At 41.2% G+C, this 205,497-nt stretch overlaps 2 protein-coding genes across 9 annotated transcripts; one reads left to right on the top strand and one right to left on the bottom strand.

Annotated features, from left to right (window-relative positions):
- Window positions 1-30,527: 30,527 nt before the first annotated feature.
- Window positions 30,528-81,965, top strand: RTN4 (reticulon 4). Of its 8 annotated transcripts, XM_042883360.1 has the most exons (11): window positions 30,528-30,767; window positions 32,043-32,132; window positions 39,960-40,019; window positions 55,991-56,047; window positions 56,881-59,322; window positions 72,202-72,409; window positions 74,320-74,458; window positions 78,553-78,622; window positions 79,250-79,296; window positions 80,552-80,610; window positions 81,003-81,965. In XM_042883360.1, exons 4-11 carry the CDS (start codon window positions 56,032-56,034, stop codon window positions 81,043-81,045), a joined length of 3,024 nt encoding a protein of 1,007 aa, XP_042739294.1. In that variant the 5' UTR covers window positions 30,528-30,767; window positions 32,043-32,132; window positions 39,960-40,019; window positions 55,991-56,031; the 3' UTR covers window positions 81,046-81,965. The 8 variants fall into 8 exon arrangements, with proteins under 8 accessions (XP_042739294.1, XP_042739286.1, XP_042739325.1 ...); XM_042883352.1 differs by lacking the exon at window positions 32,043-32,132; XM_042883400.1 differs by lacking the exons at window positions 30,528-30,767; window positions 32,043-32,132; window positions 39,960-40,019 and adding exons at window positions 43,786-44,265; window positions 50,613-50,648.
- A 234-nt stretch (window positions 81,966-82,199) lies between these two features.
- Window positions 82,200-193,448, bottom strand: EML6 (EMAP like 6). The gene is made up of 41 exons (XM_042883412.1): window positions 193,250-193,448; window positions 162,519-162,678; window positions 157,221-157,319; window positions 154,872-154,940; window positions 152,499-152,684; window positions 150,691-150,826; window positions 146,414-146,615; window positions 139,865-140,002; window positions 137,448-137,704; window positions 134,640-134,852; window positions 133,624-133,791; window positions 132,954-133,060; window positions 128,903-129,021; window positions 128,101-128,287; window positions 127,287-127,392; window positions 123,992-124,085; window positions 119,946-120,046; window positions 118,598-118,800; window positions 117,526-117,637; window positions 116,694-116,821; window positions 114,180-114,321; window positions 112,952-113,104; window positions 112,567-112,698; window positions 110,714-110,802; window positions 109,910-110,086; window positions 109,600-109,801; window positions 109,280-109,406; window positions 98,849-98,927; window positions 97,487-97,616; window positions 96,247-96,345; window positions 94,347-94,520; window positions 93,228-93,436; window positions 91,461-91,618; window positions 91,108-91,222; window positions 90,394-90,582; window positions 89,151-89,323; window positions 88,541-88,703; window positions 88,057-88,160; window positions 86,799-86,952; window positions 86,409-86,509; window positions 82,200-84,979 (listed from the first exon to the last, which is right to left on the bottom strand). Exons 1-41 carry the CDS (start codon window positions 193,444-193,446, stop codon window positions 84,955-84,957), a joined length of 5,877 nt encoding a protein of 1,958 aa, XP_042739346.1. The 5' UTR covers window positions 193,447-193,448; the 3' UTR covers window positions 82,200-84,954.
- Between the last annotated feature and the right edge of the window lie 12,049 nt (window positions 193,449-205,497).

Below are 205,497 nucleotides of genomic sequence, written 5' to 3'. Positions count from 1 at the left end.
TGCACTGTGTTAATGTGGGGTTTTTGCAAGGGGTGGTCGTTGGGTTCAACTGGGAGATGCTATCCAGCCAAAAGGTCGTAAGCTAAATAGGTCACAACCCTCATTTGGTCACAGACTACTCACAGAAATTGGCTGCTGACTAATTATAATGTTGTGGTGCCTGTAGTACCAGCCCAAGCAGGGCACGGTGTACATCTCCACAGCTTGTGGAACGCTGAGACTCTGCTTTTAGGCTCCAGATGTCCTGCTTATCACAGAAAAACAACCTTTCCCAGATGGAATGTCGGCTTGCTGAAGATTCTGAATTAATTGCTGGGCATCAAAGCTCTCAAGAATTTCCAATGTTGGAGCTTGATAATTGGATCCATTCTTAATAGATTTTAGTAAGTGTCAAGCAAGCCACTTTCGTGCTTAGGAATTTGGGATGAACAAGAATTGTTTGTTGGGTTCAGTAGTTTACATTTAAAATTCCAAACTGAATATAAGAAAGCTGTAAGGCACTTTCTTTGTGCTTTCTTCTCTGTTAAGGACACACTCTACGAGACAGAAAGGGAGACAGCTAACACAGCTATGCTTTTCTTACTGTTGGAGTGGTGTTGGAATAAGGTGTAGGTTGGGGAAAATAGTGGAACATAAACAGTTATGTGCAGCTTTTTTGTTTATTAATTAAAAATGTTAGGCTGATGAAATTATCACTAGCTATTAGGCTTCCCGATGTTCTAGACAAGGGCTTTTAAATCACTTTGGGGCTCCAAGTCTGCAGGAGCGTAAATCCCTGTTCTACCCTCTCTGTTTAGTGGAGGACAGGGATGGTCTGAATGTTCAGTGTAAAGCTGTTCTAATGAAGTGCCAAAACTGTTCTGTTTCTGCTGACTGCGTGTAAGAGAGAAGAGCAAAAACCTGTCTGTTAGTTTAACACAGTGTTCAGTGTTATTGGCAGTGTCAGAGGCTGAAGCAGCTGAATACTTTGTCCTGCATCTGGGAAGGAGCCACAGGAGGGCATGGCTGCACTTGACAAGATGAACACTTTTTTTTTTACGTGCTTCCATTCAAGTTTGAAGGCACTCACTGATAACTGAAAAGCTAATATTTGGGATCTGAATTGAAAAACTTCCAAAACTGAGTGGTCTTAGCAAAAGATGTTGTGTCCCAAAGGCGTTAATTAGGCATTCATAATCTCATTTCCTGTATTTTTACTTGAAAAAATCAATTGTCTGGCTTACAGACTCGCCCGTATCCCTGTGAGTTTTATCATTATCTCTCCATGGTTAAATGCTGTGATGAATCCTGTGCCTTCAGTTCTGAGCAGCCTTAATTCCAAGTGATTAACATGGCATCTGACATGACTTAACCTCACAGAAGATTCAGTAAAAGTTATGTCAGAGGCTTTCGGTGGGTATCAGCAAAATAAGGCTAAGACTTAGGTAGTCTTAAATAGTAAAGTTACTTCTCTGAGTGTTCAACCAGTGACTTCAGCTGTCTTAAAGGAAGAAATCTATCTTGGTTGAAGTATTTTGACACTCATAGACACAAGTACTGCAGCTGGACACCTTCCAAAAGTGTGTTTTGTCTGAAAAGCAATCACATCTTGTAGAACACTGGGTTACTCAGCAAAGCTATGTGCTTCTGCTCTGAGAATAACACAAAGTACATCATCCATCTGATTTATTGCCCAACTCATCTTTTCTTCAAACTAGCTCCTTTAAAAGAAAGCACAAATAAAGATACATTAATAGATGTCCTTTTCCTGATGCTAAATCCACTGTTAAATTCAATATGAGCATAGATCAAATGGGTGACATCAACAGCAACTGCTGAGAAATGCTTTTTGTTTTGTTGCTGTCAGCCTTTCTTGCAGCATTGCAGGTTTGTTTCAGTCTCCCTTCTCTTTTACTGTAGTTAAAATCCATACAGACAATCTTTGCACACCTTACTGTGAAAAATGGAATTGCTGAAAGGTGAGTTTCCGTCACTTTATTGTTGATGCCAGTGCCAGATCCACAGTTTAGAACACAGCTACACTAAAAACATCTTCAAACTGTAAGCCCTATCCCTGCACTGAATCTCTGCTATTTAATTTATGGAGATAGGACAAAATGATATTTAAATTTCTAGAACTGTGTCTGTCTCTACTTTTTGGTTTGGAGAAATCATGAAGTTCTCAGATTCTAAACCATCTTGTGTCAGCATCTAAATGCCACTTCTTTGTCTTAGTTCTAGCCTGTGTGTAACCTACTAATGCAAAAAATACTCCCCAAACTTTCCAACCTCCTCTATTGGCATGCCAAAATTGGTATTGTTCTTGAAGTAATAAGACAAGCCGTGCCCTATGGCCACCCTGAGAATCATAGAATATCATCTTTATGATTAATTTAATATAATTCCTAGTTTTTATGAATAATTTAGTATCACGTTGCAGGCTGTGGCGGCTCCTCCCAATGGCTCTGGATTGGCGTTGCAGTGACACAGAGCAGCCAGCAGATGGCGCGCTCTGCACAGTCAAGCGAGGAATCCTCGTATGAATCGAGGCAAACACCAGGCGTGCAGAAACAGCGCTGAGAATTCTTTTACCATCGAGTATCGACCGCTGGTCCCTTTTAGTACACGTATATGAGAACGTCTACGTGCCAGCATTTTGCTTACCTGGAAATGTGTTCTCAGTGTGGAAGGAAATTGCCACATGACGCTCAGGAATGGTAGATGGTAATGGCACACATTTCTCCATGCTTTCCCAGCTTCCGTATGTTATACCTGTGCTCTAGTATGGTGCTGCAGGCAGGTACTGCTCAGGGTTTAGCATTGGCTTGGCTAAGGAAAACTGGTGCAAGTGCCTCCTTATTCTGAAGGTTCTGAATAATAGTGCATTGTCAGTATAGGCACGCCCTAATGCTTTGGTCTTTGTGTTGTTTTTTGATGGTAGGTCAGGAGGGTCACTGTTGCTACAGTTGTAGTACAGATGAGGTTATCGTGATCTTCTAACAAAGCCTTTTAACATATGAAGCTATACTTTGGCTACGTGTATCCAACTGCTCCCTGGATGCCTGTGGGAACTGAGTGATTTGAGGACCATATTGCACAGTGAGAGCCAGCCCTGGAAGTCTTAGTCTGGACTGTCTGCCAGCAGATTCACTGGGTGCGTGTTGGCAGAGCCTGCTCCTAGTACAAACAGGAAGAATACTGAATGTCATCTGCTGCTGCCACTGTGCTATGTGTTCCCAAATAACGGATGTCTCTGTATCTAAGCTAGATTTAACTACTGCTGGGTTTTTCCTTTATTTGATGTTTTAGCCTTTTTTAAAAGTTGCTGGGCATTAGGTGTTGTGTGGATGCATTTGCAGAGTTCAGATTCACAGGAGAATTTCCTTTAAAAGAAAAGACTACAGAGTCTGTAAGTGTCAGAGGTGTGGATGAGGAACAGCAGGGTACCCAATTCCCATTTTCAGCATATAGAATAATATTTCCTATAAATACAAACCTTAAGTTAGATATCTAAACACATAATTCCTGGTTTAAATTAGCATTAAGCTTTCAGAAGTAATGCATGCCCCTTTGTAATGTGTTTCCAAATCCTTGTGACCTATTACTGCTCTGAAGAGCTTGTAATTCAGGAAAGTTTCATTAGAGATATGCTGTTTGTAATGAACCTTAGAACTTCTTTCTGTCTTTGATAGATTTGAACCCTAATGCTAACCCTAGCGGCTGGTACTGCAGTGCTGTAGGAAAAACATCAGCTCTGTGTCCCCAGGAAGCAGGACCTTGCTAGGATGCCTTTGCAGTCATATCAACTGACCACATCTTTTCCAAGGTAGGATTTCATTTCATTTAAGCTAATATTGTACATTCTGTAGCTCTCCTGCTGTGCTGTGAATGGATTTCATTTGATGTTGAATGCCAAAAGGCATTTAATAAAATTCTGTTTGAAGGCAAGGGGGAAGTAGGAGGTGATAGTGATAAAATAAAGTGAGGAATAAAGCTTTTGAATATCTTTGGATTTAAAGTGATTTAGATCTATGTGTTTTATTCAGCAAAATTCTCAGTTACTTCATTCTGGGGGGGGAAAAGCCACCTCTGCTGCTGATTGCCAAGCTCTAACAAACTGACTTGATCACATCCCTAGTTGGTTGGTGTGCTGCATTGCCCCCCTCCAAATGCAAACCTCACATGGGTCAGCCATAGGTATATGTATCAGTTTAATGAAGAAATTAGGCTCTTACAGGAGAGGTGCCACATTTGTGGGGTTTTTTTTTTGCTTGTTTGTTTGTTTGTTTTTGGCCCCTTGTGTAAAAGAGGATTTCAAATTACAGATGTGAGAACAAGAGGAAATGTTACAAGTTCAGTTACAGAGCCAAGCACCCAGGATTCTTACTGGAAGGAGAAAATGATAAGCCACACTTTCTGCCTTGTTGAATTCTTCTCTCTTGCAAAAAGCTCATTGGAAAAAATACAAAGCTCTTCCAAGATCCACTTGCCAAGTGAGTGCCCTTACTGCAAATAAATTGGTTTTGCTCCAAACTCCTTTGAGAAATGTCACGAGGGCTTAATAATACAATTTCTATTGCATTCTTGTCTTTGTGAGATGGTCTGTTCTGATCTCTCTCCAGCAAGTTTTATGGAGAAAAGGAGATGGCTAAGAATGAAGGTAAGTTTTTTTGTGTGCTTTTCTTCTTGCTTTCTTGTATTCCCTCAGCCCAATTATCCTCATACCTCAAATGATAGAAGGCAGGGAACAATCCTACCCTGGCAGAAGATGAATGATATTAGCACTGTGACTTAATACGGTGAATCAGGTCTATTTCCATCCTGCTGCAGTCCCATTGGAACCTATGAGTCACACTAAGAATGCTTGGCCTTATGTCTCCTCCTTCACTAAATTTTATGACTGTGAGTCTCCCTTCTGTGTTTCAGAGCTGTACAAGCAGTTTCCTGATTTGCACCATGACTGAAGCCTTTAGTAAGTAAGAGCCATTGGAAAAGCAGCTGTGGACTTACCTAGCCAACAAACTGAGAACTCCCAGGCACTACTACTTATATCCTTGTATCATACAGATGCCAAAGGTAGGTTTGATAACCTGGAATAAATAGATTTTGAATGAAGATCACAATGAAAGTGATATCAAATTTAAAAGGTCACATCATTTTTCAGTAATTCACCATTAGCCCCTGATGCAAGTGGAATTTCTAACTGTGTTTATACTGTTTCTCTTATTACTGTTATTTCTGGAGTGCCACAGTGGCTGCAGTCATTTAGGCCTGATGATTTTTGTTCACTAAGTGTGGTTCTAATGATTGTTAAGAAGCATCAATGCAGAAGTGCAGTGCTCTGTGCTCAAGGTGATACTTGGCACAAGTGCAGGAAATGCTGCACAGCTTTCCTTCCTGCAATCAGTGGAGCTGCAAGCAGTTGCTTAGTGTTGTTTGGATCATAAACCATCCTGGGAGCAGGGAGGCAACTCCTGGTGTTTCATGTACTGTAGGAGCATGAGGCCTTATCAAAGTAGAGGCCTTATTTAAAAAAGTAAAATAAACTTTTTCAATAAGACAGTACTAGAAAAGAAATCTCTGCTGGGTGTCTTGCAAAGATTAGTCCTTGTATTTGTGGTAGTGCTGTGACCACATTCTCATTTTACCAGATACTGCTCAAATACCAGGAGACGGGCAGCAGAGATGAAAAGAAAACAAAGTATGTGTATTCAAGGATGTGGAAAGGTCACTGATAGATGTTTTTGATCTGGTTACTCTTCTGAATTTTAAAATAAACAAAGAAAAAAGCAAAGGGAGAGTGATGTGTTGATATCAGTTGAAACATTTAGAGGGGAGTATTCTGATTCAAGAGATTATCAGCTCATAGAAACACAGTTCATAGACTGCATCTTAAAGTCCCCCAGCCCCAGCTGCTGTGGGCTGGCTGCCCCCCACCAGTTCAGGCTGCCCAGGGCCCATCCAACCTGGCCTTGGGCACCTCCAGGGATGGAACACCCACAGCTCTCTGGGCAGCACTGCTAAGGCTTCACTGCCCTCTGAGTAAAGAATTCCCCCCTAACGTCTACCCTATCTCTCCCTTCTTTTAGTTTAAAGCCATTCTCCCTTGTCCTGTTGCTATCAGACTACGTCAAAAGTCGCTCCCCTCCTCTGCGCCCCCTGAAGCTCCCTTAGGTACAAGAAGGCCACAATGAGCTTTCCCTGGAGCCTTCTCTTCTCCAGGCAGAACAAGCCCAGCTCCTTCGACCCTTCTTCATAGGAGTGGTCGGTGCTCCAGCTCCCTGAGCATCTTCGTGGCCCTCCTCTGGATGTAGGGCAGTTGACTGCAACCCTCTGGCTGTGACAATCCAATCGTTTATCCACCAAACAGAGGGTATTCAAATCCGTATCTTTCCAATTTAGAGACAAGGATGTGGTGTGTGTCCATAGCAAAAGCCTTGCAGAAGTCCCAGTAGACCACCTCAGTTCCTCTTTGAGTTCATTTGGTCTGTTAGGACTGGAATTAAAGAGCAAGAAAGATGGCTGTTGGGTGAATATAGTCTAGGTTTGTGGGTAAGCTAAGCAGCTACTTGTTTGGCAATCTTATGTTTTGGGCTATTTTATTTATGCTTGAACAAAAATGTAAGGTGGCTGCTAGATGCCCCTGTGCCTTGCAAGGAGCTGGAGGCACCTAACCCAGCTCACCTGTTAATTTGCCGTGCCTGCTGCCGTAGCTATCACCAGGGTTAGAATGCAGTGCTATTGCAGACAGCTCACAGCTGGTGAGAGCTCTCTTCTCAGCTGCAGTTGCTCAGGCAACAAGCTCAATCAGGCACAGAAAGAACTGTGGGAGTGGAAGAGGAAGGTTTCCCAGGGATGTAGAAAGGGTGGAGGACAGAGGAGGGGGAAGGTAGATATTGGAGAAAGTATTTGCCATTATTATTGCATAGACAATGAAGAAAAAGAGGGTATCAGAGGTTGCTTCAAAGCACTTCAACTGAGCTTATTTCTACATCTCCCATTTGGCATATTTTCTTCCTCTCTCCTGGGTTTTGCAAGAGATAAGATGTTAGAATTTTCCCCTGTATTTTTTTCTTAACAAGTCATTTAGTTACCTTTACTGGTAAACTTAGTATGAATCATCTGATCTAGTCAAATGCAAGCTGAGGTTTCTGTTGGGCCAACAGCAAGGCTGTCCAGGCATACCCTTGCATCCTTCAGGGGAAAAATAAGACATGGAGGAGCTGTTGTTGGCACCTAGAGCACCTTACAGCTCTTGTTACATGAAGGCTTTTGGGAACTGGCTTGCTAGGCAAGGAAAGGTGATGCTGTGATCGTCCTTTAGGAGCAGAGAAAATAACTAAACAGCAGAACTAAAGAACACCCTTTCACTCAGTGTTTCTACAAATGCATTTGCAGTATCAGTATCATTATCAAAAGTGTTAAAGGGGAAGAGTCATTACTTAAATTTATTTAAACTTAATACCAACAAAGAATAAATATTTCTTACTTTTAAATATTCCTCTTCACCACCATTTTTAATAATTATTCTTATTTCATCGCTAACCAAACATGAACACAAGGTAGGCTTCACTGCATTCTGCCTTTGCAATTCTGATTTCCAATGAACTGCTGCCAATTTGCCAAGCTGATCACATCTAATAAAGGCTGCAGGCTTATCCACCTGAAGGCTAACTACATGCATATCTTACTGCTTCTCTGTTAGCTGGTTTGCAAACACACACGCATCACAAAGCTGTACTTTGTCTAACACTGTCCATATGCAAAAGAAGTGTTTTACTTTTTTCAACTTGCATTGTGGTCAGAGATCCTATTGATCCCTAGATGGCTCTTTTTGTTTTTCAATGTATTGCTTGGGTCAACCTTCTTGTTTTCATAGTAGTTTTGAGAAAGTTTTGGTGTGAGAGTGTTATGGGAAGAACAGGAGGTGAGAGCTGGTAAAAGGGAAGCAGTTACTTGAGGTTTTGTGTGTTATGGTAGAGCATCCAGGGTTTCATATTTGAGAAGCTGCTGCCAGTTCTTACTGCCAGTGAGAGATTACTCCATAAGAATGCAATTTTCACTCAGTAGAGTACATAAATTGTTGCTGTTGTTTTGTTACCTCTTTAGACAGTGAAAGAATGGGTGGCTCGTGGAAAGGAACAGCAAAGGAGAATACTGCACATAAGGAGAAAAAAACTGACAGAAGGAAAAGCTGAAAGAACAGGCTTCGATGGCAGCGAGAAAGGAGGAGATATAAGGATGAAGTTTAATAGTATTTTTGAACATGCTTGCAACAGAACAGCGACAAAGGTGAGATACGTAGGAATGATAGAAGATAAAGAAATTTAAGGAAGCACAGAAAAAAATTGAGCTGGGAAAAATAATAATAAAAGAAATAGGTGTTTCTGGATAAGCAGTGGGAAAACAGCCACTATATTTGAAGGAGTGTCAGAAGGCAAACATCTTTACTCTTCAGGTAGAAAAGACTGCCTCCCAGTGGCCCATCGAGTGATGGATGTAATAGCTTTTCTGTGTTTCATTTTGAGTTGCTGTTGGTGCTTTCAAAGAGTGATGTGGCAAATATCTAGAAGAAGGGAGTCCTGGTTGTTGCTGTTGTGGGTTTTTTTTTAAGTATATTTCCTTTTTCTGTGTGTTTTCAGTAAAATGAGGTATGGAAACCCAAAGAATGAGTGGAATTATTTATGCTCATATCAGTATTGAAGCATCAGGAGAAAAATAAATGACACTGATTGTGTAGAGGTATTTCTTAACAGAGTGAATATGGGGAAAGTGTTGCCCGTGGGATATTAAATTTTTGTCTTCTGGGATATTTGTACCTGAGATGGGCAGAAGAGCAGAAAGGGGACTGGTGATATCTGAGAGTCTTGGCTGTGTGAGCGTGGGTGATGCAGAACCACAGTGCTGCACCATGCACAGCAGAACCGTTGCGTTGCTATGAAGGCACTGCTTTCCCTGCATTTGCAGTAGGTCTGTATCTTAAATTAGGCTCAGAAAGAAGTGATGTTGTGTGAATTTGAATCCAAGCATTCCAGGCTGGAATCTGCAATGCAATGAGGATCTGACAGCTGCTTGTGAAATGTCTGAATAGAGAGGTTATATTCAGAATTATCCTTCAGCACCAAGTATGGGCATAAGTATTCTTGTGCAGAAGGATTTATACATCTCTTATGAGTTGCACATCCTAAATCCTCTTTACCCGAAATGCATGCAGTGCTGGTTTTAGTTATTCTTGGAGTTGACCCTTTGGTAAAAACATATTTAGGAGGATATAATCCCACAATAGTTGTACACGTGCTGCTGCTACACCCAGCTATTAAAAATACTTCTAATTTCCATTCAGTGAGTATACTTGATTTGTCTTCATAGCTGTGGTTGTGTGGGAACGTGTTTGTATTTTTCATTAGCTACTGTTTCCAAATGGAGTTTTGTGTCATCGGCAGAGAATTTCAGAGCCGAATTTCTTCCTCATTCCAGGGCCTGCATGTGGCAGAAGTTCTGTTTGAAGAAGGCCAGCTAAGTGGTCTTCCTGTTCAAAAATGGTTCTGGAAATCCCCCTGATTCATCCATTTGTAAATTTAGATTCCGTTTGTCACACATGAAAAATGCCTTAGCTCTCTAGAGCCCAATGGGATTATCTGACTCCTAGAGGTATTTATTCCGCTGGGTTTTGGCTGACAGAGACCTGTGCAACCAGCAGCCTGTTCTTTCTAGAAATGTGCTTCCCTTATCAGCACGGGGGGGTAAGTCTAGCCCAGGGGCTGGCATACAGTGGAACCCCACATCCGCATTCTGAGCCGCAGGGCAGCAGGGACTCATGGCTGGGAGTCCAGATCTTACACCACGTATGCTTTTAGCTCATACTGAGAAGGTGGACCGCAGTCTGGCCAGAACGACTTCAAGCTTAGAGTCATTTTCACCATCAAGAACAAGTCGTTGTGATCTGGGCGTTTAACATCTCTGACGTTACCACAAAATATGACAATAGTTAGTAACGGACCGGCAGATGGCGCCCACGAATGTTGAGAGCAGAGCCAGCAGGGCCCCTTCATTTGCTTTCCTGCACGCGTCCTCCACGCATCTTTGAAGAATCTCTGCACAGCGTGTCTTCCTAAATTAATTTGTAGAACAGCAAGAGGTGCATCCGATTGATAACACTGATTGCTATGTGTAAGAACTGAAATTGTCTGGAAGTTGGCTGTGGGGAGAAGTGGCTTTGCAGTACTGCAGGATTCCAGAGGGAACGGCCACGACTGGAGGAAAAAATCCCTTCCTTGTTCCAGATGAGGCTTCGCTTCAGTGCAGTGACTTCTCTGAAACCAACGTGAATAGCAAACAAAGCCCTTATAAAGCTTTGCGGAAGACCAGTTAATTACAAATAATGTCTTGGGTGGGTCTAGCTGGAACGGTATGTCAGGAATGAGTTTTCTTGCTTAGTCATGCTTCACAACATATGTTCAAACATACTCTTTTACCCTCATAAATATTGGAGAGAATAAAATATCCTGTCTTATCCCTGCTTCTCTTGCTCTCAGCACTCAGATGAAACGTACAGAGAGATTAAAAATGGATTAAATAAGCGCTCCTGAGGGAACAGAGAACTCTGGGAATAGTGCTCTGGCCTACTAATTGTGAAGGATGTGGGAAAAAAACAGCCCAGCCCTTTTTCACATTTGGATAAGCACAGTATGTGCAATGGCTTTTGCCTGACTTAGAGCTTTCTTTTTGTTCCTTCCCCCCACTTTTCTTTCCATCTGGTTTGGTTATCTCCCCAGTTCTATGCAGACATCCTTCCCTGACGTATCCCAGATGCCTTAAAATGTCAGTAGGACTGGAAATAAAGCCGTGACTGATAAAACAACGTTCAAACCTTTGTGTAGTTCCAACCTATCACAATAAACTGTTTGAGTTTCAGGCAATTTATTCTCTAGGGCAGCCTTCTCTGCCTGTTTGCAGAGAGGTTGTTTGAGAACATTATTGTTGGATTAAATGGCAGTGCTATATAGAGTGAGTCCTTAGCATGTATATATCTTTTACACCCATTTTCATTTGTTATTGTGTTTCCTCAGTGATGGGGATGGAAGATAGTCAGAGCACCTAATGCATGCAAGTTGCTTAGTGTCTTAATAACAGCAATAGATTACAAATATTCCTGGGAACTAAATTTCTCTTTGTGAAGTGGGGCTGTTGTGACACAGCCTGACTAGAGAGTGACAGTGACAATGTACACTGTCCTACACTTGGTTTCTATGGAGAAAGATAACACTGGTGACTAAGGGCAAAATGTCAGCGTCTCGATTTTTAGCAGCTGAATCTATTCTGTCTGTCTCCTGCCAAAGAGCCTATTAAACCTTTTAGCATTATGCTGTCTGTGACACGAGGAGTTGGTCCCATTTATACTAATAGCTTTACTGTGACAGAATAGCTTGAATACCCTTCATTAGTCCTACAGACAAATTCCTGTGTAGTATATGGAACATAAATTGCTTAAAATGTGTCCTCGGTGTATTATAGTATGTAGTGTGTTAACTATTTATGTGCATTTAATATATAGCAGAAATCCAGCGTTACCCTTCTGTCCACAATTACTATGTAAAATGCTATGCTGCTGATTAAAAAAAAAAGCACCTACCAAGCAAAAGAAGTCAGAGGTAGGTGTGTAATCTGTGAACATTTACCAGGAATTAAAGCAAAACTTCAGCAGTGGAACATTTCAGGTGCTATGCAAAGTGTTGCAGCTCGCTGTGCACAACTTGGAGAAACGTTTGCAGGACAATTTTGTTGAGCAGCAGATGCTTTCAGAGTGTCTAGAAGAAGCATCGTGGTGCATGGTATTGTGTAATAAAACAGAAAAAAAAGGAAAAATTGGTTCCCTGAAAGAGTGGTGAGTGCTGGAACAGCTGCTCAGGAGGTGGTGGTGTCACTGTGCTTGGAGGTGTTAAAGAAATGCTCAGGTGTTGTACTGAGGGACGTGGTTTAGTGGGGAAACACTGGTGGTGGGTGGACAGTTGGACTGGATGATCTTTTCCAACCTTGGTTCTTCCATGGTATTATTCCACACCCAGTGATAACCCTGACCTTTGGTAAAACAGACCTATGTTCTAGGTTACCCAAACAACGAAATAAACAAACTCAGAAACAAGGTGTGCATGAGTGAGCGGAGAGGGAAATTTGCCCCAATTTGCCTACATAATTCTAGTCTACCTTCCCTCGTAGATAGTTATTACATAGATTGCAATCATGTAATCACATACTGTGGGAAACAGCTCAGCACAACTGTGTCGTGATTTCTGCAGTGCCTTGTCCATGCTTGTAGTTCCATGCTGTGCAAGCCTTTACAATTCCACACATTTATTTTGTGCATTTCAGGTCTCTTAAACTTTCCCTGAAAGCAATTGCATAATTTAACAGCTTATTTCCTGCAAACATCCATTGGCCACTGTGTTTACTTTCTAGTTTGCTATTGGTTGGGGCAGTAATTGCTGCATATCTGAAGTATTATGAAAGAGTTGAAGCTACGTTTCTTTTTCTAGTCTAGTTTTTCATACATAATAATTGGTAATTTTGTGTATTATTTGCAGAGAATCACAGAATCACAGAATGGCCAGGGTTGGAAAGGACCTCAAAGATCATAAATCTCCAACCCCCTGCCACATGCAGGGCCACAGACCTCCACATTTAGCCTAGGCCAGGCTGCCCAGGGCCCCATCCAACCTGGCCTTGAACACCTCCAGGGATGGACGGGGCATCACAGCCTCTCTGGGCAGCTGTTCCAGCACCTCCCCACTCTCATAGTAAAGAACTTCCCCCTGATATCCAACCTCAATCTGCCCTCCCTCAACTTCAAACCATTTCCCCTTGTCCTGCTGTCATCTCCCCTTTCAAAGAGTTGACTCCCCTCCTGTTTGTAGGCTCCCTTTAGGTACTGAAGGCTGCAATGAGGTCACCCCACAGCCCTCTTTTCTCCAGGCTGAACAAGCCCAGCTCCCTCAGCCTGTCTTTGTAGGGGAGGTGCTCCAGCCCCCTTTGTGGCTCTCCTCTGGAGTCTTGTGGCTTTCTTCTCAGAGACACCACTGTGCTTTATCTGCCCACGTCTTTAATATCACTGCTTAAATGAAGTTTTCCTCTGTCAGCCTTTCAAGTCCCCTTGGGCAGGCTGAGAAGTCTGGGCTGATAGAAGATTTTGCTCCCACAGCTGCAGTCTGGGGATGCATACCATCAATTTCTGGTCTCCGTGTGCTGTTATACATGTGGTGTCTTCCCATTCTCACAGGGAAGCAGTTTATGTGTGTGAGCCCTTTCTATCACCAAGATGCATGGATGCCTTTGTACCCAGCTAGTTAGCTTGCTGTTACTTCCAGGCTTTGATTCGGTGTCAAATGAACTTATCTTCAGAACTCTAGGAAAAACAATACGTCAGAAGAGAGAAACTCAGCATTACTTAAACTAGCATGCTTTTCAGGAAAACGAGATATGCAAGTTCCTTTGGATTTCTTCCTGTCAGCCTGCAGTTACAGCATGTGATTGCTGGCCTGTTCTTCACTCAGCCTTTTGCTTCCTGATGGGCACTGCAATGCAACCTTGAAATATGTGTGTTATTGTCATACCATCTGTGTATCACACATGCGTTGGTTTTGGTTTTCATTTTCATGAGAGTTTATTGTGTATTTTCTTGTCACAGAAGGCTTCTCCATTCAACTTTCCTTAGAAGAAGTTTCCCAGTTACTCCAAGTGCTTACAGGATTGCAGAAAGCATTCTTGCTGCAGCTCTCACCCCTCCTGTTAGGTGGCTGAAGTTACCCTAACAAATCACTTGAGGGGCACACGAGAGAGCAGGCTTCATCTCATAGTCCAAAATAAACGCTGACACAGTTTTCCAGTTAAAAAAAAAAAAAAAAATTGCCAGAATATTTTAGAAACTAACAATTACATGCTGGTATTTCTAGACTAACAGGAATAGAAATTAGAATTAATGAGTTCTCTGCAGGTACATCTGTCACATATTTAACAGCAGTAGGCACATCTAGTGCTCACAGCACTGTGCTAGCATGATGCAACCTTTGCAATAGCTGCCTGCACTACAGACTGGTCTTGCTTTGCAGCTAGAGAAAATGAAACCTACTTTACAGGCCTGACACCCTGAGGAGCTAAGTGTGTTTCCCTTCTGAAGTCGGTGGTTATAAACATTACTTGGGCAGGCTGTAAAAAGCCGTACCCTGGAGGAGCTGACAATATTGCTTTTGACTGAAAACATCCTTTTTTAATATCTACTTACTGCCACAGCTTTGTGTTGCTCAGGTGGGTGCTCAGTTTGCAATTGCTGAAGCCCTGAATTCAGAGCAGTGGCAATTTCTGACATACCTCTTGAGCTGCTTGTGTCTCCTGGCATAAACACAGAGATAAATGATGAGTAAATATATTTGCTTAGAGAATTAAGTTTTAAGCTGGGACTATGATGTCACATTTTCAAAGGATGCCAATTACGTGGCCTGATTTGTCTGTGTCGCCATTCTCCCCTGTGTAAAATTAGAATAATAATTGCACTTATCCTAGAAGAAACTGGAAGAATAAATCCTACCCTATCTCTGAGACAGTGCTGTAACACAAGTACCTCCTAATCCTTCTTATGGTAGAGTAAGAGCAGCTGGCTGTGCTTGACATTGTATATATGCTGACAAAGGCACTGTCTGTGTTTGGCATTCAAAATAAACAGGTAGATATTGGGCTCTTCCCTTCCAGTCTTCCTGTGTTGCCACAAGCTAATTGCATCTGTGATTCACTTAACCTGAACTTCTAAAAGAGCTTACCTGTAAATAGAAAAATATTTGAGTTTTCGTTGCTTTTTACTCATTTGTCTTGCTTTCATTTTCAGCCATAGATAACGTAACCATTAGTAACCTTAATGTAAGAGCTGGGTATGAGAAGAGTTCTGACAGTTTTGATAACTGCTGCTGCAGCTCTACCTGTGTGTGAGGTTGGTGCAGAGAGGTGTGGAATTTTCCCATCGAGAACAGGAGAACAGGAGAAACTCAGTTGGTTTGAGCATGGTGTTGCTCACACTTCTTGAAGTACCCCATTTCAGGGTAGTGTGGCTGTGAACAAGGGCACAGCAGATACCTTAATGTGATAAAATTATATATATATATAAATACATATATATAGTCTTATAGAAAGACTGACTCACATTCTTGTTCCTGAATATTATGTAATAAATCATTCCTCATTCAGGGAAAGTGGGGACTGGAATGCATGGAAATAATTTGGTTTCCAGAAATATCTCATGCTGCATTGAGTTACTGGGTTTTCCTGTTACAGTAACCAGCACAGATAGCAAGCTCCTAGGCATCTGAGATTATACTCTCTCTTCCACTTCCTTTTCAATGCATCATTATATAACTGTCATGTTATACCTTTGCTTTAAGGCTTCTTCTAGCAGGCTAACATCCAGCCGGAGGGACATCTTGTTTGCAGGTAGCTCGTCTAGGCCACTGTTTAGGAGTATCTCAAGTGTGTATTAGTGATTATCAATCAGTACTCCTTATTGGCTCCTTAAAAAGAGCTTTTAACAAATAATTAAGTTTCTTTTTGTTTTTAAGGATGTAGAAATAAGAGCTGTTGACTGTAGAATCATAGAAAGGCTTAGGTTGGAAGGGGCCTCCGAGACCTCAGAGATCCATAGACTGGCTGCCCCTCACCAGCTCAGGCTGCCTAGGGCCCATCCATCTTCTGCTGCTGTTCTTTCGCTTAATTTTTGAGCCGTGGTATCTGAAAAGACTGTTTAAAAGCGAAAGTGAATCAAGGTGCAGCATAACCTATACAGTATGGTCCTGATGCATGTAAGCTTATCACTTTGGCAAGCCACTGTTTCCCTCAGGACATGTCTGCACTGGAGATTGCTGTGTAGCTTAGAGGCAGCCAACCTGTTCCTAAACTAGACTGTCAAGGAACAGCAAATGAGCCCACGGCAGAGTCTGTGCAGAACTAGAGCACTGCTGGGTCTCAGCCATGCAATCTGGCTCATTTAAAACTGCTTTTGTTCTCTGTACATTGTACATTGCTTCAGCGAGGATCTGGCTTTCCTCTTTAATCTAGTGAAACACTTTGTGCAGTAGGAAAAGTTTTATCAGCACGTAACAAATGTTAGGAGGGATCAGTCGTTTTTGTAGAAAGTCTTTACATGTCTCAGGGCTGTACTGGGATCTGCAGCCAGACACGAAAGCTGCTGAAGTCAGGGGGTGTCTTGCATCCATTCTTCTGAAAGAGATGCTGAACTTGCACTGCAATAGCAATAACTCTCCTGTGGAGCAAATAAACTACTAACCTAAGCTCCTGGGAACGATGAACGAGGAAAAAAATGGATTTTAATTCTTGATCTGATCTGGTTTAATTAGGCATGCAGTTTTAAACCCGGTTCTGTTTGTGTGTGGCTTTAGCATTTACTTGCAATTCAAAGAGCAAACGTGGCCATGTTCTCCTCTCATGTATTTCTCTGTAAATGCTCTCTGAGGTTGAAACATCTGTTAGTAAAATTCATTGCTTTTCTTTGTGACCTTTTCTATTTTCCTCCCAAGAACATGTTTGTAAATAAACTTCTATAAAACACAAAGTAAATTAATTCCATTACTTCTGAGGCTGGTTGCTGTGTACCTGCCATACCCTGCAAGCTGGTGAGCAGATCCTTGACACAACTTGTGCAAAGCCCTATTTCCTTTGCTCAGGACTTGTGTTTTGAAACATTAAAGCAAACACTCAGGGTAACACTCAGGACCATCAATCTCCCTCATTTTTCCCCAAGCTTTCACCTTTTCAGGCCATCTGAAGCCTCATTCTGGCATGCAAAGTTCCTCAGGAGCAGCTCCTGTGAGGGTGGTCCAGAGCTCCGTGATCTCTCCCATCTCCTCTCTTCACAAAACAGTCATTGCATAGAATTCCAATTCAAAAGGGCTTATATTGTAAAGTGAACTGAACATCTCAGCATTCAGCACCCTGCTCCGTTCCTCAACCTTTCAGGCTGTGCATTTTAAGTTGTTCTAAATGGATATTTTCACATAGAAGTGAGTGTAAAAACAAAGCCTGAAGTAAATCCAGGTTGCCAAACGTTAACCTGAGGTAGAATCACAACTTACCATTTAAAGCTGTTTACATTTTTAGAAGCATCACAAATGGGTTTCTCCAGTTTTCTTTCTTGCTAATGTGTATATCCCCAGCATTTGTTTGAAAGGAATTAATTACTTCCAAAGTGAAAAGATATTTTGAAAGAGCAACTTGTGAATTCTTGGTCATCTTTTTGTAGCTGCTCTGGCTTTTGTGTCTGGTGCAGACATCTCAGATGACCTCCAGATACAATCAAGCTTCCATTTATTTTTTCCATTTGCTGATCCTTAATTCTGGATCCAAGGAGAAATGCATACATGTCCATGTTGGCAGCTGTCTGTAAGATGCTTAAGTTAATAGTGTATTATTTGATATTGTTCCATAATCAGTGTCAAATATGCAAAAGTTGGACTAGATGACCTTTAAAGGTCCCTTCCAACTCACATGATTCTGTATGTTCAAATTCAGCTTTGTTTTTCCTATGAATTCGTGCATCTCCTGTTGTAATTCAGTCATTTGTACTGCATATTTTATAATAGGGTAATATACATACGTTAAAGATCCTTACTGATTGGCACTGCTTTGCTTCTGACTCAGACCAGAATTAAGCAGAAGTCAAATCAAGGACTGGGCTGGCAAGTGTTGAGGTTCAGGCACCACAGTGCTGAAATCTGCATTTATTCTAATCTATTCAGCTACAATTTCTGCATTGCAGCCAGGATCTAAGTTGACCTTAAATCCAAAGGATCATTGACTGTTGGTCTGTTTCCAGAGGCTTAATCCCTTTTTATCACAGGTTTCTTTCGTGCCTTCTTATACCTTTACAGACTTAAATGATATTTCTGCTGCTGTTCCTGAAGAAGTTTCCTTCACACCATTGGTATTGTTGCAATTTTTTTTGGAAGTATTAATTTCACATGATCCTGATTCTGCAGAGCTCTTTTCCAGCCAACATCCTAGCAGACTGTGAATTGCATCAGTGCTGCTCTGGCAGTGCAGGGGCTGTGTCTCAGTGAAATACAAGGCACTCCTCCAACGAGGCCAGGCTGAGCATGCAGCCTCCATGTCACTGCATGTCTCCTCTGCCTGAAATTTGGAAACAAAGCACAGAATTCTTGCTAGAATCATCGTGCCACAGATCAACAGTTTACAGTGGGATGTGTTAATGAATGATACCCATGATATGACTGGAACAAAACAGGGAAAATCAGAAATGAGCTGTGCTGCCCAAAGCACCCAAAGGTGATCTTTGTAGGTAACCTGTTATTTTGGTAGCCAAGCTGTTTGTTAGTTAGAACCAGGCATTTGTTGCTGTGCGGATATCTTGTCCCATTTGGTTTATTTCTTTCAGAATGTCATTCCGTCAATCCTTGTGTCCTATGTGAACCTTCTCCAAGTTGATTAGGAAGAAATCAACTCAAAGAGCAGTGAGGCCCTGGCAGTGCTGCCCAGATTGCTGGAGGTGCCCAAGGCCAGGCTGGATGGGCCCTGGGCAGCCTGAGCTGGTGGGGGTTGGAAGCGGATGCTCCTTTCCAGCACAAGCCATTGTGATTGTGTGCTGAGGAACAGGTCACTGGGGAAGATGGGAGAGCTCCTTCCCTCGGTTTCTCTGTCCAGACTTCTAGTGTCTGGGTTCAGCAACTGCAGATGAGAGGCTTTGTGAGGCCCTGGGTGTCACTTCTGCACTGTGATCTCCTGAAAGGGAGTAGCTTCAAATCCTAGAAACTGCAACAAGTGGAACACTGTCTTTCAGGGATAGCAAGGTGCATGCCTTACTGTCGCATGCTCTTTGGGATTAAAGCAAAACAAACAAAACCAAACAAACCCAACAAACACCTTAGGTTTTTTAACATAAGAATGACAATGTATTTTACTGTCCACCTGAGTTCTTGAAAACAGCTGAATCATTTCTTGCCGAGATGCTTTCCAAATGTTCGGTCACTGGCATGGAAAATTTTGACTGAAAGGTTTATAAGCAGCTGAAGTCAAGTTTTTTTAATGGGAAGTGACAGGCAGCTGTGGTGATATCGAATTCTGTCAGTATGATGCACACACACATATATATATATGTAAACAGAACCTTGATGTTCAATCATCCAAGTGAACAGAACACAAAAGACTTTTATTCTGTTAAAGGAACATGAAATATTTTTAAACAATGTGACTCTTTTTCACTAATAGCTATTGTAATTATGTATGAGTAAACAAGACTAGTGCTCTTGATGTGCATGCTTTATTGGAATCTGAGCTTTCCTGTAAATCTGAGCAAGATAACAGAGCTGGGATTATACCTGGAGTGTAGACGTACCTGCTTAGCACCATTGCTGGAAGCATTTATGTTCATAGCAAACACCAGTGTTGCCATAGGTTGAGATTCAATACGACACAGTCAGTGCCCTTCTTATGGAAGCTGTGTAAACTGAATGACACTGACACTACCTATGGATTCAGGGCTATCCTACTTGCACTAACAAATGGCCTTAAAACAGTGCACATGGTGCACATTCACCAATTAGGCCTTCTTTTCAATCCTCTTGGTGTTTAATAAAAAGAAGGGAGGTTTTCTTCCTTTGATGGGGGTGTTGCGAAGAAAAGCTGCTAATGAAGGAATGATGAATGGCCCAATTGTGTTGCTGTTTGTATAGTTTCACCTTCATTTGCATCAGTACCAGGCACAGATCCCAAGACTCATTTTTCACTTTTCAGTGCTCTTCTTCTTTGGACCCTGCCAGTGCTAGAACCAACCAAACAAGCACATTACTCTTTGCCTCCAGGAATAGGGAACGGAGCATTTCCCTCCTTACACCACTGGGGCCTGCGTGTGATGGAAGGTGTTCCTCTCCCCTGGCACATCTCCTCTCTTCAGTCGCAGGTTGATTTGGAGATCTGATACCTGCTGGAGGACATTTGAAGTGTACAGGGAGCCATCACTACGCTTTGTAAGGCATGCTTAATGTATCATATCCAAGTGGGTATCCACTTCCTGCTCCAAGGAATGGATCTCTTATTTTCTACATTTTGCCAGCAGTTTCCACAGGGTTTGGTACCATAAAAATAACTTCTTCCCCTTCCCCCTAAAAAGAGAGAAAGCACGAAAGTAGAGTCAAATTACTTACACAGCAAACCCATAAATGATTCAGAAGTCTGTGAGTCTATTCTGCAGAGCAAGCAGTGGAGCAATCCTTTTCTCCCTGGAGCAGCAGTTATATGCAATCTGCAGCTGACGAGTGACCCCTTGGTTATGGAGTTTTCTCTGATTCTTCTTATTCTTCCTGTCATTTTGAAAACATATCAACTGCCAAAAAAATAACGTTTTTCTTTAGAAAAGAAAAATAATAAATGTGATCCTTTGTTTTCTAGATCTGTTCTGGGAACATTGATTGAATGCCAGAAAGAGGATAAAGCAATCTCCCATTAGGCTTGTTTGCATCTTTTTCCAGGATGACAGTTTAAGTCTGCTGGCTACAGATGGCCTTTGACAACTGACAACACTTGCTGTTATGCCAGTGCATGACTTCATCAGTGTGACACTGCATGTGACAGAGCTCTCTTCCTCTTTTGCCTGCAGAGATGGCTCTCATTTCAGTAGCACCCAAATGAGAGGTTTCCTGTGCATAACTGAACCTGAAGCCTCACACTGCAATGCTGCTTGTGCTAGAAGACACGGGGAGCTCAACAAACAGTATGGTTGGAATCTGGCTCTCTTTGATATTTCTTTTCTTTTTGTTTGTTTGTCTGTTTGTTTGTTTGTTTGTTTTTAACCAGACACTCTGAAATTAAGTTGGCTAAATTTACTAAAGCACCTTTACAGATTCAGTACTTCCTTGGACAGTTTCCAGTTCTGTCTCTGTCCGTCTGTCCTTTTTAGGGACCCTGTAGTATCTGACCCTTGTGCCTGAGATTTCTTCTCAAATAAAGAGACACCGGGCTTTGCAGAGCTGATTTGCTCTGGTGCAGAGCCTCCAGGCCTCTGGTGAAATTTGCAGAAGCAGTTGTGGCCTCCTATGAGTCTTGGCAACCTCTGGGAATGCTACCATGTGGATACATGCTGTTATGCATCATCTAGTATCTGGAGTAGGTTGAACTCATTCCCGTTTTTCTTCTTGCTTCAGAAGCAGGAACAAAGAAAGATTTATCTTTTAGACTTCTCTTTCCATCGCCTTTGGAAAGCGCTTACAGTTTACTCTATGTTCAGCAGCTGTTTTCTTCTCCTAATCTTAACTTTTGTTCTAAGTATGGCCCAAAGGCTTATTGCAAGACAACTAATTTCATATTGGCTTCAAAAAAGAATAATGAAAAAAAAACAAAAGGAGACAAAGCAAGAACAGAACAATGTTGTTCTGTTTTCACTTTGGAGCCATGCTTCTGTGAAAATGCCACTGTCATAGGTCTGGGACCTTGCTAAAGAATGGGAAGATGAGTACGTGTTCATCAGTTTTGATAGTGTCACTGCCAATAAGAAAGTGTGTGGACAGCCCAGGTGAAGACAAAAAATTAACATAAAAAGATTTATATTACTGGCCAGAATCCTGCATCTTCGAATCACGAGGAAGTTCCCTACAGATTTCAGAAGATGGTTTATGAAAATAAAATTGAACCATCCCATGTAAGTAATTTGCCTCAATTAGAGAGAAGTTTTAGAAACAGATTACTCACAGAAGTTGATTCTGGCTCCATGCTGTAAGCAGATAGAGTTAGCCCACAGAACAGCTCTGCGATTCTCTTTACAAGTTAACTTTCTTTAGTTTACTATCAAATTTTTTTACTCTCCACAGTTTTCTTACAAAGGGTGGGACAGAGACTTCAGGTTTAATACTTGGGCACTTACCCCATCTGGTCATGTGGTAGTTTAAGAGATGACAAAATAGAGCAATTGCACTTACAAGGGGAATTTCCATCCCAGTCTCTGTGTCAACGTGGTGAACACGTCAGATGAACACTCACAGGGTGCCACTCAGTGTGTTAGAAATGCTGTCATAGTTCCTGTCTGAAATCCATCACCTCCTCTGACAGGCAGCGTTAGATCTCCTCAAGCTGGCAGGCTTGTGGCTGGCTAAATGTCATCTCTGTTCCTGTTGTGATGCTCAAACCACCCTTTTTGCACACTCAGTTACGAACATGTTAATGTCATTTCCATGGGATCTTCCAGTGCAACCCCTCCTCTATACTACTTTGGATTAAAAAAAACTGTTTGCTTCTTATGCCCTTCTTATGCCCTTGTAACTGTGGATGAATCTGTCTGCTGGTTTCTTTTAGGCCTTGTTTAGCCTGATCTTTGTCTAATGAGTGTAAAGTTGAGCCCTTAGAAATGGCAGAGAACAATAGCAGCTGCTTGGCTGTGAGCAGTCACACTGGCTGGTGATTTGTGAAAGAACACAGTCTGTTTATTGGTTGGGACATAGAAATTCAGGACTGAATTGACAGCATGCAGGAGATTAGCTCTCTGGGAACGGCGCAGTTGAGACTTGACTCCCCTCCTTTTGCACTGCCTTGGTGAAAGTATGTCCAGCAACAAGTTTCAATCCTTTGCCAAGATGAACCATCGGGGGCAAACCTGAGCAGCGAAGAGCTGGTGGTGCTGTTTTCCACTTGGTTTCAACTTCTGCAAACAAAGCTAATGAAGTGGATATAGTTTAGCTAGCTTACTGGACCCTGCCAAAAGCAATGGGTCTTAAGGTGCCTGTTGCTTCTTCCAGGATTAAGAGGGACTACATAAATGACAGAGGGCACGCAGGAGTTGACAACTATTGGGCCATTTGTTTGCAGTGCACCTCGATGTCCATCACCCTGGTGCTTGATACAAAAGATAATCAATTTCAGTGATGGTGTAAAAGCTCTCAGTGACACAGGGCTTCATTTAAGGGCTAATTAGTATGGTGACATCAGTTCTGAAGGATGCTATTTGCATACCAGCATGGCCAAAGAGACCAATGGTTTTACTCCAAGACATAATCAAAAAAAGTTACAAGAACAAAGAAGTTTAAATGCTTTCCAGTGTCCCCAGAGACACAAAACTGATAGCCAAAGCTACTTTTTAATCTGCTCTTGGGACAGATGAAATCAGTATGTTTATTGTGAAACATTCACCATACTCTGGAGGGATGAGAATTAAGGTGTAATTCTGCTTATCAGTAGATCTAAAACTACCTGAGATTGGAGAATTTCCCAGCAATATAGAACAGAATAACAGAATCATTAAGGTCAGAAAGGACCACTAAGATCATCTAGTCCCACCATTTAGGGCACAAGATTGCCATACTGTGCCTGCTGTTAAGCACACCCCAAAATAAAGACAGCGTGGACCTCATTGCATTAGCACGCATTACGATGTTGCATTGCAATGAAAACATTTCATCTCTATACTTATGTTGATGCCCTTTCTCTCCCTCTTACGTTTGGCCATTTTTGTGTGTGCAGCAGGAGCACACCTGGGCCAAGCTCTGTAAACTGTTGGGCAACCTGTAGGCAAAAAGCATTGGAGGGGAAATGCATGAAAGGAGAACTACCCAGTTGTGAAAGGAAGCCAAGCCTGACTTTTTGCTTTGTTCTTATTGACACATGCCACTTGTGCTTCACATTCTTATGTTGCTGAGAAACCCTGCCATCTGCAAACAAAAACAGCTCATGCGCTATAGAGCAGAGTGTGCCCAGACTGTAGAGAGGCCCATAGCTGCACTCAGCATGGAGGAACTTGCTGCATTGTTTCCATGCACACAAAGAGGTACTTTTTGGCATCTGATTCAGTGCTTATGAAGCAACTTTCCTGCAGCTAATATGTTGTATCAGGAAGATTAATCTAAGGCTTCCTCGAAGACTGTGTTCTTAACCAGTATATAAAAAGCTGACGTTAAGTTATGAGTTGTGATCCAAAATACTGGTTCAATATTTTATTCAATAATCACAGCGTGCAGGCTTTCTGTTACATGGCTTTTTAGCCAGGAGCACCTCACTCACAGTTACTGAATAGCTCTCCATACCCTTGAAAAGACAAGTAGTTTTAGTATGAGATTTAGTAAACTTCTCTAGTGAGTGAATGTTTTACTGAGAATAGAATGTGATCCAGTATCCTTCACAGTTTGTTTTCTGTCCATTTGTTTGTGCCCTGTCACTTCTTAATCAACACTCAGGATGGAAAAACAGGAGGCTCAAGTGTGGGTTCCTGTCAGAGCTGTTTGCTCAGCAAGGCCAGCTCTGCCCTTGGGTTTGTAGAGGTGCAGCCCTAGCCAGGAAATGCAACGACTGCAGGAATATATCTGAAATAAAAATTTGGTCCCAGTGGTGAAATAACAGTGTTTTCTCAGCCAAAAACTGCTTAGTCAAACAATTGGAGAGTAATGGACTGGCTATATTTGTATTGCTGCAGTGACACGTTTGGAGACATCAACCAAGAGGGCACAGCTGGCTCAAGGTACCTGATGGAAGCTGTTTGCAGCAATGAAGCCCCATCAACACCAAGCTGGGGGTGGGCAGCTGGCAGTGCACAGACTGCTGCGAGGGGTCTCCTCCCATTCACATTCCCCATTATGTCTGTGGGGGTCTTCTGTCTTGAACAGGGGGCTCGTAGCTGGCTCTAATGGGCTCTGACTATTGACTAAACAGGAGGAGAGACGAAGAATTATCACTTTTGTGATCTCTCTTTCTTTCTTTCAACTGTCCTTGACAGACTGTAAATGGACTTTCCGTAGCCGTCACATTTCACTGGGAAAATCAGCATGGTATCTCTTTAGATGATCAGTCATCGTTTCTAGGATTTGTGCTCAGCTCTCACACTGTAACCACGTGAGACCAAGAGGTAACAAGGAGACCTTTCAGTTACCGAATCAGAATTCCTGTTGGGACGTCTATGGGACAAAATTGCCCCAGGGCTGTTCATCCTGAAGGCTATCACAGGACATGGGTACCTTCACTGCTTGTCACCAACCAGGCTCTGGACACTGAGTTCCTGCCACCACCGTGGCTGCCAGGTTCCCCTTTAAACAGCTGCATCTGTGCATACTCACACATCAGCTGTGTGAACTTCAAGGAGACAGAGCAGTCTGCAGAACCTCATGTTTACTGCATTGCTTTAGGCCAGCTGCCTCGTTTTTGGAACAGTCCAGATTTCCAGATATTCATAATCTGGAATATGTAAAAATTGCAGCTTTTTGTTGTTGTTGTTGTTAGGGATATTAAAAAAAAAAAAAAAAAAGAATGTATAAACTTAGTTCATGCTTCAGGCTTGGTAAGTAATTCCAACTTCAAGGAGAAACCTGTGGAGTAAGTTCCCTGATGTCTGGTGTTTGCAGAGAGCTTGGCACAGCAATGTTGCAGTGTTTGCAGGAAGCAGGCTGGGTCACTGCTTTGCTTCTGCTGTGCTGAGGAAGAATGGTTAAGATTCCTGAGCTGATAACACTGCTTGCTGTCTGCATAGGAAAACAACAACAATGCTATATATTGTGGTGACAAAACCTGTCAATATTAACAGCATATCTTTACTTTGGTGCAGCAATAAGACCTGATTTAAGGCAGGGAAACCCTTGTGAGGCTTTAAAGAGGAGCCATTATAGAAAGCCCATCTGCAGTTTGGCAGTGTTGCAAAGGCATTACATAGCTGGGTACAAAGAGAAGTCATTTCGGCAGTCCACTGAGCATGACTTAGTGTTTTCAGAGCTGAAAAAAAGCTTATTGTGTTTGCTTCTTCCTTGGCCTATATTCCCTCTTATGTGGGATTCTGGTGCCTATATATCCTTGTTTTAAAGGATTCCGATGGTAGTGCTAATGGTTTGAAGGCTTCATTAGTCTGAGAACACAAATGTTGGCAGACTACATAGAATGAGCTGTGCCTATACATACAGGGCAGTTTGATTCTTCATTATCATCTCTCTTGGCACTGAATAAGTCCGAAAATAAACAGCACATTGATTTGGTTTAACTTGGGAACATATGGAGGTTACTTTTGTGTTTGTGAAAGAAAACAAGTAGTAGATACAAAATGAATCCTGCTATTGACTACTCTAAAAGTAAGCCAGAAGGAACAGAACAGTGTGTTGTGGTCTAGAGTCATGCCTTGTGCATGTCTGTAACACGGCCAAGCCAGGCTCTGAAGATGCAATGTCTGCTGAACTCAGCAGAAAGATGCCCTAAGGAGGTGATGGTGTCTGGAGTTTAAGGCTGTCTTGCTGTTACCCCAAAGCTCTGTGTCCTCTTTTCTCTCCAGCAATATAATGCTCACTATTTCACCTTTAAATATTTGAGAGAGGATTTTTAAAATTGAAAACTATGTGAAGATTAAGTGTTTAAAGGAAGCAACCATAGACAGATGGAAATGTGTCTAGGGGAAAAGATGAGGAGTATCTAAGGGAAAGAGGGGGCTGTAGTTGCTCTGAGAAAGGCTTCCTTTTGAGGATTTGAGCATGTGGAGGTATATTAAAAAAAAGGAAATGAATGCAGAAGTATTTTTTGAAGTCATGGCTGGGGATTGACTGTTGATCCTTCCACAAAGGAACTTCTTTGGACGGCTTTTATTGTAAGAAGTTATGGAGTTATGGAGCTTTGGAGTCAGCATTCGTGCATCAAGGAAAGTTTGAGGTAGCAAACAAGGCTCCATCCTCAAAAAATGTAATGACTCAGAAGGGACAGGCAGCAGAAATTATTCCCTGTGAGGATCAGCGTTACTCAGCATTGTGTGACTGCTAAATCAGTTCCCTGACGCTGCTTTCAGAGACCTGCTGGCAAAGGCTCGAGCCAGAGATGGCTCTGCACAGCCTGTCAATGAGAGGAATGGTTTGGGAGGCAATATATGCTAGAGCTCACTGAAAGATGACAGCACATTCCAGTTGGGGTGTATTTCTAAAGCTGATGTGTGAGGTCCAGCCCATAACAGCAGAGAAAGGCAGTGATTACAAGCTCAATGTTTTGAACTTTGTTCTGTTTGCATATGATTAATAGTTCAGCCTTGTCACAGTGAACCAGCAGATTACATGCACAAGCACATAAACTAGAAGAATCCTGACAGTTATGTTCAGTTGGCCTAAATTAGCAAAAGTCAATTAATATAATTGAGGTCTGCTGCTTTATTCTCACCTGTAGTATAATTGTAATGTACCTTCAAGTAACAGAAAATTAGAAACATTTCCTCCATTTATTTCATAATGTAATTGCTAGTATGTTTGTTAAATAACTGAAATAGACTCAATTATTCTATTTGAACTCCATCTGTAAGCAATGACAGGTTTTCTGAATCAGATTCATAAAGTGGCTGTGATAGCTTTTGTTAAGCCATGAAATGAGATGTTCAGACAACATGAATCACTCTGCAACTTGGTAACATGAAATAATGAAGTGGTGAAATGCTCTTAGCACCCTACAAATTGATTATAATGGCAGTACATGGCCTACATTGGAAATTGCTTAATGGAATGCTTTGGGTAGGTTTAATTTGCTTGGGAAGTTGCTCAGATGTTATTGGATTGTACAGAGAGGAAAGTTTTGGTCAAAAACTTTGAAAGAAGTTCATGAGAATCCTTATTAATCCTTGATCCTTACTGTCCTTGATGCCGTTAGTAAGGTGGTCCAGTTTGAGCTTGAAAAACACAGCCCCTGCACTGATGCAGTTCTGCAAGATTAAACCATTGGCTTGGATGAGTGACAGAAACTAAGCATTCATCACCTCTACCCTGTCATATATCAACAGGGCTTATAAAAGGTAAACCAACCAAACAAAACAGCCCTGGTTTACTATTTAACTGAAGAACTGCCTCACTGCTGTTTGCCTTCCTGCGGAATTACTGTGTACACCCAATGCAAATGCAATGCTCCTTGTGCATCCTTGCACCAGTTTCCACCACAGGGAGAGTTCCAAAGAAAGGGAACTACCCAGTGAGTGCCTTCAGAGTGGGGAGCTGGCCTGGACTCAGTGCCTGAGGAGACAGGTTTGCCTATGGCAAGGTATCTTCAGTAGCTAGCAGCATGTTTTCCTCTTTTTCAGTGAAGATTAAGAATTTGTTCTTCTGTCAGGGAGATGAGGTACAAATTGCTTTCTGTGTTTAGCCTAAGTCTTAATAGTTGTTTTGGGCGGGTTCAGGTAAACAGCTCCCATACACAGACTAAACAAAGGAGAGAACAAACAGTGCCATAGCAGCAACATGAAAGCTCCCAAAAGAGAAGTCAGTCTTTTTCAGAGAGGCTTTAATTTTATTTTGTAATGAGATCAGAACAAAAACTATCTGTGTCTGCTGTTGTTGGGCAGAAAGAAAAAAAAAGAACAACTGATAAAGTGCAGAAACAAACACGAATAATTTTAGTCATGTCAGTGAAAGTATTTATTTCTAGCAGAAAATAGTTGGCTCTACGTGATGTCTCAGGTGGCGTTCTGGCTGTTTGTTCAGTACATTCACTGTCTATGGCAGTGCTTTCACCAAGCATTTCTGCAGGCAGGTATTCCACGTTTCTTCTTTCTGTGTAATGATAAATCATAAAATCATAGAATGGTTTTAGTTGGAAAGGACGTTATCTAGTTCCAGCCCCCCCTACTATAGGCAGGGACCAGGTTGCTCACAGCCCCATCCAGCCTGGCCTTGAATGCTTCCAGGGAGGGAGCATCCACAGCGTCGCTGGGCAGCCTGTTCAGTGTCTCACCACTCTCACAGTAACGAATTTCTTTCTAACATCTAGTCTAAATTTACCCTCTGACAGTTTAAAGCCATTTCACCTTGTCCTGTTGCTACCTGCCCTTAAAGTCCCTCCCCATCTTTCCTGTAGGCCCCCTCAGGTACAAGCAGGCTGCTATAAGGTGTTCCTGGAGCCTTGTCTTCTACAGGCTGAAGAGCCCGAGCTCTCTCAGTCTGTCCTCATAGGAGAGGTGCTCCAGCCCTCTGATCATCGTCATTGACCTCCTCTGGACCTGCTCCAACAAATCCACATCCTTCTTGTGCTGGGGTCTCCAGAACTGGACGCAGTGCTCCAGGTGGGGTCTCAGGAGAGCAGAGCAGAGGAGCAGAATCATCTCCCTCGACTTGCTGGTCACACTTCTCTTGATGCAACCCAGGACGCAGTTGGCCTTCTCGGCTGCAAACTCATGCTGCCGGCTCATGTTGGCTCTTTCATCAATCGACACTCCCAAATCCTTCTCCTCAGGCCTGCTCTCAAGCCATTCTCTGTCCAACTTATATTTGTGTGCTTGGTATTGCTCTGAGCCAGATGCAGGACCTTGCACTTGGCCTTGTTGACCTTCATGAGGTTGGCATGGGCCCACCTCTCCAGCCTGTCCAGGTCACTCTGGATGGCTGCCCTTCCAGCATGTCAACTGCACCACTCAGCTTGGTGTCATCTGCAAGTTTGCTGAGGGTGCATTAATACTGAGTATTGCACAGTTCAGGTGGTTAGAAGTAGGAGAGCAAGAACTGCTCTACTGTTTGTTATACTTGGTCAGATTTTAATGTAATAACTCCCAGGTTTAGTGGGAAATGAAGGATTTTACCATGTATCATGCATGACTGCTGTGAATCCAGTCCCTATTGAGTATTTTTTCCTGTCCATCTTATTCTACTTGTCTTTAATGTAAGAAAAGTAGGAGAACATGTGGAACTGTATGAAGTTGTGATGTCTTTCAGTTGTACTTAATTCTTCTTGGGTTTCTGGTCTCATACTAGGGCTAGTCTTACTGTCCCTCAGGGATGCCCAAAAATAATGGGAGCTAGAGTGGAAGCATGTTCTCAGGGTTAATTCAGGTCATCTCTCTGGAGCCAATTCCTTATGCATATAAATATTGTTGTTAAGTAACACAGGCATATATATTTCATTAAGTAAAAGTTGCTCACGTGTATGGGTAAAGCTGGTTGGCATTGAAGCAGTTGAAGGAAATTTATTCGGAATGAAACATTCCATAAAAATTTAAGAGGAACCACTGATCTTTCTGTAGAGGCATGAGAACATCAGACATATTCTGCCATTGTCCAAAACCCTTGGGCCAAATCCTCCATGTTAATTAAATGCATCTGGATGAAGTTATACATTCAGATTATTGCTTTACACTACTGAGTAAGTTTTACCAATGCAGTAATTGAAATGTGCTTTGTTGCCTAGGATTTCTGCTACAAAATCTGTCCTACTGAAACCTGACCTAACACAGAGAAGAACTACCAACCCAGGTATGAACATCGATTTTTCCCTCGGATCACGAAGTGCACAGTCTTTTAATTCATATTTTCCAGCAGTGCTATATATTGTGAATGGCTTCAGAAGCATCTGTCTGTGCCAGGACAGAGTTCATTTTCCATCCTGTGCTTTATTAAATGTGAGAAGCACACCAGCACTAGAAATGCCTGGGTGATAAGAGGATGCACTTTTTATCTGCCTGGAGCCTGACTGACATCTCCGAACGCTGTTACATCTAAACAGCTTGAATATGTGACCTCATTCCTTAAATACCATCACTTGAACAGCTCTTGTTGCTAAAATAAAAGCACTGTTGATTCTCTGTTGTGAGAACTCCTACAGACCCTCTGACAAGCACCAACTAGACGGTACCTTTTTTCACTGTGATGCAGATGATTGCTTGGCTGTAGGAACTGCAGCGTACCTGTAGCGGCAATTACAGCAAAGGCATTGCTTGCGGTTTTGATGGCATTCGCTTGTGTTACCATCCAACTGTCACACAAATCTCTGCCACATGGAGCAGGATTGGGAAACACCACAAGGAACATGAGCCTGGAAAGGTAAAGTGGCAGAATAACTTTGTTTTCTTATACTGACGAGCAGTTTGTTAATTCATAGCGTAGACCTTCACTGAGGGAAGACTGCAGTTGAGCCAGACTTTCCAGTAAGATGAGACCAGGATCAGCTTTCTCATTTTCTGCTGTCTTTTAATGCTCTGAAATAAGCTTTCTGCAATGTAGGCCCTTATCAGTGCTTTGTAAAGTATAAGCAGGATTTTAAAAACACAAGCTGTGCCCTCTAATTCAAGCACAACTCTGTGCCTCTCAGGAAACAATGCTTGTGTGGAGGAGCCCAACTTTTGCTGGGAAGCTGAAGGATGGGCTGGATAAAAAGCTTAATTTTTTCTAATTTTTATCTATAAAAAACATTTCTGTGGAGCAGTGTGCAAACTCCCTGCAAGCTAAACCAAAGAGAAAAGAACTCTCATTTTAGTGAATATATTTGCTGTTTGAACAATCTTTTTGTTAGCCTGAGCAAGTTATTTCAAATAGTATTCCAAAACAGTATTGTGGCTACCGACTTGCATACAGCTGTGTTGCTGATGCATTTAGGACTATAGGTGTAAACTTTGTCCCTTGTTATTCTTTGTTACTATACTGAGGTAAGTGTCCCAAATCCAAAGGGACCAGAGGGTGGAAGGACATTCAGGTAACTGACACGTCTTTATTGTAATCTAGACCTCTTACAAAAGCTGACTGTAACTTGCTTTAAATTGCTCAATGCAATCTAGCTGCTAGTTAGCTGAGCACATTTGGATACAGTTGGTGAGACAACAGGGACTCAGACAAGCCTGGCTGGTACTTGGGAAGGTGAGGGAATTGCTGCATTGGAGAAGGCGCTCAGGCTGATTCCACAAGGCTTTAAAGGTCAAGAGGAAGCACCTTGAGGCCAATATTGAATGTGGTTGGCAACCAGGGCAACTAAGCCACTGAGGGAGTTATGTGCTTACTCTGCCTGCTGCCAACAAAACTCCTGCCAGCGTCTTTTTGTGGTAGATGAAGTCTATTAATTCTGCATGCATACACATCAGCAGAAAGGATCTAGCATTACTCTGATCTAAATGGAACAAAACGTGGATGTGAAGGACAGTCACATCCGAATGAGGCAAGGAAGTGTATTGGCAGTATTCCCAAAAAGAGTGGGGAAACACTTCACTCCCGTGAAGCCGCATCATGGGCCAGACTGCAGCTAGATTCCTAGGGCTGAGAAGGAGCAGTATGAGACCTTTTACAATAGATGCAGAGTTCAAATTGTGTCTAATTTTCTCTGATCAGATTACATACATACATCTGCAGACTTCTCAACGCTGCAGACAGACGACTTGGATGCACTGACAGCACACAAAAGTGGCAGACGGAATAGAGGTGATGATTTTTAATTACATCTTTTTGATTTTAGCAAATGAAAGAAAATTGAGCTTCCTGATGATTTTATCAGATCAGTAAGTGAAAAGTGTACAGATTGAAGGAAAGATGACAATTTGTAGTATTAGAAGAGAAATTAAAGGTAAAACTGTGAGAAAACCCATAAAGAACGATTTAATGAAGTGGTCAAAGCCATTGTAGAACACAAACTGTTTTTAATTGGAAACATCGGACAGTTTCATCTTTCTATCCAATGTTCAGAGGAAATGAAATACCCCGTCGTATAAAAAGCAGCTGGGACACAGGGAGAATGGCACTTCTATCAGTGCTCTGTAAGAGGTCAATGACAATTTTAATTGATGCTATTTCGGTTCTAGTGGTATGGCTGATAACTAGAATAGAAATATCCGAACTGCCTGTTCTTACAAATATGTGGACTTTATTCAGGAGGATCTTCAGCTGAGAAACAAGTACAAAAATCAGATGAAATCTGCTGATACAAGAGAATGAATGCAATTAGAGTTTGTTCCATGGGTACAACCCATTTCATCAGTTTCTGAAAAATACAGAGACTGTCAACACTTACTTAGGCAAGTTAATAGCAAAGCCAGACAGCAGACACCTCACATCACTCTAAAACTAGCAGGCAGTTCTTAAAATAACTAAATAAATTGTAAGTCACAATTGCTTTTAAGTTTGTTTTCATGCATTTTAGACTTTACAGAGCCCTTTTATGGCTTGTTCTTTGTCAGCCTTGAGATCACAGCATGGTCCTACTAAATCCATTTCTTGATTTCTTTGGTGTCAGTGTTGCATACCAAAACAAATAGCAACTGGATTACTAAAGTAGTGGGAATATGTTTTCAAGTCTGAACAATAGCAGTATTCCCAGATTGCTTTTGCTTTTTCAAATATAAAGAGTAAGAATGCTGTAGAGCATTAGAGACAATAATAGAAAACGGTGCAGCTAATTTGGAGGTAGAGTGTTTCTACAGTTTATTTACGAAGAGAACTATTATCAGTCATTTCAAAAAGAAAAAATCTAGCTGATGGTCTTTGCTGTGGGCTGCAAGGTTGTTGTAGGGCATTGGGAAGTGTGTTTGAGCTTGTGGTGCATGGGAGTGTGAAGAGTGGTTGGGCTTTTGACTTCTCAGGCTAACCATTGGGAATCAGATGGTCCAATGCACATCCATGTTCTGGTGATGTATGGTGAATTTGGTATCAGGCTTATGCTGGGACTGCTATTGTAATGCACAGAGATATCCTCTGATGCTATGCTTTTCGTGGAGCCCAGGTATCCCCCAGTTAATTTTGAACTACTTAAGCCCAAGAGCTGCAGGCTGTATTCTCAGCTGCCACAAACTCCCAGCAGTGCAGTGATGTGAGAGAAGCAGCCCGGCTCCATGTGAGCCGCAGAGCTCATCCAATGACTCTGCATGGAAGGCTGATTCTAATGACAGTTCTCTTAAATACATAACACTTTTTAGCCAGGAGCTGATTCTTATCCAGGTTGGTAAAAATTAAGGATCGTTTCACTTTTTCTCAAAGTAAATACACATGTCCATGACTTCACATATTTCCAGGGTTATCTTTCAAAAACAGAGCAGTCTGCAGATGTCCCTAACTTGTAATTCTGCCACTAAGTGCTGTGATGGTCTCAGGATGAGGCTGTGCTCCTCCACTGCACAGCTGTGCTGAAGAGCTGCTCCCTTTGGAGAAGTGTGAGGGAGCAGATTTCTGCAGGGCTGCTTCAGCTGGCGATCCCAGTCTCAGACTGATGCAGCAGGGCTCCAGCTCTATCCTCATTATACATCAAACCCTCGTTAGCACTGAGGATTACATTAGCATCGGTAACTTTGTGTTGGGACGAAACCAGTTTCTCCTTCAGGAGTCCTTTCTCCTGCTGCTGCTCACATTCCCACACTCTTGTCAGGTTAGCTCACTCGTGTTTCTTCATCACGTCAGCCTCTGGGTCTGGAGTGGCTGCACTGAAGTCATACTTCCTTAATCTGAAGATCTTATTGCTTGACTTAAATAGCTGCATCTCCTGAACCTCTTGTTTCCTAGTTTAAATACCTTTTGATTATTTTTTTTTCCCAGCTCTGTTGTGCTTTCTATGTTTTAGGTGGAATCTTTCTAAAATGCTTCCATTACATTAACTTTGTGATGAAGGTTTTGTTTACTATTACAATACATTCAAATGTATTTTCGGATTATATTTGTTGGGGCATTTTTTAGCTCATTCTCAGTCTACAAGGAACTTAACCTGTGAGAGCAAAAAAAGCAGACATTCAGACTGGCTATTCACTAAACATGGCTGTTTCAGAATATTGTTTAACAGTGTAATGCCTTCTGATTTTAACAGCATTATATAATTAGAATGAGCAGAAAGGAAGGTCAGGCTTTAAAGACAATCCTCATGCCACTGTAACTACTGCCACTGCATTCACCTTGATCAGACTTGATATTTTAGTCCTCCTGCCTTTAGAAACCCATAAACAACTGCATCATACTGTAGTGAGGCACCAGCTGGTCTTTAGGAATTAGTTTTGAATGAGATAAAGGAGTGGGGGACAACTTGGACTTAAATGTATATCTACAACAACAGAACTGAGTCAAACCAGAAATAAATTCAGTGTGGTAAGGTAACCTGCAGTTAGATTTTTCACTGTTTTTCTGCCTCTGCTGTTGTAATAGAAAAGGGGGTTTCTTTTTTTTTTTCTTTAACAATTTCTGCATATTGTGGCTGTGATTCCTTCCAGCCTTTGTCTCCTCATCTCTCACGTTGCTCTTTCAGAGACCTCAGGACACAGGTTCTGTTTCGTTCTGCCTTCTTTTTTTCCTCCAGCTGATGCTGACTGGCACTGCTCAGCCTGTCCTCCCCTCCAGGCAGCAAGGCACAGGGAACTCACAGTTTCTGTACACAAACTCCTACCTTCCCTACCCACCATTTCACACTCTTCCCCACCAAGCTGTCACTGACGAGCCCCCAAATGCTGAGCTGTGGCATTACACGGCTCCTTGTGAGGAAATGACCTCACTGGGGCACAGGGACAGGAACAGCCAGCCGTTCTTCGTGCTCACTGGATGAGATGGCCATTATTTTTGGAAGAGTGCTACAGGGCTTATGGTGGCGTCTGAGTTTCTGTGTAGCAGCACTGAGAGCACAAATACCCAAACTTATCTCTTGCAGGATCTTGTGGGTTTCTCATTCAAGGATTGCCAAACCCCAAACCCGCCCACAGTGTCAAATCCCATGTGATGTTGCCCCGGGTGATATGGCAACGCACACTGCGTAAACGTATTCCACATGTCTGTTTGTTGCCAGTACTCAGGGTTTAAAAACCAATTAGCCATGTGCAGACATGCAGCCCGACGTGGAGCTGCATACGTGGAAATGAAATGGTTCTGCGAGTTCTGAGCACAGCGATTCTCCTGAACTTCAAACTGTGTGGGTTCCCAGCACCTCTTCAGCCGTGCTTTCGGCTGACATGTTTGGCCTATCTGCGGAGTTGTGAGAAATCTGATTTTAAAAGAAAAACATAAACCCAGCCTGGCAGGAGGTATCTATAATGTCTGTGTATCATACAGGGACTGATTGGGATTGTGGGTTTCTGTGTTGTGCTCTGTAAACACGAGTTCATGTAGCCTTTGTCTTAGGTGCTTGCAGCAGAAGGGAGTGCACAGAATTGTGTGCAACTAGCTATACTGTAATACAGAATGCCTGTATAGGCTACACGTTATGATCTACCCACATACTCAAATGTGCCATTATGGGGATACTGTTCCTTGCTTGCTGAGGTTCAATTGCTTACCCTTTTTTTTTTTTTATCTCAATGCATGTATATATGTTTTTTGCTTGCTTGTAGATGTGGTTTGCAAATCCAAGCAAATCCCAAACATCTGCCAGAAAAATCAACTCTCCAATAAAAGCAGGTGGCGCAATGACTGCTGCTTTTCCACTGTCCTCTTTGGTTTGTTGTTGCCTCATTTTTCCAAAACACCCCCACATAACATGTCTTTCATCCACCTGTTGCATTGTGTCTTGTGAACTGTGTGTAGGAGGAGGTAATGACTTCTTAACATGCCAGGACATTGCATAACCCAGTGAGCCTTGCTTCTTGACAGGGATGCCTAGGCGTTTTGTAACAGCAAACATGAGCCTTCTTAAACAAAATCAAACAGCCCATCAGGTTCAAGACAGCGTACTTAGCTTAGCTGGTTCACACTTGCATATGCATTTATAAATATATAATATATATCTCACACACAATTACAAGTGCATAAATCATTACAGAAAGGAATACTCACAATCTGAACTGAAAATTCCAAGCAGAGAGGTAGACAAAATCCTTAACATAGTTTGTTGAAAAATTACGTCTTTGAAGGACGTCGTTCAGTTGCCATAAAGTGATCTAGAATGTAACAAATATATTATATTATGTACTTATATGGGGGCACCTGATGTTATTAAAAAGCAGTTCAAATAGCACTTACTATTTCTGAAAACTCTGGGAGATGATCTATCCTGTACTACTTTTAGGAATAACACTGTCATTTTTATTTGGTTGCAGTTGGAAGTATGCTGTAAGAAGAAGTAAGAACTATCCAGTCCTGGGCTGTTTTGGTCTGAGGAAACTAGATAGTTTTAGGCAGTGCCAGTGTGAGTGCTGATCTTCCTATTCTGTGCAGCAGCAGCTGGAGGTCCTGTCCATTTCAGCATCCCTTTTTGTCTCCTCCCAGCTGTCTTACTTTTTATCACACAGTAGGATGCATAAATTACTTTTACAGATTCAGCATCCTGGGGTGGCCATAGAAATGGATTTTCATATAAAAATGCTTTAGATCATGGCAGAGAGGCTGAATCTGCAGAGGTCGTAACCGTCTTTGCAGAGAAGCCAGGACATTTTGACGGAAGTATTACATGTCAGAAATACGAAGTGCAGATACATCTATGTGTCTTACGTCCTTTCTTTTTGCTATGGAAGAAAAATATGTTGCTTCAGATACAGAGTTCAGTACAACTACTGAAGATCTGTCTGAGCTTCAGGCTATAAGAAGGGCTAAACTGAGCCGGGTGAGAAGCAGTGTGACACCAGCAATAATCTTTGGGGGAAAGTGGCTAAAAGCGGGCTGAGTTTGAGGATTTCTCTTAGGAGTAAAAGGTGAGGTTGGCACTTTCACTGGGTGCTGAAAAAGACCTCACGAGGGACATCTTGCCATCCTATCAGTTACACGAGCGTGCCAAAATAGGAGGAAATCGCCTATTTATCATCTGATATTACACAGAATTTAGCAGAACAGATGAATTCTTAGGTTTAACGAATAGGAACAAGCAGGCTGTCTTTTCAGGGAAAGGATTGATTAGAAATGGCAATTGGTGGGCCTGTTTTCATTTAATGTTCTAACCAGGATGCTCAGAAAACATTTTTATGCTGTAGAAATACAACATGTATGTCTTATGAACTTATTCTTTCCCGAGATTGTAGTCTAGGCAAAAGAAATTGCTAACAGAGTAATGTCAAAAAGCTGCTTGCCGTCACTCAGTGAGGTTGGTTTTACAGCATACTGCTCAGCTGAAGCATGACACGATGTTATTTGTTCAGCAGTCTTTGGAAACTGATTTGCCAGGTGACATTCTGGGAAAAAATTAACAAAATTAAGTATGTCATTACTCTTGTGGAAAATCAAAGTTGTAAGCAAAGAGAAATGGGGAAAGAAATACATTTCTGAGGGTAGGCGAACCTTCCATCTTAGTTCATCTATATTAGCTTCAGAAAGACTGTGCTCCATCAGAGAGACCTGTTCTGTGTTTCTGTGGCACGATGCAAAACTGACAGGAACTCCATCCAACTGATTTAGCTGGATAAATCTTTAAGACTGCTAGTTCTAAATTCTGATTTCATTTACTACACTTCAAGTGGGTAAGATTTGGATGAGAAGCAAATCTTTGACTCTCAAGTCAAACTTACTTTTCCCAATACATCCAGGTATTTCTGCTCCACATATGGTCAGGTTATAATCATTTTCAGTCTCATATATTAAAAATGTTTAGCAGCTTGACTCCATCTGACTGAATAAAAGCAGTTAATTTGCTAACAGCCTGTACTGAAGGATTATTCCTTGAATAGATGTTATATGGTATTCAAGTAGTGAGCTTTTATTGAAATACATTACATGTTTTGTAAGTCACAATGAGGGGACTAAACAAGCAGCTCAGAATAAGTGATGCCTGCATGGCATCCTGCCCTAGAAAACTTGATGAGCCTTGATTTTCTTTCTGCAGTAAAATACGTAACCGTTCTCATGTGCTGTTGTTCCAGATCTTTTCCTTTGCATTTACCCCTTCTCATATATCACATATACCCTTCATTACCCTCATATATCATATATTACCCCTTCACATATATCAGAACTAAATCAGTCTGCAAGATTTACCTTCCATTTTTCTCTGCCCTTGCCAAAGCAGTGGCTGCAGCTAGGTAGTCTTAGCCACAGTTCCTCTGGTGTGGCTCACTTAGAATAAATCCCTGCCTACAACAGTCACAAACTAGTTCTAAAACCAGTAAAACTAGCAAATTCAGGTTTTTATCGCTTCAGGTCCAACAGTGCACACTGCTGTTTGCAGTTACTCTACATGCCTCTTATCTTCCTTTTTGGTTTTGCCATCTGGTAGAAGAGAAACATGCTCATAAGAGCTTCATTCTAGCTGATGGCTGTCAAACAGAACAGGCAACAACCACCTTCTCCCTACCTTGCTTTCCACAGAAGAGCTTGTCTGCTTTCTGTAAGTTACGCAGCTGCTCTTTGTCACAAAACTATCAGGACTTCAATATCCTTGAGTCTTCTACCACTGCCAAAGTTAACTGAAATCATCTGAAGTGTTGAGAAGCTTGAGGAGGTGGCGGTGGGCTTTTTGTTTCGTGTGAGAAAAGGTGAGGGAGATGGAGAGCTGCAGGATGCAACCAGCTCAGTGTGCTTCTGAGAAAGCAGGGTAGCCGTCTTGAAATTTTTTTAGCTGTCCTATCTTTATCTGACCCAGATAAAAGGAAGAGCTCCCTAAACACTGCTGGGACAAAATGCAGCAGTCGCAGGGTCGTTGTTGTCTTCCAAAGGTGCTATGCTGTCTTTGAAAGTCAAAGTGCACGGAGACCCCAAAGCACCACTGCAACTTGTGTGAAGATTCCAGTCTGATACAAGCAGTTACAGTGCACGAGTCACTGAGCAAAGTGTGACAAGATGGCATGCTGGGACCTTTCAAATCTGAGGCATTTGATGTCACTACTGTTGCTTCCAGTGCAAGCTTTCCCTGCGTACTTAAGGTTTAAAGTTAAGGTAGCAATGCCAGTAATCTGCTCTAAAACTACACTTGTAGCTGTGAAAGCATTCTGCCTGTGCTCTAATTCATTATGTAGTGAGCACGTTCTCCTTTTCTCATTCCCTGGGAATTGGACATCACAATATGTCAACCCAAAAGACCTGAAATGTACTGGACCTTCTTTTTCCCATTGCATCCCCAGGCATAGAGGGGACAAACGCTGCTGGTTCATTACTTTAATTACAATACGTGGGATGTTTTACAGAGAACAAAGTCATATTAAAACCCTGAGAAAAAAACAACAAACAAAACACCCCTGGTATTGCAGCTGAAACATTTGAATGTAGACATGTGCATGAGTACAAATCTAATGAGTGATGCTGAGATCTAAACTTGATGTTGATTCTATGCATTCAAGCTTAAAAGTAGGAGGGGGGATCATGCATTTTAAAAAGCAATTACAATACTACCTTGATCTGCATTAACAGTGAATGAATGTTTGTGTCCAGGTCCAACGAAGCTGGTGGTCCTCGTGTTCCTCAGGAGTGTAAACTATTGTGGCTAAAATGGTAAGTGAATTATTCTACTTCTTATACAAGTGAAGGACTGAAGAGTAGCAATACACTAAATAACACTACAGTATAAATAACACTAAAGTGAGGAATTATTTGTATCATTTGATCATTCTGATTCTCTAAGGAATTCTCTAAGCATTCTAAGATCAGTCTCAGAAAACTTCACATTTTTGTACGTTGAAACTTTCTGCAGAGACCTGGTGAATGTTGAAAGTGGTACTGAAATCATTCAGCATACATCATTCCACCACATTTCCCTGGATTTGTTTTTCTAATACTCTATTAATAAGATGTGAATATATATTTTCATTGATTCCATTTTCTTTCTAACGTATCGCTTCATTATAACAATGAAAAGTTTTTAGTCCTTATTTTCATTTAAGGACTGTTTTGATTCGTTGCAGCACTTTCCCTTGAAGTGTCCTCCCATTGAACAGAGGGGGTAGGACTTCAAAGGAGATATTTATTGTAAATCCACACTACCTGCTTGTTGGGAACCTGTTAGTCAGACAGGTTAAGTAGCCTTACCCGAGGTCAGTATTTAGATGGGAGCTTACCCAGGCACTTGGAAGTGCAACGGTTTTGAGGTTTTTGTACACAAGTCCTGTCTGTCTTCTATATAAACTATGCCTTCTTTGGGTATGGAAAGATCCCACTGCTTAGGCTCCACAGCATCAGTGAGACATAAAACTGGCATTTTAAATGCGTGTCATCTTTGGTTTGTTTCCAAGGGGAAGAGTGGTCAGACCAAAATCCAATTAAAACTGAATTCCTGGGCAGTTTTAGCAAGGTGAATTCTTCAGATTGCAGCCTCATTTGCTAGAGCACGTTGCATGTTATCACTGATTTGGTTCAGCTCATATTCGTGTGTGTTTTAATGATGAGCAAGTATATACCCGTTCTCTGTTACAAAGTTATTTGTGATGTTATGCATGTGCTTTAGGTGTTTGAAGGGAAGCTTAACCAAGTTGCAGCCTAGGAAGAAATTAGCTGGATGTGGGAATTCAAAGCTGCAGCTGATGGTAATTTGCCCTCACGACAGCTGATGTAATTTGGAGCTGTCCTTAAACCAGCCCCATCCCTACAGATGCTGTGGCACAGCACCCTGCTGGCTGGCTGAAGGAAGTTTTAAACACTGTTTTGTGACAGATCTGAATCAGGGTGCTGCATATCAGCATGGTTATTGGGATGCTTACTGTAAAAACACGTTGGTTTCATTTTTCAAGATGACATTGGAGGGGAAAAAATAGAAAAATTGGCTCAGCTGAAGTCGGTCCACACAAACTCTTATGGGACGTTAGAAACAGGTCCAGAACAGGAAGTGCCTGGAACACAAAAGAATATAAAAGGTTTAAAAAGTGACTGGCAAGAAAATGTTAATTGTTGCAGAGGACAAAGCTGAGAGGCAGGTCCTGGAGAAGATTCTATGAAGCAAACCTGTCCCAGTTACCGTTAAAAGATGATAATCTCTCTGTAACGCTGTTTTAACACTTCTTTTCCTCGATGTCCTGCATTTGTATTATCAAATTAAGGAGTGATTTTCTTGCCTCACCACAGGGCCTGAACAGAAGTACAGCGGGCATTCAAACCAAGAGAAACTTGCTAGGTAACCATGCCCAATGCCCACCATGCTGTAGCAATGGCATAATCTGAAAGCAAAGGCAGAGTTTTTTCCTTCCAGAGACCAACCATGATGTTTGAAATCTGGGAGTTGTGTTTTAGCCTAATGAGGGACGGAAATCCAACTATCCCTGCAATTCTAACTCCATGTTTTTTAATTGCTAGCTCAGACTAAATGCTGTTCCTGTTTGAACCCACTACCATTTGTTCCATCGCAATGATGTTCCCAGTCTATGATATGCTGTGATATCTTCTGTGTAAGATTAAGCAGGTCACAGTGGACAGAGAAAATGCAGCTAGTACATACAACCATTATCAGTGCTATTGCAGAAATTCAGAAGCAGACTAACTGCTTCTCTTTAATGTACTGAATGGTTTTCTTCCTAAGTTTGCGATACAAAATCATCTCATGAAAACTAAGTCTGTAAATGAACTTACTGAATATCTGCAAAGTACGCCTACTAGCTGACAATCTTCATACAAGAATAACAAAATATTTTTCTAAGAGCTAAACCAAAGCGTGTTTTGCAGTGTATGTCCAAAACTGGAGAGCTGTGTTTTCCTCTCCCTTGTTAATTGACTTGCTCGGGGTATCTGGAACTCCCTTCCTGTTTCCCTCCAAGACCTTTAGTCACTTCCTTTCTCTAAATAAAAATCCCTTTCGTTTCTCTTTAACTGATGATGGATTCACTTTGAAGCATTCTGATAACATCACCTGAATTCTACATAGATTTTCCTTTTCGTAGATGACCAAAAATGACTCTGGCTGAAGACGTTCAAGTTGGTTTCACTGCTGTGTCTGTACTCAGAACCTACAAAGTATTAAAAATAGCTATAGGTAAGGGAATCATGTAATAAATCCCAAACCACATTAACTGCTGGCACAGTGAGGAGGAATTGCTGCTAATGGAGCTGCAGCACTGCTTCTGGGCTGTGATCCTCCACGCTGGGACACAGCACTTCTAGCAGAGCAAAACTCTGGTTGGGGGATAACAGAATTATGGGTGAACCACAGCCCTCCAAAGAACATAAGGGTTGGCTAAGATCATCTAGTCTAACCACCAACCCAGCACCACCACGCCACTAAGCCAAACATGACTGCCAAAAGGGCTGGCTTGGAAACGTATGTGAATTGTTTGTCAACAAGGAAATCTCAAGAGGGAGAAGAAATAATGAAGAGAACAGAGTCTAAAGACTTTACAGGTCTTCAGCTAAGTTCGCATTCACTGCTGGAGGATTTTGTATCCCCGTAGGATAACAGTTGTCTTTGTGAAAATACTTTCTGTGGTCCTTGTAGGCGTGCCTGCCAGAGGAAGGGAATGCCCGTGTCCTCGTGCTGCTTGCGCGAGCCTCCTCCAGCACTACCCGAGGCCGGGCCAGGTGCAGGCTGCCCGGAGGAGGCGGGGGAAGGCGGCAGTGCGGGGGGCGAGGCGTCGCCTCACGGCCCAGGCCCGCATCACAGCCTGCAGCAGGCCGGGCTCGGGCACAAAAGCCGGCCGAGCCGCCCGGTTCGGGCAGCAACGGGACCGCCGGGCCCGTCTGCGTGGCTGCTGCAGCGTCACGGGGGATGAACAAGTTGGTGCGCTCCCAAAATGTCTCCTCCCTGGATGGACGCCGTGATTCCAGCAGGCTTTATTGCTCCCTAGCCACGCTAGGCACTTCGCGCGCCGTTCCGACTGCCATCTCGTGCCCCGCCCCCACCTCCTCGAAGGCAGGGGCTGACCGCCGCCGCCCGCGCTCCCTAGGGAGATGCTTCCGCCCGCGGACCGCCGCAGCGCCGTAAGGAGCGGCCCCTCCGCACTGCGGAGCTCCGCATCACGCCCGGCGGGTGAGAAAGCACGTCACAGCCTCCAGAGCCCGGCGTCCGCTGCCCGCCGCGAGCTCCGTGCCGCGCCCCGCGCCTCGCCACGGCCCATCGGGGCAGCGCGGATTCCGGACCGCGCCCCGCGCAGAACTTCACCCGACTTCGCCATCCCGCCCCGCCTTCACGCTGCATATTCATGAGGCGGCCGCACCTGATTGGCGGAACCGCGCCCCCGCTGCGTCCCATTGGCCCGCGCGGCCGCCGTTCACCGGGCCCCGCCTCCTTCCCCCGGCCGTGACTCACCAGGGCGTGGAACCGGTCCCGCAGCGCAGCCCGCGCCCTCCCCCCGCAGCCGGCAGAGGCGCAGCCCCGGCGCTGCGCTCATTGTTCCGCCCGCTCCAGGCACCATGGACGAGCTGGACCAGTCGCCCCTGGTCTCCTCCTCCTCTGGGCCCCCGCGGCCGCAGCAGCCCCAGTTTAACTACCAGTTCGTGCTGGACGACGAGAAGGAGGAGGACGAGGAGGAGGAGGAAGAAGAAGAAGAAGACGAGGACTTCGACGAGCAGCTGGAGGTGATGGAGAGGAAGCCCGTGGCGGCCCCGCAAGAGCGGCCCTCGCCGCCTCAGGACCTCGGCAGCCCCGCCGAGCCACCCCGCCCCGCCGCGCCCGAGCCCGCGCCCGAGCCGCCGCAGCCCGCGCGTTGCCCGCCGCAGCCCGCCGTCTCCTCCTCCTCGTCCGCCGCCAGCACGCCATCCCCCGGCCCCGAGCGGCCCCAGTCGGAGCCTCGCAGAAGAGGGTCCTCCTCCGGCTCGGCGGGTGAGTGCCTCTCTGCGCCTTTGTCTGCCGCCGCACCGCGCCCTCCCTCCGCAGCTTTTGCGGGAAAACGCCTTTTCCCCTTCCCCTTTTTAATTCTTTTTATTATTGTTATTTTTAATTTTTTTATACTCGCGAACGAGTCGCTTTCCGCTCCCCTCTTTCTTATACTGCTGGCGGAGGAAGGGGCGGCGGCCGCCTCGCACATGGCCGCCCGGGGGCGAACCCGCCGCCGCCTGGCAACGGCCGCGCTGCGGGGCGGGAGCGGGGCCGGGGAGCGGGGCGGGCGGCGGCGGCGCGGCGGGCGCTGACGTTACTCACGGGGAGGGTGGGAGGGGCCGCGCTGCTGGGGGGGCGGGCGGGTGGCGGCCTCCGGAACAATGAACGTTGGCAAACCGAGGGCCTCGCGTCGCGATGCTGCCTCGTGTCGTAGCTGCCGTTGTGCCTCGCGTGCGCGATGGCATCTGCAGGAGTCGCATAGCCGCCGGTGAACGCGGCGTTCGAGAGCGACTGCCCCAAATCCGCGTTAAACCGGAGCGATAACGTACGAGAGGTTTAACGCGCGTTCTGTTGGCACCCGTGACAGGGCTTTGTGGTTCTTGCCTTCCGTGAGGCCCCTCTGACTGAGCCGCGTGTGCGGCGGTGCGCTGGGGAGATGCGCATGGCTGCTGTGGGGCCGCAGGTAAGAACAAAAGCACGGGTTGGGGCAGAGCAGGAGTGCGAGCTGTGCAAACTCCAGTGCTGCACCCAGCGCTGGGCCCTCACTGCAGGAAAGACACCGAGGGCTGCAGCGTGTCCAGAGAAGGGCAGTGGAGCTGTGAGGGGTCTGGAGCACAAGTGTGATGGGGAGCGGCTGAGGAACCGGGGCTGTTCGGTCTGGAGAAGAGGAGGCTCAGGGCAGACCTCGTGGTTCTGCAACCACCTGAAAGGAGGCTGTGTGAGGCGGGGTCGGCCTCTGCTGGCAGGGAACGGCCATAGGACGAGAGGGGATGGCCTCACGTTGTGCCAGGGGAGGTTCGGGTTGGCTGCTAGGAACAATTCCTTCTCCAGAAGTGATTCTGCACTGACACAGCTGCCCAGGGAGCGGTGGGGTCACCTGGAGGGTCCCAGAATCATGGGATGTGGCACTGAGGGACGTGGGCAGCAGGCACAGTGGGCTGTGCTGTGCTTGGACTGGATGATCTTGGTGCTCATTTCCAACCTTAATGAGTCAATCAAACCATAGAATAGCCAGTTGGAAGGGACCCGTGAAGTTCATCAAGTCCAACTTCATGTTGTTCCTTGGAAAACAGGGATAAAAGTATCATTTCTGGGGCTGCTTTAGCATTCTTACTCCTTGACCCCAGAAGGATGGGGAGCGTGTTCATACCTGAAGTGTTTCTCCTTTGTTAAAGCAGAGGAGAGATAACCCCGTGAGAGCTGGGTGCTATAGCTGAGAAGTGGTGCCAGACTTACTTTACGAGACCTACTTGTGGGGGAGCAGGATCTATCACTGATGATGAGCTCAGTTTCTGAAGACTGGCATCCTTAGCAGGCCTGCTTTCCAGAGGCAAAGTGTGACAGGTACAGTACTCATCTAATGATGAGTTGGAACACAGGTTATGTTTTAAGCACTGGAATCCAGATGTGAGCACATCATTTTGATAAAAGCACTGTCTGGACATGTTATGTGAGTGCTTTGGTCCTCTCAAGTGTGGGATTGCTTTGTTTCAGCAATAGCCACCCAACATAAAACCAAAAACCACCTGCTGTCTGAATGGATATCAACTCTTGATGATTTAACTTCAAATGAGTTCACTCCCAGTCTTGCTGTGAAACTGGCAAGATCAAATGATGCCTGCAGCTGGTGGCAGGGTGTCTGTGGAATGATAGCCACAGCCCGTGATGGCCGCTGCTCTTCTGGAAGGTTATGGCTTCATTCCCTGTCAGCTCTGCTTAAGGTTTAAGTGAAAGACTGTGGTTCATAATTGATAATTTAGAAAGACTTGATTCTCTTCGTATTTAACATCTAAGGCTTTGATTCAGTAATGGTTTGAGATGAATAGCTTTGAAGTCTTATTTGGAAGGAGTAGTGCCTATGGTAAGTGTGTGAAGAATAGTAGGGTTTCCTCTATCACCAGCAACTGTGGGCTCTGGTGCTGCTTTTTGTCAGTAAAACAATGGAGAAAAATGCAGACAACTTCTTGGCCCAGTAAAAGGTATTATTTATATCTGGAGGAGCTTTAAAAAGCAAAGCTTTGTAATTAGTATCACTTACATGCTTAGAAGTATTCCGTACCATTCTTGCAAGAGGTTGTGACATAATTATATGTAATGCAAGTCGCTGGCAAGGCTCTCCCTTCCTAAGAGCGAATATAAATATTTGTAGAGGAAGAAAACAAGAAAAAGGGCTCCAGTAAAACTTAAGCTGCCTTGGATACCTTTTTTTTTCTTTTTTTTCCTCCTGTTCACTGGTATGCGAGTAGCAAAAAGTACTGTTCTTGAAAAATTTAAGAAGTAATCTTGATTTCTTAAATTTACATACAGTGGGGGGGGAGAGGAGAGAAGGGGGAAGAAAAAAGGCAAACGTTGGGTGGTCATCCCTGGTAACACTGATGTGTTGTGGTTTTGTTTTTTAGTTTCTTTTTTTCCCCCCTCTCCTAGCTGTTCCAGTTAAGAGTAACCGGTAAATTATGACAAGGAGATGCCACCTTTCATCTTCACAGCCCTAGATGGTATCAGCACAGGCTGCTGCTTGTAACTGCAGGCTGTATATCGCCTTGCTGGAAGGCAGAGCTGCAATACGTTTAACCCTACACTTAATGGGAAACCCTTGTGCTGTCCAAGCAGGCTGGTCACGTGGAATGGCAGGCCAGTAGCCTGGGTGAGCAATAGATGACGGCTCCTTGTGGCTCAGCAGCCTGCAATCCAGCCATGGTTCAGTGCGCGTGCAAATGTTCTGAAGTGCCAGTTTATTAGTCTTGTTTTTAATTGATTTTGTAGGGCTTGCTTTTAGTTCATAGGCGTTCAGGAGAGTTTTCATACAAGCTCTGCCCGTATGCAGGGCTGTGTCAGGTGGAGGTCAGCAGGGATGCTGTCTGTAGCCTCCAGCTAGCAGCAGTGCACACACTGTTCTGTGTTAGTGCTCACCCTCACCAACCTGAGCCTAGCTGCAGCAGAAGGCAGTTAAATGTAGTGGGCTGCACCTGCTTCTACTCGCTATGCACATTTTATCCTGCAGCAGAAATATTCTGGAGTCTGTGGCTTGCATTTTGTACCTGTTGTAAAGCAGCACATATGCTTTTTGTGTTGTTTTTTTTTCTGTGTCGATGACTTTTTCTGGTATGCTGTTGTGAATGCATAGGATCATGCAGAGGAGCTGTTTGGGTTTTATGGAGAGAATGCAGCATGACATGGAAAAAGCGCAGCTGTCCTTGAATACTGCCACAGGTGACTTTCACTGCATCCTTCAGTTATTAAAATCCATTCCTGCTGATCTTCAGTGTTTCGTTGGAGGATGGGGCCCTGTCCCTTCCACCCTCCCAAACAGCAGTAGAACTATAAGGGAGGTGGCCATAACCTGTGTAAATTAAAGGTAGAATGTGGCTTTCTCCTGTTAACTCATTATGTTGTAGAGGCATATAGAGGAGAGTAGCCAACAATTCGCCTGGTGCAGTAAAGCTCATGTTTTCATTTTCGTATTTCACCTTCCCCATCTAAATGAGTTCAGTGGGGGATCTCACTGTGCTAGGCACTGCGCCATGCACAGTGGGACCTGCTCCTGTGGTTCAGCTGCTGCAAGAGATTCTAAAGCCAAAAACAGCCATCTCCCCTGTTAACCAGAAGTGTATGCAGGGATGGGCTTGTCAAGTCTGGTAGTATGTTTACTTGGTGTGTGTATCCTTTGGTTTGCTTTCTAGAATAAAACCACACAGCTTCCAGCTGCCATATAGTGATGTAGATCTTGGGAAAGTTCTTGTCTACAAAGGGGCAGCTCTCATCTACACTTCTGTGTCACTGCTGGTGAGCACTGAACCTCTTCGTTATCACCTGGATAGCCACTAATGCCAGCCCTTCTTCAAAGGAGTAAGGGCAACATCCAAGCCTCCTGGTCAGTACTGTTCTCTTACTGGCAGGTAGAAAATTGCTAGGGAAGCATCAAGGCCTGCAACGATTGTTCTGCTGGGTTAGGAGTCAGTGGTAGCTGGAGCATAAAGGTCAGGAGATTCCAACTTTGCAGCTCCCAGGGACAGAAATATGCCGTGGCTGTTGGCAATTGGTGTGGTGAGAAGACAGCCAAGTTCATGAAGTAGAGCTGTTCCTGGAGCAACACGATGCATTTTGTTATTTCAGTAATTTGCTGTATGTTTTTCTAATATAACTTTCTGGTTGATCTTCTGTAAGGAGGCTGCTTTGCCTTTTCCTTCTTCCAGTGCTGAGGATGGGAAAGATGTTGATTTTGGAGAGCACTCAAGCTTGGAGCCTGGCTACTTAGCAGCATCCATACAGTCTTTGTTCTTGTAGTTTTTCCATACTGCTGGAATTCTGTGGAGGTATTGCTGCTTGCCACTGGATTTGGGCAAGAGCTATAGGTTTGTGTCTCTCAATGGCTGTTTGAAGAGCTTGATGATTTCATCAGCTTAATCTGACTTCTGTCTGCTGAGAAGGCATTAGAGTAGCTGAGGGCTGTTGGCCTATGGCTTGAGGCATGTCTTAATATGCTTATCTTTTTTTTTCTGTTTAAAGAGTATTTTGAATGAAAGTGGTGAAAGTGGCCTTTTTTTTTTTCTTTGAGCTTGCATATTGCTGTGGTAGCTATGTAAGTGATACAAAATGAGGAAAGTTTCAATCTGAAAATGCTTTTCAGGTTCTAGATGCTTTGTAAGCAAGGAACTGTTTCTTGGCATGTTGCTGGCTAGAAAATATAAAGCAAATGTGTAACTTGCAGGTAAATTGTCCCCAGGAGTTCAGAAATGTTCATGCATAAAGTAAGAATGAGCTACATTAGGAATGAAAGAAAAGCCATAGTTAAGTAAAAAAAAACAACACACCTGCTTAGAGTAAGAACTGCAGCTTAGAATGGTGAAATATTTTCATATTTATTTTTCATATCTGGTTTTATGGGCTAAGATAGAAATGGCTCTTCACACTTAAAATGCTACGTAAGGTTTTCTACTTTTGAGACTGCTTTTAGGGCAGTGTGGTACAGGTAGTGTGAGACTGCTGGAGCTGCAGCTTTGTGACACGTCTGGAGCTACTACAGTAGTGATAAAGTAATGAGCTGATTAATATTCATAAAGTCTGAGAAAAGCAAATTATCTCAGTGGAATGTTTTTATCCTTGAAGTGGAAGTAATCAATCTGCTGCTAACTGGATGTGTCAAAATGAGAAGATTTCGGTTAGAGGTGTTTCTGAATGACTGCTCTTCTCCATGGCGTTGCCTCAATTGCTTTGCAGTGTATAAACAAGGCATGTCAGTACCATTCTGACCTTCTGTATTTTTGCTGGAAGGCTTGCTTTGTGTCTTAGGAATGTACTGTAAAATAAACTTTCACTTGCAGCTTTTTAATGAATGGGAGCGATCATGTCATCAACTTCATCAGCTGGGAAGAATATGTTAATTAAGAAGTTTTTAAATGAGACACCAGGCTGAGATAAATATAAACTTTCCTATTTCCAGTTAAAAATGCTCTTGGCCTATTGGGTGCTGCTGTTCTGGTGTCAAAGTCCTACTGCTTGTCCATCGTGAGTGTTTTACGACTGTTTTGGTTGAACTCTGCTCCAGCCCCTCTCCCACAGAAGGCAGAAGTCTGGAGTGCCTGTCCTCCTTTGTGGGTGATAAGGAAATGAATGGCAAGTAAAACAGATAGTAGAGCTTGTGTGAAGCCTTTGGCAGGTGGGGTGTAGATGGAGCAGGGAAGGGAAAGGAACTGAGATCCAGGGGAAGGATAACAAAGTATGTGGTATTGTTGGAAGAAAGGCCATTTCTTGGTCTTCGGCCTAGCCTTCAAGCACCCATGCCTTCAGCTCCAGAAATGCTGTTCAAAGGGTGTTCTGAACCCAAGTGTTGTGTAACAGATCTCACTGTTAGATGAGAAAATCATCATCCTGTGTATGCAGGTTGTCAAAGTGACTTAAAAGTGAGCAGTTAAAACCTGCAGTGAGCACAGATTATTGCACGCCAGGCAGTGCAGTGCTGCTTAATGTTAGAGCATAGCATACGTGTGAAGGTCTGATGCTGCTTTATCCATTTCATTAAAAGCTATTCTTCTGTGATGTTAATGGCTCTGGAGAATCCTCAGAATATCGTGTTCTTTTTCCCTCCTGTGAGATGAAGGTATCTTATGCACCAATTTGTTTTTATTTTACAGACTGTAAGTTGTTACGCCAGTGGCTTATCACACAAGGTAATGTGTTCAGAACGAGTGCTGGAAGAAATTGGTAACATCTCTTCCCTGTTAATTTAGCTAATAATATATTCTGCAATGATGAAATAGCTAATCTAAATATTGTTTAATTTAAATCTTAATCATGGAGCAAGCAGGGAAAAATTCCATCTGTTCAAATCAGTGAAAGGGACTCTTACGATTGGTATAATCTCTGAAATCAAATTGGGTAATGTCTGCATAATGATAGGGTTTGCATGGCTCTTTAGACCTCCTGCTTTTGAATGAGCTTGGGTGTAATTATATTTTTCTGTTCTGTGGTACTGCCAGAACCCAAATTTGTTTGGTATTTCAATGTATGATTAAAGAGTCTGGATCTTAAGAAAGAGTTATTTTGGTTAAATTATGTTGAGCTGTGATTTTTTTTCTGTTGTTGCTGTTGTTAGAAGTATAGCCAGAGCAAGTATCTATGAGTCTGTGTGAAGCTGGGCATGTAATGGGTTAGATTGCTGCTTCTTCATTGTGTTACAATAAATTAAATCCTTAAATGTTGGGTCTCTGAATATCCAACTGGATCTTGTCCATAGCATTATTAATTGAAACGTTTGATGCAGGACTGAGATGAGGTTGGTAGCTGTATCACAATATTCAGTGGCCTTTGAAAAAGAGCACAGAACAAAACCAAAAACCCAAGTACCACTCTCCAAATGGCCCCTCGTTTTAACAGGCTGAGATCTACAATACAGCCAGAGTTAACACCTGTGTGCCTGCTCCTGCTGTGCTTGGGAGCTGAGCGCTGTGGGGGAACTGCGTGAGCTTTCTTCCTTTGTAGCTGAACAGAAGATGAGATGGCATACCTTACCCTGCCACTGTAGGCTGGACAGTGCTGCATTCCGGAGCAATTCACCTCAAATGCCACTCCTCCGGAAGAAGAAAGGATGTCATTATTGGGCCGTGAAAACATGATATTTGAGGGGAGAAAAAAATGCTTCAATCACTTTGGTTATAGATTTCTGCTTAAACAATAAGATGACACTTGCTTCTGGCTAGAGACTTGTTTCCATAAGATAGAATAGCTGAAGATAGGCAGAGATTCAAAGTCCTTGCTTTGAACTCATTTTCTTCACCTATTTCAAATAACGTAAGATTAGGAATCTCCCTCGTGTTGTGATGCCACTTGTGCAGGTGGTGCATGATGCCTGCTGGCACTAACTGAAGAGCTGAGGACTTCTGTTGCCTTTGGTAAGGATGATGTTCTTAGGTCCTTCCATCGTTTTATCCCATCAAGATGAGTAAAACAGAGCTCCTGTTTTCATTTGAACCTTCATCAGTCTCTGTCCTGTGTATGGCTTGTATCCCTCCTGGACTTTTAAGTACATTGCAGTCTGAATTTACTGAACTCGAGGCTTCTCTTTATAGACTAAACAGAGCCCAATGAGAAGGTCTAGCTGCTTGCTGCCTCTCTGCATCTGGAGCTAATGATGTGAAAATATGCTGTTAGTCGTTGAATCTTCATCTTGAGTTGCTTAAATATTTGGTGGAAAATGCTGTGTTTATAGCAATTGCATGATAACAAGGAGAACAGCTGAAGTGGAGATGGTATAGGCAGCTGCTTTTCTCAGCAGATTCTTCTGCAGTTGTGTGCCCTTGCTATCTAGCATTGGCTAATTCCCTGGTACAGTCCCTGCCAAAGCTAAGCTGTTCATCAGGAGGAAGTTGACTGTGTTTACATGTAAGGAAAAAAAAAATACATATATATATATATTGTTGTGCAATACTGAGCTCAAAATGAGGAGTTGATCAGAACAACAGACCTGCCTTACTGTAAACCTGCTGTGCGTGGCTGGATGGTCACACATGAGAGCAGGTGGAAGGGTGCATCACTAAGCCAAAATCCAGTCATGATGAGGGCTGAGCATGTTTTTCTTAAGTTCTTATGCTGTGGGACTAGAATTAAATCCAGGGCAAGTAAATGTTGAAGAAAGTTGTTTTTTTCAGAGATGGCTGTCATTGGGACTGTCTGCTTAGTATTCTTCCATCTAAAACATTCTTTCTTTTGCAGCTAACTTTCTCTTGTTCCAGAAATCTTTCACTCCGTTGAATTCTCTGGTCTTTATTCATAAGTTTGCTATTAACTAGTCATGCAGTGATTTGAAGTTAAACTGATAACACCAGCTTCCTATGACTACAGCAGCGATGGGGAAACTGGCAAAAATCAGAATGGGGTTTAAAACGATGCTTAGTTATGCTGCTGTCTGTTTTTAAACAAACCAGAAGTGGGTTTCTTGCTGGTGGGACGTAGGTTTTAGCACAGAACAAAACACGGAGTTCTCAGGTAGGAGGGTCTGTGCTGATGAAAGGAATGTCAATTGAGTGCTTTGCTAAATGGCATGAGTGAAAGCAACTCTTATTTTTATCCTTTCAGCTGTAATGTTGCAGTTAAATCACTAACCATGTGGATTTTTGGCAGATATCATTTGCAGTAGAGGCTTACTTCTGGAAAGGTAGTGTTAACTTCAAGGTCTCATTCTGTTGTATTTCAGCAAGCAAAATATTTCTTCTGCTGGAAACAATGATCAAACAGTTAACTTGCTGATATTTTTGTTGTGAGTCATCCAGTGTCTTCCACTGATGCGTCAAGAGGATCACCCTCAGTGATTTATCCTCCAATGCATATCCTATTTGCTTTTCTTTTATAAATGAGGAATGATGTCCTGCTAAAAGTGGTATTCTATAACAAAACTTACCACACTGAAGCTTGCATGAAACTGTAATACATACGAGTCTTTGTCAGGGTACATATGCACGTAGTGAAATATAGCATTTTTCTCTTTCATTTGACCTACAGAATGCCATTCTTACCTTGCAGCAGCTCCGCGTGCTCTTGATTTGTTCTGTGGCTGCCACCCGTGAGGGTGGGTGGTGCGACGGACAAACCAGCACTTGGAAGGCTTTCCCAGTCTGATTCAACCTCCCTCCTATTTAAAAACATCCCTTACAGGTTTGTGAAATTAACATGTAGAAGTTGTTCTTAATGAAGTGCATCCTGCATAGTGTATTTGATGGGGTCGCTGCCAGCTCTTCGCTCAGCTGATGCTGGGCGGCAGCACAGAGCTCCAGCCCATGGCTGGGAGCTGTGGAGGTGCTGCTCTGTTTCCCCCACTTGCCTGGGGGAAGCACCCAGTGCCAGCAGCAGGGAGAGGTCCTGGTTGCCCTCCTTCCAGCAGGAAGAGCTCTGCTCTGATGTAGGTGGAGGGAAAGTGGGCGGCTCTCCTTGGCTGGTTAGGAAATGCTGCTTTTATGTAATTCTTTGTCACACTCCAGTGATGTGTGAAAAATAAAGTATGGGTGTGGGCATATCTTTCCATTAAGAGAATCTGGGAGCTCAGTGACTGCCATAGCTGCTGTGTGTTTCTGTACTGAGCAAATGGAAGCCAAACCTGAGAACGAGCTCCCGGGTTGTGTTGGCTTAACAAAGCACTAAGAAACCAGTGCTCACACAACTAAAGTCAGTGTTCCCCAACAGAAACAGAAAACTCTGGGGTTATGCAGTATTGAAAATAGTGCGCAACGCTGATCCTTGATACTTAATGGCACTTGGCAGTGGATGAGTGAGCGTTGCAGTTCTGCGGGCTGCAGTGTCACCTATTGATCTGTTGTCCTCTGGTGTGGTTTTTGTCCTTCAAAGCTTTTGTTGCCACTGAACTGCAGCACTGTCTTAACAAGTTCTAAATCTGGAATTGAGGTTTCAATCTATGTGAAAAACAGTTTCCAGAAAGCAGGCGATCCTCTTCAGCCTGGCAGAGGTTGAGGAAGTCATTCTAAATACTGAGTTACTCTAATATCTTGCCAGATTTTGGGACATATAAGCATCACGTGAAGATAAGTGTTCTACAAAACAGAAATAACCAACTGTATGTTGTGATGGGAAATGTAGGTTGTAAGACTTAAAGCCGCTGGTGGGAGTAAGCTGAGTAAGGCGAGAGAGTCGTGAGGATGCTGTTGCAGTTGCAGAAAGTCTTGGTTCAGCGCTGGAACAAAAATGGCTCTGACGTCTTCATTAGGTTGCTCTGTGTGCACTGCTGGGCCTATCATGTTTCTCACTTCTTGCTTTTCATCATTTGAAAGCAATTGATTCTATTACAGTGTAAGCTCGTAACCTTTTTTAATATTTGATTTTATCCAGGCGAATAAAACTCAAGATTGTTGATGTTGTCTAGACTGGTAATTCAAAATCTAATTGAAATACTCAAAAATGATTTTCCATTCCTCTAATACAATCGATACAAACCGTAAATCCTCTTTAACAAGCTTAATTTGAAAACTTTACACACTGTTTGGAACAAAAGATATTACTATTTTTCCATCAGCATCGTGCCAGCAGGCCATGACAGACCTGGGAAAAGTACTGTCTGCTCACGTGTGGAGTAGGACTGGTCTCAGTTTCTTTGGTTCCTCATGATGGTTGGCATTGTTGCTGCTCAGCTAGGCTTTTGTGCAGCTTAATAAAGTGTTTTAGCTGTGTGCCTTCATTCTGTGTAATCTGAAACTCCGGGATCATCTGGCTTCTCAGCATTGTGTGTTTGTGAACTCGAGTGACTATTTTAGCTTAGCAGAAGGAAGTCCCTCCTTGCAGTAGTTCTTAGTTCTTTGGGTGGTAATTGGAGAAGTGGGATTTTCTCTGTTGAAATACTGCGATTAATACAAATTCAGAAAAGCAAAACACATTTCTTGAATCATGCTGAAGAAGGATTTAATAATGCCTTCGTTTGGAAGTTTGTGTTACAGCATAATGCAAATAGTAGAGGCAGGTGGTAACTGAGGGTACAGTCATGTACTGCTTCCAGCTTGGTTAGTATCAGCGTGCCTGGTCAGCTCTCCTTGTAGAGGATTTCAGAGCTTACTTCAGTCATCTTCTTGTAGAATTCTGTGTTGAGTCTCATTATCTTTGCTGTTGTCACACAAATCAGGAGCTTGGAAACGCTTTGACAAAGTGACCACATAAAGGACAGTGTGTTGACATCAATGGCAGGTGATTTTTTTTCTTATGCAAGAGATACAGAAGCTTCTCAGTTGTGTGCAAGCGTGCAGAATGAAATGTTCTTGTGGTGCAGCTTATGTTGAACTGGGCCTTGGATGGCAGGGCGGAGATCCCTCAGTAAAGGTCCTGTTGTAATAAAGAACTCTGAGCACTGACACTCCCTGGTCGCACGGCTTATATCTATGCTAAAATTCTTTGTGGGTGTAGATGCTGGCTCTGGCCCTGTCTAGTTACTGGGAACTGAGTACTTGCTTGCCTTCCCCGCCCTCCCCTTCGACGATTCAGCCTTTATTTCTGCTGAGGTTATTTGTTTGTTTTTCAGATGAGACCCTTTTTGCTCTTCCTGCTACATCTGCGCCTCTGATGCACTCCTCTGCAGGCAAGTTCTTTCTGCTCACCTTTGTCTGAATACATCCTGCATTTCTGATCTCATTAACTCTTTCTGATTACTCTTCATTTACTAAAAGTCAGCGTGGGTCCAAGAATAGCTTCTCTCATTTTTAGTTTTGAATTTTCAATTGATCCATTCAAGATTTTAATGGCCATTCATTCCTTTATGCATTAAACTGTTTTATAAGCACACTACAGCCATCTGTGAATTCTTGGACCCTGGATGTAAGAGAGAAGTTGGTACTGTTAACAGGTTAATACTTTAAAGCACAGCTCTTTTACACATTTAGCAGAAAGATTTAATGCGCAGTGACTTTCTGCAGTACTTGATGTAAGGGAAATCTGTACATACATGTTAGTGGTTTCTGTTACTCTGTCCACCAAATTCATGTTATTTAAAAAAAAAAAAGGGGACAAAAAAAAGAATTCTTACAGGCATGCATGCTTGTGCATACATTAATGTGCAAGCATACACACATACCCTCTTTCTGTTTCATCTTTTTTTTTTTCTACCCCCACCTTGGGAATGTTGCCTGCTGTACTTGGATGCTCTGTACTTGTCTGGTATCTTCAGCTTTACTGTGATCTTTGCAATGCAAAAAGTTGCTGCTTCTCTAACTTCCCGTAGTTCTCTGCTAGAAGAGAGAAAATAGAGTAGCATTTTTTACCTGACACTTTGTTTTGTTGGCTAGTAGTATTTAGGATAGAACTCAGAAGTGCCTCTTCATAACTAACACCATGTGAAAACCTGTCATGAAAATTTGCGTTGACTTTAAGAACGCCTGCGTTTTCTAACTTTCCTTTCTGTCCCCACGGTCACAGAAAAAGTTGTGGACTTGCAGGAGCAGCCAGGTAGCACTAAGTCACTTGGTCAAGAGGATTTTACTGCAGTCCCGCTTGATCCTGCTGCTTCTCTTCTCTCCTTCTCTCCTCTCTCAGCTGATCCCTTTAAAGAGCACACAGCCTTTGATTCATTCTCAGATGGATTACCTGCAAGAGGCATTTACAAAGAAAGTGCAAGTGAGGTTTGTAAAGAAACAATGGAAAATGTAAGAAATCCATTCCTTACGGAGGAAAATAAGAGAGACATTTCCGAGATGAAATACTCAAAAATGGAACCCTCACTTACTAAAGCAGAAGCAGCCATTTTATTTCAAGCTGAGGAAGAAATGCAGCTAGAGGGCCCTAAAGAATTATGTGATCTGGAGAAAATGCCTGCACAGCCTCTGAGCATGTCTCCAGAAACTCGTAAAGATTTGTTTGAGAAAAATGAGGAAGACATCTTTTCTAGCAAAGACAAAGGCAGAGATGGTGATCGTGATGACAAAAAGGCATTGAAAGAAGATGCTATTCGAAGGGAGGAGTATGTGGACTTCAAAGCATATGAGCCTGTATGGGAAGTAAAAGGTGCTGGTCATGGACTGAGCAGCTTGAGAGAGGATGTTGGAAGTAAAATAGATGGCAAACTGGAAGCCGGTTTAGATGAGAAATATGGTGTAGATAAGCTGACAGTGCTGAAGGATTATGAAAGAGACAGTGAAGGCAGTGCTGAAGATCTGTCTTTCCCGAGCACCCCAGAAGCTGTAAAAGAGCCTTCACAGAATTACATCACCTGCACTAAATCTGAATCCTCTGTAACTCCTGATGGTAGCAAAGTCAAATCTATTTGCCCGATGGAGGAAGACACTTCAGAAAATAGAACTGATGACGAGAAAAAAATTGCAGAAATGAAAGCTCAGAACACAGAACAAGGTGATTTTAGCTCTCAAGCAGTTGGCAAGCAGGAGGGCCTGGAAGCTGATGATGCTAAAACAGATAGCGTATCAACACCGCTATCTGACACTGCAGCAAGTATGCCTGAAGGTCTCACTCCTGATCTAGTACAAGAAGCATATGAAAGTGAAATGCACGATGCGGCATGTACAAAACTTGCTTATGAGACAAAGATTGATTTAGTTCAAACCTCCGAGTCGATGCAAGAGACTCTGAAACCTGTGACGCAGCTCTGCCCCTCATTTGAAGGTTCAGAAGCTGCTCCATCACCAGTATTGCCTGATATTGTCATGGAAGCCCCACTGAGCAGTGGGACAGCTGGTGCAGAAGCATCTACCATGCAGCTTGAAACTTCTCAGTTAGGAACATTTGTTACCACTGCTAGTTACGAGAATGTAAAAGAAGAGGCTGAGAAACCTCCATTGTACCAAGAGGCAGTGAATATGCCTTTGACACAGGCCCAAGGAGCAAAAGAGGAGCTGACACTTAGAAAACCTGATCATGAGAGTAGCACCAGTCCTGAAGATCTAGAGACTCCATATATATCTATTGCATGTGACTTAATTAAGGAAACGAAGGTCTCTGAATCTGCTCCGTCCTTAACAGATTATTCCACAACTCCAGTAACAGAACATGTTTCTCAGGATGTGCCTGAACACAAGGAACTTGTTGAAAAACTGTCTCCGCAGTTTGGAAAATCTGACTTGTTTAATCTCCAGGTGATACCTGACTTCCCTGGGAAAGAAACCGAAGATCAGACTCTCATCTTAAGTAGTAAATCAGTTGAGAATATTAAAACTGATGAGGAACAGGAACGACTGGTAGATTCCTTGGCTGCTACTGGTAAGCCCTATTTGGAGTCTTTCCAAGCTGAACTAGACTCTTCCAAAATTGTTACCACTCAGCCATCTGAGCCCACACCTACAAAAATAGCCAAGGCAGAGAAGATTCCACTTCACATGGAAGAGCTGAACGCTCTGGCTTATTCAACTGATGCATCTATTGCTACAGAACTAAAACCAGGAGATGGCAAAGCTCTCTCACCTACTGATTCTTCTCCTGTCTCAGTAGAAGATGACTTTGTGATGCTTGATCCTAAAAGTGGTCCTGAGTTTGTGGCAGAAGTCACCGACAGAGAAACAGTGCGCAAAAATGAAAGCGAAGAGATCAGTAATGAGATCAGAGAGGAGAAGAGGCGGTTGCCTTGCCCAGAGCTGCCCTGTGATCTGTCTGTAAAGAATGTAGAAGTGAAAACTGAAGAAGATGCTCTTGCCTTGAAAAAGTCCTTGCAGGCTATGGACAGAGAAGTGCCTGAAGTATCCATGGTGTCCTTACCAGCCACAGATACCTCACCTTTACCTACTGAAAAAGAAATAGTCAGTGTAGGAAAGCCAGAAGCTTTTGAGAAGGAAGCTGAGAGAGGAGCTGCTTCTGCTAAAGAAAAGGAAAAACCTACTGCAGTCTTTTCAGCAAAGCTGAATATATCTTCAGGTAATCTGTGTACACTGTCTTGCAGATCACTAATCTCCGTAACCTTTAGCTACACTTAAGCATGCCATGACTTACTCTTTTTTTAAGTTACTTTCTGTAAACTTCCCTATTTAAGCAGAGGATAACAAAATAATGTTAGAGCCTGCACTTCTATCTTTTTCACATTCTGACTGCTTCAGTACTTTTTTTATCGTGTTTATCAGGATTGGACTCACTGTCTTCAGTTGTCTTCAGTTCTCCTGCTGGTGATCTGTCGGTGCACAAATAAGTTGCTACTCACTGTAAGCTCTTCTGTGACTGTCTACAAGCTGACCGTTAGAGGCCTTCCAGACTTGCTTGTACACAATAGTAAGCCAGGGGTGGTGTCTCAATCTACTCCATATGCACAAGAGGCGTTCTTACTTTTTCATGCAGCACTCACAGCAGTTAAACAGCAGGCTTTGAAGCTTTTCTTCTGTGGTACATGCAGCTTATGCCTGGAAAAGAACATGCACAGCTCCGTTCACCTGATTTATGGCTTGTAGTAGATCCCTGCCAGAAATAAATAGTGCACAAAAGAGCTAAGTGCTCAGTTTAGTAGGGAAGTGACCATTAAGAACTTGAGTATCCTGCAACCATTAAGATCAGTTTACACACAGCACAGATAATTTCCAAATGGAACTTGCATTTCAGTGTTGCTTTATTTTTTCTTCAGATAGTAATGTGCTATTTTAAGAAGAAGAGAGTTAAAGAAATTCATTCTAAACTGTACGCATAATGGAGCTCCAGCTTCCTGTAGACTGGAGAAGTACTTTGCTTTTTGGTGTTGTGGTACTCTGCTGCTGAACAGAGTTGTACTTCTGTGATGTGCCTGAAGATTCTAACAAGACATAAATCAATTATTAAAATCAGTTGTCCGCTTTTACTGCCAAACTACTTCCAATTAGCAGGCAGAGTAATGAAACAAAGAACTAACAGGCAGTTGCCTTTCACTCTGAGAAAGGACAGATAATTCATCACAGGGCCAAGCAGTGGATTTGTGCTGTGTGTGTTCTTCTGAGCCTTGTTTTTTTTTGTGCTGTCCTCAAATACTCAGTGGTGCTGCTTGTTGTAAGCCAACTGAAATGCAAACATACCTCTGTGTACCTGAAAATGTACCTTCTGACAGCTCCAGGAGGCTGCAGGGAGACAAAAGAAATGGCAAAAGACAAAAAGACAAAAGACAAAAGAAATGTAGTTATTAAATATACTCCATGACTCCAATAAAGCAAACAGAGCTTTGAGCAACCTCACTGGCAGATCTGGGTTTAATGCTCTATGGTGGATACGCAGGTAGCCTGGTGTGTTTATGAGGGTGACAGACCACAGGGACCTCGTACTTCACGGTGGCACAGATGTGGAAAACAAACAAAAATAAGTTCTGAATTGGTTTGGGTTTAACTATGGAGAAACCTGTCCTCATGTAAGTAGTTCCAACTTAGAGCAGTTTCAACAGACCGCTTCTTTTTACCTTGCAACACCAGCAGCTGCTGCTGTTGAACACTTGCATGTCATTTTCAGAGATCTTGCCAGCTGTGCCTTTTTTTCCCATCCCTTTCTCAGTATATGCTGTACTTGGCTTCCTGTCCCTTTCTCGGTATGTGCTGTGCTTGGCTTCCTAGCAGATAGCCCTGCTACTTTGCTCTCGTGCCAGCTGGACTTTAAGACCCATTTCTGACCTCATAAAACTACTGTGTACGAAGGTTGACTTCAGCATGGGCTTTGTTGTGATGCTGCACCATGGCACAGCAGGCATGGCTTCAGCCTCAGGGTGTGGGCAGGCAGCAGTGACTGTTGGAGTTGCTTTAAGGCCTACTTATAAAAGAGGATTTGGATGCCATCTAGTGCTCGTAAATGAGCACTGACTCAAGTGCAACATGGCTTCCAAAGAATGATATCCAAGGTTTTGGGAAATCTTGATTTAACATTCCCGGAAGATAAATGGGTTACATATCTTGCTCCTTTTGTTGTACATACTTGCTTCACTCACAGTACGCTCTTTACTTGTGGATAGAGATCATTAGTTCTCACAAATAGGGCAGAAAGCCATCTTGCCATAAGCTTATTTTTAGCAGATGGAGGTTTTCATGGTGCCAGCTTACAAAGTCAAAGTACGTTGCGGGGTCCCCCAAACTGATGATTCTCATCATGATGTCAAGTTGTATGCTATGCTGTAACCACACAGACAGTTGAAATTATTCCAGATATTCATGCTGAACAGTGCAGGAAGCTTAAAAATAGTTTTGAGTTTTGCAGGAAGCCTGTTTGATGGTGCTTCTGAAGATCAGTCTGTTGACATTTGTTTCTGAATGCGCTGGGGTTGAATTTCAGCCTCACAGGCTGACGCATCTCTCATTTTCATGTAAGCTGCAGAGCGCTCAGTACTTGAATTACAGAAACACAGAGATGTGCATGATAGCTTATTTCCCAAATTTTCCTGAGGGGGCCGATGCAAAGGTGAATTCATAGCGGGTAGTGTCCTTTGAGAGGGTGGCTGAGCCCTATTCATGTTGGAGCTTTTTCTTAGTGCCAGCGGTCTTAGAAGCAGAAGTAAAGCACTTCCTGTCATTCTGTAACAGCAAACCAGGATGTGGTGGTTATATGAAGTACAAAACGCATCCCCTTGGTTCATTCCTGGTTCTTTCCATATTGAAAAAACGGTTGGTTAAGTAGAGCTGCACAGCCAGCGAGAAGTGCTTTGGTTTTGTTGTGTTTCACTGAGGGGAAAAAGAGCCTGGAATGATGCTGGGCAATTTCCTTAAGGAGCGTTGTATTTATAAAATACCATTTAATTCAACGTGGAATCTTGATTTAATTACATTTGATTTTATTCTCAAATTGCATGTCTGCTCAGGTCTTCTTTTATGCTAGTATGTAATAAATGGAGACTTATATTGCAGTGTTGGGAGTATCTGAAGGAGTAGGAGACATTAAAGGAGTCACTTGGAGCAAAATGTACCTGAGGGAAAGATCTGTTGTGTTCCATTGGAGCTCTGCTGTTGCGAGGCTTTGGGCGAACTTCAGACCGCAAACAGCAAATGAGGCCTGTTGGGCGTGTAAGAATTGTGGAGAGAATGGAGTGCTTGTGGTTATCAGCTGTGGCAGAAGCACCGATAGGCAGCCGACGTTGGGTTAGACCAGAGCTGGTTCTCATCTAGAACTCCTCCTCAAGGCAGAAGAGCTCCAGCCAGCTGCTAGTGGACAGTCAGCAGGTAAAGCCTGCTCCTTGCAGGCGTGCGGCCCCTCAGAAGAGCGGTGCCTTCAGCAGAGGATAGTTAGGAACTTGGCTGCATCGCTTTTGGTTGTCTGGGTCACTTGATGGTATCACTGTGCACTTAGCCCTTTGGAAGCTTTATCTTAATGCTGGTACAGAAACATCTGTGTTTCCGTAATGACACGATAAAGCTCACACAGAAGTTTGTTGGCGCACCACCAGCACTTGGTTTTCACATAGAATAGCATGATGTGGGTGAGTCTTGCTGAAAGAAGAGGGATACAGGTTTCATTTGGGATCATTTGTGTGGGGTGGTAGGAAGGGAGACCAAGCATGCAAAGGGTGAAGAACAGAATCCTGAGGATGGAGAAATTCCTGCTGGTGGAGTTGTTGCTGTTGGGAGATGGGCTGGTAACCCGTCTAAACTGCCTTCAGTTGTGTATCTATAGCAGTATGGGAAGTTAATGGGAAGGACTTGATGAAGGCATAGTTTGTTATTAATTTGGTGGCAATGCAATCATCCAGAGGGTGAGAAGTACAGGGTTTGTTGGCTTCCAGTTGTTCAGAATTGCAGGTCAGGGGCAGATGGAGATCTTCAGACATGTTTGGTACTTCCATGCAGTGCAGCTCAGTGAGTTTCCTTGCACTCCAACATTTGAGCATACCCTTCGCCTTTCCACCCCACGGTACACGTTTTGATTTGTGTTTCAAAACCAAATGGAATCTGTGTGTTTGTATAAATTAACGTGTCGGGGTTTTAAGAAGTTTTAGGGCACTGGTGGAAGCACTTTTTTTTTTTTTTTTTTTTTTTTTTTTGCCAGTCCCAGGTAGGAAACAGAGACTCTCATTAAGGAGACTAATATTAAAGAGCAGTCACAGATTTTTCAGCAAGAGTGGAAAATCGATTGGCATGGTTCTCACAGCTCTTGCAGGCTTTGAGTTTCTAGTTTGGTCTCAAGCCTGCCCAGTATTTTCTGTAAGTTGCTTCTTAAAGGTTATCTGTATAAACTTCTGGCTTGTCCTTGTTTTGTTGAAGTGAAGAAGAAACTGTCAGATTTTCAGCTGGCACCGCAGGGTGGTGATGAAAAATACAGAGGGAGGTGCTGGCTGCAGGAAAGGGGTAGTGTGCAAGATAACCGTTCTCAATCTCTGCTTCTTTAAAACGAGTAAATACGGCCCAGCAGCACGTAAGGATGCTGTGTACCATCAGAAAAGTGTCTTAGCCCTTATTTGAGAAGCAGTCTGCTGCAGGCTGCCGGGTGAGCCGCTGCTCTGAGCCCCCTCCCAGCAAATGGCTGCGGCGGCAGTGCAGCCGTGTGTCGGCGCAGCAGTGCCTCCAGCCGGCACTGCGTCAGCTCCACGCCCCGCGCCGTCAGCTGACCGCCTCCTGCAGCACCAGTGCAGCAGCGGCTGCAGACGCGGCCAGGGAAGCCCATGTTTGCCCTCCCAGGCTGTAGGTTTCTCCTCTTGCAGCTGTCCTGTTGGTATGCATAATTGATAACTGCAGCTGGAGGGTAGACTGCGTGTGGAGAGATGGACAGTCAGCCGAGCGGTTGGAAGGATAAGGGTATTTGCTATTTTCAACTTTTTTCTCTCTTTTTTTTTTTTTTTTTTTTCCTTAAGCTAAAGATGCTGTGGGTTGCTTTTAATGAATGGTATTTTTAGCATGCGTTTGATTGTGGGGCGAATGTGGAGGTGTAAGATACATTAGCATTGCATGCAGACCGGTAAAGGCTGCAGATTAGAAGAGATGAATGCAAGCGGTGCAGAAAGAATAAATAATTTATGTTGGTGAAGCAGCTTGTGTGGCACTGCAGAGCTCTGCCAGCCCCACTGAGCCTGCTAAGAACAGCTCCTGTGGGTATGCGGTGCACAAATAGCACCATATCCAAATGTACTTCATGTTCCTTTAAAATTTGTGTGTTATTGATAATTTAAAAATATTAACCATTAACTCAAGAGAATGTCATGTCTGTGGTTCATGCGGTTCGGTCGTTTTATGAGGAGACATTGCATGCAGGCTGCAGCAGGCTGCCTGTTTCTCCCTTCGTTGTGGTGTGTTTGGGGTCTTCCCTTAATTGTGCTTGCTCAGAGTTGCCCATATTTCTGTGGGATTCTAGGTAAACCTGTGCCTGGTGTCCAGAATGCAGAGGTGTTGTGCTGGGTGGTAAATAAGAAGCTAGCCTTAAATTAGTGTGCTGCTGACCTTTGTTCCTGCGGCCGCCAATGGGAGATCCCTGTTGTCAATCTCTGGGGATCATTATTAGTGCTCACTGTGTAAGAGTTTAAGCCTTACCAGATACGTAATCTCCAAAATTTATCAGCAGGACAACCTTTGGAAAAAAATGTCATAATCTCTGGATACTGAATTTGTTAAAGGTCCCTGCAGTGCTTGGTACTGCTGAACTTTGCCTTTTTTTTTTGTTTTTGTTTTTTTGCAGCCATCATTTCAGAGTTGTTTTCCTTCAGTGGAACAGAGTTGCCAGCTGTGTGGGATCCACACAATGCTCTGTCAGAATCCACTTAGCAAAAAAAAAATGCCATGGGGGTAAAAGTTGGCCCTGCAGAGTACTCTGAAGTTGTAAGCTTTTGTTAAAGGCAAGTGGATAGCAGAAAAAAATAACCTGCAGCGCTTAGTCACCTGTACTTAATGTGTCATTACTTTATGTGGTCAGTATCTGTATGTCAGACCTGAAATTCTCAGGGTTAAAAAAATGAAAGGGTGTGTGTAGAAGTGAACAGGTTGGTTAGTTACCTTTGGTGCTTGGAGCCCCTGCTTCAGGCTGGCTTTTGCAACCCAATGAGCAGCATTGGCTGCAGTCTGTCCCTCACTGCCCCTGAGAGCAGACATTTCCCAACCCTGAATTTGAGGCCTCGAGAATAATGGAGTCATTCTTGGATTGAGATTAATGAGTTTCCACTCAGGAGCTTGCCTTTCTCACCCAGGAGAGTACTGAGGGCTGTCAGAGCTGCAGGCACTGAGCAGTGTGGGGTCATGCAGGCAGGGCACCTGCGGCTGCATGCTTCAATGCAAGTGGGCCTGGTTAGCAAGGAGTGGAGGTGGTATCAGATGGACCAGGCAAACCTGAGCCTGTCCTACATGTAGATCTTGTGCTGTGTACTGTGCCAGGTGGTTCAATTTCCTCTTTCCCAGGCCTTTATTCTTACAGAAGGCATCCCATCAGGTGGAGGAAGCTGTTCTCATGCCTGTTTCTCCCAAGGAAGTCCCTGCTGCCTTGAGATTTAATTAGGGTATAATTTATGATTTATAAGAAAATGGAAGGTGAAGCAAGAAGTTTTTTGGGGAAGCAGAACAGTCTGGTTCCCCTCCTTTTGTGACTGCGCTCTGCCAGTCATGCCCATCCTTGAAGTGCTCTCTGTTAGAGTTTGTTCACGAGGAGATGTGGCAGTCTTCTTTCATGTTTTCTTAGCGTAAGGCTTCAGCAGCATGAAAAAAAATGGCTAAAGTTCAAGGATCGATGACACGATTCATTTTGCCCCTTAATAAGCACAGAAGCAAATATTGCAACATGCTTGTTTCTGAGCTTAAACATAAACTAAAGAAAAATGGAACAATCAAATCTAAAATCGCAGGGGGACCAAAAGTTGGACTTTTCCCTTGAGGTGCTATTTCCTGCTGGAAATAATCTTACATTTTGCTTTGGCACATGTGGCACATTCTTCTGGAACAGCCATAGGAGTTGAGAAAGCGGTGCAGTGAAAGTGGTAAAGCCCTGTACCTGCGGTTATTGATCTCTGAGATAAGCGGGGTGAAACCAGATTACCCAGGGGATGGCATGACTTTTATTTTTAGCACTTTTAAGGCCAGGCCCACGTGGTGTGATCAGCAGTGAGGCATCTAAGATGGGTGATTTGTGTTTTAATTATTTCAATGAAATGTCGAGTTGATGGCTGAGTAACGGTGAGATGAGTGCCATAGCTATACTACCAGGCTACCCCAGGATTTATTTTCATTTTTTTTATTAATGTGCTGAAAATATCTCCAAGTTCTGGCTTAGGTGTGAGAAGTGGTAGAATAGGCCTTGATATCTGAAAATTTCCTAATGAGCAAACGGGACTTTGGAACGGTTTCCTGAGTTCATGCACTGTGAGTAAGTGCACACACATGTACATGATGAACTAGAAATAAAAGATACTGCATTGGCCCATTAAGAATTGCTACCTAGTGCTTGCATTTTTGGAATAACTTGGAAGCATTGGACTTCATTTTAGTTCTAGCTTGTGCTTTGTGGAGTCGGTGTTGGTTTTTCATTGCTAGGATTGTGGGCAGGTGTGCCAGGTGTGAAACCTGTGGGCTCCAGATTGGCTCTGAGACCTTGGCGGGGTCCAGCTAGGCAAGTGTGTCCGTCCTCCTGCGTGCACTGCTCCTTTGTGCTGCCTTGCCCCTGGACAGGGAGGGCTCTGTTGGTCCTTGCTGGCTCCCCATGCCTGCTACTCCGTGCAGTCCAGCTACAGACTTGCTGTTTTTCCAGCCTGAGGTTGTTTTGTTTCAGTGAATTTCAGCAAGGCAGTCAAGAACCCAGCTGGCTCCTGGCACATCTGAGTGGGGTAAAACCACTCTGCAACTGCTCCTGCATACAGTGTCAGCCACAATTTAAAACAAACATGCGAAACACACTGTGGGACCATGTCATTCTGATGTAAGTAGTCATTAAAATGTGAAAGCCCAAGCCTGCTAATGGTGCCTGTGCTTGGATGGCTTTGCCTATGTGCTGGACCACCACGTTTCTCAGATTTCTCTATAGTATGACTAGATTTGTGCTTAGATGCAGTGGGGCAGATCAGTCTGTAGGCAGTGTTTGGCAGGACCGTAAGGTCAGGGCATTCTGTGCTTTGGCTGCCTGGGTAGCACATTGCTTGCTTTGACTGAATGCTGCTGGGAGGACTTACAGGAGGCATTATTGCTTTCTACAGTGACCTGAAGGGAGGTGTTGTAGTGAGGAGGGTCAGCCTCTTTTGCATAGGATGAGAGGGGATGGCCTCAAGTTGCACCAGGGGAGGTTCAGGCTGGCTGTTAGGAGCGATTCCTTGTCCCAAAGAAGAAGGTGAGGCAGTGGCACAGCTGCCCAGGGAGCGGTGTCACCTGGAGGTGCCCCAGAGCCGTGGGATGTGGCACTGAGGGACGTGGGCAGTGGGTATGGTGGGGTGGGCTGATGGCTGGACTGGATGATCTTGGAGCTCAATTCCAACCTTAATGATTCTAAACCAGCTTCCACCTGACATTCTCGTAGCTCCATCCCCAGCAACTGCGTCCTACCCGGCCACCAGCCATGGTGACACAAAGTGAAGGCTGCTTTCCTTTGGGCATACATCTTTCCATGTAGGCCCTCCAAATGAATTGCCCACCTGCAGAGCTGCCTACAGAGGCAGGTGCTGTGGGGCGCAGACAGGCTCTGTGCCGGCTCCTTGCTGTGCGGCTTTGCTTTGGGGTCGGATTAAGTTGGATGAGGGCTGAGCGAGCTTGGGAAGGGGAGCTGCAGCTTCGGGTCTGGGCTGTCAGATGCTCTCTACAGAAGATCTGTGGAAACCGTGAAGATCACTGTCATGAGTAATTAAGAAGTTTAATTAGCTTGACCGGAAAGTGCCCCTCGAAAAAGAAATCGGCAATTTACCTATTTGTGGTCTTAATGGCCGTGATGGCAGTTTTCTTCTACACCATAGAGACCTTTAAAAGCTCCATCTCTGTAATTCTGTTAAATTTCTGTGTCAGTACCACGCTGTTCTTAATCTGATCCAGAAAAGGCTTCTAGTTGTGCTCCTGAGCTGCTGTTACTGTTGTTTGAGGAACAGAAGGAATTTCTGTTTACGTTTCAGAGCGCAGAAAGGCTCTGTGTCATGGCCGCTGCGCGCACAGCCTCTGTAAATCACACCCGCCTTGCTTTCTCTTCGCTCCCCTGTTACACAAAGGGTCTTTCTTTGGGCTGAGCCCCTTTGTGTGTCCATTTGCACGTGCCCGGCACCGAGCAGCGCTGATGGCAGCCGGGCTCTCCCACAGCTGCGTCCCGCGGCCGTCGCGCCGGGGCGGCCATTGGCTGCGGGCTGAGGCAGGCATTGCGTCGCTGCGCTGCCCCAGCGCTGCCCCAGCAGGAAGTGAAAGGCGCTGGGAGTAGCTGCACAAGGCTGGTGCATGCAGGCACGCTCAAGATGGATGCCAAAATGGGTTAGTCCCTTCTCTTTCGCTTTTACTGAGTGTCTGTGAATTAAACTATCGTAGATCTCGAGGCTTTTAATTTCTCTGTCTGAAAAGGAGAGGATTACTTGGTTTGGTTGTTTGGGTTTTTTTAAAAGAAAAAGAGGATTATCGGGTTAAATACATTGAACCGCTGTTTTTTGTCATCAGAAACTGCATTAAATTGCTCGGTTTTAAGTTAAATGTCAGCGAAAGAAAGAAGAGTCTTTAGAAAAATGCGGTGATAAACCTCGTGCCGCGTAACGGCGCTTTGCTTTAAAGGCAAAATGTAATTGGATGAGTTCTGCATGTAAGGCACGGATGCTGGTGGTACTATTTTTAGATATGCCAAGTGACAGTTCGTGCTTACCAAATGTAGACAGCTGCTCTTGCTGTGAAATAGGCCCAGAATACTTGCTCTAAAAGCAGGAGATTATAGTTCATGTTGTATGTAGGAAAGCTTACAGCAGATCCTCGAGGAAAGGTGCTGAGCAGCAGTGCTGTTCTGGGGCACTTGTTTGGCTGCTGTGGGCTTTGCTGTGAATGCCGTGTGCTCGAGTTCATCCCCGAGGGCTGCTGGTAGCAGTGCTTTAACCTTCCCTTTCACTTCAGAAGCAAATGCAAATAGCTGGTTCTGATCAATTGGAAAAGAGAAATCAGCGTTTGCTCCCTGATTAAAAGTTACAAGTCGCTGTTTCAGATGCCTTATAACGTGGGATTTTCCCTTTGAAGAATTTACTATGAAACAAGATAGCCGTGTCATGAAGCCGAGGTCGGTGGGGTGCTTCTCCAAATGGAGCAGAGACAGCGAGGGAAAATTCTTGTGCAGCTGAAGCATGGTGTGGGAGGGCCCGGCTCGGGGGCTCTCACTGCGGAGAGCAGGAGCCTTGGGGTGGGCTGCTGAGGGTGCTTGGCATCTGTGCTGTGCTTCGGTTTCAGCATGTGTTCGTCCTGTTTTGGAGCCTGCCCTGCAGGTGGCTTGCTGCCTTCTCATTTTTAGAGCCAGGTTCAGGTATGAGGTGCTATTGCCTGCGGTACGTGGTTTCCTGTGGAGCAGCAAGAACCCCCTGTCAGTGTGGATGTTTAACGTTTCATTGCAGAGGAGGGGCTGTCTCACTGCGGAGCTGATGCTGGCTGCAGGAGGAGCAGTAGGGCCGTGCTGAGTGTCACAAGAGAGTCATCCATGTGGTAATGTATGGATGCTCCAGTTGCAGGGTGTAAAAATAAAAGTGGTTTCAGTGTCTGAAGCAAAAAGTGAGGCTTTTCAAAGATTTTTGTGTGATTGAGGAACAAGGGGCCCACTGCCCTTTTTGGAAATCTCCCCCAGGTGCAGCTCAGTGCGAGCAGAGCCCTCTGTTTGCAGTGCATGTAGGTGAAGCTCACCCCTTCTGCTGCCACCTTCTGCATGCCAGCTTGCTAATAAGGCGTGCAGAGACACCGGGAGACCCTTCTGTAATTGGAGACAAAACCAAAGAAACCAGATATGATGTTGGTTAATGTGGGGTTTATAGCTCATACAAGAGGAATTCAGCCATGCCTTAATTTCTGTTTGTTTGATGTGTGCAAGTAGTAAAGAAAAGGCGTGCTTATCTTTGGCCCAGCACGTTGCTTGTTTGCCAGGGAAGCGAGCAGTGCAGCTCTGTAACATGAGGAGGAATAACAGCTCAGCAGGGCGCAGTGAGAGGCTGCAGTTCCACGAGGACTTGGAACTCGCGCTGTTCTGAGGCAGGAGCGTCACCTCCTCGGTCGGCTGCTCTATCTCTCACCCCACATGTTGGTGGAGCCGCACAGAGAACGCCGTCCGGCACCTGATCTGGCTGGGTGCTCGGGCTGTGTGTTGGTCGTGCTCAGTGTGGGCTGCATGCAGATTGCTGGGCTGGCTCTGTACGGCTGTGCTGAGGAATGTAATGGCACCGAGCGGTGGAGGGCTCAGATGGTTTCTTTCAACAGCAGTTGTGACTTGTTACACATTTAAGGTGTTCGTGTAACTGTAACGTGACTCTGTAGAGCTCGAAGGAATTCCTACGCTTATGGGAATTAAATATTTGGATAAAATGCTTTGCGTTATGGAAATAATGGGTTCTTTTATGTTTCTGACCCGAGTTCTCAATTTTCCGGTGCCTGCTGCTAGGTTTCCCTTACAGAAATAATTAGGACAGGATGTCAGCTTCTGAAACATGTGAAATTGCTCCAGTGGCATTTTCATGTTGTACCTTCAGAAGGATCATGCAGACTTTGCCCTACGGAGGCCACGAAGTTACTTAATGCTGGTGCATTACCATCCTTCCATCCAGGACAAAATAGCAGCTGTACTATTATTGAATTACTTCTTTTACAGGCATTTAGAGTAAGGTTTCCCTGCTGAGTTGTAATATGCAATGTTACAGCTAACATTCTGTACTGTCTGGGTCAGGGTTACTGCAGCCATGTCTGATCGAAGGAATAATTTGTCCACGATTTGAGTTCTGCACTTATTAACTCTCACGTTACCTCTCTTACCAAGCAGTTTTGATGCAGAGGAGAAATTTATTCTTGTGAAAACCTCATCAGCTGTGGAAATGATAACCACGAAGGCCAAATGTTTTTGTGCACCTCACCATGTGATATAGAACTAGACTAGGCTGGGCCGTGTGCTTGGCACAGTTGTGTGCTCAGCAGTGGAGAATGATGTTTGTCAGATTTCACTAATAGTTTGGGAAAAAAGCAACCAAAAAACCTTCCCAGCAAGCACCAAAACAGCCCACCATCCCAAACCAAAAAGAACTGTAGTGGACACACTAAACCATTTTCTAAAACTTACACAAGGGTGTAGTTTACAGGCATGCTGAAAATGTCATTGTGTTGTGTTCTTAGCTGAGTGTCATGGGAAAAAAAGTAAACCTGGTTTACAAATGAAATATTTTATATTATAACCCGGCAGATTTAGCCTGAATTGAATTTTGTGTTGTCGCCCATAGTCGACTTCATATGCTCCCACAGGAATGACTTTAGTCAAAAGGGAAGAAAACAAACCGTTATGGCTTTGCCTCTTTTGAACTTGCACAAGTAGAGATCTGTTGATGTCTTTGTCCTTCATCCCAACGGGAAATCTGCAAGTGGTCTTCAAGAGATCCCCCAAGATGATAGGAAATAAAGCACAAAATGCTGTGGTTCTGGTGCACAGCACGGTACCGTAGCTGAAGAGATTAATTCTGACATCGCTGAAGGGCAGGATTGTTCTTAAAATTCAGCAATTACATTTGAGCTAATCCTAACATCAATAATCCCAATAATCTGAAGCCCGATGCAAAGTCAGGGCTACAGTAACCTATTTCTAGTTGTCATTTCAGCTCTTGTTTGACAGTGAGATCACGAGTTCTGTTCTTGGTGACTCTCAGCAGTCAAATGAATCGTGTTCTGTTTTCATGTGCGTGCAAAAAGTATCTTGTTCTAATTTCTCACCTTTTTACATTTTTAGTTGTTGACCTCCTTTACTGGCGAGACATTAAGAAGACAGGAGTGGTGTTTGGTGCCAGCTTGTTCCTGCTGCTCTCATTAACAGTGTTCAGCATCGTGAGCGTGACAGCTTACATTGCCTTGGCCCTGCTTTCTGTGACCATCAGCTTTAGGATATACAAGGGAGTTATCCAGGCAATCCAAAAGTCCGACGAAGGCCACCCATTTAGGTGAGGTTTTTCTTTCAATTAAGGAAAAACGTGGTGTTTTTGGGAGCGGTGCTTCTGGTGCTGGCAGAGGTGGTGAATGACACGTGCATGAATATGTTGTGTAAGAAAATAAATGGTAATGCTAGAGTGTATCCATTTGCATTATAAAAAAAAAAGCCAATGAAACCAAAATGACAGACCATGCCCCAATCTAATGGCTAAGCATTTTAGTGTGATACAGCCTTCAGAATGTGAACCAGTGAGAGATGATGTACAAAATTTAAAGATTATTTCAGCACTTCCAATGCAATTTATTTAGAGAAAGTCAGAATAGATGCAGCAGGGGGGATTTTGACCTTACTGGGACATCAGGAGACTCCTAGCACTTAGATTTTAGCACATAGCAGCAGAGCTGTGTTCTCATATGCAAATCTGCCTTGTGATCAGAGAATCCAGGTTCATTGCAGCCTACCCAGGTGAGAAATTCAGAAGATTGGACTCTGAAGAACGCTAAGGATAGAGCAGTTAAATGATAGGATTTATGTTTTTCTTTAGGCTCTTGCTTTTAAGTAATGAAAGCAGCCCTTGTGGTGTACCATGTGTGCACTTCCCTGCAGGGTAGGAATGCAGTATCCTTGGCATTTATGCTCTTTTATGTGAAGACTGCAGTGCTGTCTGTTACTGCAGAGCTGCATCTTAGAAGAAATAAAACCACTGATGTGTAAGAGTAATTACTGAGAGTGCTTGTTTCTGGTTTCCATGCCAACCCCATCCCACACTGCTCTTGCTTCTCTCCTTTTTTAATGAGCAAAGTGGTTCAATCTCAGCTTCCCTTGCACCTTTCAGAAAATCCTGCTTGCCTCCTCTTTGCAGCCCCCTTAACAACTTTGTGGGCTTTCCAGTTACTCTATTTCTCTTCCTCTCATCTGCAGTAAGCATAGTCAAAAGCTTTCCCAAATTTATTCCTCCCTGACCACATGTAGTTGTTAATTTTGACAGTAGGAGCCCATGCACACAGGAGACTCCACTATGTGTTGGTAGGGGTTTAAAATAATTATTTAATTAAAGAAAACAACACCTCACCTTACAGCAGAATCCCTCCCCCGAAAATTAATTAGTTAGCAGCAGTAGATGTAAAGTGATGTCCTGTTACAGATGGTGCTGCATTGCTCCTCTCTCTAAGGTGGAAATCAAATATATTGTTCTTCATGTGCCACAGTCCCAACTAATGCAGGCAAAAGTTGGAGTGCAGTGGGAATGGACCTTTAATGGGGTGTAAATACACACACTTGTGTTAAAAGAATTGCTGTCAGTAATTGCTAGAAAGTGGTTTTCTTTTTTCTGTATCTTTTTTTTTAATGAACTGATGAAAAATTTGCCAGTTTTCCCATGCCTTGGTGTATTTGTCACAGTGTTTCAAGAGCATCTTCCAGCAGAGTGGATACGTTGCTTTCATAGGACTTTCTCTGAGAAATGTAGGAATCTCAAGTCCCGTAGGATATGAGGTTGCCTTAAGGATTCCCTTTTTCCTAATGCAGCAGCAAAACCAGAGAACGATCCCCCTGTCCCCTGCCAGCCTCTCCATCTGTGTCTCCTGTTTTAAATACCCGCTGGCCTTCTGACTGTGACAGATGCCAGTATATGGGTCAGAGATGCTGGACGTGTCTGGCTACTCGCTGGCCCCATGTGCAGGTCAGTGTGCCTTCTGCACAGTCTGGGCCAGGCTGTGTGCATGTCTGAGTTAAGTACAGGAGCACAATACAGCTTGATTTTTTGCTCTTCCCTTCCTAAGATAGCTTAGGTTGGTTCTGTTCTGTCCTCCTTGCATTCCTCATGTTGTGAGGTTTGTCTCTTGGTGACACCGTGCTGTATGTTGGTACTGCTTAGTGCAACTCTCGCAGTAAAGTTTCACAAGCTGTTCTTTCTTTCAGGGCTTACTTGGAGTCTGATGTAGCTGTGTCTGAAGAGCTGATTCAGAAATACAGCAATGTTGTGCTTGGTCACATCAACGGCACAGTCAAGGAGCTGAGACGCCTCTTCCTCGTTGATGACTTGGTTGATTCTCTGAAGGTGAGTTTACTCCAGCTGTAGGTACACCAGCACTGTGCAGATAGATTCCTTGCTGACCCGGAGTAGCAAAGCCCACTTGTCCTGATGCAATTGTTAGTTCACATTTCTGTTTGGCTCCACTTGGAAGTACTAAGTAAGTAATTCAGCTGCCTATAAAGCACCAAATGCGGCCACAGGGTTGCATTGTGGCAGTACAATAAAACTGAGTGGAAAACTGAAACTGGCTTTGGTTGCATGCAGTTCAGCTGTACTTAAGAGCGGAAATCTTTTAAGAAAACAAGGTGCTTCTCTCCTGTGTGTGCAGTTAGCATTCACCATTACCTCTCTTTAAAAACAAAACCTCAGTTTAGGGCTGGACTGACAGAGTGTGGTTATGTTGTTTTGTTTGTTTGTTTCTGTATTGCGGTTAATCTACAACCCCTTGCCTTGAATAGCAGGAGCTTTGTATCCATTCTTTTGCTGGAAGAATGGGGACTGAATGATGCCTTTGTTTTTCTAGGAAGGTGGATGCTTGATTCAGTCACTAGATTTTTGTGTACATCGTTTTTTTGTTTAGTAATACAAATTACTGACCGCTTCTGTAAGCAGCTGCCTAAAGCATGCCAGACAGCGTAACAGGTATCTCACATTGGATGGACAGTATTGGAAGTCGGCGGAGCAAAACTGACAGTGAAAAAACAGAGAAAAATGGCTGCAAATCCAGTTTTGTTCTGTGAGAATTATATTCTCTCCTTTCAAGCCTAGTGCCTGGCTTTGTCTTTCAAACTGTTGTTTCCTTTATTGAATGCGGCTTGCTGTCCATTTGTTTTTCGGCTTGCTAAATCTTCTGAAGCAAAGTTGCATTTATCCTCCAGTAAATCTCTTCCTTGCAAAGTGCTTAGTGAGCCTTCTGAGCTGTTGTGGGGCTGAGGGAAGGGATTTCCAGTGAAACTTGGAATAAGAGAGGAAGGCTGTGAAAGTCTTTGTTATACTTGTGGAATAGAAACCAGAGACAAACCTCAGAATCTTACCAGTGTTTTTGGATCCTGTTTCTCATTATGCCTCAACACAGTCAAGAGCTGGTATTGCAAATGCTGTAGTTAGTGCTGTGCAGATCTCCCATAGGAAGAGCCTTTTCCCTCTGGAAAAAAGATTGTAAGGCCCCAGGTCATCTGGGATCTGCTGCTTGTGAGAAGACCGAGGTTCTCAGGAGGGAGAGGGGAGGTGAAGCCTTAGCCCAGAGCTTTGTGTCATCATCTTCCTGCTCCTGCAGGGCTGTGCAGTGAAAGTACTCGTATGATGGGGCTGTGCCTTCACGTACAGTGGATACTGCTGCCTTTTGTGGCAGCAGGGCTCAGGTGGGCCTGGCTGTGCCTTGCTGGTGTTTCCACTTGGCTGCATGGGGTGGCTGATGTCTGCCCGCTGCCCTTCGGTCTGTACGAGGCTCTCGCCTTTCGTTCAGTGGCCGAGTCCTTGGGGATCATCTCTGCAGTGCTGTGGCCTTCACCAAGAGGAAGGTTCTGACGTGACTGGAATTGCATGTTGATAACTTGGTGTCTGAGGGAGGAAAGGAACACGCTCTTTGTCTATTGTGCTTCCTAATGGCATTGAGTCTGTGTTCAGAAAAAGATTATTTTGTTTAAGGCCTATTTGGATGTGATGAAACAACAGGGTACATGGCAGAATACATTGTAGTCACAAGGTTGTCCCTATGTTTTAAAGAATTAAGGCCCCTGCAGTGTGTTCCTTCCTCTGAGTGAGGAGAATTTCCACGCCATTTGTTTGGAGATCGCAGTCCCTCGCAGTAAGGACTGGGAAATGGTGAATGGCCAACAGCTGCTTTGGTCAGCACTGCGTGAAGGGCTACCAGAATAGAATGGACTCCAGTTGGGATGTCTTCAGGGCCCTCTAATCACCTTTAAAATAGTGTGGTATGTGGGGAATAGGTGTTTATTCAGCTGAAGTAATTCATGTCCCCTCTCTTCTGGCATTTAAGGCACTTCATGTGGGTTAATTAGTCTAATTTATGGCAGTTGGGAGCAGCCCTCTGTGAAAGCAGTAAATGCCAGCGCTGCTCTCAGCTGCTGGTTTGAAGAGTTTGTGCTCGAGGAGAACACAGAGATCCTGATTATGTAAATAGTGGCTCTGGTTTTATATTAAAAAAAAAAAAAAAACAACCCAACACAATTCTTGGCTTGTGTAGTTTAAACATCTTCACTATAGGAAACAGCAGGATTGTGTATAATTGAAGAGCTCTGTTGTAGAAAACGTCTGCAGGTCAGCTTATTGTGCATAATAGTTCTGGCTGTAAAATCTGTCTCGTTAAGAAGTTTTTCTGTTTTTATTAAACAATTGTTCAGTGGTGGAAGTCTTAAAATGGATTAAGTGTTTATGCTGCTCAAAGAGATGCTCCTCAGGAGGGTCTCCAGAAGAGCCCTTGCCAAAGGCCCAGGAGAAGCTGCACTTTGGCCCCAGTGCACCATGGTCTGCCATGCACTGAGTTGCACAAGCAGCAGCTGCTCCTCGGGGACGTTGGGACACACAGCTCCCAGTTTGTCATTGCTCAACTGTGCTTTGAGAAATAGAGCTCCGTGCTGTGTTGGAACACTTCACAGTAAAGAAGCTGAAGGATAGGCATTTCTGGATCTGCCGTTAAATTGCCTTGCGCTTTGAGTACTGGAGCTACTACTCATTGGAATGAGGTGGCAGAAACTCCATTCAGTCCATCACTGCTTCTTTTTGCTGGCTTGCATGTCATTGTCACGTGCAGGCAGAGAGCTTGGGCCCCATGCCTTCCTTCTGTCCTGTCCTGAGCTTGCGGGAAGAGCAGCATTATCTTGATAGGTCAGTCCTGCTACCTGCTGCTTACATGAGCCCGGTTTTCTGGCATGGTCATAGTCCTCAGCACTGTTATTAATGCTCCCCTGCCTGTCCCTGCAGCAACTCAGGAGCTCGGGTGGCTGTTGGAGCTCTTTGCTTCTTCTGCTTGAAGCCTGAGGATTTACGGTGCTGAGTGCACGCTGTGAGTCATGGAAATGATCCCAGGCCCGGGGCTCTTTGCTGCAGTGTCAGTTCCTGGCTTTGCTCCTGCTGTGCAGAGGGGGACGTGCTGCACAGACAGACCCATGCTGGAAGCAGACTGTTGGCTTTGTTAAAGCACTGTGTGCAGAGGCTGCTGGCCACTTCCCACCACTGCACTGCAGAGCAGGACAGAGGTCTGAATGAATCAAGAGGGAGTTTGGAGAAATCTGCTTTGTTTTTCTTGATAATCTCACCAAAGCACAAGTCATTGCTTAGAGATACACACTGCTAACTGCCCTTGCTCTGACACCCAAGTCCTGGCTTCTGCTCCGTTCCTTATGGGCTGTGCAACTCTAGAAGAAAGCGGCTGATCGGGGAGGTGCTGACACAGAAATAGAGCTGGCAGCCTTGGCCCTTCCCACCCCGTATAGGTCAGAGGTGTGCTTGGGACACTGCACCTGGCAGAGGACAGACGGCCCTGTTCAGAGCTGCTGGGGCTGCTCAGGACAGGGTCTGTGTGGGAGCAACGGTGGGCAAAGGATGGCGATGTGACAGCCCCCTGCCCAGGGCACTTGGTGGCTCCCAGAGACTGAAGCACAGCTGGGGCAGTTCCATATCCCCATATGCAGCACAGCCCTGCAGTTGATGCATTTGGATGCGGGCTGCTGGGCTGCCAGGCACACTGCAAGGTGGCTGCTGGCTCCATCCCCGGGTGCTGGATTGCTCCAGCCCCTCACTTGCCTGTCCTGCTCTGTGTGTTAGAAGGGAGGCAAGTGGGAACTGGTTGCCCATTGTTGCTAAATGCTGGGTTGGAAGCAGTACATCAGTGCAGAGGGCGTTGGGCAGCCACCAGGTAGCGACCACTCCTGGTCACTGCGCTCAGCCCGATGACCCAGACACAAGGGGCCACATATCCTGTTACTGAACCCTTCAGCCATCTCGTCACACATCTATAATTACATGGGACGTGCACGATGATGTCTGATGCTTTCTAGCTTTATGAGTGTGTTTTGGGAGTTTTTCTCACTTAGTGTTATGGCTGGTATGTTTTTGTACCACGCATCATGGGCTAACGTGCTTTTTTTCCTTTACAGTTTGCAGTGTTGATGTGGGTGTTCACTTATGTTGGTGCCTTGTTCAATGGTCTGACGTTACTGATACTGGGTGAGTGTTTCAAGTTGTGTTAAATAGCTGGCATGACAGAATAACCCTGAAAAAGCACTGAGGTCTGCCTGGTATTCCGAGGCTGTTCCTGGGTTCTTGAGAGTGTATCGAAATGATGCAGTTGTGTGTCCTTCTAGGGCACTGATAACACTGCAGAGGGATAATTGTGAATTGTGCTGCTGAAATTGCTGATTTTTCAGACTTTGTATCGTTCAGAAGCATGGTCCCTTGTGCTTATCTGTCCGGGTTAGCTTTTCTTTAGTGTGGTTGCTATACTGTAACTTACTGGTGGAGGCACAGGAGCAGATCTGGTCCCCTCCCACTCAAGATAGTTTGATTCTGGTAGTCCAGAGCAGCTGTCAGAAGCAAACTGGGGTCTGAAGAATGTGTATAACCCAGTGCAGAAGTGAGCTGTGATCAGATGCACCATGCCATTAATGAGACTTGAAGAGCAGCTCAACTCCTTAGTAGATAGTTGAAATTACTGATCAATGATTTTTGTATGTAGCTTAGCTATTGCTTTTTCCTGTAGCTTTTTGAAAGAATGGTCAAGGTGAACACCAGCGTCCATTAAACAGAGCACTGTTCTTTTGTCAGTATTTATACTGGTGATCTTTTCTTTTCCAGCTTTGATTTCGCTCTTCAGTGTTCCTGTTATTTATGAGAGACATCAGGTGAGTTTTTAATAGGATTCATTAAGCACTCTGTGAGATTAGCTCTGTTGAAACAAAACCAGGAAGGAATAAAACCAAATTTTATCCTTCTAAACTCTGAAGCCTTTGAAGCACAGGCCTTTAACCAGGAGCAAGTGCCAGAGAACAGAGTTTGCTGTGAAGTCCAAACTGTGTGTGCTTCCCCCCCTCCTGTTTGGTGGAACTTAAGAGGGCTGCCCCCCCAAACAGTTATGAAACGGTCATGGTTAACCTGGAGGATTTCTTGTCCTCTTGTTCAGATTTGGTCAGGATGACAGCAGCATTAGGCAGGGGGTGTTGCTCTTGATGTGAGTTCTGAAGAAACCACTTTGGAGCTAATAATATTCAGGATTTGTGTCCCAAATCCCCATGGAATTTGTAGTTCTGACAAAAACCGGTGATGGGAGATGCTTCTGATACTTCTCCTGTTGACAGACTAATGTTACACGAAGGAGGTAAGAAGAACCCAAAGCAAAATGCATATGGTGAAATAATAGCAGAGCTGGAGCAGGGAGTATCTACAGGAGGAGGGGGGAAGCCAATGCTGGCTTAGCAGTTCCTTCTCCTCTTTCAAAAACAACCCCGCTCAGAGAGGCCAGCCTGCAATTTGGGCAAGGAGGAAGAGAAGCGCTGAGAAGATGGCAGAGCCTCTTGGGCTCCTCTCTGAGCTCCCAGATGAACCTAGAAACGAGCAAACGAGCTCTGCAGCAAAAGGAAACCCTGTAGCACTGAGGAAACCTGATGGACAAGTGGTGTGGCTTAACCCCAGCTCCTCAATCCTCTTGAGCTGAAGGCTGCTCCCTGAGGGCGTAAGCTCTTTAGCAGGCCCAGCCCACCAAAGCAGCTTTCCTTCTCTGGGTGCCCCGAGGGGTGACTGCTCCTCACCTCCTCCTGGGTGGTGCACTCTGTCAGAGCTGCCTCAAGAAGAGGCGTGAGTGAAAAAGGCCTGTGTTTAAAAATGCAATCTCCTGCTGATGCTCAGCTTAGCAGTGGGCTCCAGTGAGCATCTTCTACCTGGAGAAATTGCTGCCTTTTGGTCAGCAGTCACAGGATGGAGGGTTTTGCACTGGAAGGTGACTGAGAGGGAGCTGGGCTTGGGCTGCATCAGCCCAGGGAATAACCAGTGCTGAGCTCCTTCCTTCTGTCAGCAGTTGATCCTGTGAGGCACATCCTGGTGCCCTGCTGTAATGCTGCCATCCAGCAGTTGATCTGTAACATCTCCCATCTTACCTTTTAGGCCCAGATCGACCATTATTTGGGACTAGTGAACAAGAATGTCAAGGATGCAATGGCAAAGTGAGTATTTGTTGTTTGTTTCACTTTCTGTATAAATAATGTGCACAGCAGGCCCACACTACATGCCCCATACTGCAAGTTGTGGGAGGAGAAAGTCTTTTGGTTAAATACAGAGTGGTTGTGAAGTCTGTTCCCCTCTTGCTGTTGCCGTTAAGTTCATCCAATTTGATTTCTAATGGAAATGTATAGATTGAAGCTACCAGTAGAACCACAGACCCTCAGCATTTGCAGCTGTGGGGCGCATGAGGAGGAATTTAGCAGTTGTACCAGTTTCTGAGGGTAGTGGTTGGTTTGCTGCGCTAATGACCTCCACATCCCTAAGAATACCTTTCTGCCTCCTCTATTTTGCTTTCTCCAATGCCATTCGTTTTCCTCTCCCATTCCTTTTGCAGGATCCAAGCAAAGATCCCTGGGCTGAAGCGCAAAACCGAGTAAAAAGCCCGAAGCAACTTATGGATAGGAAGTTCAGCTTTTAAGGGGGAAAATACTCATTTGGATTTACATGGGGAGGGTCAGGGTATAGCGAAACCCTTGACATTGCAGTGCAATTTCACAGATCTTTATTTTTTAGCAACGCAGTGTTTGAGGAAAAATAACTGTTTTGACTGCCATGTGTTTCATCATCTTAAGTATTGTAAGCTGCTATGTATGGATTTAAAACTAATCATCTTTCTTTATCCTGTGTGCAGCACTGGCTAATACAAAAGATTTGAGAAAGCTGTACATTTTGCTTATCAGAGGTAGGCGCTGCTGCGTTCCAGAAGAGGTAGTGCAGGTGGAGCAGAGGAGAACACTTCCCAGTTTGTGCACTGTGTATGGTCTGTGTAGATTGATGCAGATTTTCTAAAATGAGATGTTTTAGAAGAATATACCATTTTAGCAAGTTTTGAAGAATCTTGCCTTTTTGGTATGAGTATAGCTGTATTGTGATTTTATTGTTTTATCAATTGCCAATATATATATATATATATATATGTGTTTCACAAAGCTTAGATCTTTCAGCTGCTCCACAGTGCTTCGTACGTCAGAGAACTGACTGATTCTGGACTAGCTCCATAGCACACAAGCTTGAGAAACTAAAACGTCTCTGTAAACACTAGCATCTGTTTAAAAGAAGCAAAAAAAGAGTAACGAACAAAGGAACCTCCACGTAAACTGAAATTACAGCATACACTTGGTTGCGCAAACGTACAGTAGTTAATTTTGAGCAAATAATTCTACAGTCTCTCAAACTCTGAACGTGTGTGGACTGAATATCTCATGCTGCAAATGTTGTTTGGGAACTTCAAACCTTGTTATGCAAGAAATGGTCAATGAAAATATAAACACTTGCAGTTTAAGCTGTATTGAACTAAGTCTGTGGAATGCATTGTGAAATGTAAAACGAAAAAACAAGAAAAAATCAACAAAAAAGCAAAAAAAAAAAACCAAAAAAAAAAAAAACACCCAAACAAAAAAAACCCCAAGTATCAATAAAGCTTATAGACTTAAAATAATACCGGCATTTTGCTTTCTTGAGGTAAGTTTAATATATTTGTGTTTATTTTAAGTTCCTCGTGCTTAAACATGCATTGTACATGGTGGTAGAAATAGTTTGTCAGATTTCGAGCAGTGTGAGTAGGTGGAGTTTTCATGGTACCTTTTCTTTCTGTCTGTGCAGCATGAAGCAGTTTGCTCAGCCCCAGCTGTGGTGGCTCACAGAGCAGCAGGAGGCCCTGCATTGCCACCCCCACTCGGTCCTCAGCTGTCACTGAACCTTAGGGAGGTGAGATGGGAGTCTGCTAAAAGAGTTTCAGGGTCCTTGGCTGCTTGTTCTGTAGAAGAGAGAACGCAGCCCGCTGCTTGTCTGAGGGGAACCGTAAAGAAGACAGTCCAGTATTTTTTCAGATGTTTGGTTTGTTTTCGGCGTCTGAGTCAGAGAGCTGGACATTGAAAACTGGTATCCAAATTTATTAGAGACACAGATGTTCCATGAATGGCATTTTGACCATTGAAAAATAAATTCATGCACTAATGTATTAATTTACAGTATAATACATCCTCACTTCTGAACATTTACAGATAAAGCCAAACGATATAAACATAGAAATTTGCAAGTGCTTTCCTGACAGATGCTATTGCTGTAAGGTAGTGGTAGCATTGCTGTCGATAGCTCCTGCTGCTGCACAGCTGCTTTTGGTCAGGATACAATCAGTGCGAAAGGCAAACATGACAACATAGACCAAGAAGGTGCTCACTGACATCACCACCCAACGGGATTACACCATGTGATCCAAAAGGATTCCTTAAAAAACAAAACAAAAACTGCATAGGGACTCTTACTGTGTATCTGACAAACTGATCTTCTGTATAGTAATATAAGGCATTAATAAATTCAGTTTTAAAAAAAGCTGATTCTTTGAGGTTGCTGAAGCACTTTTGTGTGTGAAATATACATGGATCTGCTCCTTGAATGGGACAGCGGTTTGTTTCAGTGGTCAGCACTACAATATTCTGTGTCCAACTGCTGCTATCAGAGCTTGGTGTGGGAGTGTGAAGTGGCACAGCAGGACAGTTCCACAGCTCAGCATTTCATTGAGCTGAACTGGGACTAAAGCACTATTTAACATCACTTAAAGTCAGAACGTTCTCTTTTGGCCTTGAATTCTTTAGATTAAAAAACAATCCTGAAAGAGCAAAGTCATTCCCATGTCACAAAATTGCCTGGGTTGAAAAGGACCACCATACTCATCTAGTTTCAACCCCCAGCTATGTGCAGGGCTGCCAACCAGCAGACCAAGCTGCCCAGAGCCACATCCAGCCTGGCTTTGAATGCCTCCAGGGCTGGGGCATCCACATCCTTCTTGAATAACCTCCTTGAATGTCCATTATCTCCATTATCATTTCACAGTGCTGTTCCTTTTCAAAGTTTCACTTGAAAAAGTTGTTGAACTTAATTACTTTCTTTTCTTTCTCCAATTTCATTGTCCCTTGGTTTCTGGTCTTGCAGAAATGTTCACTAACAGTTGTTGAACAGTTCTGCTTGTCCTTTGTGAGCATCTGCTCCTGGTCTCCACTTCCACGTGGAAGCACCTCTCATTTCCTTGCAGCAGCTGCTGCCCTCCTGCCTGTGGTCACAGCTCAGGCTGCTGCAGAGGGTGCATGAGAAGCAGTGACAGGAAGAGGAGTTCAAACTGAGCGCAGACGATGCTTTTTTCTCAAGGGCAGGAACGCTTCCTGGGCACCTGAATGATGTGTTTTCTGAGACCAGGCAGCATGGAGCTGGCTGCCTGCTGAAGGGCCCAGGCCAGCAGTGTTCCCAGGGTCAGGAGATCCCTGTGGCAGAGTGGGGAGCACTGATTCCTGGTGGCTTTCAGAATACTTTCACAGATTTGATGGTCACTGCCTGGGCCAGCGTTTAATTAAACATGAAGTACATTTTCCTGAGAGAGACTACAGGAACACTCAGGGAATAACTTCCTCATTACTTGTGTTTAAAACCTTCCTTTTTGCCCCCTCCTGGCTCTGCTTTAGGTTAAGCTTCAAGTTCTAGCTGCAGCCAACCTCCCAGCATGAACTAATTGTGAACAGCACGGCAGGAAATGTTTGGCCTTACAGCTTGTGTAGGTTCCTGCTCACAGAAACATTCTGGAATTTGTTTTTTAAAGGTATGAAAAACCAAAGCAGTACACAGGGATAACGTAAGTACACCTCTGGAAAGGGTGTGAGTGGTTAGCCCTCCTCTGTGTGGAAGTTTAGCACCATATGTTGAAAGCAGACTGGAGGGAGGCAAGATCGGAGGCCATACTATGAGAAATATTGTTCAAAGGCACTTAATGGATAGAAAAATTTGCCAAAGAAACATATTAAAAAAAAAAAAGGATTTTAAGAGCTATACTTCACTTCTTTGATTACAGACAGCTGCAGTGTGAGCCCAGTGTCCTCATTAGCAGCCTGTGCTTCTATTGAGCACACTGAGATTGAATTTGAAGCAGGTGTGGTGAAAACATTTGTGAATGTTCGAGCCATGAATTTTGAAATTACACAAATTAAAGGGCCCAGCATTTTTCTGCACATCCTCCCTTCTCCCACATGGTTTGAATAATACAGCATTAGGCAGTTACCTGTTCACTTTGGCCCACCCTGCTTACAAAACTTCCCTTCCAAACCTCAGCTCCCTGCTCTGGGATGGTGGTATTTGAGACACAAGAGCACGTTCATGCTCACTACAGTCACAAGAAATCTGGAAAGATGAAATCCTCCAGCAGCATCAGGCAGCAGTCACAGCAGCTGAAGGGGGAGAGGCATCCGTGGCTGTCCGGTCCTGAGCCAGCGCTTGGGGTGGCAGCAACACAGCAGGAGCTGTCAGAGACATCGCCACACAAACACACTGCAAAGAAATTAATTGGTAGCTCATCAATTGATTGATACCACTGACTGATATTTTTTGAAGTCACCTCCAGCATCTCTTCTGTAAAAGAGAGTGGTGGACTAAGTGCACACTGAAGCACGCGCCTCCAGGTGAGGCAGAGGTGAGCCCAGCAGAACAGAAACACACTGCAGTGCCTTCCCCAGCAGCACCAGGGCTTTGTCTTCATGCACATGCATTCATGGACACATGGATGGACAAAGATGCAGACAGATGGACAGACAGGTGCACACAGACACACTCGGACCGACAGACACATCCATGTGTGCACACACCTGCAGACACAGACACGTGGACAGGCACGCTAACACAGAGCCACGTGTGTACACACAGATGCAGACGGGCACATCGAGACCCATGATGTGTGCAGACATGGATGGACAGAGACACAGACAGACATGCTAAGCCACACACTGCCAGGCATCTATGCACCACAGACCTGCATTCTCACACAGCAGCATGCACACAGCTACCAGAGCCACACACATCCTTCACACATGGCACGTGCACACTCCCACAGCCACACACAAAGCCAGAGCCCAATGCAGAGCCACGTGTGCACACAAAGCCCTCAGGAGCCCTACGCAGCCACAGCCATGCACTGCTGCACGCACCCACACACACAGCTACAACCACAGCTACACTGCAGTGAGCACAGCCACACATCCCTACACATACAGCTGCACACCCAGAGCCACACACTGCTGTTGCACAGTTGCACAAGCAACACTATGACAGACACCTACCCCTCCTCCCTGCACACACACACACTTCCTGAATTTTCTTCCCCTCTTAAAATTCAGACCCCTTTTGGTCAGGCTCCTCTGTTTGAATGGTTTTCTAAATCTGCTGTGCTGTTTCTTCTGCTGGAATTCCTGTCCTACCCTTTGCTGGGTGGGAACCCTGCGGTTATTTTGGTGTGACTGACATCCCCACCAGCTGTCTGTGATCTCAGTGCTCTTCAGACCCTCACGGGGCTCCGTGCCAGCAGCAGGGGCCCCTTCAGCCACCTCCAGTCCCTCAGCAGCTCCCAGCTCCGTATTGGCATCAGGCAAGCTCTGCTTGAGCCAGCTGTTCCAGGAAGACAGCGAGCCAGGGAGTGCGGTGCAGGCACTGGGTGCTGAAGGCAAAGCACCAGACTGCAAGGTACTGCAAGGAGCTTTATCCAACAGCTGGCTCCGGGCCAAGCAGAGGAATAAATCAGCCACAATCAAGCATTAAATAGAGCACTGCAAGACTAAGAAAAGCAAACCTCACATTTCAGCAGGCAGCAATGAATGCAGCCTGAGCCCAGAAGGGCAGTGCATGCACTGCTGCAGATTTGGCATGCAAAGGTGCACAGTGAATTTTCTCATTCTTCATTACGAAAATAAATCAAAATAAATAATACCTGCAGTCATCTCCTCCTGTGCTGATCACGTACTTGTCGTCATGAGAAAAGCGTATGTTGGTAACGTGTGCAGAATGCCCAAAATACCGCTTGTGTTTGGCCTGGTGGAAAAAGGAAAAAAGTTCAGGGTTTCATTACGCCATCGTAGTGCTGAAGAGCAACAATGCTGACTTGTGAGCATTCCCTTCGAGCCCCCACTATCCAAATTCAGCACCTGCTTCCGAGCACTGCACCTTCCCCAGTGCCAGAAGGCAGCAATGCCCCCCAGCAGCCAGGAGCAGCCTGCAGCTGACCCACTGCATCGCGCTCTCCTTAAAGCCACGTGCTAAGGAATGTGAACATGGGGAAAGTAAGCTGCTTAGAGTGAAGGAAAACAAAACCTCCACTTACAAATTTTTCTGTGCATGGGAAATCAAACAGCTTCACCAGACCGAAGTCATCCCCTGTGACTATATTCAGGCCAGCATGGGTCACACATGCACAATTAACATCTGCCTTATCTGCATTTCGTGGCCAAATTCCAATGACTTCATCTCCAAGAATGCTGTTCCAAAAGGAAATTAAAAAAAGAATGTTAGACCATAAGACTTTCTTGTTGCTGCAGAGCATCCTGATAGAAAACTGTTCCTTACAAGCAAGCCTTCTCCCACTAAACCCCACAATGGAGCCCATCACAGCAATGCACCTGTGTTGTGTGACTCCAAAACCAGCTCTAACCACACATCCTGAGGTTTATCTCCTGTGAAACTACTCCCCTCATTCTGCAGCAGCAGTTTGTGTAGCTCTGGCCTTGCCTGTCCTTGTGAGCCCGTACGTAACTGCTCACAGAGCTTTTTACAATGATGTTCTCTTACCCTGAGGTTGTGGAATGAATGAATGCTCCTTTGGAGCTGAGTCTTTCTCAGAGGAGCTGTCTTCCCCTTAGCTGAGGTTCTGTGCAGTTATTGCTGTTTTACCCACATACTGATGCCTCTGCCCCATTCCCACAATCTGTCCAAAGAGTCCTTAGAAATGAGAAATTCAAGGCAGATTTTTCAGCTTGCTCCACGGCAGAGCAGTAAGAGTGGGAGGATTCTCACTTACCTTATCCTAAAGCCTGCCTGTATCATCCCACTGTTTGCTGCCAGATGGGCTCCTGGCCTGTTCCACTTTCTACAGTAAGAGCACAGCCATGGATTTGTAAAGGTGTGGGGAGGGCCCTATATAAATGCACGTCAGCAGATATGTTCTAACGGTACCCACAACCCCCTTCTATACAATCAGCTCATGTTTCCACACCTCCTATGCTGCTTGTGTTCACTGTGGGTTAAGGTAGCAACCTATCCTAGCGTGCCAGTAAAAGTAAAGCTGTAACAGCATAGAAATCTGGAACAAATGGCAACAATCAGCACGGATATCTGACAGCATTAATGACACTACACAGAGCATGACACCAACCAGAGTGTTGAAAAACATGTGTTAGAGGCCTCTGTGGAAGTGGAGTGTGTACCCCTCTCTTACAGGCTTGCCAAACCCTGGGATATTCTATGTGTATGGTGTACACGATTCGACCTTGTGCACTGTATTGTATTCTCCACTGTACTTGCCCCCAGTCAGGCAGAACTTTTTAGTTTCTAGTGTTTGCTTTTGTTCTGCTTTGTTTTTTTACCTTGTCCACGTGGCCCATGTGATCTTTTCTATCGTGGCAGTATCTGTTATTTGCTTTCCTAGTGGCACCTCATGGACTTGACGCTTATAGGCACCGGTTGATACCTGAATGCAGGAAAGGAAAAGCTATAAACTTCACTGTAAATGCAGTGATTTCTTCTGTAAAGAACTGCAGTGGTAACAGTAGTAATAGTAATATCAGGAAATAAACATCTAGGATGCATTTTTCTTTTTAGCTTGCTATAATTCTTGATATGTAATATAAAGGAATAACAGTGACAGGACGACAAGTGAATCAAGTGTTTCAATGCGTATGGATGGATTTCCTTTCAGCTGTATACTCTCTAGTTTACCTCAACCCAATTTTACTAGATCAGGAAAGTTTAAGAAGGAAGTGACTCACACATAAATTCAGCTTGCCATCTTGCCATTATGCCTGATAACCAGTCACAGGAAACAAACAAGGCTGCCCACACACGACATACCTGAATGTACCTGCTGTCAGCAGAAAAATCCATCTGGATGACAAAACTTGCAATATCTTTGCAGTAGCCTATTCGGTTTAGGGTTGTACCTTGAGTGAGATCGTAGAAATCTACAGTATGCTCTTGGGAACCCACAGCCAAAAACCTGTTATCTGGGCTGATCCTAGACAACAAGATACAGAATGAGGATATAATTTACTGTTTCTGTGCAAGATTTGCTTTTGCTTCCTGTGATAACACAAGAGGGCAAATCAATTTTACTGGAAAACAAGACAAACCTTGTATCAATAGGGAAATTCAGTCCAAATCAAATTTGGTGCTTCATAGGCAGATGACATCATATATTGTTAACTGAGGTTAACATTGCACTTGTGTAGAGTGCACAGTATGATATGAAGAACAACATTAATCCTCTGTGAGAAAGGAACAGGATTTGCAATTTTACAATGCATTATTATATTCATTCCCAGAATCGTAACTCCACAGTGTACAAATTACTGGTAGATAGAGATGAATTAATCACAATAAATAAATGAATGAACTTGGCCCTATGGGACTATTTCCAGAGGAAGGGCTGTGTCCTTGCAGAGCTCAGACCTGTTGGACATACCTAATATCCTGAATTGCAGACTTCCTGTCTCGCTTCTTGCCCCACACCTTAAGGCTGTTAACCAGTAAGATCACAAACTCTCCGTTCTTCATGCCGATGGCGACCATCTCTCCATCAGGACTGTAGGCAGCACATCTTGCTGGGTGACCCAGGTTGACTTTGTTCAGGAGTTTCTGCGTGAACAAAAGCGACAGCAACAAACCTCCCTGTGGAAAGCCTCCGAGCAAATGGAAGGCTTCCAAACACTGAGTACGAAAGCCGCTCATTAAAAACAAGTTCTGTAGAGTTTCCTCTAAATAGAAATCTGAAATTTCACATGAAAATCACACCCACCAGACATATGTTGCAAAACAGGCTTCAAATGGAGGTGCAATTAAAATGGGTGTTCCACATTTGCAGCTATCTTGCTGCGGGAGAACTTCAACTTTGAATCGCAAAGCACGTTACTTACCAAAGAAGGAAATGGATTTTTTTAATCCCATTGCCTTCAGAGGGCTATTCTACAATTTCTGAGCAATATTTTCTATTATTTTACCATTTGCTATACGGAAACATAGCAAAACACATTTGCCATTTCAATTATCTGGGTGCACTAATAACACTAATAATTTCTGACATTAAAAATGAGCCTACTATCTCAGGTAACTAGCTTTTGAAACAATTTATGTAGCTTGGCATAACCAGAAATCCTTGTTATTTTTAATATTCTTGTTGGTTAATGCAGTTTGACGTCGGAAAAAAAAGTACTGCTGATCTACATATATGCCATCTCATCTGTTGTAAAGAAAGGCTGTAAAAGTGTTGGAGTCATGCTCGCCAGTGAGGCAAGCTTATTGGGAGGATCTGCATATTAGCCATGGATCTGTGTCAGCACAGAAGTTAAATGCTTTCTTACTGCACCAGTCTGCACTTCTAGGTCAAATCTCTGCTTTTTACAGTGTTATATCAGAAATAACACAAAACAAAAGGCACTCCATTAACACAAACTTATGCAGCTGCATCTCATTGCAAGTAGCTTGCTTTTGGGAAGAGCAGCATGGTACTTCACCAATGCCTTGCTTCTTCACATGGCCACACAGCAGGAAATGCTACGCACCAGAACAACAAACACAACTGTTGTTTTACTTGGCTGCTCAAAGGTGCACACAGGGCTGGAGCAGTGCATGTTGTGCAGTTGGAAAAATGCATGGCTGTATCAAATTATCACTTTTCATTGCATTATTTTCAGTTGAGCAATACTCACTTTGTCACATAGGTCCCAGATTCTTGCCGTCCCATCATTGCTGGCAGAGATAAATAAGTCTTTTGAGGGGTGCGTCGCTAAGCCCCAGATCTCCCCTTCCATGTGACAGTCAATTAATAAGTTTGAAGCAGCATTTTTTTCTCCTACTTCCAGGATTTCTCCATCTTTTGTTCCCACTAAAATTTTCCCCTGTTTGTATTAAAAAATAACTAAATAAATAAATCAGATAACATAACACACAGTAAGATACCCAAGTGTTATAGAAATATCTGTGATAACCCATCCCAATTTATAGTGGTCGTCCATGCAGAATCTTAAGAACAGGAGATAAACCACTGATAGATTCACGCCTGGAGATCTGATATTGTATGCTGGTGTTACTGTTGAGTGGTGGCAGTGGACCTCCCTCTTGACATTTGTATTCAGATCCAAGTGTTTACATACAGGCTGGGACAGCATGATTCTCACACCGCTGAGGTGACTTAATGTCACTTCTGGACATTATAAACGTCAAACAAGGTGTTAGACTCAGTTAGACCAGTGTGGCGCACACCTACGTTAGCTGGACTGCCACGGTCTGAACCACAGGAGCCTTTCCAGCAAAGCCCTGGTTCAGAACAGTCCCCTCCTTTGTGTCTCCTGTCCAATCTTCACCAACAACAGCACGCAGCAACGCATGCCACGCAGTGAAGCCTGCCACGTTGGCTCTCTCACCTTCCCTCTGCAGACGGAGCGCACGCACTCGATGAGCTGTCCTGTCTCGAGCTGAAAGGCTCTGCACCGTTTCATCTCCTGGTCCCACAGCTTTACGGCCCCTCCTTCCTTAGTGCTGGAAAGCAGAACGTTGTGTTACACAGATGTCTCCTTCATGGGCTACCAGAGATCCCACACATCAATCTGCATCCCTTCTTACTAAGGACACCTCACTACACTACAGGGTAATGTAAAGTAAGTAACAAAAAGGTGGCAGATAACACAACCATTCAGTATGTCTTGTATTGATGAATTAAAAATGATGTGAGAAAGAAGAAGGCTGTGTGCTTTAGGAAGAGCATAATATGTCTTACGGTCTCTCCTTGCCTCCTGTAACAATAAGTCCATCTCGAAGGGTGGTGTACATTGTAAACACTGGTCCTGTGTGAGCTTTTGCCACAAGTCTGACCAGAAAATGGTCCTTCCAGACATAGACGTCTCCATTTATGGCACCAGTAAATGTAAGGTTATTCTGCAACAGATAGGAACAATCTCTGATGTGATTAATATCTCAGCATCTTTGTGCAGCTTGAATTAAAATTATTTAGGTACTGCATTTCCTGAGAAAGTCAACCATGCAATGACCACAGGAATTAAAATCACACACACTGAGAATAATGTGTTTAATCATTGTGTTATGATGGTGTCTCTTTGAGGTACCATAATTAACATAGACCAGAGTGTAGGGCACATTCACTTCATGCATTTCACCTTGGAATTTCCAATGCACGTGCTGCTTTTGCCATGCATGTACTGTCATATCTCCTGCTGCATACAAGGACAGCAGGTTATCACTACTGAATTTCAGGTGACATTTCTTTCTTGAGTATGTGCCCATGGAAATCCCACTGTCTTCAAGATACTGAAAATAAAGGCATTAAGACTAAGTGCAGAACTTGTACCTAATTGAAGCACCATGGCAATTGCACAACTGAACGGGAAACAGTAGTGAGCATTCTGCATGGAAAATGTACTTCTGGAGTGTGCTCTGCTAAATGGAAAGGCTTGCTGCAGGTGAAAAGGCACAACTGCAATCCCACTGGATTCTGTAGCAACAGTATGTGCCTTTTAAACATCTTGAATGATCCCTAAGTGACTGTAAAGGGGAAAAGTGGCTTAGCTGTATTGAAAAATACAGAAAAATTCCGTGTAAATGAAAAGCATCTCATCTCCTCTTTGGCAGGAAGAAGGAAAAGTGTTCCCAGTTGCCATGTCCTGATAGCATAAAGAACTAAATACAGCATCACCTTCAAGTTCACTGATAGATACAAGGGAAAAAATGTTAGAGAACCCTTTGCTAAGGGCTCACAGAGAAGTTGCACGTTCTGCAATAAACAGGAGAAGAATCTAGTGATGAAACTGGTGGAAAGAATTCGCCAAATGAATTTGCTACTGTTAGAGACAAAAATGTAGTGTAGCTGCATGCCAGCATGACCTGCTGCCTTTGGCATTGGATGGACCTGGATGAGAAAAGCCCGTGGATGCACAAAGGAGCAGAGGGAACGTACTCAGCCCCTCCTCTGTTCCGGATAAGTTACTCATGCTCCTGTGACATGCATTCTTATTGCCAGTGGGATTCAGTGACACACACTTAAGGAAGAAAACAACATCCTGAACAAATGATGTGTGCTAATGGAGTTCATCTGCTGGTTTTGAATGTTCTCCTCACAGCACGTTAGTTTTACCATTTTAAAAAACAAAAGTTGATCTGTGCCTTGAACAGATTGTTTTCCTCCACTATGAAGTCTAAAGCACAGTGCTATGGCTCCTTAGTAAACATACAGGAAAATCCTACGTACTGTCAACATGAGCTGAATCACACGTCATACCCAACACTGTCAGTGGAAAAAGAGGTTACACAATTACAGTATCAATTACGCTGTAATTAACAAAAAAATATTCACTGACAGAGAAACCCAGCCCAATTTAGAAAAATTAAATGAGGATCTAAAGATGCACAAGTCTCACGTTAGAGGTTTAACTATTCCACAAGATCTCCACGTTCTTGCACCATTCACAGTGCGCTGGATCTCTCAGTAAAAACGTGTTATAAAATTCTGTAGCAAGTAACTTGAACTCACTGCTCCGAAGGCAACAGAAAGCATGGTTTGCATTTTGGCATCTTCCATGGAACCAATGACTCCTTTCTTACACAGCAAAGCACTGCCAGCCAATGTCCAGAACTTCATGTGTTTTACCCCCACAGACACAAACTGAGTGTCCGAGTCTGGGCGGAACTCTACAACAAATATCCTCTCCAGGTGTCCTCCCCTGCTAGCAACTTTAGCCCCTGTTTTAATTAGGAAAGCATAAAAATACAGTTAGATCAACCTGCCAAATTAAGCTCTGGGTTGATTTTATAAAACAAAATCACTTGGTATTAGATTGGAAAACTCTGTCCCAGATGCCGAAAGCTAAGGATATCCCAACATTATTTAAAGCAGCAACCATTTTAATTCATGCAGCCTGCTAGGTCCCTGGGTGTTCCACTACAGCTGACAGTTTGAGGATATTAATAGCACGATTTGTCTCCCAGGTACTGAAGTACCATCAAAACACTGAGTGTCATCAACAAGTTGCATTACGCAAAAGATGAGCAGTGCCTCCTCTTAGTGAACTTTTAAAGCACAGCAGGACTGCTGCATTTCCTGAACCAACTGCTCTGCGCAGGGATGTCAGATACTCTCTACGCATCTTTTGGACGTAATTGCAATCAGGGTGATGCAATGCCTGCTTCTGCAGTGGAGGAGGCAGGAGACAGGCACTGAGCACAGGTGTGTGCAGAGAAAACTGAAAATCTGGGGACGTTTTGAAGTAAAGCAGGAAAATATCTAGAGAACTGAGACACTCTCAATTCCTGATTGTGATAACCATTGTCTGGAAATGACTTCTTAAAGGCCTAAGCACTGCATACAATTTCAAATCCGAGCATTTTCAGCATAGCAAGAAAACACTTCCCTCAATTTCAGGGAATTATATGTTGAATGTAATCTCCTTATTTCTGTTCACAAGAGAAATTTAAGCTTATTTTCTTATCGATATTTTCTTGCGCTTTGTTTTCTTCCTGCAATTGATTTTGAGACTGCAGGGAGCCATTTCACTCAGAGTAAGAACATAAACCTATGCCAGTGACTTGAAAGGAAAAGCAAATAACTGCATACAGATCTGCCAGACTGAAGGAATGCGTGTTTTCCAGTTACCTTCCTGCCACCTCCACACTGTGATGGTGTGTTCTGGATCGACTCCCACCGAAACCAGAAGTTTGCCCGTTGCACTGAAGTTAACGTAGTTGACTCCTTTGGTGTGGAAGCAACGTAGCATTGAAATTGTTTGCTTACTCATAGCATCCCATACGTGAATTGTGGGAGTCGTACCTACACGGAAAAAGATGTATTAAAAGAAAATTAATTCAGCATCTTGAAAGCTTCAGTGCAAAATATGCATTTTTCAAGAACATTGAACCTAAACAGACACTTAAGTTTGGTTGTTTTTTTTTTTATAAGATTAAAAGTACTCAAAAAAATCATGTCTTGAAAAAAAAAACAAACCAAAAACAAACCAGGGAAATTATTGCATTTCATGGAAGAAGACAAATGCCAAAAGAACAACGCAACATTTATGAAGAACCTCATGCAAAAGAAATTATCTGTAGATGTTCCACTTGTATCCGCGGTTGACACAGATACAATGAGGTAACAGGAAACTTTTACATAACTCTGCTGACTAGAATTCACAAACGAATCAGCCTTACCTGAAAATTCTGTCATATCACCTGCATTGTGAGAGCAATGGCAAATGAGGAAGCACCAAGGGAAAACAATAAGTGAAGTAAGTCATGTTTCTAATGCTGAAGTGCCAGCATCAGCACCAGAAGTAAAAAAAAAAAAAAAGATAAAAAAATTAAAAGTTTGAAAATGGATATGGATTAAATCAACAAAACAAATAAGCAGGAATATTGTTGAACTTAATTTTGAGTATATTGTCTTTTATACACAAATATTGCAACAATATTTAGTACTTCTCAGTTTTTAAAATGGTATTTAAAAGAAATGGTAAAGACATGCAGTTTTTAAAGATTACTAAATTTAAAACTAATATGAATCTACAACGATCCAGAATCCCAACCAAAATCAGAAACACTGATTTCATGGGCTCCTACTGATGGAATTAAAAGACAGGCTCAATGTCACCTGCTTTGGGTCACAGAAATCAGTATTCTGGACCAGGGCTCTGACTGTATGAATACATTCTCTTTTTCATTCAACATTCCAATTGAAAAGACAACGCTCCGTACAGGCAGCAGAGATGGTTTGCCAAGGCCTTCACCTACTGCCACTTTCCAGCTTTGTTATAAAGTCATATATTACAGAAGTCACTGCTTTCAGACTGAAATGAATGAGAATGACTCTGTTATTCATGACATTGATTATTCCAGCATTACCCTGGTATAAGTGAAAAGCAACACATCCCTCCCTGAGCCTGGGACAAACAGTCCTGATGTTCCCTACAGCTTTTACTTCTCCAAAATGCACTGGTGACTGATCTCTAGAGGTCCCTTCCAGCCCCTACAATTCTGAACTCTGTAATTTCATGGGACTCTTCATGTAAATAACATATCAATACATATGGTCTCAGGATCAGCCATACATGCATCGTAACTTCTGCTGAGGTTCCACTCTAACCCTTTCCTTTTTTGTATTAGTTTTGAATTTCTGCAAGGGAAATGGTCATTATTCTATTTTCACAGCTAAGTGCTTTATGGCTAAACAGTGCTTTGGATACTGGAAAGAAAGAGGAAATCCTGTGAAGCTTATAATTACATATGAATGGGAAGATTTAGTGCTGTTCAAAAACGCTTGTTTTCTGAAATATCCTTGCAGTACAATTAACTCTAAAATCCAATGACACGATCAGAGATGAAACTGCTGTAGATAGACTGAAATGACAGAAATAATTAAGCTCCAGGATTTTCTCAAGATCAAAAAAAAAAAAAAAAGTGACAGTGGTAAATCCCAGTAAAAATTCTATGTAGATAAGCCCAAAATAAATCAGTGCCCCTGACAATTTCTGAGTAAGACATTGGTACATGGAGTCACCTACCGATCTGGCTGGTAGCCACAATGTTTTTGTACTTTGGGTGCTGATTCACAGTTAAGCAGAGAATGTCATCAGTATGCTCCAGGTAGAAGCTCTGGCTTCCTAATAAAATTCAAACGTGGTTTTATTCACAACAGTCTCAAAGAAAGAACCACAACTGAAGCAAAGAATATTTAATCAGCTTGTTGGTATGCTCATGCTGGGCTCTAGGGGACGCGTGGGGGAGAGCAGTAAATATGCCAAGAGCTGCTTTGCTTTCACTTCCAGGCACCATTTCCAAACAAGCTGTGAGTAACCACTAATGCATATACACGAAGCAGGATTGGTCAACTAGCTACCAGGACTTAGCCCAGGAATCATCCGCTAATCATCTGTAACCACCACAAGAAAAAAGCAGGACTGCCAAATGCACAGACCAGCTCTCCCACTTAATCAAAGGAGTCAACAGGAAACAAAGCAGAAAGCTAAACCCTGGGAAGTTTCTGCTCTGCACCATCTTCCCAAGGGGAAGGCCAGGAAGAGCAGCTGGGGCAGCGTTCCCAGCTCCACGGGCCAGAGGCTGTGCAGGGCAAGGAGTCCCCTGAAGTCAGCAGATGTGACACCATCTATCTCTGCCTCTCCTTGGCAGCAGAGCTGAGTGAAGTGCTGTCACTATTTGGTGCCACAGAGGACCAAGAGGGAATAATAAACTGCCATTAATTCCTGGCTTGTTTCTTAAGCTATGTGGAGAGCTACAACTCGGGGCAGAATAAGTTGTCACTACCCAAAAAAGCACGGAATATTTCTACTCCTTGTGAAGAGCAATTTACTCACATCGTATTGCATAGAAATGGATCCTTCCCTGGAGCACGATTTTGCTAAAATAACCCAAAATGGAACAATTACTGCTCCTAAAACCGTGAGGAGTGCTCGACATTTCATATCCCATGCAACCTGAGAAACCATTCCTATGCCTTCAGTGTGGAGTTTAGAAAGGCACAGCTGCAGAAATAGAACAGCTTAGTATTACGCTTCCTAACAGAATCTCATACCTACTAAAATGAGTCGGGTGGCTTAACAGGATGACCTTAATAAGAGGACTTGACAGTCTGCTAAAATAGCCATCTAAATTTCTTTGCATTATTTCAGAAGATACAAAATACGAAGGAGTTGCAGGAATGTTACAAAAGCGTGACTTTCCTACAGAAATGTTTCACTTCCACAGTAATTTTTAATCTCAAAGTACTGTTGCAAGTTGAATTACCAGTAGAAAGATTCTGCACTATGCCTGCTGCAGCTGTGTGGAAAATAATATCAGCACCATCATTTAGGTAATGAAGGTTGTTGCGACAATCAAATCCTCTGTATCCAAAAACATGGTCTAAAGCCAGCTCCTAGTCAAGCAAAACAGAAAAAAAGAATAAGAGTGAAATAAAGAACAAAGAAAGAGGTTAAAGAGTTTGAATCATGCATGTGAAGACCTCAGGTAATTATTACACAAGACACAAACATCTTGTCCAAGCAAAAGGATAATTAAACAATAATTAATCAGTTGTCCCTCTTTCTTTACTTTTCTGCATTTACTGAGGCATGACGTTCTCATGGACTACATACAAAGCTGCCATCGGTCAAGTAAGGCAACACATTTGCATTATTATTTCTTTAATAATTCAACCAGATCTGAAAATAGTATTTAATTACCATTCGAAATACATGCAACTTTAAAAAAGGTCCAATTTATGAATCTGCCCATTACATTTTAACATCTACACTGAGCAGCTATTTGCAAATACATTTACTTCTACTTTAGGAGTCTTCAAAAGTCATTCTCATAAACAGTTACATTTTAATACAACAAATTCTGACACCAAGGTCCTTATAAGAGGCAATGCCAGGCTACAAGCAACTTCATTATTAAAACATTAATTGGAGGCATCTTGGACATTTCATCTTACAAAGAGCAACTGTCAAAGAGATTTCCTCTAGGAAAACAGTGATGGGTAATGGACTGCTGTTAAAGCTGCTGTTCTAGCCCAGAAGACAGAGTTAATGCATCTGTCTCTAACATAATTCCACCTTGCTTTGAACAATTTGACTAATAGTGACAGACCAAGCAATTGTTGCAAATGGTCCACATCATCCACAGAATATTCATTTCTCAGCACATTTCCAAATAGGTGGGGAGGAGAGAGGGCCTACAGCGTGAGGAAAGGGTGTGTTCCAAAATAAGTTAGCAAATCTCAGCATCCAAAATCATGCGTGTAATGGTGCATGTGCAAAATGCAATTTCTGAATATATTTTCACTGGGGTTACCTAGTGGGTTCTGCTGCAGTTAAACATACATCTCAGCTGTAAGTGTTCTTCAAATCCAGAGACAGATTTTGGATTTGGAGAGATCCGATATTGCAGGTCAGCCATATCTGAATCTGAAGTCCCTTCTGCCACAGGTTGCTGGCTATCATGTCTTCTGGTGTTTGCTAGGAGTGCTGAGAGCACATTGTAGAAATTTCTTCCCCTTCTCTTTTACTTCTACACAACTTCAGCTACCCTCATAACAGGGATGAGTTTAACCCAGCACACATTACTTCTAAAGCAAATGAAAAGAAAAATACAACTAAGTCTGACCTCAACCAGTTTCCTTTTTTTGTTGATGTTGTTCTTCTGCAGTTTTTCAGGCTGAGGAGCAGCTCTGCTAACTGGTGGCCTGAAAGAAACGCGTTTAAAAGAGAAGCCAATCAATATGTTTGAAAGCAAAACCACAGCATATGTTTTAAGTACAGAAAGTGGCCAGTTGCAACTATGTGTTTTTGATACCAAGCTTTTAGCATTTTATAACACACATAGTAATCATATGCATTTTGATAGGGAGAGCAGAAACAACACTCATGTTGATTTCGGGGAGGAGTCACCTGAAAATGACTGTTTAAATTCTAATGATTTAAATCCTTTGGAAAATCCCTGAGTACTGGCTGACAGTACATTGTTGCTTTCAGGAATGATCTAAAAGACTTTCTACAGCTGGCAGCTGACCTTTCCCCAGCCTTGCTTCTGAGAAATCCCATCACAAAACCTTGACTTGGCAGTATTAAAATCATTTCAAAATCACATTAAAGATAAAAGTATTACATTTTAGTCTGTGTAAGTCATTTACTGTATGAATCTGAGGAAGGCTAAGGGCAGCAAAGCATTTTATATAACTACAGTTGCTGAAAGTAACTAAAAAGACAAATGGGAAACATGGACTGAAAAAAAAATCACTTGTGTAAATGGTCTTTTTAAAGACAGAGAACATTTACTTCTATGAGATGCTCTAACTGCAAGTCCAGAGGCTACAGTGAACATACATATGACTAAAGGGAGGCAGCAAAGGGGATATTCAACTTGATCCTTCTAAGAAAAAAGAACAGGCACAAACCTAAGAGGAGCAGAGCGTGTTGGACCCATAGAAGTTCATACCTAACACAGTCCTGTTGCACTGGGTTCACTCAGGATGCCTATTAGGTTCATTTGGGCACAATGACTATCCCTTTCAGGTAACGAATTAAGGAGAGCTAAATTCTAACCCAATTGGCAACAGCACAGACCCAAAACATCGCAGTGGATTACCAGCAAAATCACCCCAAGAAATTTGGCCTTCATCACGTTCGATCAGCTTTTAGCTAGAATATGGGCCTGGTGAGAAGGTCAGGGTAGAAGAGGCGATAGCAAAAGAATCAAAACTGATGTTATGGTTAAATGCTTGCTCCAAACCATCACTCAATGGCTGCTGTTATTCACACAAAAACAGTTCACGCCATTAAACACTAACAGCAGATTCTGGGGGCAGGGTTAAACCTGGCCTGAATTTATTTAAGCTCGAATCTGGAAAACATTTTCACAGCTTAAGATTTCAAAAATGAATGAACTTGATATAAAATTTATATGCTGCAAAAATTAGATTGGTTTGTTCTTTTACTGTGACTCTCAGTAACTCCTGTTTTGCAAAAATGACTGCAGAGGAATGAAATCCCTTTTGCTTAATGAGAGCTGATTTATCTGGAATTGCATTTTTATGAAAGCTCTTAAAGACAGCAGTTGATGAAACACATAGCCAGAACGCATTGCTACATGGCTTATTTTGCAGGAATAAGTAGCATGAAAAGCTGGGCTCTAGAAAAGACAGAGCAGACTGAAAATAAACAAACCAACTCGCTTCTCAAGCAAACAAACAAACTCATTAATACTGGAAAAGTACATTAGATCTTGTGATGTTGAAAGAGTAAAAGAGTTACCTTGATCCCCTTGTAAGCAGCAAACAAAGCCAAGTAAGAAACTTAATACAGTTTAGGCATATTTCTGACCACTTTACTCATGCACAAGCATTTTTAGAGTTGATCAGTCATTCCCTCGTGGCACAAAACATGCTATTCAAGCATGCCAGCAAAAACTAAAACAGAAATTAAAGAGTGCACCAGTCTACAAATTCACAAATACCATACCCTGGCATTACTGGCTATATTCTTAACTCAAGATCCTACAGAACAGGGGGGAAAAAGGAAGCTACATCACTGCTTCTTGCTCACTTTATACTGAAGCAGAATGTGATTCCATAAGTTTCTCTGTTTTCAGGTACCTGACAGGGATGGAAACTGCTAGAAACTCAGCAGCCTCATAAGCACTGTTAAGTTTCACACAATGGATGCTTGTTTTCTCTCCTAGCTCAACTTGCAATTTAGCCTAATAATTGTTCATTGGGAGGCCAACTTATGTACAGGACAGCTTGTACTTGCTGTTCACAGGGAAACAAGTACCTTTATTCTCTCTGAGTGGTCGATCAAGTTGTTACGTAACCATCGGTGGTAACTGGATTCAATAGCAGTGCAATCACCATAGAAAAGGGATGGAGGAAGCTACTGCAAAACTCAATTGTCTTACCAAATAAAAACATTATGTGATGCTAGAAAAGCAGACACCACTTCAGCCCAGATTTACTAAGGCCTTTGAATCAGGCCTTATGAAAAGAATCAATCGTTTTCTTGCATGCTTCCTGCTCTTTTTTCTGTTTTAGCATAATTTTCAGAGGGATCACTTCTACATTTCTTTACCTGGGCATATCTTCTAGAGTTTATGACAACAGCAAGCCAAAATTTTTCATGAAAGCAGAGAACACTACCACTATGACATGACAGATAATCACTAGATAGTAAACATGAGATTTAATTTGGAAACATACACATACACACATGTACTTGAATATATAACTGTTCACAGTACACACAAACACAAACGTTGTGTGCATTCATATATACATATATATGTATGTATATATACACACGCATTCGTTGCCTTATAATCACCTCAATAAAAGAAATGTAAAGCAGCACCAATTTGATTTTCATTTGTAGCAAATCTATGACTACACCTAATCTACTTTCATACACAGGATGGCAGCGTCAAGACAAGAAATTCGTGCTGTAGGAAGTTACAAATATTTACCCTTTATGGCCTATGCAATCTGCACTGTACATTCACAGCAATCTGTGCTTTTTCTGTGCTGTGTTGTTAGTACTTACTTGACAATTCCCTGCCTCCAAAGGAAAGCAAGTTAAAACATAATACAAGTATTAACGGTTTCTTTTCAGTGATGTAAAGTAAATGCGCTTATATTACGTTATGGGATGAACGAGTTCCAGGGAAGATAAGACACAGTCAGACATTAGAGAGCTTTGAGTTCTCAAAGTACTGCAAATACAGCAAACAAAGTTTCTGTTACTGCTGATTATCTTGATTATGCACTTACACAGGTATCCACGGGTACGCAGCAGCGAGCTAACTCCAGACTGAAACTGACCAAATCTCACCCTCTCCCCTTATGGGCCTTAATGCCAGAATGTAAGAAGGTGCAAGTGACAACTCACTGCCTCTCACTTTCCCAGTAAGGCTACATGGAATGGCCAAGACCAGGAGCCTAAATCCTGGGTGGGGTGAATGGGCAGCATGAGGACAGAGAGCAGCAGATGGGCACAGCAGAAGCTGGGTGAAATGGGGGAGGGGAGAGGGGAGAGAAGTGGGGCACCTTGAGGAAGCGGTGACCTTAGAGAACAGGGTCCCCCTGCAGTAAAGGAGTCAAATGCCTTTAGATAGAAATTACAGGAGAGAGAAAGAAGACCCAGGAAAGTGTTATGATATATTCCATGGGATGGGGATGAACAGCTCATGTTTTTAGAGCACATGGCATAATTGCTTTCTGAAGAGACACACTGTCTGCATCCCTCACAAGTTGGCAAGAATGCAAATACACTGTTCTGAGGCCAATGGGAACAGAATTGGATCTTCAGAAACAATGCTGCATGAAAGCAACAAATACTGAGGGCTGGAGAGCTGATAGATGGACAAAAACGTCCTGCCCTTGAGAACAGGTGAAGGCTGGGCCCAACAGGAGCGAGCAGCAGAGTGCAAGAGAGTCCAAATGGGAGGCTAACGTGCATGGGGATGGCTGCTAACTGGAGGGAATATACTTGGATGCCAAGCAAAAGTAAAAACAAGCATGGACTGCTCCCAGGAAGAGGAAGCAAAGGTCGAAATGAGGAAGGACAATTTAGTACTGTGAGGTTTGCTTGGACAAGAGATTTAAAGCCCAAGGTTAAAAAAAACAACCAAACTGCTCATTTCAGAAGGAAAAACACAGAAGTGGCTTTTAATAGTACATTTTCACTAGCTGACAAGAAAAGGACTCCCAAGAGCCCCAAAACTGCTGTGAAACTCCTGGCTGTAAGAAGCGATTCTGTGAATTCTAAACCTCTGGATTTTCCCATCCCAACACACACAGGAGTTCTGTATACCACTTTTCCTGCTGTTACTTCTCCCTTAGATATTGCAGACAACATGACAATATCCTACTTCTTCACATAGCAAATCAAAGCAAAACTGAAACAAAAGCAGAGGGAGATATAAACTGCAATCTGAGTTGCCTTTTAAACCTTATTTATGCTTTTACATGTATGCTGATGCACTCTTTAAGAAAAGAAAACAAAACGGCACTGCAGAACAAATGGTGGTGATAGCCAATTTGATACTCTTGTAAGGGAACGTATCACTGCATTCACATATCATTCGAGGTCAGCCTCCAAATGTGAAATGAGCAGAAAAGCAGGTTAATAAGTGTGATCAGTTCCGAATGAAATCTGAAGGCTTTCATTTTTGAACAAGCTCGTTGTTCTAAGTGTCTCATAAGGCTGGTAATCTAAACGGCCGTTGCAGAACAGCCTGCTTGCAGCGCATGTAGATCTGTCACACACAGCGCACTGCTCAGACAGCACTGTCCACGCGGCCTCTCAGCCAAACCCTGTTTGCCAAAACAAAGAACACGCTGCACCCTGCGTGAGGCAAAATCTAATTTGCCGTCTTAGATTAAAAAAATAAAGTGTAAAATACCTGAAATCATGAGACTTCTGGAAAACTCTCTCCATATACATCAAGGCATTACTGTTAACTTAATCTTAGGATATTCTATAAAGTTTCTCCTTTCTTAGGCTTCCTTATGAGTGTGTTTGAAAGGAAGAGGCTTTTCCACTTTTTTCATTATTCCTTACATAAATTCTGACATTTTATAGCTCTGCTTTTTGTGTAAGTACAAACATTTGACCAGTAGTATACTAAGAACTTTGGGGCTGGAGGTAGAAACATCAGAGGTAGGCCCATTAGCGTCTTTTCCCCATGTAACAAAATCTAAGCTGTATTAGAAACAGTACTTCTTAGATCCTTCCTGGAATACAGCCCACACAGCAAAAAGCTCTCAAACACCTGAATTTTTCACATCCATCTCAGAGCAGAGCACTTCTCAAGTTCAGACAGAGAAGGGTCATCGCATGATGTGCATTGCAGCACCACCACCACCACCCCACAGTTGCACACCCACTAAGAGTCACACAGATGCAAAGGACCTTTGGGCCAGCTTTGTGCTGACCTGTGGGAGAAGTGAAATTGACTCTGAGTTCAATAGGTTGGCAGGGACAGCAAAATTATCAGTCACAATGTGTTCAAGCCCTGGGGACAACTGTGATGAAAACAGCATGATGCCAAATACATTTAGGATGCATTAACTTGACATAATCCTGTGAGAAAGTAAAAGTGAATTTTCTATAGGACTCCACTCATTCACAAGCACCAGACTTCTGCTCAAATAAGCCAGCTGTTGTTCTCCCCACCTCACATACGTGTTTTTCCAGACACGTTTTGAATTATTCCCACCTACACATCAATACAACGCAGATTAACACTCCAAGCTTTTACACTGCACCCATACAAGTGTGCATGTAAAAGTGCACGAGCAGATTCTGTAACCATATGCCCAATAATTGCATTTTGGGTACAAAAGCTAGTATTTGTCATTTGTGGGGGCTCCTTTGGAAGCTTATAAGTCAGCTCATGCTTTTGCAAAGAAATAAATAGTCAATAGAGTTTGAAGAAGGAAAACATGAATTCTTCAGATCAGAACATATGATTACAAACGATGCACAATAACACATGGGAACAGGCTTGAGACAAGGTGACTCACAGGAAGTGAGACACCGTATGGTAAGAAAACCGAAAAGTAGACAAACATGCTAATGCTGCTTTTTGTTTTCTACACATTCAACTTGCTTAACAGGATTTCCCATCACCAGGTATGTTACGAGAGATTTCAGTTTATGTAAAGTCATGCAAATCAAACTAAATGAAAGCTGCAAACACAGGATAGATGTTAGCGGTTAGCAGAATGCAAAATGCAAATAAATCTTTGCCTTTGGTATTAGTAACAGAAATACAGTCTTTATGCAAGCCTGTTTTACTTCTTTTTCATGAGTTCTTAGCCAGCTAAAAGGGTCCCAGTTCAAAAGTTAGCCCTTGTACGAAATAAAGCACAATTCCTACATAACACACAGTATAGCTTACAATTGTCCTGGATTGCCTGGGACAGTCCCAGCAGTGCCCAAGGGGTCCCGCGGTGTGGGAGCACTGCTCTTGGAGCTCCCACACCGTGAGACTGCTCCTGCAGCACCTCTCATTGGCACCCCACTTCTGTATCACACAGGTGGAGCAAGGAAGAGAATGCCAATCAGAGGAGCAAGAAAGGAAGAGAAAAATAAGGGTGGGGGGGGGAAGGAGGACAGACACGGAAAGGGAGAAGAAGAAAAACAAGAAGGTTGGGGAGAGAGAAACAACAATCAATTAATTATCTTAACCAAATGCACCAACTAATACAACCACAACACATTTAGGTATTGTCACTCAGACTCATCTCTCCTGTTTCTTTTCCATCCTAAAGCTGTAACTCCTGGCAGCGATGACAAAGCTGGGCACAAAAATACTAGACCACAATTGATTTCAAATTCTGCAGGCAAGATGTACTGTGTACTTTTCTGCCTCCCTCTGAGACATTTGCAGAATGATCATTACTTTCTTACGTAAATAAATAAGACAGGAGAAGTACATTTGATAAAGGGCTTTCATTTTCTTTTCTAAGGGCAACTCCTTAACATTATCCCCACGATTGTCACCTCTGAGTATTTTGGCCTTTACAATCATGAGATTTCTCCGCTGACTTTGCTTAGAGGCCCAACGCTCAGGAGAAGGTCAGCATAATAGAGATTTCATTTTGCTGGATTATGCTGAGCATAGAACACCTGCTAAGCAGTAAGAGGGTCCATAGCAGCTGCTCAAAGTCACAGTCCTCCTCATTCAAGCAGTATGTCAAACCTGTCCTCCTACCCTTCCTCCTGTGATGTGAGAGAGCTGCTGGCTCCTCTCTTGTGACATAAAGACCAAGCCTTTGTATTAATTTGCAGGAAGTCATCTGTAAGTTGTTGGTTCTTTTCCAGATGGGTGGTGGTTGTTGCAAACCCTTCCCTTCAAAACCCAGCACTGCCCACATCAGCTCTCATCCATATACTTGTATCTTGGCAGGAGACATTAACACAGCTCTAGACCAAACTCAACCTGAATCGTACCACAAGTTGTTATTTTTAGAGGCACAATGCACTTTGAGTTTTTCAGACATACCATTCTTAACAGGGTCCTGCAAGCTTATTAGCTTATTCTAGCAAACACAAAAGTTGAATTCCCTGTTAAATAAAATTTAGCTACAATAAAAAGGAAAACAAAACAAACCATTTTCCTGAATCAGAATTGTCTACTAGGCATCACATCACATTTGAAGCATATTTGTGTTTTATAAACAGGGAAGTAACTTGTTCAGAAACAATTTACCTTCAAAATATTACTATTCAAAGAAAGAAATGAAGCAAGCTTAAAGGCCTTGTTCCCAAGAAGCTCAAATCAACAGTTCCAGTTATCCCTCTCTAATAGAAGCTGGAAACATTCCTGTTTTTATCTTTCCTTTTTCTTTTTCTAATTTAAACTTAATTTAATTTGCTTCTACCCTATACCAGTGAAAACTCAAATGTTCTGCTCTGCTTTCTCAGACATAATGAAAATACAGACAATTTTTCCCCTCTAAAGACCACCAGGGTTTCCCACATAGCTGCCTGAAAGAGAATGGTATACGTCCTCTTGGTCCCCTTCTTCACATCTGAAGGAACTGGGAAAGGCTACTTTCAGCAGTGCCTTTGCAGAAAAAGTAAAGCTTTGCAAACTGGTGTCAATATTACTTGATGCCATCTCACTCAACCCAGCGCACAGATACTTGAGGACTCCGTATCCTGAAGGCCTGTTGATTTAGAACCTTTCCTGGACACTGACAGCTGAGTATTTGTAGGCTTTTTATTTTGTTTGGCTCAGCTTTCACTTACGACCCTCACAGGGGGAAGGAGAAGCTTTCAGGAAGCTTTTGGAACACAGTCGGACACATATTTCATTAGCTGCTGCATTCTTTGTATCCTCAGAAAAGATGAAATCTGGCACAGTTAGGAAATTTAAGTCATCATTCAAATGTCTTTGAGAAAAGTCAGCTTCACCCTGAAGCACTCAGAGTTGAGTGTCAAGATTCTGGATAAATCGTGCACAAATTCATACAGCTGTGGTCAATAGTTGAAGTCTTTGGCAAACGCAGTAGCCAACACATTAATCTCATCTTTCTGCATCCAAAACCCACCACTTTCCACAAAGCCTTATCCCAGCACAATATGTCCAGAAACTGCAGTTTTGCTACATTTCACCATAAATTTTCTGCTTTTAATTATTTAGCTACAAATTCTAGTAATTTATACGAACGGGATGAAGAGAAGGAAGCAAATGCTTCTTTTCCTAATGAGCCATATATGAAAGGTAAGGGGATTTCTGACAAACTTATCAGAAAAGCAAATTCCAAATACTAAAAATGCCATTATATTAAAGTAACCGAAACCAAAAGAGTTTATATATAAAGATGAGAATAGTTGTAATTCTTTAGGAGAAAGGATGGTAAAGACAGTTCTGTGTTTTTTCCCCAGCTACTTTAAAATGTACTACACAAACCTGTTGATTATATAGAGACAGTATGAAGGAAAAAGATACAGAGAACATTAAAAATTACCTTTTTGCTCTCTTATGGGATGGATAATTCCTTCCAATACTACAGTGTTTTACTTTTACGTACAAGCATTATGAAAACCGTTATGGAAGTGTAAGGCAACCTCACCACAGAGGAGGTGTCTACCCATTTTGGACCACCAGCTATAATCAGGACGGGCAGCGAGGAAGCAGTTGGCCATAGTAGAGGAGCTTCCTGCTCCAGTGAGACTTCACAGTTTTGGATAGCATGAGGAATATTGCCATTGCACTGTGGATTATGAGTGTGTGGCAAACAGGAAGCCTGTTTCATTTTCCTCATTGCACGCTGCTCTGTGGATACATTCATTTCAAAGGGTGCCTTCTTCCACAGCAACAAAGCATGTTCAGCTAGATCAGCTTGTGCAGTGTAGGACTGTGGGCAGACTCAAAAGTTACAAAGCCTTTAGGACATGTGACAGAGTGAGGCAGTCTCCAGGAAACAGAGCACTCGCTTGCATCTGACAGCAAACACATGGCCAGGTACCAGAGAAAGAAAAGTTCCTGAGGGCTGTGGTGATTTTCAGTCCTAGACTGAAAGTAGTGCTGAAAAGCTGCAGAATAAAAAACCTGATGCTTATACTGTTGGTAATTCACCAGCACAAACCAATTGTAAGCCTGGCTTAATCGGTCAATTACACTCATTCTGCATTTGCTCTTGCATCAAGGCTGAATAAAGCAGCTGGAAGGTAGAAAACTTTTTGGTGTAAAACATTTGTCCATCCTACTATTGATACTTGTTATTTCACGTGTAATAATAATAATTTAGCAGTATGTCCCAAAAATGGAAATTTTAAGTTCTCTTTCCAATTCATTCTCAGCACATCTGTGTTTGGTACCCACCAGTATTCACAGACCTTAATCCTTCAGACAACTTCATCCCAAAAGGGGAGTAAGATACAACTGTTACCAGTAAATGCCACAGCTATTTGATCAATGGGAGAGCATTCTGTACAGATGTCTTGAGCCTGAATCCAGTTCCAAGTTACTGGCTATAGATCCTCCTCTCCTGTCCCAGCAGTCCTGCCCCAACCAGACTTTTTACTTACCCACCCCCCTAGACAACTGGACCCCACTCTCTACACTTATTATTACCTCTTTTCTTTACTGTCTTCTCTTCCCATCCAATGATGTTTTCCAGCTTACTGCTGTTTTGTTTTCCCCAAATAACATGTGCTGTAGTAACAGCCTGACAAAATTTTAAGTAACTGACAATCTTCTCATGAAAATGTCACCAAGAGCCTCAACTATACAGGATTTACAGGCTCCTCCTTTCCCAAATGCCTTGCTGCAGACATATGCCTGTGTGCTCTGATCAGAACCGAAAATAACTGCAAATGTGAACAGGAGAGAAGACTACACTCGCAGGTGTTTTAGTCACATACATACTTTTAGCCATCACACCAACATATTGTAACTGACCAGGAGCATTTTCAATACTATCTTACGAATTTCAAAATTCCTGTCTTATTTCTAAAGACCAGTTTGAGCAAAAAGAGATTCAAAAGAATGCAATCTACATTTGGAAATGAACGCCCCTGTGTGACATACCTCTCTTCTACTGAAACTTCCTTCAGCTGTTGATGTGGTTTTGTCCCCTCCATTTCTCGGATGCTTACCGCATAGATCTTAGTGGTATAATCAATTGCTTTTTCTCTTGCAACATCACTATCATAACCTTAAAATGTAAAGCAGAGTAAAACAAATTACCCTTGACTCACGGTGGAGGAACAGAAAACACCAACAGAAGAAAACAATCCTACCAAGCTCTCCCTATGCTGAACTTTATCACGCTCACTTCAACCTAAACATGTGTGAGGCCTGTGGAACAAGGACTAAGTTAAGAATGTGTGTTATATCATCTTTTTTACCTCCATCTTCTTCTGCGTCTGTGTCCGATTCTTCACTATCAACCAGCTTACTCTCCTGAATGCCCAAAAATTCTCTGGTCCAGATCATCAGAGCTGTATCAGCACCACCTACAGTCAGCAGCACGGAATCATTGTGTAACCACCGGACATTGGTCACCTGTGCGCTGTGACCCACATACTTTTTGAATTTTGCATGTTGGCCCTGTTGTACAAAGAACACACATATCAGCAGTTTGATATGTCACCAACACTGTCTTCCCTAATTTTTTCTCCACTAGTGTCTAAAAAGGCAAATAAACACACTTATTACCTTCACTGGATATGAAAAAAGCTTCACAAAACCAAAGTCATCTCCCGTAGCTAGTAATGTTCCATCTTTTGTAAGAGTAGCAGCATTTACAACAGTGACATCACTGTGCATGGGCCAAATTCCTTCACAAGTAGGACCAAGAACACACGTCCAGGTATCCCACTCAATCTTCTCTAACTGCAAGGAAAATTTCACTCAAAGAAGTCATCTTAATAGGTACCTGATACATGCTGTTCTAATGTTTATATTTCTCCAGTGTCTGATATTAACTTAATTTTTTATAGGTTTTTAGAGATTTTTCACTGTTCCAGCTAGTTAATACAAATTACACTTCTGCATCAAAAGCCTTAAAAGTAACTTTAAACATTCCCACTTCCCAAAGGTAAGCATGATTTAGATACAAATCTCCTTCAATTTTTAATGAGACATTAAATACTGTCAGCTCTGTAGAACACTTATGTATCACAAATTATGCCATTAAAAACCATGTCATATTGTTTAAAGCTGATTTTAAAACCGTATGCACATTGATTACAAAGACAACAGGTGGCTGTTCTGGATAGGAGCTTATGGGAAACCATCACTATTAAACAACAACAAAAAAATGTAGAGATACAAACAAAAAACTTTAAATCCTAATATTTACAAATGCTGGAAGGAATAAATGATTCTAATTCTAAACACTGTAAATATAGTATTTTTAAAGGAAAAAAAACCCTTATTAAGACAAAACATATGCTAACTTTGAGCTGTCTAGAAAAATAACTGTCACAATGAAAGAAATACAGTAAGTACAACTCATACCTCAGCAATTCTTATGACATGCCTTTTCCCCCTTGGTGCTTCAAAAAACAGTTGTTCCTTAGCACCAGAATTGACTTGCAGTAACTTTCCTGGATATAAAATAAGAATTTGTTACAGATCTTATTCATTATTATGAATATAATTAACTTCTTACTGAATGAAGAAGTATGTTAACAAATTATCATCCACAGAGTTATTTATAGCAAAAGTAAAGAAGATGCTTATGATCACTCCTGAAGAATCCTACACTCTTGATTCACTACACAGTAATATTTTAAACATGATTCAGCATCCTTGAAGAATTGGTTTTCCAGCAAACCATTTTCGTTTGATTCATATTGAGGCTCTTTGAATCAAAAAGTAAAATATAAGACCACAGGAGTAACACGGCCTTCCTATCTGACCTGTATCACACATTAATCCTTTACAGCTAGAAGTTCAGTTAGAGTTTCATTGTACCACCAGTACCTGCGATGCCCATATGCCTATTTTATTGTTCTTGACTATTTGCAATGTGCTATTATGTTGTAGAGAAGAAAATGAACCATACACCCCATAGAAAATATTTTCTGGAGATTCTTTTGCATTTGTGATTACTGCAGAAGCAGAGATGGAGCAAAGAAATGAACATAAATCCTGGGAAAAACACAAGCAATACAAAAGAAAGGGATACAGTCATCCACTAAGAACAATCAGGAAATGGGGAATAAAATAACTAGCAAGAAATAAAAGGTAGCTAAGCCTGTATGTAAGAAATCTTAACAGATGAAGCTTCTCTAAATCACAGAATCACCAAAGTTGGAAGAGGCCTCCAAGATCAACCAGTCCAACCGTCCACCAATGTTTCCCCGCTAAACCACGTCCCTTATTACCACTCCTACACGTTCCTTGAACACCTCCAGGGATGCTGACTCCATCACCTCCCTAGGCAGCCCGTTCCAGTGGCTGACCACTCTTTCAGAGAAGAAACTGTTCCTAACATCCAACCTGAATCTCCCCTGGTGCAACTTGGGGCTTCTCGTCCTATCACTAATGTCTAGTTTTGGTAAAATACAATTAAGAACACTACAGAATTTCCATTTTCTTATCTTTTACATCTACCCACACAACACATCAATTAGTTAACTAATACAGATACACAGGGACTTATCAGACAAACTGCTATTATTATGGGTACAACCATGAGTACTTAGATTATTGGCATTGTAAACAAGCACCCAGAGCCAGCTGAGTAACTGTGTGGCTTAATAGCTCAAGAATGGCACCCAGACCCAAATGGATTCTGAGGAGAGTTTAGCTGCTGTCACTGTCAGCTAGCTTGTACCACACTTTGGGACTAGTGTAACAGTGGAAGCAGGGCTCAGACACACAGGTGGTTCCATGCAGAATCATATTAGATCCAGGAAGGCTTATTGCATAAGCTCATTATCAATCTCGCTAGGCTTAATTAGTTGTGACAGTAAGGCTCTCTAACTTCACAGCAGTGATTGCCAAGTAATGCTCAGCAAGGAGGAAAGGAAATTAAATATAAAAGGTGAAGAAGAAAATGTGCCACACAGTCCCAAATAAAAGAAAAAAAAAAAGAGCAAAGAAAAGCAATATTATGTTCCTAAGTAACATTTTAGTCATACGCTATTGTTGGTGGAGTGCAACATACTCTGGTACAAGTAAAGATTAATTCTACCAACAAATGTAATTGTACTGAACCCGTATGGTGCTTGATGTTGAGAAAACATTTGCATTAGTAGTTACAGTTTAGTATTACAGTATTTTCAGTTACTGCTACGAGAACAATTATCTGATATTCCCTCTTGCAGGAATTTTAAATCTGTATTTCTGGTCAAACATTTTACCTCTTGAGTCCCAGTCAATGTGTGTGATATAGCTAGATGCACCTTTACAAATGCCCACTCTTTTGCTGGTAAGTACATTGTAAATATCTACAAAATTATCATGGGAAGCCACAGCAAGGTACTTTCCTGTTTCTGTAAAGAAGAGACATTGAGGTTATGAAAGACATACATTGTTATGCATTTTTATTACTCTAGTGCACCCAAAAGCTTCAATTAAGGGACCCCAGAGTATGAGGCTGTACACAACTATAAAGAATTGTAAAGTATCTAAAGATATGGAGGACACATAAAGCCAATCTACCTTTTGAGCATTCAAACTTATGGCTAGAGTAGAAAAACAAACTCAAGATAAACACCGCTCTTTCACTTTGCTATCTAGTTATACCTCGTGAAAATTTTATATCTGAGATCATTTCCTTTCTGTGGTGAAAAGATACCATATCTTCCACAGTGTCAGCATTTACCACCAGAAAACTCCCATCATTCAATCCTACAGCCAAGGCTTTTCCATCAGGAGAAAAGGCACAGCAACGTCCACCTATAAAGGAAGATCAAAAGGTGTAACCTAAGGTTTATGAATTTGGGATTGAGAAATCCCCTCCCCAAAAGAGAGAAAAACTGCTACTGAAAGGTTTCTGCATCAATAGATTTCTTAATTATTAAAACAAGTATATTCTGTGATAACTGCTAGTAGTATTTTCCTAAATAGGAATGCATTCTTTGTATAGGCTGGTCTTGAGTTGACGAGATGATGTGATCAGTCCAAATGTCACCTGCCAACAGCATTTTAAGCACCTTCGTTTCACATAAAGAAAATATACAGAAAGGAAATTGAGATTAAAAAGTTTAAAGACTCATTTCAGACATGTCTTTCAGGGATGTTACACTTTGTTCCATGACTCAATAATGTGCTCAGGCAGAACACATCTGAAACAGAGATGCACTACATTTTCTCCACTTCCCTTTTCCCCCCCACATTATTTCTGACCACATTCTCATACAGCTATCCTCATCCTCCCCTGAGTTCACTTCCCCAAAACATTCAACTCTGTTTTCCCTCAGTCAGAGTTCCTGCGCTCTGGATCTGTCACCAAATATGAAGCATATTGAATTTACACCATAAGATTTTCTGAAGGTTATGAACGTGTACAAAATAAGAAGGCAGCAGTATTTCAGTGTACGTCAGCTACTTTTATACATAAGAGAGGGCAGGACAACCGTTTATTTTCAGAGAAGCTAGCATAATGTGAAAAGTTCACGTTGTCACTGAATGCTGATGGTGCTTAACATGCTGAAAATTTTACATTTGTCTTTAAAAGTAAGTATTTTAATGTCAGCAACAAATATGCTGATCTTAAGCATTCATAGGAAGAAAAATGATTTTGAGTTCCCCTTGGAATCAGAGTAAAACACATTAAATTATTTTTATTATTATTCATTCCAATGATTTATAATCCTTCATTCTATCCTTATCATGGACTTGCCAAAGATGATTTACTTCCTATGCATCCAATTTCCTGATGACTGTCCTCCTCCTCCTCCCTTAACGCTGATGCTGTGCGCCATAGAAGCAGCGCCGTCGTTATCACAGCGTATCACCAAATGAAGATTACCTTTTTTGAGTTTCCTCACTGCCAGCATGCGGTGCTGGGATGACAGTTCCCAGATTCGAAGTGTTTTATCATCACTCACCGTTGCACAGACGGGCAGGAGAGGATGAGCTGCCAAGCCCCATACTTCTCCTTCCATATGTCCCTAGAGGATGCCATTAACACACGAGAAAGTCACGCATTTGCCTTTATGTAATGTGTTCTAGAACTTGCCCTACCTCCTTTTACAAGTCTCAGACAACACATCTTTACCATCTTCTCTCAAAAATTTTCTATATTGACAAAACCATGAGTGCCTGGTCTGGTTCCTCTAGTAACCATCTGAAATACACTCTTCCCTACTTGCCTCCACAATTGCTAGCTGTAATTATTATTAAGGCAATTAAGGCAATGCTCCCTCTTTCAGTCTTGAACTGAACAGGAAATAGTTAAGCCCAAGGTAGGCCTTTCTCTTGAAATCCTAAAATGGGCTAGTCTGTCTGCAAGGTTTATTAACTTTTTAGATTCTGGAGAACTTGTACATTGGCCAATGTACACCTACTTAGCTTTTCTAGTCTTCCTTCAGAACTCAGTTTTTAAATTTTAATTACTCTCCCTGTATTTTCTTCAACTTGCACATAACTTGCAGGCATCATTTCAACGTTAAATCATTTTTTACTGTTCTCAGTGTGGATTTCAATTTGGCAACTGCCTTGTTTGTTGAAACAGAAAAATACTGATAAAAGAGGAAAGGAAGGAACTGTCTTGGTGTCCTGAGTATGTATTTTTGCTCAAGTTAATACATACAAACATACAATTTAAACCAGATGACACTTATAAAACTTTTCTTTATCATAAAATTTTCTTTATCATAAAACTCACAAGGTATGTGAACTATATTATTGAGCAACAGAACTGCTGGAGATGGAAGGGACATTTGAACATTATCTACTCCAACTCCCTTGCAATGAACAGGGATGTTTACAGACTGATCTGGTGCTCAGAGTCCCATGCAAGGTTCTCTGGGCAACCTGTGCCAATGCCTCACTGCCCTTATTGCTGAAAACTTTCTCCTTTAATCTAATCTAAACCTCCCTTCCTTTAGTTTGAAACAATTTCCCCTTGTCCTGTCACAACAGATCCTGCTAAAAAGCCTATCCCATTCTTTCTTATAGCCCCTATGATAAGATTGCAATTCCAAATTACTGTGCTAGTTAAAAATCACTAATAAAAATTCTCACATTTATGTTACTTATGCTGTCATGAAAACAATACAAATCTGGAAGATTTTCTTTCCAACTACTTCTGATCACAAAGTAAATATCAAATATTTTTGTGAAAAATGATTTGGTCAGTTACAAAAAATATAAGGTAAAATTTGACAAATTATACTTCAGTAAAAGATGCACACAAATTTCTACATATAGACATCATGCTTAATAAAGACAATAAAACAAAGCAACATGAAATAAGTAGGTCACGCTTAATGCAACACCTCTGATTTATTCCCAGGAAAATACAAATTGCTACAAGGAGCACAGGAGTTCTATTTGACAGAGCAAATTCTCAGCACAACACACTATCCTTCAGCATAGCCCCCACCACTGGCTATGCATTTTTCCCAGCAATCAGCAAGAACCTGCATGCCACGCTCATAACAATCTGCACCAGAGCAGGTGACCCATTGTTGCTCTCACCACTGCTGAAACACACCACCCACATTGACTGTCTGATCTCCATCAGTGTTCACCAAGCATCAACAAGTGTCAATAGGCACAATTTTTTCCACATGTAGGAATTCAGCTCCAACCCTTTGCTTCATACACACTTCCGTGTCACATGCCACTGTGTCAGATTGCCCCTCTGCTGCCATCTGTCACATGGCAACAAGATGTAATGGGATATCATTGGGAACTTGCAACCTCTACAGCCAAACCTCCAACATTTGCTTCTGATGTCATGGGCCGACACAATAAAACAGGAGGCATTACTTTTGGAGCAGCCTTACACATAAATTGACATATTCATGTCAAGAATACATATATTTTTTAAATCAAACTTCACAAAATCCTCTGCCTTGCCAGAAGAAATCTTTTTGTCCTTTGAAACACATTCAATGAGAACTGCATGTCACTGCAGGAAAATACTATGGCTCTAAAACATCTTTCACCAATACAGGAACCTTCACAGTAGACCACATCATCTCAGTCAAAGCAAATGGGTCAAACACTGTCAAATAAACTCTGTTAGCTCTACCCCTAATTTTCCTTTTTCTCTACTGGGTCCTAAAAAGCCTAAAATATTCTTTGCAAGTCTCACTACCAATTTAACTTAATGGACTCTTTCTTTTACGTCAGAATTATGCAATCCACAGTGACTCTAAGTCACTTACAGAACAAAGAATCAGCTTCTGTCTGTGCAAGGAAAGGAATGGTGGCCAACACGATTAATGAAAACAGAAGGAAAAAGACAGAGGAAATCCAGTGATGCTTTGTACTTCTGCAGGGAACGTTTCTGATAGGAAGACCCATATTGTACCTGAACAAGCAGAGTCATAGGACCACTTTTATCAATTTCAAGTATTTCTCCATTTTTAGTTCCCACGAGTATATGGCCATGTCCTAGACTGATGGCACGAATAGAGGGATTGTCTTCTAAAAGTAAACCTGCAGAATAAAAGGATATTTTAGGTTTTTTTGTGTGTGTGTGAGAAACCAAAAAGAGCCTAATTTCACCTTTATACAGCTTACATAATTAAAACTTGTTTAAAATCAACCATGAAACGTGAGATAAATTTACATAATCATAATACTAGATAATCCATGGTTTTCATTAACAGTTCAAAGGAGAGGAGCTTGTGGTAGTATGTACTGTGGCAATTAACGACTGGAGTTTTACTGTTTTAACATACAAGCAGTTCTGCAAGCTGCAGCAATCTGGACAGTAATTCTGTGATCATCTATGAATATCACTTTACAGACTTCCATCCTGATGCCTGGGGAAGTACACAACAGGTCTTTCCAATTCACAGGGACCACAGTCCTCCTACAGGAAATACAGCCACTTGTGGAAACCAATTGCTACACATATTTTGGAACACCCAAACTCACAGGTTTGTGATATTTGTTCCTAAAATCATTTCTTTAGTGAAAACAAAGCTAAAGGTCAAGGAATAGAGAAGGAAATATCAGAACAAACTATAAAATGACAAAGACTGGAATATTTCAACCAAATAGGAAAACTCTAGCATGGAATAGCAAGTAGTTCAGTAACGTTCCTTTTGTGTTCCGGCAAGATTTGACATTTATTACTGCCATTTTACCAGCCTTCATGCATACAGTACCTATTAAAACACAGTGACAAACAATACCTTTGGAACTAGAAGATAGTGCTGCTCTTTTAATAGCATATGTCTTCAGACACCTTTCAAACATATCATCCCAAAGTGCCACAATTCCATCTTTTCCACCAGTTACAAAACCCTGTATGATCACAGTATGAAAGACATAGATAAACAGCAGCAATCTGATATTAGCATATAAAAAGACATGTACAAATATAGTAGAAATCCTCCTGTGTCTTTGGAATGTGTCTAAATCAAACTACTGGAGCCTATTCCTATGAATAAAAACCTATAAGAGAAGAAGATTTTGAGAGTTTCTTCTCTAGGGTTCTGCCTAACGCAGACTGATAACTATACAGAATGACTACTACTGTAAATAGTAATGTTGGACCATAATATTTTTCTACATTTGAAAATAAATTATGGAAAAAATAAGTGTTTCATCCTTTGGCAAGGCAGTAGGCGGAAATACTGGCTTCTCAAGTTACTGCAAATTAACTGATGTTTGAAATGGCTTTCTAGTGATGCATAGGGATTGACTGAACAATTCCCTTGGTACATTCTTCTGCCTGGGCCAAGACAATGCATAACACAGCATAAATCACTAACCAACATAAACATAAGAGGATGTTCGTAAGATAGAATGCCATCAAATAGAAAAACTGATGGAAAGCCAGGAGCGATCAAGTAGGGCAGGAAAGGACAGAGACAGAGGGATTTACAAAGCTCTTAACAGATACAAAAGGTTTATGTGTAGTGTTCCTCTCCTCGTGGTAGAATTTGAAAGCTGAAACTGTAGTATCAAAAAGAATGTTCCATTATCAACATCTTCAAACTGTGAGTGGATTCTAGTAGTAGAAGTTAGTCTCTCAAGACATGCTTAGTGATGTGATATCGGTGACATATTTTGCCTCAGTTTCTTTAAAAGTTTATTGTTGCATCTGAAGGAAAATAATACTGATATCTGGAATAATTAACTCCGGAAAATAAAACCTTTGCATACCTGAAGTCTTGTTTGCCTAAGGTATGGTGATAATACTGATATGGATTTAGAAATAAAAATAATAAAGATGCATGGATCACAGAAGAAGACAAATACCTTATCCAATGCATGCATTGCAAATACAGGTCCATCATGGGCTTTCACTGTCTTGAGCAATACAGTATCCTTCCAGATGAAAATGTCTCCAGTAGCAGCACCAGAGAAAACCAAATCTTCTATTCGCCCGTATGAAACGCTCATCATAGTTTCCAATTTTCCACTGCTTCCAAATGTTCCTCGTCTTGACGTAAAGCCTCCACCTGCAACATAAAAAAAAGTCCTTTATATTTCAGTTTGTAGCCGTAGTGCTGTAAAAGACAAAAGTCTCGACTTCATCATCTGTTATGGCTGCCTAAGACACAGCAGATAAGTACTGAAAACACAGTGCACAAGGGAAAAACACAGTAAGGGCCAATCAGTCTAGCAATGAGAGATTTAAAGCAGTACAGACTGTATCTTTCAGATCATTACTTCCAAGCAGTTGTTAAATATTGGCAATGAATTGTATAGAAGAATTAATACAAGGGGCAGGCAGAACATTTCTGTACAGAACAGCCTGCCAAGCTCTGCAGAGGTTATCACAACAACAAAGACAGAGGTTTGCTTTACTGGCCCAAATAAAAAATTTGACAGCAGTTTTGCAGAATGAATGGCAGGATTTCTATGCCTCTAGATTGCCAAAAAGCCTCACTGTGCCACAACTGCATTACTCACTTTGGTTTAGAATGCCATTACCACCTGTGAATTGGGATCATATAGGCAAAAATACGTGTACAATTACAAAACAATACACACAATGCTATCCTTGCTTCAGTCAATTCTAGACAACTGCATTTCAAAGTACATCATTCTTTTACTGCAAAGAGATTATTCTTGGAGTAAAATACTACTTAATGCAAATGAATGTAATACACTTTGGCAAACAGCAATAAAGTATATTGAGTTATTACAAAAATACCCTAGACATTAAAAATGCAGGGAAAAAAAGTAATTTTTAAGCTGAGGGCACTTGAACCTTATAAATTACAGTGTAAGCATAGGAACTTCTTAGAGTCATCTAATTAATTTTTTTATTGTTTATTTATTTTTTAGCAGTGTGCCACTGGCTGGGATTTTCACAATAAGAGTCATATACTGCCTGAGTAAATTAAGGGGACTATTTTTTCTGGGAACCAAGATGCTAGCCAAATCAGGAGAAACTCTCAATACTATGACTAGAATGAAAAGAACCAATGAGCTAGAAATTACATCCAAATGACATTCTCCAAAGAGAAAGGAATATTGTGGCATTTGCTGAATGCTCCTTTACAAATAAAACAAATTATTAAACAGAAAACATGATGTCCCTAAATTAAATAGGTATAAATCCCCAAATAATGTAAATAGAAAGTATTCGGTATGATACCTGTTTGCTGCCAAAATTTGATATGCTTCATCCCAACCGTGACTAGCTTGTCTACATGATGTGGATTACATTTTACTACAAATATTTTATCTTTATGACCCCTGTAATAAAAATCAAAAACAGGAAGTTAAGGGATTACTTAACATTTCAAAGTAGTCTGTTTCAAGTAATTATTTCACAGTATTGGACAATTCAAAGACAGTCTTTAGCAACAAGAATCTGTTTGTCACAACTGTTGTACTCTTGGTGCTAAAACAACAACAGGGATCTCTAACACCATCACTGGCAGATGACTCACAAAGATATCCCAAAGTTCTCTTTGCCACAGTTATCCTATCTAACAAAAAAAGAGAGAACAATACTCCTAATCTTCAAGGGTTTAGCCTGGGGAATCCAACCAAAAGAGAAGAATGTAGTTGATTATAGGCTGTGTATCAATTAGACTACAGAAACGAGGTGAATAAAAACCATCTCTCACTGAATTTCAGTTCCATTATGATGAAGAGGCAGGAAACAAAGTTCAATGCAATTAAAAGACAGCATAAAGGGCAACATAAATATTTAAAGGGATAAGAATGTGGTTTATAAATATTTAAAATTATCTATTAAAAAAAAAACCACAAGGAAGTCTTAAACCTGATTCAAGAGGAAAACTCAAATAAATTATAAAATCATAGTCTAGAAAACAGTTCACTTAGCAAATGAACCTTCAAATATACCTTCAAATTTAGTTCTTCAGTAAAGGTACTCTTGTTTGAGCATGTACTTACGGACATTTGTAAAACTAAGTTTCACCATTACAAAAAAAAATAATTCTGAGTCTCAATATAACAATCATTTCTGCTTCAGGATGTTAAAGCATTAGGAGCAAAAACTACTACTTTTTTCAACCTGAACATCCAGGTTTTATAGCTTGATGCCCAAGGGATGGGATGCCATTCAGAGAGACCCAGACAGGTTCAAGCAGTGGGTCCAGGAGAACCTCATGAAATTCAACACATCCAAGTGCAAGGCCTGTCCCTGGGTAATGGTAACTCCCACTATCAATACAAGCTAGGAGATGAAAGGATAGAGCACAACGCTGCTGAAAAGGACCTGGGGGTACTGGTGGATGGCAGCTGGACATGAGCCAGCACTGTGCTCTCACTGCCCAGAGAACCAACCGCATCCCGGGCTGCATCAAAAGAAGCATGGCCAGCAGGGCAGGGAAGGGGAGCACTGTGTAGGGTAGATAGGGAGTGCTCACTACAGGAGAGATGTGGACCTGTTGGTTCACCTCCAGAGGAGGGCCACAAAAACAAGCCCAGGAATGGAATACCTCCTCTATGAGACACCTGAAAGTGGCCTTTTAGTATCTAAAGGAGGGCTACAAGAAAGAAGGGGACAGACACTTTAGGAAGGTCTGTTGTGACAGTACAAGGGGAAATGGTTTCACACTTCAGGAGGGTTGATTTAGATTGGATATAAGGAAGAAGTTTTTGACAGCAAAGGCAGTGAGGCACCGGCACAGGTTGCCCAGAGAGGTGGTGGTGTCCCATCCCTGCAGACAGCCAATGTCAGGCTGGATGGAGCTTTGAGCACCAGATATCTCTCTAAATGTGCCTGTTCATTGCAGGGGAGTTGGATTAGATGACCTTTACAGGCACTTTCCAACTCAAATGAGTCTATGATTAGACCCAGGATTTTTGTCAGACTGGTTTAGGAGATCTAATTTAAAAAAAAAAAAAAACAAAAAAAACCAACACCTGACTCTGAGAATCTTGGCTTCAGTATTTTCTTTTGCTGAATGAATCTAAACAAAAAAAAAAAAAAAAAAAAAAAAGTCTTACTTCACCAACATTTGAAGAACATCATTTTGGAATTCTCCCTTCTCTTGATTTGTCACTTCGCTATTATGATGCCTTTCTTTGCAGTCAGGTCATACTGCATCTTCTAGAAATATTTATCACACAGCCAAAATGTCCAAAATCAAAGTAATTGCATGCCAGCGCAGATGTCCCCCATCAAATGATATGAGTATGTCCAACCATGTGATAAGATGCATAGTGCTGGCACATGAGAACTGGATATATGTTGCAAATGTACGGCCTAGATTTGGACCCCAATTACCCACAAAGGTCAGACCAAAACATGTATCCAGGCCTGTGCAGTTTGTGTCCCTGTGATTCAAGAAACTGACATGGGAAACCTGTTCTTACAGAATGAAGTTCTAGGAGTACAATGGTCACTGATTCAGACCATAGATAAATTTGACAGTGCTCCCCTCAGCTCCCTTAGTGACTGCAGTCCACTAACACAAAACACTACAGTCAAATAGGACCAGCATCAATAAGAGTGAAAGAAGCTCTGATACGCCTTAACAGCATATGCTTACTCAAAAAGGATTTTAATTAAAGTGGACAGAACATTGTAAAGCTAAGATAGATAGGGGAACAAGCTATATAACTTATGCAGTTAACAAAAACATATAAATGAGTGTATACTGTGGCATCAGAAGAAAACAGAAGTCATGAGGACATAAATCACACTTTAAAAAAACAAGCAAGAATACACACAAAAAAATGAGTGTTTGTATGGGAGTGTTATAGGGAATGTACAGTTTCAGGCTTCGTCCTCTAGATGTGGGTCAATACAATAGTAAGATATGCTTCTATTCCTGCCTGCCAAGGCCCTGTGAGAGTCACATCTAAACAGTTGTCTTTTCTTTTTTTCCCTCCTCCTCTTTCCTATATGTCCTGGTGTGCTCAGAGTGGGGACTTGTCTGTAGGCACTGCTAAAACATAAATAATTACACTGAGAAGAACCCAAGCATGTGATTCTGCATCTTTCCCCAAGACAGGCAGCTGCTACAGCTCACCCCCATCTTGTTTTTAAAAGCTTAGAAGGTCCCCATGGGAATATATAAGGTATTTCTACACTCGTGTGTCTGAAGCGCAGTAGGTCCGGAGAGAGTGAAACTAGGACTGGAAAGCAAATGAACTGTTTTACAACACAGGCAACAATTTTGCTAAGCAATCCCTACATCACAGATTTTAAATAAGATTTAAAATTTGGTGCCTAATAAGATAATGAGAGAAAGTGATATAGTCAATATATATATATATATTATATGCACACTGGAATAAAAATCATTTCTTTGTGGTACACTACTAGCAGACAGCGCTGCCAGGAAAAAAATTTATTTATTCTGGAACAAGTCACAGCTTAATACTAAGTTATATTTCTCAGGCATTATTTCACAATTCTCTAGTATTTTTCAAGTAATAAGTGACTTGTACGTTGCATGGTTGTAGACAGCAGATGAAATGAACTCCCTGCCTTCCTGGTATGCAAGTGCATTCTTAGATCTACACAATTCCAATATTTTGATCTCAGAGCTACCCCAGGTTTACCCGAGGTGAGACCAAGTTCTCATACTACAACTGTGCAACTTCTTCAGTACAAAGTAAACTTTACTTTTCTCCTCTGAAATGTTGAATTGCAAACACAAACTGTAATACAGTCCTCTTCCCAACAATGGTCTCTTGAAGCAATTGCAAAAGCTTCTTCACTGCAGGTGAAAGAACTATGCTTCCAATGAGGCAAAGAGCTGATTCAGAAAGAATGCAAAAAATCAGTAGAGGTTGAAAAATTCACATATACCAGACAGAATCCATTTTTCCTTCTAGAAAAGTGAGCTGCAGATATATCTTACACCAATGTAACCCAGCACACAAACTAACACAAAAATGAACACGACTTTTTTGATAAGCTCTGCTCTGACTCAGAAAACGAGGAGACAAAAATTAACTGAAGTGGAAAATCAGTAAGTGAACTTTAATATCAACATAATGATCCTACCAGAAAGGTGAGGAAAACCTTGATAGAAAAAGTTCACAAGACTTCCACACAATAACTTGGAAAGGCTTGGGAACTACATCTGGGTACATCGCTCTGAAACACCATCCTGTTTTCAGAGGTGTGCTGTTTGTTTTCCCAGAGTAACACGCGTGGGTGACCACATTCCAAAAAATGTAATCACAGGACACACACTGAGAAACTCTTACCTGGTTGTCGCTAGCTTCTCTCCTTTTTTCCAGTCCCAAAACACAATGGCATGATTATCATCAAGCCCAACAGATGCCAAACATTTTCCATCAGCTGTACAAAAGCAGTACTTAATGTTAAAGGTGATTAGTCTTTAACTGAACATACAGCAGGCAATGGACACAACAAATACACTGTAAACTGAATTTCAAGTGATATTATAAATGAAAGAAAAGAAAGCATGTCATGGGTACAAATGATTCCACGAGAACTACTTCAGGGTTCACAAGGCCAAACAGACTCTCATACTGGACTGGCCTCACATTCAGCATCTTACATGACTAAGTTCTATGAAATACAGGCCCAAGAGGAGAAGGGGAATTAGAGTTCACAGTTGAAGAACATAGAATCATAGAATCACCAAGGTTGGAAAAGACCTAAAAGCTCATCCAGTCCAACCGTTCACCTATTCCCAATAGCTCCCACTAAACCATGTCCCTCAACACAACATCCAGCATAGGCTTAGAAAGAAGGAAGGGATGAAGCTAAAAAACAAGAAATAAAACCAAAACAGTTTTTAAAAAGTGAAGAAAATAAAGATACAAACAAGGAGACAAAAAGTTAAAGTGAAAAAAAACCAAAGGAGACAGTAAGAACCATTCTAGAACAGCTTTAATGAGCAAAACCACTATGAATATAGCTAATACAAAAAGTAAATATGCAGTGACATGCATTATTTCTTTAGGAAAGATGCATAATATCATAATAATAATTATTATTTTTAAAGGTAACTCAAATAAGTCAAGGAAAAAATATTTTGTTAAGAATACAACTTTACAACTTTATTCACATCAAAGAGGCTTCATGCATTAATTTAGGCTACACATTCTGATTAATAACCACCAGAGGGCACAATCAAACACTGCATGAACATAATTACAACATCAGAATCATAAGATGATCAAAACAGCCCTACAAAGCAATCTGGCTCTGTACACTGACCTCAGTGGCCAATAGCAGATGCTTTTGAAAGTATGGGCAGAGAGGAAGGGTAGTATAAAGTTAGACACCAGATCAACTAAGACAGAAAGAAAAAAGAGAAAAGGCATCTTTGGGGTTCAGGGCAACTTTTTTTTTTTTTTTTTAAAGCTTTACATAATGCAACCTGTAACTAATTTGGAAATGTCTCTTAGTAACACAATGAAAATTGCCTTCACAGGGCCAAACCAGCCCTCCGATCCTGTAGTATCTGTTCCATTCAGTGTCAAGAACCTAAACTAAAGCCATTTAGGTAGGAAATGAAGACTTTTTCAATATGTGCTTTTTCAGGATTAGGTTTAAAGCAACACTGTCATCATGCCAGTCATTCTTACTTCTTAAAAAACAATTATTTAATGCCCATAGAGTATGTGATCAATATGATTTTATGAAGGTATATATATTTTAATACACGGGATATAAGTAACTGGAGAGAAATCTAATTTTAATGAGAACATAGATCACAACGTATTTCCTAACTGTATTTTGCTCAAATACAGTTCTCAATGACATTCTTTCTTTTTTTAACATCTACACACACAGTGTCCATCAGATCATCTCTATCCATTTCCCCTTCTCCTGGTACCAACTTTACTAGGTTTCACACTGCAGCGTATCAGCAATTTCACATTGCTTGGATGAACACCAAGGCTCCTCTTCAGATAATGGAATATGAGTCAGTTCCAGACTTATCTTTGTGGAAGACTCTTCCACGTGGTCCCGTCTAATAAATGTGATCTAACGTGCCATAATGAATTCTGACATTACAACAGAGCAGAATGTGAAATAGATCATGCTTAATTGAAGCCCACATAAAAATCTGAGTTCAGAAAATGATAGTTAAGGTAAAGTAGTGGGCAGCCACAATATCTGTTAGACTTTAAAATCTTTTATAATTTAAGTGTGATGTAGGACAGCTTTTGTCTGAAGGTAAAATGGATGTATCACACCAAGGGCCAGGTCTATGAGACGAGCTGAGTGCATAAGGAGAAGCAGAATTTTAGAATTCTACTTTGTTCTGAGATCATGAGTTCCTGATGAATTTTTACACTGGTAGAATCACTGAATTGTAGGGGTTGGAAAGGACCTCAAAGGATCAGTGAGTTTAACCCCCCTGCTAAAGCAAGTACCCTACAATAGTTAGCATGGGTAGACATCCAGATGGGACTTGAATATCTCCATAGAAGGAGACTCCACATCCTCTCTGGGCACCCTTAGCATACTGGAGTGACTATGGGCACTCCTGGATGTGCCCCACTCTTTTCAAACTGAGCAATTTAGATCCTATTCCTGCTTAGCAGCACACAGGAGTTAGGCACTGTTTCATTAACTATCCATAAATGTTTAATCTGATAATGCATAGCATTCTAAGTACTGTTCAAGCACTCTCCATAAGTCTTCTGGCTCAAAGTAATCATTGCAATCACTTCTTAAATCCTGTGCTATATATTATCCATAATCACTATATTCTCACAAATGAATAAAAAAAATTTTAAAGGCTCCAAATAATTTCTGTCCTGTTTTCCAAAGTTAGGCTCATCTGAGACTAACTGCTCAAGTCACTTTTCAAACTGTGATTATGACTCTTAGCAAGGCTGTAAACAAGGAAGAGTAGATTGGTACTCCAAGAGTAGTGTTTCTTTCCCTCTTTTTCATTCATATTTGGGAGGAGTAGACAGATAAAAAAATAATACTTCAATATTTTATTTTTAATAGAAAGGAGTAATGGATTGGTAAGATTTTACAAAAACATGAAATTGTGTGAATCACTATCATGTGAGTGATTTAAAATTGAATACAGGAGCTGCCCTTAGACAACTGAGAGCTCAGGTCATTCATCCCAGAAAGGCAAGTAGGAGAAACAGCAGACAACTGTTTATCATATCTGCTCCTATAAACTCACTGAAAAACGTTAGCAAATTTGAAGAACTGCACGAGCCTGGAGATCACAATGCCATCTCATTTGTACACTTCAAGTGATCGCTCTGCCTGCTTTTAAATTATTATGCCATCATGTAGAAAGCCATTTGAGTCCCAGCTGTACACTGGGTATTATGAATTAGACATTCAGAAGAATTAGTGATGGATTGTAAAAGAATCCTATAACTGATTCATTGCTCAATTTTTATCAAAACTGTCAGAAAGGCTTTTATGTAAAACTTGTATTGACTGTAAAATGGTCATTTAACACAAAGAACAAAACTAACTGTCATAGCTATTCAAATAAAAGTTTCACCAAGAGGATTGCTTTTTAATTAATCACTTAGAGCAATGTACCTGAAAAATCCAGTGCACACACTCCTCTTTGATGCTGGCCTTTGAGTAATGATAAACACTTCAACGTCTGTGTGTCCCAAACATGAATAGCAGCATCTCTTCCAACCTGAATCAGAGGATTAATTGGAATATCTGCTCATAAAGTTCAAAGCACACCAATATCAGTAATTAGCACTATCACATCTTCAAAACACTCCAGAGGTAACTATTTTTCTCCTTGCTGTATTTTATCTTTTTCACAGACTATTTTCTCTTCTGTATCACAACTCATTTCAGGCACACTGGAGCGCGGAACTTTGATATACTGCATTCGTGGTAAAGTCCATTCTCACCTTGTGAGAAGTTCACAGCCTCATTAGTTGTGGTATAAGTAGTATGTCTGCCTCTATGTTGTAAACTGGATCTCAGAATCAGTCAACTTAGACAGTTTTCCAAACTAAAACTTTTTTACTTGTTCTTTTACACACAGTTATACACACCCTCATTCTTCTCTCTCAGGGATGCCTAGTTTAATTAGAAATAAAAGTCCACACAACCTTCTCCCTCAGCTTCTCGTTTTCTTACCTCTTTCCTTTCCCTTCTCTATATATCTATATATCCATGCACAAAATCCCCTTTCTCTAAGCTTGCCCTACACTGACACTAACTAATGATACATCAAAAATGCCTAGGACGTAGTTAAAAACACACTTCACAGATAAAAGCAGAAATTCAAAGTGAATGTAAAATAGTAAATCTATATTTCTCCTAATTATAAATCATAAAGGCAACTTATTTCCATGGATTTCTAAAATCATCTCTGCTAAATACCTACCTGCCCAGTAGCAACATAGTCTTTCACTGGGTGAATGCTTAGGCTGAGGATATCATCATCATGGCCAAGATACAGCCTTTGAGAGTGCTGCTGCCTATTATATACAACAGCTACAGCAGCAATGTGATACACCACTTCTCCAGTCTGTGTGTAGAACAAGTTATTTCGACAGTCATAGCCCCTATAACTGAAGTAAACATGAAACAAGTTACATTCTGTTTTAAAAATATTCTGGTACATTGTGTAACAAATTGTGTAAATTAATGTGATAGTACAGCAGGGCTTTCAACCCTCCCGTCTCAAAACTATCTCACCACATAGGCAGAGAGACACTATTCCCACCAAAGTCATCAATCTTCATGGTTTACTTTGCAGTAAACTCTTAAATTAGTACTGACATCACAGGAAAGAATACGTAGAGTGCACAGAACTACAGCCAGCTTTACAGAGGTTTGGGTTCAAGAACAAAGCTGTTAGGCAACGTGACAAATCACAGCTATCAGAAATAGAATCTTTGCTCTGGGATACATACGGTTGAGTCAATAGAAGGTAATTTTATGAAATGCACTGCTTGGGTATCATTTAATATATGGCTGTATTATTACAATCTTCTCTTGTTCCTTACCTAACACAACCGAAAGAAAACAAAGTCTATGGTTGATATTCCATAAATTATGTACAGCAGCAGTGACAAATAAATTAGTTGTGAGTAAGCTCTGAGTACAATTGCTAGAATGTTTTAACAACCAGAAAAAAAAAAAAAAAAAAAAGGAAAAGAAAGCATTATTTAATATTGCTCTACCCGTGTATAAACTGCAATTTTAGACTGTCCTCAGGCGCTCGTTCTCTTTTGAGGAAAGGAACAGAATGGTTTTTCTCTTTACTTTGTTGTTTCAGCTGAGGTAGGTCTTCTTTGTAAACCTGAAGAATAATTGTTAACATTAATAGCACAGCTCCAAACATTTCTGAATATTTGTGTATATGCAAGAAAAACACCACTTCATACAAGTTTTACAACTTAATACACTGTTAAAGTGATGGTCGGTAGTTACAAGAAAGAGGAAGTCACTATTCATTCCTGCAGAACTCCAAAAGATGATAATAAAACTATTCCAGACAGTGGAGTCTCCTGACACGTGAAGGACACTGCATTACTGTGGAGCAGAGCTCATTTTTCCTACGAGATTCCACTGTCTGTCAGTGAAAAGGATTTACAATACTGACTGAAACCATTAAGTCTCTAAGCATCTTTTTAACTTCAAATGTACTTCAGAGTATGTAATCAGAGCTGAACATAATGAACCAATTCTGCCTAGATATCATGATTAAACATACAGCGCCCAACAGTACCTAAGTGATTTGCCAATACATCTGAAACCAGAAAAGAGAATCTCCATAGGTAACGCTACAGATACAGACACCATGCATTAAAATCTTTCAGGAATTCTGAAACTCTGTGGGATTGCTGATGATGTCTGAAGCCTCTTGAAAGCAGTGGCATTAAACTACATTTGTTACAACGTGGAGACAGAGCCTGATTATTATTTTTTTTTCCTCTTTTTCTGTACCTACATTTCTTGTTGTTCCTTTCATTTTTCCACAAAGGACAATTAAATCGTTAGTGCCGTAGAACTGTGTCTGACCTCAAAGACAACACGCTGGATTTATACAAGTAAAATGTTCATATAACTTGAGATGAGTTTTTGATAGTGGTAATTAAGTAGACCTTAACACACTTTATCTGTCACTCATATGGGTTCTACTTTGTCCTGAGTGTTCTTGACTATCTACTCTGCTCCTCAGTGAATGCTGCTAATGAATAAGAATCAAGGATTATTGTTTTCTAATACACTTCAATATCTAAGAACCTATCTCTATAATATCTAATATCTATCCCTACACTGCTTCGGCCATAAACTCAGAGGAAAAAAAAAAGTGTAATGCTATAATGCAATGGAAAGTACCCTGATAATAGCAGGGAGGCAAAGCCGTAAGTGACAGCAAACAAGGACAAATCCAAACACTGCAGCTATAGACACAAAAATGAAGGAAAACAGCTGCTTACCTTTGAAGGCCTCAAGGAGGAAGGGGTCCCCAACAAGACACCCTTCCCACCCCACCCCTGCCAAGCCTTAAATGAGGTCTGGGAAAGTGTGGATCCTGATTCCACCCTTTCTGGTCGCTCAGTGCATTGCGTGCAGCTGAGCTCCCTGGGTTGGCTTTGCCTTCCCACCAAGTGCTCAATGACTGGTTCAGGCCCTGACTCTGCATTTCCACTACAGGAAGCCATACCCACTTCTAAAAATGAGATTCATGGTTTTAAATTTCCAAGTGCTTTTATAATTTCCTCTAACAAGTGATTTTCCTCTATGTGTACTTTATATGCTTGATGTTGTCTCATATTTCCTGTCTAAGATTCTATTTCATGCTGCTTCTAGCTTTGCCATACATTAATCTGCTTGATACGTTTCACCTTAACTGCCTAAAACTATTTTTTCATTTTCAGCTTTTAATTCCAGATGTTCTTTTTGACGCATAGTGTGGAGGAGGATGCTGTCTGATTTGCATGCAGAGGGAGAATAAGGAGAAGGGGGAGGCTGGGACAAGTAGACCAGACAGTTCCGGGGTAAAAGAAAGGCCAGGGAGCAAATATTGCAAAATCTCTGTTTCATTTGGCAAACACAATAGATCTCCATAACAAAGAGGTAAAATAAGCTGTTGGCTGAAGGACCTGAGCCACTTAATGCAGAATCTGTAACGTGCAGAGAAAAGACAAAGGATAGTCCTTCACTAAAGCATGGAATGTTAGAGGTGACCTGTCAGCATTCTAGAAAGAAACTCCGTGTCTGCCACTAAGTGACTCAAACTAACTTGAACCAAGCTTACTGTACATTTTGCATTCTCAGGTACATAGCATGAGATTATGTCTGGTCTGTAGAAGTTCTGACCTTTGACCATTGCAATTGCTCAGGTAACTTGTCAAGGTGACAAATAGTAATCTCCTCACAACAATGGATTCCAAAAATCAAGCCCCAGATATTTTAAACCAGAAGCCAAAATCAGGGGAGAGAGAGAGAGAGAGCAGAATTTGATGTTGATGTTCCTTTGCCTTCACAACTAACAAAGATAACAGCACCCTTCCACATCATAGACTGTTATAAAGATCAGTGATCATGAGCACACAATATTGACAAGCCCATAGCAACCAAACAGATGCAAGGTCAGGTTGGCACACTGAGTCAGCAAGTCAGAATCTGATACAAAGATGGCAATAAGGGATAGTTACTGTAACTGACTGCAAGTTTCTCAACCAGCCACCAGTGATTGCCAGACACTGGCAAATATGATAAAGCAGGCCCAAAATCAAACAAAGACCCAAGACAGACCCAAGACAAGTCTGGATCAGCGGGGTCCATGGCCAGACATGAGCATGACAGCAGCACCCCAGCACTTCATCAGAGCTGAAGGGCAGAAGAGATGTCTTTTAGCCAGGATGAGTGTAAAGACATTTTTATGATACAGAACCTGCTATTCAAAACATATAGCTCATGTGAAACCAGCAGAAGCTAAGCTATGTAACAAAATAATTTTCAGTAAGGATAGAGTTCAAGTGAAAAGAACTGCATTTCTCTGTGGAAAAGACATTCAAGGGCAAGCTCAGAAGTTGATGAAGTAATCACCAGAGAGAAACTGCAAGAAGTCCAAGGAAAAAGCAAGAGAAGCACTGGGGCTATGATCACAAGAGAAAGAGAACAGAGAGGGCTTTTTTGTTATTCACTGTGTAGAACTTGAAATGAAGATATTACTGATATATCTCAAATAGGTTTTCATAAAGAAAGAAGATTGTGTTTCAACTTTGTAAATAAATGGATCTGAATCAGAAAACTTCAAACTCTATTTTGCTTCTCCTATTTATGGCAGTAAGCAAAAGGATTCTAAATGATGTTAAGTCACACTGGCCAAAGCAGAATCAGTCTTATGCACAAACAATATGAGGAGTATGAGCCAGGCTAAATCATTCTGTGATGTTCCATTAAAATTGAATAGAATTTTAAACACTTTAAAAATTAAAGCTGAAAGGATACTCATTAGATTTTTATTTTAATCAAAATAATAGAACAATTCTCACAGATTGACATTGAAAGATGAGATTAAAGAGTGAAATGGTGTACTACAATTCCTGAAAAAAAATCAACGCAGTAAAGAATAGTCATTTGATTTTGTCCTTCTAGCATGGAAGCAATCTACTTAAATTTACCTTGGAACACAGTTGTACTGAAAACAGGAAGGTAATGAAGTGTATTAAGTGACCATCAGAAATCAGTTTTACTTGGATCTCATATGAGCCAGAGAGATTTTAATTATTGGAAGTTTTATCATTGGTAATAAAGAAGAATCTGTCACAAATAAATGTATTATGCAGGCTTTACACTCATTAAGAGGATTATTCTGCTTTGAATATGCAGAAATCATAGAAAAAAAAATCCATGATCTCTATTTTACAAATTCTGTTTCTCAATTTAATAGGACAGAATGATCTTTTCTAACACGTATCAAGGGAATGGGGATAGCAATATGCTCTCGCAAAATGTTTGACTTTGCTCTGTAAGCCATATTCCTTATTTCAATAGATAGTTTTACATACAGATATGCTAAAGCCCTTATAAATTCCCATCTGCAGCTAAAGTAAACTCTGTTTTTATGTATATTGGTTGCGTAATCAGTTGAATACTGTCAAAATAATCTTCTTAGAGCAGGATGATGAATTAGCTGGAAACCTCTTTTGCTTATGTTTACTAAATACTGAGGATAACTTGTCAGATAATTGGCACAGTGTATTAATTTTGACTCACCTGACGATCATAGTTGATTTGAGCTTCTTGCTCAATGTCAGAATCTAACTCCGGCACATCAGATAAATCTGAATCTGATTCTTCACTGTAGGAATCAATGCCACCCTCTGCATAAAAATAATCATTATATAGCAGACATCTTAATTACAAGGAAATAGCATGCAATGCTTTTATTATGATTTGGTAGTAGACAACTTTGGAATCAAAAGCAGCTTGTAAGAATCATAGGAGGTGACTGAATGTGTCAGGTTTAATTTCTGTTTCTCCTTTTTCAATGCCTGGGGCAGGATGGTGGCAGAGGGAAGAGAATAACTAAGTAGTTTTTAGTACATTTCCATCATCTGAGAGAGTAATGCTTTTTTCACAGGTTTTGGAGTGATGATACAAAAATGGTAAATAAAAACTTCCAGCATGATCATTATCTGTGTTTAAGAAGATTTGCTATAACAAAGGCATTTTGCCAATTCTGCAGGTACTGACTGATTTTTTGCCCTTTTACTGAAGGGAACAAAATTTTCAGCAACTGACATTATGTAGTTTGTATGGCTTTTAAGTGTACAACATACCAAGGAATCAAATCTATTTTCTCAATTCAGTAAAATACATTTCATCATTGCTGAATTCTCTGTTGATTTCATTCAATAAATAACTCAAAAAACACCATTTTTACCTTGTGGAGCTGTTTCGAGGATGCCATTTGTTATCCCTTCTGGAATAAATTGCCACTGAAAAACAGAGTGATCAGCACCTCCTGTACTTAAAACCCACTGAAAATCATGGGACCATCGGACATTGGTTACATGTGCTGAATGGCCAACATATTTTCTAAATTTAGCTCCTAAAAGGCACAAATAGAACAGCTCATAAAGAAGAATAAAGAAAAGCAACCATGATAGCCAATAAAGTTTGTCTTTCAAAAGAAACAAGCTCTAATTTCTCCTAGGAAACAGAAATGAAAGTTACAAAAATACTTAAATGCCTGCTTGGGTATTCTGATATTAATAGTAATCGCAGAAAAATAAATGGCATAAAATACCTCAAGAAACAGGTTTACTTCAGTTTTCAGAAAAAAGTAATTAAATCCTGGCAAGAAGTATCTATATCTATATCTAAACAGACATATGTATCTGTACAGATAGGGTTAGTTATTTATACTATGGCCATTAATGCTCAAGTGAATTACACACATGCTAATACACAATAATTCAAGGGCAGCGTCAGAAAATATACAGATTTCAACTTAAACATGAAAGAACATGGGAAGTCAAAAGGTTGTTACTTTTAGTTGTGTATACATTATATGTATTACAGTGTAGATGCCAAAGAAAAAAACTATGTTAAAAAAGAAATAAACTACAGCCAACTCCAAAGATAAATAACTCACCCAGAGCTATACTGACTCGTTCTAGTAGACCCTGCTGAGGTTTGGATGACAAGGTAGTATCAGAACAGCTACATGGTTAAATGATACGTTCTCAACGGTTTTCAAACAAGTGCAAATACGTTGGCAGGGAACTGCTACATAGGACAGTTAAAATCTCATCATTCTGTCCAACAAAACTAATTGTGAGTTGTTCACACAGAAATGTGAATTATATACCTGAATCTAATGCCGTTATCAGAAAATATACTGCTGTGGAACTAAACAGACATTGCATTCTTCAGAAATAGAAAATACTGTCTTACCTTTCCTTAGGCATGGAAATCTGAATAACTTAACCAGCCCAAAATCATCCCCAGTCACCAGCACTGAGCTGTTGTAATTACCATCCACAGAGTTGACATCTGTCACGTTTGTGTACTTTGGCCAAATACCATTTACTTCAGATCCTATCACACAGGTCCACGAGGCCCAATGAATTCCTTTGATCTCATCTTTGTTAATTAGATGCTTACCAGCTGAAAATACACAAGTGAATATCGTTTGTTTTTCAGTAAAACTCTTTTTTTTTTTTCATCACATTTACCTTTATATTCTCCTTGGGATTAGACTTCAACCTCAGTAAATTGAAAAGACTCACAGATTTCTTTAAACAAGCATAGTCTTGTATTTGTAGCATTTGGGGACATCCTATGTCTTACAAGCTCTAAAGCAGCTGCACACATATAAAGCTAAAAACATATAAAAGGGTCAAAAAGTAATCACTCCACATCACTTCTACCAAAGAAATGCCTTCAATACAAAGCATGTGTATGTGTTCCTAGAGTACTTTCAAGTTCTATGAGATCACTAATACAAATCTTAAAATAAAGCTACATGTGCAAGCTATGTAGCAATTGTTTGCCTTAATCATAGAAGGTCACTGAACTTCGTATATTTACTCAATGAATCATACTGTGGTACTTTTCATTTACAGAGAGTGCTTCATAATTTATTGGATATAGCCCGACTTTGTGATAAGTCTGAGTGCTATTGTGTAAGTATCTCTTTTTCATCTTTTGTGCATGCTAGGAAAATGAACGTAACTGGTGATGAACATTTCATGTACACGATTTGCTTCATGACAAAAACATTAGCAGCAGTATTAATATACCAGCAACAAAGAACAGAAACTGATCACAGTATCGTGTTTAAAACAAAAGACTTTCCAAGAAAAACATTATGAAAAACGTTGGAACTGTCAATTTAGTGGCTCCATGGGACAAACATAACTGAACACCGAGACTGAAATTTGAAGTATGTCAAGAGACGTCAACTGAAAAGAAACCGATATCTCATCCGGAAATTTAACTGAACTGCTGTGCAATTTGAACTGGGTCAGGCGTTAGCTTCAGCAGGAATGTAGCTTAAATAGCTAGGACCAAGAAAATGTACAGGCAATATTTGAAATTAATTGTATTTTTTTGGTTTGTTTTCATAACTGCTAAAAATAGAGAGCATCTTTAACTTCCATCCTAGAATGATACAAAGCTATCAGAAATGCACAGCCCAGTGGATTTCTTGGTTAGACTATCCCAGGCTTTTTAACCTAAAGCTAAAGACTCTCATTCTAAAAATGTGATGGATTGGATTAATTTGATAAGCCTGGGGGGTTATCTACGCACTACTCATTAACAGTCATCAAAACCATCATCATTTCTTAAAGTCGATGTATTCTGCATTTATTCATGTGTGCTAAAGAGAGGAAGGTAAAGGGAAAAGATGAGTTTGGAAACTTTAACTGAATTCAACTGAACTCAAACTGTTTACATATAAATTATCACAGTAAGTACAAATAAATAAGGCTTAAAACACTCTCACATTACTTTTGATAAAGATATTTCCCCCAGGGGCAGTGGAAATTCAGATTTTGACTGCAACTGAGTATTTGCACAGAGCCAGGAGCAGCTACCTTTCAAAGAGGCATGATACAGCCACAGTCAGCTGAGTTCAAAATTGACCTCCAGACAAATCTAGGTAAGAAAAATACGGCCTAGATTCCCTGCATTAAGAAGGGCGCCATACTAGCTCAAACGAGAACAAAATCTTATCCAAAAGTTCTCTTCTGTTCTTTGACAATTTCTTCTGAATATCAGAAAGCACTTTCAATTACAAGTTAGAATAAATCAATTACACCCTAGTGGAAGAATTAAAACTATTTTTACAGGACAATCATCCTCAGAGGTGACAAGTAAGTTGGACTGTAAGGATAAAGACAGGGCATATACATTAATGCAGCTGAGGTCCCTAACAAAATGTAAAAAGGATAATTAAACATTTAGCACAAATTAATTTATTTACTTTGGTGAGATGAATATAAATCTTGCCCCATGATTGAATGTGAATTCTCTACTTTCCAAGCTCATTTTGAACTGCCATCACAAACTGTTAGTATTTCTTACAATTTTGAGATTTATTGCAAGAACAGGAAAGGTACTGATGTAACATGAATGATAACACACTGTGGCATCCCTTATTTATTTAAACAATTCCCAATCATCTCCTGCAGATTGGGCTGTGCTACTTCAGCCTCAGCTGTTACCAACTGCCTTCTGGATTTCTGCTGAATGCTCCCTGGTACAATCCATGCATGGATGAGGGCTGTTGGGGTATTCAATTACTCTGCCGAAGTCTAGCAGTGACACTTTGAACACTGTTTCTAGTAACATGTTTTAACATTGAAACCAGCTCTTCTGTTTTTACTAATTAAATTCTTTAAAATGTTCTAATCACTACAACTGTAATCATTCATCATGAAGGAAATGCAACAGGGAATGAAGTGCTTTAGTAGTGTGAAACAAAATTTAGTTCTTCAGTGAGTCAACCTGTAAAAGTTTGCTACCTAAAAGCATAAAATTTGTGTAAACATAAAAGGAGAGACAGCTTTTACTTAAACAAAGCTGAAGGTGGGTATATGCTGAGAATAAGGGTGTAAAAATGAACTGTAGTATTCTGTAACTTCCAGTCACAAAAATCTGCTTGCAAATGCACTATATATATAGTATCTGTATCGTTCACTTCAGATCAACACAGAAATTTACTTCTTCATTCCATGTTCATACTTGTTAACTTACATGGCATCTTGTAGAACAGTCTCTCTCCCGCACCATCATTGGTTTGCAGGAATTTGCTATCCACAGACCAGTCAATATGAGTAATAAAACTACAAGATTTGTTGCATTCTCCTATTTTTTTGTATCGCTGAGCAACTGCATAGATATCCACAGGGCCATCATTAGAGCCCACAGCGAGGTAAGAGCCGTCGGGTGAGAATTTCATTTCATGGATTACTTCTTTTCGGTCTTTAATATGAACCACCTCTGTCATGTCCCTGCAAGAAACAGTAGTGAAAACGTGACTGTAAACTTTTGAACATGCAGCCTATAAATATTTAAGACAAGTATGGCAACAAATATCTTGTACAAGAGACATAGATGTCACAAAAAAATCTCCTACTGCTTCCACGGGCTATAAGCACATCCTTAAAGCAAAAAATAGAAACAACCTGTCGGTGACACTTTTCACTCCACTGTCCAGTTTTAGCTGTAGAATAGTTAGCTGTGTAGTCTACACTAGACTATTGTGTTTTTGTTGAAAAAGTTGAAAAAAAGATTTCTGTTAAGGAGTGATTATTATACCTCACAAGAACGTATCAGAATGGTCTTTGGGAGATGACCATTTCTCCACACTGATTCTTATGGGGAGACAGACAAACAGATTAGTGGCTATGAGTTAAACTGGTAAAGCTAGATTTGATTACTCTCCCATGCAATGGCCAGCTAGCTACAGTATTTGGGACACAGCAGACCTAAAATGTCCTTGTGATAATTCCTTGCATGAAGCTTTGAGAAAATAATAATAATTACAAATTTAAAAAAAATCAAGAACACGATGCAGTCTCATCTTCTGAAAAACTCTCCCCTATCCAAATTATATTTGATACAAACCCATTTTCTGTGGAAATAGAAACCCTACAAGGAATCTCAAACTGCAATTCTCTTGAAAGCAGACAAAGGTTTTGCAAGGAGGCTTCCCAAACTCTATGGATATGAAGAATAAATTAGAAGTAAACTGAAATATATCTTCCCCTGAGTTGACTGAATGATGAAGCAAGTCCTATTGCCATTACTTTTGGGTTTATGAAGATAACTCATATCAGATCACACATTTGAGTTGTAAGGCAATGTTCTGAGGAGGAGTCTGCTCCAAATGTCATGCCTCAGTTACTTTCCATTTTAGTTTTCTTAAACGTTTTTCCCAATTTCTGCCTCAATTTCTGCTAGAAGCATCAAATTTATGAAAAGGCTCAAAACCATTTAAGAAACAGTGAATTTTGCTAAAGTTTCTTAAAAATGCAGATTCATAGAACTGTAATGCAGAATCACCCACAATGAAGACACACAGGGGCTCTTAGGAGACTGGTATGAATCAAAAGGTTAATATTACAGATGATCAGAATTCTTCAAAAAAACTGATGAAATATATTTCCTTTAGGAATTTCCTTTAAAATGGTGGAGCTCCAAAATGTCAACGACAGGAGAAATTTAGTTGGAAAAATTCTTATTTACTCACAGGCATTTTTTTTCTTTTAAATATATTTTGGCCAAAACAAAAACAAACAAACAAACAGAATCTGTTAGCTCTACCTTCTTTCTGAAAACCTGCAATATAACTATTCCATAGTGGTAAATATTGCATCTGAGAAGGATCTTCCATGGCCAAGAACTCAGAAGAAAATAAAAAAATTAATGTCACTGAGTATATATTATTCAAAACAAGAACCTTCCATGCTTTTCCCTCTTATAAATTCTTTGTTCAAAGTTTTTTAAGTTAGTTTTTTAAATTTACTAAAACTCACTTTAAAAAATGGAGTAATATTAAGAAAGTAGTAAACTCTTCCAAGTATCATTTAGAATAGTTTATGGTGTTACGAACTCATGCTACTTTTGTTGGCTAGATATTTCACTCCATGGTCAATTTCATGTTTTATCTGTCTACTTCTATCTTCCATATATTACTCCAGACAGAAAATGCCTACTGGGTAAGATGCATTCATGCAAAACACGCTTGTCATCTATTAAAAAATGGGAAATTTGCATATGGTTAGCAAATGCCCAATCACTGATTATTTTGATACTGCCTGTTCTTCTATGTGGCAGAAATATGATCAATGAGACTCCTCTCAAAACTGTGTTATTGGTGTTAATACACATTTCCCTAAACATCTGCACCATTTCAGAAAAAATAAACTTCATCAATCTTGTTACTGTGAGCTGATCTTATGACCTGAATAAACCATAGGTTTGCTTCGAGCTGCCAAACTACAGAAAGTAACATTATGGAAGGATATGGTCAATTTTTACTCTCTTCTGTTCACTTTCATTTTCTGATGAACAGGAATAAAAGACTTTATAAAAAGGTTTTGAGTTACTCAGGAAAAAAACAACAAAAAGAAAACCTGAGAAATGAATGCCATATTTTCTCATCTTACCTTACTCTAAGAACAATGAAGGAGCCATCTTTCATCCCAAGTGCTAACTGTGATCCATCAGGACTGAAAGACACACTCCGCACCGCTTCTTCCATGTTACAACGAGCTATCAAGGCATGGTCAGCAAGACTCCATAGTCTGCATCAAAGGAAATTGAAAGCAGTAGAAACTTCTTCCTAACTCCACAATATTTCAATATTATCAAGCGTGAAAATGAAAGGTCCAACTGAATTGGTAATGCCCTATTTGCATATGCACCTTATGTTAAGATTTTATAATGCACTGAGTTCCTTTCCAACTATGGAACAAAGATATTTTTACTGACTTGAGCCAACAGACTTTCAGTTAAGTAGTTTTGAAAATCTCAAAACTGCTTATCAAATTTGGAGCAGAAAGATGGTGTACTGACTGCCTGATTCAACATATGGAGATTTAGAATTTCCTGACAGTAGCACTAAATCTCTTTCACATCAGGTGAAATCCCAGGTTCAAATTCCTTTCAAAGTGAAGGAGTCCTCATAACCCCCAGTTCTGGTGGAGATGGCAGCTCAGACCTGAACACATCTACGACAGTTGAAGAGTAAACAGGGGAAGGGAGAGCTTCAAGCTAAATGACATAAGCATTTTGTATCATCTTCAGACTCTAATTATCTAATAGAATTCCCCTGGATGAATAACAAAAATGTAATTTCCTCCAGACAGATGGAGTCAATAGGGTGAAATTTTTGCTGGAAGAGAAAGTAACACTCAGAGCATAAACATTCCAATCATGGGGAAATGGTTCTTCTTTAACACTGAGCAAACTAAGAGGGCTGCTCTGAAAGTAATACCTCCTGTTCTATTATGTAGGCTCACAACCTCAGAGACGGATGTTGGTGGTATGGCAGCAGAGGTTTCTGCCAATTTCTGTGACATTCTGTTACTGTGCAACAGATGGCAGCAGAGGGGTTGTGTGACAAAATGGTGTCTGACACGAAGCGCGAATGAAGCAAAGATGTGGAAATGAATTCCTCCACGCAGAAAAAATTATACCCACTGACCTTCATTGATTCTTGCTGAACATCTATAGAGACCGAACACTGGATGTCAGCACCATGGTGGGTGGTGCATTTCAGCAGTGATGACAGTGACATGAAAAACAAGCTATGTTCTGGACTGCCATGTCCAGAAGCGTGGCATGCAGTCTCATGTTATCTAATGGTGAAAATGCATAGCTAGTGGTGGTGATTATGTTGAAAAACAGTAGCTAAGAATTTGCTCAATCAAGTAGTGCTATTGTGCTCTTCATAGCTGTTGTGGTTTACATGAAAACAAATAGGAGACATTACTTTCAAGCAATGTAGTAAACAATAACGCAAGCTGATTTGCTGATTTGCAATACTTCAAAAAAAAGGAATCAATAAATATGTTATTCTGTAAGATGGGGAAATGCAAACACTGTTACCTATATTTTTTGAAAGAATGGAGGGAGTTTCCTAAATCACCTCAACCTAGTTCATCAGATCTCAGTATTTTGAGATCTAAGACTTAGGAAAAAAAATAAAAAGTAAAGAATAATAAAACGTGGAAGAAGATGCATAGAAGATCTCTTGCAGTAGATAAACTAAGTCAGCAATACCCAGAAATGCCAGTTAGAAATACCAGGATTTTGAGGACAGTGTCATAGATGTAATATATTTTGTAAAGACTTATGAAATACTAAGTAAAATATTTGAATTATTGGCCAAACTCAAGAAAATGAGAACTTACACAAGAACTGTACACTGTACTGGATAAAGTTCTATGCAAGCTTTACAGAAAGAAACAATTAGCTGGATGGAAGTTTCTATTGAGAATTCAAGCTTTGGAATATTAACATTCAATATTTTCTCTAAAGACACTGACATAAAAGATGAGAATGCTGATGAAATTTGCTATGGACAGCAAGCTGGGAGGCACTGTGAACCCAGAGATGGATTTATCATATTTGTAGAAACAGGATTCTTGATGATGAAACAGACATGGAATGAAACTTAACCAGAAGCTGTATTTGCGAGTTTTATTCTCTAAAATTGTGCCGCAAGCTTGAAACAAGGGGAACTAGCAAAAAGAAGTAAGATCTCGCACTATTCTTCAAAGTACAGAATGACCATGATCCACGAGTGAGGAAATCTCAGGGAAAAGGAAATTTGATCCTAAAATGTATCCTGGGTGCTATTCCAGGAGGTACACAAAAACAATAGTGCACAACACACAGTCATTTCATCCAACATGCTCTTTACAAAGTCTTTCAAGAACTTTGAATAAAGACAGGAACAGATGCAGTGAAGGGTTACTAGGATGATCAAGAGAATCTAGACTGTATCACATTGAAGAAGACTAAAAGAGTTTAACCTCTATACCTTGGTGAAACAAAGGCTGGGAAGGGATAGTGATGCTTCCAAAAATGCATCAGTAGCATAGACATCAAAGAAGGAGAAAAATTTATGTTGAAGGATCATGTTGGCACTAGAACAAATAGGATAAACAGAACATGAATCTAGTTCAAATAGAAGGAAGTTTATGATCACACCAGCAGTAGCATTTAGATGCAGCCTTGAAGTATGAGAAAAAGGAGAGAAAAGAGATTGAGTTTGATAAATTTTGTAGAAATAGAGCATTTGACTGCCTGTACTGAGAAAGGGTGGTACCCTGTCAACTCAGCACCTCCTTTCAATCAGAAACTCTTTGGGACTCAGCCCGTTAATGTTGTTAGGTAAATCCAGAATTAACACCCCTAAATGGCGCTGGCTCTTTCTTAGTCTCAGAAAACGCAAGGATGAGAAAAAAAACCTGGAAAGGTTCCTCTGTGAAAGAACAGCAAGTACAGGTTCCAGGTGAAAAATAGACGCGGAATGCTAGAACTGGTTTCAAAGACAAAATAGAAGTAGGAATCACATGCAAGATTCTTAGGAGCCATGCAAGGGAGAACAGAACCAGTAAGAAACAGTAAAGACTGCAAAAGAAACACCAGGACAGTATGCCTCCAAAACTTGCCTCCACATGAATCACTTACATTTTGAGCGTAATTGCAGTACATGGCAGTGCAAGATGAATAATTCAATTTTCTTAGTAACATGCAATCAAAACCCCAAAATTTAATGTAAGAATAATTCCAGATGTTACATTTTCATTTTTAATAAAAACAGTAATTTTGTACACATGCAAGCATTTGTATGCACAACTCAGAGATGAAAGGCCTGGCTTTGCTTATGAAAATAAGGAAGGTAGTCTTTTCTGGCAAATCCTTCTGCATATTGTTTTTGAAAGAGCTGAATAAATAAACCACTTCTGTATAAAAGTTGCTTCTGTTTTCCAAGAAGTCAAAGATGTGCTTTCACCATTCCTCAGCAACTTTCCTCTACATTTGTTTAAATGTCTGAGTTTTAGAAGCTCCAATTGAACATTTTATTAGTAAATATTCCAGTATTTTCTGTCACATACCTGACATAGAGTTCATAGTTCATTGGTGCACATACTGATTACAGCCTCTCAAGAGGCTTACTAGTGACTTCTTTGTTTTCAGAAACAGCCAGTACTGATGGCAGCAACTTAAATGGTGGCTCTGGCAGAACAACACTGCACTAATAAATAAATGAATAAATAAATCAGAGACATATACATCCAAAATAATTTGTATAAAAATAAGACTCTGCATCAATCTTTCTACAAATGCAGGAATAGATCATTCAAGAAAGACAGCCAGCAGAGCAGAGATGTTCTGCCAGAATGTCAGCTACTTGTAGTCCTGCAGCTAGTCATTATACTGCTGTGTTGTAAAAAGACGTGTATTAATTGCACTGAACAACTGTAATAAATCATTCTTTATGCCTCCATTAGTATTCAGATGAGGCTGATGCTTTTTCCTGGTTCTTGCCATAAGAATGATGAAGCAAGCAGCATTCCTAATTGACAGGACATTGAAGCTTTAAGAGTAGGAATCCTGTATTTGGCCAGTCTTCTCTCAGCTGTGCTAGGGAAAATGTAGAGAAATTCCTCTTCACCATGCAGAGGTCTTTTTCATTTAAACACATCACTTACACATGATAACATAATCCAGCTCACTAGATAATTTTATCTGTAAAACAATTTAGATTTATATTCTATTCAACTAACAGGAAAATTATGCAATAAAGGAAATAGCAATATAGAAACACTCCTGTCAATGCAAAATCATTACTAAAACTCTTTTGACATTGCTAGGAACGCATGAACTTTCTAGGTAAACAAACACAAAGTGCTTAATTTCCCTGCCACAATTGGTTTTTATTGTTTGGGACTGATAATCTCCTTCCATTGTGGAAAATCTTTTTACCAGCAGAATTATCTTTCAGTTCCAAAATTATTCATTTATTTTTTTGTATTTGTGGCTAAGACCATGCAATCAGCCTAAGCCTACAGATCAAAAAATATAATGAAAAAATAATAGGAAAAATCCTTTTGTGCATGTTTTACGTCACTAAAAACACAAGAATTTATACATTTCTCTGGAATTCCTCACATGAAGCATTAGCACACTAAAAAAATAAGTATCACTGCCTGAGCTAGAATTCAAATCCCCCATTCTCTAGTGCCTAAAGAGCTAAATAAATGTACAGAAGAGCAGAAGACTACCTGCAATGTTAATAAATGCATATTTTAAGAATGGTGATGTTCAAAGGCATCAATAATCTAACAACAAGTATAACAGCAGTAGTAATCATAAAAGCACCACTCAACAAGATTTTGTGCACAGGGAACATGCTTTAACAGCCTTTCATAGATGGGCACAAGTTTGTCTCACGTACTCTACAACACATCATCCAGTGCCAAACCAGAGTGGTACTACCAAGCTAAGTCAAGAGATGAGTCCAAGATAATAAGTCCATAATCTTAGCGTGGCTTATTAGCTTGAGATCAGTACTACACTAATCTCAGCATTGCAGCTCTTGTTTGGGAATGGGCTCACATTCCACCAGAAAGCAGGCAGTGTCAATTTTTGTTTGCCTATAAAGCTGTGCAGAAAATTCCAAGCAGAAGAGACCATTCCTGCATTTTACAAATTGAAATAATGCTGCTGTGTAGGAAACATATGCAGATAATGTGATTGTAGAGTCTAAGTGGAGCTTCATTAGTTTCACAATTGATTAGAAAGAGATGAGGAATGGTAGGAAGAGGAAGCCATACAAGTAAAAATGGAGAAAGGAAAGGAAAGAAACTGAAACTCCAACTGACCATCAAGCTTCGAGACCAAGGTGAATCCACAATGGGAAATTTGAAGGAGTACAAATTTGAACTGTCTGTATGACAGGAAACTGAAACAAGTCCAAATGGTAGAACCCACTGTTACTTTTCTGAAATAACTTGACTAGTAGTCCATCAGAACTGAAAATCTGTTTGGTAACATCCAAGGGTTGATCTGAAAATATGTGACCAAATCGTCTATGTAAGATGAAAGTCAGTTATGATCTATTTGGTGTAGGGTTGGAGAATGGACAGGTTAGAAATTAGGACAGTGAGGTCAGGAGAAACCCCTGGAAAACTAGAGCTTGAGAAACCACACTGTTGTGAACTGCACTGTGTGCAGTGTAGGCCTTCAGGGACTGAGAGAACAAGGATTTGAGGAAAGTCTCAGGAAAACACCATAATAAAATCTGGTTTCCCAAAAGTCAATCCAGTCTTGATAGGTATCTTTCCCTGTGTGGAAAACAGAAGGCTGAGAAAAGTTTTGCTGACTCTCTTTAATCTCAGGTAAGTAATCAGTCACAGTGGATACTGTTCAAGTCCAGATGATGTAACAGAAAACAGCTGTGTGGGTTTGAGATTGTTATCAGTATGGCTATCAACATAGCTTAACTTCCATGCTTTACAGTAAGTTTTACTAAGAGTACAAAAAAAGCTTAGGTTTTTCATCAGCTTCTCATTTGGTCAAACTCAACAGCGAGAAGAAAAGAAACATCCTCGACTTTACCAAAACCTCCACAAACACGTGTACAAAGTTTCAACTTGCTGTTATCAAGACTTCAGGCGTACCTGCTACAAGTAAACACCTGAAAGATGTTTTTCATCACAGTAATCCAGCCTCGTTTTCTGGGATTTTAATTTAATTGGGTTTAGATTAAATTTTCTAAACACTCATGGTTGGCTCAGACTCTTGCTGTGCAAAAATTAAGTCAAAGGTGTTTAAGATTTTTGATTTTTGCATGGTACTAACTGATGAGAAGCAGGAGGCCACTGTCAGAATTAGAATTAAAACTGTTGTTCAGAACAGTAATAAGTACTTAAAGCAGAGTACTCCAGCATGTGCTAAACATAAGTATTTGAACACATATTCTGATTAATTTCACATGATGTTCGAAGCCCACATACAAGGACTGAAAAGAGAAAGAAAAGCTGCTAAAGAAAAATAAAGTGGGGGGAATGTTGCCTTATGGGACTCTTAACATAAGGCCAAAATATAAATCATTTACAAATACATCAAATTGAAACTGGTTAAAAATGATATGTACGTGATTCAATATATTAAAAAAAACCCACAAGATCTAGCCTTACCGTACGGATCGATCGTCACTGCCTGTGACTGCTAAAGGCTTCTTTGGATGGACTGCCAGGGCCCACAGCTCCCCTTCACAATGACCCTGCATAATCAGCATGGGTTTATCTCTTTCTCTTACTAGCACCTCAAATATTTCACTGTCCTGTGTCCCTGCTAGAAGCCTGTCTGCTTTCCAACAGACACTTCGGATGGACAAACCTGACGGGACAGAATAATTTCAGATTAATGGCAATGACAAGACCAAATGATAGTACTGTGAAGATCACTAAGACTTCAAGAGAATTTTACAACAATCATCACATTTTCAAAACAAGCCTTATATCACAGTTGTTTGAATCTCAAAACAGTTCTCCTAAGTTATCTCCATTACACAGAAAAAGAGAGGGTTCAATTCTGGGAATACGCTGTCTGCTGTCAGTCTGCCAAGGGATCGAGTTCTTCTGCTTTGCTTGCATCTTCAGAATTTACATAAAATAAAAATAAGACATGAGTTAAAGATAAAAATTTTAGAATAGGTAAGATTCCTTCTTCTGAAGCTTTATTTTTTTCCCCGGTACTTTACGTTTTTGCATATCTAAACAAAACAGTGAATAAAATCTTAATGATGATCTTAAGTTACAAGTTATCACCCTTCTCTACTTTTATCCAAACTATTTAAAAAAAAATTAGAGTTTTGCTTTTCATACATATTAGAGAGCTTGATCTTATTCCAAAAAAATCCATAATTTTTAAGCTGGAATTTTACTAACAACATGCTTAAAAATATCCTCTTATCAATGAATGACAGCCCTGACTGCCTCAACGTAGGTGACTGCATTTCAAAACTAGTGTTTTGCATTCAGAAACACCTTTTACAGTAGGGAAATCTGGTAGTAACCATTTGAAGAACACTCAAAAAGTAGAGAGGTTCAGTGGCTCTAAGGCTGAATTTGGTTTTGTGACCCCAGCTGAATACTTTAAACCAAAAGATTAATGGGTTGGTGCCACTCTCTTCTTGACTGCTCGCAGGGTTTCTATCTTCTGTCAAGGGTCAAGTAGTCAAGGTCAAACGCATCATGATTTTTGTATCTTTTGGAATGGAATACACAATGCAATTAACTACCAGACATATAAATAAAACATACTGCAAGCATTCTGTGTCATCTTTTTAGAAGGGCAAATTAAACTTTGTTTATTGTCTTGTCCAGCTCCAGTACCTTTTAATTTTGAGACTCTAATGAACTTTTGACTCACGCCTTCTTGAAAAACAGCAAATGCCACACAGTGATTGAACTTCAGAAGTGGCAAATTGGTGTTAAGTTTTAGAATACTAATTACATCTTCCCATGCGGGAAAGCTAATTTTTTCTGCACATAAGATGATCCATTCTCAGAAATTTTATTGATATCCACGTGTATTTAATAAATAAATGCCGAGTCTATGATCAGATGGCTACTGGCAACGCATCTTACTTGAAAAGTATTTAGTACACTTCAGTACAGGATGAACAATGAATGAGGATATGCAGAACAAAAATCTTCCTACCACCTGGGAAAGGAGCTTTAAGTTTGATCTCTGATGTCTTTGTGAACGGCTTTTGAAAAAGAAAAAAGGGAACAGGAGGCATGGGTAAGCAATTAGGCTACTGGTATTGCTTCAAGTCACATATACACTTAAACTAGCCACTGTGATAATGGAAAGTAAAACGTATTTTTTACAGTCTTAGTAGCAAGAACTAAATGGAAGTGATCATCAGTAGGTGGCATACAGGACAGTAACAAGAGAAAAGTACAGAGGCATAACAGAAACAAAGCAGGCATGATTTGTGTCACACCAAACAGAGAGAAGAAAGCCTAGAGAATAGGATAAAGGAAAAAGATGTTGACAAGGAAGTAAGTACATGCTTGGGTTTTATGACCTGCAGTCATCCCCAAGGACCTGATTTTTTTGTAGTTACAGGAGGACCAGAAGTCAGACGACACTTCACATACAAATCATAGTCGCTTTTTACTTTGTCTAAATGATTATGCTCACAGGCACACCATTTTTGGCTAAGCTCTGTGAAATTTTCCAGACTTGCTTGAGTCAGTTTCTTGCCATTAATGCAGACAGTGTTTTGACAAACAAAGATAAACCAGAAAGATTTAAATGTTTTCAAGACAAGATTTAGACAATGTTTTAAAGAAATCTGTTACCAATTTTTGTAAAAAGTTTTAATTTATATAAAATATATACAAAATAGCACCGCAATTCACTTCATTAAAATGCTTATTTTTATCACTTTTGCCATGCAGGAATATAACGAAATTGTCTGCTGACTGTGTCTCAGCTGCTGTTATGGTGCCTGGCTCTGCTTAGCTGCACTCATTTAAGAACTCTGTCTCCTCTATCATTCAGCAGATAGAAATAAAGGCATCAATTTAGATTCATTCAACAGAATGTCTAATGGGAATTCTTCTTCACTAAGTTCTTCCTGGATTGAGCTTAACTTCCACGAAGAGGCAAATTCCCTTGCAGCTAACCTGCAGAAGGGCAGCCAGCTGCTGTCAGCTGCTTTCTGCAGACAACATGCTAGGATTGGATAACTCCTGTAAGTATTTGAATATTTACAGACTTGTAAAATGTTACTAGTATGAAATTAAAATTTTCCGTGGAAGTTTTGTTAACTGCAGTCAACTGAAAGTCAACTGTTTTGTTGGAAGAGATCTTTAAAAGCCACCAAGTCCAACTCCCCTGCAATGAACAGGGACATTCACAGGTAGATCATGTTACCCAGAGCCCTGTCCAAGCTGACCGTGTCTGCAGAGACCGGGCATCCACAGCATTACTAGGCAACCTGTTTTCATGCTTCACCACCCCATAGGAAAATACTTCTCCCCTGTTTCAGTTTGAAACCATTTCCCCTTGTCCTGTCACAACAGACCACGCTGAAGAGTCTGTCCCTTTCCTTCTAGTAGTCCCCCTTCAGATACTGAAAGACTGCTCTCTCTGAAGCCTTCTCTTCAGGTTGAACAGCCCCAGCTCTCTCAGGCTGTCCTCGTTTTTGTGGTCCTTCTCTGAACACACTCTAAAAAGTCCATCACCTCCCTCACCCTGCTGGTCGTGCTGCTTTTGATGTAGCCCAGATGCATGGTTGGCTTCCTGGGCAGTGAGGACAGAGTGCTGGCTCACGTCCAGCTGCCATCCACAAGTAACCCCAGTTCTTTTTAGAAGGGCAGTGCTCTATCCTTTTGTTCCCCAGCTTGCATTGATAGTGGGAGTTGCCACGACCCAGGAGCAAGACTTTGCATTTGGATTTGTTGAACCTCCTGGGCCCACTGCTTGAGCCTGTCTAGGTCTCTCTGGATAGCATCCTGTCCCTCTGATGTGTTGACTGCACTACACTTCAACAAGCAAGACAAACTGGTGGGGCAGTTGTTCATTGAGTGTTCAAAGTAGTTAGCTTGTTGGACGAGCCTTGATATTGTATTTTACAAGAATTAAAATCATTAGCCAATCTGGTTTCAAGTAAGTTGAAAAAAATAAACACAACAAGCTTGTCACTAAATCACAGACCGAAACATACATAATTGAGGAAAAAAATGTTATCCTTTTTAGTTGTCTTCTAAGTGTTCCAAAGGCAATTTTAATATGAAGATTGTCTAAAACCATAAGCTAACCATTGCAGAACTGCCTGCCAGAAGTCTACTTGAGGCCAGCAATCAGTCTTCTCAATCTAAATGGATGTTGCAGAATTCCCTAAAAGTTGAGTTGTTCATAAATCATACACTGTCATCTATAGAGATCATAAGCAAACTGAAAATCTAATCAAAGAAAAGTGATGATTCATAGGGAGCGTGGCTAGCTTCAATAAACATGATGGTCAAAAGATTAATAACCTCTATATTAAATACACCAAGTGGTACCATTCCAAATGAACCTAAGTGGAGTACTGAGATGCTCAGCATCTTTTAATATCAGGTTCCAAAAATTTCAAATAACTAAATGAATTGGCAAATAATAACTTAAAGATGGACTAGCTTAATTCACCTGCCTGTGTCACTAATCACTTTTACTTATTTTCTCGTATTTGCATCATGGGGAGGAGCAACTCTATATCCCTCCTTTTATATAACGAAGCACAGAAAACTTCATCAGGCAGCATCATTTTCAGTAAAAAGGGAACACAGATCTTAGAGGTAAATACAGGCATTAAGCAAAAAATCAGCAGTATACACAGACATTAATGCATCAAATGCAGTGGTGCCACAATTATTTAGATGTATGATAAACCAGTAAAGTAGTAGCTCATTACCTTTGTATCCTTGCTCAGTCTCTCTGAGATCAATTTTAGTAATTGGTTTGAAATCAGTGTCCCATAACCGAATACAACCATCTCTTCCTCCAGTGGCAAAACCTTCCTCACAAGCATACATACTAAAAATTCCAGCCTGTTAACCAATATTATAACAAGTTTTAAGGTTCTTTACAACTGATTTAAACACACAAAGCAAACCTTTTTGAAAAGACTCTTATTAAAGGCTAGAAACTGCTAGGCAGCATACTGTTGTCCATCCAGAAAGCAAGCCAGCAAACACAGAGGTACATTTTTATTTCAAGTGCTCTCACCTCAAGTAATTTTTGTAGAAGTTTGCATACAAATAATAGTGATATAGCCCACTTGCAGAACTTTAAATTTGGATTAGGTTAACATCATCATTGGAACTACTAAGCAAATAGTAGAACACTTAAAATAAATAGTTACCCATAATAAAGAAAAACAAGCAAACAAGCCATACAAATATTCTTACAGGTGTGGAGATGATAGAGACATTCTTTCATGAATTCAGTGCAGACATCATCTGGAATCTAATAGGAACTGAAAGATTGTCAATTCATTCTCCTTGTTGAAAGAAAAAGTTCTGTTACAGATTGAATTCCTTCATTTTTGAAAATGCCTTATTATTGATGACTGTGCTATGCAGTATTGGAATAGCTCATGGAACACATGCTGAATCAGAATGCTATTATGAGGAAGACCTCTCAGTTAAAAGCCAAGTTCAACAGTACAGAAATTAACACAATGAAAGGGAAGATTTCAAAGTGGCCTTGTTCAAAGTCTTAATTAATGAATATTTACATAGAGGTTACAAAATGGGCAGGAGAATATGAATTAGCCACGAAGAAACTCCATCATGTGTAAAAATAAAGCAGAACACATTGTGTAGAAAGAATTTATTTTTTCCAATGAATCCATATATAAACTCAAGGAAGTGTGCTACACAGAGTTACTGCTTAGCTCAGAGATTTCCACGTTACTGCAGTTGTGCATAATCACATAATCACCTGTCAATTACATGGTAGTTCTGCAGGTAAGAAATGTCACTGTCTTCAGTCAGACAGCTTTTACAAATTAGGGATTAGGTCATTAGAAGAGTTGCTTTGAATCCTGATGCACTGCCAATATAATGAATTTGGGGAGATTAAAAAAAACACACCACCACCACCCTGTATTTGCAGACATGGAAATCCTACCGTGCCTTTAGTGCAGCAACAACAGAAACGTGTATTTCTGATGTTAATTCAAGTGGTTAGAAAGCCAGCAGAAACCTGTACATTCCTTTCTCTCTCTGTAATTTTAAGGGCTCCACATTAGGGGGTGTTATCATGAAAGGAGTAAACTGAGAGCCTCTGGAATATGGTCAGAGTGCACTCACAGATTAAAACGATCTACTCTACATTGAGGCTTCTGTGAAGAATCAATCTTGAATATTGGGAATTTTACTGGTAAAATTAATTTGAAATAAGATCATTTGGTTACAAAATATTTTTATTTAAACTGATCATACCTGAAGCTATAATCTGTGAAACTTTAGATTTTGAAACTTTACTTTACATTTAGTCTGCTTGCTTAAATCTGTGCTAACAATATCTGCTCTGTCAATATCAGTTCAGCAGCTAGCATCTGCTGACAAAACATAAACAATGTACAAAATTAAAGATAAGATCTTAACTGACGAACTGCCTTCAACGCTCTTCTGACCTGAAATAAAAGGTCTTCAATGAAGTTTTCAAGCCAATGAACAAGACATTTCAGAAATTGACATTAAAGATACAACTTACACTATGTGCTCCTTGAATTGTGCGAACTAAGTTTAGCCCTTTCCAAACATAGATGTCTCCATTTAAAGCACCGGAGTACGTGATGTCTTCTTTTGCACATGCTAAACAAAGGATAGTTTGCAGATCCCCTGTTTTACCAAATATTCCTCTTTTCGCTGTCAATGCATTTCCACACAGAGTCCAAAACTGAAATGTAAATGCTATTATCAGGAAGAATTTCTGCATTTTTTTTCATGTTAATGTGCAGATCTCACAGATGTACATCCCTACAAAACAGCGTCAACAGTGTTGTGAAGTAATAAAACAGTTCAGCTTCTGGATGAGCTGAATAAAGATTTCTGCCCTTCCCCAGTGCACTGAAACAAATATGCTCCTCAAAACCACATTTACAGAGGTTTGATGGAGAACTGCAGACCCTTGTACCTGAAACTGAACTTGCTCTGAGTATGAAGTAATGGGATTTTCTAGGTGTGGCATAGAGACTTTCTTCACTTTTACACAGATACAGTAACACTGTGCAAAGAGGAAAAGGAAATGAGCAAGAGAACACAAACACAGTAGAAGGTCATTCTTAGGGCTGGGCTAGAAAAATCATACAATCATGGAACTGTACTTTTTTCTTTTGGAATCAGTATTGAGTGTAATTTTTTCTTCTAAATAGACATAATTTCTATCAAGAAGACAGAATAGTGTGCAACGCAGTGCCCGCTCAGGGATCAGACCTCCTGGGGACTATAAAGTGGATTACAATTAGATGTGGACAAGAAATGCTGAAATACTCAGGCCTGGCAGCACAAGCAGAAATGGGCATTTATGTTCAGTGGTGCATTTCACAATAAAGAGATACTCAGAGATTGGATAGGTATGCTGAGGTGCCTGACGCAGGATCATAATGCCTATCTCACTTCATATGCCTACATCTTTTTCTGTGGTTATAAACAATTTTCATGTCTTTTTCCTTGTTCTTGCTCCCATAAGTTTCCATAAGCTGAACTCCAGAAGATCTTTGTGTCAAGGATTTTTATTTCAAATCTTTCTCTATTTCTAATTCAATTATTTTTCCCGTTGTCTTTTACCATAAGTAAAGAGAGCAGAGCAGCATTAGAAAGTAGGTGGGGCATGAAGGCTTAGCTCCTGAGCCTTATCACAGCTTTTAATTTTTGCTTACCCAGTAGACCCAGCAGAACTGAAATGCTAAGGAAGAAACAGCATTATTCTTAACTACTAGTCCTTACTCTCAGAGTGCTACAATTGCTTTAGAGCTGTTCTTATCCCTTTTTGCAAGTTGATTATCACATTTCCAAAGGCATATAATGACTGACAACTACGTAGAGCGTTGCTTGAGCATCACTGAAGGGGAATATCTAATGAGAAAGCATTCCAACTCACTCCCCCAGTCCCTCTTTTTTTTCTTCTTTTCTTGGCACGCCTCTATCCGTATGCATACTTTGCTGGTATTATGCACGTTTGGGGCAATTATGGCCAATTAAAACAGAACACAGGTGCCAAATAAAGACAGGTTTTGGAAAACAGCTTGCAGAATACAACAGATGGTATCACTCCTGCCAAAACCACCCACAGTTTGAAAGCAGTGGTGGTTTCAAGGGCAAAAGCTTCTCAGTAACCCGAACTAGAGATATTAGCTGGTTTCCTAAACTTCTAGTTAAAGCTCTTCCCACCTCAGCCATGTGAAATAATTACCATCTGTTAGGAATGTGTTTGATGAGACTGGAGGAAAAAAGAAAACTGCAGGGAGTATTAGCAAATGAGAATTTCTCTCTAAGTATTTTTATAAGCGTTGGAATGTCAGCTCTTGAAAAGATGAATTAGAGGGATCCAATCGTCAGATCCTAGAGTTCTAATCTGCTCATCTCCATAGGCATTGCATACCTTCCCTACAGCATCACTGCAATTGCCAACAGCATGGTACGCCAAATGGAGTTATAATCTGCTCATCTCCACAGGTATTAGGTACCTTCTTTACAGCATCACTACAGTTGCTGGTAGCACAGTAGGTCAGACAGAAATTCATTCAATTCATACTTCTTAGTTACTCCTACGCCAGCCCAGTGACCATTTGTGACACTCAACAAGAAAAATCACTGAAGACTTTTACAAACAGGGAGAAGGAAACCCCAAAATTAGAAGTGTATAGTGATGAAAATTACACCAAGTGACCTTCACTTGATAATTTGCATCCGCTTAATGTCTAAACTGGCTTCCAACAAAAAATTTTGGTGAAATGTTGACGGATTAAAAAAAGAAAAATGGAAAATCTCTTATATTGAAAGCCTCATCATTTCACAGGACAAACTTCTTTCACAATGGCTATTTACTCACAAACAAAAATAACAGCAAACAAAAGATATTTACCTTTATGTGTTTTACTCCACAGCTGACAATTCTGTTTGGTTGATACTGATCCCAGGAAATATCAAATATCTGTTAAGAAATGCAGTAAGCTGATATTTTAAATTATACAGTAATTGAATCTAGACTCAGTTTGCTTTTACTAATTTTTAAGCATAAGTATTGTAAAGTACTGCTAAAAATCAAAGCACAATATTTAGGTAAAACTGGAGCTCTTTGTATAAAGATTAAGGTCATCTCACCCAGCTCTGCCAAGACACCTCTTTCCTGCCTTCAAACTAGGAATCTATTCCAGCTCTGAGATATTCTTGAATAAATAACACTAACAATCTCAAATAAAATGGGAACCACGTGGTGAGCCGATGTTCCTTAAGTTTAGGGATGAAAGAATGGTGCATTTATCTTTGCTTATTATTTTATGAAAAAGGTACAGTAGTTAATTTAAGCTGATCACAAAGACTTAATGTGACAAAATGAGGTATCATTCATTTGAATTAATCTGCAGAAATAAAATTGCATTAATCATGTTGATTATTGCTAAATTTACAACAATATGCATAAAAAAATTAAGCATCAGGTCCTATCCCCATTATCAGAAAAAAAATTACAGAGTTATCTACAACTATGAGATTATGTCCAATGAAAAATACTGCACGAAGTTTGGAAATAAGAAGTTTCTACTTCAGCCCAGATTTTCACCAGTATGCCATTTTCAGACTTTTCATCTCAGGCATTCAGCTTCTCAAAGGCCAAGCTGAAAACCTATGATGTTACCACAATCATGAGTTACTGCAGGAAACCTGTGTCTGTAGCCAGAGATAATGGGTCTTTTTGCTACTTCCAGCTCTTCAGCTGTTAACAAGTACATCTTAACACTGTACATGTACAAGAAGTGCGTGTACTTCTGAAAACTTCCAGCACCCTACAGGAACTTACTATGCTAAGCAAACCCATCATTCATTTTATATGCTACAAAGCGTTGCCATCCTACAAAATATTTATCTTCTTTAAGAAACCATCCCTTACAGTAGTTCAAGTACTTTGTATTTTGTTAAACACAAGATATTTTATTTTAGAAGTGCTGTATGCTTCCAGCACACTAAATCAATATAATTTGTGGCAGTAATAGATACATATTCTTTCCCATTCCTTCTTCAGTGCAAAATCTGCTTTTTCTGGTTGTGAAAGTCTAAGGAGACAAAGATTTTAGTACTTCTTGCCTGTCCTGGAGTCTTCAAATAATTCAAAACCTGATCTTGTGCCTAGTGAGGTGGGTAGCACAAGATGGTAGCAAAACTTCCACTGACATAACTGGGAAGTGAATCAGTTCTGAAAGAAGAAATTTGAATAAAGACTAAGATTCTGCTGTGGTGTGGATATTTTAAGTAAAAATGAGCTACCAGATTGAGGGTGGTGGGGTCCTGACACAGAGAAGTTGAGAATGCCCCATCCCTGGAAATGTTTAAGGCCAGGCTGGGGGAGGATTTGAGCAATACAGCCCAGTGTGAGGTGTTCCTGCCCATGGCAGGGGGTTGGAACTGGATGAGTTTTAAGGTCCCTTCAGACACAGACCTTTCTATGATTCCATAGTTTATCCAGATGATACGTAAGATGCAGGTAGACTATATGTACACATATACTAGAAGAAAGGGTTTAGTCTGCTGCTCTGCTTCTATATATTTTACCATGAATACTCCCCCATTAGTAGTAAAACTTTCTAACATTTCAATATGAAGGCATTCTAATTTCATAATATACTTAAGAAAAAAGCTGTCAGAATATTTCCAAAACTTAACACATGCATGCTTACATGGCGGGGAGTTATTTTGCTGATGCTAAACTTGTTTAAACATTTTGTAATCCTGAATAATATTCTAAACTCAGACCTCCTAATTTCTCTTATTTATTGAGGTTATTCTGATTCTTTGCTTGAATTTAATAGATACAACAGGAATATTTATCCTGACTTTTAGCTCACCTGCAGGTAACTATTTTAAGCAAAAATGAAAAGGAAATAATTAAACTTCCCCTCAGGATAAAATGTCTTTTTGATGCATTTGGAAAGAGCATTATCTTTGTCCACTGAGCTAGCATTTCACATCTCATATAAAGGGCTATAAATCATCTTCATCAGTGTGTAATTACAAAGTATTTCCTCCTCAGGCAAGCCAGCCAGCTCAAGAATACATCATGTGCTAACACAGTGCTTTGTGTTTTGTTTGGTAGAATGAGAAGAAAGAAGTACCTTGTTCAGTATTTTAAAAGCTACGTAGAATGAACAAAATTACCTCTATGTTAACCTTTGATAAACAAAAAATAATAAATAATAAAGTATTTCTTTAATACACTTACCCTGTCTGAATGGCCCGTAGCTGTTGCCAGTAGCTTTCCTCTCTTCCAGTCCCAAATACACACTGTATTTTTGGCATCCAGTCCCACTGAAGCTAAACGCTAAGGAAAAACAACAGTAATCTAGTTAACAGTTAATCAACTCAAAAATCAGTTTACTGTACTGAACAAATAGAGCTTCCCACATGTGACTTGTGATTGAACCACATTGCTAAAGGCATCGTCAAGATAATTGTGTTAATCATCTGTTTGCTGGAGAAAGCACTGAAACGCCTAATCTTTTCCACAGAGTTAGGTTTTAATTTCAGGTTACTGATGTCTCAAATATAATTACAGAAGGACTGTAATGATCATATCAGAAGCACTGCACTCTGGCATTCTGATCTATTAACCTGATAGTTAAAACAAATGGAAAACAGAAGTTCTCACTATCCCCAAACACATGTTTATTCATTATGTTTATTTAGATGAGGTTTAGAATCTGAACTGGATACACTTTCAATAACTGCCTTTTACATAAATCAGTGTATCAGATAACCTCCCAGTGACTGTGCTCACTGTGTATAACTTTACATGATTTCCATCAGAGTTTCTTATTAGATGAGCAATCTTAGACTGATGGAGCAGAGACTGTTGTGATCTATAACAGCTTGAAGACTAAACTGATATCACATGTACTGCAACTGTATAAAATGGATTGGATAGGATAGGATAGGATATAACATATGTTGGACAGAGATATGTCCAATATATGTTAGTAAAGGGAAAATGCCTGGGTAACTTGCACTGTGGGAAGAGACTGAGAGACACTTTTCATGGCAAACAGCCACCTAGCTTGGTAACACAATTGGGTAACGTTCTGTTGTGTCCCTTATTCTTCTCATTGCCCTATCTACAAACTTAAGAGTCCAACTGAAGCTCCTACACATTTTGCTCTGTTACAAGAAAGCCTACATTTCACGAACATGCAATAAATGAAACCTTATTTTGGCCTCAAAGATGAAGATGAGCAGATGAATCATCTGATCCAAATGGACTCATGTTTCAGATTTGACATGAACCAGATTTTTCCTTGAAGAATTACTTCAAGATGACTTGCAAACTGAATCTCTGTACTGAATGCTTCCTTCAATTACATGTCTGTTATTTTTGGCTTGGCTTTGCAGCAGGTAAATTGTTTAAAGTCTGGAAATTTCTGAGTTAATACTAGAGAACTGAACCAGCAAAGACAAGAGCAATTTTACCAAAAAATTCCTCTAAAATACTGTTAGAAAAAATACTAATTGCTATAAAACTACCAATTACTATAGAGCTGAGTGAAATCAATATTCACAAAGAAACAGAGCATTCCAGTTTTCAGTCCGTAGCAAAATTAATCAGACAAGGTATTCCATGCCTTTTCATGCCATTTTCAAGAGCAAAAACATAGTGTACATCTTCCACTGAATAAGTGAGCCACTTCCAAAGGCCTCTGGCTTAAGGGCAGTAGGTACACATGCACCCTGTACTATCTTCATAATAGTTACAGTTCTTTTATTTTAGAGTAATGAAATAGATCCCTTTTACATTTGGTTGCTTGGGAACTGACACAACATACATTGCAACCTCACGTAACAGCTGAACTCTGCATAGTGAATAACGCATAAAATCTAGCAGAAGCACCTGTAGGACACCAAGCACTGAAAAGATTTCAGTGTAATATATTTCACCAAAATCTGTTTGGCATCTACCCACATCCGAGCCTTTGAAACAGGAAAGGTAGGTACTGAATGGTAAAGAAGGGAAAATAGAATAGGGGAAAGAACAAACACACTCCCGCCAATCACCAAGATCAAAATATTTATGTATTTGAGAAAGGACTATTATTGTGGCATATGTTTTATTTGCTCTTGAGTAATCTACATCTACCCAGGAGGTTGGACGCACTGATCAAAACACCAGATATTTTTTCACGGAACCATCACTGATTCCAACGTTTTCTCGCCTTTTTTATACTGTTCTCTTCACCATGGAAACCATGGCAGTACTTACAGTACCTTTTAGACTTATAACAACATCAGACTTCATCTCCCAGACAAGAAATTGCCATTAGTGGGGTAGATGGGCAGTGGTATTTCTAGAGTGTGTCAGCTAATGATTTATATTTTCTTTTTTCCTTTAGATCTATTGAGGAAGGCCTCCTGCTGGCCCAAGAGTGGTAAATGCTGAATTTCCTTTTAAGTTAAAATGCTTCTACTTTTAGTATTCCTTTTGGAATGGAACTTGATAGCATCCTGCTCAGAGAATTCACAGAATCACCAGAAGAAAATCTGCCAAGTATCTTATGCACATAATTAAACAATTATTTTTTAAGTCTACACAGATGTAGAAGATCTGGCTAAAGTAGCCTACCGCAACCTAACGCCAAATTCAGAAATGCACACATGCCCTCCTTACTCTGTTTAAAGAAAGCCCACAAAAGAGGTCCTCAAAAAACAACCTGGAACAGAAATTGAAATATATAGCATTAGGGAAATTCTTTAATAAAAAAGACATCAGCCTTGTAGGTAATTCTGTGAAGGGCAGAGACGTTGGTGCTCTCAAACTCTAGTTAGTTCCTGGTTCAACAGAGTAAGTTTTTATTCATAGGCAAACTGACAGCTCTTCATTAAACGTTTGAACAATGTGCAGCTTCCCTCCTACAAATGTCATCTCCCAGTCATACAGAAAAATCACAAACTAAAATACGTATTTTTCAATAACAACTGCTCTGCTGGAATTTAACTGCTTTCAGCACTCTTAAAATGCAACATTAATTACAGAGAATGTTAACAGAAAATTTCCTTAAAATATGTTCATCTTCAAATTTCAAATCCTTATTGAAAGTACATAAAATAAACTATCCTTGATTTAAGCTGCTTGTTGATCTGTATATCAGAAAATAATACTTTCCACTCTCCATTACTCAGTTTGTGGTTAATTACGCCAGGGAAGCATTGCAGAGACACCTAAGCTGTCTCCATGCAGTGCCAGCTGGGAGTAAGTCTAGCAGGGAGTAATATTTCAGAATTAATTCATTTGAATGCTTGAAAATACCCCAGAGTTTCTGATACAGGAAGAGCTAATTATATCGGTCAAAATATAAATGCAGTGTCACCATTCTGGGACCTACACTAAATTCTCACACTGGGGCTGTGCAGCACTCAACACAGTGGTTGCCCTCAGAACCAGAAGCTGTGTGCAGCAGAGTGGGAGGAAGCAGAGTTGTCTTTATGGGAACTGAGCACAGGTAGAGAAGCAGAATTACCTGGGCTTTTCCTCAGCCTATACTTATTTTAAAAGTGGAAAATAGCAGGTATTTGAGAAAATAGTATGTAGGGATACAATTATTTGCACCTGTATGTTATGTTACTATTGAATTTTTGTTTGTTTGTGTTGAGGCTAAAATATCAATCTTTCCAGGATAGAAATAGACACTATGAGTGAAATGTATGCAGTTGAAGGAAAGACACGAGCAATGTACATGAAGCCCGTTTTGTGACAAGATGCCACCTCCCTCAGGTGACTGTGCTGACTATAGAACGTGGAAGCAGCTCTGAATTCCACATACTCAAAGTTATGTCAAAGCTCTTTAATTTTGGCTCAGCACAGCACCTTCTTTTGTAAACCAGAAAGAGCAGTAAAAGCCAAGATGCATCATCCACATTTATGTTTTCCAGCACTGGTCCTTCTCCAGATACAAACTGCATTCTGTGCAAATCTTCATTCCAGAATATCTGCAACTTCTCTAACATTTCCAGAAACAGAATGCCACTGTTTTGCAAAGTCAGCACACCAATAAGTTCAGTTTTTAATTACCATTAGGCAACAAGCAGCATCTTCAGAAGAGTCCCCATCTTGAACTCATATGGACTGGGCTTATCCTTATCATGTGCTTAAACAGGGATTTAAACCTGTTTAAAGGTTTACCCACCATTCTCATGAAGTTAGAAACAAGAGAAAATTTTAAGAATACTTATTTCTGAATTAAAATAATGTTAAGGTTATTATATCATTCAAAATTTTCTTCTGGTGAACTGGGGATGCTCTCATTCGATTTTTTTAATGCACATTTCCTAGGAACACCTTTTTCTTTAATTAGAGTTGACACATGAGATTTCGGAGGAAATGGTTTTACTTTAAAAAAAAATATGGAAGGAGATAGTTGAAAACTAAGCTTAAAATAGAAAGTTACCTCCAATTTCTAAAACAGAAATACATGCCACGGTGCTGCCGAGTAAAGCTTTCTGAATATGTGTTACAGGTAATTGCTTGTGGTAGTGTACTTCAACTCACACTGATCTTTAAACTGAATATACACAAGATAACGCACAATAGAAAGCACTTTTGTTTCATGTGAGAACACATTTTTAGGCATTGTATGTCTGGTTTTGATCTCAGAAAGTGGAATAAAACCACTCTGTGATCAGCCGCAGAGTGATCAGGCATATGATAGTAAAGCTCTACAGACAGCTAACTGTCTATGACTTTATTTTAAGGAAAGCATTTTAAGGCAAATCTGTCCTTCTGTGATGCAATTCACTAGCAAACAAGGAAGATCTGTGCAAGAATCCAGGAATCAGCTTACTTTCTAACTAGTCCTAAAAAATTTCAGCAGCCAACTATAAAACATGACCACAGTGTTATACCAGAAAACTGAAAACTGACTGATAAGGACAAAATTGAATATGAAACACTTCTCAGTTTTATCCACATAATTAATCTATTTTTCTCCCTTTTTAGTTACAACTCAATGTTTTTACTAGTTCTCCTGCAGGGAAAAAAATCAATGTGTTTAGACGTGAACAGCCCATCGCTTACTTGTGTTTTAATCCTGCCTCAAAATATCACATAATCATATAACATATTGTGTCCTAACCCCTTTATTCAATTAAACTGACTGTGCACCTTAGCCAATGAGACTCTTACTGGAGTCTCTCTGCCAAAAGAGCTGCAGGATTGCAAGGACTCTGCCAGGAAATGGTCTCTTGAACAGCAAGTGATAAGTATGTAGTGAAGCTATTACATTTGAGCCGAGGAGGGCTGTTTCTTTTATAGATATTTGTTCAGTAACTAATGCATCTACTTGAACTGAATTCTTGGTGACATTTTGGTTTTTGAACGAGCTACATTTGCAGTCCTTGCATTAAAAAAAAATTAATCATAATAGTAGTTTAAGTACAGCCATACACCTACCTGTACAGATAAAATATTTCAAAGTGATGTCTCTTGGGCTCAGAGGTCAAACTAAATTGAAAACATTGAAAAAGAAGATATACAAACCTGGCCATCAGAATCAAAAGCTAAGCAGGCAACTCCATGTGTATGTGCATCCTTAAGGACAGAAACAGTCTGTACACGGTAGGAATCCCAAATGCAAATGTAAGGGTCCTTTCCAACCTGCCCTGTAGCTACTAAAGTTTTATCCGGGTGAACTGCAAGGCTGAAAGAGAACACAGTTTAAGTTACAACACATTTTCTCAATACAGCAAAAAATGCGAACATGAAACTGAAAAAATAATTTATTTTTCTTAGTTAAAAAAACAGCTCCTTTTGATTTATTGGAATGATCTTATCAAACACCATAAAAACTTACTGTATCCCATTATTTCCTTCTGCCTAAATAAGAAAAAATGATTGAGACTGACACGCTGATTGCAGAATACAACTTATCATGTAATAATATTTTAACTAGCAAATGTAAGAAAAGTACAATCAGAACATTTTTATATGGGCTTTTTATTTATATGTATTTTCAGATATGCTTTTAGTTACTGCTGCCCGAGGAAAGGCAAAACTTATGCTTCTTTGTTAGTTTATCTCATTTTTCTCTGCCAGCCAATCAGAAATAGCACCTTGATAAAAACTTTCACGACAAACAGGACTTCTCTTACTTAAATCCAAGCAAATGCTAACGTTTCAAAAATCATTCCCTGGTTTCCAGTGATTTACTCCAATAACTCCAGTAGTACAATTGTTTTGGCTGACTTTATCTTATACACACTGTTAAACACAGACCTCTCAACTTTTTTTTTCCCTGCAGTCTCTGTACAGAGGCACATTATTGCAAGCCACTCTAATGCAGAATCAAAAACCATCTCTGTGCACATCTCTTCAGACATGGAAATCTCCACCAGACTGCCCATGGTATCTTTCTCTTCCATGCCAAAGTGTGAACTCTAATGTTTACTTCCATATTGTGTTGGGACGTTTCTCTTAGATGTCAAACATATTCTGGAACGAAGCAGTAGCACCATTTAGGAAAAAAAAAAATGTATTCTGTATTTTCCTTGTAACATATTTTTTACATTTTCATGGTAACACAGAAAGACAGAAGGCCATCATTGAGCAAACTTTCTCCCATACTAAGAATAGAGCAATGCAGGCTATCAGTAGCTGACACGGTACCAAAAAGTGCTCTTTGCAATGATTCCAAGTTGTTGTCAAGCTGTCCTTTACTCCTTGAAGCATTCTCTTTGACAAAGCCCAGAGGATCTAGTTTGAAAATCTCGCCTGGGGAAGTTAATAATAAAAATCCTCTCCCTAGGGTAGCATGAATACAAAGACAGTTTTACACTGTTATCCACGAAACAAATTAGAATGATGTCTAAATATGCGAGCTGCAGATGGAATAAGGAAAAGTATCCTATTAATAAACTGACACTCAACAGATGGCTCAGGGCATCTGAGTATATTTTAATATCCCAGGAGTAGATAATACTAATTATTAAAAAGGATTCATTAAAAAAAAATTAAGGAAGTTAAAAAAAAATTACAATTTTCTTATGTTAAGGAACAATACTTGCAAAAAGAATAAGTTCAGCAGAACACTCCATAGAAACTTTTTTTTTTTTCAGTTCTCCTACTTGCTCATTTTTTCCTTCTTCTCAGGCTTGGATTCTAAAGTTTGCTGTGTGTCAGCTAGTCACCTTAATTGTAAACCTGTAAGGCAAATAAAGGGTAACTTCACCATATTTAAGATGGGACATTTACAATTAAGTTGGATTACTCTTCTTCAGTGATAAAAACATAAAAACCAGATGGAAAAGATTAATTGAAGCAACCTATCTCACTGCTAGAACACAACTGCAGCTTAATTACATCTACCATTGGTCTGTACAATTTGCTTTTCACATACTAGATCTCCCCATGTTCAGCATCTCCATTCCTGGATGTATAAACAACGTATATTCCTACAACCTAAATACTGAACATATCTGTTATTTGCTTTGTCCATTTCTATGCATGAAGTCAACTAATGGCACATTTAAAGTTAGGACCAAGTATCAGTTTCTGGCACCTAAGAAGTAGCCTGATTTTTCAGAACCACTAAGGACATTCATTTCCTGCTCACAACCTTTACAATAATGCACTACAACTGCCTACGTTCAGGCTGGCTGTTAGATAACCAAGGGTTTGTTTTTGGCAGACAGAACGGTGGCTTACGGAGTGAGGAAATGGAGTCTAAATTCAACAATTCCTGGTGACTGTCTGAATACCTTCATACATGACAGCCATGTTTGTCAATGAAAATGCAAAACTGCATGTGTGACTATTCAATCCGTTTGCAAATGGATTGCTTCCTGTCTCCAGACCAGAAGACCTCTAACTGGCATGGCTTCTCTACCCTTCCACACTCTAAAAACAGGTATAAACTTCATTGTTTTGCTTCCAGCATATAGGTGTGTATCTTCAACCTTTCTAAGCAAAGATCCTATATCTAAACGATTTGTGGTATCACATCACTACATTGGAAAGTACTGAAATATTATTATTGAAGGAAGATAAAAATATGATTAGATTATGTATTCAAACAACAGCAATTTATGGTACAGAACAACACTGCTGGGGAATCTTTCCTGTACCTTCCAAAAGGAACAACAGCTAGAAACAGAAAAGTCTTTCTCTTATAACTAGGCAATTTTCTGCAAGCCACAGGCAATAAGGCTGCAGATAGCTGTTTGAGATTCATTAGTGTAAGGCAGAGTGATCGCAGCGCAGGGTACAGCCAACAAGATCTAGGCAGATGGGCAGCAGAAATTTCACAAGAAAAGTTCTCCCTATTTTCCAGGTTTGTATGAAAAGGAATTCACATTTATCTTGCCTTATCTGCAGCTCTTCCACACCACACAATTAGCTAGGCTGGAAAACAGAAGGAGAAAAAGTAGCAGTTACTGCTGTTGGCACTGCTTGCTGGTAGTGGCAGTCACTTCCCCACACTTCTCAACCTTCTGTCTGTGAGAACTGTAACAGGAGCAGTTGCATGTGTAGGGTAAGAAGCAGAGATCAATTGCTTGGGAATTGCAAGTTCCCCTCCTTCGAGGGCAGGCAAAAAAAAAAGTGAAGGGATTTCTGGCAGTCTGCTCCTTCCAGCAGCTGAATGCTTTTGTGGCAGCATAAAGCTAACTGAGAATTCCACAAGCGTGCTGATATCTGCAGGGAAGGTCTTCAACAAAAGTGCATGGCACTTCACAGACACTTTTTTGAAAATCAAACAATCCATTTAAGATGAACCAATGAACTCCAGGCAGCATTTTAACGTTACACCTTCTTCCTAATCCATGCTTTTGTTAATAAGAAATTTCAGTGAACGTTTTCTTCACTTCCAAGACCAATGATTATGAATCTAGCATCGAAGGCTGGAACCCTGTTAAATTAGGATAATTACAGACGCCAGTCGTGTTCCAGCAGAGTCTGATGAAATGCTTTATAAAAGTCATTAGTGGATCCATCTGGACTGAGGGCCTTGCCAGATGGTAAGCTCTTAGTACCTCCGCAATCGCTGTTGCAATCATATTCTGCTCCAAGATTTTCTTTTGCTTTTGTAACAATTTAGAATTTCACAAGATTGAAAGTATTTGATTCTTGTCCATATTGTATTTTTGTTTGTTTGTTTTCTTTAACAGTTCCTCTAGATTTCTAGGCATATATGTAAGTTTAAAACTGAACTAAGTAGAAAAGTTTACGGAATGCAAACTACTTCAACATCCTTGAATATTAAATTGAAGTGTTTGCCTTTAAATTATTCCCAAACCACCAGCAAAGATGTTTGATCTTCAACAAGAACACAGTCTAGGAACCAAAGAACTACAGACTCGAAACAAAGAATCACAGAACCATAGAATCACCAATGTTGCAAAAGTCTTTCAAGATCAACCAGTCCAACCTTCATCCGCCACCAATATTCCCCCACTAAACCATGTCCCTCAGTACAACACCTAATGTTTCTTTAACACCTCCAGGGATGTCATTGGCCTTCTTGGCCACCTGGGCACACTGCTGGCTCATGTTCACAGGAGTGCTGATCAACACCCCCAGATCCATTTTCCCCAGTCTTTCCGCCACTGTGCCCCAAGCCTGATTAGGAAGAACAGAAAAGGGGATGGGGGAATTGAAGGTGGTCAAGGACGAGGTCCTTCAGAAAGATTAGAGGAGGTTCAGGGTGGATCTGATAGTTTTCCAGCACCTCAAAGGTAGCTGTAGAGAAGTTGGAGGTATGCTTGTCACAAAGAAAGATGGTAAAAGGACAAAGGGCAAGAGGCACAAGTTCCTTCATGGGAAATCCTGTCTGGACATAAGAAAAATGCTCTTCACTGTGGGAAGAGGTAGGTTGCCTAGAAAAGTGGAAGATTCCCCTTGCTGGAAATGACATAAGACTTCCTTGGCTTGACAGGACCCAAGGTAACCTGACCTAAGGCTGTGCTCTCGGGAGAAAGTCAGGACTGGACTGGATGATTTCTGCAAGCCCCTTCAAAACTAGATTTTCTATAATCCCAAATACTGAAATATATCAAGAAAGCTAAGGCAATCAAAGTAAAAATGGATTTTGGCTCAGAGAACTTTACTTGCATTAGTAAATTGATAGTTGACACTGCCAAAGGAGAGTGGCTCCTGCTATCTTTAATACATACATTGACAGGCTTACTGAGGTTGAAATGGATGCTTTAAACAAAAGATAAACATCTGAAGTTCACTATCCTTAATTTACTATTACAAACCTCACCAGGCTGTCAAAACACTCTTTCACTGAAGCAGCCAAAGGCTGAGCATTTCTCTTCATTCTTATGGATGTATAATTTTTTCAATGTATTTATTATTTATGAACTGAAACTTTTCTAGAACCATCATATTAACTAGTCTTTGATTAACACCAATCAACCAAATGCACTTTCCATACAAACTACATTTACTTCCTGGAATGGCCCCCACCTAACATACAAAAATTGCTCTTGGAAAGACGTTGAGTCTTGTCACCCATCTCTTGACAATGCAAACCATTCTCACTGCTAAGGTTTTATTGCACATTAAAGAAGCCTGAAAATCTGATGCTATTCTAAAATAACTCTAGCTAGTTAGACCCTTGTAAATAATTCTCTACTAGAAACTTACCCTGTTTTACATTTGGAATGACTTTAATGTTCAGACAAACCTTTAAAGTGTTTGGCAGCTTTATGTTAATGCAATGCTACGTAGTGAAGATTTGGTGAGAAATGTATGGTAAATTTAAAATCAAATTCCCCAGCAAAACTGATATTGATTGTATATGATTAATTACTTCTGGAAATAAATGAAGGAATTGATACTTTCTGGCTCAAAATCTGCTACAAAACCTACAGCTTACAGATACAGAGAACATAGCGGGTTTATCCTGAGCATTTAGGTCAAAGTTGTTGGGAGGTACTGAGGGCACTGCCTGTGCTACGCTTGAATAGCAGACACATAAATAACACAACCATTTTTCACAAGACTTTTTCTCTGTAACAAAAACATCTCTGAGGAAATAAAGAAAAATCAAAATGCTTCAAGAAGCTCCAAGCCTGTCCTGAAATAGGCCATTACGTGCCACTAGGTATTTTCTTCTTGGTTGCCTCCTTCTGCTCTGCACTGCTAGCTCTCAGTGCAGAATGAAGTGACACGTTCAAGATCCTGACAGGCCAGCAGGCATGTCTGAAGACCAGGGATCTTTTCAGCTTCATTTTTCTGCTCATATAGTGCAAAGGATGGAGCTGCTTTCACATGTCAGCAAAGGAAAAAAACGGTCTTTCAGGAATTTCTCATTTCATGGAACAAAATGAGCTTCTCTGCTCAGCTGCAGGGTCAAAACAGAAGACTGCAACTTGCTGTACAGACAGATCAGTATTATCAGAAAAATAAGACAGGATGCAGCCTGACCTCTACTCCTGAATACAGTATAAATCAAAATCAATTCTCATTAAAAGAAGCAATGGAATACCAGCAGTTAAGTAGAAGAAAATGTGGTGACCTGCAGGAAGTAAGCGGGGGCCTGGAGAAAAGAAGCAGGAGGAGGGAAGAACAAAGGGACTTGGTACAATTTAACTACTTTTTACAGATTAATATAAAGCTGTAATAATACCTTTGAAGAATACAAAATATTGCCACTCAATTACAGCAAACAGCTGAGGTACAGAACACATTTGACCTGAAATAATATAAATGTCCATAGAAACACCACCAAGTAATATTCATTTCAGAGCATCTGGCAAATATTTTTTTAGGCCTAAGTTCTTAACTGCTATGCTTGCTTTCTCCTTTCATGTTTGATGTGTGGGAAGCAGAGTGATGTAGTTAGCTGTTCTGGAATTTATTCATACTTCTACACTGGCTTCCTACCTCAATCAAGTCATTGCAGGCTAACTTTTCCAACAGCAGCTTCCGAATCTGGGGGCCTGCCTCAGACAGCAACCATCTGGTTGTCAGAAGAAGCAAACACCTACAGTTCTGAATGAAGCTGATGCAGACTGATTGAAAATCAGTGTTAGCATACAGAAATGGTCTTGGCCACCAACAGAGCCTAAGATTTTTTTATATTAAGATCATTTATAGAGTAGACATGCAGTTCAGTTGGTGTTGGTAAAGGTCTCTAGAGCATGCACATTAATGGCTGTTATGCTAAGCCCACTGAAAGTGTCCTTTCATTCAAGGGGCATTCTGACAGGATTTTATTTTTGTTTTTTCTAGAAGTAATGTGGGATATAACTGCTGCAGCAGCTTCCAAAGTTATGGACATTCCTGCCACACTGAATTACTCCACTTTGTTCTTGGGGAATTACTGCTAACGGTTCTCTGTGCCAGTGGTTATATTCAAGTCTACAGAGTTATTCCATCACACTCCAATAGTCTGTTTGGCTGCTCAGTGCTTAATAGATGTCTTGACAGATCAGGCCCATAAAGTGGCAAAAGCAACATCACAGAAATGTGCAATCTGCAGTTGTAGCACAGAGTTGCAGCGGGTTCACAGAGTCAGGCCAGATGAAAAGATTAAATTTTGACCAAATGATTAGAATTTCCTCTAAGAGAAGGGAAAAGAAACATGAGAAAAACTCTTAGAAAACTCTAAAATGTAATTTTTGTTAGACTTAATTGTTCTGCACTTTAACTGAGACCAGCTGTGATTTGCAGACCCATGCATGTGTACAGGCAATAAGATTTGGCAGATCTAATAAAAGGAATGGTACTGCAGCACAGTTCTACAGCACACATTGCTGCAGAAGCACAAAGTTGATGTGGTTTTTATCTAATGCGTATATTTTACATATACTCACTCTCAGATAGTTTGCAACTCCAAGCTTCTGTCAGCAGAATGAGCCTTATGTACCCAAAGCACATTCAAGGACATTGAACGGTAAACTACTGTTGATGGCCTCATGAATTGTGTTTTTTTTGAACAAGCGATCAGGGAAAAATATGCATTATTTCCTATTAGCTGCACTGGCTCAAACACACAGCATTGTACAACTTCAGCTTTCACATGCATGTAGTTTCCATTTTGAGTGTGATTATATTTGCATTCCTACCGATTACTGCAGCATTCTGCAAATATCTGAAAACAAATACCCTGGTGACATCAATATAAGAATACTGGATTTTTTCATATACAAAATACTATGAATACCTGTTCAGAAAGAGCTAACGATACCAGAAAGAGAGGGTCTTGGCCCCTGCTGAAAGAAGTAGGGATGTTGCTAGACAGTCAGGAGCTGGATAAAGCTGCACAGGCACGTGCAGTTCAGCCAAAACAGCTACATAGCTTTTACCTGTCTGAAATGAAACTTTGTTGTGTGGGGGTGCCTTTGTTCGTTTTGCCTATTCAGTGTTTATTATAGTTAAATGGACAGTGGAGAATGTTTTGTAATGAACAGTAAAACATTGCAAAGAAATACAGTCTGTGGTGCAACAAAGACTACCGGGTTAATTCAATGAGCAATATATGGCACAGCAGCTACACGCTGTTCTAAGTTTCCTATTGCTCAACAGAAACTAGCAAAAACTTCACATTCATCTGGTATTAACAATTTTAGGTCATTCTGAGCAATCTGATTGCAAATACAATTTATACATCTGATAAAATCTGTAAGTTAAGTTATCATGGCCACTGTCACACACCATAGCCTCCATTATTTCCTATGTTCACCCTGTTCCAGTTTGACTCTGTTGAAATACTGATTCAAAGCTCAGACAAAACAGATGACACCAACTGTGCTATGTGCTAGCAAATTGCCTATTTTTCTGATTTCATCACAGTCTGGAGCTGAAATGACTAAAAATGGACTGAATGTTAGCTGTGCATTTTCTCCCAAATGTACAGATGCGATCATAATTCAGGCAAAGATTAAGCCAGTCAGCTCTAAAACTGGTGGTCACAATGAACAGTAAATATCTGTGCACTAATTAATTGCCCACAGCATGATGATGTCAATCAAGCTGCATTATGGTTGCTGCAGATGGGTCCTACGCTTGACAGCACAGCTGAAGGTATTCGCTCCTGAGGCTGCTTCAGTAATTAACTGCTTTGGGATTTCCTGGATCTACTCTACTCTCTGCAGTTAGCAGTCATCAGAGACTACAGAACTATGTAGCTCACTCTACACACAATCCAAGTCAAAATATTTGAAATACATCTGAGAAAGAGAGGATATTTAGAGAAATCTTGGAAATAAGGCACACAATAGAGACAATTACTGAAAAGAAAGATAAAGGAGATACAAAGTGAATAAAACATTGGAGAAGGCACAGTAAGAACAACCAAGACTAGCAGAGAATAGCCAAGGAGAAGTGGGAGAACAAGATAAAAACCCATTATGCATAATGTTTCCGGATCAGTCCCACTTCAATTTTTTGTTTAACAGATTCCATCTCATCTTATTGAAAATCCCTGGGTGAATTCACGTCTATGACAAGTTGTATGATCTGAGAAAACTCATAGAATCTTGTTAAAAAGTTTACATTGGGATAACAGTATTTTTCGCATATGTTTGCCTCCAGTTTCTTCATTCTTCTCTTGATGAGCCTGTCACAGTTTCTAGCACTCTAATGGAAAGAAATTAGGAAAAGTAGGTTGTTTCAACAGTGCGTCAGATGAACATGTGCCAAGCTGCATGCCATTGGTCAGAAGCAGATGATGGCTCTTTTATGCAGAGCAAAGCCTACAACAGATGTTTACAGAAATGATAAATGTGGTAATACTAAATGTATCTGGAGAAAAATACTGTTTTCTAGGTATTCTAGACTATGTGAGACATTCAAGAAGGCTTTTTACTCCTGCTATTTGCAGTAGTCAGTTGAAAGCTCATGCTTTCCTACTTTCCAAAGAAACTATCTTTCCCCGTATTTCAGAGGTTGTCAAATAAATGGGAATACAAGTTCAGTATGACTGTATAGAAACCCTGCTCCCCGTTGGGTCTGCTGGAATAAGTTATAACAAAAATTGCATACTGAAACAGAAAACATTGCAGAGTATCCACATTTAACATCAAATTGGGTCCATCATCTACATTTCTAGTTATAGTGTGTGTATCAGTCACAAGGTCAGAAATATCAGTTTTATGAGCACTCTTGCTGGGCTCCTGAAATTCTCTTTCACCAGTCAGCTGTGTACAATACAAATACAAAATCTATTTCTAAAAACTTGAAGACTGCTCTCAAAATACACATATTTTAATTTTCCGTTGTTCTAGCAACTCACATTTTAAGTTTCTATAAAAGTCTATGAAAACAAATATTTTTCAAGAAGTGCATTTACTAAAATAAATGTGACATTTATCAGCTTATTCTATGCTGTCTGAAACAACTTAAAGATTGTAAGTATCAAGTGACTATTTTGTATGAGATTACAGAAAGTGAAATTACCAACTAGCACCACAAGATGCAGCTAGAATAAATCTAGAAGTGCACTCACGTGCTAAACTTATTACATAAATGAATTTATCTATTGTCACACAATCACTTGAGTTGGAAGGGACCTTTAAAGGTTGTATAGGTCAAGTCCCCTACAATGAAAAGGGACAAATACAGCTTGATCAGGTTGTTCAAAGACCCATCCAGCCTGACCCTGAGTGTCTCCAGGGACGGTGCATCCACCACCTCTCTGGGTAACCTGTGCCAGTGCTTCACTATCCTCCTTGTTAAAAAAACAAAACAAAACAAGTTTTTTTCCTTATATCCAGTCTGTCTCCCTTCTTTTAGTTTGAAACCACTTCTCCTTGTCCTCAGAATGGACCCTGCTAAAGAGCCTGTCCTCTTCTATCTTACTGCACCTCCCATCACAGATCTCCAAATACATACCTTTCCAACTTGCAGAGAAAGGATGCTATGTGGACCATGTAAAAGGCCTTACTGAATTCCAGATGGATGACATCAGTGGCTCTTCCCTTGTCCACTGAATAGAAGGCTACTAGGTTGGTTGGCCAGACAGGATTTGCCCTTGGTGAAGCTGTAGAGCCTACTCTAACTGGCAGATATGAAAGGCATGTCACCAGCTATGGCCTGTTAATAAACAAGAAGCAGATGGATGTCACTCTTCTAAAAAAAATTATGTTTCACAGAACCATAGGATTGTTTGAGTTGGAAGGGGCCCTTGAAGGTCCTCTAGCCCAACTTCCCTGCAATGAATAGGGACACAGTTAAACGAGGTGCTCAATATATAAAAAAGAAAGCTCTGCTTTCACCACATTCTGCTATATTCCTAGTGATTAAGTTATCCATTTAGCCTTCTCACTTTTCTGCGACAGGTTTTGTCAGTCACAGTAACTCAGCTGATTTCAGCAACTGATGATTTCACACAAATTAAGTAGAATGTTGTTAACTGCAATGTAACCAAGAAAAAAAATTGAACTACTACTTAGGAATAGGTAATACATTTAATGGATAAAAATACTAAAGAGAAACTATTTTTCCACTTCTTCTCCAAACAAAACTGGACAATGTTTTAAGGCAGTTTTTCCAGAGTTTGGAAAAGCATAAATAAGCCTAACAACTGCTTAACAACTCCCTTAAGCAGCTTCCACGTGTCCAACCTGACAACGGAGCATCTAACCCGAAGATGTTTTCCCCTTCTTCTCCCAGTTGGTTCAGATTTGTTACAAACTGACAAACCTGGCAAGTCCAGGAGCAGGTATTTTAACTGCCCAATCCCATTTACAAGTTCTATTTTCTCAACTTCAACAGGTTAAATAGAGGTGAAATATTCCTTTGAAGTAAAATATGTGCTTCAGTGATATAAAAATACAGAAAATCTTCACTGGACAGAGCTCCTTTTTATTAGAAGAAAAGCTAGAATTCAATAGAATCATAGAATTCTCAGAGTTGGAAGGGACCTCTGAGGGCCATCTGTCCAACCCTCCTGCAATGCACAAGGACACCACAGCTACACCAGGCTGCCCAGGGCCTGATCCAGCCTCACCCTGAAAGTCTCTAGGGATGGGGCATCAATCACATTACTAAGTAACCTGTCCCAGTGCCTTGCCACCCTCACTGTGAAAGACTTATTCCTTGTATCTAACCTAAATCTACCCTCCTTGAGCCTGAAGCCATTTCCCCTTGTTCTATCACCACAACCCCTTCTAAAGAGTCCGTCCCCTCCTTTCCTGCAGCTCCCCTTCAGATACTGAAAAGCTGCTAATAGTTTCACAGCCTTCTCCAGGCTGAAGAGACCCAGCTCATGTCCACATCAGTGTAGTGTCACAGAGCTGATTCCATATGCTAGGTTTGCTGGTTTTTGTTCTTTTTTTTTCCCTATGGGAGCTCTGGTATCTAAGATGCACTTTACTCAGTATCTCATGTAGTTCAGTGCCCACTTCCCTATTATCAAGTGGAGATTTTCAGATTTCTAGGGAAAGGTAGCCCTTCAGCATTAAGCTGAATTAAAATCATTACTCAAAAGCAAGCGACAGAATTTTAGTGGAATTCTGGCTCACTGCACTGTCTGCAATGTCTGCACTGTCACTGTATTTATTCAAAACGTTTCTGAAACTCAGTTGCTCAAACTGAAGTTATCCAAGGCTACTCTTTCAAGATTGTATCTATTTTGCACCACTTGTGAAAATACACCCATATATAGCCAACTCGCATGCCTTAGAAAATCACCATCAAAGCGTATCTATCTGCCATTGGAATCCTCTGGAGGTCCTGCTCCTGGGCATCAGGACATCAGCAACCACAGCTCCTTCCCTCTCTAGGTTTTACACAGGATGCAGGAACTGAGAACAGGGGGGCAGAAGGTGAAAATATCCAATTTGATTTTGACTGCAGTAGCAAGAGAAATGTTTAGGACTACCAAGATTCATTTATTCTCAAACTAGATAGTGGACTCAAAATTTCTCCAGCTACACATTGCTGCTACCAACTAGATGGAAGCAGAGGGCTTATCTCACCTCCTTCTAGCTGTTATTCACTTAAAAGCACTGTGAAGGTTAAAGGGCTGTAAAAGCCTCAGTAGAAGATAAAAAACACGTACAGATAGATTAGTGTCTCCCTCTTCACCATGATAAGAAAGGAAGCACCCTTTCCTCCTAACAGAAGTTCACACGGTGTTTTTCCACCACAAAGAACAGAGGAAACCAAATGAAAGGAGCCCTAAAGTTACTTCTTCACAGTCTGAAGGTAAATGCTGACTAAGTCTAAGCCATATAATCCATTGCTTTTGTCAATTTGAGAACTGTAACTTGGAACCATTTCAACATGCAGTCATTTTTTCAGCTTTTCTTAAGAGTCAGGTTCTGCCATGTTTTTGTAGCCGTTGTATTTGAAGATGCTCACCAACAAAAAACATCCTAACCCACACTTCACTGGGAGAGCCACATTTCCTATTAAAACTACTAAAAATACTGTAAGGGCTATGTAAACACACCGAAAGCACTTAAAAATCATCTTCCATGTAGTACACAGAAATATTGCTGAATTTATCTTTACTGAAATCACTAAAAAAGTGCAAGCTTACCTTCTGCCATAGAGCTGTAAAACCCCAAAGCTAAGTGAAATAAGTTTCTCTCATATCTGGTGAAAGACAGAAATTCATACTGGGCATTTTTAGAACTTAGCTAACAGTAACAAACAAATTACAATCAGCAAGAGGTCTGTTGTTTTTTTTAAAATCTTTTTCCTAGGTGCATAGCGTTACAATACTCAAAATTAAAATAAACTTTCTGTAGTCACTAAAAAGCTTTTTTTTTTTTTCCCAATTTCTTTTTAACTCTTAAAATTTTCCTGTGTTATTACTGAATATTTTCTCTAAATCATTTATACCATGTTATGTAAGCACTTCCCTTGTAAAAAAAGCAGGGCTTTATTAGTTACTCAGTACTTCAAGTTCATCTTAGTGGCCCACACAAAAGCAGACTGCCTGAGGAGTTGGGAAGTCCATTAGAAAAAGTTGTACCTCCATCAGTCCAGTCTAGCCAAGTAAAAAAAGAAGAAACAGCTTGAAATGTAAATGTTAATACTAATTACAAAAGCCAAAGTAATTTTGTTCTTTCCTTTTGCCTCTCGGAATCTCACAGAAAACTGCACAAGCTCTAAGAATGTGCTTTTCAGACTAATGTGGGCATGAGCAGTGCTTTCAGATGACAAACTCTAGTTCATCAGGATGAGAAATTAAATTACTTATTAGGCATCTGTGATACAAAATCTTATTCCTGAGATTAAATGTCCAAAAAGCAGGAGTTATTACTAACATACTATTTTAATGAAATTTAGGAAGAATACAGGTATTCTATTCAATGTAAGCACTGATGGAAAGCATATTCTTGGAAAGCACATTGGTGGAATGCATTTTCAAATCTTTAGCAGGGCATGTTGTGATAAGACAAGGGGAAATGGTTTCAATCTGAAAGAGAGGAGATTTAGATTGGATGAATTAATTTCTATTTTTTTTTACAAAAAGGGTCGTGAAGCAGTGGAGCAGGTTGCTCAGAGGGGTGGTGGATGCCCCATCCTTGGAGATGTTCAAGGTCAGGCTGGACCAGGCTCTGAGCAACCTGATCAGGCTGTAGGTGTCCCTGTTCATTGCAGGGAAGTTGGACTACACAGTTGTTAAAGGTCTCTTTAACGTCCATTCCAATCAAATGATTCTGCGATTCTATTATATGAAAACTATATATATGTGCACAACCATAAAAAAGTATACTAAATTAAGCTAGAGTACAGTAAATTTCTAAGAAAGCCCACAGTGTGCATCCTGATGTGGTTGGTGCATCAGATATCCTCTTTGCTCTGCCACCATGATTCACCAGCTGTGCTGCTGACGACAGCAGGAGCTACTTCTGCCAAACGTTTCTATCTTGCAAGGGAAGGCAACCTAAATCAGTGTCAGTAAAAGTATTAGTTATCCCAGATAAGAAAGTTTGAAGAGACTCAGGTTCAGTCTACCTTAATGACAGTTAAAGTTCTATAAAGCTTTGATGATTTCCAAGTGCCACATATTACAGAAAATAGGACTCTTTCCCTTCTTTCAGAGATAAGCACGAGGCCTTAAACAATTCATCAATTTCTTTTAAATGATTCCACTTCTTACTTTAGTCCTGCGTGGTGAGATTAGCACAGTTAATAACAGAATTATATAAATGAAGACTGGACATTCTGGGCATGCTAACGGTGCTGTAAGGAGCAGCAGTAAACAAAAGCCTGAAGACTAACCCAGATGATCTGTGTACAAATGAAAACACTCCACAAATCTTATTACAATTTTATCCTCACATTTTATGCCATGTGCAGTTAAGACATCTGAAATGCACAAACCAGCCTTGCATAAAAGAGGTATTGATTGTAAAAGAAAAAATCAACGCAGCATTGGATCTGCAATAGCTAAAGAGATCACTCTGAGGAAATTAGAAAACTTCCACTCAAATTAAAAATTAATTTGATTTCACTGTACTCACTGTGGCAACTTCAACCACGTAGTAATTTCATACAAATGTATTTTAATTTAATCACCATATTTTGTTCTGCATCTTGTAGAAACTAACCAGTTTGATACTTGAATCAGTGGTTTCCTTGTGTACTGCAGCACTAGCTCATACATGACAGCTGCAAAATGGCTGTATCTCCCTAAGGATTGGATCAGCCATGCACATCTTGGACTTATCTTGGACTTCAGAAAGCAAGAAAATGGATTAAATGGCCATCTTCCTCCTGGTTCCAAATAAAATTTGAGAATTTCACCTTTGAAGAAACATGAAAGGCCTTCATCTTGAGTACCAGCTTTGGTTGGTGTAAATGTTCTTAGAAATATGGACTTCAAAGCCATAACCCTAACTTACCTAGCTGTAGCTCCAAGAACTTTAAATTTACCCAGTCTGTAAGGTGAATGTGGTTATATTTAAGGATAATGTCATGTGGACAGTCATATTCTAACAGAAAAAGTCAAAGAATAACATGAGAGTGCCTATTCCACCTTCTCAAGACATAAGGCAAATATATGATTTGGCACTGCATTCACAAATGTGAAATTCCCTAAAGAAAAATGCTATACAGGACTGACTTACTTAACGTGTGCCAAGCTTTGGCTATCGTGCTTAAAGAACTACGTATGGATTTCATTCTGCATTAGCTTCAGATCAAAAGCTTATGAAAACAAATACCACTATTAAAAGTAAAATGTACCTAAAGGCTGTTTTAACAATAATTCTTCACACAATGACAAGGTTTTTAAGAACATATCAATAAATCACTGCATCTACAGCACATTTCGGATATACTGCATATACAGGGCACAGATTTTAGGACTGTGTTGCAGAACACTTTTTGGTGGATTCAGGTGTTCGTATCTCCTGTAATGCTCTCAGCACAGGCAAAGAGACGAAACTGAAAGTAGATATACTTTAAGTAATTGTGTATCAGAACTCCCAGATTTGCTGGGAAATCTGATTTGTTGGAAAGTCAACAAGAAAGAAAAACCAAATAAAGGGTAAGTTTGCTCTTTTTGAGTTCTATGCAACCACAGCCAGACTGTTACTGGTATCTCCAGAGATATTACAGTCTGCAATATAAAATGCTTGCAGTTCAGCCAACAGTGCAGAGAATATTTTCTGATACACATCTATTTTTGAAAGCAAAAGATTAGTAAGTCCAACCGATGGGTGAGACATCAGCCACATCCTTCTCTTGCAAAAATATCAGATTTGCCTTGTTGAGAATCAACTAGAATTTTAATAGGTGCCCATCTCTGCAAAGTATTTTGCATGGATTTGCTTTTATTTTTGCAGTATGTAGGAATAACAGTAAAAAAAAAGATCTTGCAGTAATCTCCTGACTGTCTTTGGCTACATAGAGTTGAATATTTAATTGCCAACCCCTCAAATTAAGCTGTGTTAACTCAAATTAAACTATGTTAACATTAACAAAGAATCATAGAATCACCAAGGTTGGAAAAGACCTAAAAGATCATGCAGTCCAACCGTTCACCTATTCCCAATAGCTCCCACTAAACCATGTCCCTCAACACAACATCCAGCCTTTCCTTGAACACCCCCAGGCTCGGTGACTCCACCACCTCCCTGGGCATCCATTCCAGTGCCTGACCACCCTTTCTGAAAAGTAATACTTCCTGATGTCCAGCCTGAATCTCCCCTGCCGTAGCTTGAAACCATTTCCTCTGGTCCTATCACTGATGACACGAGAGAAGAGGCCGACCCCCAGCTCACTACAACCTCCCTTCAGGAAGTTATAGAGAGCAATGAGTCTCCCCTGAGCCTCCTCTTCTCCAGGCTGAACATTCCCAGCTCCTTCAGAAACCACTTTCAGAACACAGACTCAACACTGGTCACCTATCACCTAAGCAACAGACACATCAGTAGGTTCAGCCTTTGGTATTCAGCGCTTTCTCACACAACGCCTGGGCAAGGTCTGGAAGACAAAACACAGCACAGGCAGTTCCTGTTATCTGAATGATGCCACCCTCTTTCAGGGAAGAAAACCATGCAAGTTGCATGATGACATTTGGTCTCAAGGCCAAAGAATCAATTGCTCTAGCTCCTAGTGGAGAAGTCAGTTGTACCTTGGAACAACAGCATTCCTAATTTCAAAAGATTACAATTAACCGAATCTCATTTCAGAGAAATAAACAAACATTTCTAGGTGTGTAAATCAGCACCTAACTTTCACAGATTTGGGGACAAAAAAGCAGATTTGTAACATGATTTTTACCCAAAGGGCATCACTTTATGCTGATTGGAAGAACTGTAACATCAATATCTGGATGAACATAGAGGAGTGAAAACAGAACAGAAAAAAAGCTGCAAGCTGGATGAAAATAAAATGCAGCTAGGAAACTTTCCACGTATTCAGAAGAGAATGTCTCCAAGTCAGTGCAGAGAAGAGAGACCTTTAGCCAGCCTCTAGGGGAGTCACCATGGGGTCATCAGTCATAGCAGATTGGTGCAGCTGCATGGGAGTTTGATTGATAACTATGAAGTCATCTCCCTAAAGGCTGACCAAAAGCACTCATTTTTATTCACTGTGTCAGATGAGCTTTTTTTTTTTTGACAACAGCATAAGAAACTGAACTGCATTATAAATGGGAGAGAAAAAGGAAAAGTGATGAAATAAAGAGAAGTCTACTTTACAACATAAATGAAGATTCTAATTAAGAAAATGAAGATTAAATGTCTAACAACAAAATAATGTTCAAAACTTAGGATCTGCTGCCAATTTTTTTCTATGAACTAAATTCCTCAGTGTATTCTTACCGGTTTCTGTAACAGCTGATCAAAGACATATGCTAATATTTTAAAAACAAGATAGGCTTATGAAACACTCCAGCATATTTTACATTTCAGGCTGAGAGTTCTCACACCAGGGAGCACTGCGACCACAAAACAGGAAAGACATTTACTTCGTCTTTAGTTCTACCTAAGTTTTAGTTCTATCCATTGGGTTGGTGGATGGTGGTAACTGGAAAACAGTTCTACCTAATTGACTTGTGGGAGCCAGAAGAACAACTGATGTGTGACATGTTAGAAGGAGTACGCTGTCGTAAAGGGAGGAAAAGCAGGTACAACAGAATGCTGTGAGCTGTCTTCAGGTAGAAATGAGGAGGTAGAAATCCCTGCAACCACCTGAGCAAAGACGACACCTAATGCTTATGACTGATGTTTATGTTGAAATGCACTGAAGCTCATCTGTTTGTGATCTAGAGAGGGTGTACAGTATGACCAATAATTTTCACATGTCATTAGAAACATTTCACATGTCATTTTGGACGACAAAGAATGAATCGTGGTTGTGATTACTGCTTTTTTGCCCTTATCTGGAAAGTAACTGATATCACAGAGTTGAGAGGAAAACAAACCTTCCTGTCAGAGCCCTAGACTTGTTTTTTTGCAGGTAATGCTTTCTAGCAGACTAAAATTCAGAAAACTCAGGAAAAAAAGGCTCAGATTCATCAACATTGAAAATCCCTGTTTAATTCTAACTGCTTAGCAATCTAGGGCTTAAGCACATTACATGCATAAAGTGAATGAACAGACAGCATTATTCATCACAACTGCCACCAAGACAGATGTGAAAGCTCGTTGAAAGTAAAGGAGTTATGCAGGGGTGGCCTCAAGCAGTTCACTTCTGAAGTGGACTGGTGCTCACTGAGGAAATCAGGCCAATTAAAGGCAGCACAATACTTTATATGGACACGGAACATCTCATCCAGGAAGGGAATCCCCATCCCCATACTGCCAAATACTTACGTGTTTAATCTGCTAAATCTATTATCACTGAGTTTCTCGAAAATATTTTACGTGCTTTCTTCATCAAATATCCAGGAAAGAAAACGTGTGAAACTCTCCTGTTTCAAGATGTGACAGAAAGAAATTCATAATCTTGATAAACAGCTCGGTTCAGGAATGGAACAAGCAGGCTGTAGTAAAGTAATCCTAATTTGCTACAAAGCACAGAAACTTACGACACAACAAAAATGTAGCAAAATATACGTGACTAAGCTTGAGAATGCCAAGGCCAAAACTTTGGTGAACTTGGCACTAATAATGATTAGGAATATTTAAAATAACGCCAGGAAAAATAGGCCGAAATTTCTTACTGTAGCAGAAGCTTCATTCAGTCGCTTTCATGTCACATTAAATGAAGGCAAAATCCAAACTAGAATCATATCCTAATAGTTGGAAACATGAATGAAAACGAGTTGTTCTATTTCTACAAAATGACAGTTCAATTTCCAATTCTTTACCAGTCTTAAAATTAAATTCTGTAGGTGTGATATGGGACAATGAAGCAGCACTGAGCTGAAAACCACTGCATGTTGGTGGAGATCTTTTGGTAGAATCAACATTAATATTTGTGCAGGGCTAGGGTGCACAGCTAGGGCTAGGTTTTGATAATCTGACTACTTTCTGTGCTAAAGATAAGGGGGATTATGGCTAAAGATGAAGATTCCTGGTGTAGGGAACCTGCTTTGGCAGGGGGGTTGGACTCAATGATCTCTGGAGGTCCCTTCCAACCCCTACAATTCTGTGATTCTGTCATAAGAAGTTGCTCTGAAATTGCAGTGAATTAGCTTCACAACAGTTGCAGTGTTCCCAGTCAAATTCAATGAAGCACACACACCTCTCAAGAGAAACATAATCCTGTTTACTGCACAGAAACTGCACATAATTGCATAGACTGTGGCTGTGATTTAGCTCAATTGTCCATAAGTACAAAGCATACAGGAAATTATACTACGGAACAGAAACCAATTGTTGGTTTGTTTTTTTTAATTATTGAACATTCGGTCTAAACAGTTCATTTGACATCAAATACATATCTGTATACCCACTCCAATAAATATATATTTAAAAAACAAACAAACAACAACAAAAGACACCATGGAAAACAGAATGCAATCCTACCAAAATTCTGAGGCAGACAGGTGGATCATACACCAACTCTAGCTCAGCTGGTAATAACCTGTGACAGCAGCAGGAACTGCTTGTTTAGAGGGGGAAGGCTGATTAAATAGTTACATCTGAGAGGGAAGAAGAAGGCAGAAAAAAATTGCACAGTGCACTTAACTGTCATCATGCATAAAGCAATTCATCCCAAACTAACTGACGAGGTAAAAGAACATTCACCTCTGGGCAGAAGGGAGACCCACAGATTCAAAATGAAAAAATAAAGCACACCCCAGGAGAAATATGAAATGCAATACACTGTGTTCAGAGCACACTCAGAATAATTCCATCAAACAACTATTTAATACAGCAAGGAACAGTACATTCTCATGAGCTGTCTTTTTAACAGCAGTGTAGTCACACTTCATTTAATCTGCCCTCTGTTGAAAAATAATACTCCACCATTATTCCTGATTTATCTAATGACCAATCACCAGGTCTAATACTTAAATGAAATAAAATTGTGAAAGTTATGCTGATGGCACAAGTGCCAAAACGTTCCTTGCTCCAATAAATGGGCATTGTTTTCTCAGCTGCCTTACAGAAAAATGGTATTATGTCTCATGTTATGCCAACTCTGATAGAAAAATGCAGTATATCCAGACAAAAATATTCTTATGGTAGTCATTTACAAAAATGAACTGGTGACATCAAACATCTATGGAGCTCTAAGAGTTCCTCAACATAGTTAGTAACACCCATGACCAGTTGGTGGAAAGTCAATCTTTTCCTTTCCCCAGAATCTAGCATGTCAATTTATATCATCTTTTGGGCTTTGAGCTCAGCCTAAACAGCTGAGTTCAGCTGTTCTAGGAACAGCAAAGATGAAATGCAGATAGTCCATGCTAACAAACACATTCAGAGGTAGAGAATACAAAGGGAAACCAAAAATCTTCACATCCACCAAGACTCCCAGCTACTCTCCAAATCATACTTCCATCACGAACACAATCTAAAATCAATGACATCACGATGCTTCAAACATGCCGATGTTCCAAGAGAATGGCTTCATCACCAATACACATTTCCTGCAATTCAGAGGTAGGCTCGATGCCCACTGAATCACAGAAATTTAAACAGAGTCTCAGTCTACATTAGAGCAGAGCTACGTTAGTAAATTGTAAAGATCTTTGACAAATGCAAAGATCTGGATTTCTTGTTAGTATTTCACATGTGAAGATTTATGTCCTATTTCCCTTCACATATGAACAAGTCCTGGAAAATATTTCCAGAAATTATACCCATTGAAGATTAATTTACTCGTAAATTTTTAAAATGCTCCATCTGTGTTAACAGAATCATTCATATGTTAGCCCATAAGGGAGTGCCTGCAGGGCCATCACTACAGCTACAAAGCACACGCCTGTGATCACTCTCCAGAAAGACGAGAGACGCTGCGAAAACTGAAGACTGAGTTTGGAAATGCAGCATGCTCTTCCAATCTGATATCTCCCCTACGTGCTGGCCACAAAACAGATAGCTGCAAAACATGTATTAAGTGAGTTATTACCAGGTGACCAACAGGAACTATGTAAATACTGAGCAGACTGTTCAAAACCCACCAGGTTCCTGAGCAACTGACTTGACAGTAACTTATCATGAGGTAAGCTGTGTCGACAAGGCTGCTTTGTAGTTTATTTAAAATGAATTTTTATAAAATGTAAATTCAGTAAATTTCAAATAAAAACTAATGCCAAGTAATTAATTGTCACCGTTGGAACCCACTGGAACCCAGTGAAATATAGGGCTGCTAAATAACAAAGAATGATAGAATCATAGGACCACCAAGGTTGGAAAAGACCTCCAAGATCAACCAGTCCAACTGTGAACCCATGACCAATACTTCACACTAAACCACATCCCTCAGTACAACACCTAATCATCTCTTTAACACCTCCAGGGACGGTGACACCACGCCTCCCAGGGCTACCTGTGCCACCGCCTGAGCACTCTTTCAGAGAACAAACTGTTCCTAACAGCCAACCTGAACCTCCCCTGGTGCAACTTGAGGCCAACATGTAACGCTTTCACATAAATATGTTCTGGATCTGACACTATTCCACTGTAAGTATCTTCATTTTGGCAGAACCAAAAAAACAGCTCAAAACAGACCATTTAGGCAGGAAGATCCATTTTGCACTGTTGGATCTACCTGTGTATTTTTCCAATCCACTTCCAAGTACCCAAATCTCAAACAGCTCTTTGCATTGTTCAGTAATTTTCATGTTTGAGAGAAGCACTGAGCTTGTGAGTTTAAAAAGATAGTTACAAACTGCTTCAGCTTAGGGATTCTTCGTTACTGCCAGCTGCACTGAGCACCATCATAAGACAGGGTACCTTCTATTATTCAAAACTTTTCATGCAGGATACAGTTATTAATTACCCATATGCTGTTAATTTTGCCTGCTCTAATGAATGTGCAGCCAGTCACAGACGTGTATGAAACAGACTGTGTTGTAAAGTTATTACACCACCAAAATACACCAAATGCTGTATTTGAGAGAGATTCTAGTTATCCAAAGGATTCCTTTTAAACTTTCGTGACACCAGGACTTACATGAACAAACACAAAATGAAAGCTTTTCACCTTTTTTATGCAAGCATTGTGATTCATTCCATTGCCTGTTATTTCTCTTTTTCTCCTGATTTTGTAGCAAACTATTCAAAGCAAAGATTCCAAGCTCATCCTTGGCAGATCAAACTTGCAGACAGCACATCCCTTGACACAGATCAGTGGTATGGCCTACAAGCGGCTTGCTCAAAAATTTCCGGTTTGGAATTAAGTGTTTAGCATGTGCAAAAGCTGCTTTTTAGAATACTAGCAGTAACTCATCTGAAGAGTTACCAATGCCCCAGTAAAAGAGAGTTAGTTCTCCCTGGCTACTCCTTATTTATACTTCTTGTCACAGCATCTAATGTCAAATTTTCACTTGAAATAAATTTGAAAGTTTTTCATCTGAGATCTGAGATATAATTTATATCCAAAATTCTATATGCAAAAGAGTCCTGTATTCAAAAGAAGCCCCCAAAATAAGAAGAATTACATTCCAAATAGCAGCACCAGTTCATTAAATAACAAAGCACTGGAAATGTAGCATAAATAATAATGCATAAAATAATGCATAAAACAAAACCTAAAAAATACTGACGTTCTGTTAAGGACATTATTTAACAACTCTAAGGACAGAAAAATCTTTTCAATTCTCAAAGTGCAAAAACATTTGTAACTGGAGCCTATGCCTTTAATCTTCTAAAAGTATCCAGGAAGGCTGCGTGTAAGCTTTTGGATAACCAACCTTTCCACCACTGTGAATGTCACATCTGTGATGGACTTCAGCGCATGCTGCATGTCTTGTAGCTGTCCACATTCAAGCAGATACATCTCCAGGTTCCATAAGAAAGCATTGCCTGAACATGTTCTCAGAAAACCTGTTGTGAAAACACATCACCTACAAAATACATGCACCTATTGCAAGTAACAATATTACAAGTAATAATAATCATGACCTGCATTTTTACAAAAGGCTTAATTATTACTTCTTCACTTGATGAATGATGCTTATCTGCCACGGTATTAGAAGAGAAAGTAATATTCCCATTTGTGATTCTAAAGGGCTACCTGCTCTGAGAACTTTGGTTCTGCTGTGTTCTGTAACCGCTCAGACACGGCTCCACAGAACTTCTTTCCTGACTTGAAAAGTGAAATAACCACTGCAAGCCCAAACAAGAGTACATCTTCAAGGTTAGTCTGGTATTTCTAATTCTAGGTTAGAGCCTCATCTGTACCACACTTTCATGTTCTTACGCCACAAAAAAAGGACTAGAAAAGGACACAGATCTAGAGATAAAACCGTGACATTAACACAGATTTGATAAGGGGAAATCATGCTTGACCAAACTGATAGCGTTCTATGATGCCATCATGGCTGGGTAGATAGGAAGAGAGCAGTGGATGTTGTATACCTTGAATTCAGCAAGACTTTTGACACCATCTCCCATAACATCCTTGTTTTGAAACTGAGAACTGAAACGTGGGATGGATGAGTAGACAGAGAGGGGGGTTGAGAACTGGCTAACTGACAAGAGCTCAGAGGGTTGTGATCAGCAGTGCAGAGGCTTGCTGGAGGCCATAACTAGCATTCCCCAGGGGTCAGTTCTGGGTTGGGTCTTGTTCAACATCCTCATCAGCAACCTGAATGAAAGGAGTTCATCCTCAGCAAGTTTGCTGATGATACAAAGCTGAAAGGAGCAGGTGAGACACAAGAAGGATGTGCTGCCATTCAACAAGACCTGGATAGTCTGGAGAGTTGGGCAGAGAGGAACCTGATGAGGCTGGAGCACCATTTTTTCGAATATAGGCTGAGGGTGCTGGGCTTGTTCAGCCTGGAGAAGAGAAGGCTGCGAGAAGACCTCACTGCAGCCTTCCAGTATTTAAAAGGGGATGATAAAAAGGAGAGGAACCAACTTTTTACTCAGGTAGACAGTGATAGGACAAGGGGGGATGGTTTTAAGCTCAAGGAGGGAAGGTTTAGACTGGATGTCAGGGGGAAGTTCTTCACAGAGAGAGCGGTAAGGTACTGGAGCAGGCTGCCCAGAGAGGCTGTGGATGCTCCACCCCTGGAGGTGTTCAAGACCAAGCTGGTCGGGTTCTGGGCAGCCTGGTCTGGTACCAGGAATGGAAGCTGGTGGCCCTGTCTGTGGCAGGGGGCTTGGAACATGATGACCCTTGTGGTCCTTTTGAACCCAAACCACTCTATGATTTAACAAGAGCAAGTATAGAGTCTTGCACTTGGGGAAGAATAACCACATGTATCAGTACAGGTTAGGGGATGACCTGATGGAGAGGAGCTCTGTGTGGAAGGACCTGCTGGAGGGTCCTGGTGGCCAAGAGGTTGTCCATGAGCCAGCAGTATGCCCTGGTGGCCAGGAGGGCCAATGGGATCCTGGGGTGCATTACAAAGAGCAATGGGCAGGGAGATTATTCTCCCCCTTTTCTCCACTCTACTGAAGCCACATTTAGACTACTGTGTCCATTTTCGGGCTTCCCATTTAAAAAAGACAAGAACCTCCTAGAAAGAGTCCAGCAGAAGGCCATAAAGATAATTATAAAGGCCTGGAGCAACTCCCATAAGAGGAAAGGCTGAGTAACCTCGGTCTGTTCAGCCTGGGGAAAAGAAGACTGAGAAGGGATCTGATAAATGTTAATAAAAACCTAAAGGGAAGTAGTAGGCAAATGGATGGGGCCAGGCTCTTCTTGGTGCTGTGCAGCAATAGGACAAGGAATAATGGTCTAAAACTTGAATATAACACACAGAAGACCTTCTTTACAGTAAGGGTGATGGAGCACTGGAACAGGTTGCCCATAGAAAGGTAGTGGAGCCTTCTTCTATGGAGATATTCAAGACCCATCTGGATGCCTACCCATGCACCCTATTATGGGGTACGTGCTTTAGCAGGGAGCTGGACTCACTATCTCTTGAGGTCCCTTCCAACCCCTGCAATTCTGTGATTATATGTGAAGATTTAATGCAGAGCAGATGTAAAATAAATAAAATCAAGCTAATTTTGAATTTTAAAACTTAAGCTAATGAAAGCCATGGGGAAAAAAAAAATGACGTGAATGATCCCCATAACTACCTGAAGAAATGGCTTTCTCCCTTTTTTTTTTTTTTTTTGTTTTTTTTTGAGACTGAAAGTAAAAGAAGATATAAGCTGACAAAATGAGTTTCTTTGGGAATGGACTTCTCTAATATGAAACTCCTCCAACAACCTCCAGTTTCAAAACACTTCCCAAAGCATTTCAGTACACACAGATCCCAGATTCTCCTTCATCCTAGCTGCTCCACAGTCATGCCTTTAAAGGTGTACTGGCTTTGCTTAGGAACCTACATGGCATTGGCACAGGAAGCAGGTCTGGACATTCCATTGTAGGAAATTTCATACTTCATTGCTACCTTTCCCAGGGGCTGTTTCAGCAGTCCTGCATGTGCATCTTCTGTGACTGAAGTCCAGGTTATGTACAAGCTACAAACAGCTCCATTTTCCATGCACTTTCAGTAAATGAGAATGGTAAGTTGAATATTATTTTGCAGCAAACGAATGCTGTGCCTTACCATCAGAAAGGTGGCAATTACGTATAAATTTGGAGTATTTTGCATCCATTCAAATAACACCACTCTATAAACAGAAATAATGCGTAAGACTTATATAAAAACATCAAACTACTATTTAGATATTTTAACTCTAGGGTCTTGATTTGCAAATCTCTGCCATCAACTGAGTTATTCGAAAGTTATGTTTGCTACAGTCAACAACATTGTTGGAGGCAAACATATTTCTCTTTTCCCCAGCTGCAGAAAGACAAGAAAGACAGAAAGACAAAGTATTTATGTTCCAAAAGGTCTCTCTAAAGAGAATAAGGCAGGCCCCTTGTCACTCTCACAGCTCAGTAAATCCCATCACCACTGGCACATCCGCATTTTTAATCTCAATCTGTCAGCACAGCAGCACACCCGCATACTTACAGCAATATTCTGATTAATCCTACATTGCTATTACACTGTAAGCAGCCTTACAGAAACGACATGCTTTAGTATCCACAGATAATAGGCTGGCTTTCCAGGTAGCGTGCCCAGGCAGCAAGCACTGCAGAGGCTCCTGAGGAAGGCAGCAGAATGCAAAATGTGCTTGTTTAACATGCTTGATGCCACAAGATATCAGATACATTGAGGTATCTGTCAAATTAAATGCAGACATCACATAATGTTAGGAAACGGTGGTACAGGAAAAGTGCAGATGAAGTCTTCAATACATATTCAGAAAAACTGCTCAATATTGCAGAAATTATTGGAAATAAAAGCAGGCAGACAAACTTATCACCAAATCATCACTAAATTTTCTCAAGGTTAGGAATCTCTGTTTAGAAATGAATTCTAAAAGTAAATCAGTGAAATTGCATTTTAAGTATAATGAAGTACCTTAACTGATCGTATTTGTGTTTTCGCTGTTTCCCGTAGCAAATGTTGGGTTGATTTTTGTTTAGTTTCATTTTGTTTCACTTTCACATGCAAAATTGCAGAAAAAAAAAATATAGAAAAGAACTGCCCCCCCCATCCAACATTTAATTAAGAGAGAAAAGAGCAGCGATCTCATTGCTCTCTGTTACACAAGGAATACACAATATAAAAACACCTTATCTTCTTTTGAAAGTGTTCAGTTACCTTCAAAACTCACAAACCACTTTGGTTGCAGTCAGTGTAAATCCCACACTCACATGAATTTCACTCAAGGCAGTGACAGCACACAAACTGCAATGTTCTCATCAACACATTGACTTAGAGCTGTAACCATTACCTGCTTCAAAAACCTATTTTAATATTCCTCAGGAAGGAAAACAATACCCATACATTATTATTACAGCTTCCGAAACCTAGTCCTGGAAAGCACAAATGACCAAATCCAATGAAAGAAAGCTACATGCTTCATGATAACCTACACGACACTTTGCTCATTAAAATGTTTGACATAGCTCCCACACCTGAGTTACCATGCTTCAGGTAGATCACACTTCAAATGCAGAGTTACATTTTGTGATACTTTGTGGTCTAGAACACAGACCTTAGGGCAGACTACAGAGCTTGCAGAGCAGAGGAAACAGGATTATTCTGACCTTCAACGCCCCTCAGCTGTTAGCTCATTTTTGAGAACAAACAGAAGAAATGAACATGAAAAAAAGGAAAGGAGGGTGAAGAATACTGTATGCTCCATTTTCTTGGACTGTAAACTTCATAAATTGCACGTCTTTTGGGGCTCCAAATAAAATGCACCAGCGATCTTCAGAAAACCAATGCTATTAATTTCAACCAAGTGTTCATCCTGCTTTATAAAGACAAGACTTGATAATCAATAGTATTAATTATTCCTCAATTAAATGACATGCAAGAAGGATGGTATTACACGACAGGAAGTAACAAAAAACCACTGAATGCTGTAGCCTTAACAGGGAGCCCTGCAGGGCACCCAGAGCAACCCACCCACAAAGCTGGGCTCACTTCAGAGCTCAACCGGGCAACTCAGAAACCCGTCTCACGGGCAGGTAAGAGGCAGAAGAGCTCAGAAGTACAGCACCTTGTAGCTGCTTTGCACAGAAATACACTTCAGAACTCACTTTGTCCATATTCTGAACACCTACACTTTACAGCTGAGCGCAGAACATATTTTTCAAATATGAATTTTAGAAGGGAAAAAAAACAAATTATTTCTTCATTAATCCAGTAAAATCTGGTCTATTTTTGCCACAACTAAATTATGTCCAACCGAATTATCTTGACAGAAAGCAAGAGACAAGACCATTAAAATTGTGATGAAAAGCAAGTGTACATTTTTAATCACGCAACCTTTTCACCAAGGAAGAATATCCACCTTCATGATTTTAACAAATACTTCAAGGAAACATTTCTCGGTTCCTCTTCCTCCTCTCCCTCCCAAAAAAAGTTGTATTTACTGAATGTTTTCAACATGGTAGGAGCTAATGGCAACCCCTGGAAGTAGTTCTGCCCTCTTCAAGGCCTTCCAGTCTTAATGATTGTGCAGTATTTTCCAAAGTCTGCAAGCTTCATTTATTTATTTTTAATCATGTTTCAAACCTCCTTAAAAATTACAACCTGTTGGACTGCAAATATACACACTACTGTTTAGAAGTTAGTGCCAGGGAAATAAGTACCAACAAAACAAGAAAAACTGAAGGATTACAGTCAGCCCATTCGTGTCAGTGGGATGCTATAAAGTCTAAAATATTATAATTTCAATTCTATTATTTATATTCATGCAAGGAACCATCTACTTGGAAGTACTGCAGTGATGGGATGTTCTTCAATGTCTACAAACTGCATCAAAGGTAGCAAAGGCAACCATTGATGGACGCAAAAGATGGAACATTCTACCAACATTTTGGGGACTCAAACAACAGCTCTCTTTCCTCCCTTAAAACACTTATAACAACAACTTCTCTAGGCCACTAAAAGCTCAAATCATCCGATATCTTGAGTCCTGCTCTCACCCTCTGAGCCAAACATTTCATCCTCTGCTGAAATTATGGTCATCCTACAAAATTCTGATCTCATTTTGAACAGGAACAAAATTCACCTTTCAAAAGCACAAGCTAAAAATCAGCTGAGCAAACAGTGAGTCGTCAAAACACCTGCTGATTTGAACAAGTGATTACTCATTTTCTTTAAAAAGTAGAACAGGCAGAGCAGCATCTGAAGTACAAACAGCAGTCACTCATGTTCTTCCTAGTCCCCTTTTACACTCTAAATGAGAGACTGCCAAAAGTGGTCTCTCTTTTAAAGAGTGCTTTAAAAGACAAGGCACAGAAGTCACACAACACAGACAGCTTTGGCCAGGAACTGTTGTCAGGTTTAATAAACTGGACATTATTTTCTAGTAGATGGGATATTAAAGAGGGAGGGTGCAGGTGAGGGAAGGAGAATAAAAGCATCTCTGTCAAACCAAAGAAGCAGTGAGCATATGCACTTGTGTCTTGACAGGTTATCCGGAAAGAAAAACCTGCATTCCATGATACTGCAGATTCAGTAAAATAGTCATTCTTATCTTAGTAATCTGAGGAGACAAGAGTCTATTTGAACAGCCTTCTGGAAGTGACATTACCTTTAAAACCATAATAAATTCTTAAGCAATCCCCGGTATTTCATGAAACGCTATTGCTTTATCATGGACTATAAAAGGGAGGAGAAAAACGCTACTTGGGACAGAGCAGCCAAAAGCTCTCCCTGGGGAAAGCAGATAGTTTTCTGTAAACAAGAGTCCAGAATGATTGTATGACAGCTACGTGATTCTGTTAGGAAGTGTCCCAACTTTGACTTCAGCACGTGTTCCTGCACTCACACCATGAGTCTCCTGGGTCTGTGCTGATCACTGGGAAAATGCCTCATTCATACTGAATTCAGGTGAATCAGGAGGGCAGCAGTTAGCTGTGCTCGGCATCATACTGTGCAATGATGCCTTTATGAGGGTATTCCAGGTTCAGATATCTGACAGGAGGAGAGTAGGAGCAGAAGTAACTCTGATTTTCTACATACTGACAATTTCTGTGTTTTGGACAGATTTTTTAAAAAAGCTACTTGGAACTCTGGAACCACAGTTTTGTTACTTTGTGTGGTGCATTAAATCTTATATTTCTCTAATAAAACAGCATCAGTTAAAGTCACTCTTCAGAAAGAAGGTGAAAAAAAAGATACAAGAAACTGACCAGATGAGGAGCAAGACCTCCTGTAGCCATCTTGCACCAGCACGCCTGAGATTATTTTTTATCTTGGGTACAAAGAGCTAAAATTGACTTGGGGTAAGATTTTCAGGATGATAGAAATAGATCAGTTTGATCTACGGGCTGAGTTTACAGCACACTTGTGCAGGGTGTAAAGGGAACTGCTCCTGCCTGCTGTAAGGCAACAGAACGAGAGAGGCGAGGTCCCAGCTCTGGGAAGAGCAAGGTGCTGGGCTCGTTGTTGCATCAGGATCTTCCCATTGCATCGCCACGCTGAAACTGTTTCGCATTTGGTGCGGCACAAAAAAAAAATATATAAAAAAATAAAAAAAAAAGCTTTCTATCTCGTCACTGCAATGTTTCGAAGCGATGCCACGGAAACAACAATCACAACAACCTGCAGACAGCCGGCTTTCACCCCGATCGCCGGCACGAAACCCGAGCGGCTCCACGACGCCAGGTCCAGCCGCGAGAAGCGAGGAGGGGGAACCGTGCCGACCCGCTTTCCCCTCCCTTCATTTAAACCCCACCCCACCAAAGACAAGTCACCCCCTTACCTGATAATATCGTCGTTGTGCCCGAGGAAGAATTTCTGGCTGTGCTCTCGGGTGTTGTAAACCACGCCGACTCCGGCCACGAAGTAGACCACCTCCTTGCCCGCCGTATAGTACAGGTTGTTGCGGCACTGGTGGCCCCTGTACCCGTAAACCCACTCCAGACGGAGCCGGCATCTGGGAGCCGTCCGATCCGCCATGATAACCAATCCCCTCTTCCCACTGGCACGCACGAAAGGCGGCTCTGCCCCTCCTTTCCCCCACCTCCTCCTTCTCCCGTCGGGGTTTTCCCCTTTCGACTCGACGAATCTTCAGGTGGCGGCGCTTCGCGGCGACGGCAGTCGACGCCAAACGCGTCGGCAGCGCGGGGCGGTCAGCGCTGCGCCGCCACCATCAGCCGCCGCGCCGCGACCCGGCCGAGCGCCGCCGGCGGGGCCGCAGGCACGGCCCTACCGCTCCCGCGCCTCACCGCCACCTGCCTGCCTGCCCGCGCCTCCTCCGCCGCAGTTCCCGCCCGCTTTCCCCGCGCGGCGCTCCTCGGGCCGCTCTCCTCGCTGAGCTTTCTATCTTTGGGTCAAAGCTGTGAGGAGACAAAAAAAAAAAAAAAATCACGAGGAAAAAAAACCGAACGGCTCGCGTTTGTGAATGGCGGGATGCGCGCGTAGCGGACGCGCAGTGGGGTAGCGCTGCCTGCCTGCAGCCCGTGCTGCGCTGAGCCGTTCGGCGGCTCCCTGCCCTGCCCTCAGGGCTCTCCCGGCCCCTCCGCCCCGTCCTGCGCTGCTCCCCGCTGACCCAACGCGCCCTCTTCGCGTCTATCGTGCAATTCAAACAATTCTAGCTTCTCGTGTCCCGGGGCGGTTTGCCACGGAATACGTGGGCAGGAGGAGTGGACTGCTGCGTTCTCTATTAGTGTTTATTTGCTGTCGTTCTCTGGAGCGATGTTCCCCAGGAGCAGCGCGCTGTCTCGCTGCCCTCCCGCTCCCCCTTCAGCGGGATTCGCGTTGCCGTCAGCAGAGGGGCGCGGGCGCCCTTCGTGCCGCCGATCCACCGCTTCGTAGTATCGCCCAGCGAGACCGAACCTCTCCGAAACTCGGCCCCTCCATCGGAGGCGACGACCCTCACGGCGGCACCGCGGAAGGTGCAGGCAACCCCTCCTCACCCGGCACCCCCCGCCCGATGAGGGGCGCGGTGACACCGCAAAGCCGAGAGCGAAACCCGGCATCGCACCCCAAGCATCGCGGGTCACACCGCCCCTCGCGGTCCGCTGCCGCACAGCGCCCCGGGAGGTGTGTGAGGGCGGAGGCGCGTCCCCCTCAGCGAGGCGGGGCCCCAGGCGCGACGGCCGCGCTCGGCCCTCCCGCCCGCCTTCATCCCGCGCGGTGCCTCATGGGAATGCGAGTTAGTACGGTCGAGCGGCCGCGAGGCAACGGGCCGACTGCGACTACATCTCCCATGATGCCGCGCGGCGCCGCGCCGCCGGTTGCTGTGGTGACAGTCCTGCGGCGCGGGAGGAGGCGCGATGGCAGCGCCCTGCGCGTTTCCCGCCCATTTGGCGGCGGCTCGCTGCGCCCGTCAGGCCAACGCGGCCTCGAAGGCTTAGCCGTGCGTGGAGGGCGGCAGCGCCCCTGAGGTGTGGGAAAGCGGGTGCCCGCCGTATTAATTAATGCTTGTGGTCATTAGCCTTTCCGATCTTTCACTTTACGGGCATCGCTTTCCTTCCCAGGATGAGGTCCAAATATCGCCATTAGCAGACAGCCGATATTCCAGGCAGGTGCACAGCTGGCAGCTGCGGGTGCCCACAGCTCTCACTGGTAGCCCCAGGCACACGCAGGTGAGTGAACCAGCTGGGCGTTCTTGCTCAGTGATGAGACCACTCACAGCTGAAAGCACTATTTATGCTTAGTGTTGTGTTTAATAAAGTGTAGAACGTTGCCAGCCTTCTCCATGTAACAAGTTGGGTGTTGGGGATGGTGCTGCCTTGTATTTCTTTAATAATTTCCTCATGAGTTAGCTTCTTCATGTATTTCCCTCAGCAATCTCAAAAACGGCATAAAATGTTTTGTACAGTTTTCCCAAGTCTTTGGAATGCATCCATCCTTCTCTCAAATGTTGTGGCTTGCTGCACAAGCCAGGTGCAAATTTACATAATAAAAAACAAATTTCTTTTTTCAGCTTACAATTACATCTGAATTTTCATGCTAATTTAGAAAAAAATTACTGAATCACGGGGGTTGGGAGGGACCTCAAGAGATCATCGAGTCCAACCCCTCTGCTAAAGGAGGTACCCTACAATAGGGCACACAGGTAGGAGTCCAGATGAGTTTTGAATATCTCCATAGAAGGAGACTCCACAACCTCTCTGAGCAGCCTGTCCCAGTGCTCTGTCACCCTTACCTTAAAGACATTCCTCTGCATGTTAGTATGGAGCTTCCTATGCTCCAGTTTTAGGCTATTACTCCTTGTTCTGTTGCTGGTTCTCCCTTCAAATTTTGGTTGTCTTTCCAACGTTTAACCTGTTCAGTCTTCCTAGGAACCACACAGCAAAACATACATCCTGTTCTGTACAAATATATACGGACATTAAGATGATTGTTGTTGCGAAGTGTTCAATCTGTTATTACAAAGCCTTTTTCCAGAAAAGTGGCTGAAAATAGAGAACAGCAAATGCAGTTTGCAGGTAGGAAAACAAACTGTGTAAATAACAAAAAAAAACAAAAAAAAAAAAAAAACAAAAAAAAAAAACGTTTCAAGAGAAATGCTATTAGAATACCTCATTTGGGATTTCTGAACTGTAGTTTTCAAGTGTTTCTGTGACTATGTGGATAAACTGTTTTATATGTAGCTAATTCACTGACTGGCTAAAAAGTCAGCAACCTCTGCAAGCTGAGCTCTGCAGTTTAAAATTTGCTGGGACTCTTTTGCTGCTGGTTACTAAGACTGAGTGTTCCAGAAAAGGCAGATGAGCTTTCATAGCACCAGTGCTTTGTTTTGAATTAATTTCCCCTTGGTAACATGTCAGGTCTTCAGGACAGAGTGTAGGGTGTACCTGTACAAAATATTTTCCGGTGGTCCTTGAGGAATGGAGCTGCAAAGACTTTTAAGGCTGTTATCTACACTGTATTTTAACCCTTGTTAAAATCAGTTCTGCATGTAATTTGAATGCTTTCAGAAACTATTTAAAGTATTTCAAATTCATGTAAGGAGTAGTATTTTTGTGCTTGTTTTTGTGACTACCTTTCACTCATTGAGATAAATCCACTTAGAAGCTTTCAAATTTACAGCGATTGTTAAATCAACTTTCTCTCCTGCCCTCCTTGAAGATGTTTAGAGAATGTGTTTAAAATAATGACAATGTATTTAAGTTTTAACAAAAATAAGTTCTTAAGGGCTTAAGATATTTCACTTTCTTAGATTTTATTGTTACAATGTTTATTTCTGGGATAATATTGTAGTGGCTTTGAATAAATTATTATTATCTTGTCTTAAGACCAAATAGTGTAATATCAAGCACAAGTTTCTGTCCCATAAAGAAGATTTCTGACATTAACAGCATTAACAGTGAGGTCATTCACTGTCTTTGAATGTCAAGCAGCTAAGCTACCTTGTATTTAGGAATGAATATTTGCACTTCATGTAATTCAACAAAATGGAGTCTTAACATAAATACGTGGTTTGGGTTGGAAGGGATCTCAAGGATCACCAGTTTCAACCCCCCTGCCACAGGGTTGCCAACCACTGGATCAAGCACTAGAGCAGGCGGCCCAGAGCCCCATCCAACCCAGCCTTGAACTCCTCCATGGATGGGGCATCTGAAGCATCTCTGAGCAGCCTGTGCCACCACCTCATCACTCTCAACAAAATATTTCTCCCCGTATCTGATCTAAATCTTCCCTCCTTTAGTTTAAAGCTATTCACCCTTGTCCTGTCACTATCTACCCATGCAAAAAGTTGTTTTCCCTTCTGTTTATTATCTCCCTTAAAATATTGGAAAGTTGTAATGCAGTCTCCCTGGAGCCTTCTCCAAGCTGAAGAAGCCCTACCCCTTCAGCCTGTCTTCTTAGGAGAGGTGCTCCATCCCTCAGAGCACCTTTGTGGCCCTTCTTTGAACCCTCTCCAAATAAGCAGGCAAGACCTTTGTCTTTCAAGAGCCACCTGCTACAGCCTTTCACAATCTCATGTATTCATGCTCTTTACATAGCCACATCAGGACAAAAACAAGAATAGCTTTCAGGCGGCTGTGTGTTACACTGCTGTATGGGAACTGTTGAGTCCCAGCCTGACCCACTGATGGAGCACCTGGGGAAAAAAGGAAAAGGAAAGGATCCGGTCAGCCCTAGGTGCACAGGTGAAGGCAATTCAGCTGTGTGACCAGAAGGGGTGGAGCCTGGCTGCACCTCTTAGACCTCATTGAAGGGCTGTCACTGAGGAAGGATTTCTGTTTGGAGATTTGCTCCTTATGGAGTTTTCCCCTGGGAGCCTACATCTTCAGAAATGGATGAACACTTTCCTTTTTCTTTGTAGCACCTTTCCATCGTACTGCTCCCTTTGTCATTATGCCTCCTTATCACTGTTCCTCCACGTTGATCTTTCTGATTGTCACAGCTACCCATTGCATTACTTGTAGGTGTGCAAAGCTGCTTGTACTGCAGGTTTAGGTGAGATATCTCCATGCAGCAATGCAGAAACAGTTTTAATCTCATTATTCTGTTTGATCTGAAACACCATAATTTAAAAAATAAATATAAAAATAAGTCATTCAGTGGATGTGCATATGTAGTAAGATGGTTAATGAATTATGAATTCCTAATTCCCTGCTTAGCTGCAAAAAAAATTTAAAGATTTCAAGCTGAATAGTTCCTGAGCATCAACTGCAGTGAGAGATACCAGAGGGTTCACTCCCAGTTTAAAAGGCCCATATCTATTCTTTATTTAAAAAACAAAAAACAAACAAACATCTCTCTCTCTCCACTTTTCATATAGAACACTATAAATGTCAAAAACTGTCTCAGGGGTCAGTAATATTTTGGCTACTGGACACAGCACGTGGCTGTTCAAGACAGGTAGAGCATTCCTACATATGCTACCACTGCAGTATGTCATGAGACCTTGTTACATTTGCATGTCCTTTCGCTCACTTTCAGTTCTGCCTTCTCTTAGTCTATTAATGATAAACAAAAGAAAGTCTTTTTCTTGCTGAGGTCACATTTTGATCATTAATCATTGCTGAGATCATTTGATCATACTCTAATTATTAACCTGGAATGCTTGGTTTCTTCATCCTATCTCCTCTCTGTATTATCCAATGGAATCAATTCCATGTGATCTTAACAATCTAATGATATGTTGTTATTGTTGTGTTGTACACACACCTTCTAAAATGATACATATGACAAATAGGTCCTTTTACACCTTACTTTTACATTTTACTTAGCAAGGGCAAATAGAAACTTAAGTCTCTGACTGCAAGGCTGCCACCTTTCTCTGAGCAACAGTGGTTTAGTTGAATTTCATATTTCATCTTTCAGTAAAACTTGGCATATTCTCTTTCTGTTTGTGATATCTAGTGTGGTCAAAGTGTGGAGGCTTTAAGCAATACACATTGCTTTACTAAATATACATGAAACAGGAAAGATGTAGAAGTGAAGCATGCTAGTTATGAGGCAACAGCAACAACAACAACAAAACTTTAAATGTGTGGAACTACAAGTTCATTCTCACTTATTTTCATATAATCTATGCTAACAGAGGTTTCATGATTTCATTCTGGTGATTGAATTGCCTGGTGAGTTCCTTGTGTAATTTTTTTCAATTAAAAAAAAAAAAAGTTCTCTAATTTCTTATCAGTTGTCACGTTGCTAAAAGTGTTCCTCAATACTGCAACCTGCTGTTCGTTGTCAGTACAACATAAACATCACCGATGTTTTTCAAGGTCTCTCTTCACTGTTCATAATGTTCATAATGTGTGTAAGTCTGAGTGTAATTCCTGAAATAGAGCCCTAATAATACAAGCTTTATTTTAGATGTGCAGCTGCAACAAGTATGCATGGAATTCTGGAATTCTTGCATCAGAAGTACTGGGAAAGCTGAGAAGTATGAACTAAGGCAAGTGTGATCCTCAGCTTTAAAAAAAAAGAGCATCCATGTCCAAATGCCCTCGTGGTCTGAAAGTTTTCTAATTTAAGTCATATAAAAATAAATACTTTAAAACATATTTAAGAATGTAATGAAAAGATGCATAAAAAATTTCAAAGACCAACACTGCTTTTCCTTGTACCAAGAGCATATTAGCCTAGCCTGAGACATGCGTCTCCTTACATACACTTTTTCTTTCATTTTAAATGTAAAAACAAACTATTTGCACAGCAACAGGATTACGTAGCACAAATTAACTTTGCTATGCCAAAGTACAGTAAGCTTAAGGAAGCAATATTTATTAAGCCCTTTGGTTAGGTAGTAAAGAAGTTGTGTTTAATCTAATGTTTGATTTCCACTTACAGGATTTCCGAGAAGGCAATATAAAGGATATCCACCCTCAATCATTGCTTTTGTCCCCTGCAGAGGGGGGTGAGGAGGCTGCCAAGAACTGTTTCAGAATGGATGAAGGCCCTTTACCAAAGGTACCCCAAGAGTCAGGTGCTATCAGAAGCAGATTCTGCTTGGCTGCAGAGCCTCCAGTTTACCTACAGAAGAGCAGTATCATTGGAAAAGTGAGCACTGCCAGGAAGTGCTGCCTGCAGGCCCTGCAGAGAACTTAGGACAAAAAAAAGGACCCAATAAGTTGTCTGCAACATGCAAGGGTGAGCTTCTGTCTCTTGCACATACTAACGAGTTGTCTGTGCTGGTAATAGGAAAAACTTTACACCCATATATCACCCTTGGCTTAGGTATCACATTTAACAAAAACGCGTTTTCTTCAATTTATTCTGGTGACACGTGGGCAGCAGCAATTAAAAGTTTTGATCTAACAAACATATTTACAATATTGCATATAACCATGTTTACAGCTAACTTTTAAATGCCCCTCGATGCTTAGAAAACACTCTGCCTGAGAGCATCTGTTCCACCTGCATGTGGAGGCTCTACACGCTCATGTGGCAGACTGAAGAAAGTGGTTACTGTTTGTTTTCTGTTAATATTTTCTAAGGTCTGAAGACTGTGGTGGTGAGCAGGCATGGGCACGTTAACTATCCAACATTTTTGTCTCCAAATATATTCCAAGTTTTCCCTCTTCATGAGAGACTGTTCTTGTCTTGCTCAGGTAGGTGACTTTTTCTATTTATTCCAGTTTCTACTCATTATCATTATTATTAGATGAAATATGACCAATACAGCATTCTGTATGGGTATTGCCTAAGTAATGCTTATTGTATTCAGTCTGCTGAAGTGACCATTTGCTGCTGCTGCTGTTTGTGAGGGGTTTGAGCTGTTTCCCTTTGATTGATTGTTTCTTTTAAATCATGCCTTGTATAGATGCCAGAAAACATCACGTCTCGTATTAACTCTACTCCTCTGTGCTGTATCCTGCCCACTCCATACATATCTGAGCCTGTGATTAATAATGAACACTGAGATTTCCCCCCCCCAGAAACATCTGTGTTATGTCCTAGATCTTTCCTACACAAAATACCACTTATAACTCATATTTTTATGGATGAATGTACTGCACATGCACTGAGAAGGCATATTAATTGGTTTTCCAAAATAGGTACCTTTTGAGCTGTGATTAAATAATATAAAATTCATAAGAACTTGGCACAAGGAAGGATCAGAGTCAGGAACTGTGATCTAGTTCTGTTGTGTTTGGTTGTTTTTTTTTTTGCCTGGCATTACATTAATCCAGTCCTGATTGATGCCTCTCAGTGATTTTACAATTTAGTTACAGAATAATAACAGAGGAATTGGCTCTAAGCTCTTATTCCTTGTGGGTGGAAATACTGATCTGCACTGATGAAAGGTTAGGATCTGTTCAGAAACAGTAGCGGGGGAAAAAAGAATAATTTTAAAAAGTGAGTCTTTTCCATTTTCAAATGCAAAGCAAGCTAATTTCTGAAAGATCAGACATATCCTAGCCTGGAGAGAAAGCTCTTCCAACCAACCATCATGTATTTGTTTTGCTGTATGTCCGAGTGCAATCCAGGAATACCACACAGAACAGATCAATAAAACCATCTGTCTTAACGTGCTGTGCTTGTCCCTGCTCAAAGCCCAGAGCTCCAGAGCCAACAGAAGGATCTGCAGAGACCCAGTGAGCCTCTGAAGCAGCCTGTTTGAGTGTGCCACGGGCTGCAGGACCTCTGCCTGAGGGGTCTTCCTGATAATCCCTACTGAGTTACTGCCAGCCTTTATCCAGGCGTGCTTTTGAGGCTGTCTTTCTGCAATCTCTAATTCTTTCAGAATTCACTGATGAATTCCAATCTACTGTCACAGAGATCTTGTTCTTCCCACAGAAACTGCTGTCATTATTTTCTGTCACAGGAAGGATGGAGGTGTCCTTTGCCTTAAAGCTAAATGTCCTGGCTGCCACTGACTTAACTCAGCTTCCTTCCCACGATGATTGATGTGAGCCAAGCCTTGCCACAAGTTTACATAACTTATAAAACCTGACTTTTCTTTTCCAAGTTAAGGGAACTTGCACCCAGCTCTTCATTCTTTTGAGAATGACCTAGTGTTTTCTTTTCTATCTGTCTTATTTGCAGGGCAGTTGCAGGGAATTTGCCTTTCTTTGACTGTAAAGGGATAAAGAGTATCAGAACATCAAAGATACCACACTCTGTGGAAAAGATAATGCAGGTTGCTTCCAGGTTACTTTTAATCTACTGAACCAGAGGGAAGCATACAGGCTCTTCCTTTTATCATCTAGACCACAACCAGCATTGTAATATGTTGGTCCTTCCTCATCATCGCTTCTTTATAATTATGAAATGAAGAAGGAGCAGTGAACAGCAGGGTTTTTAGTGGCAACTTTTATTCTTTTGTTTTCTACGTGCAGCATCTCAGTAACAGGAGGAATGGCATCTGAATATCTCCATCCTAAGAGCTTCTGCTCTAGAGCCCGGCTCACTGCTTCCTTCTCTCCATGTTACAAGTTTCAACTGTCATAAAGCACAGGATTTTAAAAACAGTTGTAAACACAGTGCTGAGCAGGTAGCCTTTCTACACTGCCTACAATGGTGTCCCAAGCAACTTAAGTGCCAGACTGATAAGCAACTAATGAGTATTTATTTAAAATATGTTTCTTTTCTAATAGGTGATGTATCTCACCTGGAAGCTGTCCTGTAAGGATGAGAAATCTTGTCATTCTTTCTTTCTATGCTGTACTAACAAACAAGGCACGTGAGCTTTGCGTGTTATGTGCTTTGCTTTAGGGCCTCTTGGTTCTCTGGTACCGGTGGCACTAGTACTGACTCCTGACTTATCTGGATTGCAAAAAGCTTCCTTTTGATATGCTGAGCATTAAAATCTAAAACTAAAATCCTGTTTCCCCAACTAGGTGATAGCCAGCATTGGGCTTTCCATGAAGCTTTCTGAATTGCAATGCTTATAGGTGCAAATATTTTCTGAAGACAATTTCATCTGCTATATGCATTGATTTAACCAAAAATATCAAATATTTAAAAGGAAGTAACAGGCTCCAATTTTTCTAAGTCCTTGCAACAACACTAAACGTACCACTACAACATTTCTTACATTCCAAATTCCACACACATGCTCTGATTCAAAGTCCACCTCCGAGCATCATTTATTGCCCTGCGACTTCAGCATACTGATGATCTCTGAGATGCTGACTCACAATGTATGGTGTTCAATTTGATTTTTGTATTAACAAACCAAGGAAGTTTTGAGTATCACTTGTCTAATTTTCCATAGTATGTTTTCTGCCTCATTTGGATCCGGTGCAAGCTTCCAATTTATTTGGGGTGAGGAAAAAAAAAACAATCATGGAAGAAGTTTGTTTTAAATCACACATTTTCTTCCTTTTCACTGCTTTCTGTTTAAGAGCCATTTAAAGAATGTGGACTGATGTAAGTAATCTTCACAACTCTTTCTCTTCTTCCATTGGGGAAGTGTGGAGTGTAGCTTTTATACAAATAGCTGATTTACTTCCAGCGCCGTCAGAGTGATTTCACAAACACTTCTTCATTGTTCAGGTGCACTGTTCAGATCTGTTGCAGCTCAGCATCTTTCTGGATAGAGTGACCTCTCATGGAAAATGCTGGTACTCTGAGAACAAGGGGAATTTTTGTCTCAACTAGATGTGAGATGTAAGATAATAATGGTACCAGTAAGAGAGTAGTAACAAAATTGATGTTAGCTGTAGATATCTTCTAGCTGTAACATCATGAACCACCATAGAATTTCATGTAAATGTTGAAGATAATGTGAAATTAATTATTTAAATAAACAAATGGTATTTCAAACATAGAACAACAGGTATAATTAAACTGTATCAAAGACTTGATGTTCACAGTCAGCTGGCAGATGAGCACACCGAGCTCCAAAAGCAAGGGAGAATTCATTATGAAATGCTTATGCACAAAATCCTGCATCATCCCTTACAGAATTAATTGCTAACTTCTCACAAAGCAGACCATCGGAGGTGTCCTGAGTTCTGCGACTGTCCTGGGGCTGTGACAGCCGAGGCTCTCCTCCTCAGGCTGCTCTGTTTTCTGGGTGCACACTGCATATGCTGCATTATGACACACTGCAGATGTGGTCACGTGGGCTTCGTGAAGCTGCTCTGCTGCCTTGGCTACAGAGTGACTCAGATATCAGGTGATGGTGCACACAACTGGTCTCGATTTGCTTCAGTAGCATTAGCACATGTTAATAAGACATCTCAGCCCTGCTAGGCGGTTGCTAAAAGGCAGAGTAACAAAGGGTGCAGGCTGAATGAGGAGCAAAACTGTTAGCATTTTTTGCTTTTTGCATTTCATTGATATATATTGTAATACATTTAGCATTATTCTCACTATTTGCCCCCTGCGCTGCAGTACTTAAAATACTCAACTGTGGTTTTGTTTGATGCTTCAACTTATTTGAATTTCAATTTTGTTTCCAATCCTTGGGGAAAAAAAGAATAATCCACCAAAATTAGAATATTCATTGAGTTGCTGTCACAAAGCTAGAGAAAAAAACTTAACAATGGGGTAAATTGCATTCAGCAGTAGCACAGAAAATAGATTGTTTGCTCGAGCACTGAATACTGACTCCTCAGCTAGAGCCTGACTGCACAGAGCAGTACTGCTGGAGTACTGCTGAGTAGAGCAGGCTGAGCTCTGCCAAGTTACTGCAGCTGAGAAGGCTGCTCGCTCTGCCTGTTCTGCAGTTGGACCAGATGCACTCTGTGCAGCTCATGAATTAGAAGGGCCTGAACTCGACCTTGGCATGTTCATACCACTGTACAGAAAGAATCAGATAAACTGGGTAAAAATCATAATAACACAAGAGAAACAGCAACAACAAAAACAACCTGAAGGGCAGAAGAGTTTTTCCTCAGGGATTCAGTGAGAGAGACAACTCAAGCAATTAAACGTTAAAATAAATAATTCTACAGAATACATTATTCTATTATTTAGATGTGGTAAGAGAAAGGAAGTACCAAAGTTGATTAAAGCACTATCCCTTCTACAAGCTTCTTGCTTAGCACAGTAAGTCAACTTGTGGACCAGTATTTTGCTTTTGAACATATGGAGGCAGGGCTTTTATATCCTGTACTTCCAGAAAAAGCATATTCTTGTAGCTTGGCAAGGCAGAAAAGGATTTTGAAAGTACCTTAACGTTGTGACGTGCATGTAGTATATCCTAAATCACTGCATTAAGTTATGCAAGGTAGATACACAGAGCCACAGTCATTAGTCTGTGTAAGAGGAAATAGAAGCACTAAGGCAGTACTAAAAAGAAATAAAATCACCCTTGATGAAAACCCACGTAATTCTATGTGGTGTTGAATCAAGGAGATCATGATCTTTCACTTCTCACTTTTCTATTTCTTATGTCATTAACTGTTGATCTTAGCAGTTAATTTAAGGAATCGTCACCCATGTCATTAAAGCTACTGTGTGTTCTGTATAGTGAAACACTACATAATATTTTCAATTTCATTTACATCTAGAATTGCAAAAATATTCTAAAACAACACCCACATTATTTACAGCATACAAAGGGCTTGCAGGTATTGCCTACATATTCTGAAAGTTATTCATCACAAGGCCACTTGCCAACTCCTACTTCAGTGATGTGGAGGCAGAGGT

The sequence above is a fragment of the Lagopus leucura genome, unplaced genomic scaffold (genome assembly GCF_019238085.1).
Source record: "Lagopus leucura isolate 7727_CA_CO unplaced genomic scaffold, USGS_WTPT01 Super-Scaffold_73, whole genome shotgun sequence".
In the NCBI taxonomy this organism is placed as follows: Eukaryota; Metazoa; Chordata; class Aves; order Galliformes; family Phasianidae; genus Lagopus; species Lagopus leucura.
This window is presented reverse-complemented; position numbering and strand designations above follow the sequence as displayed.

Bases quoted from the DNA above. Each gene is read 5' to 3' on its own strand.
- RTN4 (XM_042883400.1), top strand. From the start codon at position 43,857: ATGGACGAGCTGGACCAGTCGCCCCTGGTCTCCTCCTCCTCTGGGCCC. The intron at 79,297-80,551 runs GTGAGTTTTTAA...CTTACCTTTTAG, and splicing joins TTATTTATGAGAGACATCAG to GCCCAGATCGACCATTATTT. The intron at 80,611-81,002 runs GTGAGTATTTGT...TTCCTTTTGCAG, and splicing joins GTCAAGGATGCAATGGCAAA to GATCCAAGCAAAGATCCCTG.
- EML6 (XM_042883412.1), bottom strand. From the start codon at position 193,446: ATGGCGGATCGGACGGCTCCCAGATGCCGGCTCCGTCTGGAGTGGGTT. The intron at 157,320-162,518 runs GTTTGTATATCT...GTTTTTCCTTAG, and splicing joins CTTTTGATTCTGATGGCCAG to CGTTTAGCTTCAGTGGGACT. The intron at 113,105-114,179 runs GTAATCTTCATT...CTTCCTTTATAG, and splicing joins AGTGAGGAAACTCAAAAAAG to GTGGACGTTGCTGTGCCTTT.